The sequence below is a fragment of the Homalodisca vitripennis genome, chromosome 8 (genome assembly GCF_021130785.1).
Source record: "Homalodisca vitripennis isolate AUS2020 chromosome 8, UT_GWSS_2.1, whole genome shotgun sequence".
In the NCBI taxonomy this organism is placed as follows: Eukaryota; Metazoa; Arthropoda; class Insecta; order Hemiptera; family Cicadellidae; genus Homalodisca; species Homalodisca vitripennis.
In genome coordinates, this window is record NC_060214.1 from 11,512,714 (window position 1) to 11,745,986 (window position 233,273).

General features: G+C 33.7%; 9 protein-coding genes across 12 annotated transcripts; 3 read left to right on the forward strand and 6 right to left on the reverse strand.

The window, feature by feature from the left end:
- Positions 1–496: 496 nt before the first annotated feature.
- LOC124367288 (F-box/LRR-repeat protein 21-like) lies at positions 497–29,574 on the forward strand. Its single transcript, XM_046824005.1, has 9 exons — positions 497–586; positions 10,760–10,983; positions 12,743–13,004; positions 14,792–15,006; positions 19,165–19,332; positions 20,838–20,933; positions 22,051–22,215; positions 23,128–23,264; positions 28,860–29,574. Exons 1-9 carry the CDS (start codon positions 541–543, stop codon positions 29,005–29,007), a joined length of 1,461 nt encoding a protein of 486 aa, XP_046679961.1. The 5' UTR covers positions 497–540; the 3' UTR covers positions 29,008–29,574.
- On the reverse strand, positions 14,013–83,098 carry LOC124367287 (tetratricopeptide repeat protein 21B-like). Of its 3 annotated transcripts, none has more exons than XM_046824003.1 (18): positions 82,868–83,098; positions 69,341–69,595; positions 53,615–53,833; positions 51,517–51,699; positions 49,284–49,469; positions 46,620–46,838; positions 45,389–45,586; positions 43,561–43,726; positions 42,187–42,434; positions 41,548–41,688; positions 39,498–39,636; positions 39,222–39,337; positions 37,882–38,112; positions 34,923–35,211; positions 33,579–33,888; positions 32,453–32,727; positions 31,245–31,473; positions 14,013–15,000 (listed from the first exon to the last, which is right to left on the reverse strand). In XM_046824003.1, exons 1-17 carry the CDS (start codon positions 83,096–83,098, stop codon positions 31,265–31,267), a joined length of 3,615 nt encoding a protein of 1,204 aa, XP_046679959.1. In that variant the 3' UTR covers positions 14,013–15,000; positions 31,245–31,264. The 3 variants fall into 3 exon arrangements, with proteins under 3 accessions (XP_046679959.1, XP_046679960.1, XP_046679958.1); XM_046824004.1 differs by having other exon boundaries at positions 14,013–15,013; XM_046824002.1 differs by lacking the exon at positions 14,013–15,000 and having other exon boundaries at positions 31,143–31,473.
- Positions 83,099–83,203: 105 nt separating this feature from the next.
- LOC124367289 lies at positions 83,204–89,262 on the reverse strand. Its single transcript, XM_046824006.1, has 3 exons — positions 88,974–89,262; positions 83,630–83,736; positions 83,204–83,332 (listed from the first exon to the last, which is right to left on the reverse strand). The coding sequence occupies exons 1-3, from the start codon at positions 89,149–89,151 to the stop codon at positions 83,219–83,221; spliced, it is 399 nt and encodes a 132-aa protein (XP_046679962.1). The 5' UTR covers positions 89,152–89,262; the 3' UTR covers positions 83,204–83,218.
- A 2,509-nt stretch (positions 89,263–91,771) lies between these two features.
- On the forward strand, positions 91,772–125,433 carry LOC124367291 (differentially expressed in FDCP 6 homolog). The gene is given in 11 exon segments (XM_046824009.1): positions 91,772–92,179; positions 99,202–99,321; positions 99,788–99,997; positions 102,454–102,687; positions 104,922–105,136; positions 107,671–107,851; positions 110,869–111,005; positions 112,364–112,442; positions 112,444–112,501; positions 115,529–115,656; positions 116,145–125,433. Coding segments are annotated over 11 exon segments (1,533 nt in total). The 5' UTR covers positions 91,772–92,086; the 3' UTR covers positions 116,223–125,433.
- Positions 125,434–126,461: 1,028 nt separating this feature from the next.
- Positions 126,462–141,301, reverse strand: LOC124367290 (U11/U12 small nuclear ribonucleoprotein 48 kDa protein-like). Its single transcript, XM_046824008.1, has 6 exons — positions 141,035–141,301; positions 138,107–138,275; positions 135,966–136,028; positions 134,246–134,390; positions 130,801–130,933; positions 126,462–127,485 (listed from the first exon to the last, which is right to left on the reverse strand). Exons 1-6 carry the CDS (start codon positions 141,164–141,166, stop codon positions 126,487–126,489), a joined length of 1,641 nt encoding a protein of 546 aa, XP_046679964.1. The 5' UTR covers positions 141,167–141,301; the 3' UTR covers positions 126,462–126,486.
- A 4,465-nt stretch (positions 141,302–145,766) lies between these two features.
- LOC124367292 (probable NADH dehydrogenase [ubiquinone] 1 alpha subcomplex subunit 12) lies at positions 145,767–151,807 on the reverse strand. Its single transcript, XM_046824010.1, has 4 exons — positions 151,583–151,807; positions 148,830–148,912; positions 147,263–147,378; positions 145,767–145,975 (listed from the first exon to the last, which is right to left on the reverse strand). Exons 1-4 carry the CDS (start codon positions 151,681–151,683, stop codon positions 145,838–145,840), a joined length of 438 nt encoding a protein of 145 aa, XP_046679966.1. The 5' UTR covers positions 151,684–151,807; the 3' UTR covers positions 145,767–145,837.
- Positions 151,808–155,517: 3,710 nt separating this feature from the next.
- On the reverse strand, positions 155,518–175,065 carry LOC124367293 (elongation factor Tu). The gene is made up of 11 exons (XM_046824011.1): positions 174,913–175,065; positions 172,669–172,724; positions 169,189–169,363; positions 166,822–166,988; positions 165,647–165,787; positions 164,854–164,998; positions 163,737–163,850; positions 161,908–162,012; positions 160,756–160,907; positions 160,339–160,484; positions 155,518–155,887 (listed from the first exon to the last, which is right to left on the reverse strand). Exons 1-11 carry the CDS (start codon positions 174,950–174,952, stop codon positions 155,692–155,694), a joined length of 1,437 nt encoding a protein of 478 aa, XP_046679967.1. The 5' UTR covers positions 174,953–175,065; the 3' UTR covers positions 155,518–155,691.
- A 697-nt stretch (positions 175,066–175,762) lies between these two features.
- Positions 175,763–200,695, forward strand: LOC124367294. Its single transcript, XM_046824012.1, has 11 exons — positions 175,763–175,872; positions 177,796–177,864; positions 181,615–181,779; positions 184,204–184,476; positions 186,695–186,844; positions 187,577–187,735; positions 192,603–192,806; positions 195,723–195,918; positions 197,077–197,225; positions 198,639–198,789; positions 199,762–200,695. The coding sequence occupies exons 2-11, from the start codon at positions 177,799–177,801 to the stop codon at positions 199,911–199,913; spliced, it is 1,665 nt and encodes a 554-aa protein (XP_046679968.1). The 5' UTR covers positions 175,763–175,872; positions 177,796–177,798; the 3' UTR covers positions 199,914–200,695.
- LOC124367295 (GATOR complex protein NPRL2) lies at positions 189,537–231,484 on the reverse strand. 2 transcript variants are annotated; one of them, XM_046824013.1, is made up of 11 exons: positions 231,259–231,483; positions 224,036–224,127; positions 221,098–221,254; positions 218,781–218,910; positions 218,374–218,510; positions 211,075–211,172; positions 208,966–209,096; positions 207,094–207,263; positions 202,754–202,923; positions 194,449–194,563; positions 189,537–190,944 (listed from the first exon to the last, which is right to left on the reverse strand). In XM_046824013.1, exons 1-9 carry the CDS (start codon positions 231,364–231,366, stop codon positions 202,765–202,767), a joined length of 1,182 nt encoding a protein of 393 aa, XP_046679969.1. In that variant the 5' UTR covers positions 231,367–231,483; the 3' UTR covers positions 189,537–190,944; positions 194,449–194,563; positions 202,754–202,764. The 2 variants fall into 2 exon arrangements, with proteins under 2 accessions (XP_046679969.1, XP_046679970.1); XM_046824014.1 differs by lacking the exon at positions 202,754–202,923 and having other exon boundaries at positions 231,259–231,484.
- Between the last annotated feature and the right edge of the window lie 1,789 nt (positions 231,485–233,273).

The following is a 233,273-nucleotide window of genomic DNA, read 5'->3' on the forward strand; positions in this document are numbered from 1 at the left end:
ATTTTAGTGCAACATGACTTTTACAATAAATACTTTTTATTTTTTATATTGTTTTTAATTTGATATTACGGTATTTTATTTTGATTAAAAATTAGTAACATTTATTATAATTAAGTGGTATAATCATTCAATTGTTCAAACGTGAATGTTTATTTTGTGCTGTGAATTCCAAAAATTTCCATTAGAAATTTGAGGAATTATTACTAGTTGTATAAAATTTAAAATTGTTTCAATTCCTCCAAGATTCTCCTTCTTAAAATAAATTTAAAATAGTTCTTAGTTTTTACAGGAATTAAATTAAGTAGTTATGTTTTCGTTCTGTTGAAACAAAGAAGCACCAAAAATAACTATCCAAATGAAAATGCAAAACAATCAGACAAAAGCAATTATGTGAGTATCTTACATAAGAGAGATGGGTTAGGTTAGAACAATTACAAAACCCGGGCCAACTGAGGGTATTTAAGGCTTGACGCGGTGCCAGTAGTTCCGGAGAGTTGGTAGAACTGATGCCAGTCGGTCCGTGTCCAGTGTAGTGCTACGATGACCACCTCTGCTTCAGTGTCCGCCCCCGCAGTGCGCAAAACCAGTAATGCTTTGATCAGTTCCGATACAGTAACAGCTTGCTATTTCAGTTCCAACCGGGTTAAATTTAGTCTGTTTTGACTGTTCTTAATAGTACACAGTTTGAGTCAATCAGTGGTTTTCAACTCTGTTTAAAGAAGTTTAAAATAATGACTATTGTTTATATAATTAATGATATTATAAAAGCCTATTAATATCTTAATGCTAGTTTGAAACAACTTGAAAAACAAAAGTTTTTGTTAATAAAATATTAAAAATTAGATTTTTAATTTCTACAAGCGTTTTGCTTTACACTTTACAAGAAAAAACAAATTTAATCCATTTTTTAAACATGAAAAATTTTTTTTTTTTAATCTCTGCTACAATTTGTTTATTTTATTAGCAAAATAAGTATTATTAATAAATGTACATTATACAAATGTGAAAATTATAATCTATTGCTATAGTTCATTTTTTGTTATCATTTATAATATAAGATAGAAAACTTTCTTTCCCATAGTAAAATTCTTAATTAGTAAAAACATTTTATTTGTTTTGACATCATTCATACTTACGCCAAATGATAGAATCCATTAACTTTATTTTAAAGCAAGGCAGGATAGAAATGTTCACTAAAGTTCAGCCAAATACCAAGGAGCAACATCATCAAATTTAGTGTTTACATAGAAATGAAGCCTCATGCAAAAATTTCAAGTCCATAGGTTGATATATTCTCGTGATATTGTGTGGACGGGCAGACAGACAGAAATACAATTTCTCCAGTCCTTCGAGTGATAGGCTTCGCTAATGTTCTGCCAATAAAGAAAACACAACAGCATAGATATAATGAAAGCGTATAATCACGTGCCATTACTACAATGAACTGTCCCAAAATAAAACATTCAGTTTCTGTAATATGCTTGGTAATAAAATAAATTATATTCTTTGCTTCAAAAGTTATATATTCTGACTTATTAATTGAGATTAAATGTTAGAATATTGTTCTTCTGCTTCCAAATTATGAACCCATAAACCCATGCACCCCAAGTCACAACTGAATGATAAAAGGAAATTATCATTTGAAATTCTATTCAAGCTGTGCATTTATACAGAAAAGACTAAAATCTCCATGGTTTATAATCCACGTAAAATGTAAATCTCTTTGTTACCTTGAGCTATTATCTTATCATGTTTCCAAAGATACAGTAAATCGTAACTGTTGTCAATGCTGCATTTCACTTAGCCGTAACTCATCACACTTCCTACACTAACAATTAAATTCATCTTACATGATTTATGTGGTTTTTAAGTTGCAAATTTTTTTGTTATTATAATTACTACAAATGACCTCTAATGTCATTAACTTTGTAAGTAAAACCATATTTTATCAATGTTATTTTCAAAAACATTGAGAAGGAATGGACCAAAAATGTTTGATATAATGGGAGAATGTTAAAGATCAGGACAAAATTTTGAATCAAAATGCCATAAGATACTTATTGAAGTGTTTGTTTTTAAATTTATAAATAATTCCAATAAGAAAAGAGCTTCTAGAATGTATGCCATAAGAGTGTCTCTACTTATTAAAATGTTAAAATAATTATTTTTTTTGTAATCTGAAGCTAAAACTATTAAAGTAGCCTTTACCAAAACTTGTAGAGTATACCTTAATCACACTGGTCACAGTACTAAGATTGTGTTCAGGGGTGCATATAACAGGGGTCCTCTACTCCCCCCTCCTCAATATTTGGAAGACAATAATTGTTACAAATTGGACTCAGTAGTTTGTTTTAAGCTAGAACACATTTACGAGGCCTCAAAGCCTAGAGCCCTTGTTTTTGAGGATATTTTATACCTTCTAAACCACCCTTAAAGCCTAGAGCCCTTGTTTTTGAGGATATTTTATACCTTCTAAACCACCCTTAAAGCTTAGAGCCCTTGTTTTGGAAGATTTTTATAACTCCTAAACCACCCTTAAAGCTTAGAGCCCTTGTTTTTTTTTCAGGATATTTTATACCTTCTAAACCACCCTTAAAGCTTAGAGCCCTTGTTTTCTAGGATATTTTATATCTCCTAAACCACCCTTAAAGCTTAGAGCCCTTGTTTTTGAGGATATTTTATACCTTCTAAACCACCCTTAAAGCTTAGAGCCCTTGTTTTGGAGGATATTTTATACCTTCTAAACCACCCTTAAAGCTTAGTGCCCTTGTTTTGGGGGATATTTTATACCTTCTAAACCACCCTTAAAGCTTAGAGCCCTTGTTTTGGAAGATTTTTATAACTCCTAAAGCACCCAGTGTGTTAGCCTCTCCCAAATATTCTGTTTACATTTTAAACAATAAGGGCTTAATAAACCATACACAGACACATACTTACAACACAAGAAACAGAAATAACATTTTAATTGACTATTTTCAACTGAGTAAATCTTTGAATAGTAATTTGCTTAAAAGTGCATAATAAATTGAAACATCTGAATGAAAAATACTCTCTTAAAATATATAAAAATAAACTATTATTGATTGTTTCAAGATAAACTCATGATGTGATCAGTGTTATTCTAAACTGGACAATTAATTTCATATTATTATATACGTAATATTTTTGTATTATACTTATTCAATACTATTTAGAGACAATGCTATTTAGTCTGTAGCTGAATTAGATTTTGTCAATGTATGTAACATATTTTACTATAAATAAACAAATTTATTATTATTATTACATATAAAATAATTTTGTATATACACGTCTGCTGTGTTAGAAGAAAAAGAAAAAATAAAGTTTAATAATAATTAAACTTTAGTATTTCATACCACAAATACACAAACATTAAAAATAATAAAACTCAAGATTAGAAGATTAGATTAGATAATATTAATGAGGGAGTATAAAGGACTCTTAGTCTCCAACGCTAATTTTGCAACTCATAAAATGTACTCTTGTTTTATTTATAAAACTTGAAACAGTATAAATGATCCTTTTTAGTGTCCAATTCAAATATAGAAGCCTCCAGTTTGAGACAGGAAGCTAAGTGAATTAACTGTGAAGAGATATTAGAGACATATCAATAATGGTTTTGGCACAAGTTTGCACTTGAATATCCAATGCAGATGTTGCACATTATAAAGGTTTACTAGATAGGTACCCCTGTTTGGTTTATGGGCCCAACGATAGCTTTCTGTGCTTATTTGTTCCTCAAGAATCCGCTTTTTAGAAATGTTGACTTCTTCAAAATGTAATGTTTAACATGGAAGTAACCTTTATCTGCTATCGTATATAATTATAGTGGAGCCGTCGCCACAAAATTTCATGTTTTTAGTTTTATATCTAATTATACAAAGGTGTAAATTGTCCTGATACGCCTGGATGTATCCAAACAGGTTGCGATATTGATGTAAAAACCATACCTATTAAAATCTTGAAGGATAAAAATATTTCTCCCATTTTTCAAAGGGGAGTAAATCGGGTGTAATTGGAATGTTCAAATTGCAACCCCTATCTTACGACATATCATTTGAAACGTAAATTCAAAAGAAACACAATGACATAAACAAATCATCTCTACGATGATCCTAGCAATAGTTATGGGCAAACAACCTCATACATCTAAGGGTGTAAATTAAGTCCTGGTACGCCTGAATGTATACCAAACGGATTGAGATATCAATGAACAAACTTCACCAGACTTATTAAATTACTTTTTTGGATTTTTTTGAGGGTAACAAAAATGTCACTCCTCTTTTCAAAGCAACAATATAGTACATGTGTGATATGTTTTTGTAAGACTTTGAGGGGCCCAGCTTATTTCTTTATGTACTATCTCACATTTCTGGTGTGCATAGTTTTGGTAAGAGGTCTCTTTTTTCTAGATGGCATTACAATGGCTTAATCTTTGAAAAAGAGGGACAATATTTTTATTCCTTAAAAAGTTCATAAAAGTATTTTAATAGTTGTGGTGAAGATTTTACATTGATATCGCAATCCCTGTGGAATAGTATATCTAGGCGTGTTAGGACTTAATTTACACTTTGCATTTCAAATTTAAATTAATAGTTTTGGTGGCATAGGAAGAGCGTAGGCTACCTTTATGACATTGGAAGGTATTCCTCTCTTTCTTGACATAGAGCAATTAACTGATCACAGGTACACAAATGGGAAGTTTTGTGCCCACTGTTCCAACCACAAAAAGAGATTTATGTTCCATTTTTCATTTCATCATTTTTATTTTTATTTTTATTTGATAGACACATAGAATGGAGATGGAGGCAGGACACCAGTTATTTAGCTCCACAAAGTTCTCTATTTAAGTGGTTTCAAAGTGATTTTTAAAATAAATTTTTATATAAAATTGGGTAGTTTTTTAAGTGCTATAGATAAATGGTAGTAAGTTTATCACTATATTTATTATAAGTGTGAAAATTTCCAAAACATTTTAATAACTTTGTTGGATCTGGCATAATTAAATTATACATAGATAAGGAAGGTCTACCCTTCTTATCAAGGATAGCTGACCTTTGGACAGTGACTGACTTATCTCTGACAACCTAATCTACCTTCATCTACAATAAACTATCATTGTCTAGTTTGACTTATATTTTCATATCTGTTGGATGGCTCAATGGGTTGTGTGACAGACTTTGAATCTGAAGGTTCCAGGTTCAAAACTATAACTTTATACTTTTTATGTCACAAATTAGTTAAATTATCCTCTCTTAATTGAAATATTAATATATTTTTCATACTCTTTTACAAATTCTTCCATATTTTACTATTTATTTCATTCTTAGGCCTATTTTATAATTAAAAAAAAAAATCAAAAAATGAAAAGAAAGCAGAAGTCTTATAATTGTGGAAACTGTTCAAAAAAAACTATTAAAATCAAAACCATCTATACAATGTTCTGGTCAGTGTCTACAGTGGTATCACTTGCAATGTACAGACATAAATTACTCTCAATTTTAAAATTATTGCAGAATCCAAATCAAACTGGAGCTGTTATATGTGCACCAATAATAAAAAATAACAATCTATCTGATATCTGTGGTATATCCAAAGTATTGGAAACTAAATCTGATGAAGGTAATGATGACGAAGATAGTGAATTTATAAATAAAACTACTAGAGAAACACTTGAAACTCTTAACTTAGTTGTAGACACCTTAAATAAAGACTTAATAGCAGCCAATGAAGAAATAAAACAACTCAAGATTCATAACAATAACCTAGAAATGTTAGTCCTTCAAAAAGAAAGAAGAAATAATGAAATTATTAAATAAAAATACCAGCAGTTTCTCCTACTCACAATCTCCAACATGTTTGCCTGAAAAAATGAAAAAGAAAACTTTGATAAAGACAAAAAAACTTAAAACATTTACACTGCCATTGAGAAACTCTTTTCAAGTGCTTGAGGGTCGCATTGATGATCCAGAGGAAGTTTGTAGTGTGATCGGAACTTTACCTTTAAACTCAAGTAGATCTAAAAACAAAACAAAGATCACACCGACTAGAAAAACACAGCAGAGTAATCCAGCCAAAGAAAAAATAACAAAGAGGAAAATTTTGCTTGCTGCGGACAGTCATGGCCGGGACCTTGCACCGATTCTCGAAGCCAAACTAGGCAGCGGTTACGAGGTAACGGTAGTCAGCAGTTCGGGAGCCCCTTTTAACTACGTATCCAACAACCTGCAGGACTTGACTGGGAGTTTTACCTTTAATGATCATGCTATCTTACTCGCTGGGACAAACGACATCACAGACTCCACTAGTGCTAGTGTAGTTAATTTTAATTTTAATACATTTCCTAATATAACTCTCAACACTAACATGTCAATAATCGGTATCCCTCATATATTAGATCAGCCTGCTCTCAATGAGAGTATAAGAAAAGTAAATGTAAAGATTGAGGAGGCTGCTAGTAATGTAAAATTATGTATAATTTTATTGACACGAGTTCACTACATCTTACACATTATACTAAATTTGGACTACACTTAAACAAATCAGGTAAACATTTTTTAGCCGAACTAATTCATCAGTCTTCAAAGGTGAAAAAACCCACAATTGTACAAAAAGACATCCATACACCAGGAAGCAAAGCTCCTTCACCGGAAAACAACTCCACTTTTTTAATCAATAAACCCCTCACACTTCATGTGGCAACTAACGATCCATCAGCTGACATTATTCTACATAACATCCATGCATCAACACCTAATGAGAACTCTGCAAAATGCATAAATAAACCAAAAAACATCCAGCGCAAGAAAATATTAACAGTAACCTAGCCTGTATATCACATTCACAAAACAATACTTCTTTAACCTGTAAGAACCATATAGATTCACAAAAAACAAATATTAATAATATAAAAACCTTAACCTTATTACACCAAAATGCTCAAAGTATCCTAAATAAAGTTATACAGCTGGAGTATCTGAGTCATGATGTAAATGTAGATATAATTGCTATAAGTGAACATTGGTTGTCAGCAAAAAACTTAAAATATTTTCAGATAAAAAATTACGTTGTAGCCTCAATTTATTGTAGAATTAGTTTGACACGGGGAGGTTCTTGTCTTCTTGTAAAAAATCATATACAATTTATTGAACGTAATGATATTTGTAAATTTAGTGAAGACTTTGTTTTTGAATGTTCCTCTATAGAGTTAATTTCAACTAATTCTAATAAATTAAATATTTTAACTGTTAGTTGTTACAGAACACCAGACTCCGATATTCATATATTCATTTCCAAGTTGCAATTGTTATTTGAGTTAGCTTTGAAAGAGAAAAAGTACTTAGTTGTCTTAGGTGATTTTAACATTAATCTATTAAACCATAACTCAGAGTCTTTAGCTTTTAAGAATATTTTAAAATGTTATAATTTTAGATATTTTATAAATGAACCTACTAGAGTTACCAAAAATGTTGAATCTTGTTTAGATAATATTGTTAGTAACATACCTCAGAATCTGCTATCAAGTCTTAACCTTCACTCTGGCTTTTCAGATCATAATTTTTCTCAAATTTTGAAAATAAATGTCAATAATTTATTACTAAAAAATGAAAATAGTAAAATAATTACACATAGGATATATTCTGAGCAGGGTCATAGAATGTTTCATGACTTTCTGCAAAAGGAGGACTGGTTTGATGTGATTTCTGGTGAATCGGTTGATGCAAATTTCTCAAAATTTGTTGATAAGCTGATATTATATTATGAATTAGCATTCCCATTAAAAACAATAACAAAACTTAAGTCAAGTCCATATTCCTGGGTAACTGATGTGGTTAGGGCAAGTGCTGTCCTGTCAAGGGAGCTGTTTGCCAGAGCCAAGTCAATAAACACAGAAAATAGCTGGAAAGAATATAAAACTTACCTTAAACATCATAAGAAAATAGTCCTTTATGCAAAAAGAGAACCCCTAGTAAATAAAATACAATCCTCTAAAAATATTCCAAGAACAACCTGGAATATCATTAATTCAGAGACTAAATCATTCGCTTCTGTAAAAAACATTAATCTAATTGTTAATGGACAAGATATTACTGAGCCAATGGATGTTGCAATAGCATTTAACAGGCACTTCACAAGTGTACCTCATATTATCTCAAACCAACTTAACTTGCTGAATTCAAGGCATTACGATCCACAAAATTTTTTGCCAAATCCATTTGTTAATGGTTCATTTTTATCTCTATCCTGTTTGTGAAAAAGAGATAATTGAAGTTATAAGTAAATTTAAATCAAGTAAGTCACCAGGCCTGGATGGAATACCTCCAAGGATATTGAAGGAACACATCCACATCCTGTCAAAACCTCTTTGCTCTTTGGTGAATAGCTCCCTGACTCACGGAGTCTTCCCTGAATGTCTCAAGGTAGCCAGAGTAACCTCAATATTTAAAAACAATAATTCAAATCTTGCAGAAAATTACAGACCTATTTCAGTTCTTTCAGTTTTTTCAAAATTATTAGAAACTATTGTAAAATTACGGCTTGAAAATTTTTTTAAATCATTCTCAATAATAAATAAAAATCAATTTGGTTTTCAATCTAATTTGTCAACTTCAGATGCTATCATAAGTTTAACTGATTATGTGCTAACTGCCTTGGACCAGGGACAGTCGACCTGTGGCCTGTTCTGTGACCTCCAGAAGGCTTTTGATTGTGTAGACCATGAAATTTTGTGAGTATTATGGGCATTAGAGGGGTTGCTCTCAATTGGTTTAGTAGCTTCCTGAGGGATCGCAGCCAGGTAGTAGAGATAGTTCAAAAACAGTGCTGGTTCTGTCCATAAATATCTATCTCCTGCCCGCTATTTGGAGGCAGGCGTACCCCAAGGGTCAGTTTTAGGTCCAATATTATTTTTAATTTTTATAAACGACTTACCCAAGCAGTTCAATTTATGTGACAAATTAATTCTCTTTGCTGATGACACCACTAGTTTGATTAAATCTGACAATAAAACTGAAACTATCTCAAAAATTATATGATAACATTAGTTTGATTTTTAACTGGCTTAAAGCTAACAAAACTATCCTTAAATATTTCCAAAACATCCATACTTAATTTTCACTTTATTAGAAACTTTAGAGAACAACTTGAAATAACTTTTTACCAAAGTAAACTTACTTCTACAAAAAATTGTAAATTTCTTGGGGTTACTTTGGATGACAATCTTAGATGGGAAAATCACATCAGTCAGTTAAATGGGAAACTAAATTCAGCATGTTATGCTATTCGTAAAATTAGAGACTTGACGGACTTAAGAACAGCAAAAACTACTTATTTTGGCTATTTCGAATCTGTGTTGAGATATGGAATTGTTTCCTGGGGAAGTTCACCATTTATTGAACAGGTTTTCAAAACTCAAAAGAGAGCAATCCGAATTCTAGGAAATTTGAAATTTAATCAATCATGTAGAGGACATTTTTTTAATCTTCAAATTTTAACAGTAAGAAGTATTTACATAATGGAAGTTTTAACTCAAACATATAAAAGAATACAGTCCAATCCCTTTATCTCCCATCATAACTACACAACACGTAATAGTTATTTTCTACCTGTTCCTATACACAGAACAACCCATTTTAAAAACATCTTTCTCTTACAATAGTCAGCATTTTTTAAACAAATTACCTTTAGCATGGAGAGAGATTCCTACATTAAAGGCTTTCAAAAAAACTATTAAAGAATACATGCTTCAAACTGAAATTTATACTTTTGACGATTTTCGTCCGAATTCACCAGAAAATAATTAAGATGTGAAATATCATACCACCTAGTATTAGCTATATGTTACTTGTGTTGTAGTTAGTATTTTTTAAATTGTTATTTAGTATTTAGTGTTATTATTTCTTGACGAGCCTTATAACATTGTAATGTTCTATTGGGCTAATAAATCATTTCATTTCATAAATCATTTCATTTCATTTCATAAATCATTTCAAATCATTTCATTTCATTTGCCACAAAAATGTACATCATTGACAAAGTCATAAATACAGCTCATTACTACTACAGCCACGTCAAAATCTTAAAAGTAACAATAATTAAGCTTATGCAACACAACAGTGATTGTAACAGAATACAAACACGTATTAATCATTAAAAATCCATATTTTTAATTTCTAAAAATTTATTTAAGCTATAAAATGGATTCTCTAACAGCCAAGAAAAGAAATTATTTTTAAGCCTGTCAAAGGGATATGAGCTAATTGGTCTTTCAACAAAATTATAAACCTTCAAAGATACCACAACATGGCTGTTAAGGGTTTTACTTAACCAATATTGTTCAATTTCACCATTTTTTTTATTATGCATGTTATGGCTATGAATTTTATGTATAAATTTAAGTAAACTTGGATTTTTATGTATATAGATAACTAAAAAAACTATAACAATTTATTATTATCAGACTGTCATTTTGTAGCAGTATTGTTATTTAATATTTTGACAACTTGCTAAGTTTCAATATAACACCTGTAAAGCGCTGAGTAATATTTAGCCAATATCCATTGTAGACAAAAGTTTAGTGTCCATCTCGATTTATTGTCATAGAATTATAGATGTTTCATTTTAAAGATATGATTAATGCACATTAAAACTAGCTGACGAAGTTACCTAGCACAGTTAATTGTTTACTAGACTGTCGAGCATTTCAACACTTGGGATGAAATGACATCTTCTGTTGCAGAAAAGCCCAAGTTACCCCCTATCGAGGAGGACCGATGGTGTGAACTGCCTGATCTCGTGTTGGAGAACATCTTCTCGTACCTCAACGCCGAGCAGAAGTACTATGCCTCCCTGGTCTGCAGCGCCTGGTACCAAGGCTTCCACCTGCCCTACGCCTGGTCCACGTTTGTCTTCCAAGACACCACACTCACGCGGCGCAAGTTCAACTATTACAGTGGCTGGCAGGTAGTTGTCATTTCTTCATTTTTCTCCCGATTTAAAGTCGAATTTTATCAGGAGGGTTCTTTTCTGGCTGGTTTTACCTTCCAGTTGAACCTACACTGGGTACAACAAAAACCGATGTGTCACTTGAATCTAGATGGATGCATAGGAGCAGCACATCACTAACCGCAAATGTACAAAAAAATTCTGGGGTGCAAGGGTAGATCGATAGGCCTAGTCCACTATGGGAGAAGACTGTTGGAGTTGGTGAGGCTCCCCAAGTCTTAAGGGCTGTTGCTAGCCTAGACTTACGGGCACAAGGGTGTGCCACCCCCTGCTTACTTTGACTGGAGAGACTGCTTCAAAGCTGGCTTTCCCTTCTTCTGAGGAGACATGGCTGAAATTAATGCCCTAAATCCTTAAATAGATCTTGACAGGGGGCAGCCGTACCCCAAATCTTACTTATACAGAATATCCTGACACTCCAGAAGCAGTGTAAAAGTCTTTTTAGGACTAAGTGCGATTTCTTAGCTTCTTGTTCTAAGTAAAAAAAGTCTTGAATTCACAGTGCCATTGGAAAAGTTGGTTCCTGAGAGTAAAAGTTCTCATGTTCTGACTGTTGTCCAGCCTTGCTCTGAGGAATTCTAGAAGTGTTCACCTCATAATGTACCACCTTGAGCCTTTAAAAATCAATTACGTTTTTTATCTCCATCAAATCCAAAAAGTAACTGTTGAGGTGCTTGTCATGTACATGTTTCAAAGACGATACTCCATCATCAGCCTAATGTGTAAAAATATATCTGCTGAATGGCTACAATCAAACAATGCAACACAAGACAGTTGCACAGTTCACAATGGCGCTTAAAAACTTTGTATGTCATTTACAATTTTTGGACAAATAATAATGTAAATGTAGGCTTTACAAGTTTTAATGTGTCTTTGTAACTGTTTAGCAGCACGTTTCACAATGTTAACTGCAAACACCAAGCCAATTGGTTTATTTGTGTTTGTACTGTAACCTGATGATGGAGCGTCGCCTCTGAATCGTAAGACTCATATACACCATATTGTTTTTTGGATTTTACAAGATACAAAATGAGCACATTTTTAATTGCCCCTTAACAGTGTGTGTGTGTGTGTGTGCGCGCGCGTGCGCACGCGCTAATTAAACTGAGCATTTTAATTTTTTTAATCCGTTGGAAGCTCGGATTAATTTTTGCCTCTATATATATATATAGTTATATGCACATATTAAGTGTTTTTTATACCGTAAGTTTACAACGCATACTGTTTGAAACATTGTTTAGCATTGTTTCAGTGTGACTGTAGCTTCTGTAGTGTATCCTATCAGTTTAAACTACTAGTGCATTTGGTGGATCCAAACTTCAAAATATAGAATAAGTTTATAATTCTGTTGATATTGGAAAACTACTTGAGGCTAACTGTTATTTTATTTTGCAAATGAAAATTCTTTTAAATTATGTAAACCTATAACTTAAAGTACGTTCTTCTTGGTAATATGTAGTATTATGAGTGATAAAAAACCAATAAAAAAGTTGTAACTTAAAGCTAATAAACTTTGTAAAATGTTCAAGGATTCCATTTAAATTCCTATCAGTTAAAGGGATTTTGCCATTTAAGTATAAGTTGAAGTTATGTTCACAGGTACATGAGTACCGAGTAGTAACGCCGAGCTCTGTCAGAATTTTTAAAGAATGACAGTTTGATTGATCACCTAAAGTATGTTTTAAGTTATCTAAAGCTCAGCTATTACATTTTCCAGTACATCCTGGACCACATCCGCACACAGCAATGCCTCAGCGCCATCGGAATGCACATCCGAGTCCTGATCTTCACTCCGATGACGAACTTCTACAATCTGTACGAGTTCATGAACATGGTCTCCTACTACGCGGAGCACCAGGGCCGTGACCACATGACGGTGAAGGGGGTGGGGTCACTGATACACACCCTCAAGTACACCTTCCCTTGCAACATGAGCGCAAGGGAGGAGCAGCGCAACCGTCGTCTCTACGGCACTGGAGGTAAACTGTCTTACACATTATTTTTGCAGCAAATCAAGTCTGGAAAGATAGTTTGGCTTTTTCTTTGGAAGTTTAGAGAGGGCTTCTTATCCCTAACTTTCACTTGATAAAGACATTCTTTACTTAACTTTTTTTATTCTTTTTGTCAATGTATAAACAATGAAATTCTCTTCGTACATTTCATTAGAGGATTGTTTCTTGGTGTCTATATCAACATAGAACACACTATAATCAAGTAAAGAACTCAGTTTTTACATCTGCCTGTCTGTAGGGAGAAAATAAAGGATGATGACTTTCAAGAGGGAATCAAATTGTTATAGAACCAATCCATTGTTATTAGTAAGCATTGAACAAAAAAATTATTTACATTGGTATTTATGAAATTTACAATAGTTTTCAAACAGCATTTTGATAATGTGGAAATATTTTTGAAACCTGTACCAAAGATTAGATTTTTTTAGCCAAATATTGGAATGAATTTGCAATATAACTTAACTACCATCTAAATTTTCCGGTTCAAACCCGTAAAAACATTGTTAACATAATTATACACTTGAAATACTTTGGCCTCATTGGAGGAGCCAAGTTCAGCCAACTGATGTTTCAACCAAAATTGCAAATGATACAAATCCACTTATAAATTAGAGTTCAAGGGGGAGTTGTATTGTGATTTGTTGAAGCATAACCAACCAACCAGAGATGAGCTTAATATCAGACTGCCAGCTTTTTGATAATTCAATGTTATCTTCTTCATAGAAATTATTATTTTTTTATATCTAATGTTTCTCTTACTAGCCTGAAATAATAGTTTGGAAATTTTGCAAGTACTTTTGTTTTTTCAAATTCTATTACACATTTGGTATTGACGTTTCAAGCAGCTAACTTGTTCACTGACTCTGTAGATATTCCAACCTACCAACCTACACTTTCTGTTTCACTTTACCCTGCATGTATTTATTACATTGTCGTTAAATTTGATCTGTAATGCATTAAATAAAAACAACGTTCAACAGTCTTTGTGATGTGTTTAATAAAGTAACAATATAAATGTGCAAAATATTAAACATTATATAGTCTAGCGCAAAGCTAACACAATATTAAATGCCTGTGCTAATACAATCCACTATGTAACAAAAACATTAATATAGCTAGCTACAACAAATGATTCACAATTCCAATATCCTTTTCAAAAAACAATGAACTCAGTCTTGTGCAGTCAGTGACTGAAAAATTTATAAAGACATACTTTTCTACAATTTGGTGACAAATCCTACATCGCTTAAACGAATCAAATAATCAGTCTAACTTCTAACTTATACAACCAGGAAACACTATGAGGCACATAAAACTCTGACTTACAATTCTCCTGTAACTCATAAATAATAGGCATATTTGAAAAATCAACCTATGTAGAAAATGTACAAAACTAATAAAGTAGTGCTCAAATTTTTTATACTCTTAATTAGGAAAGGTAACATAAATTTCATATAACTAATTTACTACAAAAAGGCACACTTTTTAGAATGTATCACCTGATAATAAGAAACATATTTCTCTCATAAGTATTTATATTTACTGTTTCCAAGTATGTATGCAACTTAAGACACATTTTTTACAAACTTTAATTTTTAACTTAGGGGCTTTGGTTTATGATATTCGGGGCGTCAGTTTGAACAAGTAATTTTTTAAAGTCTTTGTTGTAAATTTACACAAAGATTTTAAATTTAGTCACAAACCGTTTTTAAAGACATTCTTCCACAGAATTTTTACAAAATATCGACTCGCAGGGAAGTTGTTGGAGGCACTGAAGAGGCTGATGGGTAATCTGGAGTCCCTGCGCCATCTGGAGTTGATAGACCTCATGTTGGACCATCGTGAGGCCTTGTCTCTGCTGGATCAGGTCTGTTACGATCACACGCTGACCTTGCGCAGACTCTCGCTGGTCAATTGCACCAAGATCACGTGTCCGTTGCTGCACGCAGGGGTGTTCCTCAACCTACAGGTCAGACCTGGAGATAGAGCCAGTACAAGATAAACATAGGAGTGTTCATTTCATATAGTTTTGCATGTTGCCACTAATACAAATAATACCAGAAACATAATTTTTCAGTATTATATTTTTCCCAAGATGTTAACCCATTGCGGATCACTGATAAGCTCAGGTCACAAAAGCGGTCTGCTTTTAAGTTTCCCTCCAAATAGTTCTATTAATGTCTGATAGACACCCGATAGGGTGATCGTCTTCACTTGTCAACTAAGAGTGTTTAACAACGGTCTACGTTTAGAGTTTTCAAAAGTTTTATAAATATCCTACAGATCGCATTGTATGTTGAAGTTGAAAAAGCAATCATATGAGTTTACTCTCTGCTTTTTAGTGCTTCTGATTGGGTGTTTTCCTCAGTTGTTATTATAATACTTTGAGGTTAGTAACACAGAACTAAACGACGCAGACGTACATGTTGGCGGGTTTAGTCTAGACAATGGCCTGGATGTTGTAATCGCTTCGCCCGGGCCGCTTTATTTAGACTATGATTCAGACATCATCCCTGCCACCCCGGAACCTACCTACATCACGGATACCCCAACAGGCCCATGTTCCATCTGAACTATTACCTTCACAGCTGAATTTTCTAGTATACAATAGCGAGCGATACGATGTGGCGCACCATTGCTGTTCGTGCGGTTGCTGACCGTAAATTAATTCGTGCCCGCTGGTGCCCATGCACCAAAACAATACGATCCACAATGGGTTAATATTCAAAACCTAACTCAAAGAGAAAAGAAAGATTATAGTAGTAATTATATACAATATTCTGATAAACTTGGAAATTAATTGTTCAATTTGAATGGTTTTTAATTATAAGTAAATCAAGTCCATTTAAAAATAGCTTACAGATATTTAAAAACATTTTAAGTACAAAATTAAGGTTTTGCTATGTAATTTTAATAATATTTTCTAATTATTATTTTTTATAGTACAGAATTTAATCCTAAACAATGAAGAAAGAACAATAAGAAAGAAAAAAAGGTGCAGCTCTAGTTCAAATACCTTTTCCAAGTTCCTGTAAAAACTCATTATTTAGTGTTTTGTGGTTTTGGAACGGACTGTTGAAAAACTATTTAATTTGTAGTAAAAAGTGTTAAAAATATGATGCATATTGGTAATTTAATATAGTGTAAATATCAGTTGCTTCTCACTGAGAGAATTGTTTGTACCTAATAATACGAAGCTTGCTTGGAAAGTAAGTACCATTTCATTCTACTGCCGCAATAACACTGCAATCGGTGTTCCGCGCATGCGCACTAGTCGTCCTTTTTCACTGGCTATCGACTCACGCCATTTTAGTTGTTCTATATTATGTTTTCAGTTTTCTCTGAATGTTTAACCCTTTCCATCCCAGACACTTTTTTTTAATTTGTTCCAAAAATCCTAAGTATTTTTACTAATGACATACCCAAAAATCCCAGGCTCTTTTAGTTCATTTTGTCGTATTTTACTAGAAAACCCATAAAAAATTTATTTATGAAGCAATTTTAGTAGTTTAAGTGTTATTAGCTTCCTAAATATGTTATATATACTATAAAATAAAATATAAAACGACATGCAAATATTTACAATAACTTTTTTTTAATAATATGTACTTACTAAAAAATATTTTGAGGATTTTTTTACTTTGTTGCGTTGTGGATGGGCATAAAAAAATTATTTAACCAAGATTGATAACACTTTACAAAACCACATTTACAGTCTTCAAAAAAATCCATACTTCACACTGATATGTTGAGAAATAAAAAAGTTCTGGATTTTTTTTTTAAATCACTGTAGTTCGGAGTTTTCCCCAGTTATAACAACAATATGGCATATCATGTTCCACTTCTACATAACATATAGTTCTAACCAAATATATTGAATGTCAATAGGCAAACAATGAATTATTTCATATTTTTTAACTAAAAAAAAACTCCTAATCCTAACAAAATAAAAACTAAAAATTACCATCCGAGTCAATAAAATTTTGTTTTTGTTTACAAACATCTATGGAAAGGATAACATTTAGTGTGCAGGCCCTTTTTGCAGTTAACACAAATAAAAGTAAACTTGTTTCTTTTCCTTCCAGTTCTTGTACTTTTTGCACTGCACACACAGCAGTTTTTTTCTTTATTTTCTGGTATTTTTTCAAAAAATGATTTTGTACCACCGTTGTTTGCATTACTGGCTTCATTTTGATGAGTACCTAGGCCTACTCCTCTCCCATGTGCCTATTTAACTGTCAATTCACCAACCAAGTTTGATATGTATTGAAGCCTACTTACAGGATTGTCTGTGTTGTTTTTGTACAATGTATATAAATTTAAGAGCATTCTAGAAATTATTAAATGTAAGTTTCTTCCAAAATTTGATGGTTTTTCTTTCATTGAAATAATGATATAGCATCTGATCATTTCCATCAATCCCTCCCATAAAGTCATTGTACTCCCTTATCATTTTTGGTTTACTTGTAATACTTATGTTATTACCCCTCTCAACAACAAGCTGGAATGAAACCCAACAAATACAGCTGATAAAATTCAACACAGTTGATGACACAACACTAAGAGAAAGAAGTAAATAAGTTGTCAATAATAAAACATTATAGCGTAATAAATCGATGTTTTTATAACGGTATATGTTATTGCGAACATTTATATATAATTTATATAAATATTCCGAGTTAATAAACATTAAAAAAAATTTTTTTTTCTTAACGTCCGGAAAACCGGACGCCGGGATTTTTGCGATGTTTTTCGAACGTCCGGAAAACCGGACGCGGGGATTTTTGCGATGTTTTTCGAACGTCCGGAAAACCGGACGCTGGGATGGAAAGGGTTAAGACAATTGATATTTATATTGATTGATGTTTAACATTATTGATTCCCCGATTGTGAGATTTGTTCTGTAATAAGATTTTTGAATGCAAGAAATGTGAAACTGGCTCAAATTTATCATCAATTTCGAGATGTTTATGGGGAAGACGCGATGAGTGAACGAATTGTGAGAAAGTGGATTAGAATGTTCAATGGCGGTCGAACAAATGTGCATGATGAGCATCAGAGCGGTCAGCCTTCTCTCGTCACCGATGATCTGGTTAGGGCAGTTGACAAAAATTCTAAGAGAACAGATGTTTTACTATGACAACGCTTTCCAACAAATTTTACGTACTCTTTTGTACAAAATCGTTATGGACCGCTTAGTTTATCGCAACCCGATGGGTTCCAAAAATGCTTGAGCACAAAACCAAGAAAACTCAGAAGTGTTTTGACTTTTCCCACACGGTACAGTGATGATGGTGAGGATTTTTTAAACAAAATTGTGGACAGGTAGTGAAACTTGGGTCCGTCATGTCACACCAGAATACAAACAGCAGTCAATGGAGTGGTGACACACGCAATCCCTGAAGAAACAAAAATTCAAGACGACAATGTCCTGCACAAAAAAATCATGTGCACTGTCTTTTGGAATCGGAAAGGTGTTTTGCTGATTAATTTTCTTCCAAGAGGTGAAACCATTAATGCAGCAAGGTATCGTGAAACCTTAAGAAAACTAAGGCGGGCAATTCAAAACAAACGGAGAGGAATGCTCAATAACGGAATTGTGTTGCTCCATGACAATGCTCGGCCTCATACCACTGGTGCATTGGTTCGACAATTTCATTGGGAGCAGTTCGATCACTTGCCCTACAGCCCGAACTTGGCACCATCTGAATACTACTAGTTCCTGCACATGAAGCGCGAGCTAAGCAGCCAAAAAACTGTTTTACTTGTTCTATTTTTTTTAAACAGTACTTACGCCTCATATATAAAAAATTACAAAAAATAGCTAAAAATATTTGAAAAATGTATATATTCTTTGTTGAATTAAAAAAGCTTATGATATACAAATCTCATTTTATTAACTTATACTTGTTTTAATTCAAAAGAAAATAGTTGAAATGTAACATACAAATTAAAAATTAATTTAATTAATTAATTCAATGTCCAAAAAAGTGTCTGACAAATAAAAATCTTATTTGTACTTAAAAACTGTATGCATGTAGAATTGTTATGGTGCAGTTTACTTTTTATTTGAAGAAATATAATATACCAAAAAGGCTACTAGTGAATAACAAAATACTGTGGCCAGGTGTTGGAGATAAGCCCCCAAAACCTGGGAGAGGATGTGGTCTATCTGCTGGGAGAGATCAGGCTACAACACCTCCACATCATACAGAACCGTTACACACCCTTGGATATCACAGCAGTCAGCAGCAAGAGCTGGAAGCAATGTGCCAAGAACAACCCTTCTCTCAAGGTAAGTAGTAACACGTAGAGCCAGAGAGAATAAACTTCTCACTTAGTATCCAATCAAGATATGATACTAACATGTAGAGCCAGAGAGAATACCCTTCCCACTTACAATCCTTTCAACACGTAGAGCCAGAGAGATTACCTTCCCATTTAAGATCCTCTCAACACGTAGAGCCAGAGAGATTATCTTCCCACTTAGTATCCTCTCAACACATAGAACCAGAGAGATTAACTTCCCACTTAAGATCCTCTCCACACAGAGCCAGAGAGATTATCTTCCCACTTAAGATCCTCTCAACACGTAGAGCCAGAGAGAATACCTTCCCACAGTATCTTCTCAAGGTATGTACTAACACATAGAGCCAGAGAGAGAGATTACCTTCCCACTTAGTATCCTCTCTCAACACGTAGAGCCAGAGAGATTACCTTCCCACTTAGTATCCTCTCAACACATAGAACCAGAGAGATTACCTTCCCACTTAGTATCCTCTCTCAACACGTAGAACCAGAGAGATTACCTTCCCACTTAGTATCCTCTCTCAACACGTAGAGCCAGAGAGATTACCTTCCCACTTAGTATCCTCTCTCAACACGTAGAACTAGAGAGATTACCTTCCCACTTAGTATCCTCTCTCAACACGTAGAGCCAGAGAGATTACCTTCCCACTTAGTATTATCTCAACACGTAGAACCAGAGAGATTACCTTCCCACTTAGTATCCTCTCTCAACACGTAGAACCAGAGAGATTACCTTCCCACTTAGTATCATCTCAACACGTAGAACCAGAGAGATTACCTTCCCACTTAGTATCCTCTCTCAACACGTAGAACCAGAGAGATTACCTTCCCACTTAGTATCATCTCAACACGTAGAACCAGAGAGATTACCTTCCCACTTAGTATCCTCTCAACACATAGAACCAGAGAGATTACCTTCCCACTTAGTATCCTCTCTCAACACGTAGAACCAGAGAGATTACCTTCCCACTTATTATCCTCTCAACACGTAGAGCCAGAGTGAATGCCTTCCCTCTTAGTATCTTCTCTAACCATTTTATATAGTCACAACAAACATAAAAATATTCAGTTGCTTACAATTTGTATATTGAAATATTTGTTCAACTAATAGTACACATGTATATTTTGGATTGTAGAAGTTTGTTCTTCCTTCCCGCAAAACCTTACTTAACTGACTTATTTAAACATGTTATGGTAACTAATTCAAATATTGGAATAACATAGACCTATATAATAGGTTCTGAAATTGTTATACGACTCTACCCCATTGCTATTTACATTCTTTGTTTAATGTTTGATTTTCATGATGGAAGGTTTGTGAAGGAAACAGGATTTTCTCCTCAACTTAGTCAATCATTATTGTTGTGGAAAGAGATGTACATAGTTCTTTTATCGGTTTGTCTGAAGCACGTCTTAAAAGATTCAGCAAGTTTATCCTTGAATTTGATTATTTTTAATTGGGTCATTCACATTTATGAGAACATGATACAGGTGCACCTTAGAGTGGAGTGCATCCGAGAACGTCATCTTCTGTGGCAGGAATCAGCACCGGTGCACACAGTGCTCTACGTCAGTCCTCAGTGTAAGGTGAGTACGGTGTAAGGACATGTTTAATAAATAAGTATTCATATTTGTTCATCTACAACCACGCAATCGTCTACAGACAGTATAATTATTGTTCCTTGCGTGAATAAAAACAATGAAAACTACATTCAACCCAGGTTTCAATAATAAGCTTGGTGTCTGTATTACAAAAAAGGAGCAATTTTCTCTCAAAACTTTAAATAGTGACAGCCGTGCTTAGCTAATGCTAAACATGTGTTAGATTGCATTTTTTCTCGAGACAAAAATGATGTTTTCTACTCACACAAATTATCAATGCCAGGCTGAATCTGATGCAGCTTTAGCACATGTAACCTGTGCTGTCTGCGGAGGGCAAACCTGTCTGGTCATGCTCAAGCAGTTCTTGCTTAAAGAGCGACTGACAAATATTTGTCAATTGTTTTTTAAACAAAAATACAAAAACAAAACTTTGATAATAGGATTTTGGACATTTCCCATTGTTATATATTACAAATGTATAAACCACTCATCATCAATAACGAAGAATTGGACAATTTCCTTATTCTATTATTGTCACTAAAGACTCGCTACTAGTAGTCATAATTTGTAACAAAATTTCAACATTACAGATTAAAAACTACATAAGAAATTTTTATTTTATTTAAAAAAATATTTAGATGTATAGTGTAATTAAATAACACACAAATAATTCAACACTTATTAACACTTTAATAACACTTTTTTATGATAGTAAATAAAGTAAGTGATAATACAATATTTTCTTTACTTACTTACATAATATATACAACTTTAAGATTTTTTTCTATTTTTGTTTTAAATATATTGTTAAAACCCCAAGAGCACTTTTTTATCTTTTAAGAATTCAGGATTGTAAATCAGTTTGAAAGGATTTCATTTCTGAGTGTGCTTAGGAATTCAACACACCTTTACAGTTGTTCTTTTGCATCTATGCTCTGAATTTTTATTATCAATACAATACAAATGGCTGTAATGGGTTGACACATAATGACAGGTAATCTATATATAACAAATCCAATTATTTTTCTAAAGCCAAAACAGCAACTTCACTTTCACGGCAGCCTGTATCATATTTTCAAACCAATCTGAATCTTGTCCACAGCTGCTAACTGACATTCTCACCAGAGCCATGGACCTGTACAAGGACCAGCTCTGCGTGTTCGGACATATCAAGCTGCCCAGGTTCCATCAACCCAAGAGCTTCAATGACCGAATGGATCCGTTCTTGCTCATGATGTGTCGTGTTTGCCCTAATCTCCACACACTTGTAAGCAGTTTAATGATGTTTGCTCAATCTTCACACACTTGTAAGTTGTTTATGATGTTTGCTCAATCTTCATACACTTTTAAGCAGTTTAATGATGTTTGCTCAATCTTCACACACTTGTAAGCAGTTTAATGATGTTTGCTCAATCTTCACACACTTGTAAGTTGTTTATGATGTTTGCTCAATCTTCACACACTTGTAAGCAGTTTAATGATGTTTGCTCAATCTTCACACACTTGTAAGTTGTTTATGATGTTTGCTCAATCTTCATACACTTTTAAGCAGTTAAATGATGTTTGCTCAATCTTCACTCACCTGTAAGCAGTTTAATGATGTCTGCTCAATCTTCACACACTTGTAAGCAGTTTAATGATGTTTGCTCAATCTTCACACACTTCCATAGTAGTTGTTCAACGTACACACACTTTTAAATAAATGACTAATAATTATTCTGTATTTCTGTATATTGGTATAACTAAGTGGACATTTTATTATATTTTCTAATTTATATTTAAAATATTTTGTGAATTTTTATAGAAGAGATTTTGAAATCATCATATACAGATGTCCGTATCAGAAATGATAAGAAAAATCTAAACATTCACTTATAAGTTTAAAATCAGAGTTATTTTTCAAATAAACTTTAAGAACCGTTTCTGTATTATCTAATTGGACTAAGTGTAAAAATGTTCTTCCTTTCTTCATGTTACTTAAATAACAATAGAATATCATGAAGGTTTGGTAGTTAATCGTATTTCTGAACATACAATCTTTATGAGTAGATATTTTAAACTAAAACTAAGTACACTGCTGAAATATTATAAGTATTCTAGCTATTTGACAGCTACGAGAGATTTTTAACCTTATTTGTAAAAGTTGCTGTTCAATATTAGAAAGCGTATACTTCAACAGGTAGTGCGTGAGCGTGTCTCAACAAGCACAGTCCTCCTGCTGGCCAACGAGGGCAAGAAGCTGCGCTATCTGTACATTCGTCGTAATGCTGTCATACTGCGATGTGACTGGCCTCACAATCCTGAGTGGTCTCCTGGGTGAGTAACCGCACTGTTTGTGTTTGTTTCCATAGCTCACTGTTTTTTTCTTATTTGTAATATGTTATAATCATTGTGGAAAACCGTGATTTTTACCATCTGCAGCCTCAGTTTATAGAGACTGATATAAATTGTACTCCCATTTTATGAAAAATCAATATGGATATATTAACCAAGACAAGACAACATCCCTGTCTCAGGCCATACATTTTACTCGTCTCATGTGTGTCTCTCTTTAACCCATTGCGGATCACTGACGAGCTGTGCTCGTCACGCAGCGGCCGGGCCTAACATGCAAGATGATGAGCTCAGATTGCAAAAGTAGTCTGCTTTTAAGTTTCCCTCCAAATAGTTCTATTAATTAGTGTCTGATAGATTGGGCGATCGTCTTCACTTGTCAACTAAGAGTGTTTAACAACAGTCTACGTTCAGTGTTTTCAAAAGTTTTATAAATATCCTACAGATCGCAGTTGTATGTCGAAGTTGAAAAATCATTTATATGAGTTTACTCTCTGCTTTTTAGCGCTTCTGATTGGTTGTTTTTCTCAGCTGTTATTATAACAGTAACTAGTATTGCATTTTATGGTATAATTCATGTGTCATAATATGAGCTGATTGAAATGGAAAACCTACGATCGTCTGAACGTGATCGATATTTATTACAATAATAGTTCATAAACAATATAATGTATTTAATTATTTAGTTTTTAAGAATATAGATGGAGATATTTTTATAAACCGGAATCCAGTTCAACGTAGATAAAGTATACAATAGAGAGCGATACGATGTGGCGCACAATTGCTGTTCGTTCGGCCGCTGACCGTAAATTAATTTGTGCCCGCTGGTGCCCACGTGCCAAAACAATACGATCCGCAATGGGTTAAAGGGAATCAGGTTAAAGTTTGCAGAAGCAGTGAGATAAAAATCTTTGAAGATCATCAACAAGTTCGTTGTAAATTAATTTTAACACTGTTCCAAAAAATGAAAAATTCGTAATGATTGGAAAGGAAAAGTATATTGAACAGGGAAGTCTAAACAATGTACATAAAAAATGTGTAAAATGTTTTAAAGCTTAAATTCACTCTTTTTAGCCATTTCTTGATTAACACAAACATATATCATTGCTATTGAGTCTTTTGGATGTACATTTTCTGTGGAACCTATCGCAAACTGCAAACATACGGCCAGACAAGTGCATTTCAATTGTCACCTTACTGAATTATGTGACTCAGTGAACTGTTCTAAGAATTTGCACCTTGCAATTCCAGTGCTACATTAGCAACACATTACAGTAAAAATTGTAGTTTAATATTTTATTAATCCTGTGATGCTACTGCAAAGTGTATGATTAAATAGGATTAAAAACATTTGACAGTTGTCAGCTTTCTGTATACTTTGTTTAGATGAGTTTTGGAAATTCCTTCCACCATTCTGATGGGGTGATATGGTGTTTAATGTGACATTGAGGTTAGTGGAAGGTTTTAGATTATTTCCCTGGAAACATAAACATTCCCATAATTGTTATTCTGGTTTCTTTAGGTTATGTCAGTTTTACTATCCTTAGTCCAGATACCCCAGTTTGATGATTGTGCATGATATTGATCATGTATGTAAGTACTCATTGTTTTACTTGTTTGTAACAAACTTTAGAAAACCAACAATATCTAAATTAATTATGGTAGAACAAACAACCGATATTACAGTATGTATTCCCTGTAAGTTTCTGTTATACTAATTATGATTAATACGTCCACGACGACGTGTAGGCTAGCCCATCCACTTGGATTTCATAAGCACGTCGTGCGTCCGATAGGGTACACGTAGCTATGTATTTCCTTACCTTATTGTGTTTTTATTGTTTTCCTGTCTTTGTGGTTTGTTAAATTTCATCCTGCACTTAAATAAATGTAAATTAATTTTTAGATACCCCTGGGACACATAGAGAAAAATTGAAAAAACTTATTGAAATAATTAATTTTAAAATAATACTATTCTCATTATACTTGGACGTTTAACGGAATGAAAAGGTTTTTGGCCATTGTTATTATTGAAAAAAGAAGTCCGGAATAAGCCGTCGTCATGAACATGTTAATGTAATTTTTTAATGTGTTGTATTTGACTCCAACCATATTTCTTGTACACAGACACTGATTTTGACCAAACTACATGGTGGCGCATATGTCTGTTTCCCCATAAATTAAGATATTTTGTTTTCGATAGGTTGGTAAACAATGTTGTTGGCAGCAACACGGAGTAAGTTCATTGTTGTCCGTTCCAGTGGCTAGTGTAAAGTGACGCTCTTTGCGTCTGTTATTTTTTGTTTGTGTGTTTTTAAATTGTTTACAATCCAACGAGTTTACATCCTTCAGTTGTGGCGGAAGCATAATAAAAATACTGCTATAATTGAAGAATTTAGTCGTAAATAACCAGGTGTCATGATACCCACTCAACAGTATATGCGGAAGTTAAATAAGAAATTTGAAAACACAGGAAGCGTTTAAAAAAATGCTCGTTTTCTATTCAGAGGCTCTTCCATTGAGCTGAAGTCTGAGGTCAAGTACCTGGGCGTGATCCTAGATAGGGACCTAAACTGGGGACCTCATCTAGAAAGGGTCATCACCAGGGGGAAATGGTCTCTAATGTAATGAAGACTTGTGATAGGTGGGCCCTGGGGACTGAAGCCGAGGAGGCTCTTGTACTGGCTTTATGTTTCCGTAGTCAGACATGCACTAATGTGTGGAGCTGTCGTCTGGTGGCCAAAAACGGAGGTCAAGATGGTGGTAGCTCGTTTGGCGGGTATCCAAAGGATGGCCTGCCTTTCTATCACTGGGGCTTTTCCTAGTGGGCCAGGTGCAGCTTTGTCCTTTGACAAACCCTTTAGGATTGTTGTACCCTCTAGGGATGATTGGTCAGAGGGAAGGAAACCTCTTTCCACCAGCGGAGCTTGAATGGTTCACAGACGGCTCTAAAACAAAAAGCGGCACAGGCGCTGGAATTCTGGGAGTGAGACCATGTAGGGAGCTGGTGGTCCCTATGGGTACGTATCCGACAGTTTTTCAGGTGGAGGTCACAGCTATTATGGAATGTGCTCGTGAGAATCTTCATCTGTGATATAGGAGCAAGACGATTAATATTTTCACGGACAGTCAGGCAGCGCTGATGGCACTGGACTCTTGTGTATTTAAATCCAAACTAGTTTGGGATTGCTATCAAGCCGTTTCCTCCATTGCCAGAATCAACAATGTGACTGTTTGTTGAGTTCCTGGTCATGAGGGGATCCCTGGGAACGAAAGAGCTGATGCCCTGGCAAACCAGGGCTCAGCAACAATTATGACAGGCCCTTAACCGTCCTGCGGTGTTCCAAGGTGTGAATCCTCTAGGGCTGTCTCGAAATGGGTTCGCGTGGAGCATGAGAGAATGTGGAGGTTGCATCCGGGCTTGAGAATGAGCAGAATGGTATTACAGTCACCTTCCTCCAGGGTGGCGTCGGACCTTCTCTCATTAAATAGATCAATGTCTTCTCGGGTTATTGGCCTTATCACGGGGCATGGTCACCTGAGGAAGCATCTCCACAGAGTCTGCATCCTTCCGGAGAATCCGCTCTGTAGAATGTGTAATGAGTAGGATGAAACTGCTGAGCACCTGCTCTTTGATTGCCCTTCAATAGCAAGGGAGCGGTATGCAATCTTTGGTAGTTTGGACAGGGCTGGTGAATTTCCCCAGGAGGACCTGATAGGTTGTTTTCGGCGGTTTGTGGAACTGCTGAAATCATAGACTGGTAGGTTTCATGGTGTGTTTCCGGGGTGCACAAAAAGTCCTTGAGGCTTAAGTGCATGGCAGTAGACCGCCCCAAGGAAAAAAAGAAATTCTCGGAAGTGTGGTCATCCACGATCAATTTGCAACGAAGAAAACTTGCAGACAGTTGTTCAAGCTTTTGTAGCCAGTCCTGGTAAATCGACTTGTAAGGCATCTTCTGAACTAAAAAATATCAAGAAGAAGCATGCAAACAATGTTAAAGTAATTCAAATTTAAGCCCTACCGTCCATCTTTACTCCAAGCACATCACGAGGATGATTACGATAGGCGAATGAAATTCTGTGAGACAAAAATTATCCGCTCAGAGACTGGTCCAAATTTATGGGATCAATTTTTTGGTGTCATGAGGCATGTTTCAAAATTAATGGACAAGTTAATCGGCATAACTGCGTGTGCGGGTCGGATGTAAATCCTCATACCATAATCCAAGCAGAACTCAATGTACCTGGTGTTATGGTATAGAGAGGTATTTCGAGTAATGCATTGATTGGTCCTTATTTGCTTCAAGGAAATGTTAACTCAGAAAGTTATTTACGGTTGCTGCAAAAAGTAGTAGTTCCCGAGCTCAGAAACAATCCGGTTTTCAATATTCATTCGCTCATCTGGCAATAAGATGGTACCCCAGCACATTTTGGCATCCAAGTTCGAGATTTTTAAATAACATATTGGTCGTCATGGTACAATCAATTGGCCTGCGCGCTCGCCAGACCTAACCCCATGTGATTTTTCACTACGGGGTATTATAAAGGAGACTGTGTATGCTTCAAAACTGCAAAATCTTGACCAACTCAGAAACCTAATTAGAAATGCATTTGATCTTGTTAATAACAATAAACCTTTATCGCTAAAAATTTGTGATTCCGTTCTCAGTTGTATGAAGTCTATACAAAATCAAGGTGGACATTTTGAACAGTTGCTTTAACATTGTATGGTGATATGTAAGTAATTTCATATAATGCATTTGTTTTCTTGTCTAAAAGTGATTTATTCAATCAACCTATAACGCCATTAAATTACTCTTCTGGGGAACTGACATATGCACCACCCTGTACAACAGTCAAGGTGAACAATTCTTCTCTCTCTTCAAGTAGAATTCTGATTCTTTTAGATTGTCAGAGGTCAGAATCTGGTCACGGTATGAAAACATACTTCCTCCTCCACAATGAGTGTATTACTTGTAGTTAAAGCACTGTAACGTACGGTTTTTTCACACTTGTTTCACTATTTGTCCTAATTCAGTAGTGGACAGCAACAAAAGTTTGCTAGGATCTGTACCTTCTTAATGTTCAATAGCCCACAAAACGCCTTTTCAATCATTTCTGCCGACACTTTTGAGATGGCTGGGTGTTCCGCTGATCCTTCTTTATTACAAACTTATTGGCCTGTGTCTCATTACTATCTTCTAAGATGCTTTTGGAGAGACCTGCCACTCCATACGGCAGGATCACGGCTGTTGCAGTTCATCCAGAGAACATCTACAGTGTACTGCTTGTAGTTGTTTATGAGCCGAAGGTGTCCCAAGTGTGCTACTCTAAACCACAGTTCTGGACCCATCCACAGGGACTTCATTTTTCCATTTATGGCTTCATGGGCTGGTAATCATACTTATCAAAAAGTAAATACCTAAATGTGTTATTTACATCTGTGACGTGTCTGACAAAGATAGCCTTGCTATTGAACATTTTACTATCCTATATCTATATTAACTATCAAGTATTTTACGTAATTGGTAGTTTGGTAAAGCATGAATTATTAAAAAATGATATACGTGTTGGCAGATTCTACGAGTGGTTACGCATGGCCTCACGCTCGTACGAGGACACAGAGCGGGAGGTCTCACAGAAGTTCGGCCGTGCATGGCACATGCTCTCAGACAAGGAGTTCAATCGTCTGTCCGCAGCACAACTGACAGCCAGTGTACACTGACATCTGACATCGTCTACTCATACTGGGCTCCACTACGTACCAATCACTCTTTGCTTAGCTACTAAATGATGTAAGTGTTGATAAATTTTGTTAAAGGAAAAGGGTAATGAAACACACTTTCCCCTACGTGTCTTTCTAATTACACAAACCAAATTATTGCAAATTAAAAGTAAATATGATTGATTACCAATAGAATACATACGAGTCTCTGTCCTGACTTACTGCAGGTACCAGTAGCTTAGTTCCCGAGCTGGGATATACAGATCAAGGAAAGTAAGGAACACACAACGTAAAGGTGTGTGGAAAGTTTTAGAATTGCGGAATTCTGACTCATCACAGGCAGTCACCTCTAGAGCGACCACCTGTTCAATTCAATCCATACATATTTAATTTATTCCTTAACTACAAATATTGAAATCAAAATAATGGCAATGCTCTTCGAAAGATTCCCACAAAAATCTGTTCTCCTGAACACCTTTTAGTGCATATCACAAAGATAATAAAAGCAAACAGTGTTTTATAGTAAACTTTGCTTTACTTCCAAATAACATTGAATTTTAGAACAATGCCAAATCTAAAACACATACCAACCATCCGACTTTTAAGTTCAAATATTGATAAAACATTTGTTAATATTAATTTAATGAATATACAAAAATTTATTAAAATACAACAAAATAACACACTTCAGGATTGCTTTTTTTCTACTAAACACCCAGCAAAATTCAATGTTATACTTTTTGTAATTTAAGAGAACATTTCTTCATGAAACATTCTTTCTATGTAGAGTTGACTATGAGACAAATGCATTTCGATTACCTTCCAACTTCATTTGATACGTAAAAACATTGAAAGTGGTTGGTACAACTAATGTATACTAACTGTGTTATTAAATATTTATTTCTACGATTGTGATAGATTTTAATATTGTACATTTTGTAATACATATGTATTTTAAAATAAAACAATTGTAGGTAGAGTTTTTTAAATATGTTATAACTGTACATATCATATTTATTAAAGTTATTTTTAAAAACAATAGTCTAATAATTATTGTCTGAGTTTTATTTTTCTAGCAGCGTGGGGAGATGGTCTTTACAGTAAGAATTAGACATATTAAGAAATTTGCTCCAGTTAAAAATATTAAGTGATCGACCACTCATAATACTTTCAAGGGTAATACTATGCATCTCTTATGCAAAAGGATGGTTAGATCTCCTTTAACAAAGTAAAGAGGATGTACGATTACTAGAATGTTCTCTACTGGTTGAGACAGATTGCAGTGCAATAAAAAATTTCTAATTATGTGTACCTTTATGTGTTCTTTCAATCGGTAGACCCTAGAAGATAATTTTCAAGGTAAGTTAGCTGATCGTATCAATTAGTAACAATCCTTGGCTTTCAGCCCTATTAATTATAACCTAATTTTGGAGGTAATTTTTTGTGGTGACATTTCTTTATCTATGTTTATATAACATTTTTTGTTTGAAACGACGAGTTTCTGAACACCCTTTATAGCTTTGTTATAGCTCTCAGAGTATCCATTTTTATTTGTATACGTTAACATTTGTTTTCATTAGTAGCCAGTGGGTTGTGAACATAATTATATTTAAATGTGTACTCTACTCCCTAATGTAAATTTAAGCAATGAATAATCATTTAGGTGCTCCACTCATGTTCGGACAACCATGCCATAATGTGAAAGAAACTAAAATATTTCACAGATACTACTCCATTATTAGGGCTCAAAATAAAATTGATGGTAAAAACTGTTGTTCACTAAAAACCAAATATAAAAAAAAATTGTATATGATTACAATTCATGATTAGCCTGTAGCAAGTATAACATTTAGTTATTTCGCAATGTTTGGGTTACTTAAAATAACGACCCTGTACTAATTATGACAAGATTCAAATGATTCATCAGTGTAAAAACATAAAAATGGGTAAATTCCATTAATAAAATCACACTGTTAAAAAAGTACAACTTAAAAAATGTTGTGTGCTCCATACTTAACATTGATGAAAAGTGAGTAACATCGATGTAAACATGGACTACATTACTCTAAAAAATCACATCTGAAAAAGATGTAAATGAATATGAAGGGGGAGGGAAAAATAAAGAAAAGTCAAAGAAGAATAAAACACCAGTGCCAAGTTTTAATGGTTATATACACATGAACGTTAACTGAAGAATACAATGTGAGTGCTGATGGATATGTGACTGGACTGAGTACCTTCGAGTTGCGGCGAGTGACTAAGTGCGCAAGTGGCTCACAGCCTTGTCTAGGATCTCCTTGCGGATCCGAGGGTAGTCTGGGTTCAGCTTCAGCACCGCCTGGCACGTGCCGATGGCGTCAGCGTACCGTTTGGCCTTCACCTGGTTGAAGGCCAGTTTGAACCCCAACGCTGGGTCATTTTCCCCGCTCAGCTTCCACGCATGGCGGTACTGCACGCTGGCCTCCACTGCAACAACCCAGGTATACACGTTTTATATACACTCTCTTGTTTTCTATTATTTAATAAAAGAAAAAGTCACAATTATCCAATCATTTTATTTTTTAACACGAGGCCTTTTGACATCAAAGATGCCATTGTCGTGTGAATCAACAATTTGAAATAATATAAATATTTTACAATTTAAAACTATCAGTTGAATAAAACTTAATTCAAGATTTTTTTAGTTAAAAATAAAATAAATATTTATATTTGTATAAAAGTTTGGGTCAAAAAGAATTGTTATATTTTAAGGAAGGGTGAATTTTGAATTGGTAAAAAATCATTATTTCATATTTCTAATGCATGTTTGGCAATAGCTGATTTTTCAGTTTGTCCATATTTATAATATCTTTTGAGTTCTTTAAATCTTTTTAATGGTTCTTTTTGTCTGGCCAATGTAAATCTTATCACAATCTTCACAGTTAATTTTGTAAATTCCACTTTTATTTTCACCTAAAATTGTATCTTTTGGATTTCCAATTTAAATTATTTATCTTACTTGTTGTGTAACTGTTATCTTTTCTTTTATCAAATAATAGAAAATAGTGTTTTCCAATAAGAGCTCCTCCTTCAATGACTTTCTTGTTTTTTTTTTTTTAAGTAAATGACATTTTTATAAAAATGAACAGTATTTATATGAAATAAAAATTGAATGTAATACTCTGTGCAATGTTGTTAATTCCATGTCCTAAATGAAATGGTTTTATCCCAAAAAGACCATAAATTTGAAGTATTACTCAATGCGTTATCTCGTGTAAAATTTGGGATTTGCCCTCATCCATCTTGTTGGGGTATAAGGCACGTGGTATTCTATAAAAGAAACTCCATAATATTCTTTGTAGTTTTCTCATTTTGTCCAGATATAAATGTTTTTAATGTTATTTCATTATTGAAATTGAAAGTAAACATTTCCTTTCATTGTGACGATGATGTGTAAAATACTTACAATATTTCTGATCTTTCTCCGCGATGAGGCCCAGCAACTGATACGCACGGTGGCAGCTCTGGTTGTGCTGTAATGCGCGACGCAGCAGCTCAGTGGCCGCGTCGTGTCGCCCGGCCTGAATGTGCAGGTCTGCCAACAGAAGCCAGCAGCGCTCCAGGTGCTCTGCCTCCTCCACCAGCCACGCCGCGCTGGCCACACGCTTCAGCAGGTTGCGCGCCCGCGCCGTCTGCTTCTGTTGGACATATCCGTTGGCGAGCCCCAGCGTCGCTCCCACCCTAAACAGCAAACACATTTTAATTACCTTTAATAACTTTACTATCATATCAAGCACAACCAAAATTTACTGACCATCTGAAATATAAATACATTACAATTTTTAAACCAATACAATAAATAAAACATTTATTAATTTATTTAACTTATAAGTCCACAGTTATGTTTTAAGTAATAATTTGAAAGAATGTTTTATTATATTTTTTTAACAAAAATCTAATCACTTCACAAGTGGAAAAATTTTAAATTGCAGCACACATGTTAACTAGTCACAGTGAGTAAAGTAGGTGATACAGACTGCCCTCATAAACTAATGTTATTGTACATTACGATTTAGTGACATGAATGGAACAATTGTCTAATAACATCTGTGCAACTTACTATAGTGATGGTACAATAATTTTTTTTAAAGTAAGTAATGCCTTTGTCACTTTTAATTTCCAAAATGAATTACAACATGAAATTTTCAAAAATAAAAATATTCTTTGTAATTTATTCAGAAAAGGGCAATGTAAAAAGATTTATTCCATAATTTAGCAGCATATATCACCAGAAGACTTTTTTACTTCAGGCTGATTTTTTTTGAAATAACAAGGTATAACAAGATATCTTGACTGATAGATCAGATTCACCACAGAGAAATATGGTTGAGTTTGTAGGAGTCTCTTTTCATGCCCAAGGCTCTTTGCAAGCCTAAACCTGAATGGTACATATCTCTTTACCCACTTCAACTAGTGCAGGCTGGAGTAGAGCTAGTCTTCTGTTATTCCAAGATGGTTGACCCACCCAAGTGGAGGATGGTCCACGTGACCTCAAGAGGAGACAGATCCAACCTTCCCCAAGTAAGTCTCACCTGAGGTTCTCCTGGCTGGCCAGAGTGGTCAAGTCCGAGATGGCCAAGTCTACATCCTGCTTGTCTTTGGAGGCCAGCAGCACAAAGTTCTGGAGTAGCCGGACATTGCTCTCTTCATCCGCTGTGTGAGGAGACATCTGGGACAGCAGCCTGGTCCCCGTGGACACAGAGGCCCCGTCCCCGGAGTCCCCTGCCAGACACAGTTCCACCATGTTGTGCAAGGCTTGCTGTCCCCACTCCGAGTCCCCACGGGCACTGTTGAAGTGATGGAGAGCGGCGTTTACATTCCCCGCATACCACTCGTAAAGCCCTGCACAGCAATTAACATGCTTTACGAATAACAAAAATCGTATAAATCCCATAACAAAGGAATTTTGTCTAGTTAACTCAGAAATATTAAAATTATACAACAGAGACAAAATTATAATTTTTACAATATTATTAAAGTATGAAAACCACTATATGATGATTTTCAATTCAAAATAAATATCTCAGAAAATGTCAATGTTGTACAATATTAGAGCAATTTATGTGTATAAGGTGTCCAGTATTTTTCCAAAACCAATTTAATTCTTTTTGTAATTGAAAAAAAAAAAAATAGTTTTACAAGTAAAAAAAGATACAATTACAAACTATATTAAACATAAAAAAAACATACAATTCTTTATTATTTACATTTGGAGCCTATAAATCATAATATAAAAGAAAAAGAGGGTTAAATAAAAATCAATTTGTGAAGTACCGTACCATATTACTGTACTTTATATCAGTTCATCAGAGCATGCCTAACTGCAGACAACTGAACGGCAGTAAGTACCAACTGCTAAAACACAGTTGTCTGTCTGCGACGTCTATGTATGGAAGTTACCTGCCTAATGGTTGGTAACAAAATTGAAATCGCTAAATATTAGTTCACCTGAGAATTGCCACCACCATTTTTATAAAAATATCTCTATGTTTATATCTTAATATTTTTAAATGTAGATAGAGTGGTTTGTACATTTCGTACACTTAAGCTTAACAAATATATTGTAAGTGGTACAAATATATGGTAATATTTTTTCATATAAATGGTATGCACTCTGAAAGCCTATTTTTCACATTCAATCAAATGAAAGTTGAAGATAGAGAATATGACTTAGTTCTGAAGATATGTCCACTTCTCTAAACCTCTACAAATCCTTTAAAGTATTATTCTTGAACAACTTACAAGTTAAGGAATGGCAGACATTCAACTTATTCCTAAAAATACTATTAGGATTCGAGGTCTGAGAATGCAAAATTGATTAAGATTTGCAATCGGATTTGAGATTAAAAGTTCTGGATTGAATCGTCACTAGTTACCGGTGCAGTAGGAGAGTCCAGGATGTCCGGGAGCGAGCGCGGCCGCAGCCTGCAGGAACGGTTGTGCCTGCGATAACTGTGCAGTCCGCCGGTAGACCTCCACCAGGCGAGCCAGGGCCACCCAGTAGGTGGGGTGGCGGGCCAGCAGGGTGGAAAAGTGGGTTGCAGCAGCGGGCAGGTCCACCCGGCGGTACGCCAGGTCTGCCAACATGAGCAGGGCAGGCTCGTTGTCGGGGTCACGCGACAGCAGCGTGGAGCAAACATTTTGGCAGGAGCTCCAATCGTTCACCTGCGATGTCATATTCTGTCATAATGAGTGGAAACAATTGCAATATACATATTTCTTAAGCATTAGTAAGCCAATAAATAAACAAGCTGTATAGTGTATACTCTATTCCCTCCCACAGACTTACTCTACCTTTGATGTTTATGTCATAGAGACATACAAGTAACATCTTCACTCTGGTCTGGTCGATGTCAGATCTACACACTGCAATGTTGTAAAGTAAATGTGAAGTGATACACATAAAGTTACTCTAAATTTAAAGCTACAAGTATTTTTTTGATGCAATATCTTATTGCAACTCAAAATCTTAATGAATTACAATTAAAAACTTGTCTTCCTATAGTATGTTACTTGCACGTACATGTGACACAGTATGTTACTGTATCATGTATGACTATCATCAAGGTTTTTCAGTTTTTTCTCCCTCTTTTAAGCCTCAGCTAACTATGTTCATTATATCTATTTTTGGGTTCACTGTGTCTGTATTTCATACTTTACCTTTTAGTGCTCTCCAGAGAATTTAGATTAGAATTAAGAGAATTTTAGTGCTCTGAGAGAATTTAGAGCTATCTCTCAGTTAGAAAGCTGTGACTTTTATCCAATAGTCTATGGAGGAGGGTTGTTATTTTTTTTTCAAACCGATCAGTCTGACCACTCACTGATCAATCTGACCAACCAGAGATGGCTTCTTTATCACAGGCTAATAAGATATTGATGACGTAATGCTATCTTTTTGTTATTTTTCCTCGAATCGTGTTCTTCACTGGTCTGAAACAGTTCAATTTTCGAGGGAGTTTGAGTAAAATTTTTGTGACACGTAATATTCACTCCTTTTTTTCTGTCATTACGGATGTCAGGAAGAAAGGCCACTTAGGGCGTTCTTCATTTGACTCGGATCTAAATGTGGTATATTCTAATACTTAATTTTTGTAATTTGTTTTTCAGCACAGTTTGAACGGGAACATCTTAATAGAATAGATAATAGGAGAACTAAGATTATACCATGTTACTTTTATACAAATTTTTTATTTATTTACTTCCAATATAATTACCAACTATTATGCTGAACTGAACTTTACTAAAGCAATGGTTTGGGCAACATCTGCGAGTTTACACATCCATTTTATAATAAAACTAGCTGTTTCCCGCGGCTTCGCACGCTTTTTGTAAGCTTTGCTCGTGTATGAGCACTTCTGGTTCAAGTGAATTATATTGTCAACGCCGATGTAGAGTTTACCTTGTTGACACTATCAAGAAAATCTGCCAAAAGTGTATGTTTATAGCCATTGTACACGTACATGTACTTAATAATAAAGTGGTCTAACATTCAAGCTATTATGCCAAACAGAAATCCATTTGAAAGACAAATATCCATAAAAACTTAGCGCCTTCACATAGTGTGTGGTTATTATACACAACTATCTCATAATTGTAGTTTACAATGTGGAGGCGCTTTGATAACTTATATATTTTGCAGCGCCTCCTGGTGGTGAGTTACATCAATGGGCATAGCATATAAACCTTCTACGTGGAAAAATACATATACATACAAATTTTCATAATGATCGGTCAAATAGTTTCTGAGTCTATAAAGGACAAACACACAAACATTCATTTATATATATATACTAGCGGGCCCGGCGCGCTTTGCTGCGCATTTCAATAATTTTTTGCAAAAGTTGCCCGCGGCTTCGCACGCAATTTCCCGTTGAAAACAGTACACTATATTCACTTATTCTTTTTCTATCACATTCTAAACATTGCTGAGATAATTGATAGTCGTTCCATCGTGAGCCTCTTGGGCGTATTATGAAGGTATGTACCATATTCCTGCCTCTATCTAGCTGTTACCCACGGCTTCACACGCAAATCTTAAGAACCGAAGTCCTTATATTACTTAGTAAATTTTTTTTTTTACTATAATAAATTTTAGATTAAATTAGTTATATCTCCGATGCCACGATTGAGCTTGCTTTGTTGTCTCGATCGAGAGAATATGTACACACGGAGTTTTGAGAACCATACTTCTGTCAAAAAAAACAACTAAGGTTGATTTTATAACATTCTTTATATTTGTAGCCAACGTAAGATAGTAATTATGATATCTGCATTACTCTTCTGATCAAGCATGAGCATGGTTTATATTAAATAAATATTGCAGTTAAAGGTGAATTTTTACGTCAAATTTGAATTGTATTATCTGGATAGTAAAGTCTATGTTTAACAGTGATTGCAAAAACAGTTTAAACAAAATTTGTCGTTTCTCTTAAGCTTACTCTATGCTTTAAAACTATAAGTGTAATATATGTTTACAAAGAACAGCTGATTAAAAATTTGAAAAGACGTTAACATATGTTTGCTGCAATGCATTTCTTATGGGTATTTCTGTAACCAGTGGGGCGGAATCCTGAATCGGGAAAGGGATGGGCATAGCTTATAAACCTTCTCCGTGGAAAAATACATATACGTACAAATTTTCATCATGATCGGTCCAATAGTTCACGATTCCATAAAGGACAAACATACAAACATTCATTTTTATATATATAGATAACATTTGTATCTTGATAAAATCAAACAAAATAAAATAAAAATTATTATTATCTTTATTACATTCTTTTATATGATCAAAACTCTAGTTCCATTACACTTGACAACAATCCTGATAAGTACCTGCATGTACAGCTTGGCCAGAGCTATCTCCATGTGTGCGTCTCCGGGTTGGTACTGCAGTGCTCGCTTGTAGAAGCCAATGGCCGAATCGTGTTCACGCAGTGTGCTGGCGTATTCTGCCAACTGTGCACACATCCTGGCATTCAGCCCCACCTCTGCAGGACCCAGACCTTCCCTGGCCTCCCTCAGGACCATCATCGCTCCCTGGATGTCACCAGACTTCTCTCTCACCTGTACACAATTGTCTGTGCTGAACATCCCAGAAAAATTTAGATCGACTCTTTCACAGTATTGCTCGATATGTGTGAATGATTCTTCCTTTTGAGGTTATTTTGTTTCTAGTCTTATTATATAACTGATTCAAAGCAAATTTCTGGTCCCATATTTAACCACCAACCGCAATTTACTATTTTTTCGAATATACAAGAGATCCTGCACAATTAAGAAATGAGCAAACACATAGCTTAATGCAGAAATTGTTAGCAAATGTCAGAGTTAATATTATATTGTTTTGGAAAGAATGTGTGTGACAGTGTTGCATGGCGGAGGGGGGAAAGTGACAGAGTCGCCTGCACTACCAAGAGTAAGAGTAGGGATACATGAAAACTGTGTGCAACAAAAATGGCCGTGTACTGTGTGAAATGCACCTATTTCACCATGAAAGAAAGGTTTTGGGCTGCTACAACACTCATAAAGTTGTGTCAAGTCATTTAACAAAAGTGACTAAAAATGCTAACCGTACAAAAACGCCAACCTTACACAGGTAGGCTGAACTGTAATGAACAGCTGATATCTAATGATTACATTTAGGTTTATTAATGCTAGTTATTGAAAGTTATATGTGATTTGACACTATTTGAAAAAATTATGTCTTCACACTGAATAGTCCAATTTTCTGAAAATCATTTACAACTCTTACACTTAGACTGGTAAGAAGTTTTTGGTCAAGCTTTTTTGCATTGGATGGAAAGTCGTTTACTGATAACAACGAAGTCGAACAGTTTGTTATCATGTCTAAGTTGTATTATCTTTTCTATGACATGTTGAGAGATTCTTTGGTTTACAAAGTGTGTGCAACTTACTAATGATAATAGGTAAGTAGGCATTATGTAAAATAATATCATAATGTACTTTTTTTTACATAAATGAAATTAAGGCTTGAATGCGCTTTTGTAATATGTCTCAATCTAGCTGATACAAAAATGACAGGATACGTGGAGGGAATCGTGAAGTTCATAGGTGGAAAAGGGATGTTTTCTTGACATAACAAAGGGGAGAAGGAAATATGTGTTGGCCTTCTGTCTGCAGGATTATTTTGTCTTGCTAAACGTCTACTTTACCTTGGCCAGTATAAAAGCCTTGTCAGACAATGGAACCTCAGTGAGGGCATTCTCCGCAGCTTCCAACTGTCCCAACCTCACCAACAGCTGAGCCAGTTCCAGGCTTCCTTCTGCACCTACAACAGCAAAACATGTTCCCAGTATTTCATAAATACTTAAAAACATCTTTAGAAGCAGAGAAAACAAAGTTAACTTTAAAAAAAAAACAGTCCAAATAGAAAAGAGTTCCATAGAGAATAAACAATTTGAAATAAAACTGAGAAGTGAAGATCTCACCAGCATCCCTGAGGCACTTGATGGCCTTGCCGTACTGATGGCATTTCACCAGGACCCGCCCGAGCCTGGCCGACAGTTTGGGATCTGAGGATGAACTCTTCATGGCTCTCTCGTAAGTCTCCACGGCTAACTCTGGCTCCTACAATGACATCAGTGAATGACAATGAATATCCCTCTCAGCACAGTCAGAAGATAGAATTTCCTTCACAGTGCCAATTTCAAATTGTGAATTGAAGATCTTGGAATAGTTTTAGATTTAAAGGCATACAAGGTGTAGTAACAGGAGATGAAATGCACAGATTGGTACAATAAGTACTAAATCTATTTAGTGACCAAACAAGCATAACAATAAATAAAAGACGAGTCTGATATCACTTGTAGTGCTTGTGATGTAAATCTACGATTGTACACTTCTTTCACCAGTACATTTATTCTTTACCGACGATATACTTTCTTATAATTTATTCTCCTTTCATCATTTATAATAATTAAAACAGTTCATGAGCCCTCTGACTAAGAGAATCTTTGTTATTTGAATCCGAATGCAAGAAACGTTAAACCAGCTGCAATTCATCATTAGATACTACATTTACAGTTGGAACTTTTATGTCTAGAATAGGGGGATACATGTCTGTAAAAAATAAACAAAAAGGAGAGTACTTGTCACTTAAGGGTTGTGTTGTCTCATCACAATACTCAATCAAAGAATTGAATTGTACCATTTATTTCTAAGTCAAGGAATTCTGTTGTCCCATCTCAATGCTCAGTCAAAGAATTGAATTGTACCATTTATTTCTTAGTCAAGGAATTCTGTTGTCCCATCTCAATGCTCAACCAAAGAATTGAATTGTACCATTTATTTCTTAGTCAAGGAATTCTGTTGTCCCATCTCAATACTCAATCAAAGAATTGAATTGTACCATTTATTTCTTAGTCAAGGAATTCTTTTGTTCCATCTCAATGCTCAATCAAAGAACTGAATTGTACCATTTATTTCTTAGTCAAGGATTATGTTGTCCTATTTCAAGTTCTGTCAAGGAACTGTGTTGTTCCATTTAAATGATCAGTCAAGAAGTTGTGTAATACCATTACAATTCTGTCAAGGTATTGTACGTTTAATAATGTCAGTTCAGAAAGGATGGGTTTCATCACCTTCCGTAAATCTAGCCTCATTGGTTTACCCCTTATTTCTCCACATAACGCATGAGCATGATAATAAAGTAAAGGTGAATAAAAGGTTTGGAACCATGACTCTTATCACTGGAAATGTTCCTTAATGAGGAATGCACTAATAAATTGCTCTCACCATTAGAGGGTACATGAAAACTAGAGTACAAAGTACAGTGAAAAAATCGTTAAAACTTTACACTTTTACTTACAAAAAATTATTAAATTTTGTACCACAATTCCTCAGTGACACGCTTTGTACCATAACTGTAGCAGCAAGTACTGTGATTTAACAAAGTTGATTGTGTTCTATGCGACCTATAACTACTATCTCAGCTGTCTTAATTTCATGTCAATTAGAGGTCAATGTAAAGAACTAGTTTAGAAAGTTCGTATTTGTGTGCAAAATATTGCAAATTAACAGACCTCAAGTGACAGGGATAGGCTAGTTACCCAACGTACTTGTACAAGTGATCTGGTGTACTCACAACACTCAAGTGACTACGCTTTGTTGGTCATAGTGATGGATAAATCCAGTTATTTCAAATCTTAAATGCAATTCAACATGTTAAACATTGATTCCTAATTTTTGGATTTCTAATTCTAATACCTTGTTTTTAGACTAAGTACTATCTAAACAAAATCATCTCCAATCCAATTTCTGCCATTCTTAAATCTTTGGGGGCCGTGTGATAATATAAAAAGTAATCTTAGAACACCAATCTATGTTAAATGCAGAGAGGAAGAGGTTCCGTGAAATAGCTACATTATAAGAATTGTCATATCCCCGTCGATCAACTTTTGAATCTAGTCAATTTTTGAACTCCGTTGATTGATTCTGGAATCTGAATCTTTGTAGAAGATCAGTAGATTACCATCTCACCTGGATGGCCATGTAAGCATCTCCCAGCAGCAGCAGGTTCTCCGTGGAAGGCTTGCTGGTCACCAGTTGCTTGTAGCACTCGGCAAACGCCCGCTCATCCTTCAACTTGTGCAGATGAATCTCAGCCATCTTTTTGCGAGCCTGACCACAAAAATGATATAACAAATGTTTCCCATGCACAGAAATAATGAGTTAGTTATTGGTGCTGATTTTGTCAACAAATCTCTCTCTATTAGTGAAATGTTTTAACATTAATTGCACTACTTTAAAAATGGTGTGTACTGCTAAAAAACTGATTTAACGAGACAATTTTAACTAACTACATAAAAATAAATTTCAGCCTAACCATTACTGGCTATTCCTTTTCTACTATCTCTTTATGCTTTACTCAGTTTAAACATAAACCATAATTTTAAAATTTTATTTTATTTCTCTGTTACGGACCAAATCAATTTGCTTACAGGTTTCTTCTACTCAAAGTAACAATAATAACAACTTAACAAGTAAGTGTAGTCCCTAATCACTGCTGCTGACTCTCCTGCTCTGTGTCCACCAGTAGCTAACCACCCACTGGAGAGTGGGAAGAGAAGCTGGACTTGTACCACTAAGTATAATATATACACAGTACAGTCAACTCACCTGCAGGAAGTAAGGTTCCCCTGGCTGCACGGTGGCCAGCAGAGTCAACGCAGCCGTGTAGTCCCCACTCACTGCTGCCAACTCTCCCCTCGCCACTGTCAGCCGACTCTCCTGCTCTGTGCCCTCCAATGCCGTGGTCCCCTCGGCAAGTGCTTGAGCCGCTTCCTTCGTGTTCCCACCTGCGGTCAAGCTCGCCACCAGTTCCAGATACAGGGTTCCCAGTTCACTTACGGTCAAGGGCTGTTCACCTACAAACATCCAACACGAATACTATATCCTTGTCTTCTATAGTTGTTTCAATGCACATTATGCAATGTTCAGAAAATGAAATGATGCAACGGAGTATCGAAGGATCAGAATATAATGATAGTTACCTTACAGGCGGACTTTCATTTCAACTGCATAAGGTTTTTCATAATGTCCAAACAGAATATTACAGCATGCAAAGCTTTACATGTCATTTTATTTATTGGAATAAGAAAGTTCAATTTGAAATGTTAAAGTTTATCCGTGCATAATGTACTTTATAGAATACAAAAAAAATATTTCATAACCACTAGGCTTGTTAAGGGGCTCATTCATACATTGTCTGACTCTTTAAAAAATCATTAGTAAAGTGAAGTGCTGGTCTTTTTCCTTTACTGTCACTGCCACAAGTGATTCAATATGAAGATTTTCACTGGTTTAACTTCAAACTGTCCTATATTAACAACCAATTTGCAAATCTACATACTGATGTATCCGTTCCTAAAAATTGGTTCTTATAGAAATACTAGGCTGAAAAATGTTGATTCCTCAATCTGGTTTGGAATTTTTTAAATTATAATTACATATTAGAATAAAAAGACATTCATATAAAGATAATAATAGTAACGGTTTTAAAAATTCCGTAAGATAAAAAACTCGGCAGTTCCGAGTTTTGCCATTCTTAAAACTCTAGAGCCACATAAAGGTTCACAATCATGATGTTCATACTTACTATAGAGTTAATATAGAAGCCTGGAGCTAAAAGTGTTATTGCATAAGAACGAGACTCTCAAATAACAGCATAAAAGACCATAGAGTCATACACATAATGTAGCTATGGTGGGAAGGGTTAATCCACACCAACACATACAATAACATTCGCATATTGACATAATCGAATCTAGCCCTTTTATACTAACATAATTCAGTCCCCTCATGTCTGGCAATGCAGTTATCTTGAAAAAACATCACTTAGTTCATAATATCAGCGTTAAAACTTCATACAAGTAGATCTTGACTGAGCATCAACAAGAGAAGAGGTATGTGCTGCAAGAAGTTTCACAATGGTGGTCACTGGACAGAAAATAAACTGGATTCTTTACTTTATAAAATGAGTTGTGGACTGACCTTTGTTGAGTGAGAGAGCGGTCCGCATGGACTGGGCGCAGGCTTGGGTGTCACCATGGTGCCGCTGGATGGCCCCCAGCAACACGTGATACAGAGGACGTTCCCGAACCTGCAAGTTGTAGCTGAGACCCAACTCTAGGCTGGCGTTGGCCTCCTCGTACTTGTCCTGCAACACCCTCCACAACATTGACTCAGAGCTGGACACTTGAACGCAAGTCAATCTTAGGTCACAAGAACTGTGCAGTTTTAGGATTACTACGCCTAAAAGTCACAAGTTTACACTATTCATTAGTCCATACTTACATTGTTCACATCTAACATTAATTTTTAATCAGCTATTTTATTTGCTGCAAAGAAACGCAGTTCAGCGTAGCCACATTAAGTTATACACTGGTCAGTAGAGATCATATACAGACATTTACGTGTTTTAGTTATGAAACTATAATAAACAAATGACTAATAGTTGAAACGGAATTTAATATACATAACAGAAACAAGACCTAATATTCATTGCCAGTAGCTAGGTAAATGAGCTAAGAACAATGAAGAAAAACCAACGACTGCCAATAAAATTTGTAATTACTCAAATAACAATAAGGCAACAATACAATTAATAACAATTTACATAAGCAAATAAAAATATAAACTTAACCCTTTGCGCGCTGTTGACAAATATAACCGCCTATATTTACTTTGCTAAAAACGCTGTTGACAAATATATTTGCTTTTAAACATTGAGGTTATTATTGGGAGTAAGTAGTTCCGAGTTTTTGCTGGTGGAGTGCAGCAACTGATAGAGCATAAATCCCTTAATAGAAAAACACAGTAATAGTTGTCCCCGCCTCCCGGTTTTTCTACAAGCTGTAAAATGGCGGCGCACTACCCATGCCACTGCCTGTTTTGCCAGACCCTAGCGCTACTGACAAACTAACTCGCCGGTTTAGTTCGTTCGCGGACTGCAAGTCGAACTGTTGTGCGTACGTTGTAAAATTGGTTTTTGACATATTGGGAAGATGTATTGTGTGTACACGCAACGGTTTACGCAAGGAGACCATTTACGTGTGCGAGACATGTACCGCCCGGCCGAACCTGCACCCGGATACGCATTTCAAGACATACCACACGTTGACGTTACCTTGAACACCGTGATGGCTAATTTTAGATCTTTTTATATCCATTAATGTTTTATTTTAACTATAATATACATACTATACATAAAATATACTATAATATAATATTATACACGATAGTAAAATTTCGTTCAACATTTCGTTAAATTTGGTGTATTTATATTGTTTTATAATTTAAATAAACGTATTAAAAAAAATTATACTTTTTTCGTTCCCAAAAGTCTTTTTATATGGTAACAAACTCAAAAACAACATTAGCGTTGACTTTGTGGAAACAAAATTTTTGAGGTATATGTAGCGTTTGGGTATGGTGCGTCCCAAATTGCCGTAGCGCGGGAAGGGTTAAAAAATTAATACAAATCTAAACTTATACAGGTATAACTTATAGAACATCAGTTTTATACCACGCTCGATGCAAACGAGAAAAAAGTGTGCATGGTAGAGAATATCTAATTCCAGTTTACGGGGACCGATATAATAGAGTGGGATTAATACAAAATACATTTACCTTAAGTCTATTATTGACAAGAAAATATAAACATTTGTAATAAAAAAAGTTAATATTTATAAAAACATTGTAATGTAACCTTAAACAGTTTTAATATAAACATAATACATTACTTAGTTCTCAACCTGATCTGCACTTAACCACATTATAAGGTTAGTCTATGTGTAGTCTATATGTGTTGGCCTTGTACCTGAGCTAGATGTATCTGAGCCAGAACGAGGTGAGCGTCCGTGTTGGTCGGGTCGACTCTGGCTAGCAGCTGAGTGGCGGCTCCCAAGTCCCCGCTGGCGGTCAGTGCCCGAGCCAGTCCCAACACCGCCCCCGCCAAGCCTCCACACTGGTCCACCACCTGCCGCAGCACCACCACTCGCCGGGCCAATCCCTCCACCTGCAATAATCCTGCGGGTAAATAGACAGACAGACAATCGTACAAAAAAGAAATGTTTACATTCCCCAGCAGACACAAAGTATAGAGTGATAGTCTTTAACAGCGCTCAGCCAAATTCCATAGTTGGACACGCACCACCTTGTATATGTAGAAATTAAGTGAACAAAAATACAAAATTTAAAGTTTACAAATGAAATCTTTCCACATGATACATTCTCATTTTTTCCATTAGTGATCAAAGTTCCTGTGAAGTAGGAGACTCCTACAACGAAAGAGTGTGCTGAAATCAAACCATCAGGGACTGTCAACCGAAGTTTGAACAAAGCAGACCCCAACCATATTCTGGTTACACACACAGAAAGAAGAACACAAAAATTAAATGAAATGTTCTTCTTGTCATTGGTTCTGAACCATTTGTAATTAAATATTTATGTTTCTTAAATACCTTAAACCACATAAAAGCATGTGCCAAATACACATCATCTCTAAAAGTCTATAGAAGTTTTATAACATTTTCATGGTACTGAACTCAATCCTAAAACAAAATCTAATAACACACCATTGCTACAACAAAATACTGCATTCTTGTCAAAATATTATTGTTACATACTGTATTTATGGAATTTTGATTGCTGGCAGGTGGCCTTAAATATCAGCTTGATCAAAGTGCTTCTGGCAATTTGACACTTTTATGAGACTTTTGCACTCACACACTGATGTGGTATGCTTTGCTTTTATTAAAAAATGGGTAACACATTTGTTGTGGCAATACTGGACATCCTGAGCTGCTTGTCGGTCCCGTCAAGCGAAACACCACATCTAGGGAAAGCATCTCCATCCCTCATCCAACAATGTTAAGTTCACTCTGTGACATCATAATTCCATGGTATAGGAATAGGAACTCAAATTTGAAATTCAATAAAGTATGATAACTTTTACATCCATATCTAATTAAAGAATTTTTTTATTTTTTCCGGAGGGTTTAGTTTTGAATCCAGTTTCACGGTTTAGTAGTGAATGTCACACTACTCACAGTGTCAGGGTAGAGGTCAGCTATCTCCATGAGCAGGTCAGGATTGAGACAGGCCAGATACTTGCTACCGTAGGCGAGGTGTGAGGCAGCAGCGGTCAGCAGTGTCACTGCCCTGTCCAGCAGTCCCCAGTCTCGCTCACACTGACAGCGTAACATCAACAACTCGGGGCTAGGCTGCGTGCCCATCACCTCCACCAGGAACTCCACCTGCTGTGTCACCTGTAGACATATTCAATGTTTTTCAAATAATGCTTTTATATCATTAAGACCTTAAAACATTAACCCTCAAAGTGCTACTATCGCACGTGCGATATGTTCGTTTTTTTCATATCACACACGTGGTTTATAAGGCTACATGTAGGAATAAATTCCCTATCTAGTAACGTAATTAGAACTCAGAAGGTTGCGAGGAAGAGTAAGAAGAATAGTCAGCTGATTTCGATGCGTGTTTGTCGGTTACGGTCGTCTCGCGGCCGACGCCCTGTGACGTTGTGTTTTGCTTCGTTCTTTTGATTTGTAAGTGACTTATATTATTGTTTATTGAGTAATTATTTGTGCTATGAGTGAACTTTGTAATTCAAGTGCCATTAGGCGCTGTTTTGATGACGATTTGAGTGGAAATGATAGTGAAGAAAGTCAAAATACAGCACCCCCACCAGAGAGTGACTAGTCTAATTTTTTTAGTCTAATGTAAATATGTATATAAGCCATTTTTCTGTATTTTTAATACTTTATCTGTCATTTTTCTTACTTTTACTCATACCAGTAACTAAATATGTGTTTATTTTGAGGCAATAGTCACTATTCAACTACTTACTGACACTTGTTGATGTGGTAAACATTTTAGTAAAATTTGGGTGAAAAAACATTGTTTTGTTTTTTATCAATTAGTATTGTGATATGTTGTGCAATAGGTTATGAAGTGATATTTTTCTTATTCAGCATTAAATTTGGAAATTTTTGCATATTTTTTAGAAGTAGTACTACTACATTTTGTAAAAACTATATGTCAAGGATTTTGAAAAATAAAAATATAAAAAACTACACAACCAGTTAACAGGACCAGATTTTTTATGATAAAATGTAAGCATTTTTATTTTTACTTGATCTTATAGAACATATTTTTGTGGAAAAAACCATATGTAATACATTCAATTTGAACATTATTTGTATATAAAAAGTTGATTTAAAAAAAGACATGTCATATGCTCGAAAATGGCCTAGCACTTTGAAGTGGTTTAGTCATCACTTGGAGGGTTAAACACAACTTGAATATATGTTTTTCCACAAGGTGTGGAACATTGTGTTCCAAGATTTCTAATCTGGGTTATTTAGAGATGCCTCACTGGGTAAAAATCTTATTTCTGAACAGCCATCATTAACCGGACAGGGTGTAACCTGGTGACATCTCCCCATATCCATCCGTGCATCCTACTCATCTCTAAGGTTTATCTCTTCTGCTTTTGAACTTATCTCGATTCTGCTTTATCCGGTTTCAACAATATATTTTTCCCAATGCTTCTCACTTACATGCCACTAAGTTGTCTGGAACCATTTCCACTTCTATTCTTTCATTTAGATGGTCTCTTCTCCTTGGGATGCATTACATATGACAGTGAGTGCAGTTTACGTGGTAGAGAGGACAACACGGCGTACACACTCTTCACATGCAAACGTAACTTGAATAATTACACTTCACTGACTGATAAAAAAAAAGTTTTACATCTCCAAAATCTATACAATTTTTAAAATATGTGATCCCTAAATTTATAAGCTTTAACTAACATTTTTGTAACATTCTACTAAAACATTTCTAGCTTTACTAAATAATAACATTGGGATATGAAAAATTAGTCTTATTCTTTAGATCTTAAACATTTCTGATTAAAAAATATATTAAATGGCATAACAATTACATATAAATAAGGTTCTAGTTATTATTGTTATATTCATACCGTAAAAAGTTCTTCCTTATTTTGTTGCTAATAATAACATATCAATATTTTTTTTATTTTGATTGGCAATAATTTATTATGAAAGTAAATAAATATTATTTTCAACTAATCCAGATAATTTGAAGTATATATATGATAAAACAAATGCTCTATTAGTAAAATAATAAATATCTATGAATGAGAGACAATTTGTTGAAAATCTGGAAATTGGCACTGAATGTTCTACATGAACGTCGTTATTTTATTATAGTTGTTATTTTTACGCAGATATATTTCTCTATTAATTGACATTAATTTAGAGTTATTTGGTAAAAATAATAATGTTTTAAAAATTTATTACACAACAACAATATATTGCTGCATTTAAATTTTAGGTCGAAATATCTGTAACGATACATTGTTGTGCACCACTTTTCAGTAAATACACTCATAACGATATACCATTGCATATCATTCAACGTTTTAACATTTTCCGCTGGTGTCGTCTGCTGAAAGGTGATCAATCACCAACGGCAAAACATATAAGATTTTATGTTATGCCACATTCACAATTTAATTAAGATCCTACAAAATAAAAACTGTCCAGTTGGTCAAGGACATTGTACTTTGTATGGTAAATATTGACCAACTGGACTCATTGTATTATAGGAATCGTATATATCAGAACTTTATTAGTACCAAAAGACTCTATCTATATTGTAGAATATACCTGCTGAGTGAGGCCAGTCTGTGCCAGCTGTACCAAGGTGAGACCACACAGTGCCGCGGTACAGGTGCCGTCCAGCCTTGTGACCGTCCGGTACGCCTTGTTTGCCTCAGCCAGTCGACCGGCCAGTCTGTGTTGTGTGGCTAACTCGAGCAGACTCCTTGTGTCGTGAGGCTTCAACTGTGTCGCCTATCAACACACAGACACACAGTTTCTCAACTTGGGAGTGGTGCAATTTTACAAATTAATGTCTTATAACTTTAGTTATCCTTAAGTCGTTGACAATTCCTAACACTTTTTGTGCAATCAAATCACACTCGTCAAAGTGATTTTTCAAATGCTTTTAAATGTAATGTCTTTTAAGGTTAGTAAAATTGATATTCCCCTCTTTACAAATCAAGCTAAAACAACGCTCTGTATGAAACGCCTAGCTCTAATAATATCTGTAGTACATGTAAACTAATAAAAATTTGTTCAAATAAATTGTCCACTTTAGAATTTTGATGTGTAGATAAAATATAAATCTAAATCTGGCAAAAAATTGTATTGTAGATTAGTGTGTAAATTTATCTGACAGACTTCTGACAAGCGGGTATGAAAAAACACAAAATAGTGCTTTGGGGTGGGGGGAGAAAAGAAACAAGTAATTCTTCAGCTAAGTGTATATAGGAAAGCTCATTTGTAGGTTAGTAGGCTACTACCTTTTTTTGTCAATTATGTTCTTAGCTTCTTGTTTTTACACAAACAACTAAATGGCTTACCGCAATACTTAGGCACGTACTGTGCTCCCATGATGCATGTCGATGACACAACACTTCTAGTGTCCGAATGCTCACCAAATAACTTAGCCATTAACTCCTACACTGCATTAAACACTGCCAATCAATACCGTTACGAAAACGATTTAGTTGTCAACACTGAAAAAAACCAAGCAATTAGCTTTTGGAAAGAGACAAGAAGAAGTTCCCGGACTGCCTGATGTATCAATGGAAAGTCAGACAAAATTCCTTGGAATGATTATTGATAGCAATTGATCATGGAACAATCACATTGACATACTCTCCAAAAAGCTGAATTCGTACCTATATGTTTTAAAAAGAGTAAAGCATGCCAGTGATGACGAAACTACAAAAACTGCCTTTTGTGCGTTATTTGAGTCACACTTAAGACACGGCCTTGCAGTTTGGGGGGGGGCACAACTGCAGGAAACTTAAGTAGAATACTGCTACTTAAGAAAAGAGCAGTCAAAATGATGCCTGGCCGTGGCCCAAGAGAAAGCTGCAGAGATGCCTTCCCTCACCAGGGAATCATAACGATTATCAGCCTATACATCAGAGAAGTCATAGTCCATGTTGACAAAGAGCAATTGGAACGAAGCCATGATCCATACCTACAACACCCGCCATGCTTCAAATTTTCACCTGCCACACTGAACAATTCAAATCATCACACTGAACTATTTGAAAGGAAACCATCCTACATAGGCAGAAAAATCTTCAAGCATCTTCCTGAAGATATAAAAATGCTACAAGGACAGAGGCTGAAGACAGCACTGACCAAATGGCTACTAGCCGACCATTCTACACCATGGATGAGTTACTGAACTGGAAAAGAGAAGAGCAATACTCTCAATAAAAACTAACCATGTAACATTTGACGCCATTGCATTTCTTGATGATTTGTAAATAAAGAGTTTGTCTATTGTCTATTTTTCTTTTTGCTAGTGCTGCTTTTGGTCTCTCTTTGGCTTTTCATGATGACCCATTTAAGTAAATGTAGTTGTGAAATCTTTCTTCTTTTTCAATAACAATGTTAATCAAACTATTGATAAGAAAACCTGTTCTGGACAACTGCACCATCAAACTGCCTAAACAGACAAAAATTACTTATAGCTCACTTCAGCAAATTTGTGCCTTGGGTTCTGACCCACAATCACAAATAACGATTGTTTATTGGCACGGCACGGCACGGTACCAATACCTCAACCAACACCTATAGCAACAGATTAATATATGTGTAAAGCCTCTGTATATTTTTATGTATATCTTTAAGTGCGTACTGTGTCAGTAAAATTTGCTTTAAAAAAAGTTGCAAATTTTGTATAAGATGGTTTTTGTGAAAAATCTGTGGCTGTACAAACAGTTCAAATAGCACAGAAACATTAGGTATATTTCGTTTATGTATTGTACAGTGCTTGTTCCCCATATTTATAAGAAATATATCTAGCAATACCAACCTGTGTGGCAAGTCTGATTGTCTCGGTGAGTATCGTCGTGTTACGGCCACACAGTCGAGAGTAAAGCTGTGCCGGCCACAACAAGTCTGCTCCCTGGGCCTCGGCCGCAGCCGTGTGTCTCCTCACTGCCACTGCAGCTTCTGCGTAGTCTCCGGCCACTGCCAGCTGGTGTACAGCCCTCACCTACACAGGCACAGTATCTCATGTCAGGGAGATCTAACAGGCAGGGATGTTGCACAAACTGACAGGATAATAAGTAGTAAAATTCACACAAAATCACGAAGCAGAAGTCATATTCTCAATTACAGTTCTTACATAATTGTATAGTAACACATTAGATGATCCTGACATGATTAATAATAAGTAGTAAAATTCACACAAAATCACGAAGCAGAAGTCATATTCTCAATTACAGTTCTTACATAATTGTATAGTAACACATTAGATGATCCTGACTCGATTAATAATAATAAGTAGTAAAATTCACACAAAATCACAAAGCAGAAGTCATATTCTCAATTACAGTTCTTACATAATTGTATAGTAACACATCAGATGATCCTGACATGATTAATAATAAGTAGTAAAACTCACACAAAATCACGAAGCAGAAGTCATATTCTAGATTACAGTTCTTACATAACTGTATAGTAGTAACATATCAGATGATACTAACTCGATTAATAGTAATAAGTAGTAAAATTCGCACAAAATCACGAAGCAGAAGTTATATTCTCAATTACAGTTCTTACATAATTGTATAGTAACACATCAGATGATCCTGACCTGATTAATAATAATAAGCAGTAAAATTCACACAAAATCACGAAGCAGAAGTAATATTCATAATTACACCTCCTACGTAATTCTATAGTAACACAAATAAATTGTAATATATATTTATGTGTATTTTCTACTGAATTGAAGCAGACAAGATGAAGCAGTAAGTCACCAACATATTTTACAGCTATTTGTGAAAAAGGTTAACTAAGCGAAGTGTAGGTTCAGTAACCCAAGAGAGATAAAACATGTATTGCCTTATTACAGTATAATAAAAATATGCATAACACTAAAATTATCATTTGGCATAACATGTTAAAGTTAAGACAATTATCTGCAAGTGATTTAATCACAAATAATTAGGACGAGGATAAGAATCTTTAAATTTGTCTGTAGAGTAAGCAAGTATATTGATACTATTCTGTTAACTTTATTATAGAATACAATATTTTCTTATTTTTATTTTTACCTTCTTGTAAAATACAAAATTGTATAGCCAGAGTACAATTCACGTGACGGAGTAAATACATGAAAGGAAGGTGTGAAGAGAAGATGAATGGGTCTAAGACTGTTGGGAATAAATCAACTGGTTAGATTGAAGTATGGTAAGTTGAATTGAATTTTTTGTGAAACACACTAATGATGATGATGAAGAGATGGTGAAAGAATGTTGCATTTATTTGTATTGTATTATAAGCCTGATACTTAAATGAAAAACTGGTTTGCAAAATTGTTAGTTTAACAAGTGACTTAGTTAATTGCCAAGTCTCATGACTGTTAATCATACAGTGGCAGCGTGATTACCACTGTACTATTTGGCAGTAGTTCCAATTAATCACACGATATTGTGTGCCAATACAGCTGCTGCAGACCCTGCTGTACATTCATTAGTTCTATGTTTTTTCTACAATAATTGTGTAATAGTGATACAATACAATGTGTCCCATTCAGAATGAGTAAAAAAACCACACTTACTGAATCACATTAAAAGTCTGTATATATTTTAAATCTATTGAAAGAAAAGTGTCTAATAGTTTATTTTTATTTAAAACAGAAACAGTTTTTGTTTGAATACAATTTATCAATACAAATTATTTAACTATAATACAGTTATATAGTAAACGTAAATATTTATTAAAATATGTAAAAAAATTAATTTTAAAAGTTAATTGCAGCATAGTTTTTTTAACATAACAATAAGACCCCCATGACAACTCCTAGTTCATTTGTTTTAACATTGGCAGGAAACCACACATTTTCATTAAAACCAACTCATTGTCTGGTATAGAGTACAGAGTACAGAGTAGAGTTGACCCACCTCTAGCGCTGCCAAGTTGTCCGGCTCCAGAGTGAGCAGCCTGGAGGCAGTGTCCAGAGCCTGTGTCCAGTCCTTCATGGCCAACAGGAGCCTCATCTTCTCAGCCAGCGGCGGAGTACTGCGCGGATAGCGGACTATCAGCTGGTTGGCTAGTTGCAGACCATCAGCTGGGCTCAGGGATGCCAACTCACCCAGTATAGCGTCTACATTGCTCTTGTCCTGCACATCCACAAAATATACAATTGACTTTCACAGAGTCCATAAATTATATCCAGCTTTCAACACAGAATATTGTAATTAACATGACAAAAGGATTACAATCCGGACATTTGTTTTCATCTGTTGGTTCAGTGAAACAAAAAATCAGTAACACTATGTTTTGAGATCTGCAATCTGATCTCTTCTTCAGGCAAATAACTAACCTAACACATAATTTACTAAGTGCATATTTTAGAGTTAGTGAAGTTGACACACAACATGGTGGTTGTAATTCCCGACTTAGGCGTGTCACAACGCTCTGGTATGATTTGTTTATCTTAACCTAATTTGTAATTAAGTGTGAGGTTATTTTTTTTTTACCTGAAGAAGAGATCAGACCAATACAAATAAATGGTTATTTTACACATTATTCTACCATTTGTTATAATAAAATCATCACCAATGCATATTTTACTGATAAGTAATATTTTTAACCGTACCTTTAAAACTAAACATTTTAAAAATAAATTTGCTTATAAAAACTTAATAACACATGTTAATAAATTATTCTTTGGAAAAGTTTATTGGCAATAAATATAAGGGTATCTTGTAGCTGAGAAGATAAGCTTTTGATTGATATACAGCACTTGTACACTTTCATTTTACTATGCAAAAGCCAATTTCCTCCAAATATATTAGAATGTATCTCTGGTGATAGGGCAGGAAGAAATTATACAAACAGTATAATAACAGAGCATTTCATTGAAGATATTGCAAAAGCCAAATAAGTTATATTTATTTACATTAATCTGCTTCACAAAGTATAGTTTAAGTATGAAACATTTACGGTAATTTCTTAACAGTTCAATTTTCAAACATGAACTGTGCATATCAACTACGAACTTACATTTCTGTTAACAGCAACACCTAAGATTAACGTCCATGAAAAGTGAAAAATCTAAATGTAAGAATAGGACAAGTGATATCTTTTTGGAGACACAAAACCAATAATACGAGAAAATAAATTTGTGCAGAACCTGAAGCCAGGGAATAAACAAGTTTTTACTGAATTAGTGTGAAAGAGTTCAAATCATTATGTTTAATAGATCTAAAAAATGTCATCATGTTAGGTCATGTTTTAACTTTAAAACCCACTGCTGCAATTATGACTCTGGATTGATGCCTTCTATTTCATTTGCCTTACTGATTCAGCTTACACTGTAGAAACACTAATGAAACACACTTAGAATTGTCTGTCCTTACTTCCAGGCACCAATTCACCTTTAGAAAGTTGTTAGAAGTACAGTCATAAATACTAAGGGTGACATGTTGTGAGCTGTAAAGTGGAAGGGTCTCAAATTTTAGTTCAGAGCCATAAACACAGACTGCCAAGCTTTATATTTATGACAGGGTTCCCTGGAGATAGTAAGGGCTGTAATTCACACCCTGTGAAGGGCAAACTTTCACAAAGTTTTACTCACTATTGTTGTGCTCTCTACATTTCATAACAGTCTTTAGACAAAGCGCGTCATGTCTCTGTACGTCTAATTGTGTTAGTACAATAATTAATCCAACTTAACCATCCATCTGTTAGACGAATAGTCACTAGTCGATTTTGCAGTCATATTTTTAATCAAACTTTTGGTATCGAAAATACAATTAATTTAAGTAGGATAACTATATAACATTAATCAGGATGTTTCACGGATTAATTTGATATATAGTTTATTGAATAATAATGCGTAGTAACTAACTATGCAACGAATTTATAAAGTTGCAAAACTTTATAAAGTTGTATTCCCTTATAAAGTTGTATTGGTTGGTTTACCATGCCTGCTCGCGGACTTCAACAGAACGCTAAAAAACGGGATTTTCCTCTAAAACATTTATGTATATGTACATATGATTTATTATAATAAATTGTACTTCATTAGAAGTTCAATATATTGTGTCTTTTTATAAACTTTTATTTTTTTTTAAAGTCTTCTTACGATATGCAACAAACCTTCATGCGTATTCAGTCTTTAACAAAATATTAATATAAATACTATAAATTTATATTGGTTGCATCCATCCAACCAGATATCTTGAACAAAGATACTTATTATATTTGCAACCAGTTCAGTTCAGCCCATGTCTTGTGCTACTTGGAAGCTTTATTAGAGTAACAAAAATCATACTTGTATATTTAGTCATAATCCCCTTCTTGTTATTGTAATTATGTTAATATGAATATATTAGAAAACCGTAGAAATAAAATATGATGAAAATTTGTCCTGTGTTATGCATTGCTTATCAATATATCTTGCAGTGTTTATATATATAATATATATAAATTCAGCGTGTGCGGAAATAAATGCACACAAAATATTTTATTTAATATTGAGGTCAAGTTGACCAGACTAAATGTTCATACTTGCATCACTTAAGTGTATTTAATGGTAAACATAGTGATAAAGCACATCTACATAAAAATTATCTTTCAAAATAAAATATTAGTTTTAATTTTTATTAAATACATAACTGAAACTAGGTGGAACCAAAATAAATTTTAACGTAGATTTTCTATAGGTATTCATATTATGGAGACTACGACATATAGTCTAATATGTGAAGAAAACCGGTTTTAACGTATTTTGGCATTACTTCTTTAGTCTTGTCATCGATGATAATACATGTTCAGTATGTATAAATTAATCTTAAATGTTCATCAGTCCCAATTGTAGCCACCTTCTAATGTTGAAGCCAATGAATAATTTGGCCTATTGTTATTGGCACGCCTACTGACAGAGTCACTGTGTCATGTGCGTGCCTTGTGTCTGATGCATGCATGCTGATGGCATGTTGGCTATTTCTGCCATGTGCCTACTGCCTGCCATTCATGCCCTTGCCAGCAATAACGTGACATAACGTGACGTCACAGACTCTTCTAGTCCTCCCGTTCATCCTCTCCCCGAGTTGTACGATATTAATAAACAACTTCCAGCACGTGATAGGTTGGTGAAATTAAAGTACAACATCGTTTAGTTTTAATCTATAACAGCTTTCATATCTGATAATATTCTTCTAAATTTGTTTATCTGGAAATACTGTATTTCCAAATTTACAACAATGCACTGCCAAAATATTGATACCATTCCTTACAGGTTACAGGAATTTGTTAGGAAAATAAAATTAATTAACAATAAAGGGGCTAACATGAGATGAGGCAGTACAGTTTTATTGCAATTAAAGCAAATTACATGGATTTCAAACTTTCTTCTATAAATCAGGGGAGAGATATTAAAACGAAGGATACGGGGAATAACTGATGAGACTGGCTATGTTCATAAAGGATAGAGAATGTAAATGGGTCGAATGAATATAAAAAAAATAGTTAAAACGTTTAAGAAGTTAATTAATTACTTTTATTCCTTTTTCTACCTTTTCTTTTTTTAAATGTTTTTTATGAAATCCAGCAAAACAACCTGTTTTCCACATCCGCTAAATATAGATGTGGTTGTAGTATTCTCTGACCATTACCACTGGGGAACCGGTTTGTTGGCAATTTCCTGCAGCACACAATTATACCAATTGTCTGGCTGTGCAGGGAAAATCATGTGGTGAAACTGACGTTCAACATCAAGGTCAATATTAGAAAACTTATCGCTAAAGAAGAACTGTTGATAAATCAATCATAACATTATTTAACTGGTATTTCGTATCTTTGTAATTCACATTGAAATACTTTTCATAACAATTGCTCAAATAAAAAATCACAAACAGGGCAGATCGCTTAAATCGGAAGGTACATAAGTTTCTAAATGACCACAATGAGGTAACAGAATTTGTTGTAAAACATCATAGTATTATTGGTTCCATAGTGTTTTGAGACATCAATGTTTTCTAATTAATTCTTAGAGGTAATTGTAATGGATAACTAAAGTAGGCACTGAAATGGTTTTTTAGAGAGCACTTGTATATAAATTCCTATGCAAATGAGTGGCAACATTCATTTGTACTTAGTGATTACTAATATTGATATACTATATAATATGAACACACATTTCTTACTTAACACTGATGCAATATTAAGCACATAATGTGTAACAACTATTTTCAATACATTACTGGTCAAGCTTGAGAACTCATTTTTCACAACGCTTTAAAATACTAATCCTGTTACAATTTTTATTTTAGGCTACATAAATATTTAAATTCCCTATAACTATTGCTAACTATTAATTATGAAAGTATTATTATCATTAAAAAAACTGTTACTGCAAATAAATGTGTTAACAAAACTTAACATGTTGAAGATTTTTTTCACTTTTCATTCTACTTTTTAAGGATAATTGAAGTGCAATTTAGAAGTTGGGACAAAACTTTAATAGGTCTAATGGTATTTTAGTGTTTTGATTAATCAATTTACAATTCTCAAAAATATCAGTTACTTGGTAGAAATCCAAATTTCCAATTGCATAAGAATAATAATTTATTCACACAATAGAACACAAAGGTTTTCTGTGCAAGTCAAAACATCAGTATCAAAAGTAATTATTAAAAAGCAACAGAACAACTGTTTAAAATGAAGCATACAATCTAAAGGTAAAACCCAATACATTCTTGTAACAATTTTAAGTTATTCCTACTACAAAAACAATCTGTCTAATCAAGACATGGCTATCACAAGAGTCTCATGGAGACCGTAGAAAGCCTTCCTGATCAAGTATGCTTTTAAATAATGTTTGAAACTGTTTACATTTGTTTGAATTTTGATTACATTTGGAAGTAAATTGTATAGTTTAGGGCCAAAATAAAAAATTGAGTTTTTGGAAAGAATGAGTCTGAAACGGGTTTGAAATTAGGTAATTTCTGTGCTGCGTATTTATGATCATGATTTAAATGTGGAAAAAGATTTTTACTTTAAAAACAAACATTGTCGAATGAAAAATGAGAAGGGAGGCCAAGGTTAGGATCCCACTAGATTGGAAACGCTCTCTACAGCTCTCATCTGGTCTCATTCCCCAGACGACCCTCAACGCTCTCTTTTGAAGAGTGAATGCTCTATTAAAGTTAATGACACTAGAAAATCCCCAAAATATTATTCTTTACCTCACCTTTGACTCAAATGCCTAAGTAACCTAGTTTAAGAACTTGTTCTGAGGTAAATGTAGAAAGGCACCTCAGGGCGAATGTAGCTGAATTTAGCTGCTTCGATAATGTGTTTATATGGGTATTCCATTTTATGTCAAAATCATTCATATATTCATAAACTGGACAATCTGGTTTGTACATAAGATTATAATGTATAAATATTCAGCATACAGGTACAGCAGGTCTAAAATTTAACCGATGCTCAGTTTTGAAACAGGAAAATAGGTTCAAAATAGCTGATAATGCTTGACTAATGCATTTTTTTAATTTTAAAACTAAACTGAAAACAACATGAAAAGACCGAACTAATGCATATAGTTTTGTAGAGACTGTTCAATCAAACATTAAAAAGTGTAAAAATACAGTGATTTCATTAATATATTTGTCCAAAAAATGCACCTTCACACTTTTAAAACAGGATTATATACAGTCTTTAAAATCACAGCATATGCAAATAAAAATATTAATATCTTTCTAGACCAAATAAAATTAGTAGACCATTTAAATTCAAAGTAACAACCACCATTACTTTTTTCCTACTAAAAAAAAGAAGTAAAACATGTATGTTTTCGAGAGCTTATGCAAACTGGCTACTCTGCACAATAGACGTTAATGTGCTGCTTGGAAGCCGAAATATATAGAGAAAAAAGATTTTCTTGTGTAGTTTGCAAGTTAAATAACACAATACTTCCAGTTTATATTAATTAATGTACTGAACAAAACGGTTCAGATTTTAAAAGTTTTAAGAATTTACTGTCAATGTTTATTTTAAAGTATGATTTAGTATTAGATTTGAATAAGATATATGAATGCAGTGTGTAATGTGTAGAAGGTCCTCTCTGGTGAAAGTGAGAGTGTGGGCCAAGGTCAACATGTCGGGAAGGTCAGACATTGACCTCAATGTCCTCTGTTTGTTATTGTTGGTGTAAACCCACTTGCCCACCACTACACATAAGACACTGATCTAAAATATTTAAATAGCAATTAACATACCTTTTTTTAATTTGCAATTATGACTCTTCCGTCCCTGTATATTTATTGTATTTTACTTAGTATCAAAGAAAAATTAGCCAGGTTTATTAGTAGACAGGAAATACACTCCTACTGTACTAGAAAAAATATATGCTTGAACAGATGAATGTTCGATTGGAGAAAAACCAAAGGCACTTTTATCTATATGAGGATTACACTTTTTTATTAACTTCCTGAAAAGGCATGGCATGTGTCTATAAGTAAATTTAAAATGTTGTAAGTAATTGGCTTGTTGATAACACATTTTTTTCTTTAAATGACTACTAAACCTGTGATATTAGGAATTTACTTGTTTAATAATTAAGCTTTTGTTAATAGTTATAACTCCTGTTATTTATTTAATATTGTTAAATTTATTTTATTGTTACTTTTTATTTGTTGTATTATTTTTTATTTATTTTATTGTTATCTATTTAATGTTATTTATTTACTATTTAATTTATACTGTATGTGTTTTTAGATATGTTATGTATGTGTGTGTATGTGTATGTATATACAAGGTGTTTGAAAAGTCTGGGTACGGCTTAATATTTTACAAACCATAGCAGATAACATCTATAAACTTTGCACAGTGTCATATGGTTTTCCTTGTTATTACCATGACATGCCAACCATGGGGGGACGGCCCACAAAGGAAAACATGGAAATCTTAAATGAAAGCATGGGTCGAGTGATACCTCATTTGAAAGAGCTCACTTAGTAGAGTTGAATTCCGCAAACCGCATCTCAAAAGGTTTAATCCAATCAGAAATGGTGGGTTGTTTTAGGTACACATTGTGAAGTACATTATGCGCTGCCATTTCTGACTGGATCATCGTATTCTGATGCGGTAGGCGGCGTTTCACTCTACTAACCGATGTGTTTTCACTGACTTTTTTTAATTAGCAAATTATGTCATAAATTTATAACACAAAAAATAAAACTATTTATTGTGTCTAACACCAAAAATTGGATAAATATGCGGTTTGCGGCATTACTCTACTAAGTGAGTCAAATGAGGTATCAAATGCTTTAATTTAGATTTCCAGCTCCCGGCGGAGCAAGTTTACATAGCCATATTTTGTGATTCATGGTTTGTAAAATATTAAGCTGTACCCAGACTTTTCAAACACCTTGTGAAATATATATATATATATATTTAACAAGATGCTGCTAACACCATATTTATTTTTATTTTCTTTTTAATGAGCAAATTGTGGTGTTATTCACATTTACCATGTATATATAACACTTACTTTTACCTAATTTTATAAATGTCTAATCAATACACTTATTTTATGGAATTTTAAAGGTATGATAGGAGTAGGCCATTTAGTTATAAGAAAAAGTGACGTTGTCCATTGCATGTCATAAGTGCTTAAAGACGAAAAAGATTTCTTCTTTTATTCCTTAGCTCTTAGTTCCATATGTCCACCGGACCATGAAAAATCCCACAATCTGGTACTTTAACTTTGAAACAGTTCTGAACTTGTGTTTAACTTTACAGTAACAGCAGATGCTGGCCACATGTGATGCTATTTTAGTTACCAGGATGTGTTAATTGTTATTAAACATTGTTTATGTTTGTCAGTTACTGTGAGTTTCCAGAATATTAATTCTATTTTTATGCCTAAGCTACTCCAAAACTAAGTAAAATTATTCACGAGATATCACTAGTAAGTAAACACTAGTCTTGGTATATTTTGAATACAGTACTATACTTATGAAGAGAAAGTGTTAATTAAAACTGTCAAGAAAAGCCAACAAATTTCCAAAAATATGTACATTAATCATGTACAGTCTCAAAGTCCTTGCACTGAAAAATCGTTCACTTCATTTTTTTCATAGTTGTAAGTCTACAATATCCTTTTTTCTGAAGCATATTATTTTTATACAGCACTTGTTTGTTAGTTTTTTTTTTTATTGTTAACAAGTTAAACAAAAAATGACTATACTTATTTAACTTAGTTTATCGCTATAGTATATCCGTATTAATGAAAAGTTTAATTAAAAATATATGTAACCACGGCTTTTTTTTAAACTGTCGCAAATCATTTCAGGTATTTCTTCATATTATAAAGACATATTATAGTTTTATGATACTTTATAATTACAGTTTTTTTTTAATATTTAATGTAACAATCACCTTTTTCCTGTGTGCACACAAAGAATGTTTCAAGCAGAATGCAACTAACACAGTATTAAAACATAGTAACTACAGAAGTTTTCAGATTTTCATATCTAATTAGTTTAAATTCAAACAGTTTTTTTTATTTTTCACATAAAAATTTAAAACATTATTATTAACTGTTACATAACACTTAACTCAAGGCCTACAATATAATTACATTTTATTCTATGATCTGAAATGGTTTTTTTTTTCCATTTACGTCCTTTGAAGTTCTCATCTATTACAAAACCAGCAGAGAGTGTTAAAGCACTCCCACACAAGCTTGGATGAAATGCTGTTGGAGTCAAGAGCTTTAAGAGCTGCCTGACTGTCTGACATTATACAGATGTTCATTTCCTGGTACGGAAATGAACATCTGTATAATGTCAGACAGTCAGGCAGCTCTTAAAGCTCTTGACTCCAACAGCATTTCATCCAAGCTTGTGTGGGAGTGCTTTAACACTCTCTGCAAGCTTGGATCACGCAACTGTGTGCGTCTTGGTTGGGTACCGGGCCACACAGGCATATGTGGCAACGAATGCGCCGACAGGCTTGCCAAAAGCGGAGCAAGCATGCCATACACCGGTCCAGAACCGAGTTGTGGTATAAGCAAGTCAGCCGCTTATCAAAGTATAAACAAATGGTCCAGGAAGACACACCGCTTGCGGTGGCAGAGTCACCAAGGACAAGCACTCGGCAAAAGACTGCTTGCCGATTCTAGCTCCGGATTCACCAGATGGCTGATGGGGCTGGGGAGGGATCGGGTTAAGCAAGTGATTGCCTTGATCACTGGACACGGCCACTTCAGGAAACACCTAAACACTCTAGGTTTACGAAATGAGGACTCGGAGTGTAGACTCTGCAATAAGTCTGAAGAGACTGCAAAACACATAATACTGGACTGTGAGAGACTGGGAGCAAGGAGAAGGGCTCTTTTCGGTGATAAACAACCAGGCGACGAACCAGATGCTAGTATCGGGGAAAAGCTTCTTAGCCTAATTAAGGGCACGAAGATAGGCTTACCCCTCTAACATCAAAGGGGCACACAATAAGCTCAGGTTGACGTGTGAGGATCTAGGAATCCACCCCAATATCCCAAAGGAAAAAAAAAAAAAAAAAAAAAAAAAAACCAAAAGGTTAAAAAATCTGAACTAAAAGTTATACAAGTAAGTTTAACAAATTATTGACAAAATAAAACGTTCTCACATCTGGATTTTGGAGTTCTTTGAAAATTAAATTTACATTAGATATTGATTATGAATTTTCTTCACAATATACTTTCTCTTTTCCACTGCAACAGAAAGCAAGGCCTAGGTTGATACTTTATTAAGATTCCAATAGTTTCAACTATAGTTTCAAATCTTGTTTAAAAGAAAATTTGTATACAAATGTGATATGTTCCATTTTAATCCATTTGTGTATTATTCATTTGTAACCGTTTAGTTGCCTTATTTTTTTATTAAAAAAATAAATAGATGAAATAATACTTTATTCTGTTGAAAGTTTATTCAAAATTACTTTTAATATAAAAGAAACTGTTATTGTTCCACAATTTTATTTTATTATAAAAGCGCTTTCGCCGGTTATTGTTTAAGCCAAAAACAATAAATAGTTGTTCTGGGTATTCTTTTTAAACTACATCCACATACAGATTTCAGTAAAAATCTGTCCATTCTATTAGTCAATGCTGATGTTTACATACACATACACGGACATTATGTTAAGATAGACATGTTATGAACATCACTATGGAAAAATAAAGGGATGGTCCAAAAAAGGTACTTCCCTTGAAAACTCATATTTGGTACCACAGCCTACTTTATAACTTTAATATGTTGTATTTTTATGTTTGCGAACAGAAGAGTTCAATATCTAGGCTAGAAATGTACCACTTTGTGTGCTTGCGAAACACTCTTCCATTACATAACCTCCATTGTCATGTCACTCACATTCTGGACCATCGCCAACTGCATACTTAAGTTGTTTAACACCTAATGACACAACGAGCACAAGACAATCTTCTACAATCTCATAACGAGCACAACCAATAAAGATAGATTTTAAGGTCAGGGTACATGTGCTCAGTTTTTTTATTAGACTAAAACTTTGCTGTAATTTAGGTAAAATTTTGTTTTGATCCAAGTTTTATTTCATTGCAGTATCTGATTTTCTTTAGCCCTTACAATTCTAAACGGTTTGATACGCTCTTAAATATTTCTTTAGTTCTAATTCTTAGGACAAACAAGCAAATATTTTAGAACCTTTTGAAACATTTTACAAGTGTAAGGATTACAGAAAATCAGCAATTGTAATGAATTAAAACTTGGATTTAATTAGACTGTTCACTGAAGGCAACACTGTAATTGGCAAACGGGCTTCCAACTGTTTACACTCACCAAACACAACATTAGCGAGAGAAACCTTCTAAACTGGGAAGCCATTCTTTCTAGACAACTTGTATTACAAAGCAACAAAGAACAAAACTGACGGTTTTGGCATTTTTGAAATATTGCTGGAGTTTGGGAATTAGTTAGCAAAAACACATGCAGATAAAAATCTTTTACTCAGAAAATGTCAAGACCCAAAATCAAAGAGTGAGTCCTAATTGGGTAAGCACAAAGACCCATTGTTCCTACAGCACAAAGCACATTGTTCCAACAGAACAAAGGCTCCTCTTTGTCCCCCTTGTCTTCAAGGTCTCACCACTGCAGGTGCAATTTCTAACCATTCACTCCCAAATTGACTATAGCAAGCATTTCTTGTTGACTCACAATATAAATTTACCTTTCCTGTACTTCAAACAATTTATATTCATGTTAGTCACAAATCAGTTTATGATTTTGACTACACTGTAAGGTAATTTTAAATAACCCATTAAGAACAATGCCCATATACGACTAAGATTTTCAAGTTTCCCACTATATTGTCTACAATACATATTATCAGAGAATAATTTCAATTCAATTTTTTAAATCCATATTATTAAACACCTCCAAAATAACATGATTTTTCCATTTACTCTTTCTATCACGTATATTAGTTTAAAGGACCCTAATAATGGCAAATTTTTAATAAAATACAATATATAATGCAAAATATGTAATAGACTACATGGCAATGTGTAAGTACAAATTGTCTGGTTTATTTCAGAACTTACAATCCTGGGACCTTAAAGTTCTTGGACTACAACTTGTGGGACTTGGACTCTTAAATTAATTTTCTTACATCAGGTGTATCCCTGCCGTTATGATATGTACAGAATTGTTTACGATTGATTTATTTTGTACCATTGTATGAGCTGTGAACCTAAACTATTTAACGTTGGTGCTTCAGAATCTCAAGAGTTACAAAAACAAGCTGTTCAACAAACAAATTAACCTGAGAGCTAAACACAACATGTTGTCTGTGAAGAGATCCAGGATTTGTGCTATAACGGTAAGAGACGAACTGTAATTCCAGCGGAGACTATCTACTGGCAGGAATAGACAAGAACAAACAACTGCCACAGAAATAGTTCTGTCCCAGCCGACGCCGGCCACAATTTATACACAGACAGAGACAACAAACCCGAGCGGTTTACTTTAGAACAGAGCAAACGTGTTAAGGTCTACTCGCAGCTAGCTGTTAAGAACGACACCAGAAAGGTGCTAATTAAGGTCCTCCAATACGATGGGATCTGTACAGTTTAAGTACAGTAAACTCCCAATTACTCGGGTGATTAAGTGTACCACAGATAACCATAATTATTCAAGACTACATCTGAACCGAGGTTTATGTAAAAGCATACAAATATGATAGATGTTATGTTATTAACTCCACATTACAGGGTTATCTTTATATTAGTATAATGAATGGTCAACTAAAACCCTTTTATAAAATGATTTTATTTCTAGACACATGTTTCTGTATTAAACCATCATCAGTGTTAATGTACACATTGATGGTTTAATACCGAAACATGTGCCTGGAAGTATCCATGATAGATGTTATTGGTGCTAAAACTAAAAATATATGTGTATCAATGTTATCAATGTGTATATCAGTTTGTTTACATGAATTGTCAAAATCAATTAGGAGTAAACGTAACAATTTAATAATATGATTATTAAAAAATTACTAGATAATTTCCTTTTGAAAATTAAAACCAAGAATGGACTACTGCATAGCCTAGTACTAGAAGTGTTGTAGTTGTACAGTAATAATGTGTCATGTTGTATGCTTAATTACCATGCATGGCCTTGAACACATCATGTCAATCAGCCATCATCTGTTCACCAGATGCATGGATTCTGACTGAGCTTGTGTATGTTTAATACTTTTCCACAATTTTAATACTTTTCTCAGACACAATACCTCCATGTTTCAAAATAACTAAAAAAAAACAAACCAATTACATATGATGCCAATCCCACTGACCCAACACATAATGAAATAGATATAGCAAACAATTATACAAGAGAAGTCACAGTAAGAATGAACAATGTAAGCATCACCGACTTGGAGAACTTTAAGAGTCATCATTTCACATATCATGGTCTGCATTTAAATTACCGAGGCAAAAAGAAACTGTCATTATGATACTGAATTCCCTGAACAAAATCTATGTATGTAAAAAAGAAACCCCTTTGCAACACAACATTACAACTGAAATAGTCGAGTCAACTAGAAAATGAGAAGGGTCATCCCCAGGTTATTGCTATAATGTGCTTGTACACTGTTGGTATAACTTATTTGCTTCCAGTTAATTAATTTCATGTTTCATTACCTTGTTTCAGTGCACAAAAAATGTGTTTTATATACTACTTTTTGTAATAAAAAACTATTTTAAGGATTTTTAGCTTTAAAATTATTATTATGCAGGTTTATATTTATAAAACATTTTTCCTCCCACCAAACATCTTCCAAGGGGTGTTCTATATGCACGCAACACAAGAATTATTTCTTGAAGCAAATAAAGGAGATTAACAATTATTTAAATTCATTTTACATGGTAACAATATTTTTTTTTAATGCAATATCACATTTCAGCAGAGAAAAGGTCATTTATTTGGCCAAGAGATTCGTAAATCAAGTCTCAAGTCGGAACTCAGAATCTGAATAGCTGTGAAAGAGTTCTTGGATTCAAGCCAAGATATTTAATAGCGACGCAGACAGCAACAGTTTATTCCTGTTGGCCAAAACTTGATCTTTACTAACAAGATTTCACTTTTATAAATTATTCTTAAAGCTTAAGATTAATGTTAAAGTTGTGCAATCGATTTTTTGGTTGCATTATGTTTATAAATCTCATCTCCGGAGCATCAAACGTACTTATCTTGAAGTCAGGACAGGAAAGAATACTTTAATCAATCACTTTAATTGTTATTTTGGGCAATTTTAAAAAAAAAGTACGATATAAATCAGGTGAAGATGAGGATATCAATATTTTACAGTAGAACCCAGATATCCCACTTGTCATTTTTTTGTGCCATTAATTTTAAGATGGTCCTACTTCTTGATACAAGAGATTCAGATGATGACCTGTCAAAGGAGGGTCAAACCCAACCCTAAATTACTAAATGCCAATCCCTCTTTGTGACATCACTAGAAAAACAGCCAAGAACTTTGGTACAAACAAGAAATATTTTTATTTTTATAGTAGTCTAGAAATTCAAGGTTAATAATCAAATCGGATAAACCTTATAAAATGTTTGAATTTCAAAAAAAGAAAAGCACTGAGCGAATAACAACCAAAATCACAAGCACTTTGAAGACAAACATAAAGGACAAACTGCTATTAATTGTCCAACCCCCAACAAAGAAAATCTCCAATTGTATAATTTTAATATTTTAATCTAAAAAGTGTCTACAATGGCTGGCTCACCATTATTCAGTCAAAATCTACATCATTCTGAATCTTTGAACAGGACTTACAGATTTTTAAAGTGTGCACAACTTAACAACTGACCTTGAATTTCCACAAACTAGGAAAGATAAAAATGAAGGTTAAAATCCAAAATCTAGGTATTTTTTATGCCTTTCCAATCTTGCATCACAATAGGGAGGAGCGTTGCTATTTGATACAACAAATATATTCCATATTTTCAATATATTCCAAATTCCCATGCACACCAAGGACATCCCTTCAAAATCTTAAAAGTAGAACCCACTGATCTACAAACTATCCTCTCCGTACCCACCATTTCTACAGTTCAAACTGTAATCATCTTTATGGAACCATCTCTTGACAATCTGTGAAGAGGTTTTATTTCCATCCCATCCAAACTGTTGGCAATAATATTTAATTACTTCAAAAAAGTTTGGTAAAGTAAAATCATCACTTTTTGTAATATCTAAACGGGATGATTTTCTTTTAATAACTTTCAACACGAGCTAGACTTTAAGACTTGAATTTAAGTAACATAATTCTATAAGGGGCCAATCCAGTACTGATTGTCAGGAGAGACCTTGGTTACAGTTTACCATTATCTTTATTGTAACAGGAGATTTTGTATTTCAATACAATAAAATATAAAATATTTAAAAATAAATGTTCTTATACGCAAATTTTATTTCATTTTAAGTGCAGTTAATTTTACTTACATATGCTTACAATACGATTGTGATTATTTTTGTCATTAATCCATTTTATCAAAATCTTAGAGGAAGCCTTGGCCCCCATGGATCTCCCCTGGATCCATCAATAAATTCCATAGAAATTTAAAACATTTATTGAATTGATTTGTTTACTTAATATTACGTTTTATCAAACATTATATCTTTGATTATTACGTCTATAAAAATGATTCAATTATAAAAATAATAATCATAAAATTATAAATAAAATAATTATAAAATAGCTTACAGAGAAAATGGTTATATTTTAAGCAAATTACTGAGAAAGATAAAACTATACCTACTGAAACGTATTTTATGACAAACAATTTGAAATATTTATATTCGCTGACTGAATTTTAATTGTTTTACTTTGTAAACATGATTAACATTTGCTAAATTATCAAGAACTTTTTTTAGTATACCATTTTTTTTCACACCATTTGTTTATGATGAGTCAACTGTTTTTTTTTTTCATACTTGTAAAAAATGGATTTAAGGTCTTCCATAGAAAATGTATTTTCAACACTGCACTAAAAAAAAATGAATTCTTTACAAAAAGTGAGTTGCACGATTTGGACTGAAGGACAAAGAAAAGAGATGATGGCGAGCCTGACCTGGCCGAGGGCAGTCTTGAAGAGTCTAGCAGCGGCTCTGGTGTTCCCGTCGGCCATCTCAAGCCACCCACTGACCACCATCGCTGCGCCCGAGCTGGGGCTGAGCCGCAACAGCCGCTCCACGTACTTGCGCGCCTCACCGTGTCGTCCTGAGTGTAGCAGGGCGGACGATGCTAGCTGTAGCCCCCGCTCCCCGACACTGTCCACATCCTCCACCTTCCACTCCAACTGTGCGATGGCATCTCGGTCCACTGTCTAACCAACAGACAATGCACACAAATATTTTACTTTAAGTATTTAACTTTTTAAAAGTTACATTTATATTTTACATTTTGTTGTCCAGATAAAATGGACTTCAGATACTATATTCATAACTACAATACAAGGAATCTAAATAATTTTTAAATTTAATTTAACCGTCTTAGTAAAACCATGAACAGTCACAAAGTAATTTCATTAAAAGTTTTCAATAAATTAATACCATTGGTTGATAAATATCCTGACTCTATTTTCAGAAAGAAGCTTTATAGGTTAATCCTTTTTACAGCCTTGTTAAAGTGGAGTTTTTTGGAGTTAGTCAAATTGTTTTTTGAGAATTGTTTACTCTTTTATGTTGTTTGTCTCAACTCTTTACAGTTTATTTTTTTCTTGTTATTTATTTGTTATTGTTAGTTTATTTATAAATATTTTATTAATTGTTGAATTTTAGTTTTGTTGATTGATTTCATTGTTTTAAATCTTTTAAATTGTCATTTAATTGAAGTAATTTATTTTAACTAATTCATGGCGTTATTTTAACAACTCTTTTCACATCTCAACATACAAAAATTATCAAATTAAAAAAAATATGAATTTGAAATGAAATAGTTTATCTGTAATTTATAGTATAACTATAAAATTATAAGTATATCTAGACTTGGCATTGTGTTGCAAAACTGATGTTGTTAGTACTTGTAAAAAGTCTTAAAACAATAAATTGATTGATTGATTGATTTAACAAACAGGAGTCCTGAAGTAACAAAAATTGCATACTATGCACTTTTAGAAAGCCATTCAATGTTATATTTGGAATAACTGTCTGGGGTGGTTCTTCAGATGGAAATCCTCTTCGTGTCCTAATTATGTAAAAGAAAGCACTAAGGATAATGTCAGGATTAGGACCCAGACAGAGCTGCAGAAACATATTTACAGACTGGAAATTATTGACCGTGACTTCCATCTACATCCTGGAAACCATTATACACTGCAGAACCAAGGATCCTCCTGAACAGAGGCATCTGCACAATCACTTCACCAGACAAGCAGGAGACTATATACATGCCCTATTCACCGAACTGCCTTTATTTGAAAGCCATCCTATGCTGGAATGAAGCTGTTCAACAAGCTGCCTGACTACTTGAAAGAAGACAATCCAAGGAACCATGAAGAAAATACTTCACCATTAGCTACAGAACCAGGCCTTCTACACACTTTGGGAATTTTACTCATGGAATGACAATCTTTTGTGTGATTACACATCCATCTATTCTGACAAACTGTTGACTCTGTAACATATCTCAATAATATTGTTTAATAAAGAATATTTTCTATTGTCTTAGATGAAAACACATTATGCCTGTGTTCATTCCAACACATCATATTGAATAAAATTTGGGAGATATAGCCAAAATAGAACAAAAGTCCAATGATGAAGATGGAAAAATAACATATTTTATTTTTATTTTAAGTTTTTAATCATCTCCTGTCATTTTAATGATAAACAGATATTAGGATGGAGTTAATATTTTTCACTCAAACAGCCATGCCTTCAAAACATTGAACGAAAATGAATTGCAAGTATATTTAAGAACATTTAAAAAAGACACTTATTTAATATGTTTGAGAGAACTATGGATTGAGTCAGATGAGGAATGTTATCGGATGGAAAGGTGGAACATGATACTAGCAGAGTTGGATGCCAATGCAGGTAGAGTACTTATAACGTTCTGGATTTTATCATCAGAGACAGCTTATCTGCCTACCTAATGCTGAAATAGTCAATGATTTCACTTCAGTTGAATGTAATAATTAATCTCACTTCAAAATATCTAATATATGGAACTTACCAGTCTTGAAATATAAATTATTTATGACCAAGTTTGATTTTGAAGACATTTTTAAATGAAATAATTGTATGATCAAAATAAGAGATAATATCAGTGTTAACATGTGTAATTTTAAGGAATTTTAATATGGTTCACATTATAATTTAATATTTTTTCATATTGATTTATACATTTAAATTGCTGAGCCAATAGAAGTTCTAACAACTCACTTTAATCTTAGTGTTTGGCCTTATGCAGCCGATGTCAGAACTAACATATAATTTCCAGTCGACTCAGGAGGGTTCACTTCTGGCTGGTTTATACCTTCCAGTTGAACCCACACTAGGCACAACAAAAACCGATATGTCACTTCAATTTGGACAACCTTATGGATGTCCAGGAGCGGCACATCACTAACCGCAAATGTCGAGATTCTGGGGTGCAAAGGTAATTCGATAGGTTCTAGTCTAAGAATCAGTAATCAGAATCAGTTTTATTGTTACGTCAACGTTGTATACATAGCATTGCTTATAGAAACAGGTATCATTGTCTTAAATTAATGGTAATAATGATACATAACCACATTTACATTCATACCATATGCACATCACAACTCACATATACATATAAACTTATAAAAATAATATAAGAGGTCAAGGACAGCGTAAACAAATTTAATGTAATATATGTTAAAACACAATTTTAAAAAATTCAGGATCCATCAATATACTCATCAACACTATAATAGTTTTTTTCCAACAAAAAATCTGTTAGTTTGTTTTAAAAATTTTTGAATTGATTAAATGTTTATATTTTTGAGGTAACTTATTGTATGTTTTTTTTTCGCCGTGTATATTGGAGTTTTTTCTACCAGACGCGAGTCGATGTATGGGATATTGAAAATTAGCTTTAAATCTTTGTATTGTCATATTATGATCAAAGTTATTCACTTGATAAGCTTTCAAAATTTGATTGTACTGTTAGTATGGGTTTTCAGATGTATAAATTTGGGAAGTGATAAGATCTTTACGTCTTTTAAACGGCGTTTGCAAGAAGTTCTAATGATGAAAAGGTCATTAATCTCAGTAAAATTGTTTTTTGGATCTTAAAAAACTTATCAAGTAGAAGATGATCCCCAAAATTCTATACCATTATTGTTTATGAGAAAAAAGACAAGAGTAGTAAATTATTATTCTAGTTTCCAAATTAATTGAATTTCGTAACACTAGCATTTTGATAACATGCCGAGTTTAATCTTCTAATATATTTTCAATACATTTTTTCCCAAGAAAAGTTTATATCCAGATCTATACCTAAAAATTTTGCACTATCACATAATTTTCTTTGTTGGCCGTGGAAAATCACATCCTTATATAGCCCTCCTTTAAATTGTGCTGTTCGAAAATTTACTAGTTGAGTTTTTCTTGATTTAATTTCAATCCGTTAACCTGTAAACCTGTATGCCAATTCATAAAAAAGCTTGATTTGAATTTATTTTTCAAATGAAAAGTGAGAGTTTGCTTTAAACAACAGCGGTTGCTGTCATCTGCATATTAATATAATTTTTGGTTTCAACATTTTTAGGTAAATCATTAACGTACTGAAGAAAAAGTACAGGACCCCAAAAATAGACCCTTGAGGATACAGCCAACTTTTAATTTCTCCCAACGAGATCTAGATTTTACACTATTTTTTTTAAAATTACAGTTCTTTGAAATCGATGAAACTAAATAAGATTCAATCAACATGGATTGATCTATTTGAAAAACTGTACAGTTTAAGCTTTTTTAAAAGGATATTATGGGTTCACACATCAAAAGCCTTGGACCAAATCACAAAACACCACCCATGGTTCCTCTGTGACCCATCCAAAGCCCAGGACACCTCATTTACATGTTTATACCATGGCCCTAATGTACTGTGGAACCCTCCTAAATCCGAATTTGATCACAAGTCAAAATTGAATTAGATTCTAAAAAATTTGAAATTTTGGTTTAGTGCTTAATTTTTCAAATACTTTAGAAAATGATGGGCAGTATTGAAATTGGACGGTAATTATCTGATTTTGTTATTTGGCCTTTTTTATAGAGTGGTTTTTTTAATTCAGCCCGTTTTTAAATTTTTGGGAAAACTAAATTTTTGAATGGATTGATTAATTTAAAATGATAAGGAACAGCTATCATATAATTACATGTTTCATTACGTTTCCAGATGGTATTTCATCCCCCCAGATGAATTTTTTATTTTTTAATGATTTGATCACTTTAACAACATCATCTGATGAACAAGTACCAAAATTAAATTAAACAATTGACATTCAAGATCCGTTTGTGCTAAACATTAGGGCCTCTTGTTCACAAGGGTTCGAGCCTTAAATTTCTTTGGTCAATTCTGCAAAGTTTTTGTTGAAGAATTGTTGCAATTTCCTTTCCATCTTTAACAACCCTACCACTATCAACACACATCGGAAAATTGTTAACAGATCTTTTGCATCCAAGCTCAGATTTAACTACATCGCCAAGCAGCTTTCATTTTTTATTTTCAGAATCTTTATGAAATTAGAATTATACATTTGCTTTGATTTATTACAGACATTTTTGAAAATTTTTGTTAATAATTTTTTACATAATTTTATGAAATTTGGATTGTTTGACTGTTTGGCTAGTTTACTATAGCTCCCTCTTTTGAATGCTTGAAATTAGAATTCCTTTTGTTATCCATTTTTTATTTTTGGATTGTTTGGTTTTGTTAGCAGAAGAAATATTTTCCTAAGGGAAAAAATAAGATAAAAGAAAAAAAAAAAAAAAAAAAAAATAAAAAAAAAAAAAAAAAAATAAAAAAAAAAGAAAAAAAAAAAAAACAAAAAAAAAAAAAATAAAACAAAAAAAATGAAATAAAAAACAAAAAAACGAAAAAAAAAAAAAAAAAAAAAAACAATAAAAAAAAAATAAAATAAAAAAAAAAAAGAAAAAAAAAGAAAAAAAATAAAACAAAAAAAATAAAAAAAAAAAAAAAATATAAAATAAAAAAAAAGAAAACAAAAATGAAAACAAAAAAAAAAAAAAGCAGAAAAAAATAAAATAAAAAAAAAAAAAAAAACAAAAAATAAAAAAAAAACAAAAAAAAAAAAAAAAAAAAAAAAAAATAAAAAAACAAAAAAAAAAAAATAAGAATAAAATAAAAAAAAAAATGAGACAAAAAAACAAAGAAATGTTCTGTCAATATATTTTGAAAGCAATTAAAGGAAATTTTTTTAAAGGCATCAGTTGTCAACAAAAGTAAAATTGTTGAAAATTCCAACTTAGTGTCTTTTAATCTACTGCTAAATCTGATAAGAGCTTTTTAGAAAAATCCGTATTTTTACTCTAAGTTTAGTATTGTATTAATCAGAAATAAGATTGTAGATATCTAAAAAGACTTGCCTGTGATCCGACAAAGCCATATTCCAAAATTCATTGTTCTGAGGATTCAAAGGATTGACTTTAACTTTAAGTTAAAAATTATTATCAATGCATGAATTTGTATAAAAGAAATCCTAGTTGGTGATGCTAAATTGTGTTTTTTAAAAAAAAACCGTATGATTCAATCAGAGGAAAGAATTCATAATTTCTGCTGTGGTTTATTTGTTGTTTCATTATATTACATTAAAGTCTGATGCAATATAAACCATTGTTTACATGTTTTCCTTTACCTAAAGTTTTTAAACAACAGCATCAAGCTTATTTTAAAATAATTTGACAATTTGAATCTTCTGGCACTCTATAAATAGAAATGCTAATTATAGGCCTTTTAAATTAATTCTTCTTATGCCGAAGTTTCAAAACTGAATCCATATTATAAATGCACAGATCTCTCTAGTTTTAAATTCAAATTATTTTTCAAAGAATACCATGAGCTCCCTGATAATCTCTATCTCTACAATAAAAATGTGCCAGATTATATTTAGAAAAACTATTTAAATGGTAAAACATATCCCTACTCAACCAATGTTCATTTAAACAAATTAATTTGAATATTTGAATTTTTGTAGGAATTATTTATAAATCAATTTTTTTATCAAGTACTCCTCCTTGGGATATTTAAATGTCATAGCCAATTATGATTTCTAATGATCAATTTTGGCTTCCTTTAAAATAGGCAAACATTGCTTAAATTTTAAATTTTGATTTACCTTATTTCATGATTAGCAGGGACATTTGTTAACAAACTAAACAGAAAGGTTATCACAACAAAAACCCGATATTCACATCAATTTGGACAACCTTATGGATGTCCAGGAGCCGGCACCAATCATAACCGCAAATGTCGTAGATTTCTGGGTGCAAAGGTACTTCGATAGGTCTAGTCTACGTGGCAGGAATGGAGTGGGGGGGGGGGGGGGGGGGGGGGGGGGGGGGGGGGGGGGGGGGGGGCGGGGGGGGGGGGGGGGGGGGGGGCGGGGGGGGGGGGGAGTTGGTGGGGTTCGTTCCCTAAGAGTCAAAGATTCTTGGTAGACTAGACATAAGGGTGTGCCACCCTCTGCTTGCTTTGACTGTAGAGCCTAGTTCAGAGCTAGCTTCCCCCTTCATCCGAGGGGACACAACTTGAGATTAGTGCCCTAAATTCTTCCTCATGGATCTCGACAGGAGGCGGACCCTACCCCCAATCTTACCCCAACCAGAATATCCTGCCACTCTGGAGGCAACGCAAAGGTCCTTATAGAACTAGGTGCAATTTCTAAGCTTCTTGTCCTGAGAGAACGAAAAAAGTTTTCCAGTCCTCGCTACATCGAATCACACAACTAAATTCTTTGAAAATTTGGGCTTTGCTGAGGATAATGATCTTGAATTAACATGTTAAAATATATAAATATTGTTACATTAAAGAGAAGTTCAGAGGAAGCTTGATTATGCAGAATTCAATGTTACTGTAGGTTTATAAAGATTATAAAAATCTTTGAGTTAATACAGAATATTAGTAAACATAGCTATAAATTTTATCTTGAGAGACTGATAAAAACAATATAATAATCCTCCCTAATCTACAGAAAGCATTGTGTTTGTGTAAACAAATCTCGGTTTAACCGTGTGTAATTATGTTAACCCCGTGAATTTAAATGGTAATTATAAGAATTAATGTACTAAAAACTTCACTTACTCAGGGTTATCCAAAAGTCCTAGGACATCTCATTTTTTAATAGTTTGGTTTAAAATAAAACTGGTAAAATGTAGTATCAAAGGACCTTCAGACAGAACGTAACAAAATTTATTGCACAGCCAAAAACCAAACTGCCCTTTTACATTTTGACCCAAAAATCAATAGATTTTTCTTGGACCAAGCCAACACACAAACTTTCAAGTCTCTAGGACCTTTGTCAAAAGTTTTTGCATTTACAGACAAGACAGATGGACGGACTGATATTTGACCTTTTAATCCCAAAATCATAGTTTTTCTTTCATCAAGAGAAACCTACACACACAAAGTTTCTCTAGAACTTTTTTATCAAAAGTTATTGCACAGACAGACAGACAGACAGACATAGGAACTGAACTTTGACCTTTTGACCCCAAAATCAACTGTATTCTTCCTTCCACCAAGAGGAACCTATGTATCAAGTTTAAAGTCTCTAGAACTTCCTATCAAAACTAATTGCAGACAGACAAATGGACGGACAACAACACGATTTTAAAACAGGCCCTGTCCGGTAATCAATAATAAATCTAAAGGCTCCTTTTTACAATCAATGATTCTTCACCTTTTTAAAATTTAATCATAAAGTCATTTTACACATAATTTTAAAGGTCTTGAATATTAGAGATGTAGCCTCAAAAAGTGTTTGATAAATATATAAACAATAATAAACCTTTTTAACACTTTTTGATCTTTTTTATTTCCGTACAATGTACATTTCAAATTCTAGGAATTCATCTTCAGGTACTATTACCTAGAATTTGAAATGTACATTGTACGAAAATAAAAAGATCAAAAAGTGCTTAATATATGATCAAACACTCCAATAAATGAAAATTTTTTATTTTGTGAGGCCTTTCGTGCTCAAAGAACACATCGTCAGACCCACATAACTGAAATGAAAGTAAAGTAATAATACAAACAAGGTTTAGACTAATAAATAAAAACATATGTCTTGAAAAATACAAAGAGATAAGATTTTAAAGGCCAGGAAGTATGTCTACTGTATATGTAAAAATTAATATTTAATTAGATTAAAGGCAGTAACGGTGAATTTTGTAGAGGTCCAGGCTCATTATTTACTAAATAATTTTGGTTCTTCTGCATAAAAATAGTTTCGTAAGCATCGAGGAATTTGTTGTTTTTGTATGTCTGAAATATCAACAAGAGGAAAGATCGGCCATGGCGAAACATGCACTTCATACTGGACACTGCTTTTCACAATTCAAATTATTAAAAGAAATCAAAAACAACAAATTGTACTAAAATGATTGAAAATAAGGATAGTAATACATTTTTGGGTTTAGAAAGAGACAAAACTCTTAATTGTAACATTCATGTAGAAAAATTACTTTCCAAAATTTCATCAGGTTTATGGGTATTAATTAGACTGAGAAACCTGTGTGAAAAAGAAACATTAAAGGTTATTTATTTTTCATAAATTCACTCAATAATGTCTTTTGCAATCTCACTTTACGGTGCACTGCTGTAAATAATCTAAATTATATTCTAAAAATGCAGAAAAAGGCTATTAGAATCATTTTTAATCTTAATGATAGAACATCCATTAAGGTAAACTTTAAAGAAGAAAATATTATGACAGTTTATGGGATGTATATTTTTGAAACTATTTTGTCAATTAAAAGCAAACTTCAGGAACTGGAATTGATAGGAGAAAGATAATCACAACCATTTCACAAAATCGTAATAATGAAGTAATAAGCCCCCATACCTTACAACATTTTAAAAAGAAACCAAATGTACATTGGACCAAAATGTTACAACAATCTTCCTATTGAAATTAAGTCAAAGGCTACATTCAATAAATTTAAAATATAATTTTAAAAAATGTTCATCAACAAAATATATCTTTAATGAATTCCTGTGATGATTCTTTAGGTGGAGTTCTCCATAGTTAATAGTTTTATGCAAAAAGCTGTTTTACTTGTAACTGTTTAAATTGTGACTGTTTTATTTTTAATTTTGATTGTTTTAATTTTAATTTTAACTGTTTTAATTTTAATGTTAACTGTTTTAATTGTAACCTTTTAACAATTGTAATAATTGGATTGTTGTAATAATTGTATTTTAAACTTTTTCTATTTCCTGTTGATATATCTCGTATTTTCTGTTATGTATTCTTGTTTTTTTCTAATTTAGTAAGGATACAGGATACACCTGTATGAATTAAATCCTGACACTATTCTTGTGTATATGTGTATATATGACATGTGGATAAAGCTGTTTTGAATTGAATTAACAATGATTCAAGGATTTCAATTTTATCTACAACCTTTGGGCAGGGAAACAAATATTTCTAGCTTAAACATTTATTCCCACACATTGGACCGAACTTTGGTTGGGCGGGCAAAGAAGTTAAAAGAGTTACTAACCCTCTTTTTTAGCATATGACAATCTGGAGTTTTCTTGCTCTGGGAAAATTGGATATTTCTAGTAAAGGTGAGACTAGCTCAAAAGGAATACCAATACCGGAAGCAGTGCCAGATTGTACCCGAGGGACTCTCAACCATTTAGGATTCAGAACACACCAGAACCAGCAACTGGTTTATGACTTGACCCCACCTATCAACAATTTGAAGAGAAAGCTCTAATCAAACAGCGGTTCACTTTCATCATGTATCCGTTTCTTGCTTCTTATTCTTGTGATTTTTGATGATAGCAAGATTTACAATTGATGCATGGTTTGAAGGATTCTCTCATGAATCATTTGATTTTCAAATAAAAAAAGCTGTACATTTACTTTCTTTCTATAGAGACACACTCTTTCTTAACATAAAAAGTGGTGGTGCATTATAGTTTTAAAACAATATGTACGTAACATTATAAATTATAAGATCACAATTGATGTATGACCTTGACAAGAATAGGTTGTGTTATCTATTGAAAGTCAATAGAAGCAATTGAGCAATTTATGAAAGCCGTCAATGTCAACTACAACAGTAACGCCTTTTTAAATGAGAACAATAAAGAAAAGTTCAAACAAAACGAGATTTCTATAACAATGTTCATTATAATAACCTACCTATATATAACTGACATACTGTAATTTTATAACAGTCCATAGAAATTATCTGAGCAGAATAATTGTAACTGAGTGTTTGATTACTAAATTATATTATATTTTTATATAAATCAGTTTAATTTTTTCCTCATCCAAAATAGAATTGAAATTCTTGTAATCTGAGTTCCAGCCAGACCTACTTAGTGATGACTTTGCGTGCACACTTTACATTACAATAACTAGCTCAGAAACTTTCAACCATTTAAATTACATTTTCTCAAATTTCTTCAAATACATTTAGTTTTGAGAGGTAATTTTAAAATACACTGAGTGACTACAAAAGAAATTTGTCACTTTATGTTACAAACATTCTGACGTTACTAAACATCTTGTTAAAAAATTATTTCAATTCCAAATATTTTAAATTTTTACACATTTTTAAACATCTTTTAAGTATTCAAAATATCAACCATTTGAAGCTTCAGAGGTAATAAATTACATCCCAGCTATAAAACGTTGTAGCAAAATTTAAGTGTTTTAAAATTTACGCGTCCTGAACAACTTTTCTTCTTAACTTTTTCAATACCCTCTAATGTTTCAAGATAGCAGTTGTTGTGTAATGTATTGAGCATTTAGTATAGAAGAAGATAAGCTCTGAACTGGTGGAATCATCCCTTGTTGTCAGAGAACTGGTCATCCAGGTCCAGAACTGGAGATGATAGTCATTGTACATTTAACTGATTCCAAACAAACATCGTGAAGTAATATTCTTTTAATATGTACTGTGTATGGCTGAATGTAGTAACATTTAATGGAGCTCTAATTCTTAAATGATCCCAGCCAATCTTGATACTGATAACACTTTTATATATGTTCTATAAATGTCCCTTACAAGATTAGATTACAAAATTATTAGAAAGATATTTATAATTTTGGGTATTGTAATTTGTTTATATGAAAACTTTAGCCTTGGACAACTGTAGTTAATCAGCAAAATTTCTGACTCCCAGACCAAACAACAACACTTTGATAAAAATGTGTAGCAAACATGTGGGTGGGTGGTAGTGTTTCGTTTGCACATTTTCTGAAACGGATAATCAATTTGAATGGATCTAACCAAACCACACAAATTCGTGCCTTTGATAAGTTTGTAAACTAGAATTGTATGTACTTAAAAAATAGCATTTATAAATACACTTAAAAAAGTTTGAATAGGGGATCTACAGTTTAAAACATCAGAGACCGATTGACTTATGTCCAGGCATCAATCAGCACATTTTGTACCGACTCAACCATTTTCTAAGTGGAATCAACACAAACTGTGATGAGAGACACATTCCAGTACAATTAATTTTACCAGTGTTAAGTATTACCAACCACAATACGTTACACCGATCGAAAGTTCATGAGTTTTTCTTTTCTTTTAGTTGTCTTTTGTTTATTGTGGTCTCAAATCAGATGTCAATTTACGTTGTTTCCATCAGCTGTTCGGACTATGCAGTGTCCTTTGTTACATGAAACAAGTGCCTATTTTCCTATTTAGGTAATTCTAAGCAATATATGGGTCAACCTCGATTTTTCTAATATTACAATATAATGTTCCAATAGTCAATTAGAAAAGGAAATGACTAGAATTTCTTGCCGGAAAGCAGTTATAGGGAGCAGGCAACCGCCAGACGGTCATATATTGCTTAGAGTTACCTATTAGTGATCAGGGGCACTGACGTGATCTGGGCTTCAAATTTGGAACTACTCGAGTGAATTTTTTTTCTAAAAGAGCAAGCAGCGCGAAGCGCTGCGCAGCGGGCAGGCATCGTGCGTAATCATTTTTTTTTATTAAAAATTTCTGATAAATTGTTATTACATATTACAATATAATGTAGGTAATGTACGTAAAACAATTTTAAACACATAATTACATGCTGGAAAGCAAAGTAAACCAATATAATCCGCCCAATACAGAATCTCCGTAAAAATCTGGTAAAGGAATATGTGTCATTCCTTTGGCCTGAATCAATTCAGTATGTACGAAGATCACGCACGATGCTTGCCCGCTGCGCAGCGCTTCGCGCTGCTTGCTCTTTTATAAAAAAAAATTAACTCGAGTAGTTCCAAATTTGAAACCCAGATCACGTCAGTGCCCCTGATCACTAATAGGTAATTCTCGCGGTTGCCTGCTCCCTATAACTGCTTTCCAGCAAGAAATTCTAGTCATTTCCTTTTCTAATTGACTATTGGAACATTATATTGTAATATGAGTTGCCTGCTCCCTATAACTGCTTTCCGGCAAGAAATTCTAGTCATTTCCTTTTCTAATTGACTATTGAAACATTATATTGTAATATGAGAGAAATCGAGGTTGACCCATATATTGCTTAGAATTACCCCTATTTATAATTTCTAGACATACACATATTTCATAGTTGCATTTGAAAATAAAGTGATGTTAAGCCAGGCATATTAGTCCCTGCCACTCTATGGATTTAAAAATTATAAATTTTCTAATATAACCTATAACATTTTATACCTATTTAAGTTATGTTTACAAGTTTGTTACAATATGGCTATTTTGAGTGTTGTAGAAAATAATATACAAAACACATCTCGGTACATTTCCTAAAAACTAAATGAAATCATATTGGGCACTCAAGTGATTGTACTGTTGACAACTCGATGATGATAATAATGGTGTCAATAATTTCTGACCTTTTAAAGGTCACATACCTAAAAACATCCTAGGCTAATCCAAACACACTACTAGTTGAATCCAAATTGATCAGAAACAAACGTAAAACAGCATTTTTCAAATGTCATAAATACCAAGCCTTGAATTAGTGAGATTAAACAAAAATATACCATGAGAAGTTTACAACACAAGTGTAAAAATATTGGTACGTTACATTTTTACCTCTTTAGGCAGTCAGAGTTACATTATACATTTATTTGTTTCCAAAAATTCATTCATCATCAGGAAAATATTTAATTTGACTCTTCTTGAGAAGGCTATAAAGTCAGCATTAATGATCACAGGCTGGATAATTAACTGACTCAGATAACAATACATCTAGTTCAAGTGATCATTAGAAGAAGTTTTAGGAACAAGTTGATGTTTCCATAGGAAAGGCCGTCACTTTTGTTCTACAAAACAAGCAACCTTTTTGGAGTATTCATCACCAAAAATTGAAGCCTACTCAAACAGATACAATAACCTAAATCTAACATAACCTACTGCCTAGAATCACTGACACTCACCTGACAGGACTGATGAGCGATGAGGCTGAGATGTGCAGCTGCCAGTCCATACTCTCCGTGAGTCAACAACGGCTCAAGGCAGCTGATCCCTTCCGTTAACTTACCCCCCAACACTAACCCCAAACCTTCATAGTACTTCCACTTCACATCCCCCCCACACTTTCGAGCCACTTCCACCACCCGCGTATACTGTCCTTCGCGACAATAGTACTCAATCCAGTCACCTTCCATCACGGCACTTCCTAAGCAATGTAGTATATAAAGATAAGATTACGTTAGTTTAGCTAAAAAATATAAAACAGTCTGTAATTTCTCAGGTTATATTAGGGTATTTTGTATATAGGTATAATTTTAACGCTTCACCACCAAGTCCTTGTACTGAGGATTCTCTTCATAGAATTTCTGGAGGAACTCGCATGTAAGTAGGACTTTCAGGTTTCTGGCTGAACAGTATTCAAACACTTCCTACAAACAAAACCAGTCAATTAGACTTATTTCAACAGATGTTTTAAGTTAAAAAATATAATCAGAATTGGGATCTTTGTTAGTAGGCTATGATACAAATAAAATTATTAAAAAAGATCTTTCGATGGTTAACAGTTGGAGAATACCTAAGCACATATCATATTTTTATTTAGACACATAAAAAAGGATGACTTCTACCAAAATCTAATGAAATTTTAATATTCATTACAAAGCATATTGTATTGTAAGGGTAAAATTGATCGACTGTACAATCTTATGAATGTTACATGGATTTACCTTGGCCAAATCGTGTCCGACACTTTTTCCTCTAAGGTGTTCCGGAACCTCAGTATGATGCAAGTTCAGTATTCCCTTCTGTTGTTCGTACAGTACCATTCCCATGTCTAGAAACAAACCAGAACATCATTTTACCTAATTCAGAAGTCACACAAAATGGCAAATCATAAATACAGGTAAATTACATAAAAACATAAATGAGTGAATGTGGCGTGGCCTTGTTATATGTGTAGCCTTGTTATATGTGTAGTCTTGTTATATGTGTAGCCTTGTTATATGTGTAGCCTTGTTATATGTGCAGTCTTGTTATATGTGTAGCCTTGTTATATGTGTAGCCTTGTTATATGTGTAGCCTTGTTATATGTGTAGCCTTGTTATATGTGTAGTCTTGTTATAATATGTGTAGTCTTGTTTATGTGTATCCTTGTTATATGTGTAGCCTTGTTATATGTGTAGCCTTGTTATATGTGTAGCCTTGTTATATGTGTAGCCTTGTTATATGTGTAGCCTTGTTTGTTTGGTGAGTGTTTTCATAATATAGCATTCATTACATTACTGTTGATTCAATCTAACCTATTATATACAACAGACTGTAACTTACAAACATTTGTTTAGGTTTAAGTGTCTGCAATGAGGTATATTGCTGAATGAGTGAATTTGGAGTAGTCTCGTTTGTTTGGCGAGGGGTTTTTTTTAATTAACCAATAGTTTCCTTATGTTACTGTTCATTCAAACCAGCCTATTATATAAAACATACTGTAACTTGCAAACTTTTGTTTACATTTAAGTGTCTACAATTAGGTGTATTGCTGAATGTGGTCAATGCATGTCTGAGCCAGCATTTTTTTTTTCTCTCTTCATGTGCAAATAATTTAAATTTCAAATTTTATAAATTTCAGTTTTTGACAATTTAAATTTTTACCACACAGTATTTTCTTTACAGTATCACTTAGTCAAATTTTGAGGTTTGCAGCATAATTTGTCATCATCTTCAATGTATTTTTTACTACATTCTACAATGATTTGCCTAAATAACAATAAAACATGTGTACTAAGCAACTTAAACAATGTTTTACAACCAATATCTATAAACTGAAATAATCCTTTGTTTGTTATTAAAAATGTGTTTTATTTAATAACAAAGTACTATAATATATTGATTGAAAAAGTTTGATAGTCTAATGAACTACAGATTAATGAAATTTACTATTTAGGGACACTATATTGAAATCTACCCCTGAACAAGAATAAATATAACTTCAAGATTCAAGATCTTTAAGATTCAAGATCTTTATTGGTCTTTAAACACATTCAATAGTGCAATAGACTTCGTCAAGTTACTAAAATATTCTAAACTAAAACACTAAACTAAAACTAAAACAAACTACTCAGATTCTACCTACTCAATCCAGCCTACCAGCAAATATATAGATCTATATAATTAATAACAACAATAACCAAACAACCAACAGATCTATATAAATTAACAATAATAAATAACTATTAACACATTTAACATGGATAAAATTTTAAAACTCAACAATATTAAAACTAAATAAATAATAAATTACTGAATAAATAAATACATTGAGAGACAAAATTTAAAAAATTATTGTTGTGGTATCGCAATTTAAGAATTCATCAACACAATAAAATATATTAAATTTTAACCAGCACTTCAAAACTGTTTTAAATTTGACTAAAGATACAGATCTAGCATCTAATGGTAACTTATTGAACAATTTAATTTTCATAAAAAGATGACTGCATTTTGTTTTGGTTAATTTAACTGGTAAGAGTTGTAACAAATGTTTTGTTCTAGTAGGATAATCATGAATATCCTGCCTAGTTGTAAATGTTTCAAGTTGTGCCTTTACACTTATAAGGCAGTAGAATATATACATATTAGGAATAGTCATTACTTTTAATTCCTTAAAAATTGGAACACAAGTCTCTCTTTTTGAAACATTTTTCATAACACGTAATGCATTTTTTTGCCATTTAAATACTCTTACTGCACTACTACTGTTCCCCCATAGAGTTATACCATAACTTAAGTGTGAATGGAAAAATGCATAATAGGAGGCTAGAAGCATATCCATAGTTATACAATGTCTCAATTTACTCAAGAGATAGACTACTCTAGATAATTTTTTACACAATTGATCTATATGATGTTCCCAACTCAATCTGCTGTTAAGGTATACCCTTAATAGTTTTACAGGTTTACTAACTTCATAATTCCTATTTAAAGTGAACAGTATTTTCTCAGTCTTTTGATCATTTACTACTAAGTAGTTTGTCTCAAACCATTCCATAGCCGATTTTACCGCATAGTTTTCTTCCATAATAAGATTCTCATAATTTTCACTGAAATTCAAGAGTGTGGTGTCATCTGCATATAATACTGAGGAGCATGGTACATTAAACGAGAAATCATTAACAGCAACAACAAACTTAATAGTGTAGTATACTTTACCTAAATAATTGGCAATCTACAGATTATTTTAAATTATTATTAAGTGTGTTGTACCATTTAGTGTTAAATAATTTAAATTTCCAAGTGCCTATTATTATAACTTTAAAGTCTAAATATTTACCATTTTGCATTTAAGAAAGTTTGTCTTAGTGTTTCTAAACTATAATTAAAATGTACATGCTTCATACAAAGGTAATTTGGTACTTTGGGATTATTATATGTATCGTTATTTCAAATGTTTCGTTTCTACTGATTACTAGATTAGCAAAGTTGAATATTTCGTCAAGTTAACAAAATATTAACACTCTTATCGCAAACACCTCCCCATCCTCAGACTAAAACTGGTGGTTGCAAAGTCGAGCGCTAAATCACAAATATGCAGGAAACTTATCATCCAATAATATAAATGTAAAACATCGCTTTGTAAAAATGTATAATATGCCCATATTTACTCATATTCTCCAAACATAGTAAATTGACAAACAAAACATTTACCAAACTAAACTTTTATTAAAAAAAACACTGTCAAAATGTTTTTATTCTTGATCACATTCCGCCACAGAAAAAATGCGATTGCCTCGGCCTCAATCCCAAATTTGCACCTTTTTTGTGTGCTGGCGTCTGATGTCATAGAAAAGTAACAATAACATCCCTCGAGATAGTTCAATTTTTTAAATATCAAATTCTATGAGGGGTAATCAGAAATTTAATAATTGAATTGTAATGGAAAGGCAATGATTTTACCGTGCAAATCACTTAGCTTTATTCCGTAATCAGGCTCGAGAAAGATAAGATGAACAGCGACAACAATTCCTTCACAATACCTGGAAATACTTGTAAGTTTGTAATTTTGTAATTGAAGAGTCCCGTTAATCCGACCTAATGTTGTTTCTATAAATTTCTATTTTTGTGTTCTTATGTGATGTGGTCGGATTAATCCCAAATTACCGTACATTTACTATTATATATATTTATTTATGTACTTGAGAAAGTATGCAAATTTTGAATATGAATTATCAACATTGTTTAGCATTCATACAAAAACATCTCCTTTCTGACTAGTGGTTGAGCAATTTTAGCGCAAAATCACAAATATGACAAGAGGTAAACGTGTTTGTCCATTAATAAATATAAAACACTCTATAAAAATCTATAATACCGTATTAGTATTGAGAGTTCTAATGTTAAATTGACAATGAGCAAAGTTTTAATGATAGGTCACTGTCAAATATTGTTTCACTTACAAACAGAAAAAATATTGTTGAAGTCATCCCAAATTTGACTTTTTGTGTCAATGTCTACAGAAGACAAGTAACAATAACATAAATGTTCAATTTTAACAATTAAATTCATTGTTGCTCAATAATAATATCAGTACTGTAATTATTTTAGATCTTTGTTTTTATTCATACAGGCTTAATATAAAAGAAAATTTCCTTCAATATGGTAACTTGGAATCATAGTATTCGCATCTCGCAATTTGAGGCTGTATTTAACTTGCAATTATTTACTTTAACTTACCGGTACACTAATTTGTCTTTAAATAAGTATTGTATGTCAAAAATTTTAGGGTATGATAAAGTTTTCTTTGTTTTATGTACGAAATTGATGCAAACCCCATACTACTTAATCATAACCATGTAATTAGTTCCTATAACTGTTCATTATCGTTTACAATAATTCCGTAAACCGGGGCTACCTTTGCACCTTGTGATTACTTTGCACCAAAGTTCGAAAAAAGATTCGAAACTCAATCTGTGAAATATGAATGAAATTTAGCAATATGGTACTTGGAATCACTGTATTCGCATCTCGCAATTTTGAGGCTGTTGCTATCACTTGCAATAATTACTTTAACTTAACCGGTATAAGTTGCTCAACTTAAGTGATGATGTTTATCGAAAATTTGGGTAGGGTATGATAAGCAGACCCGGTTTTTTTTTATACCAAAATCGGCAAACAATACTACTTAATCATAACCATCGATATAGTAAATTGATACTGATTAATCATTTTGAACAATTAACAATACGGTACTCTATATCAACAGTTGTAAACACTTTCAAATAATATACATAGGGTAATAAATTTCAATGTTACATAAGTAACAGTTGATTATTAAAAATGGCAGTCAATTTTTAAAAAATTACACGGCATTTTGCTTTGAAAAGATGATAAGACATGTTTTTTTTTCGTGGCTTCAACATGTTGGACTCGTACCAAAAAAACCCCATTATGTGAAATTTGTGGGAAAGAAACAACTGTAACTGTGAGAGGAGCAAATATGGTTGTCTTCAGTTTTCCTAATTTTGGATATAATATAATTTGTTTGATCACTGTAAATATTAAATTCATATTTTAATTTAAAACATATGATTGTTATTGAGGACTATAGATACTTTTAAATATCAATTGATAGTCTAGGATTTGTGATGCGAATATTAGGTATCGATGATTACATTCTTCAATATAAAAAACCGGGTCGCTTATCCTACCCTAGCCCGAAAATTTTAATTCTTATTTTTGACAGTTTAATTCATTGGGAACACATATATCGAGGGTAAGGTCACATTTGATGGTGAAATTCATCAGAGTCTAGAAGCAGAGATAACACAACTCACAAAACTTACACAACAAATCTAAAGTCTAATCTAGAGAAATTTATAATGAGTCGCCGGCTAGTAAAAGAGAAAACTAAGGATAGGCCGGTCTCGTGTACTAGGTGTCGATCCACCAGATTGGTAGTAGTCTATCTACAGTTCAAACAAATTATTTTGTATTAAGACAATTTTATTATAGGTGTTTTATGCTGTTGTTTACAAGTTTAGTATTACAATATCACGCAAATATTAACAGTAAACTTACCAGATCCATCTTCTCCTATTGGTAAATAAAAAGCATTTGTGACATGATCGTTAATTAACTTCCCGTATTTGGCTTTGAGAGACATGTAGGTCGAAAATTTGGAGATGTCTTTAGCTTGTGTTACAGAATGTAATACCCGGAATTGAGAAGACAACACTAGCTTCTTCAAAAAACTCATCCTCAGTACGAACTATCACGATGGCAACCTAACAACCAATTGAAAGCCTCAGATGTTCTCACCTCAACCAGTAGGTAACTCCGTTTGGTAAATAAACAAATCGCAAAAGCGAATCACTAAACTGACCGGATGGCCAAACCCAAAATAGAAAAACATATGATCATAAAACTAAGCTACCAACATATGCAAGCAACAGTACCCGCACGAATTTCAAAAGTTAAAAAAGTTATATAGTCTGTAATGTCAAAATAAATATGAAGAATATATTGCATATCAATCAATTGTACAAGAAATTGATATTTATTTATAAAATGTGTAGTGCATATATAAGACGTTTTTTCTATATCCATGAATAGGCGTAATATAAATATATTACAAACTAAATCGAAATTAAGCAGCGTTGAAACATTAGTTTTGAATATGGTACTGATACGTTTATGGACTACGGTACCCATGATTACAGTAGTATATAACCGCAAACTAGAGTTACATTTTTTTCTATATCCATGAATAGGCGTAATATAAATATATTACAAACTAAATAGAAATTAAGCAGCGTTGAAACATTAGTTTTTAATATGGTACTGATACGTTTATGGACTACCCATGATTACAGTAATATATAACCACAAACTCTAAACCCCCTCATTTTATCATTGACATAAATAATGTTAATTCAAGAGATATATAAAATGAGAAGCACCGGGCTCCATCCCAGCCATCCTTGAGTCAACCTGTCCAGTATTACTGGTGTGTGAGAATGATTACAGAGGGTAGTGCAGGAATTTTTATTATAAACATTTTCAGTTTCAAGTACATTTTAATTTACTTTAATTTTATTTATTATTAATATTTGTTATGAATTTTAATTGTTTTTCATTATCGTCTTCTTTGTTTCGATCGGACTTATAGACTATGTTTATTTTATTTAAATTAAAATAATAATAATAATAATAATAATAATGTTCACCATTTAACACATTGGTTGCGGCAGATGCCTTATGCCGCAGATGAAGAATTAAGAGAGCTGGTTTCACTCAGTATAGAGCCGCCGTGAATGTATTAACTACATGTACTATAGCTAGACAGTTATTTACAGTAGTAGGCTCTGGGATATCACACTACATCATACAGCAGTTTTTCATTCGCATAACAAATTTTGTGACTAAAATTTTTAAAACGTAAATAATATTATTTATAGGTACGTTCTGCTATAATTATTCACTAACACAAAGAAGTTATAAAATAGTAGTAAATGTGGTACTTTGGGATTATACCGACCACACCCAGACATGAATCGTTATTTCACATTTCGTTTCTACTGATTACTAGATTAGCGTAGAACAATATTTCGTCAATATATAAAACAGGAATTGTCTTATCGCAAACCCCTCCCCATCCTCAGACAGAGGTCAAAGTCGAGCGTCTAGTAGATAACGTGATTGCAGAGTCTCGCCGCCCGTTCAGCTGGTGCATCGCTTTGTTGTACTTCCGTGTTTTACCTCTACATTTCTCCAAACACAAAAATTCAACAAAAACAAACATTTACCAAACTAAACTCTTTATTAAAAAAACACTAAAAACTTGTTTTTATTCTTGATCACATTCCGCCACCCAAAATGCGAGTGCCTCCGGCCATCAGCGCGGGCTTCGACAGCACCTTCGGTGCTGCCCCGCGCTGATGTCGACGAAAGAAAAACATCCCTCGAGATAGTACCTATCAGTAAAATATCAAATTCTAGAGGGGCTAATCAGAAATATAAATTGAATTGTAATGGAAAGGCAATTATGTACCGTGCAAATCACGTGATGCCGCGCGGTCTGCCGTAATCAGGATTCTCGAGAAAGATAAGATAACAGCGACAACAATAACGATCACAATACCTGGAAATGCTTGTAAGTTTGTAATTTTGTAATTGAAGAGTTGTTTTTTCGTTCTATCATGTTTGTTTCTATAAATTTCTATTTTTGTGTTCTTCATACTAGTGTGGTCGGTATAATCCCAAAGTACCGTAAATGTTATTAAAACAACTCTTCCAATGTAATTTATTTTTTACATTTACTATTATAAAAAATATGACTAAAATGATATTATGATAAAATGTTAAAAAATGTTTTTGTTGAATAAAGTTTTTTGAATTGAATTGAATGGAATTGAATAAAAAAATTCCAGTTGTTCCAAAAGTCTTCAAGAAAGAAGTTATGTAAATTATCAGAGAAAAAAATAAATACATTAGTTTTCATATTATAAAAACCAAAAGTTATATGATGATAAACGGATTTCTGAGATAATAGACGATCAATATGGGGAAATACGTAAACAGCAAATAAGCTATTCTAATTAAATGGATAAGCTATTAATAGATCTTAATACTAATAATAGAATATAAACAATACAGTTGTTTCTTTTTTAATCAATCAGACATCATGCTATAATCTGTTTCTTAGACATACGAGATGAGACAGCACTTACTTATTTTATACTACGATTAGTACTTTTAATACAAACACCACTGACATTAAAATAGCTTAAATAAATCTTAGATGACGTTTGAACAGCTGTTAATGTGTCACCTTCTGTCAAAAACAGCTGATGATTCACAAAATGAATGACTAACTGGTGATTTTAATACAAAGACAAGTTGTCTTTTGTTTGAGACCGATTAGGTCTGGATGAGGTGTTGGGACACAATAGTAACCTAGTTGATGTTAATTTTAATTAATTTGATACGGTAGACATTACTATAGGCACTTTTTTATTTGTTAATTATTTACTGGAAACCCACATTCTTATAAGCAGATTTCCATGTGAAAAAGAGTCAAACAAAATTGTGGACTTATAAGGTAACATGTATTTGGTTTTGTAGTTGGTGGGGAAGAAGGCCATCTGTCAGTGTTTAGTTATGAGGTAACATTTCCTAACAAATAATAGACAATGTCAACCTTGTTAAATAATACTACCAACAGCATTTGGCATGCTTTTAATGCACTTAGCAATAATGGAATTGTAATGAAGTCAAAGCTAAAGGTAAGTGTCTCTACATAGTTCAATCCTTTGCTGAAGATTAAAACTCAGATTTTGCAAAGTCATTGAGTTAGCTTTAACTGGTGACACACAGGTTCTAGTAGTATTCTGCTTATTTACTATGAGTCAGTATTTTTGTAATTTCTACATAGGCTAGGCTATTTTCAAAACCTCACTTTTATATTTAGATTGTTACTTTTTTTTAAGTTGTGTGGTTCCAGAAATGTGTTTTTTTTTATCCTAAATGGACAGAATATGATAAGCGGAGCCAGTTATATATCCATATAAACAAACAATACTTTGGGAATACAACCATTGATATTTTTATCAACCGATTCTTAGTAATTAATTTGAACAGTTAACACCAATCACCTGTATCAGCTTCAAACACATTTTCAGATTGCAAACATAATATTTGATTTAAAGTTTTTTTTTAATAAAAATGACACGACTTTTAGAAAACTAAGCGCTGTTCTGTAGCAGGGCCACTAAAATAATTGAATGGCAGAGTACGATAGCGGACCTGGTTGGTTATTATATTGGCGTAGATATAATCATCGATATTATCATGTATTGAAATAACAGAACTATATCATTTGATAGATCAACATATCAAAAAATTTATTTTATAATACATATAGTCATATGATTTCAAATTACAGCAAATAATTTAATGATACATTGACATTACTGTTACCTCAATAAATTTTATAAAGAAACCATAACCATCAAACTAACAACTAGCATAGGTAATATAACAATACTATTTAAAAACCCTTTGAACCCCAGGCGACGAAATATCCGTCGCCGAGAAGATAATGCGAAGATCCCACGCGGCGACGATGTTATCGTCGCCAATGAAGTTTGCGAGAATCCCCCGGCGACGTAATATCTCGCCATGGTATATGCCGTTTAATACATAATTTATTTGAAATCGTAAAATACTTATTTTATGAGTATTAATACATATTTATATGTATTTTATATTAAAATACTAATTTTTTTTATTTATTTATTTACTAATTTAATTATTTAGGTAATATCAGTGATTTTTTGTGTTGTACGCCCTAGAGGTTTTTACAAGTCCGCATACTTTTATATAAAAATTCAAAAAAAAGTTTATTTTTAGAGATATCAATATAATTTTTTTTTTGTACATACACAAAACTAAATTTAGAAAAATAAAATGTAGGTGCCCATGGGTAAAAATATTTCTTATTTTTTTAATTAAAAAATCTTAAAAATCAATTTTTTTTGCCTAAAAATCTATATACATATATTTTTATTTTAAATTATTTTAATGCTGTTTAAAACATTTTTGTATACTTCAGACAAATCTTTTTCTGTGTATACAATTTCATTCTGGACATTTTGGTGTGTAATACAAGAACAATAAGCATAAAAAAAATAGCAAAAGTATTAATTTTTTACAAACAGTATGCAAAACAGCTGTTTCTGCTCCGGGGATTCTCGGTAGTGTTCTTAGGTCATTTGGTAATGGACGTTTTTTTTTTTGGTACTGGTGGGGGTTGATTTTTTTTTTCCACCATCAATATTTTGGGTCTGGGGTTCAAAGGGTTAATTATGTCTTATAGAGAAACCAATAAAACACACGTTTATCATCTTGCAGTAGTACTATTTCTATCTATTTTATTCAGATGGAGTCACAAAACTCTTTATTTTATTTACATGATCTTTAAGGTCAGTAGTTGCGTCAATTTACATAATAATACATTTCGTATACAAAGACAACAAGAATCAAAAAGTTGTACACTAAGGGTTGTTCTGTGGGTCTCCATTCAAAGAACACTCAGTGACGGAGTAGAATGGGTTGTCTTGCAGCCAGGCTCACAGATCTTTCTAAACCGCTGTCGGTCGTATCCTCTTGAGGGCTTCTGGTAGTAAATTCCAGATCTTCGCTCCGATGTAGCCTTTGGTTTCTTTTCCGTTGAGGCGTGGGGTGTATTGATAAACATATCAAATATTATGTTTACAAAACTTAAGATGCGTTTTTGCGATGGTAAAGATAGTTATTGAAGTTTAGCCTAATTGTTTTCAAATTAGTTGGGTAGGGTAACGATAAGCGGACCCGGTTTTTTTATATCGAAGAATGTAATCATCGATACCTAATATTCGCTATCACAAATCCTAGACTATTATCAATCGATATAAAAGTATCTATAGTTTTAAATTAAAATATGGATTTAATATTTACAGTGATGAAACAAATTATTATAAGCAAAATTAGGAAAACTGAAGACGACCTATTTGCTCTTACTCACAGTTAAAGTTGTTTCTTTCCCACCAAATTTCACATAATGGATTTTTCTGTACGAGTCCAACATGTTGAAGCCCACGTAAAACATGTCTTATCATATTTCAAAGCAATGTCGGTGTAGTTTTCTAAAATTGACTTGCCATTTTTAATGAATCAAATGTTTACTTATATGTAAAATTGAAATTTTTTTTATTACCTTACGTGTATTTATTTGAAAGTGTTTACAGCTGTATTGATATAGATTATTTAAGTTATTTTTTCAAAACAATTTAAATCAGTATCGATTGATTATATCGTGGTTATGATTAAGTAATATCCGTTTGCCAATTTCGATATAAAAAACCGGGTCCGCTTATCGTACCCTACCCAATTAGTTAAACCAGGGTATAGTATGATAAGCGGATTCGTGTTTTATTAAAAATTGATAATATCCAAGCAATACTTACTTATTATAACCCATCGATATAATCAACCAATAGTAATTAATTTTGAACAATAACCTAAATCATCTGCAGCCAACTGTACACGCATTATTTCATATTCTACTCACAATTTGTTCTATAAGTAATCATAGTTAACTCTAGAAACTAAATTACTATACAAAATAAAACTATAAGAATGATTTACTCCTGTGTCTTCTTATCGGTTTGAAGATGTTTTGTTTTGTTGTTACATTATTCTTTATTATTTAAAATGTAATTTTTCTAATCACATGTCTTACTTGTATCGTTTGATTAATGGTTATAGTACCCTATATTACTTATGACGTGTTTACAGAATTGTTTAAAAAAACTATTTCTATTAATAATTTGAAACAATGTGAGTTTAGTTCAGTATTTTATATATGTTGATATCGCATTGATAGTTCTGTTATTTCAATATACAGTATGTATTGATGATTGTAATAAGCGATATAAAAACCGGGTCCGCTTATGCTGTTAAACAGTAAAAAAAAAAAAAAAATTGATTGATTATATTGATGGGTGTAATTAATTGTGCAATATTGTTTGTATAGATATAGATCTGAAAACTGGGTCCACTTATCGTACTCAACGCTGTTAAAACAGTATTGATTGATTATATTGATGTGTGGTGAAATTAGTAATGCAATATTATTTGCATAGATTAGATCTAAAAACCGGGGTCCACTTATTATGGTCTAATCCCAATTGAATATCGAATTGGTCATAAATCTAATTGATATCTTCCATTGAAACAAAAACACAAAATAACATGAATTTTATCATACAAAAATTAAGGAGATTTTAATAAGCCTATTATATTTGTATACGTTCCATTTATAAATCAAATAAAAAGTATTGAAAATGTCTGTATAACACTAGATTATTTACTAATGGTATAAATGTGCATAATGTTTTTTAAAAGTACATCTTAATATTGCGTAAAGAGCAAGATTTTCTTCCAAAAGCTACAAAATGTAAATGGGCTTATGCCTGAGAGGATATAAAAGTAACAGGCAATGATGAAAAAAAAAAACTGAATAATTAGAGAAACGTTGTTTTGGGTGGCCCCGTTACAGAATTGCAGTCACAAACTAAACAAAATAGCATTTAAAGATAATAAATGTATTATACACTGCTACTTAGTAAAGAAAATTTAAATAGATCTGTAAAATTTACTTATTTCCTGTCATAATTTTTTATGGTATATTGTAAAAATTATGAGATTGTGTATTTATTAAATTAATTCTTTTTATTTCAAAATTATTTTATATATTGGAAATTCTGAACAATCACTGGGTCTGCTTCAACTTCTTTCATATTTTAGTAAAAATTAAGTGTCAGAAAACCATTGTTAGCATTGCATAGTGATAAAAATGTTCAGAGTCCACGTAGTATCATTAGTAAACAGCTCTGTGCGTAATAAGAAGTCTAATGGGTACATATTATAATAGATGAATAACAGTGTAAATTTATCCTAGGTAGAGTACAATAAGCAGACCCGGTTTTTATAACAATTAGTATAATATTATTGATACTTAATATTCATATATAGAATACGAGTCTATCAATCATATCAAAATTTACATATTCATAATAACAATCATATTTGAAATGCAAATAATTAATATAATACACATAGTGAAAATCTCATAAATAATAAAGGAGCTATAACAATCAGACAAGCTATCTAGAACTGGAAATAGGAAAAAGTCATAAATAATAATGAAATGATAACAGTAAAACAAAACTGTATAACAGAAAATACAAAATGTGCTAACTATTTGTATGTTTTCTCCTGGGTAGGAATGATTAACCACTTTAAAGAAGTTATTGAAAGCATCCTTTCTAGAAAACTATATTCTCTTTTCTGTACAAATACTCACAGAGATGATCTGCAAGCAGGTCGGATGATATACCACTTTTTAAACTTCGTTTCACAGTTCTCCACGAGCTTTCAACTGTCTGTTATTGTCTATAAAATATAATACGTTTGTTTATTATATGAAGAAGTATTTTACAATTTAATTATCATTCAAAATCAATATCAGTTGTTTATATCGATAGTTATATCGTTTGTCAATATCGATATAAAAACTTGGTCCGCTTATCGTACTCTACCCTTTTTCCTTACTGATACAGATAAAAGGAAACATTTCTCGAGATAGTATATAAAAAATCAAGTTCAGATGACATGAGCACTTCAACTTCCCTTCAGGTTGGATGAGATAAGATGTGGCACAGCAAAGTCAATAATAGTGTTTTGATACTTAATTTTCATTTTACTTACCTTCTAAAACTCTCATAATATTGGTTCAAGAACTTCAGTTTAGAGATTCATAATCTTCGCAAGATTACTCTGTCTAACTTATTAGCTTAATGTATCGAGCAGACTCTGGCTGCACTTCTGTAATAGGCCGGAAAACATTTGATCATAAATATCAGTATTACAAAATAATCTGTTATAAATATAAATACTACAATATTTTTATTTGTGGTAAATATTGGAAGATACTGTTAATTGGTGTTAGCATTTGTACATTTCACATATGATATATTTTAGATGTGATTTCTTATAGTTCATGTAAAAAAGAAAAGGTGAAAATGGTGGATTAATCAAATGTAATTAATAGCTACCATTTCAATTGTGAAAATTTAATTAACTTGCGGCTTCGCATGCAATTTCGTGGGTTTTCGTCTGTATGAGCAGTTATGGTTCGAGAGAATTATATTTCCGATGCCAATCTTTGCCTTCTTGCCACGATCAATAAAATTTGTTAAAAAGTGTATATTATGTAATTAACTCCGGTCTTAGTAATTTTTTTCCATAGCTAATTTTGCCTTGTTACCCTATTAAGAAAATATATATATATATATATATATATATATATATATATATATATCACAAATCAGAGAAGCCTAGTTCTTTCAAAAGACAACTAAAATGGGTTTTATATAACTGTCTTTAATTTATAGTAAATGTTAGAAAGTAACTTTGATTTTTATATCTAATGCTTAATGTTCAGTTAAAAGTACATTGAGAAGGATACTATTTACGCGTTTGTTTCTGTATAGACTGAAATATATTTTTAATATTTTGGAACATTTAGAACTGAAATTGGTGCATTAATTCGAAAGCACAGTCCAGCGAACTTTCATCTAGCATTTCATCTTGCCAACTGCTTCAAAGGGATCATTCAGAGTCAAATTATGACCTTATGTTTTTTAACATTTTAATTTACACACTATATTAGTAAACAAATTGAAAGCAGTGGTTAGATTAATTAAACATATCATTGTGCTATCATGAAACAATGTTTCCGCAGTTTATTACATTTGACAGGCTCTTTTAATTAATATTTCACAACTTTTGAGACCAAGATGGGATTTGCAGCTAACCTAACGACCAGTGGGGCGTAGCCCGAAGGGATTTTTGAAAAAAAGTAAGCTATATTCATCTTAGGAACCGTAAGAATGTCCATGTAAAATTTCAGTACAATCTATTATACAAATAGTTTACATGTGAAAGCAAAACAAACAAAAGCACTTTCTCATTTATAATATTATTAGGATAGCCTACACAAGGAAACACTACTCTAACAGTAATACATTGTTATCATGTGCCAAATTTGGTTTCATTAGTTTAACTTTATTTTGAGATAATAATTTTTTTTTATACAAAATGGCGGCAGCGGCTAAACAAGATGTTTCTCGGCCTATGTTTATGTGACAACATTTGTTTGAAACGATGAATACTATTGCCCACAGAAACTTTGTGACACCCTTTTGTGAACACCCTTTATATGTAAATAAAATAAAATTATTTTCATCACCACTTCAGTAAACAAGTACTTATAAGTTAATTTCTTGTTTCCCTTTCGTGGAAATTGTAATTTTCCATGTTTACACTTAAACAATATACTACTATTAGAGTAGTGTTTCTTTGTGTAGGCTATTAAATATTTTTTGTTACAAATTATAAATATATATATAATACATTTTAAAACTAAATTTGTCCATGAAAAATTGTATTACAATTGGCCAACATAATAAATCTGAAGTCTTCGTTGCCATTTCAGATCATGTTGAATTCTGCGATAGAGGCTTATTTCATACTCAGAATCCATTTGGAACTCCTAACTATGCTAGAGCGTTAGCGATGGCATAGTAGACTGTATATTGTCTAATAGCCCAGTAGCCTAAAAATTCTTCAATTTTGACAGTTTGCTGTGAGTAAGTTCCAGCTTTATTAATAGTTGTCTACAGTATATATTTCTGTATTTTAGGTGCTTACAGCCAACATTGGTACTCTACTGGATCTCTACGGTGTGGAGAAAGGGCTGGAGCATTACCGAAGCACTTCTAGCCTTAACTTTCATCACTACAAGTATTATCTTTTGAAGGAGGTAAGACCTAACGCTAATATGACAATCCAGTTGCAGATAAAGGTTTGTAAATAGATTGTCGTGGTTTCACATGACAGTCTCAGTCCTCAAACTTACCGCTCCTCACAGGTTTACGTGAATGCCACGTTGTTGTGTTGACAGTATTCCTACGTAATCTATCGATGGATGTCGGAATTATTTCAAGCAGTTATTTCTCTCACTAGATGAGGACAGATTATTCTATATATTTGTCATTACCTGCTATGGTTTGTTAGTATTAATCACCATTGTAGAACAAAGTTTTCGCTTTTATTTGAACGGCTTATGTTTACATATTATTTATATCATACAGTGTAAAAATAGACATTTTCTTCTTGTCTATACAAGTTACAGTACGTGTCTACATTATTTTTCTGTATAACAAGTGCATACTTGGCTCTAAATACTCAATAAAAATATAGGTCTCTAATGCCCAATTTCCGTTTAGGTGTTCTCGTCACTGCCAGATTCTCTTTCATTGCAAGCTCTGAGAGAATACGAGTCGAAGATAGATGAAGTCTGCTGGCTCATCTGCAAGAAGACTTATCTGCGACGAGATAACGCTCTTCTCTCGGACTCCTGCGTGTACCAGCTGTTCAGGGTGTTCTGTCTGTTGGGAGACCTCGTACCTGACCCCAAGTGTCAAGACGGATATCAGGTAAGCAGGAAAATTAAAATTCCAATGTTCCTTATTAATTAATCATTAAATCAATAAAGAATGAGTGAGAATTGTGTTTTTTTACAATGTCATTTAAAGTTATGAGTACAGAAAGTGGGTAGGTTCGCAGTATGAAATTCCGAAAAGTGAGTAATTATTCTTAACGAGTTGTCATTTGTCAATTTTACATTGCTATAGACAACATCAAGAAATAAAATGTGTAATACATTACACTATACAAAACTGACATACTATACATTATGTTAATTTAAAAAACATAATAATGTAATTAGCCTAAACACGATCAAGTGTAAGACTTAAGGTAAAGTCCACACTGCCCAAAGGCCTGTACCATCCAGACACATTGAAGTGCTTATATAATTCATGGAAAGAATACTAGTAATAGACTCAGGTCAGCCCAAACAGAAAAAGCCATCCTCAGAGAGTTAGAAACTGCCACATATCCACCTATTCTAAGGTAGATTAATATTAGTTTTAAAAAATGTCTCAAGTGAATAAAAGGCCCTACTTATAAACCAACATGACAATTTACATGCATATGGTTGAAGTCCTAAACTTCTGAACTCTTGTGGTAGTTTGTTAAACACTTAATTTGCAAATGTCTATGACTAGCTATAGTCTTCTGTAGCCTGGAAGAAGGTATAATAATATCCTGTACCCTTTGAGTAGTCATGGCCCTCATTAAAAAAACAAATTCATTTTGGTTTTTCTTAACATCTATTAAATTTTGAAATATAAAAATGAAAGGAACTGTCATTATATTAAAATTAATAAAACATTGCTTACAATCATCCTGATAAGCTAAATTGGCCAAAATTGTCACTGCCTTTCTTTGCAATGTGAAAAACCTGGCTAGCACCCTTACTATTTCCCCAGAGCACTGCAGCATATAGCAAGTGAGAGTAAAACTCACTAAAGTAGGGGATAAGCATCATATCTCTACCAACACAAGATTTATAATTTTCTAAATAGAAAACAGGCCCTAGACATTTTTGAAATTTATGTGTTGGTGTGAGCCTCTCAAGAAAGCTTCTGGTCAAAAACCACTCCAAGCAACTTAACTGGTTTAGAACCATTTTCCTTTATGTTCAACTTTTTCAGTGTAGAGCAAATTGATCCTGCTTTATCAGTATTGACTTCTAGATTGTTACAATTAAACCAAGAATAAGCAACCTCCATTATCTCATCACTAATCACTATTTGTTTTTACCTAATTAAGTAATTCACCAATAATTATAAATGAAGTGTCATCGGCATAAAGAGTGGTCTTACATGGAGCATTGAAAGGCAGGTCGTTAATATATATAATAAACAAAAGTGGACCCAGAACAGATCCCTGTGGAACCCCAGTAAGGACCTCTCGAAATGTGGACTCTGTACCAGCAACTGAGACTCTGTGCATTCTGCCACAAAGATAAGTTTCAAAAGTGCAATGGTTCATCGATAATACCATAAAATTTCACCTTTATGAGAAGAGTGTGATATGAAATACTATCAAAGGCCTTGCTTAGCTCCACAAGTCATATTAGCATACTCACATTTCTCAAAACTACTTAAAATACTAGTTACAACTTCATTCAAAGCTTCTGTTGTGGATCGACCAGGGCGGAATCCAAACTGACTATTACTTAAAGTATTATGTTTATCCAAACATTTTAAAACTTCGTTTTTAACACATGTCTCCTTTATTTTGGAAGACACTGAAACTATACATATTGTTCGATAAATATCTATATTGGATGTATTACCCTTTTTAAAAAGTGGTATGCTGAATTTTTTAAGCATTTTGGGAAAATAGAATAGCGAAAAGAAAGATTAATTAAAAATGTATACTTATTTTTGCGTAATAGTCGGTACTTTAGAAACATTTGATATTGAAGTTTCACAATATGAACAGTTCTTCTGAACCAGTTCATATTGTAGTTCCATTTAAGAGGAAGACATCAGAAGTACTGTTCAGCCTCAGTGGCGAGGAGGTTTAGGTGGTAATTGTGTTCGAGTATGGAGAGTAGATGAGTTCTTTATTATTGTCCATTCCAGTTGACATACGTAGCTATTTACAATAATTGAATAATACATTTTTTGTTAGAAAATCTTTGTCATTAATCCTAATGTACGATTAAATGACGAAGATTTTCTAACAAAAAATTTATTATTTGATAGAATTTTAAACTGTATTAATTGATCACATATAAAATTAAATACACAAATTTAGCCACCAAGTTAGTTAAAAACATATAACAATTTGATTTCACTTATTTATTTACTTCATTTATCTTAACCTACAAGTACCTGATGATGAATTCACTGAATTCAAAATGTACATTGTACAATAAAATATATAAAAAGTGTTAAAAGGTTTATTATTGTATATTACTTATTTATTTTGTTTTTACAGTTGACTGGATTGTTAAAGTAGTACGTTTGTTGTGCAGGTGGTGATGCATACGTGGGAGGCAGGTCTGATCTCGTCACAGCTGGTCACGTCACTGGCGTGTGAGTGGGACGAGGCGGACTATGAGGCTCTGGTACACAACATGTCGGGGCTGCGGCTGTCCACCCTCCTCACCCTCCTGGAGAGCAAGTACCTCACTAACATAGACCGGGCAGTCATAGAGGAGGCAGTCACTGGTCTGTCGCACACTTTTGTCGATGATGTCATCAAAAAGGTAAACATCCATGCACTGCGGTACTGCGCTGTGGATAGATTTGTAATTCTCTTTAAAAATCAGAAGTGTTTGCGATAGTTTTTTTATCTGGGAGCTGATTACTTAGTGCTTGTGTTTTAATTTTAATAAAAGAAAATGCTCATTAGAAATAATAAAGACATAATTGTTCTTAGGCTTTAACCCATTGAGGAAGCAATTAATCTAGCCTCTCTAGGACTGAATGTTTAAATTTATTTTGGCAAAAATGCATGTGTGTACTAAAATATTAATAGAATGAGTTTGGATATAGATAAATTAGTCAGTTTTTCGGGACATTTTAGTCTATTTGGTTGCTCTGCAATAGTGTTTGTTGCTTTCTCCAAATATTTTTTTATTTAACATTTGTTAGTATATATTTACAAAAGCATAATAATAAAACAATCAAATTACAATTACATTTTTTCACTGTTTGATGATTTTATGACAAGCTCCTGAATTAGTTGTCTGGGATCTGAGATAAAACTGTTACATTCAATTGTCATTATTAAAATCATAATTAACATAAACTATTTACATTATATACAATGATCATTCATTTACTTTTAATAATTCACTTTTGTGTTAGTCTTTGAGTATCTATGATATCTCATTATCATTGTCCAAGTATCTGTCTACTTCTAAAGTACGCAAATTGTCTTGTTCCTTGAGGTAGTGTAAAAATTCATTCAAAAACTATAAACAGTTACATAGTAAACGATACGTAGAATGTAAGCAGAACATTGAAGTGACGAAAATTGAGCATATGGCAAAATGTAAACAATAACAAAACAAGCTATTAGTTGTGGTTCCAGTGTGCAAACATGACGAATCGAACAAGGAATGATTGTTCATCACAAAACTGTGATCTAGCCGAAAAACAAACAAATACATGATCGTTAGCATCTAGAAAGAGCACAAGTGCCGCTCGGGCAAGATTATTCAGTCCCGCTCAGAATGCAGTGAGTAACGCTTGGGCAAGTTCCCCAATGGGTTAAGCATTGCAACTCTTTAGAAAACCCATCTTCGACAACATGCAGACACAATTTATTATACAACCTTTAAAAATAACAGTAAATCCACAAATACATAAGACGCATTTTTATTACATTTCATTTGTGAATTTTACCATTAGCAAATTTAGTAGTAATGTTTAATGGTTATAAAAATAAATTTGGTAGACTTGTATTAACACCACCACAGTTGGAAAACTAACACTCAAGGAGTTGATGCTTATTATCGGTGAATGATTGAAAGCATAAAAGGATTGTTACAGACTTTTTGTAATTGTTTAATGCAACAAATCTTTAAAAATACAATTTAAATTACTGACATCTGCTCTTATACAACAATTATACATAAGTTTGCATTACAATGGCATTCTACTGCATGATTTAACTATCTTTAACTCCCATAACTCAATTCTTACTCACACGATACAATTGTTGAGATGCACAGATTATTAACAATCATCCTTGTTCGGTTAAGTTCCATAACTTTTTAGCTTTCGTGTGTTTGGTCTGCTTAAGGTAGTGTTGGAGTAAGAAACATTTGTAAATAATACCATTGTGAAGCAGTTTGTACGCATTATATACACATGCAGCAGCTATATTTCTACTGATGGTACGCATGTAATGACACTGAAGAAAATTTTCAATCCAATACAGAAAACTGCTTTTCTACTGATGAAAAGTATGTCAAAAATTAGATAAATTTAATAAATTGTTGGTAAAACTTTAAAATGTTCTGTTGTATATTTGATGCACCCCTGTATTATTTACAACGAGTTGTATTTGTAAACATTCCCAGTGGAATTTGAGGCATGTGTGACAGGAACAATTTTAACGTTCAAGCAGAATTTCTTGAAATGATTTTGTAACCACTTTAGAATCTTTCTAGTATTTTAAAGTTATTTAAAAAGGTAAGAAACACAATTATGGACATATTTAAAATGATAAATATATAATTTGCACTGCTGCTGTAGTAACCAAACCTCTCAATACATTGTGTTACAAATTGTTACGCAATGTTACAATGTGTTACTGTAAACAAATACTTAGAAATGGTAACGGAGTCAAATAGCAACTGCCTACAGAGCGTAAAACATTAATCAGTTTGTGAGGAGAAATATTCCAGATAAGCTAGTTTGTCCAGGTGATGATTCACCTTATATTCTCTTAAATGTACCATCTGACCACAAGTATGAGGGTATATTTCAGGGTTGCCTGCAGAAGAAGGGCTACCTGCTACCGACAATGAGAGAGTACTGGTTCATCCTGCAGCCGACTCAGCTGGCCTACTACAAGAACCAGGAGGAGCGGGAGCAGTGCGGTGTAGTGTTGTTGGACCCCCACTGCTGGGTCGACTCTACGCACCAACGCATCTTGCTGCACACCCGGGAACGTTGCTTCGAGTTTAGTGCGTATGATCACAGGTTAGCCATGTACACATGCTAAAAGTGTGAAATTTACATATTGTATTCAAGGATTTCTAAACCCTAAAATGAACAATTTAAATCTTGCCTAATCACCGGGAATTTGCACCTGCATTCATTGGATCAAAAGTGAGTTTAAAACGGAGTATGAACGCAAATTAATGTGCCCATTGCTAATTTTTAAATGTACTTCTGCAATTTGCTGATTCAATGTTGGTGATGTTTGGCATAAATATTATTCTGAGTTTTGAGTTCTGTTCACACATAATGTAAATATTTCATTTTTGTTGAAGCCATAGTTTAATTTTAGTGGTCAATTTAAAAGGTTAAGATACAGCTTAATTGTTTTTTTAATAATTCTAGGGGGTGGACAAAATAAAGGAACTAAGTTTTAAAATTTATAAAATGCAATCATATCACCATTTCTATTGACTGTTATAAAAACAAACAATATGTATTCTAATGTAAAGAAATGAACAATTTTCTTCGTTCTAATTAGATGCTACAAACATTGATTTGTTGAACAAAATTTCATAAATAACCTGAATTTAATTTAGCCTAAACAACATAGGTTTTTTTTAATACAGTGGAGTTAGTTTATTCCATTCTCTGAGCTTTTTTTGTGCATACATGTAACATTTCTGTACCTTTAGAAAATCCTTGATGGTGTTATACCTACTTATAGACAATGTCATTTGTACAAAGAGAGGACAGTCTTGCAGAGCCTATTGCCATTGTCAAATTGAAGGTAAATAATCATTCTTTTATTGCATTTTGAGAATACGTAATCAAAAAAATGTATTTTTAATTTTTGAAATAAAAAACATTGCATTGCAAAAGTCAGTCTGATATTATTAATTAAAATCCTTAACTATACACTTTCATACTTACAATACTCATTCAACATAAGACTCGGGGCCCTAACTAATTAATTTTTATGTAAATTTTGATTCTCCTACCAGCCAGCCATGAACTCTTCGACAGAATAAAACACATTTGACACCAGTAAGTGCTTCAGAAGAGCTTTAAACTGGTTTAAACTATCCGACTGTATAAAACCCTCAGGGAGCCGATTGAGAAATTTGATTCCAGCCTGTGACGGCAAGCGTTCAAAAGCAACCGATCTATGCTGTTGAGCACAGTAACTCTCCTTGCCTCTAGTTTCATAGGAGTGAATGTCACTACCCCGAATAAGAACACACTTTGATCGACAATACAGGACAACCTCCAATATATAGAGGCAGGGCAGAGTCAGCAATTCAGGCTCCCTGAAAGCATCCCTACGACTCTCTGATGTTTAATTGGGAAATTATTCTGATAGCTTTTTATGTAGTCTAAATACTCTTACTAGATCGTATTTGGCACAGCTGCCCGCAACGTCTTAAACCATATGTCAAGTATGGATAAATCAGGCCAAAATAAGTCATTCTTAATAACCGGCAAGGTTACGCAGCCTGAATTACGATGCCTGAAATAACACGAGCACAGATATAGTCCACATGATTGTTCCAGGTTGGACGTTTGTCGAGGTACATCCCTAGAAACTAGGTGGAGTCAGTATTCTCTAAGAGCTCATCTTCTACAAAAACTGCCAGTTGGCTTACATCTTCATTTTGTTGGAGACAAAAGTTGATGACATTAGATTTTGTACTGTTTGTTCTTAAATTGATCTCAGAACAATTTTTAATGCAGCAATTGACAGCATTGAAGGGTTCAATTTCAAGATTTTCTTTCAAAATTGATTTTATGCAGAGTCATATCATCGGCATATTGAATTATTTTTCCGTTTTGGATCGATAAATTTATTCGATTCACATATAGAAGAAAGAGAACCAGCCCAAGAAAAGATCACTATGGGACTCCATGAACCAATTTATTTCTCCTCGACATGACACCTGAGATCTGCACATACCGGTATCTGTCTCTGAGATAAGACGAGATCCATTTGTGAGGAAGACCCCAAATGCCACAAAGCTCTAACTGGTGCATCAGTGACTCATGATGCACGCAGTCAAATGTCTTGGAAAGTTCGAGAAATATGCTGAGCACATGTTCTCGCCTCTCCAATCCATTGACAACATTTTCCAGCAGATTCGAAATTGCATCAACTGTGGATTTGTTGAATCATGAATCCAAACTGATTTGAACTCAGAATCTCAAAATGCCCCAGAAATGTATTTTGCCGAATCAAGAAGGCAGCCTTGAAGACCTGAAAGCCTGGCATTCGGTAAACAGCAGAATTGAAATCGGCCGGTAGTTGCTCATTTGACTGGAATCACCTTCCTTAAAGATCGGTGTCACATTAGCAGTCTTTAAAATTGAAGAAAAAGAGCCTTTAGTAAAAGAAAATTTTATTAATTTTAGTGGTGTCAATATATGCTGAAAGCATAACTTGAGCAACAACTCTGAGACACCATTTATGTCGGTTGATTTTTTTATTTCAATCTCTGTATGATGCGGACCACCTCATCCTCGTCAACAGGTCTAACCTTAAATGGTCTACAGTTATTTTAATCTGTTGATCTCTCACACAGGAGCAGGCTGCAGTGGCTGTCCGCTCTACAACTGGCCATATCACAGTCTGGAGGCTCTGTGAGCTATCAGCGACAGCAGGCTTTACGCCGCAAAGCTCAGAGAGAGGTGGAGAGTGAGGAACGCAGACGGAGATCCAGTCTGATCCAGGACATGGGAGCACAGCTGCAGGCCGAGAAGATGGTGTGTGTTGTAACATGTCATTAACCCCATTGCCCTACCTCCCATATCTGTCGGTGCTGGGCCCTGTTTAGGCCTGCAAATATTACACAAAATTGTAGTGTTTTTAGATAAATAACAGTACAAATAGTAAATATTAACATATTTACATAAAACATTTACTAAATTGTTCAGATTTACAACTGACTTTTATATAGACACCTTTACAAATTATTTATAACCCTTTTAAAACCCCCGACGTCCGTACTATACGGACGTCGTAAAAATGGCGTTAAACTCCCGACGTCCGTATAGTGCGGACGTGCACTTTTTATTACTTTACTGGCCACCTATTTTCACCAAATGCTTTGAAATTTCACAGACTTGTGCACAAAGATATATTTTGCATCGTAATATATTAGTTTGTAATGGTTTGACTTCGTTATTTTGTCAGTCTGTGGACTGAGCAATTGCAGTTCGTCTCGACTGACTGCTCACGCTTGTTGCAGACAGCTGTATATCACGTGGTTGTGAATATTCCGTTTTCTTCACAGTTTTAGGTTAAAGCAGTATAAAGTACGGCAGTTAAAGTTTAGTTTATTATTTGTTTTATTTCAAAATGAGTAAAAGACATAGTTCAAAGTCTCCCGTAAGTGAAAATACAATAATTAGTAAACCTAGTTGCAAATGGTGTGGATGTGATTAGTGACGACGGATTTTGAGTGATGGTTATCTTGAAATTTTACATTTTTGTAGTGATGTAAATATTGTTTTTAAAAACTTTTTTTAAATTTAGATTATGAAACAGTTTTTAGTTATTTTGTCAGAAATAACTTTGGTTTTATGTTTATTTTAAGTACTGTGAATTTCAAAGGTCTTGTTACATTGCCTTGCCCAGAAATGGCAAAAAAAAAAAAATTTACACGGCTTTAACAAAAATTTATGTTACTCCCACTTGTAAATAAGGTAGGCCTATAATTTTTGTTTCCTTTTATTAAGGATTAAATATTTCATAAAGTAAATGGGTATTTTTGTGTCAAATATTTTTTTATCTATATGGTTTCCATGATCAAACTTGAAATTTTTTTCATTTTTAATTTATTTTTTATATATGTATATGCATTTAAAAAAAAATACTTTCAAAATAATAATTTTATTTGTATATTTCTGTAAGCTACATGTTTAAAGAAGTAAAACAAAAAAAAGAATTACCTAAATATCTTAAAAAATAACTGAGTTATGAATTTTTTACAAAACCCTTACATTTTGTCTGAAAATGGCTTGGGATTTCTGGCACACATCACTTGATTTAATGGCCGGGGTTTTAAAAGGGTTAAGAAAAAACTTTTTTTTATTTTTAATAAACAATTTTACAATTATATATTATTTTAAAACATAAATTTTGAAGCAAATATTTTTTTCTTTCTACATTGAAAATTATTTATGCCCTTTAAAAGTTAATTTATTTTATAAATTAAAACAATACTTTTATGCAAAAATAGAGAGCACAAATGTTAATTTTGCTACATAACATATTTTTTAATCATAAAATAAAAATGTTTGCGATTTGTAAAAAAATTCTTAAAACATTAAAAAAACCAAAACCTACCTCCATATTGTTATCAAGATCCAAATCAATTATTTGTAAACTATTTTATGAATGAATATCACCATCACAAATATCTTCATCACTAGAATCTGATTCACAATACGCCTTTCAATAACAATAGATTCTTCACTTTCCTCAAATTCACTATCTTCTAATTCACTTCCAAACAAAACATTATTAATCTCAAAATCACTTCTTTTACGTTTTTGGACTCATTTTGAAATCAAAATAAAGTGAACGTAAACAATAACATAACCTTGTTAGCACGAACTGGGAAGTAGAGCTACTGAATTGCGATGTAGACGGTAACACAGCTGTCCGCTGCTCTCAGCTGACCTAGGCTGTTGCATTGTTTATACTTTATTGTTCTCTTCAATGACGTAATTTATTTCGTTTACAAAACCAATTTTTTTATAGATAAAGTAATGTAGATTACCAGACAAACATTAATTTGTATGTTTTTGTTTGTATTAATAATATATATTGGATTTTATTAACGTATTACACAACTACGAGTTATCTCGTAGTTGTATATATGGGTCCTTTTTTCCATACTACGAGATACTCGTAGTTGTAGACCAATGGGTTAATCGTCCATTTAGTTGAAGAATGTGTATTATTCGTTTAACCGGTATAACCAAATTTATAAATGTTGATTAAGCCCATTGCAGATCACTGACAATATATCTCGTCATTCAGTAGCTGGGCTTAACAAGTGACGAGTTTGTGAACGGTACAGTATCACTGCTGAATCAGCAATGTTTGTGATTGGTATAATGGTTCCATGTTGATCTATGATTGTAAATGCATAAACTTTGAGCATACTTTAACCTATGGTTTATCCTCAATAACAAAAATTGGTCTTGAACGCTTGTCACATTTCTTAAACTTTTTGTTATAAAAAATCTTTTGTATCTTGAAGAGTATTCGAGATATTGAGTTCTTATAAATCCCTTGAGAATACTCGTAAATCATTAGTACTTCAGTTGTCACGAAATCTACCTGCTTCCCACAACTGAACTAGAGAAGAGACTATTACAAATTGAATTCATATTTTTAATATATTTAGCACTATAAAGGCTTGTACCAAAAGAAAGTATTGAGTGAATAAAGGCAAAAAATAAATCGATTTTAATGTTTCCAAGTTAGACATATTTGACATTTTATGAAGAACAAATAAAACAGGTGAGAATAATACCATTGGTGCATTTTCTGACCTGTTAAATGTTTATCAGTAATCAAACATAAAAATTTGTACTGCAGGTTTGTTTGTGATCATCTACTTTTATTTTTGGACTAAAATGTTCTGTTTGTAAAATGAAGGTGTCATCGAATAAGAAATGCAAAGCAAACACTAAAAAAACTAATGACAATTTCTCAACATTTTTATTTTATTATAAATGATTATTAACTTGTTTATGAACATTGGCAGGCAAGGGTGGCTGCAGAGCTTCAGTTTCGAGAAGTGAAGATTGAGAAGGAGAAGCAGCTGGAGCAACTGGAGGCACTGCTGGAGGAAGAGACACAGGCCAAGAAAGATGAAGAGATCGTCAGGAATCTTCAAGCTCGGTATTGTTTGCTTCCTTGTACAATAATATCAGCAGGAAACATAATATTCATCGTAAAAATTTTTTATTTCCGTTTGAAAGTACCATGTGCATGATTTTTATCAAAATCACAGTAAATATTTTCTTTTTTCCTAAGGAAGTATTAATATTGTTCCATTTAGTCAATTTAATATTTATCACATTTGAAAATGACTGTGCAACAAACTTAACGAATGTTTACGATATTATATGTGCCAGATGAAAAAGAATTCCAAAATAATCCTTTATGAAGAGTTTGTACTAAAATGAACATTTGAAATAAAATCAAAATGCAGAAATCTAGAATACTATAATTCAAAAATTTAAAAACAAACACGCCAATAATATCACTTTTTATTTCTGTGAGGCCTTTTGTGCTCAAGGAACACATCATCCCTACATAACTGAATAAAAGTAGTTACAATAATAATATAAACGATTTTGTACTAAATAAAAACATGTCTTTAAAAATACAAGGAGATAATACTCTCACAGGACTTTCAAAATTCACTGTTACTTTATTTGATTCTAACTAAATATCAACTTTATATTTTATATACACATACAGGTAGACATACTGTCCTGTGATAGAATATTATCTTCTTGTATTTTTAATGGCATATGTTTTTATTTTGTACAAAATTGTTTATATTATTATTGTAACCACTTTTATTCAATTATGTGGATCTGATGATGTGTTCCTTGAGCACGAAAGGCCTCAAAGAAATAAAAAGTATGTTACTGGAGTGTTTGTTTTAAATTTATAAATAATTCCAATAAGAAAAGAGCTTCTAGAATGTTCTATAATTCAGATAAAAAAATTAATATTCAGTTACAAAATAACTTTAAAATAGTTTTTTTATGGCAAGTCAATTTCAGCATTCTGATAGACTGGTTCTTGTGTAAATATAACAATTTCTGGCCTGACCTCAATCAATTATGCCTTTTGAGTAAATATTCTTAAAAAAGTAACACATTTCAAGGCTGGACATCAAGGTGTGATCAGTCGGAGTGTTCTATATTTTGACAACTACGTACGTAAGTGTAGTAGAATTATTCCAATTATCATGATCATAAGTCATCCAAAGAACCAACATTTTCAATGGTGCGTTAAAACGACACAATTATCCTTTTAAAACAGTTATATACAGCTGTGATGGTAGAATTTTTGAAGTAAAATTATTGTTATTTCCTTTCTTACTAAGAAGTTAGTGACTCTTTCTCTAAGTATTATTGTAGTTACCGTTGGTTTTACAACTGTAGTTTCTATAAAGTATATTATTATTTTGTTATAGTTAGGAATTCAAGTGCAATAATGTAGGAAGATAAATGTTGTTTTAGTGTGCTACGAGAAGAGTGGGAGAAGAGGGAAGAGTTGGAGCGGCTACAGGAGGAGCAGAGGTTGTTGTTGGAACAAGAAGAGAGAGAAGAGGATTGAATTCGAGATGAGGCAGAGAGAGAAGGAGGCTCAACTTCAAGGTAAAAACGAATGACGAGACTATCATTGCAATCTATTCAACCTTTCTAACCTTGGGTTCTAACCTTTCTCACCTTGTAAAGTTTTGGTTAAATAGCTATTTGGAATTAGGGTGATTATTAGAACTGAAGGATGGTTAAGGAGAATTTTCAAAAACCTATTACAAAGTTTAACTACGTTATAGGTTTACAAATTACTTATCTTAACATCACATTGTTTTGCACCAGAAACTAACTAACTGGACTCAATTCTGGCTCCAATTACTTTCTTTACTTTTTCGATGTTTGTAAAACCAAGTGCATAATTATTGAATTGGTAGCAATTTCAGTTTAGTATTGAACTGCATGATTGTGCACTCTTCAGACTCATCAATGTTCGAGATACAGTTACTTGTAAAATAAGGCCTTTTTTATGTAAACAAACTCTGTCAAAGTGCAAAGTTTTCACTTATTCTAACGTCGTTTCAACCCTTTGAGGACCAAGGGCTGACCTGTTGTGCTTAACATTTTTTCTCTTAAGGACTGCCAAGCCGATCTGTCGGACAGTCATAGTGTCAGTAATAATGGCCTACAATTTATACAAACTCTCTTACTCATTTAACACTTTGAGTGCGGTTTCTGTAATTTTATGAAACACTGAAACTCCCAAAAAGTATGGATCACATAATTTTACTGAATCAATGTTTCCATTTTAGTGTACAGTATTAAACAATCACTAATTTTACATTGTAATCGTGTTTGACGTAATTTGACATTTATTGTGTTGTAACAGTATTCTTCACTAGAATGTATCACATCAGCTTTTTTACAAAGCAGCAGTTTGCGACTTTTATTAGGATTTTGATTATTTTTGTACATCAAGATGCCCGCTCAGGCTGACATTGTCAAGGATTCATAACAAATTTACAAAAACAATAAAAAAAATATTAAAAACCAAATAGTTTGATTTTTTGCATAAAATAATTACCTTACCTGTAAATCATTTACTTTCTCTACTTGTCCAGTGCATGAGCAAAATATAGCTATCATCATAGCTACTGTACTTTAGAATCTAAAATAATAAAAATTTTTATTTTTATTTGAAATAAAATTGAAAATAAAGCAAATTGGTTTCCCCATTGTTAAATTATTTATTTGTTTCCGTCCTAAAAATGGATATTTTTCACCTATATTTTTACATTTTTTTCTGGTTTGCATAAATTTTTTTTAAATTATTTATTTAAATTTATTCATACTAGTATTTTTTTCCCATGGGGCATGTTTATTCCCAATATTTAAGTGAATAAAACATTAAATTATGACAATTATTACCGAAGTTATGAGTTTTGTTTTCAAACTGCAAAACAGCTATTGTAGCAGAGGTCTCTTTCACATATATCTTTTTATGAGACAATAAATATTTTTGATACTGTCAAAAATATCTAATAAAATGTTGGTCCTCAGTGTAAACACTTGTATCAATAGACACTTTAAAGATGAGCAATAATATACAATAATTAACAATATATTTTAATTAATTGAATGCTGTGTAGACTGTAATTTTTTTTTCATTTAAAGGTTGACTGGTTCTCAGAAAAGACGTTATTTAATAGTCATCACTTCCGATTAAAGGGTTGTCTATGAATTACATTATCTAATGTTTTAATGGAGGATATGGTCGTGAGAGTGAGATGGATGTTAAGATGGGAGAGGATTAAAACATTTACAACGACTTCAAATTTCCAGACATTTTTATATGTCGTAGAATTTTCAACAATAATGGCAAGAAACCGTAATTGTTTCTTTACAATTCACTCACTTTTGTTTCAATCACTTTTCTCTATTAGTTTTTAACTTGTTTCATCAATAATAATTGAATTGCATCATAAATTAAATGAAACATTTTTATTTTACAATACGGGAAATAATTCTAAAAGTTAGGTGTAACTTCTGATAACAATTCAACCATCACAGATTATTCTGATTTTTAACAAGTTCCTTACCTTCATCTTTTCTCTATTGTTCTATACAGTTTCAATTGTTTTTAAATATTTGTTATACTATAAATTCTTGTATACTGAACTTAGAAGTCTGCCAGCTGTGAGTAAATCCGGTTCTCCATCGTGATCTGTCGTGAGAGACTTGGTTTTAAGGAAATCCCTTAGGCTCTGGATCAAGAAAAAATCAACAGCGCCAAGTCTGTACCTTACTGCATAGAAGCTAAATTCCATGTCTGTTTCCAAAACATGTGCCATAACCTTTTTTGTTAAGGATTGTCGGTTTTACTTTATCAGTTATGTTATTTATGCAGTAAGAGACAAAAATAAATGTGGGGTGGTTTCAAAACCCAAGGAAGAAAATTTAAATTTGTAAGCAATAAAACAAAACAAAAATTTGTTCAATCATTTAAAAATCAAACACTCACAAAAATAAGCTTTAATTATTGGAGTGTTTGATTTTTAAATAAATGAATAATTAAAAATCAATATGCATCTTCAATAAAAAATTAGTTCAATTGGGACCAAATAAAATCCACATGTATAAATCCAAATAAAATCCATAAACTTCTTCTCAATATTATAATCATCTTATTTGTATTTGAACAGGTACGTTGTCAAAAACCCTACATATTTGTCCTGTTATGGTAAAGATGTTTTTGATTTTGAAAGCCTCAGTATCGTAAGTGGAAAATCGTTTTGGACATCCATTGTATAGCACAAACGTAGCATAGATTATTTTCACTTCTTCCCAAAACTTACAAAAGTTTTCGGACAATCATTTGTGAAAGAAGTACCATAGTGTAATCCCAGTTCAGATCTACAGTGGTTGAATTGTGTAACATAATTTAAAAATTGGTTCTATATTGCAGTAACTACCTTAGCAACCAAAATGGCTGAATTTAAATGTACTGTGACTCTGTAAATTTAATTTAATGTAAACATCTTTAGTTTTTATTTTGTTATACCAAAACGTTCTTTATTTTCTGAACAACCTTTATACTCCTGTGTTGATATATACAGTAGCCATTAAACTCTGTATTCTGTTGCGCAGAAGCCGAACGCAGACTCAGAGAGCTAGAGGAGGAGAGACAGAAGCTGGACCAGGAGCTGCACAGAGCCCAGGACAAGATCTCCATCACGGAGAAGTGCATGAGTGAACTGCAGTCCACCATAGTCAAGGTGACCATATTCAGAATCTTTGTTCACAAACAGAATAAGACTTGGTCATACGTGCATTCTTTTTTTATATCTCGTCAGAAGTAATCATGAAATCAGTCTGTTATATAAAATGATTCGCTCAGCAAAATTTCTTATTGATGAGTGGAAAAGAAGCTGGGACAAATTCTGAGGAATTGGGAGAAATATTTTTTCCTTAAACATTCTTTAACATACATGATTGGAAAAATCAAGAAAGAAATGTAATTGTGGATGATTTGATTTTTTTTTTCTTTGAACTGCATAACAATTTCTATATATTTAATGTTAAAAGATAGAACATAGTGTGTGGAAAATGTTTTGTAGGTGAATCCAAACACTTGGCAATAACTGTACAAAACTGATTTATACAAGTGTATTTCCCACCGTGCCAATACCAAGCCAAAATCATTTTCCAGTACATTGTTCAAATACAGTGATATACGTATTAATGTGACTGATTTCTGTTTCAGTCCCCTAATCCACAAGCCAGAGTCAGGAGGACCATGTCATTCATGCCGTCGACCAGAGACAAACCTCCCAGGTCTTAGGACATAGTCAGGCTTTTTTCGAGTCCTTGAACATTCCTGTAGTTTCTCTGGCAGCTGATTTTCAACATTAGTTTTGCTTTATTCTTCTGCATTACATTCTGAAACTGAATGTCTTTGAGATTCAATACAACATTCCAAGTCCTTATATCAACTTTAGCTCTCCAATGAATACAAAGAATCTTTATATTTGTATATTGGATTATTGCCATAGTAGTCGTAATTCTAATATAGTTTGTAGTATTCAGATTTTGTAATTGTGTTTGACCCTTGATTATGAATCCTTCTGAGAAGATAAACTTGTTAATGCTATAAATTGTTTCCGTTTGAAATCCCTCGACGTATGTGCCACCTAGCGGCTAACGCTAGAAACACGCGCTGTTAGCGAGCGGCGCCAAGCGGAGTGTCGTAGAACTAGTGCAGCGCGTGCATTGGCCTGAACCGGGCAACGGCTCGTAGCGAAAGAGCAGGTAGACAAAGCCGAGCAGTTCCGACTACCACCGATAAAGCCAGAACATTTGCGCATAGGGTGAAACGATGGTTGCGACTCTGGTGGCGGGTACGCGAACCGTGTAAAATTGCGTACACCAGCTGCTCTCAATGATTCATAATCAAAAGTGTAACACAGAAGACCTCCCCATTACTTGTAATAGTAAAATCATTAGATTTGCTAGTAATACCTGTGAACATTTTTTAAACATTATTGTTCGAAAGAAAAATAGTGTAAAATCAAAATGAAGTTTCTATTGAACAAGAACTATTTCTGTTGTTGCATTTAACCGTTCTGTGAACTCGAGTTAAGAATATTTTAAACTGTGATTTTCTACCTTATAAGAATTTTACATTATATTTTGATATATTTTTACCAAGTAACCAATTTTATATGAATGTGAATATTTAGTAAGTAATCACCAATTTACTTCATTAACCATTTGATGTGTTAAAACTTACTCATTATAACCTGTGATGTTTTTCTTTGTGGACATAAAGGCTCATTACAGTCAATGGCACTCAATTAATATAAAGTTTTTGTACCTAACGATATCGTTGGCTACACATTCCATATTGTGTTATAAAATATGCTATAAACAATCGAAAATATATACAGTGTTTCCATGATGTTACGTTAAGCTGGCTGATCATTTCGAAATGTTACTTTTCAATTAGAATATCAAAAATGGCTTGTAAAATTTACAACTCTCTCATGTTTGTTGCTGAAGCGGAGTGGTGGTTGAGAGATAAAAGTTTAAAATCAATTGCATGAATAAATGTGTTATTAGGTTCACAAAATAAACTGTTATCAGTACAAATGTAATTTAATATTTCACATAGTCAATTTATTCTAACTGAAATCCACAGCAACACACGTGTAGCAACTACAAACAAATCAATCGTATGATCCTTAAATAAAAGTTCTGATATATCCACAGGACTTACTCTTCGATAACGCCCACTACTCCGCCTCTGCGAACATGAGATGTATATGTTTTAAAGATGTAATAATACAGAATATACAATATAATGTGCAATAAAATGTGCTGCTATTAGGAATATCAAGTCTGCCAGTCCCAACACTAATGTAAGTAGCTATTTGTTTGCAACATGAAAAATAGTATTTTTTACCATTACAGTAAAACCTCGATTATCGGAAATAATAGGCGCTGAACATGTTTCGGACAACCAAAAGGTCATGTTAATATGACGAACTTCCGGGAAATATACGTAGGTGTACTCATAATTTTACTTACAGAATACCTACAACCAACTGAATATAAACTTATTTGTTCTTGAAAAAATCAGAGACGAGTAAGCTACACTAAACTCGCTACTGCAAGACAAGTACGATTATGACAAGGTGCACGGCTAGTGAAAGCTCGGAACATGTTGAGGAGGAGAAACTTTTATTGCTCTTTTTTGCAAACATTGGCCTGGCGGTTGAGAAATTGTTCTCCATTGACAATCCCCACATTAGTATTTGAATGGTGCCAATATAATATTGGAGTTGCCGCTCGCTCAAATTATTTGTTCTATCAGTAGCTTCTTAATTCGAGGCAGCTGGAACTGATTTCACTATTTCTCAGGTCATTTTCCGATAATCTTGAGTTTTACTGTACCATAATTTTTTATTCAGACAACTAAATGTATTTAAAAAGGTTGATTTAATATTAACGTTTAAATAAACCAGTGATTAATATGTGTTGGAAACTTGTTACACTGATATGGTGTTGAGTAGCGTCTTGTGATATAATTGAGGAGATGGAAAAGTAAAGAGAAGCCCAGAATAATATAAAACTGTGGTATATATGTTTACTATTTGAATAGGATCACTGGTGTTTTACAACTGACATGAACATAATATGGTGTAAATATAATTTAACTTATTTGATACGGAAATGCGCTCAATACAGTTACAGTATTTCTGAAGTTTGTTGTTGAAATTGCAAGCCCTTGTTTTTGCGGTGTTTGCTGTTGTGATATTCCTTTATTGAATAGTATGGTGCCATATGAATCCTGTAGACAAAATCAAGTTAGTGTTCCACTGCACAATATCATGTAAATGATTGCACAATGTTGAGTGTATAATCGTACTGTCTACGTTATTGTATGTAAAGGTATAGCAGTCTGTTCGTTTCTGTAACTCACCTGTACAGCCCGTGAGTTCTCCGAGGATCTGGAGCAGAAACATCGTAACAACACAAGTAGGTGCCGCCAAGCTGCTCTGAAACGAATTTTCATTTCAAGCGTTACGTTGAGTCCAGACTAATAACTATCTCTTGGCTGCTTCAGTTTCAAAATAACTTTTATTCCTGAACCAAACATTTTGATAAAAACAAACTATCTTAAAACGATGACATTGGGACTTTTATTTTTACAGCAGTAAAAAATAACTGCAATATAAAATTACTTAAGTAATCCTAAAAATATAATTTCTCTTATAATTAATAATACTGCATGAATATAAATCTAGATGAATATTCTCCAAATTTAAATAATTGATTTGTTTAAGCCGCTTGAATCTCAATACTAGTTGTATTACAACTTAAAATATCCTGCTGGAACAATTTGATTTGTTGTAGCAGAACAAACTATTCAAATCTACAATGTTCATAGAAAACTACTCCCAATTTGTCACCCTAAACATAAAGTGGCACAACTGCTGTAATTTAAAATCACAATTCTTTTCCAGGCCTTCACTTAAAATCATCAGATTAAAGGTTAATCCAACCTTTAAAATAGAAATACTCATGTGAAAATATCAATGACTGTGTTGCTCAAAAATACTACTCAGGTATAATTTTGTTTTTACTCCCCTGAAAAACTGTTTTGGCATTTACATCACTAATTTGGTCCAATAAATGATTTTGCGCTCCTCTACAAGGTGTAGGAAGTATTACAACACACCCTGTAAGCGGTTTTTCCCCACCGTTACAGTAAAGTTGTGTACCTTTAGACCGAAACGCACATGTAACTTGTGGGCTGTACAGTGAAGAACTTCTGGTCAAGCTAATTAATTATGATGTTCTCATTTCTGCCAATCTGTGATATTCTTGCCATATTGTTCTAAGGCACACCCGAAATTGTCATCATTACCAGTTTTTGTTTAAGTGAGTCTGCTTAATGGAAGTCCTTTCCCACTTAAATTTTTTTTCTCTTCCAGCACTCTCAGTCAGACCTCTACACTGCAGCCCCCTAGAATAATAACAGATATAGGTTGGCTCCACCCGCTCATTCTACTCGTCTTCTTTGGCTGCATATGTCCCAACCGAATTCACATATCAAAAACACCTGTACCGATCCTTCTAATTTTAAAATGGCTTCAATCTTGACCCTTTGCACTCGACAAGCCACTGAGTGTGGACCTCTAAGCTCAGCAGGCCACTACTGGTGGCATGCTGGGTTCTGCGTCACCATGACTTCCACTCGTCCTGTTCCACAGAATATCAACTCATTTCCCTATTTTGAGGTTTGACTCCACCAAATGCACCAATATTTTAATAAGTAGATAGGGTACACACTATAGCAGCTACAGTGACACTGACTCGGATAAAAGAACAATGCTAAACAATTTTTACTATGGTATGTACTGCAAGTAGAGAAATATTAATTTAGTTTCTTATTTGGCTGAGAGATTACAGCACTTTCCTGGATAAGGTGTGAATTTAATAACTGCGCAATACAGTGGGCCACACGTAGTGGCCTGATGAGCTAAATGGGAAAACGGTGAGCTAAGAAAAAATGATCTATGTTCAAATCCAAGAAAGGGTCAAACTGCCTCTTCTAATGAATTCAAAATGCTGCTACTGTAAAACCTCAACTTGGCCGCTTACAATTTGTTGTCATCATTTCATTCCTCCACATTCAAGCCTCTGTTCCATACAATCACATACTGTACAAGGGTTATTTCAAAAGTAACCAGGGTTTGTTTATTAAAAATAACACCCAATGAGATAAAAATGCATTTGCTCTAATTTTCTTCAAAATTACCATAAAAATTTAACCACTTATCATATCTTTTCACTAACTTAGAAATGCCTTCTTCAAAATATTTGGTCGCCTGCACCTTTAACCAACCAGTGACAGCTCTTTGAGTTGATCATCGTCATCGAAACACTGAGAGCCAAGCAAACCCTGGAAATTTGTCCGTTCACTCAGAGATTGTGAAAGTTGATCTTCTCTGTTTCATTGATCTTGTCACCGAGTTCACCACTCACCACTGATGATCTGCCATTCCTTTCTTTGTCATGGATGTTTGTCCACTCTCTTCACCCTCAACATTTCGCACAAAGTTCCCCCATAAACGGCACAAAGTTCTCTATGAATAGCTGCTGGTTAGTATTGTTTTGCTGAAAAAGTGTAATTACAGCACGCACTTTGCATTTGGTGGGAAACTCAATCACGGCACTAACTTTGCAAAGCTATAGAAAAGGAATGAGTGCTCACCCGACCTTCTAAGTGCCGACTGACCTGTCATGTGCCCCAGTGTGAGTACTACCCCCACGACTACCAGCAAGTCAGCAATTACTTTTGGAATAGCCCTTGTATATCAAATATTCTATACCCCACTCTTTACCTTCACTATGACCACCCCATTTGTCTTGCTATTTGTAATGGTATTTTTGCCAAAATTAAACATTCCCATCACATGTGATTTTTAATATTGTATGTAGTAGATTTGTATTTTGCTAATTATACTTTTATTGTATACTTTTAAATTATATTTTTATATAAAATCAGGTTCAGTGTATATAAACATTATTACATTTTAACATATATGTTTAATGCAGTTCTGCATGGTTTTGTTGTGAATTTTATACTTTTATATAATTTTAACTGTTTTTGTCCTTCCCAGTGATTTTATTTATATATGTATCTACTCATTGAAGAGTTGTAATATGCTGGATATAACTCCAGCTACTCAATGTTGCTTGTAGTCATGTTCTCAGATTCTTTTATAGCTTTAAGAGTTCTGTGTCAACAAATTCATTAACCCTGGAGCTGCTGGTCCCTACATTAACTACTGACTGACCTTTCTGAAATGCCACAGGTATTATATGTTACAGACTCACATTTTTATTATTTATTCCAACGTAAGTCAGATTTTCACGTGAAATTCAATATAGTAACTCTCAGATACATACTTTACAGCCTACTGGTATTAAAGTTTTTTTCTGCTGTCTATAATCTGAGTTTGCCGTTTACGAGTTCCGTACTTGTCAGGTGACGCCACGTACAGGAGTCAGAGACGTGGTCAATTGTTGATGCTGCAGTGAGGTTTTTAGTGCCAAAATAAGCCAAATATGACGTAAATTATCTTTTTGTTACTGTAAATATGTTTTATATTTTTAGAATCGAAAATTAAATGCATTGTCATAGTTTTTAATTTTGCATTTTTTTTTTAGAACTGTGTCTAAAACTCATTTGTGTTGCTAAGCAATGTTCAATGAACAAATTTGTGTTAAAGAGAAGTAAACTTTTAATCAATTACTAATCCAACAAATTAGATATTTTATTTTCAAATTTTTAATGCACTTGAGATTAAAAACTTAACAACAAATCAAATATTGCATTTTAATTTTGTAGAAAAAATTCTAGAATTATAATCTGTGTCGTGGTTGAACAAAAATATTATATATATTGTATTTGATTTGTATATCTAATGAAATTTTGAAAAAAATGCTTCCACTAGGGTAAAAATCCCTTGGCGTTTTCAAAAAATGACTGGCAGTTCCAGAATTAAAAAATTCTCTATTAATCAAAGCTGACACAACACACAATATGACTTTAAGAGAAAAAATAACATGTTATATTTGATAAATATCTGATTTTATTATATTGTAGCTATTCATTTTTATTATATTGTAGCTATTCATTAACACGTTCATGACGACATGTAGCCTCGGTTACACACAAACTTTTACAAGCCGTCATGTACCTTGTTGGGTACACACCAGGCTTTCGTAAGCACATTGTGCGTCTGATGTTGTACACATTGCTAAGCATTTCCTTATTGCGTTTTTATTGTTTGCCTGTCTTTGTGGTTTGTTAAATGTGATTCTGCGCTTATATATACATATCGTATACCCCGTTGGGCGAACGATTCCTTAATTTTTAAGGTAAATTAATCTTTTAGGTACTCCTTGGGATGCACAGAGAAACATTGAAATAAACTTTTGTGGGTAAAATTGCAAAGCCTACATACATTTCTCGTTAGACATTTAACGTAAACAATTATATTTTTACCATTATTGAAAAATTTGACAGGAAATAAGCCATCGTCGTGAACGTGTTAACAATATTGGAAACTCTTTCTTTAGTTGTAAACAAAAGCCTTAATCATTGCCAATCGTGACAAAGAAAATAAATAATAAGAATTTCTTTGTTGTTTTGAAGTTGTCATCAGTAGAATATTATTGTTTTAATTGTTGACAAGAACCGATAGTTTTATATGATGTTGATATATAATATATTTTATTGTACCCATGAAATGTATAATCTTAATTGATCTTCCTTTGAATGTTGTTGAACATATCTTTAACATATTATTATATAATACAGAAAATATTCTAAATTGTTAACTGTGTAGTGTTCAATCCTCAACATATCTCTTAGATTAGAGCGATTTGTTTCCCAGGAGCTATTTAAAAGTTATGAGCGGTAGTGTTTTCCTTGTACAGTATCTTGTCATTTATTTAAGTAAAAAAAATCTATTGTAATTCTATAGGATAAAAAATTGCAATATGTATATTTTAATTAGGATAAAATGAGATGTTCCTTACTTATTAGATAAATATTTTAAAAATAATTTCAGATTAAACAATCCTATAATCTAAATTTTATTTTTGGGAGACCTTTTGCTCTCAAATAAAGCGAAATAAAAGTTTAAGAATTGTTAAAAACATGAAATTTTTTAAACAATCACTTTGTACTTAGTTATGTCGGTCTGCTAATGGTTTCATGGAGAATGAAAGGCCTTGCAAAATTAAAATTAAAGTTATGGGATTGTATGGTTTTTAATTAGTAAAGAGTATTAAAGTCACGTTTATTTTAAAATAACCCTGTTTTTAGACTTTCGGCAGGCACCAAGCTCAGTTATAACAAATTTGAGTATGTTTGGACAGTTGTCTCAGGAGCTGTTAACGATAAACACTTACAATTTAATTAAGGTCTGTGGTAGTTAATTTTTATACATACTTGCTGTACTAAAATCAATAAAATTTATTATTGAGATTCAACAATTTTTATTGAATAATTTGGAAATATTAAATATCCTGGGGAACTAGACACAATTATTTGTACTGCCAATATTTGTACTTCTTGCACTGAAGTAGTCATAAAGTAAGTTTTAACTGTTCGTACTTCCAACAATTACAACATGTTACTGTTATAATGTAAATGTAGTGTGTGTGTGAAAACCCCATTGATTTCACAATGGCTAGCACAAGTATCATCATTTTTATCATACTCTTTCTAGGCATATATTTATGATTTGTCAATCATACTCCAAGAGTGTTTCTACCTTATGTAATGGTAACAGTTACATTTACATTGACTGTGACTCCCTTACAAGAAGTGTTACCTACCATCATATCTGAAAGCCTTTAATACATTTCCTGCATTGACAATATTGTTACCATTATTGATATAAACTGTTAAAATATAGGAATACCCTACTAAAATGTTATAATGTTAAATAATTACTGTTGTAAAATAATTATTACTAAACGTTGTAATGAATGTTAAATGAGAAAAGTTGGGAAATCTAGTTTGTTACCTTTATTCTTGTTATAGTGTATAGTTTTTATTTTGGTTAATATTGTGTGAAATATTTCTCAATTAAATTTAAAATTAATCAAGATATTTGGATGTGAGGAAAGGTATGTATCATTCCAATCCTAGAGGGAATTTTTGTTATAATCTGAAGCTATTTTCTGTAACAGTTTGCCACTCAAGAGCTTGCAGAATTGGCGGCCATCTTGGTTTTAACCCCATAAGAACAATTTTTTTAACTTCAAACACCTCTTTTTTGGTCCTACAATTATGGAAGATGCCTCATTTTAAACACATAATTATGTATCACTCTGTTAAAAGTTTTCAAATTTAAAGAGAAAAGTAAATAGACTGATCAGATTAAGTGTTCACATTATTTAAAGATTTGAATTTTTAGAATATGTATTGTTGCAATAAATTATGTCACCATTTACAATGTACACAAATTTTTTACTCACTAAATGTGCCATAGTTCTTAATTTTTTACCTGTAAGTGTTATTTTAGAGGGTGTATCTAATCAGCCAATTAAAAATATCTTCAATTAATTATCAGAAAAACCAGGCAATATGAAAGAAACAGACGTCGTACTGGGAAAGGTTTCAAAGAACCTTCGGATGGCCTGTTTTATTTCTCACATTGTTGTTGACCTAGTACAGACTTTAGAACGTAGTTTTCTCTTTCATTGAAAACTTTTAAATATTTTTAACACATTATATTTTAGTTTTTTCAATTACGAGGAAAGAATAGTTGTAAATGAATAATAAAATGTATTTGACTCCCCTAACAGTCGTTAGAGTAATCACTGTAAGGTAACAATTGACGGTTTAAAGTTATCGTAATGTCGATTCTATGTCTTGCCTTCCGTAATTAATACATAGATGTGAGGTCTTGCCTTGTATCTCTATTAAAACATTGTTAACTGGAAAAATATAGTATTTGATATTATCTACTGTTATTATTTAACCCTTTGGAGTCCACAGCATAGTTGGAAAAATAATGCTTGAATATTGTTTAATATTGATTTTTCAATACAAAATATATTGAAATATTAATAGCGAACCATTGTACATAAATATAATAATTATTTTATTCATGTTTGTTTATGTAATACTTAAATATGTGATATATATTTTAGTACTTGCTCTGTGGTTTTGCCATCTGCTGTATTCAATTCAATTCAAAACAGCTTTGCCATCTGCTGTATTCAATTCAATTCAAAACAGCTTTGCCATCTGCTGTATTCAATTCAATTCAAAACAGCTTTATTATTAAGGAAAGCAGAATATTCATCTAAGGACGATATCACAAGTCAGTGATATTGTTCACCAACTTGAACAAATGAAGTTGTAGCTCCTCCACAACTTCTCTTGAATAGTTTATAGTTCTCTTGAATGCATGAAAGCAACACCCAGCTGCGTGGTTTAGATTTATTCTAGAAGTCCATTGAATGTATTTTGTATCATAATCTAATTCAGATACAAAATATTAACCGAAATGAGAGTATTAACCCACCTCCTTAGTTCAAAGTGCCCAGTGAGCACGAGAGATATCCCAATTGTATTCAGTTCAATGTGTCAAAAAGAGGAAGAATGTGGTCAAGTCAAGTCAACTCTTCTTATCCTATCAAAAGATCTCATGAATTTAATATGGATTTACAGCCCTTTTCAAAACTCGTATTGTTATAAACCTAGAATCTCAAATCATTCCAAGTAATTCTAGATCTCATCCAAAAAAGCCTTTTATATAATTTTACTGATCACACACAAAATTGAAATTAGTCAATAATTACTTACCACACAAGGATAATTCATTTTTTTATTCTGGAAAATTATACTTCAAATTGTAAGTAACCATGAAGTACGTTTTTATCGTACTAGACTGAAATCTGAAAGACACGTTATCTGTTACAACTTATGACAAACTAGCACATTAAATAGACGCATACCAGAATAGGTCAAAACATCCTATACAAATAATAAAATAAATTCTTTATTTACATTACTCATCAGAAGAGTCTGTAGTGTTAGAATGGTGACTAGACCTTCGCTCTTTTTTGTTCTTCTTGTGTTTGTGCTTGTGTTTCTTTTTTGACTTCTTCCTTTTTTTGGTTTTCTTGGAACTCGACCTTGAATATTGGTCTTCAGCATTACTATCACTCAATTCCTGCATCCTTTCTTCACACAGTGCTTTATCATCTGACTTGTGCTTTTTCTTGGCACGATGTTCAACGTCAAAACTAACATCATCATAATCGTCAGATAGTCTTTCTGTTTTTATTCCAGCTTGGTAGTCGTCATGGTTTCTATAAACTTTGGAGTAACTGAGCTCCCTGTCTTTTTCATACTTATCTTTCTTACTGCGGCCATCATGTTTTTTATAATCTTTGGAGTAACTGAGCTCCCTGTCTTTTTCATACTTATCTTTCTTACTGTGGCCATCATGCTTTTTATAATCTTTGGAACAACTCAGCTCCCTCTCTTTTTCATAATTATCTCTTTCTTCATGTTCACTGCTACACCTGTTCTTTGACCTATGATTGCTTCTATCTCTTCTATATTTATTGTGCTCTGCACGTTCGTTCAGACTAGAAGTTGAGTATCTACTTCTATCTTTTTTATAACTGTCCCTCCTTTCAGAGCGTAATGTACTCAATTCTCTTTCTGAACGGTGTTTATTTTCTCTCTCATTCTCATATTTATTTCTACTGTGTGTACGACTTCTACTACTCTTTTCTTCCCTTTTGTTTTGGGTTTCATGCCTCTCTGTCTCTTTTCTTTTTGCTCTTCTCTTTTCTCTCTCCAAGAGATACTTCCAACGAGTGTGAGGGTTTGATCTGAAGTCCCAGTCCAGCCACTCCATCTCTTCCTTCTCTCCAACTGTCTCTTCAGCATCTCTCTTCTCCATCTGCTCTACTAAGGATTGGTCCTTCATCCCGTAACAGTCTCTCAGCCAATCTTCGTAAGCTGCCATCTGGTTGCCGATTACTTCTCGCATCACCTGCAGCAAAATTAAAAGTTTTAATCCGTCAAACATGTTTCCTGATGGGAAGAAAAAGAAAATATAGTTTTATTTACACTATTCATTCTAAATCCCATCAGATAAGTATTAAATGTGAAGAAAACTTAATCAATTAAGTCAACTTGTCACGGGTCTCATAGTTCATGAGCCAAGAGCAAATTTGCATTGTACATCACACAACCTAAAATTCAAGTAAAGTAATGTCTTATTTTACCAGGCGAAGTTAGGACTAAGAAACCCTCTCTAACACTTAACCTGGAGACCAATGGTTTAATGGTGGCTTCCGAACCACCACCAATGGCCGGGCAGGCGGGCTGCTTGCAAGGACATCGCTCAGTGGTCACCCATCCAAGCAGTAGCCACGCTCAACATTACTTGATTTGGTTATCTCATGATAACCGGTGTAACCGCTACACCTGCGCCATTGGCAAAAACCTAATATTTCTTGGAAAAATAGAGGAATATCCCATAAGAAAAATCAATTGACACCTGTAATAGTTTTGATGGGGGTTGATATAGTAGCTTATTTAAAGAGTTATAAATATAAACAACAATTATTTTCTCAGATACAATACAGAGAGCTAAAACTTGGGGTACTTGGGAGACCTCTCATGAGGCTCTTGCACTGTACAACCGCAAGGTCCGTACGGTTAAGAAGCTAGCCTGGAAGAAACTCTGCATCGACATCGATAGTGTGCAGGGTTGTGCAAGGCTTCAGAAACTATTAGCAAAAAATCCCATCTATATATTCTCCTTCCCCAGCTGAGCAGACTGTTCAGAGCCTCCGTGGCCCTCAGGTACATCCTGGATCGACCCAAGTCTTTCAGGCCGATATGTCTGTCCTCCTTTCTTTTCAAAACCATGGAGAAGATGGTTGCTAGGTTTGTTTGGGAGGGATCTCTTCTGGAGCGACCTCTACAACCAAATCAGCATGCCTACACTCCAGGAGGGTCATGCGACTCGGCCCTGCATCAAATGGTATGCAGGATTGAGAAGACGCTGGCTGCAAAAGAGGTAGCCATAGGTGTCTTTTTGGACATGAAAGGAGCCTTTGACAATACAGCCACTCAGGCAATTATCAATGCGGTCTCCAGACGTGGTATTGACGGTCAAATGTGACTGGATAAGGGCCTTGCTCACAGACAGGGTGGTTGTTACCACCCTTATGGGAGCAAGTGTCAGTGCAAGGACTATGAGGGGCTGTCCGCAGGGCGGTGTCCTTTCTCCTCTCCTGTGGAACGTCTTTGAACAGTAGCAGTGTCTTTGCACAGGGGTACGCAGATGATATTGTGATTCTTGTGAGTGGCAAGTTCAACACAACAGTTACGGAACTGACCAATGCTGCTCTAAACAAGGTGGGAAATTGGTGTGATGCGGCAGGCCTCACTGTAAACTCCACCAAGGCTGCTGTGGTTGCCTTTACCAGGAGGCGACAGACGGAGGGCATTGGTCCATTTCTACTCAGAGGCTCTTCCATTGAGTTGAAGTCCGAGGTCAAGTACCTGGGCGTGATCCTTGATAGGGTTCTAACTGGGGACTTCATCTAGAAAGGGTCATCGCCAGGGGGAAATGGTCTTTAATCCAATGCAGACGCGTGATAGGTGGGTCTTGAGGACTTAAGCCGAGGCTTTTGTACTGGCTTTATGTTTCCGTAGTCAGACCTGCACTAATGTATGGAGCAGTTGTCTGGTGGCCAAAAACGGAGGCCAAGATGGCGGTAGCTTGTCTGGCAGGCATCCAAAGGATGGCTTACCTTGTTATCACTGGGGCTTTTCCTAGTACGCCGGGTGCAGCTCTAGACTGTTGTCTCAACCTCGCCCCTCTGAACATAGTTATTCGGACTATGGCCAGAAGGAGTGCCTACTGTCTTCAGCAAACGGGACTCTGGTCGGGCTGCAGCAGTGGGCATTGTCGAATTAGCATTCTGATTCAGGAGGATGCTCTGCACATGATCTCTGATCATATGCCACAAAAGTTTTCCTTTGACAAACCCTTTAGGATTGTTGTACCCTCTAGGGATGATTGGTCAGAGGGAAGGAAACCTCTTCCACCAGCGGAGCTTGAATGGTTTACAGACGGCTCTAAAACAAAAAGTGGCACAGGCGCTGAAATTGTGGGGATGAGACCATGCAGGGGACTTGTGGTCCCTATGGGTTTCCTACAGTTTTTCAGGCGGAGGTTGCAGCCATTATGGAATGTGCTTGTGAGAACCTTCGTCTGCGATATAGGAGTAAGACGATCAATATTTTCACGGATGTCAGGCAGCACTGATGGCGCTGGACTTGTGTGTGTTCAAATCCAAACTTGTCTGGGATTGCTATCAAGTCGTCTCTTCCCTTGCCAGAATCAACAATGTGACTGTTTGTTGGGTTCCTGGTCATAAGGGGATCCTTGGGAATGAAAGAGCTGATGCCCTTGCTAACCGGGGCTCAGCGTCAATTATGACAGGCTGTTCTGCGGTATTCAAAGGTATGAATCCTTTGGGGCTGGGTTCAGTGCTTAAACAATACAAATTTGGCCTCAGCTCAGACAATAATAAAACTTCTGAGTATTGAAATATACTTCCTAACCCTTTTAGGACCAATCGTGCGATTTATCGCTGGTAGGAACACTCGAAAAAGACCAGCCGAGCGTTTTATCACCAGTACTTTTATCATTTTTCTTAATATACATTCATAATTTACATGAGTCACAAGGATATTATTTTTCTATACTGTATGTATCCCTTTACTCGTTAATTTTATCTGAAAGGCAGTCTCATATTCATACAGATATGTTTTCAGCTTTGTTTTCTTCCCGTGTATAACACATTTTTATATTAAATGGTTTTTCATGGTCAAACTTAAATTTTCAGGTATAACCTTTATTTTTTCTATGTCTAAGGGTAATTTTCAGTAGAATATATTACAAGTATAAAATAACACCTACAATCTGAACTTTTGAAAAAATCATTATATAGATATGATTATTTTCTCAAAAGCAAACAAAATCACACATTTTCCATCTACACAGTTTTTGGAACATGGTTCAAATATTTAAAAAAAATTGTTTACACATGAAATGTTGGTCTGGTCCTGAAAGGGTTAAACATGGGATGTTATAATAGCAATAAAAATTAGTTTCTGTATTGAAATTGGCCTTTGGATCATAACCGTTTCTGTTATACTACATTTTCAATGCTCTAGATTCTTCTATTTAACTAAACTATATCTTCTATACCTTAAGTTTTACTTCTACAGAGAGTATATGTAAAATATTGGTTTTGTCACTAATTTTTGGTGGCTTGAACCTTACCTCAGAGTAGTTCTTGCTCTTTGTGTGGACCTTGACAGACCGGTAGCGCACTCTACGTCTCTTGGCATCCCTCTCAGCAGCAAACAACTGTTCTCGAGTCATCGGTTCAGTTTTCCCGCCCTCAGAGACAGACCTGTAGCCAAAAATTATTAATTTGTCTTTATTAGTTACTAAAGCAGAATAATAACAAATTAATTTGAACAAATAATCAGAAATTCTGAACCATAAAAAGTGAAACACAAGATTTTTAGTTAGAAACCACAAGTTCAGCTTATATGACTTCAGATAATGTTTACAATATACTTTCCACAATTATGAATATCTGTCAAAAAGTAGTGTCAGAGTTTCTGTTAAGACTATTATAAATGGCTGGGTAGTGTCAATTCAGATGAGATCTTGGCACTCAAGGGGTTATACAAAGATTTTTTTTTTTTTTTTTTTTTTTTTTGTTCTTTTAGGACAAGAAGCTTATAAATTGCACTTAGTCCTGTAAGAACCTTTGCGCTGCTTCCGGAGTGATAGGATATTCAGGATGGGTAAGGTTAGGGAGTAGGGGCCGCCTCCTACCGAGATCCATGAGGAAGAATTAGGACACTACATCTCAAAGTCATCCCGGAAGAAGAGGAGGCCAGCTCTGAACCAGCCTCTCCAGTCAAAGTAGGCAGGGGGTGGCACACCCTTGTTGAGGTTAACAAGAACCTCTGAGGTAAGGGAACAAACCCCACCAACTCCAACAGTCATCTTCCACAGTAGACTAGACCTATCGAATTGCCCATGAACCCCAGAATCTCAACATTTGCGGTTAGTGATGTGCCACTACTGGACATCCATAAGGTTGCCCAGATTGAAGTTGCACATCGGTTTTTGCTGTGCCCAGTGGTGGGTTCAACTGGTAGGTATAAACCAGCCAGAAGTGATCCCTGCTGGGTGTATACAAAGATTAGTTAATTGTTGTTTTAACCCTTAAATAACTCATTGGTCTAGACGTAACTATTACTCGTGTAGTCAGAGCTCAACCAGGCCTTGTACTATTTGGCAGTAGTTCCAATTTATGCCAACAGATTGTGTGCAAATACACGTTCTGCAAATTTCTGGGGTTGTGGTCATATACTATTATACCAACTGTCAGGAAAAAATACCACATTTTAAGTAGGTAGTCTTAAGTGATTGTAAGTGTTCTTTTTTCTCTTACTACTGTTTTATGCCTAAAATTACAGGCTCCTCTACTTAAAATATGAATGTACAAATCTGATGCCAGGTTTTCAAAAACTATTTTATTATATAACTACAAGTACCTAGCATTACCATTTTTCTGGTGTAAAGCTAAATGTAAAATATGAGCAAAAGTGTATGACTTATCTCACAAAGTAATAAATTCATGAGTAACGTTTATTTTGTTTTTATAATAAGGTGAATTTATAGTTCTGTGAGGTTGTTTCTACTAAAATTGTGTATGAATCAACCAAACCTGAGTCTATACGGAATGACTGAACTGCAATTAATGCTACACTTACAATTTTTGTTGTAAGTTTAATAATACAGATACATTTTTAATCTTGCTGGGTGAGAATGCTACCATTACAAGACATAAACCTTAGTTTTATTACAAAATGTTTTATATTTGGCTGTTTCTGTTTCATACATATTTAAATAACTCAATAACATGTGGTTTGCAGACAAAATGCCTGTCACACATCTTCAGATGTAAAACGGCTTAGCATTCCTGCCTGGCAAGTAAAACCCGAGTTCAGGTCTTGGCAGAGTGGATACTGTTTTAATCTTTATTGATTTGAATTAATTAGGCTATTGCCACTTGGTTAAATTGTTTTGCGTTAATAAGAACTCAGCCAATAAAGCTAAGGTATTTTGCTGGAACTAGCAATTTTCAGCCAAATTGGTTCATGCACCACTGGAAAAAAAACAACTGGGTCAGTGGGTTCATGGGTTAGTAGTGCAATACATTGCTGGTTGCAGCTACACAAAGCTCAACTGATTAGGTGGTTTCTTGAACCAGCTGAGTAATATAACGCTGGTTCTGAGCTACACAAAACCAACTGGGTTGGTGTTTTCTTGAACCAGCTGACTAATATAACGCTGGTTCAGAGCTACACAAAACCAACTGGGTTGGTGTTTCTTGAACCAGCTGAGTAATATAACACTGGTTCTGAGCTACACAAAACCAACTGGGTTGGTGTTTCTTGAACCAGCTGAGTAATATAACGCTGGTTCTGAGCTACACAAAAACCAACTGGGTTGGTGTTTCTTGAACCAGCTGAGTAATATAACGCTGGTTCTGAGCTACACAAAACCAACTGGGTTGGTGTTTTCTTGAACCAGCTGAGTAATATAACGCTGGTTCAGAGCTACACAAAACCAACTGAGTAGGTGGTTTCTTGAACCAGCTGAATAATATAACGCTGGTTGCGAGCTACACAAAACCAACTGGGTTGGTGTTTTCTTGAACCAGCTGAGTAATATAACGTTGGTTGCGAGCTACACAAAACCAACTGATCTGTGGGTTCTTAGACCAGCTGAGTAATGTAATGCTGGTTGCGAGCTACACAAAACCAACTGGGTTGGTGATTTTTTTAACCAGCTAAGTAATATAACGCTGGTTGCGAGCTAAAATAAAAACACAAAAGTGACCACCTGTACAATTTATTGCCCATAGACTATATCATTCTTTAATATTTATCTTCTACATCAAATCAAAATTTCAATTTGAAACATCCTACCAAATATTTATCAAAGTATACAAATATTTACATGAAATAAAAATAAATAAAGTAGGAAACATTTAGTAGAATCATGTATGAGTTGTCTACCACTGAATGATAAGTGGAGTTTTGGCAGAATGCACAACCGAATACTTAACCATATAAAACCCTACATCATCTGTGTATCAACAGTACTTAAGCGCCACCGGTATTTTTTATTTTTACATTACATTTCTTCATTTATATACAATTTATGAAAAAGAAACCAAAAATACAAATCTAAATGCTCTAATTTTTTAATTATATTTTTAATAATGTATTTACACATTTCTATTTTCCACAACTGTATTAAAATGGCTGATACACAATATATTTTATTCAATGATAAAATGATCTGTTGCTCTCTCTCTTCCCGCATGAGATTATAATAGTTACCTGTTTACTCATTACGAGAGAGAGAGAGAGAGAGAGAGAGAGAGTGGGTTACGTAGTCTGTTCCTATATGTTTGTATTTGCAGACAGATTCTCAGCAAGCTACGATCGGGTACATCAACCGATTGTAGCATTGTGAAAATTCCAAAGTATGTACCAATATAGGCAAGAATGGAAATAAATCTGATGTTCGTATACTTGTACAAATTTGTAAAACCGAAAATACTATGATTCCAAGTTGTTGATAAAACAGGGAACAGAAACATAGTTCCACTTTCCCAATGAAAGCAACTCACGGCAGACTGAAGTCCTGGGGTTGTGGGACTTTACCAGCAGTCCTCTCCACCACATAGTCGTACAGGACTCTCCTCTCGTCGGAAGTCAAGTCAGAGGTGTAACGGTCCGATGTCTGTGGCACCTCTCGCTTGCACACGTCGACCCCTGGGTGTGGACAACAATCATCTACATAGTGGTCAAGGCAACGATACCAGTGTCTACTGTAACTTCTACTCTTGTTGTGGGTCTACAGCCATTTCCCGGGCCTTGGCAAGGTAAGAACTGAGAATTAGCATCATTTAGTCAATATAATTAAATACTGATGATGCTTCCCTTGTATGAATCAGTTGATTATATACAATGACAAGATTTACAAACTTACTAATCCATAATGTTGGTTTAAGAAAGTTGTGGAGCATGACGAAATCAAACCAGCAATACAAAATAAGGAAAGTATTTTTTATGGAGTTACAACAGGTTCCTTTAAACACCAATTTAATCCTACAGTTTTAAAGAATTGAAAGTAAATTTGTGAACTTTCCATCTCGGGTACTAAAATAAATAAAATAACAAAATATTTGGAGAAATCAATAAAAACTATTGTATAGCAACCAAATAGACTAAAATGTCCTGAAAAATGTACTAATTTTTCTGTATCCAAACTCATTCTAATTCTATTAATATTTTAGTACACAAATGCATTTTTGCCAAAATCAATGCAAACATTCAGTCCTAGACAGGCTAGGGTAATTGCTTCCTCAATAGGTTAATAGTAGTTAAATATTTTACGAGAAGACAGTTGAATCAATCTATAACTAGAACTATACTTAGAGGTACTTTGAGTGCTGACCTAGAAATGCTTAGCTCTTTGTGAAAGCTACCAGTTTTTACTTATTAAAAAAAAACAGTCCTTAAAAACCATGTTCAGTAAAAATAAAGTAATTACATGTTTGAATTCAACACACTGGTAAAAAAGTTTTTTTTCTGAGGATGTAACAAACTTTTTTTAATAACAAAATATTGTATTGAACTTTTGTGTGGCTGAGTAACAAACACAATAAGCAATGAAAACAATTAATTTCTGCTTTATAGAGCAACCAAAATAATAATCCTGCATTCTAGTAGTAAACTGTGTTACTACGATCATTGTAGACTCTAGAGAGTACCAAAACTTGGCACCGACAGAGAATGCTTTGTAGATTTCTTACTTGTTTAAGATTGATTGAGTAAAAAAACGAAACTCGCACTCCAGGTGATATATTTGCCCTGAGCAGGCAGATACACTAACTATACTATGTAGTAAAAAGGATATTTCAAGTATAAAGGATATCATTTTGGATCAAACAATAGCCAGTAGCCGACGGTCAGAGCTGGAATATAAAAGGAACACATAATAAAATTGCACAACATCAAACTGAAACTTGTCAGTGTTAAAACTGGAATAATTACACACAATACAATGTTAATAAAATGTAAGTATATGTAGTTTAAAGTAGAGAAAGTAATATCGTACAACTGTAAATAAACGGATATTACTTATCCTTAATGTGTATCTGTTAAACCTTTGAACAGTTTTACACGTTTATTGCTTTTTTAAACTTTTTGTTCTAGTAAATATAAACTTATAAAATTGTTTATTGTTGACGGTTTTTGGCTAAATACTATAAATGTTAAAATAATAGTTCTTGATTGCAGTAATTTTGAGGTACATAACCAGTAATAAAGAAATTGACTACTCACCTATTTTCAGCGTTTTATCTCTAGCTGCAGCATCCAGAATTATCTTGGCTTGCAGATCTTTATCTGAACAGTAAAAATGTCAGGATGAGGAAATAATGTATAAAAGTGATTGCCTAAAGTTTTCAACATATTAACCTTTTAGGTCCAATTGTTCACCACTAGCTAATTGAAATAACCAGGTCTAATTAATTTCAATTTATTTCAAAATTCCTTACGTACATGTCACTATAAACCAATAAACTATTTTTTTCAGGGAAGAACCTTGTACCATTATTGTAAAAAGTTTAGTAATGTGAAATAACATTTTTATTCATATTTTTCCAAATTTAAAAAATAAAGTAAAATACATTTTTATTCAGGTTTTTTATCTACTTTATGTATTTTTGAGTCAAAACTGTAAGGAAGTATCCAACATAAGTATTAGTAATGTTCTAAATATCTACATAATATTAGGTTTATGGCTTAAGAATCATGTCAATTGAAAAAAATAAAAAATTTCGGGAAAGAAATCCAAATTATAAAATTTGATGGAAAATTCGTAAATAAGTTGTAGGTCTGGACTTGTTTTGTAGTAATAAAAATCCAAAACGATTTTCATGTACAATTGTACAAGTTATAAATCAGGCCTATTACTACTATCCTAAAACTCCCACTCATCGTCTACTTGTACATTAGGCAATATTCTAAGCTCCACCCTAATCACTATCACTAACGTTGTTATATAGATCACGGTTACTTACTACACTTTTGTCCTCAGAAATAGTAAAATCAAGATCAATATCATCATTATCACTATCAAAATCAAACAGTGTATCCTCAATGCTTTTTTGTTGTGCAAATCATTTGTATCATGTACTCGGCTCATTGATACCACTTCAGTTAAAAATAAAAACTCACTTTACATGCTTATTTGTTGACAAGTAAATAATCATAATAAACCTGTGTCTCTTCATAAACAAACGACTTTGAAACAAATGTTTAACCAAACAGCAGCAGTCGCTATAAGTCGTTGGTCAGCTGAAAATAAACATTATGCAGGTTGGCAACTATGCATCGTAATAATGCTGAAAGTGAAACCATAGGAGAAGGTAACTTGTGACTGGTAATTCCCTCACAAGAGATGTTACATCGAACAAATATAGACTATGACTTTTGTCCGAATGACTTTTTTTCAACATTCACTGAATCTGACTTTGGACCGGAACGGCCAAGGGGTAGGGTATGATAAGCGGACCCGGTTTTTATATCGAAATTGGCAAACGATGTTACTCAATCATAACCATCGATATAATCAATCGATACTACTGTAATTAATTACTTTGCACAATTAACTTAAATAATCTATATCTACTACAGCTGTAAACACTTTCAAGTTGAAATTTACGTAAGGTAATATTTCAATTTTACATAAATAACATTTGATTATTAAGAATGGCAGTCAATTTTAGAAAACTACACAACATTGCTATGAAAGGTGATAAGACAGGTTTTTCGTGGCTTCAACATGTAGGACTCGTACCGAAAAACCCATTATGTGAAATTTGCGGGAAAGAAACAAATGTAACTGTGAGAGGAGTAAATATGGTCGTCTTCAGTTTTCCTAATTTTGGTTATAATAATTTGTTTGACCACTGTTAATATTAAATTCACATTTTAATTTAAAACATATGTTTGTTGTTGCGGACTACAGACACTTTTATATCGATTGATAGTCTAGGATTTGAGATGCGAATATTAGGTATCGATGATTACATTCTTCGATATAAAAAACCGGGTCCGCTTATCGTACCCTACCCCGGCCAAGATTAGTGATATCAGACTGAGTTGACCTATGGACCCCAAAACATTAAGATATTTAGTGTTATACACGGTATGACTAGGAAAGTACGAACCTTTCTTGTCCTCACACATCTAGACTGGTTTGACACTAAATTACGATACTACAAAATAGTTGCATGATAGGAAAACACATACTAGGCACATTTAAATTCTACCCATTTTCAATTAGAATTACATCTTATTTTTTTACTTTTGGATAAATATATCAAATTATTTATGTCCGAAAATTACAGACTGAATATCTACGCAATAGACAATATTTCCATTTACAGCCCAAAATACACATAACTCAAAATGCCTACCTATCACAACTGTTCCCAACGAAGAACCACAAGGTGGGGGAAGAAACACAGAATCATCTCCATATCCTTGTTGTCGCAGACGACAGGCGTCAGCATGTTTGTGCAGGTTGCTGCTAGGAACTCTATGTGTCGAGTTCACCGGACAAGTGATCAAATCCTTCTCACTATCCTGGAAAACCCATACAGATTAAAACACACAAACTTTGGATATATATAATCACTATGTGATCTACTTAATTACTATCTCAGATTTGAGCAAAAATTCAGTGTTTTTTTTTATTCATAATGAGATTTTTTGTGAAGCCTACTTGGTTAAGTATGGCGATCATTCATCCTTTTGCAACATACAATAATATGGTTACTTGAGTTCTTAATTGTTTTAGCTCACTCAAGCATAATTCGTGATCAGCCGTTCAGGAATTTGTATATTTTACTGAACGATACTGTCGGAAAGACGCCATCTGTGTGGACAGAACCTTCAGCAATACCCTGCACTGGGAGGCATTACAGTCTGCCTGTTCAACTACTAGTTCCTCTTATGAGGTTTTTTAATTTTGCATGGTTTCAAAAACTTGTTTTCTGCTGTTTCTGTATTTAATTTTTAAGCATTTTCCTTTAGAAAAAGACATAACATAATGTTTAATGTGCTAAATATTTAGCAAACTCCTCTACAAAGAGGGATTTTACCTCTTATTTGTACAATTTTGATAAGGTCTTTCCTCCTCTGATTTAACTCGTTTTTAACTTTTATTTTAAAGTACTGGTAACTCTTCTCTAAATGTTATTTGGCTCTGGGTTCTTTTACACTCTCCACCTCACCCACAAATAATTTTGGAAGATTAGAGATTTTTGGTGGGTTTTACTGGAAACCAAACACTGCTTCAGGACAAATTTGTTCAAAATCGGAAAATGTTTATAAATGGGAGTATCCCCTTCAGGGAGGACTTTTGCATGTAGCCAACACATTATTTTATTGTTTCTGATCCACCTTCCTCCCAAATAAGTTAGGGGGATCAAAATGTTAATTTCATTTTCCAGAAGACAGATATGAAAATAAGTTTTAGAAAAATGTTCTCAAAATTGGACAACTTTTATGAAAGATACTTAGAAACTTAAAGTTGCACAGAAAATTGGGGTAGGGTACGATAAGCAGACCCGGTTTTTTATATGGAAATTGGCAAACGATATTACTTAATCACAACCATTGATATAATCAATCGATACTGATTAATTATTTTGAACAGTTAACTTAAAAAATCTATATCAACAGCTGTAAACACTTTCAAATAATAAACGTTCGGTAATTTCAATTTTACATAAGTAACATTTATTATTACAAATGGCAGTCAATTTTAGAAAACTACACACGACATTGCTTTGAAAGATTATAAGACATGTTTTTAGTGGCTTCAACATGTTGGACTCGTACCGAATAACCCATTATATGAAATTTGTGGGAAAGAAACAACTGTAACTGTGAGAGGAGCAAATATGGTCGTCTTCAGTTTTCATAATTTTGATTATAATAATTTGTTTGATCACTGTAAATATTAAATTCATATTTAAATTTAAAACTTATAATTGTTATTGAGGACTATAGATACTTTTATATCAATTATTGATAGTCTAGGATTTGAGATGCGAATATTAGGTATCGATTATTAAATTCTTCGATATAAAAAAACCGGGTCCGCTTATCGTACCCTATCCGAAAATTGGCCCAACAATACTGGGCTCGTGCAGGGCAATCTACCCTTGAGGAGAGTCAGGGTGGGATGTTTTGATCCGTAAAATATAAAACTCCAGCAACTCGATTGCTAATGCTTGTTGGCTGAAAACACTACAAACTCACCAAACCATATCATTCTATCTAGCAGGGCATGGCTGACAATAGCCGCTACTACTGTAGAAGTGTATGTACAAAGATGCACTACACAAACTTTTACATTGAATATGCAGTAAAGCATCACCCAATAGCACCACAGATAAGATAAAGAATAATGACTACGCAACCAAATCTAACCAATCAGAAAAAGTAATGTTGACATGCCCAAGTAGATGCACAATAGTAAACAAGACCAAAATAATAAAGGAAAAACTATGAATAATCTTCACAATTGGGGGTAAAAATTATGAATAAACCTCACCATGGAAGTTTAAGTTAAATGGTGACCGAAATAACGAAAACAGAAAAAAATACTAAAAAAGTCTGAAACTACCTTTAAATACATTGTGTCAATGTCGACAATCCTGATAAGGTTATCCCCTCTTCTTATATTTTTGTTTTTTGTCCTCCCCTACCCAGAAACCCTGATTCATCCCAGTCCCCTAGATCGATGAACTAATTAAGATGTAAATTAAGATGAAAATATAAAAACAAAACAAATATGTTGAAACCGAGAAAGACATAGTAAATCATTTTTTGGTGTTATTTTGTATAGTTTTTTAAAGTTAACTATCTTTTTTGTTAAAAAGAAGTTACTTATAGAACAAATTGTTTAGAATATGAAAATGCATGTACAGTTGGCGGAGATGATTTAGTTATTGTTCACATTAATTACTATTGGTTGATTCTATTGATGGGTATAATAATTAAATATTGTTTGATAAGGTTTTTTTAACAGGGTCCTTATCATACTCTACCCAAACGTGGCTAGGCTACTGTAAACATTATCTGTGCTCATCAGAGCATGGGGGTCACTCACTTTTCCATTACTTTTATGGAATAAAATAACCCAATAGGGAATTATAACCCTGATTCCTATAGCCAATGTGAAACTAAAAGAATACTAGGTTAGGATTAGATCTGAATAGGGGGTTTGGTACTATTATTTCAATAAATAGAGTATATAGGTAATTTCACAGTACACACTACTATTCCTATAAGCCTATTAATTTTAATGTTGCTAGTTTTATAAAGTTACTAACCTTCGATAATGTTAATTCTTCTATCCAGTTCAATTCTTGCATGAAACACTCAAGTTCCTTTTTAGAGCATAGGATTAACTGTTGAAGTGATTTAACATAACTATTCCGTTCATTGACGTTTCTTTCCATCATCAAACAGTTATTGTTTTGAATATTTATAATCAACACTCAAAAACAATCTGAACTCATAAAACAATAATATAAAAGCAACACAGTCACGTTATCATTACATTTACATTCGACCAGAGACCAAAGGCGACTAACTAAGTTAGTAGTAGTTATGGGACGTTTATTTTGATATACTTACGGTACATGTTTTTCTATATACACAAATGAAGGCTGTAGATTTTCTCCATGTAGCTACGCTTTTCTCTTATTACGGGACTGTTTTGTATATTTTAAAAACTTTACTGTGACTGGATAAATAAAATAATATATCAAGTACCATTATTTCTCCAATAAAGTTTAATGTTTTTGTTTGTACCTTTCATCCACAGCAGTTTAAAAAAAAATAAAAAAATATTGAGGCAGTCTACGTAAAAAAAGTATATGCGCAAAAATCACGCTGTGACAAAATATAAAAAAGTGTTCATTGTTGTGTCCTGTTGTCGTAGTAATTATAACTCACTTTCTTCTAGTATAAACATTGAACTTTATGGAAAGGAATACCAAAATAAATTTGATAAAAATACAATATGAAATGAGTAATATAAATTTTAAATACAACTAAGTTTACTTGCCCTTTTTTAGACAGAATAGGGATTTTAATTATGTATCAAGTCAAAGAAAGGGGTTAGACAATAGATGGCAGTTATGTCAAAAGTTAAGAAAGAGATAAAATTCTTTATTAGTGACATCTATATTACTATATGTATAGCGAATTCGGTAATTATCTATCTGCACATAAGCATCGAGGATGTTTGCGAGGTCTACTAAGCAGGAATTGACCTTAAAGTCACGAGTTCTGTTTCCGTGCTTAATATTATGGATTTTGCGGCCTTGGCACACCCGTCACTCGTCTGAAGTAAAGCTAACGGGATGATCCACATTAAATTAACAGTGGTTGGTTTTGGTAGCAGCTGATGGGATCAGTGTACATGAATCTTGTACATTAATAACACGAGTTACGAGCTACAAGTGTTGCTGGACCTCATGTTTGCTTTTGATTATTGTTATGAAATCAAAGCTGCCGAAAGCTTCAATCGGAACCTGCTTATCAGGCGCTAACCACATTTCATATATCCAAGTGTTTGCCTAAGAAACTAGTTGAAGCCTAGAAACTCTAAAAGATCTAAGAGCCATTTTCTTATAAAATGAGTTTTTGCTGCCATTGTGATCCAAGTGACAATGCCAATGCACACCTATCAGATGTATGTGCCATCTCTTCTCCAAGTAGTTGTAAAATAATCCAACAGAATGCGCTTTGTGTAACTCCACCACATCTGGAAATTCTAAGAGATCCAAGTGCCAGCTGACACAAACTGTTGTTTTACTTGTTTGCTATTCCTTCTTTTGACTTCTAACCTCAAACTCATTGGTTATAGGCGTTGTGTTTATTGCTTTTTAATTATAAAAAATATGAATGAAGACACTTCTGTAGCTTTTACAACCGATGAAAATCAACCTGTGAAATTGAACATAAATTCCTCATTTCTGGTCACAGCTTTTCCAGTGCTGATAGGGATTTTGCCCTCATAGAGAAAACAGCTCAACATTCAAAGATGGAATCTGTTGAGGATGTAAAGAAAGTCATAGAAAGGGTCAGACCTTCATAGCCTTTTAAGTCTTTTGGACATGACTGACAAGTTTTTTTTATTTTGATCAGGCATCTGCAGCCTACATAAACACAAAGGCACTAGGAATATCCAAGATAGCCTGGATGAAAATTAATCGAAACAATCCTGGTTATGTTTTTTTTTTAAATAACTTCTGTGAACTGGGGGCTTTCCAAAAAACATATAATCTTCAAACGTAATGTTGGAATACAAAATATCGTGAATATCTAGAGAAATTACCCGATGCAGTCCCACTCTCAGAAAACAAGAAGGACCTGAGAAAATTTTTTGGAGTACATATCACCAGAAAATTCGGTTTTTTGAAGAGATGTGCCAGTGAAAATGTCTACATAACCGAACGTTGGACCTTAGATCTGTTTCCGTGCCAAAGAATTTTGCCTTAGACTGTCTGCTATTATGTCACAATATAATATATTTTCTTTAAATTACAGTTGGCTTATGTAAAACTTTGCATAACTAGTATAATTTTAACTGATAATTTAACAATAAGAAGAAAATATGTTCTCAATAAAATATTGTTATTCATGAAAACTGTGCAGTTTTTTCCTCTTTTCCAACAATTTTAGTTTAGGCACCTAGATCTTTTAGAATTTCTAGGCTTCAGTTGACTCTAAATATGCTTTTCGTAGATGTGAATTTTTGCTGGTAGACCGGAGTTTGACAGATTTTGATTTGTTGGATAAAATGGAGGATGACGCTTAAAAGTATTTTGACAGCCTATGTGCCTTACTGGCTGACCTGTTCATAGTAACAATCCGCTTTAAACAGGTACTGGCAATTAATGTTCTCCATGATTTACATGTTACCTTGTTATTGAGAAAAAAATGCTCATGCCGAACTAGACATTCTTTGGGCTTATGTCGCCTGGAGGAATCTATAAAGTATGAATAATGAAGAAGTAGGTTTATGTTTATCTTCGTACCTATTTAGATAAGGGTAGAGTGGCTCTTGGGATGTTTATAGTCTTTAAATTGGCTACATTAAGTAATTTTTCCTGTATTTGGATGACTACGGAAGCGTTCCTACTGACCATTAAAGGAATAATTATTTTTCTATAGTTCTGAGTTTCTTCTCAGAAATTCTGAAAATAAAGTCACAAAGCGGGAAAACTTCTTTAATTTCTGAGTTTTTTTACTACTAGGACGTTTTTTCTACTGAAAAAATATATAATACAAGTAGTTAGAATTAGTACAGTTACTGTATTATTCGAAGATTGCTGTTGTGACCGATTTATCACAACTTCAATAAATTACTAAATCAAACTGTAATTCAATTACAGTATCCAGTCTTCGTTCGAATTTTTTCACTGTTTTTAAAAAACATGCTAGTGCTATAAATTGTTACAACGTTTTTGATGCTTTTTGCATGCTTAAAAACTGAAGGTTGAGAGATTCCATATGGTCCTCGGCCCGACAATGCGCAGTAGCCTGCTGGTCATGGAGTGGAAAGGGAAGTTGCGAGATCATCTGTGAGTTGGTTCCCCTCCACCTGCGATATCCTTCCTTGCCAGCCGCGGTTTCCCTCTCGCGCATCCAGGAAACCACATGGATGGGCACAGCCTGTAATTCTGTAATTTTATTAATTTTAGACCATAGAGTATAAAAGAAGAAGGAAACAGCGGGAAATCTGTCGCAAGATTTGATTTCACTGCACTCTTGCAATTTAGTACCCTCCCTAGCTCACTGGAAACAGAGCGTTCTAGTCTCTGGTTTCTATCTTTGGCGATTTAAAATTCATTATATGACATTGATCCCATCAACAACTAATTAACTACTTTACTTACTGCGGTGTGCACATGTTTTGCTCCAATATTATATATTATGATTGTTTTAAAACTTACAACTGTACATGTTATGGTTAAACAACTAAATGAATCCCACATTTTTATGTTGGTCTGTTAAACTGAAGAAATTCATTTCATTTTTCTAAGCTGATGTAAAATACCTAAAATCTTGATTTTATTTATTAAACTCTTATACCGTAAACATAGTACTTTTGTCAGTATCATCAACCTTGTACTGTATCGACTCTCCCCCTAATTCTGTTTGATAAGATCCTGCCACATGCCAGTGGCCATGGGACGGCAGATTAAGACGTAAAAGAGGATCAACCTCTTCTTTTCGTATAAAACAATCTTTGTCATTTTTAAAAGGAGTCATCAGACAATGTATGAGGGTGCAAAATCAAGATTTTGGGTGAATAGTCCATTAAACCTAGTTCAATTTGTTCAATTCCACTAATTCAATTCCAATTTGTTGATGTCTTTCAAAAATGTGACACTAGCACAGCCACGAAGCATTAAACCAACTCAATAGTAGATCCTGCAGTTTCGTGCATTTCAATTGTTTGATAAATTTACTTTAATAAAATTATTTACTACATATCCAATTTTATTGTTATTGGTTGCACACTACTGGTTTTCCAGTTGGCAGGAATATTTTATAACTTCGGATTTCATTTTTGAGACTACTTTTTATGTATTCATTAACTGAATTTAGTGATTTAAAAAAAAATGGTTATTGTCTAAATTGTTATATTCTTTCGTGTATTTTATGAAATACATTTAAGTATAGCACTTTTTAAAGTTAATAATAACTTCGCTGTTGCTGTGTTTTCATTTATAACTAATAAACATCAAGAAATGTATTTATGTATACATTTGTTTCATTGAAGTCTTGTATAAAATTAGATAATTAATGAAAAATACCCTTATTAATAATTTAGATTACATTTTATATGTTTATTATATTTAGTTCGTAAAGATATTGTATGACTTCAATCAATGCTTTATTTTTAAGTAGTTAGCACTGACTATTTATATTTGTTGAATACTTCATTAACTAAACAATCATGTTCGCACCAGTGAGAACATAACAAAACAGAGAAGCTACTAGGAACGCAAAATGATAAAGACTGCAGAGAATAAAACAAAAACAAAACTACTGAAACAACTTTATTCCTTAAGTTATATACAGAAAGAGATGTACTACTAGCTAGAGATGTTAGTTCACTTGGCTTTGGGCTTTGGTGGAACCCAGGCTTCTATCTTGGTCGGAGTAGTCGAGTATGGAACATACTGTTCAGGGGTTCCAGACTTATTCTCTTCATGATCTATCATCCAGGAGTATTTGGGTCTGTGAGGGTCCTATTTTAAGGGAAAATCAATTTTTAATAACTTAAAATTGAAAAGTGTAAAATTTAATAATTTAAATTTTTAATAACGTAACCTCAAAATGTGTTTGCTATAAGTATAAAATAATAAACATTTTAACATTTTTGTATATATTTTATTTGTACAATGTACATTTCAAATTCAAAGAATCCATCATCAATAGTGAAGTATACAAATTAAATTGCAATGATTGTCAAAACCATTACATTGGACAAACTGGCCAATCCTATATTTTAAGGGGAAATCAATTTTTAATAACTTAATTAACTGATAAATTCTTTTAATGAAGTTTAGAGGTGTTTTAAATCAATAACTTAATACACACTATATTGTAATCTAGTTACTCAAAGGAATATGGAAAGTTGAAATTATGAAGCATGATCGCTGTGTTCTGTTGATTTGAATTAAAGTAAAACCTGCCATATCTCCTCCTGCGACATCCGCTGTTTTTTAATCTGCAAGAATGGAATGCCAAGGTTCATCAATTTCTCCCACAAGTCGGCCGGTGGGGGAGGTGTAAGAGGGGGATGTTGTTTTATTTCTCCAAGACAATCTCACTCACGCTATTAAAACAAATTATAACCTTCGTGAGACTGTGATATCAGTGCTGTTTCTTCAGATGTCATAAATGTTCAACGGGACATGGTGGTGGGATAGTTACTTTTATAGCTTTTCAGTAAGTTAAGATCTGCATTTGAAATGTTGTGAATTACTAATTATTTTGTTTTTTCTCTAATAAATTTTATATTTATCCTAATGAATTTTATTTTTTGTATATAGGTAACCACAAACAATACTAATCTTAAATTTATAAAAATTCAAATGGACCAGTTCCAGCACAGTATTCAACATGCTCATAATTACATAATCAGTGGTGCATTCACTACCTATAATTAACTTATGTTCTTCATATCATAATTCAACATCCACCTTTAACTATATCCCAGCCTAAACTGTGGCCACATTCGCCCAGATATGACACTAAGAGTCTGCAATGCCGACACCGGCTGGTTTGGGCCCATGGTTGTGTGAGTGCGGTCAGCCTTCCATGTATGTATACTGTACATTATTTATCATATCTGCCTTATTTATTGAATATGTGAGTTTTATTGAATGTTACTTCAAGTGTTTTCATCTTAAATTGACTTTTGCGTTTTCGTACACCTGACGATGGGACTTTTGTCCCGAGCATAAAATATTGATTCTACATAAAACAAATATACTTTTGACAGGTACCATATATTTGTCAATACAAATTACCTTGAAAGGTGGAAGGTCGGTTTTGTAATGCAGCCAGCCGAACCACTCAGCTGGGACCTGACTTCCGTCGTAGTCTAGCCACACTTCGTCCGCGTATTCAACCCAGCGATTGCGGCCTGCAATACATGTACAGTGAACAGTATGAGAGTTTGAAAAATTATGGTTGTTTCTATTATATACTGTGTCCTACAGGCAAAACAAATTTTGTTCCGAAAATAGCTCAACTAAAGATCTCTAAAGTAATACTTGTGTATCATAATGGAATCTAAAATCTCACTTACTCATTAGAAAACCTTTAAACTAAGCATCTAGTAGGTAAATGTTTAAGCACATTTTATTAAAGCTTATTGTTAGACAAAAACAGGACAGAGAGAATAATAATTATTCTATTACATTAGTTAAACGGAGACAATTTACATGTCTATATTATAAAAATACGTTAATTTGCACCATAGGTTCTCATAATCTGATTCAAATACAGATTAAGTTAGAGTTAATTTTATTACAGATACAGTTAAATAACATAATAACGGGAATATTTAAAAAAAGGTTTTTATCTCTCTCTTTTTCTCAATAAACAAAACAAAATTTTAGTTGGTTTTTAATTCTGTGATGGTTTAATATTCATGTTTTGTACTTTCATTTATGCCTTTTGTTCCTCAAAATTTCACCAAAGCAGCAGGATACCAGAACCAGTTTTGTACTCAGTTACATAGTGTTTACAACGGTACCCTTTAGGGTACATGGATGTAACCGTATGGGATGTAAGATGTAATGTGGTATGTGATGTTACTGTCAATTTTATAGCTTCTCACACTAATCAAAGTATATATTTTTCTTATGGAGTAGCTATAATTTTGTATCTACGGATTTAAACAAAATTCAATGCACTCTCTTAACTCTCTGGTGAAAAAATGATGTATTATTATTCTCATACGTAGAGATACCTCGCTATGTTGAAACAGTTCTCTAATTAATAATATTTATTTTAATACCGGTACCACATATATTACTAGTTTTCTTCCTTTATGTGGACAAGAAGAGGTGTCTGATTTGGTCTAGTCAAGACACCTACAGTAATTTTATACATAAATAGGCCAAAACAGTTAAAATTTTGAAATACAAATGAATTAATAAAATGTTAAAATAAACTGCCATAATAATAATAATAATGATTGTTTTGGTGTGATTTTCAATATTAAGTTGATTTTTATAGTAGCCTACTCACATGAGTAAAACTAAACTAAAAATAAAATATTTCTTTTAATTAACGTAAAAACGAATTAGGTATATTAAATTACAAGACAAATAAAAGATAATATTACTCGCTCAATCCCTTCCATTTCTTTTTTAAACTTACGTATTTCGTAGATCTTAGAATGGGGTGCTGAGCGTTGTAACCATAAGGTCCAAAATATAAAAAAAACTCTACAAACTTCAGTTTATACCTATCATTAGCAGTTTACTCGATCAAAACCAATTAGTACCAATTTATATTGACTGACTGTAATAATTAGACAATGCAAATTTATAAATTTATGTTCTAAATAAGCTGTAAAATTCTTACCATAGAAGTAGTAGTTGTTTTCAAAATACTTATTGCCATATTTGTCCACGCCAACCAAAGTCCCTGTTTTCAATTCCTCCATCCTGAAAAAATGTTCAAAACCTTCATTATTTCAAATTTATAGCTGAAAATTATGCAAACCTAGTATAGGAGATATACATCAAAATAATAAAACATGGTGATATATGTAATTTCCTTAACATCTGAATTGCAACATCTGAAATCCTAGGGTATCAAATACAAAACCAATTAATTTCAAACATAATTTTCAAGTCAAACGTTTTTTTAGTGAAAATCAAGCAAATTTCAACAAAACATCTCTTTTAAAAATTATACGTCCCAAATGTAAATAGATTCAATATCCTACTGTAAGTTGAGTTTAGTCTTCTTCTGTAGGCTAGTGGATAGAGTCACAGCTCTCTAACTGAGAGATCAAGGGCTCAAATCCCGAGAAAGTCCAATCATGATATGTAATAATAGCCAAAGTGACCCAAACAAGCCAGCATAGCCAGGAACTGAGACTTAAAAGAGATTTTAAAAAGTTGAGTTTATTTTAATAATTTACAAGCACAAGCTTTCTTTGTAGTAAAAGAGTTTTTGATCATTTTGTTTGTTTGGTATGTCCTTTATACTTGTTTTAGGCTACATGTAAATATACAAAACTAACATTGTGGTCAATGGACTGTACATTTGACCATAATGTATAATTTTCTACTTTGTATTCTTGATGGAAGTGCGCAGGTTTTAACACAAAAGACATTTTTTGTTCTTCCACATTTAATTCCACATAAAATTAAGCTTTTAAAGATTACGTTTTAAGGACTGAAATCCACTAAAATAGTAATGAAAATGGATTGTTTACAATCCAAATATATTGTTTAGTTGGCAAAAATTTGTGTCTAAAGTTACTGGAATACTCCTTTGACAGGGAATTGTCCACTACAAATCAAACCTTGGTTAAATGTTATCTATTTCTTTAATGTAAAGGCTTGGTGATTATGCCTCACATGACTTTTTCACTAAAGCATTTGTTACTTAAACAATGTGTTGTTAAAAAGGCAGGAAAGCAAAAGGATTTATAATGTGATCATTCAGGAATAAGTTATAATAAGACCTTGGTAGGATTCAAGATATTATTACCACAAATCACCAATAGTTTAGATCTGTAGTCATTCACTAACTACATGAGCAGGTCTCAAACAATGTGACCAACAAGTTTATTGATATTGATTAGCGAAGTTATTGTTATCTAAAACTGTTAAAAGTTTCAATATTCTTTTGTTCAATTGTTTCCGGATTAAATATATATCTCTTAAAATGACTCAATTGCTTGCTAAATTCTATTCAGAAACTAGTGCTAGTCACAAGAGGCAATCCTCATCCTGCCTCATTGAATTGTGTGGGTAGATTTTAATAATTGGCCAGCCTACACTTGTTATTTGGTTGTTTTTATCCGAAGGAATAATTCTATATTACAATTTATTCAACTTAGCACATGATTTCAACTTATTAGTTATAGTAATTTTAATGCAAACGATAAACAGCTAGAAGTAACTAATATTTTGAGACTTTGAAAATGGCGACGAATATGAGGAAAATATGTGAAGATATTTCTCACAAGTGACTGTTTAAGTGGCTTCAACATGTGGATTTGATTCCTGGTAACCCATGGGAAAAGTTCTCTCCTCCATTTCACAAAAGCGGTTACAAAAGTTGGGCAAGTTATAAACATTGTAAGGTTTCTTTGATGTCTAAGTCTAGGCCATAGTTGATTTTGTTGTTTTGTAAAATATGATAAATTTATATTTTTAAAATTGTAATGTACAAGATTCTTTTTGCTACAGTAATTTATTATAACTCGTTTTGTGTATGATTTTTACCCATTGAAGTTGGATAATATATTGAATTGTTTGAGAATAGTAATCGAATAACGAGTGTACGCAGCTTATTAGTCTCCACAATTGTGTATATACTAATTGTTATAGGTAGTCCGGGGAGACTTTAATAAGCAGCCTTCACTTTGTTCAACTGTTTGTATCAAATGTTTCGATTGTTATCTGATGAAATGAAGGACTTTATATTAAAATGTATTTCACTTAACATATGACTTCAACTAATTAATGATAAATATAACAATCTTTATAATTTTTTTTGTACTGCAGAGAAGTGCATCTGTCTGAGGAGAATCCTTTTCTCCATTTCACAAAACCAGTTACTCACTGCTATTCAGGCATTCTATAAATACTGTAACGTATCTCTGAAATGTAGGTCTAGACAAAAGTTGGTTTTGTTACTTGTTAATGTCATTGTCATATTTATTTTATCAAGACAAGTAATGTATTATTTTTGTTGTTAGTGTAATATAGTAACTCTTGTTGCGTAAGATTATTGTATAATATCGAAGTTAGATAACATATCAAATTGTTCGATAATCATTGACTAACGAGTGTAGGCCGCTTATCACAGTCTCCCTGGTAGTCCTTTGGGTATTTATTCAATATATATAACTAATAATTTACAAAGATATGTATCTTGACATCAGCCAACCTAAGCACTGTAACAAGGATAAAAATAGGTTCAGGCACAATTTGAGGTATAAAATAAAGTCTAGAATATTTTAATTAAATGCCTTGTAAGATTTTAAATATGCTTTTTAATTTCTGTTTATCCATTACTTTTTGGTTCACTAACAAAGAAAACTCACTCACTATAACTATTTATATTAATATATAGGCTAATGGCTAAATACATACCTGAAGAGTTTAACAGCAGATCCAACTACACCACCATTTTGTTTTATGATACTAAAAAAGGTACCTAATTTATCTAATGCTAAAAGTTTCTTAAGTGACATTTTTACAAATATAATATAATTTATCACAACTTAATTTTATTCCAATCAAGGGTGATACACTTTTTAACCTTTGAGGTTACCCTTTAAACAACAAGACAGACGACTCCTAATTCACTAGATTGAGAAACAGCTGTTCGTGTTACTTTTTTTATTTATTCATTATGCTTTGATCTTTCAATTTTGAGTTTATTTTGTAGCCAGGAATGTATGTAAAATACTGACAGTTTTATGAATCAGAGTAAAATATCCTAAGTTTAAAAACAAACGGGAATTTTGATTAAACATTTTCTCTTTGGGAAATCTACACAATTTCAAATTCAGAGTTTTTACAACACTAGAAAGAGTTATCAAAATTACAGGCATTAATAGAATTAGGACTTAGCGCTCAAGTTAAAAGGCTGGAAAATACAGAATAAATGTAGAATAGTAAATAAATGATAGCATAAATGTAGAGGCGTCCCAAGTAATTAGGTAAATCGTTAGTGAGAAGCAGGAATAAGACTGGTCCCAGTACCGATTCTTGTGGCACTCTCAGTTGTACATTAATAACTTGTGATTGGGCTTTTTGTAATAAGTTGTTCTTGGTGTAGTGAATTTCTACTAACTGTTTCCTGTCATTTAGGTAACTCCAGAACCAGTCTGCTGCCTTTCCTTTTATACCCAAGTTCTTTAGTTTTTTAATGAGTACTTTGTGGTTTATATAGCCAGATGCTTTTGTAAACTCAAGGAATAGACTGATAGCAGTGCAGCCTTCTTCTAATTGGTCTATGCCATGTTCTACAAGTTCTATTAGGGCCGTGGCTGTGGATCGACCTTTTGCCTTTTATAAATCCATGTTGATTATTAGTTAAGAGGTTATTGTGTTCAAGGTGTTCCATTAGTCTTTTCAAAACAACTTTTTCAATGATTTTTGAAAATGTAGATATTAGTGAAATGGGCCTGTAGCTGCTCATGTCAGTGGTGGGCCTTTTTTATATTTTGGGTATACTTTGGCAGGAAAAATTCCCTGTCGTAGTGATCTGTTTACAATGTGAGTAAGGGGACCAGATAGTTCTTTTTACAGGTTTTAACTAGTTTTGATGAGATTTCGTCTGTGCCATAAGAGGTTTTTGGTTTTAAAGAATCTAGTGCCTTCTCTATTTCATTTATTGCTGTCTGTTAAAATTTTTTTTTTTTTTTTTTTTTTTTTTTTTTTTTGACTTTAATTAATTTACAATCTGTTTATATACAACAAACAATAAGTAAATTTGATGATAAATCTTAAGTCAAATAAATAAATGTTAAAAAAATTGAAAAGAATTGTTTATGAGTGGTGGTGGATCCTGTTGTGTGGGGTTCGTAATATTTAAGTGATTGTTTTGGAGGGTTGTACGAGTATGTGCTATGGAGGAAAAATAGTTGTTAAGGCAATTTGCTATTTCTATAGGGTCATGTATTATTTTACCCTATTTGTGGAGATAAATTAAATTTGGTTGTTTGAATTATGTCTGGCTGTCTTTTCATTATTTATTATCTGCCAGAGGGCCTTAGGTTTGTTTTCTGCAATGCTTATATGTGCTGCTGTGGATTCTTTTCTGAGGGTTTTAAGCTTCATGTCATAATCCTTTTTCCTGTCTCTCTTTTGCCCACAGTGAGTCCGGCGCATTGTTCTTTTTCTAAGGCTTGAATGTACCCATCTTTAAGTCTTGTACACTCGTTGTCCCAGATCTGGTTTTTGTAGCGTTTATTCTGAAATGTTTTCAAAGGGCAGGAGCTGTTTGGCTGATATTATGAAATATATTAAAGGCTGTATTTGTGCTTTCTGTTTGATAGACAGTGTCCCATTTTTGTCTAGCTAGGGTTGATTTGAAACTTTCCATTGAGTTGCTGTTGAAAATTCTCTTCTTTAAAAAGCTATTTTTTAGTTTATTAATAGCGGCTAATTGTCCTGTGTGATCTGAAAGGCCGTTCAAGATAACTGAAGTTTTTATTATATTTGGGCTTATGTTTATGCAGATCCAGTCTATTGATTTTGATGTTTCATGTGTAATTCTTGTAGGTGGGAGTTGTAACCTTGTAATGTTAAATGAAGTGAGAAGTTCCTCTAGTTGAGTATTGTCATTGCTTGCTTGTAAATTGTCAACATTTATGTCTCGCATGATTACTATTTGTCTGTGTGTGTTAAGGGCTTTGTCTAATTCTTCTGTTAGCATGTCAATAGCTTGTTCTAGTTTTGCACTCGGTGGTCTATAAACTCCTAGCAAATTTATTGTTTCCTTCTTTTTGAGTTTGATTTCAAAAAGGGCTGTCTCACAGATAAGTTCTGTATCTTCTTTACTAGTTTCAATCATCTTTATACAGTTCTTAAGGCCTTGTTTAGCATAACCTACTATGCCTCCTTTAATGTGTTTTTTCTTGAAAAGCCTCCAACAAGAGAATAGCCTTCTATGCTTGTCTTCTCTAAGTTTTCTTGTGAAAGTCAATGTTCTGTTAATATTAAAATATTTGGTTTACTGTCGCTCAGGAAATGATTTAACCTGTAAATTTTGTTCATAGCCAGTTAATGTTTTGATGAAGGAGTGTAGATTTGTTGAGCTTAATATTTAGATTTTTTTATGTGGCTGTTGTTATGGTCGCTCTTTTCCCTTCAAGAGAACTTCTAAAATGAGTTATTGTTCTGTGTTTCTACAGTTTTCAGAATATGAAATCGTTGTGATTGTTTCAGGGCAAGTGCTATTTGAACAATGTAGAACCTCTTGTCTTGTAGTTTTCTCAGTGTTTGTTATAAGTCTGCTATAGTTTCACCAGGGCTAAGTGTAGTGGCTGTGATGGGAGGTGACATTGTCACTTTGAGTTTTTCCTTAAGGAGTTCAGACTGTTGTAAAACATTTCCAACTTTTATTTCTTTGAGTGTCTTGATTTCTTCTGTTTCTTGGTGGGGTAGGTTTATTGGCGTATGTCTTATTAGGTTAAAAGGAGGGTTAATGGTACAAATGGCTCGATACTTTGTTTGAAGAGAGACACTAAAAACATCTGTTTTCAAGCTTTGTTTGTGTTTTTCAGAGCCATCTCTTACTTGGATTCATGTTGTAATCTGGTTATTTGTCAAAAGGTGGTGGTTCAGTTTTTTCCTTATTCCAGGGGTTAGGTTGTCTCAGAAGTTGTCGAAGGGTGGTGGTTCAGTTTTTATCTTCTCGTTTGTCTGGCTCCAGGGGTTAGGTTGTTGTCGGTTGTCGAAGGGTGGTGGTTGTTTTTGACTGCTGGTTTGTCTGGTTCCAGGAGTTATGTTGTTATCGGCTGTCTAAGGAGTTGTCAAAGGGTGTTGCCATTATTTATGGATCTGTTAAAACTATGAACTCAATACAATTATTTTGAGTTAGAAGATGAAATTTACCGTCAAGATGATGAAATGCCAATGGGTTCTCCACTGTCTCCTGTTCTCGCCAATATCTTTATGGAGGAATCTGAGCAAAAAGCCTTGGCTTTAGCTCAGATTAAACCGAAGATTTGGTAGAGGTATGTGAATGATACCTTTGTTGTGTTTCCTCATGGAGACACTCAATTGAATGAGTTTATTAATCACATTAATAGTATTTTAATTATAAGTGTTTTGTTTTTTATTACGTGCACGTTTAAGAGTTAGTAAAGTTGACACACAACATGGTGGTTGTGATTCCTGACTTGTGCGTTTCACAATGCTCTGGTATGATTTGTTTAATTTAACCGATGAAATGTTTTGTCTATTTTTCTGTTCAGACATTCAACTAGTTAGGACAAATTAAAAAATACTATTAACACCAATTGATGCAAACGACCAAGATCAACAAGAATGGCAGGAAAATAACAAACATCACAAAAATAACATTATTGTTATATTTTACAAAAAAGTTACAGTACAGTACAGTTTTACTATAATGGTAGATGGACAAATGATAAATGCCCAGACTCACTCAGGTCCTCGACAGCGGGTACAGCCCATGGCTGCGCCCAGAATTTCTCAAGAGTCTCTTGCACAACTAAACCTAACTCTTAAGCCTTGCCAGCACCAGCAGCAAGCCTCTTCTCCCGGTTCTTCTTGCTCTCCAACAGTTCAGACTTCTCTTGCTCCGTTAGCATAGGCAGGACCTTAGTGATGACTCCGGTGCCGATGGTGCAGTGGCCGTCTCTCAGTGTGAACCTCTGTCCCTGCTCCATCACGACCTGGCGCTGCAGCCTCAGCTCGAGTCTGTCAACACAAGGAACTTGTCAACTCCCACAAGAACTGAGATAGCTGTGTCCCGATCACCAACTTCATGAACCTGTTTCTGTTCTCTGGATAATCCAAAGTATTTTTTTGTTTCACATTCTTTCAGAAAACTATAAATAATGAATAATTCATACATACTCTTAAAAAGATTTAACAACTTTTTGAAATAAGAAAATTGTTTGGTTTTCATTTACATATTACTTGTTAGGAAAGAACTGAGGAATTGCATTTTTGTACATATAGAGCAAATAATGTTTATAATATACTTAGAGTTTTAGAATGTTAAACAGTTTTTTAATACTTAGAATTCTACTAAATAGTGACATTTCCTAAACATACCTGATCATATAAAAAAGCAGTTCAAGCATTTTCCTTACTTATTTTAAAATTATTCATTGTTATGCCTTCACCGAAGGAGGCAATAAACTACCTGAAGGTAAGGACCATTTATGAAATGAGACAACCTCTCTTAGAAAGAAAAATATATAGCATAGGGTAAACTATACAGTCATTGGCACTTTAAGATGCTATTCCTTACGTCTGTTCAATATTTTTGTTCTCAGACACATGAAAACATATATTTTGTTAATATTGATTGGTTTTTGGCTTTATACTTTCTTTTTACATTCACAATAAATTTAAAAAGTAAATATTTATGTTATGTGGAAGTGAAATATTTATTTTGTTATTATGTTACATAATTATAGTGATTGGCACCTAATTCACAGTTATTGGCATTCTGTTTGACAGTCATTGGCACACTTTCATATTTTTGCTAAAATAAGAGTGAGGCAATGAAATCATGCACACAACTTACTCTAAAAATGTATAATGTGTATATACAACTATTGAATACAATAATTTATGATTGCATAAGTAGAAAGTTTAAAAAAAATATTACTTCTATAGCCTATATTGTGACGTTAAAATTCAAATAAACTAGACAATAATAGTTTGCCCTTCTACAACATCTTAATAAAACCATTAAATGTTTAATTTCGTTGGCAATTTCATTTCCAAAGTCCAAACAGATGTTGCATACAAACACAGATCATGTTGATCAAGGTCCTCTCTGTTTTGTATACATTTTATATGATACAGTCTATCACACATGTCACATTCAACAGGTTGGGAGACTTCTTCGTCTTTGAAGTTAGTCCCACAACTGTAGCACAATCCATTTTTTTTGTTACAGGAAACAACTTTTTCCCCACAGACTTAGGCTTATGTGATACAGACGGTCCGTTATCAACATCAATTGACTTTTCAACTTTGACTTTTCCCACATAATTGATCTTCATAATTTTTCTTCTTAACAGAAATCTTACTATGTTGTTTAGTAGAGTTTCCTTTCTGGGCTTGACTTAAACTTCTTTTCTTCTCGTAGTCTTTTCCTTTCTGCCTTGGCTCTTTCTTCTTTTGCCTTTTTTTTCTTCCTTTTCTTCATAAATTATTTTTCCATTTCTTCGAAGAAACAACGTAAGGTACTCTTTCTGTTTTTCTTTTGCCTTTTCTGGTTGGAGTTTCGGGCCACACGAGAACATCAGCCAAAGCTGGACCACTGCTTCCAGATGCTTGGGCAATGCCTTGTGAAGCATGTAGCGCAACACGTGAACCTTCACTTAACTTTTTCTCGGGTGTTGTATAGTTATGGTCAAGTTTTACATTTACATTGTTGTACATTGTTTCACATTTTGATTGTTGAAGATATGTGGGTGTCATTTTTTAATGCATTGGCACTGACAATCTGGTGGCAGGTAAATTAATTTCAGGATCATAGTTTTGTTGTTTTTTGTAACATCAGTTGTGTGGCATCTTTGACAATAGGCCTATCTGGCACACATACATCAGTGACAGTTTTTGGAGAGTGTGGATTTAGTTTTCCATGACAGCATGTGGCGAACCAAATTTTTGAGGTTGCTTATTTCTGGAAAACTCCTCCCACACTCGATATAGTGTGAAAAACAGTGGAGGTTCATTATTTTCCGACACAACTTTCTCTATATTGCGGGAATTTTTTCTATCATTTCGTCTCCTACAATCCCTTCGAATTGATCCAAGGTAACTACATCTTTACCGCTTAATGGTAACAATTTTCATTTGGGTTTTACCAAGACACTTTTGTATAGTCAATTGAGTTGCAGTTCCAAGGAAACAAGCCACAGGCTCTAAATCCGTTAGTAAGTGTTTGAGGCTTGACCTCGTCCACTACATGTTTCAGGATTGGTGCAACATTCTCCTTAGTTAAAGCGTCTGTCGGGTGGTTACTACGCCAATTAAACACTGCCTTTTTCCAGCCTGACTTGATTGGTCTAAATGCAGCAACATCTGCTGGCTGCATTATTCTGGTAGCGTTTGGGTATAGGGCTATCAGTATTATTTGCAACTCAGAACACAGTTGGCTTAGCTGATAGGAAAGATGGCTCTTAATGCGCCCATCTACAAAAAGGATAACTGGCCGTGTGATATTGTTTTTTTCAAGGTGTGCATTAAAAACATTACCGATGTACTCATAAAAGACTTCGGATTTCATCCATCCAGTGTTCGAATGACCAATACCCACCAAGAGTCTGGTACAGAATTTACAATTGTTGATGGTAATCTATGGTACGGATAGATTAACATCGGTGGAACAATTCGCCCACAAGCAGAAAAAGAAAACATCACAGTAATGGCGGCTTTTGAATTTCCCTTGTCAATTTCATAAACATTTTTTGATCCTGTGGGAGCTAAAACTTTAGAACCCTTTGGACACAGTAGGAAATTTGTCTCATCGCCATTAAAAACACGAGTCGGGTCTTTCAAACGTCCACCGCATTTTCTTCTTTTCAAAATGTCTTCTATAGTTTTAAACCAATTTTTTAATATCGTTTTCGCTGACGCATGAGCTTGCAGAAGTTACTCCTTCGGGGAGTCCTTAAGGATAGGTTAGGGGTGCCTTTTTAAAAATGCTTGATACCAACCGAGGCCTGGAAGATTGTTTTTAAAAGGATTAGGTCTTTCATTTTGTATTAAGAATTCTTGAACGCTCAGTTGCAAATCTTCTTTCCGTCGTGGGAAACCTTTCCGACAGCAGTCATTGATCCATTTTTCAAGTGTATCCTCTTCTTCCTTCGTCAGTACAGGTGGAGGACCAAGTTGTGTTTTTTGAAAACTTGTCACTAAGCCGAAACTGAATAGTTGAACCGAGGAACACCATGCTTTTTTGCTGCAGCCTTTTTGGTCATTCCATTTCTAACATCTTGTAAAGCTGCCTCAAGAGAATCGGCTTTGTAAGAGAATTTAGGCATAATTTGAACTCCGTTGGTGATCTGAAAAGAAAAAAGTTATTTATTGGCATGCCAATATCTATACATTGACATAGTGCCAATCACTGCTAGGTTACAGTGATTGGCATGCCAACGAGAAATATACGAGTATATGTGTGCCAATGACTGTTTCAAATTGAGTTGTTAAACAATAACAATATTCATAAAAAGCCCATTGTTTTTATACTTCGAAAGATGTTTATTTTGGCTTAAAATAAACAATCTCTTTAAATACATAGTCATTGGCACTCCCTGCCGATGACTATATTTCATAATTTTTAAACATACAGTCATTGGCACCCCTTTGCAGGTTTGATTTTGAGGTTTATTTAACTTAAAACCTATCAAAAATGGTTTCAACTCCTTCTACATTACAGCTATCATTGTCTTAGTTGCAAAGATTTATCTTATCAAAGGGAAAATAACATAGTACAGAGAAGCAACTCTAAAGGAATTCACAAGAAGATCAACAGAAAAAGCTTACCTATACTAAAAATAATTTTCCAGACAACACGTGCAGTCTATCTGCAAACATCACAATACCAATTGGGGAGAACTGTTAAGAGTATCTAATGAACTATGTTGGCATTCAATGCTGCCAACCTAAATCTTGGTAATGAACAAAATAGTTACAAAGTGCCAATGACTGGTACTAGTGCCAATGACTGTATGGTTTACCCTATAGCCTAAATTATACTTAAATCCTAAAATTAATTGTATCAAAAACTAATTTCTGGCTTGCGATTTTGTAGCGGATAAAGTTGTTAACAAAATTATGGATGTGTCAATACCTAAATAATTATTTATTGTGAATTACATACCAAATATGTGTTATTTATAACCAAGAATACTTACATGCTAAATACTTTTTGTTACCATTAAAGCAAAACTGGCTAGTAGGAAGGGCCAACCAAACATGTCAAAACACTGTAGCAATGATAAAAAATGTTAAGATATCAACACACATATTCTTATAGAAGACATGACAGCTACCTGGGATTGGAATTATGTGATAAAAGCCATTGTACTGAAAATCGTTGATACCACTATATATCGAGGTATACAGTTATTACGTATCGAATCAACTTATTACTATACACAAAATACATTTCTACTTCTTACTTGGCATCCTCTCCTGGCATGACCATCTCCTTGTCGAATAGGTGGACCTTCACTGAAGAGTCCCACGTCTTGGAGTACATGTGAACTATTGACAGTGGAGTGATAGGCCTGGGTCTGCCTCCCTCCTCCTTGGTCAGCATGTACACCTGTGGCATCATCATTGAACTCAGTGCTCCTCACATAGAAATCAAGCTTCATGCAAAATTTCATATGTATATGTCAGTTTGTTTTCGAGATATCGTGCGGACAAATAGACAGAATGAAATGAAATTTTTCTAGCAACACGAGTGACAAGCTTTGTCAATAAATTGTTTATCTGTTTATAATTTTTCATTACATTTTCTAGACTAACAAATTTTAATTGACAGATCTAAGTAAGTGTGAGCATGTGCGTGCAAGCATGAGTTTGTGACGCACCTGTGTCTCACAGTGGTCCTGTGCCTTGAGTGTCCCAGGCTTGGCCATCATCATACCACGCTTGATATCTTCACGCTTGAGGCCACGCACCAGTGCTCCGAGCTGGTCGCCTGCTTGTGCCTCCTCCAAGATCTGGTGGAACATTTCAATACCTGCCACAGATCGTTGGAACATTAGATCGTCTTATACGACTGAACTACAAAATCAATAAGTTCATATAAGTAGTTGAACAATCAATGAGCCGAATGATTAGTTGTCAAAATTAACCAGGGAAGATTTTAAAACACAAAGGAAAGCATCTGTAAAGCGACACTGCTTATGCTACAAATAGAAACTTTGGAATGGATAAAAAATGGAACATTTAGAAATCAAAGTTAATTTTTATCCATATTTACCAGACCAATTTAAATGTTACAAACCAAAATTACATTTTAAAAGATTGCAGCTATCCAAACAGTGGCACCTTGAAGATTGTTTGTGCGGTAGTATGACCACACTTTGATTGCTTTTTTTGGAGACAAGGGATTAGGAATTAACCCAAGTTCCATCGAAATCGTGATTCAGTTAAGCAGACCTCCTTTGATGTTGCATTCATTCACTGTGATTCGTGACTAATTTAAAATAACAAGAAAAAAGCAACTGTAGAGAGTTGAGACAAACAACATCAAAGAATAAAAAATTCTTAAAAAGCAATTTAACTAACTCCAAAAATCTCCTGAAGGCTGTAGAGTTTGTTCTTCAGCTTCAAATTAAAATTAATAAACTACAAAAAATGGTATTCAAAAGAATTGATTGATTTATTGTATCACTGAACAATGGCAAATGTCCAGAAAAATCCTGTTTTCTTCACAATCCTTCCATCGGGTCAAAAGCAAACTTTACAAGAATTAAACCTACGAAAGCTGTACCTCCGATTTTGACAATGGCATGTGCTACAGCACCAGGTAGACTGTGTCTAGTATTTCTCAATAAAAGAATTCGAAAGAGTATACATTAGTCCTGATTCGAAACACATACTATTGCATACAAATTGTTATTTCTGCATGATTTTAACGTTACTTTAAGATCATTACCGTAAAGAATCAGATGTCCTGTAAAAATGTTGTTATAAATTGTAATTATATCAAAAAAATAAAACGAGAACAACTTTACCTGTGACTGTAGATTTCAGTGCTTTTCCAAATCCGACAAACTCAACATCCTGACCCTTCTTGATGACCCCTCGCTCCAGTCGGCCGGTGACCACAGTGCCTCTCCCTGCGGACAGAACCACACACCTTGACTGCCACGTCTGTGCGCACACATGTACAACCTGCAGCTCCACTGTTTTCTCTTCTGAATGATTTTATACATATTTCTTGAGAGCTTTTCTTGTAGTTCAAACTTAACAGGCCAACACAAATATTTAATTTAATCCTACAAAAATATGTGCCTGCAGTTTGATCATTTTTCCTGTGCCACCCAAGTTTTTGGAAATCACAAAAAAATAGATCACTGCTTATTTCCATACATTAAAATTAATTTGTAAGGTTAACAAAATATTCAATGAATGAATTCGATTAGATGAGAAAAAAGTTAAAGTAGGCGATTCCTTAACGTTCAACACAGTTCAAACGAGAAAATATATTTAACACGTTCACGACGACGTGTACCCTATCGGGTACACACAATCTTTCACAATTGCTGTTGTATACCCGATTGGATACACACCGGGCTTTTGTAAAGCATGTGTCGTGTGTCTTGATAGGGTATATATTGCTATGCATTTCCTTATTGTGTTTTTATTGTTTGCCTGTCTTGATGGTTTGTTAAATTTGATCCCGCGCTTAAATAAATATCTCAGACTATCGTGTACCCCGTTGGGCACATGATGCTTAATTTTTAGTTTTGTGCCAAGTTGTGAAACCTAAATACATTTCTCGTTATACTGTAAACGTAAAAAATAATGGTTTTTTGCCATTATTATTGAAAAATTTGATGGCAAATAAAAAAGTCTATAAATAAACTGTCAACGTGAACGTGTTAAGCTGATGTAAAACAATAGTCCAGGAATACAATCAGTTGGAGGAAAACAGGTGAGAAGTTTGATAATTTTTCCCCTGTAACCTTACTATGAGGCTGTTAAGTGATTGTACCTATAGATGTGAACATATACAATGAGCTGATTGTAGTGAGATATTCTAATTTTTTATTTTTTGGATTGATTATTATTTCCCTGTACCCTTAACCTGTACATTTTTAGACTAAAGAAGCTTTTTGATTGCTACTGCTCGGTGAGTATTCTTACTCGGTACAATGTAAATTTTGTGAGTTTCTATCCGTCTCGTTTGTTTAGTGACTTGATTGGTACAGTTGGTCTATGGAAATAAAGATGAAGACATCTTCTGATGCTGTATCACGCACTTTTTCATAGCCATTTCATGAATGGAATTGTGGTTTGGATCCACTCACAATTCGTGAACAACTCCAGAGAAGATCTGTGAGAATCATAACTGGTTCTGGTCATTCAGAGCGTTGTAGGCCTATTTTCAGAGAGTTGTGGGTCCTTACTATAAGTTTACAGCTTAGCGAGGAGAGGTGACAACCACAAATAAATTATGCTACTCGATGAGAGGAAGATATAGATAATAAGATATAGATCTAGCTCGCTAGCTCGACACAAAGAGCCTACCCCAAGTCTGCCATCAAGATTTGCAACTCTCTGCCACAAGAGATCCAGAACATGGATAGAAAGGCGTTGGTTTTTTTATCCCTGAATGATGGCAAATGTCGGAAAAAACTAACATTAAACAAAGAAGGGGTTCAAGGTACACTTACCTTTAACAGCAACGATTTTATGTAAATATAAAACTAACCACACCGGAGGGATGCTGAAACTATGTCAAAAACCTGGTACACAAGGGGTTTCATTTGTCAAACATGGAAATGATCAGACCCGGTAGGTATCTGTTCAGGACTGTTCTGTCACGATGATTACTCACCCTGGATAGAGTACACGGTTTCGACAGGCAGCAGGAAAGGTTTGTCCAAGTCTCGGACTGGTGTGGGAATGTGCTTGTCCACCTCCTCTAGCAGCTTCAGTATAGCCTGAGCTCCTGTAACCATAGATCAATATTAAACCTGTGTGACGACTCCAATCCTACACAATAGAGATACAACTACCCAGAGAGCAGTATCAGAAGCAAATTACAAAAAAAAAAAATGTTTGCAATTCAGTCGTTATTAGTATAAATTAATTTTTAAACATAAAATCACTCAACTAAATAAATATATTAGTACAGCTTGAGTGTTGTAACAGTGAACAAGTCACAAGGAACTTCTAGAAGCCATACTGTTGTCAACCACAGCGATATGTCTGTGTACACGCTTGAATATTGTTAATAACAAATATAAGTGTGTTATTTTATTAACTTCTAAATTGAACTTAGTGCTGTATATACTATTACGCTATTGGCTACTTTCCATGAGGAATTGATTACTTTCGTACAATGTAGTAAACTGCGACCCTCGCTGTAGGCATGTACGTGTGTTGTGTTTCTGCTGCTCAGATTTTAGATATCTGTAGCATTTATCACTCAATTTATTATTTCAGTCTGAAATTTGCAGTTGCTTTTGTGAATTATGGAAATACAACTTTTAAATTGGATATAAAAGTTTTATCACTGTATAATCATTTTATGTTAATAATCTGTGTGTCATTTTAATTGGATCAAATATTTTCAAAAACAAAATTCGATGGAAATGAGATATTATCTCATAAATTACATTTTATTTTAGGTCCACTGAGTCTACGGTGGCGTTATGCAAACAATATATGCAAGTCTATGAGTGCATATATGTCTATGCCGTTGAACTGTCTACTACTCAATACTATATCTTATTTATTTCTAAAATAGATATTTACGCAAAGAGACTTTGATTTTTAAAAGTAACCATCAGAATATTGTAATTTTTAATACTATTTCTGACTATTACGAAGCAGCTGACTTGTTTGTATTCCTGCCAGTTTTCGGCCACTGTCTGGGAGATTGACCGACAGCAGAGCTATTGTGTCCTAGGTATAAAAGTTAATTTACCATAATATTGTTGATGACTGACCTATCTCGGGGTTCTTGCCCTCCAACGCGCACAGAGCAGATCCCTTGATCACTGGCACACTATCTCCATCGTAGCCCATCTCCGACATCAACTCTCTAATCTCCATCTCCACCAACTCCACCATTTCCGCATCGGCAGCATCCACCTGTGACATGAAACTGGTTACCAAGAAATAGTAACAAGCGCTTCCTTATAGATTAAATTTAATTTCTTGGGTAGAAAAAAGTTTGAAAAATCCTTCATAAAGTTTAACGGTTTGATTCAATAATTGATGATAGTAATATTAAGATTGCCAAGGTCGTTAATGTGACTAAGGGTGTGACTAAGTTGATGATTGAAAATATCTTGAAAAATAATACGAATACTAAAGATCTTATTAAAAAATCACCAGATGCTACAGAAATTTTAATAAATCAATGAAGATTATAAGAAAAAGTTGGAAATACTCTAAATTTATAAATTAATAAAAATGTAATGTCAACTTTTGTGTCCTACATCTTTTTTGTTCCATTTTCCATTTCTGGACAACTAATTTCTGATTTGTTACTACTTACAACATTCTAACCATGATACAGAAGCTTTTTGTGTTAACATGAATATCATCACAAATAAATTGGTCAGTCCAGACAATTTTAATTATTTATATACAGAATTCCTTATTTTATTATTATTACTATTGAGATTATTATTAATTTGTACTAATCAAGATTGGAACTGGACAGTAAGAACAGATGTTGCTCTATGTGCTGTCAATTTTCATATACTTCATGGAGTGGAGAGGACAGATGATTACCTTGTTGATGAAGACGACGATGTGATTGATGCCGATCTGTTTGGCGAGAAGCAGATGTTCCCGAGTCTGTGGCATGGCTCCGTCTGTTGCCGCGACCACGAGTATGGCACCATCCATCTGAGCCGTGCCCGTGATCATGTTCTGCAATCAATGTTCAAATATTTTACTTCCTCTACAATAAGTAGACGAGAACCAAAAAGCTAATTTGATACATAATTAGGTTATTTGGTTACATAAAAAATATGAATAATATTTATGCTTCTTATATATCATACTTGTTACAGTCTTTGTGGCTAATTAATTTAATGTCATTACTTGCAGTAAAAAAAAATGTTTTTGGCAGTCTTTTTTTGCAAATTTTCAAGCTATATTTAAGAAAATAATAAATTATATAGAGTGCTCAAACTTAGTACATCATGTTACATAATATTACTATTTTGTGAATAAATTCATCCTCAATAATCAAAACTAGCATTTATTTTTCTCTGAACATTTTAAATGGACTTATCACTGGTAAAAATAAAAATTTAAATTGATAAACTAAATAAAAATTCAAGCACATACGTATATAAAAATAGATGAAATTTCTTTATATAAAATATTTTATATTAATGTCAGGCTTATGTGATAATAACATTATTATAAAAAATACAATGTTAAAAAAAAAAAAACACACACACACTCATGTTTTAACAGCCAACACCAATAAAAATTTTAATTATTTAAGATGTGTTCCAATGAAGAAGAGAATTAAATCTCTAATAAAAATTTAGTTTATGCCTACATCAATAATATTTTTTCTTGTAAATTTGAAACTACGTCATCAAAATTATTAACAATGAGGAATATAAAATAAGTTTTACAAGCCAATCTTTATACCCAAAGGTTAAATATTATAGCAAAAATAATACTTAAACAATAAGTAATTAAAAAACTATGTTTTGTTTTATTTGAAATCAACGTTTATATTATATTCTTATTCTGGATAATTACTGGGTTTACCAATTTAAGTTATTTTTACTTTGACAATAAACAATTGATGTTGTAAATTTTAGTAGGTAAGATATTTTTACTAAATAAAATACCGGTGTGTGAAACAGCAGTTGATGAAAAATCTTAATATTCCCGAAACCTAACCTAAGCTGGAAATTTACATTTATAGGTATGTTTCCCACCTTGATGTAGTCAGCGTGACCCGGACAGTCCGTGTGGCCGTAGTGCCGGTTATCTGTCTGGTACTCTATGTGCGCCACATTGATAGTGATGCCTCTCTTCTGCTCCTCGGGCGCGTTGTCGATCTGAGCGTAAGACCTGGCTTTTGCCAATTTTTTGTCTGCCAATACTGACAACAGGACAGAACAGGGTTAATGAAATCTTGACATGTTGAGATTAAGAAATGCAAATAAATTTACAATACCTAAGCCAACAATATCTTTTTACACTAGAACATATAATTTTATCGCACCAAAGATTTTTAACCAAATACCTGATTATATTAAATATTCATACAACAAAAATATTTTTTTGAATAGACTAAAATCATGGCTCTTTCATTTGGAAGATATTGAGTTTTTGTTTAATATTACACAATAGCTTACTTATTCAGATGATCAGTGTGTTTATCAGTAATATATGGTTAATATTTGTATGTAAATATTTATTTATTGTTAATACAGTTGTGAAGTCAATATTATTGTTTTTATTATGTATCTGTAGTCTATGTTCTGCTTCCTCGTGGATGGTGGTACGGGAAGTCAGGTGTTGTTATTTTCTCTTGTTGCAAGTTGCATTTGTTTATTTTGTTAACTGTGGATAAATTTTTTGCTAAGGCACAACATGTTTGTTTTTTTGAGACTATCTTTGTCAATTTTCTTTAAAAAATAATTTTTTCTGAGTGCTATTGTTTTTTTTTGTAAGTACTGTAAAGGAACCTCTGAACAGGCTTGCCTTAGAGGCCCTAGATTTTCTTAAATTTCCTTCTTGTGTCAATATTTACCTACTGTAATATGTACATACTGTATATTGTAATAGTTAAGGCTGTTTTCAAGCAAAACTACTAAGTTAAGTTAAGTAATAAAATAATGGTCAGCCTGACAAGAGAATTATTAAATGTTGAAATAAAAGTGTACATTTTGTTAAATGTTGAAATTTAACCCTTCAACGCGTTTTGCCGTACTAGGTACGTCATGACACTTTCACTTGAGATCGCGTTTTGCCGTACTGAGTACGTCATGGAGTAGTCGGTTATTTTTGTAGCTGTAACAGACAACTATCGAATGTTTTCAATGAAAAATGTATACCAATCGAAAGGAGAAGATTCAAACTTTCGATTAATTGAGTCGATATCTCGAAAAATCGATCTTTAGAAAAAATATCTGAGAAATCAGCTGCATTCAACACGACGTCATTGCCGTGCAGCCGATCGTTTGTCAGCTTACGTTTGTTGTTGTTTACAGTCATTGTCAGTGTGATGGTTATGTTCTACTGACATATTTTTGTGTGTTTTATGTTCCTTTGTTTAGTTATTATTATTAGTTATGCTTATTATTAGTTTTACAAGCTAACTATATTGTTTTGAAGAATGAAATCCCGTTTTGACAGGAACAATTTGTGGTGTTTAGGTTAGCTAGCTTTTAGGGAAATATTTTAGCATATTTTAGGGAATTTATTTTAATTTTGTTTAATTTGGCTAATTTTAAACACTAACAACATAGAAGTATAATAAAATAATTATAAACTTAGGTAATTTGCTTATATTATTTATAAAACACAAAATCTCTAAAAAACCGCCAGAAAAATCAACGCAGGAGGGGGTATGACCATGAAAAAAAAATAACGCGTTGAAGGGTTAAGAAAATAAAATTCTTTATGTTCTATTTACTACACTAATGAGATGTTTTCATAGAGTATATTTGATAGTTCAGCCAATCACAGATTGGTAGGCATTATTAGATACTACCATTAGATTAGTAGTACTTTGATTAGTAAGTTTAAGACCAAAGATTAATGTGAAATTGGAAAGCAATATCTAGGCTTAGGTGTTTGTCATTTGTGTTATTGCCTTTAAGCACAAAAGAAATTTTAATTAACTAAAAAAAAAAACATTAGAGGGATTAAGCAAATCATTTTGCAAAAGCCTCGGACTTTGAGGACACAAAATTAAAGTAAGGGAAGCGCAAAGGTCCTTTTAGGACTAAGCGCGGGGAAAAAACAGTCCTTTACTGTTAGGTTTGACCATGGTTTATTCTACTTTTGAAATGTAAGATACATCTTAAGTACTGTATTTTATTCTTTGGAAAATTGGGTCTTCGTGGAGTGTGATCTAACAGTGTATTTGAGCAGAGTGTTTGGTTGGCTGGTTTAAACGGTACACTTTAACCTGGTGATAGGTAGGAGATATTTTCAAACCAAGGTTTAAAGCCTAATTTAACAAAATATGAAAATAAACTTAGTAACAATTGTGACTGTAATAAATGTACTAACATTTTTTAACCATCAAATTAGAACGAAAAGGCAAATTTATTCTTGTAAATCGTCTATACCTTTAGTGATAGCTGCAGTGAGGGTGGTCTTGCCATGGTCCACATGGCCGATGGTGCCAACGTTGCAATGTGGCTTTGTCCTCTCGTAGACCTTCTTCTCCGCGTAGCGGCGCACCGGAGATACTGTCACTGCAGGAGGCTGACACAAGTACCTGCTTAGTCTGACATTGTAGTTCTGTCAAAGAAAGAAAAATTACTATTAAGTTTATAGGCTTAATACCTGGGCAAAATCATTCTGTAAAAATAATAAGCCTAGTCTAATTATGTTTTACATGTTTGTTTTCCATGATTTTGTCCATATTTTACATTTTCGTAAAAACAGAACATTGTGAAGCAGTAAACCTGAAATATGATTTTTTTTTCTGCCTCTCCTTACATGGTAGCCTACTCGGTTCAGGTATGTTCATATTAAAAATTTTGTTGTTGTCCACTTTGACCTTGGTGCATTCATTACTAGTGTTTGAATTGTTTACTTAATTGCATGCTTAACCTTTGAGGTTCTCTGACACCTTAAGAAGACTGTATACACTGTCTTACAAAAGGTTGTGTTCCTTCTATTGTAACACTTACGAATGGCAGAATATCTTAATTAGTACTGCTAATTTTTGTGTTGATAATCGTGTTAATTTTCTAAATAACATCGGTGTCAAATTTGGTTTATTTTCACACTCGGTTTGCTTGAAGCAAATTGTTTACAACAATTAAAATAAGTTTTCAGACAGCAAATTTAATAAGTACTATTGTTATCAAAATAAATACCCACAACAATTTTACAAATTAGTTTTCATGAATCCAAACAATTTTAGTGATTTATCATTTCACCAAAGGTGTTCGTGTTAATTTGATTTTGAACTTTTAGAATTCTGTAGGTATTCTCTTTTGGAAAACGTAATTTATTTATATATATATATATATATATACCGGTATATATATTTGAACTCGTTGGTACCCTGATAAAAAATTGCTCAGTGCATAAAATCAGATGTATTATGTCAATTTTAAATCTAAGAACGCAATCTCATTGGTACCTCAATAAAACATTTCCCAGCTCATAAAAACACATGTATTTTTTATGTCATTTTGTAGTGTATATTACACACTTTCACGTGATAATTGTATCTTGCTGGAGCAATTTCATATGTTTGAGGAAAAAGTAAAGTTCGGACAGTCTAGTACATGCTAATCTGTAAATGTTTGTTATGATTTTCAATTCTGCCGTAGAAAATAACCAGCTAAGATGTTGTGACAGGTTATTAGCAACAGACAGATGGTTTTACTAGCAAACAGATTTCATTTGTAGGTTTATAGGTTAGGGGAATTCCTTGGTGGAATTCATTGGCAGTTTCACACAGGTATATTTAAAAGATATTTAGTACGTACAATTGAATTAACAATATCAATTTTTTATCATGTATCAAATCTGGTAACACAGTCTAGGTACAGTGTCTGGATAGTCTGCAGATGTACCAACATTGACTCGGCCTCCTTTTTTTTTGTACTTAGCATGTAAACTACTACTAGTTTAAAAGGTCCACATGTGTATATCTAATTGTTTATTATTTATTTATTTAGAGGTTAATGTACACTGATGATGGTTAAAAACCGAAACACGTGTATGTAATAACAAGATTTTTAAAAGGGTTTTAGTTACTTTCATTACATTAATAACATTTACTCCATATAGAAAATGTCCAGAATTGTATAAAAACCGATTTTAGGCTACATCTAACTGTCAACATCTCCCTTGATTTAACACAAAGTAAAAATTAAAACTAATTAAATCTAGTGTCCTATATTGAAGCATGTACATGATGACTCGTTATTGGAACAGCTACCCAATCATATGCTAAAATATCAACATCTCATGTTTTGGTCATTTTATAACATTATACGAGGGGTATTAGAAAAATAAGGTTCCCATAATTTTTTTAAATAGACAGCTTTATATTTCTACTTAGTGTTAATACATCAATTTAAAACTTAAAAATTAAGCTATTTTTCCACATAATCACCTTACTTCTGGGTACAGACCACACCAGTATGAAGAACACTATAAATTTATAGAAACAAACATGATAGAACAAAAACAAACTCTTTAATTACAAAATTACAAGCATTTCCAGGTATTGTTGTCGTTGTTATCTTATCTTTCTCGAGAATCCCGATTACGGCAGGCCGCGCGGCATCACATGATTTGCATGGTACATAATTGCCTTTCCATTACAAATCAATTTATATTTCTGATCAGTCCCTCTAGAATTTGATATTTTACTGATAGGTATACCAAAGGTGCTGCCGAAGCCAGCGCTGATGGCCGGTTAGGCACTCGCATTTTGGGTGGCGGAGTGTGATCAAGAATAAAAACAAGTTTTGAGTGTCAACAAAGAGTTTAGTTTTAGTTTGGTAATGTTTGTTTTTGTTGAATTTTTGTGTTTGGGAGAAATTAATGTAGAGGTAAAACACGGAAGTACAAGACAACCTACTAGCTGAACGGGCGGCGAGACTATGCAATCACGTTATCTACTAGACCGCTCGACTTTGACCTCTGTCTGAGGATGGGGAGGGGTTTGCGATAAGACAATTCCTGTTTTATATTGACGAAATATTGTTCTACGATCTAGTAATCAGTAGAAGCAAAATGTCAAATAACGATTCATGTCTGGGTGTGGTCGGTTTAATCCCAAAGTACCATCACCGTTTCTGTCCAAACACTTTTGTAAACGATGCTCCACTTTTAGCTCCATGTTGTAAAATTCTGCCGCCAATACTTTGAGGATATCGAGTAACCTCTTCCTTGACTTCATCATCGGTACTGAAGCGTTGGCCACCCAAGTGTTCCTTTAATTTTGGGAATAAGCGATATCGCTTGGGGTTAGGTCTGGGCTGTAGGGGGATGGGGCACAATAGTCCAGCCAAAATTTGTCAGCAGTTCTTAGTTTGACATGAGACATGAGGTCGAGCGTTGTCATGGAGAAGCCTCACACCACTGGACAATCTTTTCTGCCGGTTCTGTGATCGCGCGTCTCAGTTCGAAATCTCAGAAATAAGCAAAGCAAGTTCGTGAATGGTGATTATCCAATCTTCAAGCAATATTGTCTCAACTTTTTCAACAACTCCATTTGAAACTGTAGGCCGTCCACTTCGGTTTTCATTGTGAATTTCCATGCGGCCTTCACTGAATTCTCTACACCATTTCCGAACGTGTTGAACGGATATGCAGTTTTCCCCATAAACTTCGATTAACTGACAATGAATTTCAATAGGTGAAATCTGTTTTGCATTTAAAAAACGTATTTTTGCACCTGACGGCAGCTAGGCCGGCACTGTTTTACGTAGCGAGGCGCGAGTGGTATGGACAGAGAGAGGGACAGCTGATGAGTAAGACAGTGTTGCCAGATTTCTCCCAGCATATCGCATTCTGTCTCTGCGGCATAGGGAACCTTATTTTTCTAATACCCTCTTACTTGATATAACACTTACGTATAATGAATGAACTTCACTGCTGAACAGAATTTGCTTTAGAGCTCGCTGAGCAACTGAAACACAATTTTATTGTTTAATATTTTACTAAAATATACATTTTAATGGATACATAAGATATATATGATACATTGTACCAGCTTCTTCTTATTGGAATAGATTACTTAATTTAAAAACAAACACGACAATAATCATTGAATTTTATTTCTATGAGGCCTTTTGTTTACAAAGTAAACATCTTCAGTCCCACATAAGTGAAATAAAAGTGGTTCTGACCAGACCTATCATTGTTAAAAATAACTTATTGGAATCAGAGTAGTTCCATTTCATAAAGCTCGTTAAACAATAGAAAAATAGGAAAAAGTCTGGATCGAAGTGGAGGGAATAAACATGAGGTTTTGTTTAGTTTGTAAATAGATGTTTTATTGAAAGAAGAAATTTGGGTTGAGATCTATTCTAAGAATAAAGTAATTTTACAGTTTAAATATCGATGTTTACTTTCATAATATCATTATTAGGTTTGACTTTAATAAGCAGCCTACACTCGTTATTTAATTAGTTGTTTTTATCAAATGGTTTAATTTTTTTATCCAAATGAATAACTTAATTTGATATCACAATTTATTTAACTTAACATATAATTTAAACTTATTCGTTACAGTAATTTTGTAACATTAACAACAAACAGCAAGAAATAATTTTTGAGAATTTGAAAATGGCAATGAATAAGAGGAGATTATGAAAGATATTTCTAGGTTAGCCTACATGTGGGTTTGGCTCGCAGTATAGTAAGAGGCCACCACTGCAATCGTATCAGGGTACCAAATTATCAAATTAGAAATACTCAAACTATCAAATACAAAAACATTTCAATTACAGTATTTACAATTAATGTTTACCAGCTCTTTTTAATATATATTCAATGAGAATATTGTTCCAAATTAATTCAAAAAAGTATAATCACTTATATGGTATATTTGTGTAATGGCCACTAGTATATGTGTTGTGTCACTAGCTGTCGCACACATTTATCCTTACAAACAGTAAAAAGTAACTAAATGTTAAACTGTTTTGTTTGTTACATTTTATAGATACGCACATGTAGATAGTTTTTTTATTAATCAGTAAATTATTAATATTTTAGATTTAAAACAGCTGAATTATACTATAATTTAAAATATCTTAAACGTAATTCATGTCTACATTTTTGTTTCTATAGTTCAGGTAATCATAAATATGATTCTATTGTGGTGGTATGATTCTCTTATTATACTGCAGCCATTGAAAATAATACAACTTAGATTGTACTAACTTTAAGCATTGTAGTAGGGCCTAGGCCTACCTACAATTACTTAACAAGGTAAACATGTCTAACAGCATTTAAATTATTCCAATTGTTGATTCATTATTATAGGCTTAGATCACTCGAGTGTTTTGACGCTTATTACACCACAGCATCCCTACTGATTTTTAAATGTTGATGTGTACATCTAGTAAATAAGTTACTGCTATTACAGGTTTCAAATTGGCAGTTTTGCCAGCCTTTTAGGGAAATTAGCCTTCTTTTTAAAACAGAAATATGATACAGTTTCTAAGGCTAAGCAATTATTGTAGAATGTATTGGCGTTATCATCTGTCCTGATAGACGTGAAGAACCCCTCAGGGAATCTCGCTAAGACGATCTTCTCCAGGATTTTGGAGAGCACAGGCAGGAGGGAGATCGGCCTGTGGTTCTTCGAAGTGTTCGATTCAACCACACAATAGTCTCGGCCTGTGGTTCTTCGAAGTGTTCGATTCAACCACACCATAGTCTCGGAGATGTAATAACACATCTATAGATGTTAAGGGGCAACTTTCTTTGAATACTACCATTTGAAGCACTAGTCTAGTCTAGGTTTACTAAACTGATAAGGCAATATTAACTCTAGACAAATTAAATTTACATTCGGCCTAGTGTAAAACCTACATCTGATAACAATAGGAATATAAGATCGTACCAATACGAGACAAATCAAACATTTTATTTTTTATCTTTATTTAGGGTACTAGGCTATTATACAATAAAATTGATTAGTCTGGTAAAAATGATGAAAGCAAGAACACCGGCCTTTGTAATCAGAATACCTGTGTAAATTTAATTATTCAATCACATAAGATAACCTTTTCTCGTTTATTTATAGATTGTAATGCAATGCATAAATCTTAGAGTGTTTTCGATATTACATAATTACCCTTGAAGATTACCTGGATAGAAAATAACCCTCGCCGAGATCCAAGACGCCATATTTAACACTTACTTAGGAAGATACACCTCCGGCCGAGTATCCAATCCAGTATAGGAATGGAATTAATGCCGTACTATTTCAGCTGTTCAGCTGTTTTCCCTTAGTTTGTGCAGACTATATTGCATATAAAGTTCACGGAAATATAAATAACCAGTTCTAATTTTTTGCACTTCGGTATGTAACTTAAAGTTTAAGCGTTGTTAATTGGGTTTGATTATCCTTGTGTACTTACTACTTTTTAATATATCCTTCAGAGTTAATACACGATGATGATGTAAGGAAAGCAATGGAGATGGAGAATAGAGAGAACAAGTTAAGATATTTATAGATATATTTCGATTTCTAAACAGTTTTAAACACGAAGTAGATTATTTTGTGCCATAAGACTGTGACTTTAAATTAAGAATCCCCGTATGGACTTAACACATCCTTATGAGGATTGTGTGGTAGAACATTTGTTCGGTAAAATCAACGCTGTTCGGTGACGCATAGGTGTAGGGCCTCCCATAATAAATCTGGTTTGGAATTATAATCCATTGTAATCCTCTAAAAATAATCTCATTTACTCAAATTAATTTTAAAATGTTTTATTGTTTTTATAATTGAAAGAGTACTCATTAAAACACGTTTGTATTTTTGTGTAATATAAATATACATTTACCACTGTTTCTTTGGTTTGCAGATGGATAGCGCACAACACTTCAAGTGGCAATTATTGTGACAACAGATATTAACATTGGATTCAATATCTTCCCATTATAATTTCGTAGAATAAAGAATAAAAATGATACCGTTTCATAAATCAAAGCCAACAAATTAAAAAAATCTGTTACTAAGGTAACCGAATGATGTTTGTCCTGTAGATACGGTCGTAACGGTCGGTTCAATTTTCTGTAGAATTAGTCTCTTGACAAACGAGGTTTGTACTTAAAAGCTTTAATTATAATAATTTATATATTAAAATAGTATAATTAACTGATAGTATTGTTATATTGTCGTTAGATTTGAATTATATTATATTTAATTATTATACTGCTTGACTAAATTATTCAGTTGCTTATCCTACAATATAAAATCTGCTCATCAATTATTTTAAGTACCTAGGTACTTAACTGCATCATTAATCACTGCCTTGCCTAAAGAAATACATGCTTTGCCTTATAAAAAATGTAAAGCTAAAATGAAAAAAATTGTTTAGTAACGTGTTTTTTTTACACTGTTAAGGAAATTATAGCATTGTATTTGTTTTTTCAATTTATTGACAAAAAATAATATTGTCCACGCAATCACACGTTTTAGACAATAAATTCCTGATTCTTGAATCATTGATTGTCTGACGTTTGTTTTACCCACAAACGCGTCATAGAAGATTTTAATTTAACAGATATGCGCTGGCCGTAATATGTCACCCTTTACCGTAATATGTCACCTGAACTGAAATAAAGCTAATTTCTTCCTTGACTTTGTTGAACTGCTCAGGAAAAGGCACCTCTTGAGATCTTCATCATACTGTCAGATGAATAGTTTACTTAAAGTTTATCAACATTTTCAAACGATGACATTGTTCGCATATTAGTCAATGGCGTTCAATCTCACATTATGAATCTAATGAGAGTCATACTGATAGTATTCTGTATTAATTATCAATGTATATCCATGCTCCTGTGCTTATGTCATTGTGGAGATAGTATTCTGTATTAATTATCAAATGTATATCGATGCTCCTGTGCTTATGTCATTGTGGAATTTATGAATTAATGATTTTCCTTTCATTTGGATGTTCAATGATGGAACCCAGTCCAGAATTAGTTGTAGAAGCCCCTGTCAGTTGGGGCACACAACTTCATTACGATTCAAAGGAAAATTAAGATGTGGTAGTAGAAAAACAATTAGTTTTCCAATTTCCTGACAGATTATTTCAACACGATTAAAATTTATCTTAAGGGCCATAGATATTATTCGGTCAGATTTTTGCATCAGCCTACACTTATTCCATTCATTAAGCTATAAAATTCCATGATAAGGTTCTACAAAACTCTTAGCTCTAACGAACTAAGGGATACAAATGGGTACATATTATTTAGATAGGACAGGCCAATGACTGGGCCGAGGGTACAAAAACTGGGATCATGCTGGCTCACGAAAACCGAATCTAAGCAACTGTCTGTATGTCACGTACCACAGCTCTCACATCTCTATTTCCAATGATTCTTTTAAAATGAATCGCCTCTTGTACCATTCTAGATTTGTAAATTATATATATATATATATATATATATATATATATATATATATATATATATATATATATATATATCACTAAAATATAGAACAATCACAAAACCTTCGTGAAATCTATACATAACGTAGCTATGATGGGAAGGGTTGATTCAAGGTGAACGTTGGGTGTAGCTCCAGTTGACTGATGAGAGAATGAGAATACCTCTTTACCTAGATTACACTATATTTTGTAGTACAGGTGTCTCTGATGTTAAAACGATGTAAAGAGTTCATTTCAGCTTCTACATCACTGACTTTTTATATCTCTTCAGACGGATTTTATTCTAGATTCCAGAAGTCAAGTCTGTGACAGCGTCAGATTCCAGACACTGCACTAAGAGGAAGGTGAACTTGAGCTACAATCAGAATTCACAATTTGAAATACGTTTATTATCAAGTTGGTTTACATAGCATTGCAGCAGTATTACAGTAAACATTTGATTTGTCATTGGGTAACTCATAAATAATTTCAGCACAGACCAAATTCAAGTAATAAAATCTGTATATTTAAACATTATTTTCTTTCTTTACTTTGAATTCTTACATGAACACTTTTCTGCAGGCAATGGTGCTGACTAGCAAAACAGGCTTGCTGTCCAGCGTTCAGAAAACAGTGCCAAGGAAATTGCAGGTATTCTCAATTCTCAATTCTCAATTCTTTATTCAGTTTGTACATACATACAAGAATAGTGTCATATATGTAGAATAGTACATAAATTATGTATTTAACCTAAACTACAATTTAGTTAGCCTATTTTAAATCAAATAAATAAAAAATGACATTTCTGAGTTAAGATTATACTAAGTCCTATTATTTTACCAAAAAGCATCTCAAATATAAATATTTTATGGGATTTAGGAAAAAAACTCTTCCAATGAGTTAGCAGGGGCGTTGCAGCAAATATTTCTTTAATAAAAACACCGGAAGCCCTTTTCATAGATTTTGCTCTTTATATTTGTCGGCAGGTGATTTAAAAATTTAATGCCCATATAAGTGGCTTTCTTTTTGTAGAAACTAAGTTTGTGTTGGGGTAAATCTAGGTTGTTTCGGTGTCTAGTGTGATAAGAATGAATATTACTACGCGTATCTAGTTTGTCAAGATTACTTCCTACACACATAATGCACTCTAAAATGTATTGATCATATATTGTTGGGATTTCTAAAGTGGAAAATTTTTCTTTTACCGAGATTCTCTCTTCTAAATTTAGAATTGTTCTTTAGTGCTTTTTTTTTGAAGTATCAAAATTGTGTCTAGATTTTTTTTTAGATGTTCCACCACCATAAATGGCCAACCCGTAAGCTAAATGAGAATGCACGTGTGCATAGTAGATTGACTTTAATGGTCTCAGTGCTACACAGTAAAGACATGCGCCTCAAGATGTAGAGCCCTGATGAAATTTTGCTCGCTAAATATTTTATGTGACCATCCCAGCTAAGATTATTGTCCACATTAAGTCCTAAGAATTTGATACTATTAATTTTTTCAATTTTAGTTTGTTTAACTGAAATTGGTATTTCTAAAATATCTTTACTTTGTACAGTGGAAAATATCATTTGATTAGTCTTGCAGCCATTTAAAAATAGACTATTTCTTTGAAAATAAGTTTGAATGGTTTTTAATTGTTCTTTACAGGCTATTTCCAGATTTTCATAAGTTTTAGCAGTCACAATTAAGTTAGAATCATCAGCATATAAGATCAAATTACTTTTTGTACCATTAATGTTGTTTAAGATTGAGGGCATTCCTTGGATGTAGCATAAAAACAGCAATGGTCCCAAAATAGAACCCTGAGGTACTCAACTTCCATGCTTGATTTTTAGTGTGCTAGATTTATGTTTTACTACTAGAGTATTTTGTTTTGACGTAATCTCAACATACTGGGATCTGTCCGAGAGGTATGAATCTAAACCAGTTTAGAGAAAGGTTTGATAAACCCATGACTTTAAGTTTGTCAAGAAGGACTTGGTGAGAAATACTGTCAAATGCTTTTGACAGGTCCATGAAACCCCTATGGACTTGTCCCCCTTGTCTATAGAATCTATTATAGTTTCCGTAAATTCTAGCAGAGCTGAAGTAATGGATTTACCTTTACGGAATCCATGCTGCTGCCTATCAAATAAATCATTGTTTTTTAGATGATCTACTAATCGACTGTACATAACTCGCTCATAAATTTTTGACAAAGAAGGTAAAACCGATACCGGACGATAATTATTCATTTTAAATTTTTCTCCCTTCTTAAAAATTGGTATTACTCTAGACACTTTTAAAACTTCAGGGAAATTTCCAGTTATAAGCGAACGAGTTAATTAAATGAAACTAAAGGCTTCAACAAGGACTTACCAACATACTTAATTAGTTTTCAGCGGAACTTCGTCATGGCCCGACGATGATTTATTTTTTAATGATGAAATAATTCTATCTAATTCCTTTTCATCTACCGGATTACACCGAAAAGGGTTTTGTATAAGATTTTGATCTAGAACATTTGCACCTGAAATGACTTGCGGACTGTGGTTCCTTAGCTGTATTTTGGATTAAATCTCCTATTACATCTATGAAAATAGTTATTGAAACAATTTGAGATGCTTAAAGGGTCTGATATTATTACATCATTATCATTTTTTATACAATTTATAGAACCCTTTAGGACATTAGAACTTTTTCCAATCTCTTTATTTATAATTTGCCATGTTTTTCTTACTGATATTATCTGAGTTTCTAATTTGTCTGTCATAAAAGGTTTTTTTTTGCATTAACTAGCTTAGTTTTGTAATCTTTGGTTTTCAATTTACAATATTTCATGAAATCTTCACTACCACTACGTTTAGCTTGTTTTGTAAAGCTCAACAATATCCTTCTGTTCCATAATCAATTTGTCACTAATCCAGCTGCATTTACTTTTACCAAGATATTTTTTTACTTTTTTTTTAGGAAAAATTAAGTTAAAGTTGTATTGAAAAATACTGTTAAATACCTCAAACTTTTTATCTACATCAGCTAAATACATTGTCAACCAATTTTCATTGGACAAGACATTCTTAAAAAACACTCATATTATTTTTCGAAAAGTCCCTAAACTCTACATATTCAAATTTTTTTTCAAGACCATTCACAACTGGTAGAATTGAGTTCAAAAATTTGTCCATCATGATCTGACAGTGCAGTTACAATACCAGTCACCTGTGTTAGAGACTTATCAAAATTTGTAACAATATTATCTATAGCAGTAGATGAATTTGAAGTAACTCTTGTTGGAAAATCTACTAAGTAATAAAAATTATGCCTTTTAAGAATATTCTTAAATTTTTGAAATTTCAGATGAAGTGTTTAGAACATTGAGATTAAAAAATCTCCGGCTATTACACTGTTTTTTACATCCTTAAGACCAGCTAAGGTTTCAAATAATTTGTCTAACCTATTTAAAAATTCGAGAGTTTGTAACTGTGGGCTTCCTGTAAATTCCCACTAGAACAAAAGATATTTTATTTATTTTATATTTAGCCACACAACATTCAAAAAGTTTATCTTCTGTCAACTCTTCAATCTTTTCAAGTCTAAGAGCCTTTGAATTTAAAACTCCTCTCCGACAGGATGACCACCCCGCCTCCAGTGGTGGTGGTACGACTGTACTCAGATGTAATAGAAAAGTCTTTCCAGGTACATTATGGTATGGAAAAATATTAAACTCAGGTTGTTCTTATTAATAAATCATGCAATAAAACAACACTTATAAAACTAATTATTTGGAAAATTTCAGGTTGTTGAAAAACAAATATAATTTCTTAAATGACAAATATGTTGTAGGGAAAAAAAGAGAAATAAATTCTGAAGTTTGTATTTTATACTTCAAGCAGTGTACGGTTTCAGGCCTAATGTCATAATGTATTGTAATTGCTTCAATGCTAGTTCCGTTCCTAACAGCTGAGAGGTTAGCACTCCAGGGATCCAGAACCCAGTTTGATGGGGATACAACTTAATATTAAATTAAAATACCGTTTGATAATTAATATTTCATTTTAATTCTATTTTTTGTATTAAAGTCTACTCGTACCCACAACTACTATACTAGTCTCTTCCACAACCCATTCCACGAGCGTGTTAAGAGGTACTGGTTTGTATTGAGGCTTAAAATTGGTTAGTGAATTATTTATATACAGTATGCATTATGGCATTAAACACAGCATCTGAATAAAAAAGAAGTAAATAAAAATTAATAAACAGATTTTATAATTTATTGCTATTTAAAAGTTTTGAGTATGTATTGAGTTGTATTGTATTGTATATTTTTATTCATTAGTCACTTATACACACACTATATAAACACATCATAATACCAGTAAAAAATTAAAGCTTCATAAAAAACTGACTGCTTTTAGGAATCCAGTATTGTTGAATTCAAAAATATTGCGGTTCCGGCTCCGTTTGTGTTACGGCCATTTGCTGGAATCTACAACCCGTTTCCATACGGTTGCTCGATCCTGTGCAACCATCCAGCTGACTGCGAGGCCAAGGACGTCGTCAAGAGAGCAAAAGAATCTTGGGTAAGTTAACTTAGGTCACTGGCATTATAATGAAATTTGGAGTTTATTAACTTTGAAAAATATACCTAAAATCTCTATTAAAAACGTACTTTTAAGTAAGATTATTGATTTCAATTTAGAAAACAACTCAAATTTGTAGCAAAATATTATACTCGTCTCCGAAAAAGAACGTCGGGATTTTGAACGGCTGTTACAGAAAAACTGTTTACTACCAAACGATTTAAACGTCAAATTAAAGTTGAAATAACTAAGTTTTGTTTTCCGTGTAGCATGGGAGGAAACGTTGACCTTGGTATGCGCAGAACAGCTACGCGGTAGTAGTCCACTATTGTTACTGACACGCTTGGCGCCAGTCGCAAGTACGATATTTACGGCAAAACAGAAGCACAGTGTGTTTTGTGGTACGCAGAATTGAAATTGATTGTTAGTATGCAACACCGGTTTCGAGTTACCAGGTCAAGGTAAAAATTCACCAGATGATAAAGCAATTTGTGTTGCTGGTTTAACTAGTTTCGTGACACAGGAAGTATATAAAAAGACATTCAACTGGCCGGCCAAAAACAAGTGATGACAAAATCTACGTTTCACACATATGGCGTTGTTAATCGTCACAATTGGGTTCATAATGTAGAGTTTATGAATAGCTTTCAGAATAATTTAAATGTGTTGAATAATTGAGGACATAAGATCAAAATTGGGGATTTAAAGCCCATTGGGGCTGAGCCCAAAATCAGATAGCAAAAAAATCCAGGCCAAAGCTCCCAATAGTTAAAAAATTTCATAAAAAAGGATTTTCAGTTTTGTATGATATCGGCATTTGGATTGTGAAATCTTCAAAAATATTTGTCAGTGAAAAAGTATTTTCCAAAGGTTTCCAATGCAAAATTTAGTTTTCTGTAATATGACATTTCATGATTGACTTTCGGATTTAATATTCTACAATATAGGGTTGCAACAAAGCTTTTTAATTTAAAAGATTTATCATTGCGATTGGTTCCAGAAACAAATAAAATTAAACAATTTAACCTGGTTTAATAACATTTATAGTACATATTACACATCTGAGTACGAATATATTTGTACAGTAACCATTTAAAAAAGAAATCTTTTGCAAACATTTTCATAGTTATAAATAAAATATAGTGGGGCGCAACTCATCTCTTCCTGTACATTCCAAATCCTGAAATATCTGTAGACTTAAGTTTTTAGTCTATCCCTAAATAGTAATTAACAGTTTCAAATTAAGACGTGTAACTGTCCAAGAATGGCCAATTGGGAATTTATAAAACTGTAAAATGGACGAACTCATTTCAAATTTTTATAAATTTCCAATTAGCCATTCTTGAACAGTTAGTGCGCAATGTAGCACACTCCATCTCACAAAAGAATAATTGTATTTAAATTATCGCGAACTGAAACTTCTGATCTCAAAATGTTTGTAGAATATTTACATAACTGCACTGTTCATGCTTAATAAAGAATGATGAGCCAAGACATCATTTATTCAAGAGAGGCAGTCCCACAAACCTATGCACGTCAGCCAAACCTAAGGCTTTTTGCGTTCTTCGTTAAGTAATGAGTGAAGTTTAGTATACTCCAGCCACACAAGAAACTTAACGAACTGCTGTAATTTACCAATGAACTCCATGTGAGGTATCACCTGTCCTTTGACCAGTGTTCCATGCGCCGAGACATTGATTAGCCATACAGCCATACCAAACTGTAAACTCAGGACTTGTTTGCACTCCTTCAATACAACAGTTTTCTGCTAACCAATAATAACTTATTGTCTACTCTCAAACACGTACAACTTTGTCTGACCATGTAATGTTACTGAGGTTTGGGCATTCTCTTTTCGTAGCCAAAATTACTTAATAAATTGTCTATGAATGTCTGCAGTTGTAATCAAGTATGACCTTCCATGGTCAAAATTGAGTTTTAAAAATGTTATTCACTGTACACCTAGTAAATCTGATTTCCCATGCTCTGTCTTAGTGAGTTCTTAAAAACAAAGTCCAGACTTTATACTTATTTTCTGTGCCATGCACGTAGAACACCTTTCATATATCTATTCTGTTCTTATCACATATGCTACTAGTTCCATACATTGTTTATGAAGTTTCTTATAGTTTTTGGATTAAAAGATACATTTTCGGTTTTGTTCTTCACTATCTCTGAACTGTGTGACACATTACACATCTTGAGGCAATTTCTGGCCTTTCTCCAACACATAAAACACCAACCGCCATAACCTTAAACTAATTTAATGATAATCACACAGTTCTTCAATTCATGCCGCATCGAAAATTGACCAACACAATTAAAATCTTTGAGACATTTCAGATTCACTGTGGGTCAATAGATGTTAAACCATAAAGCAGAGAGGAACAGATACTTTTAATAACAAAAAATCTGTCTGTACAGCAAGCTAACGAGGGGAAGCCACTGCCAGCGGACGGCAGCCGAGGGACGGACGATGCGGACGACATGGTGCCAGAGGAACTGTTCCGGCGCTACACGGAGACAGACTCCCGCCCTATCACTCCCACGCCGACTCTGGCAAGTGTTATGACACGGATCCCTCGGGGTCGCCGTTGTGTCACGCCGGATCCTGTTGCCCTCCCTGCACAAGAGCGCACACTGCTCGTGCTGGACTTGCGACGTTCCCACAGCCAGGAGACATTGTCTTGTCATGCGGTGAGTTTATCTTCGTTTCAATATCTCTTTTCTATTTTTATATAATATAAGAGCTGAAGTACATGAAAGGTAGTTGTTATCTTCTGTTTTTTACGAGGAAGGTAGTAAAGATGGTGCTATTCAATAACACATATTGGCCCTTCACAATTAAACGACTAGAGCCCTCCATAAGTAACTGACAGCTGAATCACAAAGCATGCCATTTGGCTCTGGTCAGAAAAGTATCAAGAGGTAAAAGGCAACATATCTGTATTCATAGCTTGACATGAGGTGGTGTAGCCTTAGCAGTTTCATCGCCGACCTCTGTCACCTCAGTGAAGACAAAGGACTACAGAAGAAAATCGCCCACCTTTGTCCAAAGCTAATGAAAATCATTTGTTTCCTGGTGGATTATAGTAGTAAGAAGAAGGGCTAGGGCTGCTGTTAACCAACTTCTACACCAAATGATGAAGACACTCATGTTTCCAACTATATTGGATGTATGGGCATTTCCTCAAGCGTGTCATGGTGCCTTGGGTTATCCAAAGAATAGCTCAAGACACTACCACGCACTATCGAAATTTACTGTCCTCAGTTGCCAAGGGGGTTGTTGCTCCATTGACCTTCTGATCTCTCATGGCAGGGTCACTTCCTTGATAGCACATCCTGGCCCGGAGGGGAACTCCTAGTAAATATATGGTTACCATTTTCAACATCAATGCAGAGGTGGAATTTCCCACCAAATTTGATGTCAACACTCTGGGTCAACTCATCATCAGTTGGGAAGAGGGACTTCTCTAAAAACCTATAAAAATCATTTTTATGGAAACAGTACTTGTAAAAATTTGTTGAATCTCTCTTTCACCATTTAATGGTGACTTTAATGCTCAATGTTATGGTAATGTGGATAGGTCTCAAAGTAACCTCAAAATCTGACACTCCTGGAATATAAGATTGGTTCATCCCACCAATTAGTATTTAACCTAACTATTTTAAAATGGAGTGTTTGGAATTAACAACTCAACCTCAGAACATGTCAGGCCCATAAAACTTGTCTTGACCCTCTGAATACTGGAAAGTAATATAAACATTTGAAAATACAAGAAACCGTGTCTACTACTTACCACTGACTTTTGGTAACTTTCAAGTGGCATTTGAAGCAATAAATGTGTGAACGTTTTTAACAACCATTACAAAGTATATTACAAAAGGCAACATCTTTACAAAGCAATATTTTAAGACATATTTCACTAATTAAACTGGGAAATATATGCATAGACTGAATAAACCCCTTTTACAACAAACATTTTACCTTACTTTATGTGTGTGTGTAGTGTTCGGCAGTCCAAGTAATTTTTATACATAGCATTTTAATATGTAAAAAATAAAAGAAATGTTGGCTGGCAAAATTAAGAAAAATAAGAACTTAAAGTAAAAGACTGACAACAAAAATTATGATTTGTTAGTCTATGTACATTTTTTCCATACAAAATACATGTTTTAGCAATCGCTACATTGTCGATTAGCTGTAGTATGCAAATACACACAGCAGATTTACGCCAATTCATGTACATAATTATAGATATGTAGCAAAGTATGGTTTACAGAACTAGCATAATTTGTTTATTAGATTATATATCAAATACACAAAGTACATCAAAATCATGTTTTTGTGATCGGTAATTTGCATACTGCCCATCAGCTGTCGTCTGCAATATATGAAGCACCTACAGTGATCTACCAAAAAAAGAAAAGATTAATAAGATTATCTATTTACAATTTTTCAAACACAAATAAGACAAAAACGTTTTGGTGATAAATAATTTGTATACTGCCGATCAGCGATAAGTAATTAATGATGTAACGTCTCCGCAGATTCTGTTGTCGAATCCGCAGATCGATTTTTGAACATGAATCTTTGTTAAACATTTTTTAGATTTGAGATAGCTAATACACATCAATAGTTATAAATCATAATGCCATAAAATCGAAACAGAAAATTTCAGTGAGTCATAATACATGATTTTTTCCATAACCCACATTAAAATCCGTGACTTTACTGGTACTTCCGTGACCGGTAGACATCCTGCAAGAATATCCAGACAATTTTCCTGGTTTGTCTTTAAATTCCCAACTTTTCCACGACTTTTAAAATTATCTGACTATTCCCGGTTCCAAGCGCTAGACTTCCTGAAAAATATATCAATAGTCAGTAATACCGTACATAATGTTGGCACAGGCAGGGCTCCCAACTACCATTCTACAGCCACCAACCCGTTCTCCCACTCCGAGCTCTGGAACCGGGGTAGCAACGACCCGGCGACCTGTCAAGCCTCGGAACAGACTGTCTCCTGACACCCTGACAAGACCTGAGGATTCTGCAACTAAGGTAGGTTTGTACAATAACATTGAAACCACACTAAATCCTTCTGAAAGTTGGAAAGAAAGTTTTTATTTATTTAGCCAGCAATATAAAACCTGCTGGTACCAGCACATATTCAAACTTCAGCAATGAGGTTAACAACTTTACTTAGAAGATTTAAAAGGTCCCTTGAATGAAGAATAGAGGGAGGTCCTTAACTGGGGTTAAGCTACTTTTAGGAGATCACAACTTTCCGCTGTCCCCAATGGTTAGATATTCTCCCTCACAAACAAAAAGAGGCTCCTCTGAAGAAGCCGTAGAGATGCGTCTCACAAACTCGTTCATATTCTTCCTTCTCAAATCCAACTCCTTCAGGGAAAAAATGTATGGACTTTGCTGAAGAGCTCCTCGCTACCACTTCCACAGCATGCAAGTGGAACTTGAAACCATTTGGATGAACACTTGAGATTTACATACAGCTTCAACAGGTGTTTTTGGGGATATTAGTCCATTCATGGGACACTTAGCTTATAAATAAATCATGTACTGTAATTCTAACAATTTAAATATTTAATGCTTGCATATAAACAAATTTTTAAAAGTGTTTCGAGGCATGATCTGCACACTAATTAATTTCTGGTCAGCATGTGCATGAGGATGAACTAAATCTGTTACTTGAACATTATGGTACATGAATGTATTTAAAAATATGTGGAAAATACTTGAAGAAAAAAAACTAAATTATTGTTATGTCTGTAGCCTGTCATGATGAGTTTACCCCCTCCAACTGCTGGGGAGGATGAGAATCTGCCGAGGAGACGAGGTAGGATGCGCCGGAAAGGGAAGAAGTCCGGACGTGATCTTTCCGCTGGGGTTGAGAAAGAGGTCAAAGGCTTCCCTGAGCCAGGGGAAACTCAGGTTGTTACTGAAATTACATTATTTTTGTTTTCACAGAAATTAAATGTTTCATTAGACCAACTCAAGATTTAATGAAGGTTTTTTCAGCTAAGTCTTTCCTATTCTTAGGATTTAAATTTAAAATTGGGCCGAAGATCGCCACCAGAGCCAAAAATCACATGTTGTATAGATCTGATATTTTCTCCTGCGTGAAACTTAAATGAATTTGAATTTCTTTTACTCTTTTCTCTCGTTTATCCTGTTCCCTTGAACCATACTACTATGGTTTGCAATACCGATATCATACATTATATATACAGGGTGTCTATAAAAGAATTCTGTGGTTTAAAAAAAATTAATATTTTTAAAACTATAAAAGATAGCAACATTTGATCAATTCCTTTGAAACAAGCAGCTCAAAGAGTTTTACTCATACCAATTGGGAATGTTTCTCTCAACAGTTGGCAGCACTGCGGAGCGTTGACCTTGAAATGACGTAGCGGCTGCGGCAGGCAGTCAGTGTCGTCTGGACTGCCGCGCTATGGCGACCCCTAAACAAAAGGCTCAGTGTGTTATTTGGCTCATAGAAACTAATTCTGTAGTTACTGTACAAAGAAACTTTCGACGTAGCTATGGTGTTGACCCGCCTACAGACAAAACAATTCGTCAGTGGTTAAGTGCGTTCAAGGAAACAGGAAGTGTTTTGAAGCAAAAGTCGCGGGGTAGGCCGCGTGTGTCTCAAGAGAATGTAGACAGAATCCGAGCTTCATGCACTCGAAGCCCTAAGAAATCGGTAACAAGACGCAGTCTGGAATTGGGGTTACCAAGATCAACAGTCCATAAGGTAATTCATAAAAGACTTCGTTTAACTGCCTATAAGATTCAACTTTTACACCATATCAAACCGGCAGACAAGGTTAAGATATTCGACTTTTCTGTTTCCATGCTGGCTAAAATTGATGAAGATAATGATTTTTTTTTTAAAAGTGTGGTTTTTAGTGATGAAGCTACTTTTTATGTGAACGGAACTGTAAACAGGCATAATTGCAGGAATTTGGGGTTCACAGCCGCCCCATGAGTTTATTGAGTACGAACGTGACACGCCCAAAGTGAATGTTTGGTGTGCTCTTATGCATGACAGAGTCATAGGTCCCTTCATTTTTGCCGAAAGGAATATCAATGGTGATGTCTATTGTGACATGTTAGAGGTGTATGTTTATCCTCAGTTGGATTACATTGAGGCGGAGAAAGGTTTAGTTTACTTCCAACAAGATTGGGCGCCGCCACACTTCAGTTTGCGTGTGCGTGAGTCACTGGATGCTCGTTTCGGTAACAGGTGGATTGGAAGGGAAGGACCTATTCCATGGCCACCAAGGAGCCCTGATATGACTCCGTTGGACTTTTTCTTCTGGGGGCATATCAAGAATCTTGTTTATGCAGAGAAAATTCGAAATGTTCGCCATCTCAGGGAACGAATAGTGAATTGCGTGGCGTCCGTTCCCCCAGACATGCTCGCCAGGACATGGGAAGAGGTAGAATACAGTTTCGACGTGTGCCGTGCCACTAACGGAGCTCACATTGAACTTTACTAAGTTGTTAAAAAATCTTGAAAATGTAAGCTTTCTAATCATGTATAAAACATGTATGTACGTATTTTACTTTATTAAAATATTTTGTCTTTAAAACCCCGGAGTTCTTTTATAGACACCCCCGTATATATGTAAAACGGATATCATAAAGCCTTATCTGACCGAAACTCAACACTTCACACTTGCAATGGAACTGGATAAGGTAGGCCTTAAACTGTAAAATAAAACATTAATAAAATATAAATAAAATTTTTAATTTAATAAAATAGTTTTTTACAATATTACAAATTACATGATTCCAACAACACTAATGTATAAAAAATTACATTAACACATAAAAATTGAGTTGAATATTACACAATAAACAAACGTACACCCAGAGACACTCCGAAACATTTTGAGTTTGTAGGGTACTCTTAAATGCTTCCAAGGCATTTACTGCTCTTGTTCATTCTTGTTGTCATGTTAAAAATTCACTTATAACTAAACATAAATCTAAAGTTACAAACATTGATAGCATCGCATATTTTAATTGTAAAAAATCGATACATTTTGTGTAAACTGAGACAATTGTAAACTAATTAACTTTTAATAACTGCCACATGTTTTCCTAGCATTATATTGATTAATAAAACTCTGAATCATTGATACTTAAGATTAATTGCCTTTAACCAGTGAGTGCAAGGTATTATTTTAATTTTTATCCCACATTTTGCTTAAGAACATCACAACCCTTCTCATTGTGGTTTGAGCCACTGCTTAAGTGTATAAAACAACAGAAATCACACAGGAGAGGAGTCGTTAGCACCTAATATGTTGACAGAGAGCAATAAAAGTGAACTACTACGACATCATCATTAAACCACAATGAATCAATGACAAATTCCAGAAATTCTTAAGGTCAGCTAATTATAATATACAAACAAAAGGTTTAAAAATTGTCTACTTTAGGAACAAAGTTGATAAATTATTATGAACACAAATATAATAATAACTAACACTAACAACACTAAATCTTAAAAAATACCCGATTTACGTACGTTAGTATTACAAAAATGATTTTACCTGGAGAAAATTACTCAAAACGGAACTGTTAACACCAACTTGAAGATACACTTTTTAATGCTACTGAACATAAACAATTAATTAATTAAAAATCATATCAATATAATGAGTTAGCTGCCATTGCACCAATTTTACACATTGCTTCATTTTTTTGGGACATTGCATAATTTTTTGTGTGTGTTTAATGTATTTGTGCCTACTTGAATGTAAGTGAATGATTGAATTGTTTATTCTCTACTCCGATTACAAGTGAGTTAGCCCACTTTCACAGAGCTTATATCGGATGAATAGGTTTACATTTCAGTTGTCACTTTTAAAATCTAAATAGAGAAAATAGAACATTCCACTTTTTATCGCATAAATATATAAGAAGCATCTACACTTCTAGATCTGGTCTAAACCCATCTGCCATATTATATTTCCATGGCACAAAAAATGGAAACACAGAATATAATATTTTTGGACGGAACTAATTTAAATTTACTAAAATAAATCCAAGCATTATGAGAGTACTTATCTAAAACTGGATGAAGCAAAGAATTTCACAGCAGCTTACAGAATAACATCTAGTAGAACCTGTAAAATAAAACAGTAAGAACATCATTACTTGTTAAGGGAAACTTCGTAATATAACTAACTATATCAATAGTTTACGTGTTACTAAAAAGTAATAAACAAATGCATAAGACTTCATGTAACCAAGATGTGATTTCATTCTCAAAAAATATTAATACAGATAAAGTGAAGACACTTAAGGCGCAAAAGGCTAAATTTAACTTACAATATATTTTTAAATTTGAACAAAAAAAATTCATTGTGTTAATGAACTAAAATTTGCAGGCATAAAATAAATTTGTTCTTAAATTATAATTATTACACACACAAACTGATTCCTCATGTATATTAATTTAATAAATGAATCACCACATATTTTGTTAGTTAACTCATATTCCCAGACATACTTCATCCAAAACCCAAACTTTCACCGAGTTCCACGAGGAAGAATTTAGGGCACTAATCTCAAGTCATGTCCCCTCGGAAGAAGGGGAAGCCAGCTTGGAACCAGCCTCTCCAGTCAAATCAGGCAGGGAGTGGCACGCCCTTATGTCTTAGGCTAGCAAGAACCTTTGACACTTTGAACGAACCCCATCAACTCCAACAGCCATCTCCCGCAGTAGACTAGACTTATCAAACTACCCTTGCACCCCAGAATCTTGACATTTGCGGTTTGTGATGTGCCGCTCCTGGACATCCATAAGCTTGCTCAGATTTAAGCGACATCGGTTTTTGTTGTGCCCAGCGAGTTGTTTCAAATAGTTTCAATTATTTTATTTCTGACTCAAGGTAATCGGATGTGCTATAAAAATAAATAAATAAAACCTAGCATGTTCACACTAGTCTAGCATGCTCTGCTATATCAGACAGTGGTCTAGAGAGGATTATAATGGATAGTATTTGAAACATCTTTTTCTAATTAATAATTAATTAACACCTCCACTGCGGCTTTATACCGAGGGAGACCAACAACTCGCACTGAGAGTGTGCACTGTAAGGTGTCTCCTGCAGTCAACATGCTAAATAATCAACAAAGCAAAATTCCATCTGAACTGATTTTTCAACACTGGATTTGAATTTTAAAATACAAAATGACTTACATAAACAATTAAAAAAGAAAATAAAGGATGGTAACCCTCTATCGTCGGCTGTCTTGAACTGCATCGACAGGATCCTGATGAGAAAGGCTGCGATTTTATTTGAATTTATTTCAAAATATATTAGAATTTAAGTCCCATTAAAAAATCTTATTGGGTATACTTACACAAGGTACTTCATAAAATAATACTTAATTAAATTTATTGCAAAGTAAAAACAACACAACAAAATATATGCCAAATAAGGTAGAACTGTATCTGGTGACTAGATTGACTAATAAAGGAACTGAGTTAGTGTAGGAATAGCAGGATAAAACCGTGACCTTGGTGTGACCAAACCAGTAGACAGGACGTGGTCCTCTACCGTATAACCACGGCAACCACTTCCTACCTGCTTTATGTCATGTACTGTTTTACATTTATATAATTTTGCACATTTGAATTGGTATTATGAAATATTATACATTGCGTATGTTCAACGTATAAATTACGTTTTAATCAATCATTGTTATGTGAAGGTAGGACTATATCTGCACAATTATAATGTGAGCAACATTGTCTGTATTAGACTGATTTGCGCAGGTGTCAGCGTTTGGAATAGACTCGCGCATCGCAAGCGCGCGAGCCTCCCTGACACTGCAAGGTGGGGAGGGGGGAAGTGCCACACCTGGCGACGGCCACAGCACGGCCTGGACCCCCGAGCCTTCCTACTTGGACTCGGACATCCTCAAACAGCTGAGAAGAGAACTAGACCAGGAAGTCATTGATAGCGAGTTTGATCACAAGGTTAGAAACAATAACAAATTGTACATTTTTTTATTTGGTTTTGACAACATGTATTTATTGTGCTGTTCCAGATGGAGTCATAAAATAATAGTTCCCTATCTATACAACTAGTTAACCTATTTAGTGGGAAATCTGCATGAACATCACAAAAAACAGGATTATAAATACAATCCAAGGACATTGGCAGTGAAGTGGTAAAATGGAATCAACAACACCAACAAAAATCTAAAGCAACAAAAAATGTTCACTTTTCTACTGATTTCAAAGAAGGTACAAATGAATTGTAAATCTGATTATTTCTACGCAGTAAAATATTATAAAGATGATAAATTATGGAGGTTAGTCAAATACAACGGTTGTCGTATTTTACACTAAAAAATTAACAAAGTGAAAGCAAAAATTTGTATTATTCACATATAATATTGAAGCTACAATTTTAGACTATTTTTCAACACAATCTCTATTCAAATAGAGGCACTTTTCATAGTGTCACAACTTTTTCGATTCCAACTTAGGTGTGAAATTCAGTGTCACAATCAAAGAGCTGTGTTGCGACCCAGGTCTTTATTACTGGAAAGAGATGATAAGTCACTTGGTGCTAGATCTAGGCTGTGTGAAGGTTGATCAATTACCTCTCATCCAAAAGCTGTCGGCTCGATAGGCTTTATGAGGAAAAGTATTGTTGTGAAGAAACAAATGTTTCAGCTCAGTTTTCCCTGACATTTATTTTTTTCCATCTGTCATAGTTTCTGCAGTGCTTCACAATAGCTTTCTGTAGTGTACTAGCTTCATTTAAGAAAGTGATTGTAAAACAACAATTTTCACAGATTTTTTCATTGATTTTCATCAATTTCAGTAACAAACCAATGAGATAGTTGTCTTGAATATTGGTGTAGTAATTTTTTAAATCAATACTCCACTGCCTTTACCTATTATTCCAATCCTATAAATGTCACAAAGTTGGTAATGGATTTGAATCAGTTTGTGCTTCTCTGCCATCAAAAACCTAATGACGAAACGCACTTCACAAGTGGTGAGATTTTCATTTGCAGCACACATTTTAACTACTCACAGTGAAAAAAGTACGAGAGATACAGACTGCCCGCTACCACAGCTCGATGTGTAATGATTGTAGAGATCTTTTTACCTCAAGATGGTGGTGGCTCTAGTCCCACCCATTGCAGATCTAATCCCAAATTCTTTTTTTGTGTTGTTTGTGCTCTTTGCTCCTGTGGGGTGACTCGCATCGCTTGGATTCATTTCACGGTTTTAGTGTACCAGTCAGAAATCACTTAAGCTTTGAGTGGGGCAGTCCACTGCTGCATATTGGGGATTTTTAATATTTTAGGGTCTTTTTTACACCTGAAGAAGTGGGTAGATCTCAATCCTCAAAACATAGTCTTATAATTTTTGTCACATATAACAATGGCAAATGTCTGAACATTAACCTTTAAACCCGAATGTGTGACATTTTCTTGACAACTCTCGTATAACCCGATATTTGTTACAATATGCAGAAATTTAAATTCAAGTTTACCTGCACACGACTGAAAAACCTTGATCATGAACATTACTTTTATCATTATACTAGTTATTTTATTACAAACTGTACTGCGATGTAGGTATCCTTAGCGAAACTTACCATTTCTTTGGTACCACAGAATTTGTCAGTTTCACACAGAGAATAATGGTGGAAGTTGTTGCACCTGGGGTCTAACTATAACTGCAAGGGGTTCCACGGATTAATCAGCTTGCTCCTAAAACAAAACAATACATATAAGCCTCTCTCACTCTCTCTCTCTCTATAAATATAGTTATCCTTGTAATTTCTTTCCTACGATACCACGTCTTGATGCGTAATACCCCAGTTATCTGAGAAAGTACAAGCTACAAAGTACAAGTACACAGCCTTCCAAGACTGTAACAGACCTATTGTTGATTGCTGACTTGTCCTCAAATTTATTTTGTTTGCTAGTTTTTTCTATTAAAGTACAGTAGCTTCTAATAGATCACAACAAATTTAAATGATGTTTTATTATAAATGCCAATAGGAATAAATTATTGAAAGGAACAATCAATACACACAGTGTTTCAGGACTAATAAAACATCTTAATGCATATTCTGGAGGTAAAAACAGTTTCTCCTACAATCCATGGTAGCGTAGATGGTTGGTTAGCCCACAAAAATCATTGTATCACTGGGTCTAACAACTTTCAGCCAAGAATCAGGGTTTTAACTTCTCAAATTCAATAACACTTTAAAAAATTCTAAATTAGTTTATTTTTTAGTTTTTTTTTTCAGAGACATAGTATAGGAGAAAGTATGTTGTAGATTTTGGGATTTTGGTAAAAATACGAGGGGGTAACCAAAAGAAACCGGAATAGTATTGCCGTGGGCGGAGCTTGTGTAATACACATTTCTGCCACTAGGCGTGTATAACACAACTCATGGCCAGTTCAGTGCTGCCTGTATTGTCAATCTGGCTTGTTCCTTTCATCGGCACTGATTGTTTTTGCTAGTGCTGTTTTGCTCTTGTTTCGTTTTTTATGATAGCAAGTGTAAGTGAACAACGTGCAGCTGTGAAATTTGTTTTCTACTCTGTAAAAATGCTGCTGAAACCGTTTTATTGGAAGGAGGATCATTTATGTATATAAGAATAGGAAAGGGCCAAGTACGGAGCCTTGGGGTACTCCTGGAACTGACTCTCATCCAACCCCCTGAAATTGTCCTTTATTTCTTAGAGAAGCTGTCTTATTCCTTTCCGAGAATTATGAGGAAAGAACTGCTCCATTTAAACCATATATTTCCAGTTTGCCCAAAAGTACAGGATGGTTGGGAATAAACATTTTCCTCTTTATAATATTCTCTCTTGAGATCTCTCTCTATTATAATAACAATGATATCTCTGGTGACAGCGTAGAGCAGCGTTACAGGAGGCTCTGCGCACGTGTCCTCCTGACCAGCGAGGCCAGCACAACGAGGAGCTCGCGCGGTTACAGCGAGAGCTGCGACTACCACCGGACAACACGCAGTTGTGGCTCTCACTGCCGCGTATCTTCTCTCGGCAGTCAGCGCGCTTCGAGCTGCCATTGGACCGCCGAGAACTGAACAGTCAGTAGTTTACTGCTCAACAATATTCTTGACATTTTCCTTTGAGTATTTAACAATAATTAATGTTTTTGTTTTATTTCTTTGTTTGAAAAAATGTAACTATTATGCTTGAATCGGATTTATTTAGTTACATACTTCTAGCTTCTTAAAGTTCAATATTGTTTAATAAAAAGAGTTTTTCAGTTTCCCACTCAAAATTAATTATATTTGTTACATGAGTATACAAATGTTTTTATTCACTTATTTACCAACTGCTAGTTGACAGTTTTTAAAAGACAATTCATTATTGTACTGGGATTTTTACTTAACAATTCAATTTCCACAACATTAGTAGTGATCACACCTCTACTAGGTCTAAGAGACATGTATTCGTTAATAAGGTGTTAAGAGTTTTCAAAAATGTTTGATTGTTAAAGATGTGAAACATACACTATATCAGGATGAGTAAGGCATTATTAATTGTAGAAACATTAGTTATTATAACACATAATTTTAACGGGTACCATTTAGAATGATTAGACCATTTATTTATACTGCAATACATCTTGTAAATAACACCTAAAAATCTACTGTAATCGGTAATTGGTTACTTGAGTTACAGCTATTTGTAAAAGGAATTTTACTGTCCATTACAGCCAATAAATGTATACTGATCCGCTTTGATCATAAAATATTCTGTAATGACACAATATTCATTACCACGACTTAAGTAGCAAATCCGTATACATTTATTGACCACTTCAGTTAGTAAAAAATACCAAATCTTTTTACTAACACCCACAATTCAAGTACCCAATCACTGATTGCAGGAATTTTTATAATTAATTTCTCAGGCAATTCTTCAATGAGTAAAACATGTTTTTAAGAGATAGCTTTATTTATAATTGTTATATTCACAATGGCTGAATTACGTTCTCAGGTATGTGTGATTAACAAAGTGGCCTGATTGTAAATAAATGAGATTTTTTAGTTGGTTAGTTACAGAACTAATAAAAACAACTCTTATTAACTTCTAAATATTGTATCGCATAGTAAATCTATGTCCAGGTACACTTATTACATTTCATATAAATCAATTAAAAAGGAAATAAACTCTGAAGGATGTACATTTTTTAATGCAAAGCACGCATTTAGCATTATTCTGAATTTTTGTTAAAGCAATGTCTCCACTGGATTATGTCCGGAAGCATGTCAGCATATCCAGCAACCGCCGGTTGTTGTACAACCGAGTCTTCAACCGCAACCGGAAGGAAGCCGACTCCGAAGATATGGCACAAGACAACACAGAACGAGCAATCTCAGGACAGGTAATTTGTACTAGAAATATTCAACGGTTCCTCTGACTTCATCCCACTTCCTAGTGTAAAGGATATAATATCTAACCCATGATAAACAATTCCAGGATGTACAAACTAACTTTTCATTATTTACATTTTGTAGTGAAACTTTCTTCACAGTAAGACAAGCAAAGAAATATTTTTTATCAAGCATTTGGTCAGACGGAACATTAGATTTAGTGTAATTTAGTGCAGAATCAAGTTTTATACCACATGAGAAGTTTAAAGAGGTTTCAAGGAGATAATTTAATGTTATAGGAATCAACTGATAATATGCTGTTGGCGATTTTGTTGTTTAAATAGATCAACTGACAATACATCATCAGTTATTAAGTATAATACGAGAATCACATTTATAATAAGCTCTATATTGATTGAATATATAATTTTGTTTAATGAATGGAGTGGATTTTTCTGTTTTAGGCCATCGTATTGCTTTGTAAGCTTCTAATGACTAATTTCAAACTCTATGCAAGTTTGGAAATACTTAACTTTTCGCAACAATTTGGCAACAAGTAATAAATATGCTACATGTGCTTTAAGCTAAACAAATTCAAACAACATTTTGCTAATGTTTTTGTGCTAGCATACAAATTTAAAATAAAAACACTGCCAGCATAACAATATCTTTACTTAATTAGTTCTATTAATGCTCTCATTCCTTTTAAATCAATATACTTTGCAAAATTGGCAATATATTTTTATTAGTTTCTGGCTGTTTTGCTAACAAAAGCTTTATCACAGAACAAATCTTACAAGTGACAGGATTTTCTCCTGCAACGCACATTTTAACATGTCACAGAGAACATTTTCAATTTATTTTGATGTAGACAACAGATTTAAGAACAAAGCATATTTGAAATGTAGCAGCTAACAAAGCATTGCAGAATAGCAGCTATGAAATTATTTTCATTCTGACATTGATTGTTAACGTTTTCCCAACACCAACTGAGACCAAACCACACAACATGGCTGGGAACTATTGGAACATAATTCTTATAGCCTTAACCTGGCTCTTCCTTATTAGCATCTGTTCTTTAATGTGAAACAATCCTTGGAGGCAACAAGTGCTGCAAGAATGAAATGTTGAATAGTACATCATTCTTGGCATTAAAATTATCTATGCCTGATTCCCACTAGATCCCAATCTATGGTTCTGATTATCACAAAAAAGATTTTGTTATAAAGGTGACAGTTCTGCTGTAGAAATAGATGATTCTCTTAAAGAAGATGATGATTTTTTACAAAAGATAAAGATAATACGTCTGTTATAGAAGGTAACTGTACTGTCCCAAAAGGTGACAATTGCGCTACAGAATTTGAAACTTTATGATTCTGCTTTTAAATCGACATTTTTTTTTTTAAATTTCCGTTCTGCCGTAGAAGATGACGGTAGCTCTGGGCGAAATGATGGGTCGACCACTGACAGAGGATGAAGCCAACTGGTTCTCCCAACTGGTAGGGTGGAATGACAACGACTGGCTGGACTTCCGCACATGGTGCGGGGTATGTGCATTGTGCGAGAGGATCATGGGTAAGCTTCAACGAGGAATATGAAAGAGTGAAGTAGAATTGTTGAACTTAACTCCATTTCACCTTCCGCTTAGTGCAATGTCTGAAATGTAACAAATGGAGCTTAACTCAACATTCACACTGAATCGATCCTTCCCTCCATAGTTTCGTTAAATTGTTCATGTTTTACCTAATAAATTTAGAACGTTATTACAGCATTCAGTATAACTGGTTGGATTTTAAATACAATAACTCTATTCAAGAATAGAGTTCTTCTACGTTCACAAGTATCTAGCAGGTTCTAAAATTTAATACTAAAACTGTGCTCTCTTACTGTTTCCATGTACTTTTTTTTTTAAGAGAAGCTGATCTCCATTTAAGCCTTGTTCTGCCTGTCCTCATGGGCACTGGCCTTTGGGAGGATATTATCAAACAGAATAGAGGGGGAAGTCGTTACAGTATAAGCACATTACTAATAAAAAGTGCTACAGTCATAGGTCATAGACAGCATTTGAACCTGTGCTAACTCTAGATCCAGAGTTCGACGTATCAAACCATTATGGGCACTTGCTAAATGCTCTCTCTTTACATTAGATGTCTTTGTTGTGTTGGTGTTCTAAGTTTCTCCATATGGTTCTAAGTTTCTCAAACCTTAATATATACACTTAATATGAAGAAATGTTTGGGTAACATTAATTAAGTCCATATTATAGTTAGATATCGTAAAGTCAGCCAAAATTGCAGCACACTTTAAAATTAAAGTTCAAGGATTTCCCTTTCCAAAACACAACATAGAATATTTGTCGCATTTTAAAACAATTAAAATATGAAAAATTGGTGCAAGATTTCCTACAATATTGCCAACACACGTATCGACTGCCAAAATGATTTGAAGCAATTAAATCAATAACTTATTGTTTTCCTAAATAGTAGCAATATAATTGTGTCTAATTCTCATCTCATTGTGTGTGAAACATCAATGAATGGTGTACAGGTCCCAAGTTTTGTGCCCAGCTACCCACGAGGGAGGCGGACCCACCCAACGGTGTGGAGCAGGCCGACTTCGACTCCTTGGGCCGCAGACTCGACACGCTCAACCCTGACCCTCGACTGAGTACAATTCTCAATTTGATTAAAACATTATAATCTGTCCACAAGTATAGAACTAATTTTATAAAAAAAAAATTGTAAAGAGCAATAATTGTAACTGAAATATAAAAATATATGTTTTCTTATATTCTAAGAATAAACACACTTTGCCATTCTGTCCATTACAAATACAATATTTTGACAGTGAGTGAACCAAATATTTAGAAAAACTTGTTTAAATCTGATGTTACAACAATTGTGCTAATTGAGTTACATTGATAAATATAAAAAAACTAGGTATATATAAATTATAATGGTTGTTATATTGGCTAAAATTTGTAAAAAACACATAATGCTATGAATAAATTACACTGAATCTAATGTGATAACAAAAGGAATAAAATTTGTTACATAAAAAATCTTTTTCACATCCTATTCAAGTATTTGATCAAACAATCCTTTTCCAACTGAATTTCTCTTTTCCTGTGAGTTGAAAATTTGTCTTTCTCCAACTGAAGATACCACACATGGCTGATATCATTCCAAAAAGGCCAAAGTGAGTAAGAGTGTAAAAAAAGTAAGGAATATTTGAACCTGTTCAAAGTACCTAAATATTGTCTCTGAATAAATATACTTGTCCTAGGATGTGGTTGGTGATTTTTTACACTAACCTCACAAATCTTTATTAATTTATCACCTGACTCATCTCAAACGATGAATTTATATCCAACACTAATAAAATACATAAGTAAACTCATACAATACCACAGTTTATTGTTAACATTAACATTCATGAGTATAGTTAGGATTTGTTAGATTATGAATAAATGAATACAAGGTGTGATTTTTAGCAAAAACTGTTTTGATACTATGGAAACAATTTAATTTTTTAAATAAAAGCTCATTGTTTTTCGATAGTTTATACATTCAATAATAACGTCATAAGAGAATATTTTGTAAAATTTAAAGAAAGTTCACTGATAATGAAGGTTTATGAAATGTTTGTAAGTTTATTTTCACTTTTTCATGCACATTCTGCAGCAAATCATCAGTGATCATTGAGGGCTTCCCACTTTGGTTTTCATCATGAACATTCTTTCGGCCATATTTTCATTTGCATATACCGTTCTATCACTCATCGTGTTCTGTCCTTACACATTACAGATCTGACAGTGACTTTCTATTGCTATCATGCCTTTAGTGCAAATAGCGACTATTTCAGAGCTGGTGAGATTCTCAATCGATGCAGGTATGAACAGATGTAATTACAATTGGTTTCTGCTGAAATAACGTCTGTGCTTGCCACCAGATACAGGTATACTATGTGCAAGTGCAAGGATCAACTGCAGTACTGGAATTTCATAATGGTACTTACTTATAACACGCCTTGTATAATTGTTCCTAGTTGATAGGAAAATCAAAAGGTTTACCTTGAAAACTATATTCTAGGGTCTATTGATTAAAAGAACATAAAAGTACACATAATTAGACATTTTTGATTGCACTGCAATCTGTCTCAACCAGCAGAGAACATTCTAGTTGTCTCAGAATGCTCTCTAAGTGAAAATTATTGGGAGCTTTGCGTTGATATAAAGGAAGTATTCAGGGATATAAACCTGTGTTTAAAGGCTGTGTCATTTTTAAGGTCAGTTAGTGCAGACAAAATGTCAGTATATAACAAAGAGTGTTACAATAAATAATAATTGTCAGCTCTGAACGTTAAGATTTATTTATTAGTGTAATATGGTATAAGCTAGAAGTGAATACCCATATGTTATGAATTAGAACTGATATAGCTTAGGCCGATATTTCAGCGGATTATAACGAAAAAAGGCAACCAATCATTTAAAAATATTTTTGACAGGATTATCTCCTAATTCTATAGAAGAATTTGAGAGTGCTTGTGTTTAACATAAACATTTCAGTTTTCAATTGCAGACTTAGTTGTAATAGTAAAATTTGACACTGTTCTATTGTACAAGTTATGCTATATAATATTGATCAGAGAATTCTAATAGTCGACACAGTTGATCATGGATTCACGTTGCAACCCCGACCTATTACCTAGTTTTTTACATGATGTAGTCTTGGTCCGTGCTTTAAAACGATGATTTCGTAAATTTGTTAAATCAATGAAGTTATTAATAGTTAAACAGGAAATGGTTTTCAAAACTTTGATAAAACCGTCAACTATGACGGCAAAGACAACTAATAGTCCGAGAAACAAGAACACATGACAGAACACATCTTGTGTCCCTCTTTCTCATGACATCGATTAAGGAATTTCTTCTAAGATAAGATTTGATCATCACTCGCACTAGTTCTGATGATGATCAAGGTGGGATGACAGCCACAACATTAAAAATACTGAATGATTTTCATTTTCATTCATTTTCATTGAATGATACATCTTTTCATAGATGATTTTGTTTTGGATCTACTCACTTGATACCAACCAATCTCAATTCTCTCTCATCTCTGATGGTTGGTCTCAAGACAGTAACATCAAAACAACAAGACCTGAGTGAGAATTTATCGTTTGGCATTTTTAACACTTCTGTTACCCTTCCTACTGAAACTAGTGTGGTTGACTATAAATCCCTTCTTCTTAATAAAATCTTTTTATCAATTACACACAAAAAAAGGCTAAAGATCACGTTTTTACATAATAAAAATTGGCTTTCCTCTTCTAAACTATAAGTAGAAAAGTAGTTTAATTCATTGTACTACACAATGAAAATAAAAAAAATTGTAGAACCCTGTTTATTTTTTTAGATAAAAACTGCGCTCATTTTACAAACATGTGTCAGTTGGGTTAGTCAACTTCAGATTGAAAAGATAGAAGAAAACACAAGCAACCAACATTGAACCCAAACAGCGTGTCGGACACAAAGTACCTTGGCGAAATTCACTTCCATATAAAGACAGCGGCAGGGTCCCTGTCCACCTGGTCTAGGAGGTTCTGAGCCTTGAGTCCCAGCACACAACACAATTCGTCCACAGAATGGAGTCCCGTGAAGTGCGGGTGTAGGGGTCCCTGGCAGCTCTCCGTCACCAGCACCGGAAACTGGACACGGGAAACTGTGTCACCGTCACCCATACTTACAACTCCATAACTCCTTAGCCCTACTGGGTCACTCGTTCCATTTCACCATTCCTCTATGTTAATTATTCAAAATATTTTGAAGTTATTTTAATTCAATATGGTATCATCCCTTTATTCATTATTTCATACGTGTTATTTACTTAAGGGGAGCAGACCACTTTTATTACCCCTACCTCTGCCATGTTAACTTTTGTACCCATTACTCAAAAACTATTAAAGATACAGGATTGAAACTTTGCATGTGTTGGACATTGACCCTTTATACATCTTTACACCAGAGGATTTTGTAAAATATACTTTAATTTTGTATTTATGATTTTTTTTATAATGTTAAAAAAGTCTAAAAATAAAATCACACACTTTTTTCTTTTTTTTTGTAAGTGATATTTTTATATGATATAAAGTTGTGTTATGTTAGTCTAGAGATGCATACCAAATTTCATGTCTGTACTACTAACAGTTACTGAGATAAAGATACACATACGCTAAAAATTACAGTTGCGGAAAACAAAGAAAATGTGGAAGAGTAACACTTCAAAAGTTGTAATGAACGAGTAAGTAAACTATACTGCCTGAAGTTTCTCTATTGCATAGTTATTCCTTAGTATTATCTTTTACTGTTTTGCTGATAAACCTCTTGTAAAGCTCCTCTAAGGCTTTTTCCGTTCTTCGTATTCTGCAAGATTAAAAAAAAGTAAAATACACAGATAAAGATGTTAGGCTTATGTTTTTTCCAATGCATCTGATATACAAATGTATTGAAATGGTCTGAATATGTAGGTTATTTTAATTTCAAATATGTAATATTATGGTTGCTAATATACAGCTTAGGCTATGTAAATAAAAAATTAATGTATCCAAAAAACTGTAAACACGAAAAGAAATACAGCTGTCAAAATTTAGCACTCAGGAGTCGTGGTGTTCAATGCCTCTAAAATACTTTTGATCATGTAGCAGTACCAATAAAGTATGCGTGCAAGCCGTCAGAAAATATTGTTTACCATAAGAAAACATATACATGTTATATATCATTGTATAGAGGACATTTCACCCTATTTAAAAACTGCAAAAACGAAAAAAATTTAGATTTAAGTGGTTTGCTCCCCTTGAACATTAATATAACTGTACATTTCATCTAATTTCAATCGTAGCTCAATCTTAATTTTTTATTAATAACATCGACTTTATTTGCAACAATGGAAGCGCAAGAAATGCCTGCACAGGATCTTCTATGCTGCGAATCCCATATCATTATCTATAAGATCTATAATATCTTATAGATCCTTCGCTGTTACCTCATGCAGAACTTGGAATTCCCTTCCAGATAGCATTACAGAACTGGAAAGCCAGACACAGTTCAATTCAGCGTAGTAAAAACTCTTCTTGGATCGGATGACTACGGCTACCGAGCTCGATGTGGGTCGCATCAGTGTAAGCGGGCGGAATGAATGACTAAATGAATGGGTTAAAATATATTTTGTTTGTAATATGACATATGTTATTATGCAAAGTAATATTAGTTTTAGTTTCAACTTTAATTTTTAAACCACTTAAAAACATTATGAACAGATTTAAGTTAATTTATTTTTTTACTGGAGCTATGTGTTTGCTTAGTATTGGAAACAAATTTGTAAGGCTAAATGTAAGAAAAAGCCATGTGGCCCTAATATCGCCTCTGTACTTTTGTACTAATAAAGAAATTATGACTATTATTATTTCGACTTATTTTATCACCACATTTTTTAACACTTAAAAATAACTAAGCCGTCAAAGAAATGTTATATCGGTAAAACCATTCTCTTCATCAATTTTGAACTTTGATGTAAAGCTCCAACACTTTTACATATTTTGATTTAAACAATTGTAGATTCCACACTATTTTTATAATTGACCTATTAAAATTAAAAAAAAAACTAAGATTCAATTTAAATACTTACTTAATATATTTAAAAGTGAACTGTCAATATACTTTAACTATTTCAATTGTAGAAATATTATCTGGAACAATAATTGTCATATATTTTCTTTATATCAAAATTAGTACTCTAAATCACAATAAATGGAACTTTATTTAATGTTATAAAAAATTGTCATCAACTCTGGAGAAAACAATGGCCTATCACCAGTATGATAGTCCCTCCCTGAGAAGAGAACTCTTCCCTGAGTACAGAGACTTTTAATTTAAGAAAATATCTTTTAATCTCTAAATTATTTAGTTCCCAATTGAACTAAACTATTTTTCATTCATTACGTCACGTTTTCTCAATTCTTCATTAAAAATTGTTTAACTGCTCAAAAGAAAATCAATTGATTTTACAGAGATAATTAATTTTACAAGGTACTTCTTGGCTAACAGTTCTACCAATTGCTGACACTGTTAGAACAACATCTAATGGACAGACTCTTCTCAGGAGGTGCAGCCCGGAACTATTGTGTGAAATCCAACAGTTTACAGTTTCAACAGTTCTACCAACCACTAATATCAACTGACCAGATCTTCCTGTAGAAACTCATCATCCTTGCCCAAGTGTCAGAGATGGTCCTTACTTAGCAAAGGACTATCATCAAGCAAGTGTTTTGTAATCTCGTCCAGTTTATGTCGGTTGTCAACAGAATGTATTATCCCCAGAGATAACCAATCTGTGAATATAATATATTCTCTGATACATTCATCATTAGGCCCTCAATCCAAGAATGAACGTCTGCTCTCAGAGAGAAGATCAGATGCTACCCTACAAGAATGTGAATGTAGAACAAGTTCGCTTACTCATCCGTAAGCCTGGCAATATGAGAGGGTAAATTTGAAATTTGTAGGGCTCATCAGTTAAACTGTATTTATTAAAAAATAACACTTACTGTTACAAGATTTTCAAAAATATGTAACAGTGACTTACAACTGCTTATATGTCAGATATAAGCAAGAGACATCTCGGTCTTCTTAAGGTTGTAGCTGAAATCAGAGACTGCACTGTTTCTTACAGAATCCTAATGTCTGAATGGGAAAGTTTTAAAACATTACCATACAGTTTTCCAAATTTCTGCTCAAAGTATGAAAATGACAAATTTCAGCCATCAACATTAGTGTGACTACTTTTACCTTATATAAACGTAGGTATGTTCTTCTGTAATAATGATGTAAGAAAGAGTAACTTCCCGAAATAATCAATCTTTTACAACCATATTTTTTGCCATGATGGTTTATATCTATACAATAAAAAATATATTAAAATAGTTCATTGTAATTTAACCCTTTCCATGCTGTAGACGGACATATCGGAATGGTAGACTTTGACCAAAATGCCAAATACAGTTATATCCGATAATATAGATGTTTTTTGGAGAGTTTTTTTAGTTCACAAAAGGCTTTGAAATGCCGGTGCACGCTCCGTGCTTATCGCGGTTACCAAGGAAGTATTTATAAAGGACCTTCACTCAGCAGCAGGGGGACAGAAGTGCCCTTTATCTAACTCAGACCGCCAGCTCGTTAGTTCTGCACCTCCTACAGAGCCATAACCAAACATATCCGTGGCGTGTATTACTGCTTTCTCCGTTGTCACGAGTGGCGCGTCTAAATATCATGTTATTATTCTTCATCTTGTGGTAGTATTGTAATTAGTTTGAAATATTTATCTTGTTTTATAGTAAAATGTAATTGAAATTTATTTGAAATAAACAGTTTTATAAATAGTTCTTTTTTATTTTATCAATAAATACGCTACTTTTAAGTAAAATTCCCTGTTTTATACTTTTTTGCTTTTGCCTTTTATAATTTAGGTATAGTAAAAATTAGCTTCGAACTTAGGAAACAAAATTTTTGTTTACTTGTCTTGGCGTTATAGGAAAGTTAATCGATTTATTAGTGGCGTGCGAAGGATTAATATGGAGTAGTCTTATATTTCATGGAGTGTAAACAAATCAGATTCAACCCATAAATATGCCTTTTATAAGATCAAAATTTTATATTGAGGTTATATCACATGTGATATACGTATTAAGCAAACTGACACCATTTTTTGTTGATTTCATTGCAAATTTCATCCATTAACAGATTAAGTAACAATAAATAGTTTACAATACAAATTATAATCTTTTCAATTCTCATCAAGTCTAAGTGACTAAAGAAGGACTCACCCTCTCCACCCGCCGGATCAAGCCCTCCAAAACACCAAACTGCACCAGTTTCCGTTCGTCCACATGCAGCTGTGCGAGGTTGTAGCGTGCACACAGGTCACTCATTGTGACTCCGTGGGTCATACTCGCGTACAGCCGGAACACATCACGCAGATAGGGCAACTGGCGACCTACCACATTTAAGTTCACTATCAGATATACAGTACTTCTGTTCATTATCTGTGTACATATTGACAAATCATTCTAATTGAATATTAACAGTATAGAGTATAGATGATTTTTACAATGGAAGAGCCACAAATTCATGGAAGTAGTCATGGCTTTTCTGAGAGACTTCGTGGGTCATTTGAGTCGTCTCTGCAAACATTTTCCCAAATTTGAAACAAAACGATGCAAACGTTTTCCCAAGTTTGAAAGAAAACAATGCAAACATTTTCCCCAGGTTTGAAACAAAACAATGCAAACGTTTTCCCAAGTTTGAAACAAAACGATGCAAACATTTTCCCCAGGTTTGAAACAAAACGATGCAAACGTTTTCCCAAGTTTGAAACAAAACGATGCAAACATTTTCCCAAGTTTAAAAGAAAACGATGCAAATTCGTTGATCCTCGCAAATGCTTGAGAAACTCGGGCACCCTTCCACTTATTTAAGATAACGATCAGAACTGTTATCGGTGCAAGCTGAAGGATATAGAGATAGTATGGTGTGTGTCTGATAACAGTGGCAACCGTAAATAAGAAGTAATCATCAAATATCAGATACTTTCTAGACAGCTCTAGTTTATATGTTAATACTAAACACTGATTCTGTCCTAAGGAAATGATTACCTCACACACAGATAAATACAGGCAGGGTGAATATCTTCAATTATTTTACATGAATCTTAACGAGAATCTTTTATACAATTTTGAATATTTTCTCAAAAGTATAGAATTACTACAAAAATACATCAGATATATGTTAATAAAGAAGTAATAAACTGTCATAATGACCGGTTGTTTTCGCAAAATTCAAGATTCTTCTACTTCAGAAACTTTACACATGCTATCCCCAAAAAGCGTGCTATTTATAATGGCTGAAATGTTTTTGAACCCTAGAATTTTTATAGAATTTGATTTTGCACAAAAATGAATTAATACATACTTCTAGACATTATGGGTAAAACAGACATTTTCTTACAATTATGATAAAATGTGGATCTGTTACTGAAAATAAAGGAGTTGATGCAAAATACTGACTAATGTACAGATCGAAGAGGTACTTCAGAAAACTGTTACTGCAAACACCAGGTCCTTTACCACTTTAACATATGAAGAAAGCTAATATTTATATGAATAAACGTCTCAAAGACTTGATTTTTCAATTTTAAATATTATTATCTGACCAATTACGAAGCCAACAAGTTTTTGGACCTTTTCATGTGGAGAAAAACTTTTGAAAACGTCAATTTCTCATGATGTTAGGCTACTCACTTCAAGGTGCTTGGTACATCTCATAGGAGAATGATTCAATAGCATGAAAAACTATTTCAACAGGCCGAATTAGGGTTACAGGTTCCTACAATTTTATCAGAAATTAAATTAAAATAAACAATAAATAAACTTTTTTTTGTTCTTAGACCAATTTTTGTAAATTGTGACACAAATTTCAAAATAGCTACCGTTTTCAAACTAGGAAAAATTATTTTTAACACTAAAATTAGGTGTAGATAAGAGACATAGTAATACCACATAATAACACACAAACATAACAACACTGTGTCTTACATAGTTTACTAGTATGAATTACTAAGGAAAGGACACAGATTTCAAATACGAAGAAAAACTAGATGGATATAAACTAAGGGACGAACGAGGCAATGAAGTAAATACCTGACTTTGCTACTGAGCGAAGACATTCTTCGTGCAACCGTTTGTCCAGAGCCAACCGGCGCAGCTTGGGTGTGGCAGTGTACATGTTCGAGTACTGGAATATCGGAACCATACTGACTAGACCGTAGTACCTGCAACACCAACACTGTTCAACTCTCTCTTGTCATACTCAGTTTAACTGTCCAAAGTTATGGGCCTTATTACTATAGTAAAGAGGAAAATTATCTTTTACACTGTACATCCTTGCAGCTCAAAATCCCTTCTTTTTTTTTCTTTTTTTTTTTCTTCCCTTGGGGCGGCCTACTGCCATGCACTTAAGCCTCAAGGGCTTTTTGCGCACCCCGGAAACACACCTTGAGGCCCACCAGTCTACAACTTCAGCAGTTCAACAAACCGCCGAAAACAACCTATCAAGTCCTCCTGGGAAAATTCACCACCCCTGTCCAAAATACCAAAGATGGCATACCGCTCTCTTGCTATTGCAGGGCAATCAAAGAGCAGGTGCTCAGCAGTCTCCTCCTTTATATCCAAAACCAAATAAGTTGATGAAAACAAATCACAAAATTAAGTAAGGTAAAATGTTACATTTGTTAAGTAAAGAGCTTATTTCCTTCTAAATATTCGGCTTAGATCTCAACAAATGAATAATGATTGGACTGACTTTCGGGTGACCTGCAACAACAGAATTGACAAATTAAACCCACATTTGGAATACATGCCTCTAATTACAAGATCAATCCATATAAAGTGATCCAATTGTTGTTGCTTATTTTTGCTCAGAGCAAAGTTATGAATTTGCAAAAGTTAAGAAAAAACAGATTTTTGCCTATGTTAATATGTAATTTGATTGTTCTCGACTTGTTTACAAATTTATTTATCCTGCCATTTTCTCGTTAACATCATGGTTACTCCTAAGACCAATGTAAAAATATTTGTTAACGCTCAGCCAAATTCCATAGAGTGAAATGCACCATCATCAAAACTCAATGTTCCCTATGTAAAAATGAAGCTTAATGCAAAATTTCAAATCTTTAAGTTGGCTCGTTCTGGAGATATCGTGTGGATAGACAGATAGAAATTAAATTTTCTAGCCCCTAGAGTGGTAGACGTTACTAACTCATCTGAGATAGAAAGATGGAATCTGAACAGAAAATGATATTAATTGGTGATATTTAACTGATGAATCACATCATCTTTAATGTTTCTCTTGTCCCATCTTCCACCCATTCACTTGACAAAGATTTTCTGTAAGCTGGAAAATACAATTAGAGCTTCAAGGGTGACAAGATTCAGAATAATGCACAAAACATTTTTGACCTGAAGGTGAAAACATCATTGAACAGGATTTTGCATAATGTTAACCCTTTAAGGAGTATGGACGTCATATGACGTCTTCTTTTGATAGGCTAAAATGAGTAATGAATGAAATCCAAAAAATTACCAAAATGAGTAAAAAATTAAAATCTTTAAAATCTCTTAAAATAATGTTTATTTACATTTGAAAGCTTAATAAAAAAGGACTACGTGTTCTACAAGTCAATATTTCAGTACTTTTTCAAAATCAAATGTCTTATTTCCTCACTACGGCAGAGTCAATCAATATTGTCTGCCGTTTAGACAACAGTAACAAACTAGATGGTTGCTCAACAAATATGTCACTCTAAATATGGCCACAGTATACAAGTAATGGCTAGTATAATGTGGTGGCATTTTCTGACAGCAAAGCGATGCGTGCGCGACGCGACCTTAAGTCAGTGGCTTTTACTGGGTGGCTACTGCGATCTGGTGGTAAAATCAGATTACAAGTGATTGCAAGCACAAACATGGAAGTTAAGTATGGTGCCGACAGATGGAACCACTTTACAGCCAAATCTATTTAAAGGCAATCAGTAATAACATCGCATTTACGATAATACAAAAATACAGAGGCTAAACATCATATGACGTCCTTACTCATTATGTATAGTTTACACACACTCCTTAAAGGGTTAAATACTTGTACATATATGTAATCAAGGATTTTGTTTATATTCACAGTAAACCTCTTAAAATGTATACTTATACAGAATATACTCGTAAGTGGATTGAATATTTCCTTGTAATACTCACACCAAATTTTGAAGACACGATTTGACTAAATTGTTCTCTACATCTGCTTCTGAGGCTATTTTTGCCACATGATTCGTGCCATCTATGTAAGGTAACACCTGTTGGACAGACAATAAAAAGTTTATTTAATAATTCATGAGAAAAATTTAGGAAATTCATTGCCAAAAAATATGTGAAACATGCATAACCATTTCACTTCATTAAGGAGAGTTTAAATCAGTTTTCTATTTGAAATGTTTTTTTAATTGTTAAACAATGTTTAGTTTAGTTAAAGCCCTCTCTATTGGAAAAATAGAAACAATTTACTTTGATTATTCTATGAGACGTGGTAGGCATTTAAAGCAGAGTTGAGGAGCATCTTAAGCCTAAAGAAAAATGGTTGAAAATATGGATATGAATTTGTATACAAAAGATTGACAGGAGAAAATGATATGATTTTTATTTATACAATATTTTATGAACCACTTATAAAAGGTACAGTGAGAATGTCCGTGTTCTGTACACCAAGTGAAGTGTCTGCTATGTCTTCAGGTACCAATAGTCACATCGGAACAGAGCGTTGGTCTCAAGGAACACTGAAAAATGGTAGTCGAGTGTAATGTATGCGGGTCGACACTGTACTCTCTATGGGTCCGGGAAGAATAATTAAACTACACATTTAGAGTAACATTGCTCTAGGACCGCTCGTAAAGGAACGGACGGACGCGGAGGTTACATGACGGTGTCTGGTGGTGGACTCGAGGTGGACTGCTGGCTGGCCAGCTTGGACCGTTGGTTGTGGGGTTAGTGGCGTGATGTGACGTCACAGGAGAGCAAGCCTATGAGCATTCTTTATTCTTTTAGACCACATCGTATGTTTACATCGCCTGACAATACATACTGCCAACATCACTGGTGCAGACATTAAATATCACTATGGATACCTACCACTTAGTACTTCTCACACTAATACACTACAATCCTCCCCTTAAATACATAAGTCCCCTACAATTTTAGAAATTTATCAATTACAATTTGTTTTACAATTCTCCAATTTTAAATCAATTACAATGAATAAGAAAATTGACATTATACTCTTTTATTTTTGTAAGTATAGATTATAGAGAACAAAATACAAACTCAATATAATCATTTAACACAAATCACAAAACACTTCAATCAAAACCAATAAATCAGAATATAGCAATTAATAACACATTGAATGAACACAATTAACAAATCGATAATAATAATGCTTAAAACAATATTAATTATATACAAGTCACAATTGGGTTGTATTTACAAGTCCATTTTGACTAAAAAAGGTTTACGATCCCTTAGTGGGTATCGTCTAACAGGTGTCATTTGTTTGGGTGAAACGCTGGAACTGTTATTGTTTACATTTGTACCTGGGCTGGGGCTTTTGCCCCTGAGCGTTTCTGTTATTGTTATGGTTTTGCGGAGAGGGGGGCAAGGTCGTTGCTAAAAGTACTGGCGACCTTGCGCTCGCTCTGTCCCGCGACTGTATATCGATCGTTTCCTGCGTGTGCTCTGTTGCCACGCTTGCGTCTGGGAGTCTAGGCATTGTTGTCAACTCAGACATTTCCGGACTACACTGTAAACCTACCAACTTGTTCGATATGTCGATATGTCTTTTTTTTTTTTTTTTTTTTTTTTTTTTCCACCTCATGCCCGTATTCAGTTCAACTAAATACGTGACTGGTCCTAATCATGAAACTACCACACCTGGTATCCACTTATTTCTACCTCTGTAAATCTCTGGCTATGATTGGTTGTCCAATAGCTAACTGTCCTAGTTTTACTACCCTATAGTACAATCGTTGTTTTTCTTGAATTATCTGACATTATTGCTTTTAACATTTGGGCGAATTAAATCTAACCTAGACTTTAGCGATCTGCCCAACATTAATTGAGCTGGCGATAGATTGGTAGTAGAATGCACTGTATTTCTATAAGTGAACAGGGAAGTTACTCAAAGCTAATTCTAAATCCTTGGAATTATGAAGAGCTGTTTTCAATTTATTTTTAATAGTTCTGACTGACCGTTCTGCCAAACCATTGGTTTCTGGGTGGTATGGTGGTGAAAACGTGTGTTTGATACCATTTGACATCAAAAATTCTTTAAACTCTTGACTGGTAAAAGGTGGTCCGTTGTCGGACACTATGTGGTCTACAATACCATACCTACTAAATAATTCCCTTAATTTCACAATCGTGTGAACAGCTGCCGTTGAAGCAACGGGCAACACCTCTGGCCCACCTTAGAGTACGCATCTTTTTACCACCAAAAATAACTTGGACTGAAAAGGTCCAAAAAAATCAATATGAAATTTCGAGACCAAACTCGTTCCGGAACATTCCAATGATGCAGGAAAGCCTTGGGCGGTTTTGCTCGTTCCTCCAAACAGGCTGCACAGCTGTTAGCTAGTTGTTCTATGTCCCGGTCGATATTAGGCCACCATACATATGCACGGGCTAATGCCTTCATGCGAACAATAACCTATGTGTGAAGTATGCAATTCGTTCAGAATGTTTATTCTGAACCTTTTAGGTACTTACCACCCTGTACCCCCACATTAGGATTCCTTGCTCCAAGGTTAATTCCGACTGTCTAATTTCAAATGGCTTTAGATCTGGTTCAGTTACAATAGGCCAACCTAATTCTACATAGGATATTACCTTTTTGATTTCACTATCTACCATTGATTCTCTTTTTATTGTCTACATAGCTTAATGGTATGTCATTTTCAGCTAAACACTGCAAAATAGGTACCTATGACATTAATATTAAGGTCATCATCCGAGATTTCATCTTTAATCTCACTATTTAACAGGTAATCTAGATAAACCATCGGCATTGGCCATGGTTTTGGGACTTAACATACACAATCTCATATTGGAAACCACTTAAAAACAAAGCGTATCGTTGTAACCTACTGGCTGCGAAAGCAGGTAACCCTTTCTTTGGTCCAAAAATAGCCACTAAAGGCTTATGATTCAGTCTTTAACAAAAACTGTGTACCATATAAATATTGACCTAAATTTCTTAACACCAAATAACAATGCTTAATGCTTCCTTATCTATTTGTGAATAGTTTTTCTCAGCGCTATTTAACACTCTACTTGCGAATGATATAGGTCTTTCTGTACCGTCGAGTATTGAATCTGACTCAAAACTGATGCAATGCCATATGGACTAGCATCACTGGCTACCACTAGTGGTAATGCAGGATCATAATGCGCTAAAAACTTCAGCAGAGATTAACTTTTGCTTAATCTCTTGTAGTGCCTTCTTACATGCTAAATTAAATACAAAATCGGTATCCTTTCTTAACAACTGATACATTGGGGTTAAAATAGTGGATATCCTAGGAATGAAACGTGAATAGTAATTAACAAAGACCAAGGAAGGCTTTAAGCTGTGTCACATTTTGAGTTCAGGTGCCTTGACAATTGCTTCAACCTTACTAGGTGCGGTATGCAACCCTTGTTTACTGATAACAAAACCTAAATATTCTAAACTGTCACAGAAAAATTTACATTTGTTCTTGCTCCACTGTGAACCATTGTCTTTCAAGTCTTTGACACACTAGTCTAAGTCTATGCATGTGTTCCTCATTGTTTTTACCTGTTACTAGAATGTCATCTAAAAATACAGTTTATCCCAGGGATATACCTTGTAATGTTCGTTCTATTATTCTCTGGAATATTCCCGGTGCTGAACTGATACCAAAACATAGGCGATTGTAAGCATACACAATCCTTTTGTGTGTGCTAATTGTACAATACGTTTGACTACTACATCTAGTTTAAGCTGCTGATAAGCTGAAGATAAATCTATTTTTAGAGAATTTTTTTCTCCGTTTTGTAGGCTGGCAAATATTTCTTCAATATTTCGGTAACGGGTGTCGGTCTACCTCCAAGAAAGGATTTACAGTTTATTTTAATAATCCCCCACAAATTCTTATTTTCCCATTAGCCTTAATAATTGGTACAATGGGAGGTCCCCCATTCACTGGTATCTACTGGTGGAAATAACGTTCTCTTGTTCTAGTCTAGTCAGCTCGGCTTCTACTTTTTCTTTAAAGTGTAAAAGGTAACGTCCTAGGTTTAAAGTATTTTGGTACTACACATTTTCTTTTAACTTAATTTAACTGGTGCACCCTTGAAACATCCCAACTTATCCGTAAATACATTTGGAAACTCATTGTACAGTAATTCTACTTGTTTGTTGTTGTTGACAACAGACGGATTGACAGATGTTTGTTTGTTTACCTCTACAGGTGTGTTGTGGCTTCCACTGACAGGCGTGCATGCGTCTGCCGCGCTGCCGCCTGCAGTTGGCACTAAACCCCCCCACCATGCTCGTGCGATCAGCTGACTGTACATTGTTTACATTACTAGGGCCACTCTAACTGTTAAATCTAATGCTTGCATCCAATCACGCCCTAACAAGGGATTAGCCCCATTAGCTACGAAGTATAAAGCTAATTGTTTCTCTTTACCTTTATGTTGTACATTGACCATAACCTTACCTAAAGGCCTGATCTTTTCATGTGTATATGAACTTAATACTAAGCTAGTTGGATACATTGTTTATATTTCCTAACTTAGTCTTACAATCTTTTTTTCTGACATAACTGAAACACAAAGCTCCACTATCGACTTCAAATACAATTTCCTTACTTTCCACTAATAAACTGTACCGTTATTGGCTCAATTTTATTAATCTTAGTTTCTATTTCTTTAACCGTAAATAGATTGGAAATGTCATACACATCGTCATTGTTATGTCTTTATGTTTCCAGTGATTATCTGAACCGGACTCTGCTGATTCTTTACTTTCCTCTACATAGTGCTGCCTACCTTTATAAACATATTGCTTTTTATTGCTGTAAAAAACTGTTTCCCTTTAGCTGAAAGCTCCTTAGACCTATTTGGTAAAAACATTTGGTTTGTTCTCCATTAGGTTTGTTAACATAATTTTTCGATCTACAAAAACTCTTTCAGGTGTCCCCTTCTTTTTACAATGAATACACGTGTACTCACAAAACCGACAATTGCGATGCTGTGTGTGATCCTCGCTTGCCGCAACAATAGCAGGTGATGTCTCCCAGCGCCTTCCCGCCGTCCGATGACCGTCTCGCTGCGATGCTCGTCCGCCTGTGTCCTTTTCGGTATCGACCCCCGCTGCTCTGCATCCGGTGAATACGTCCTCCTGCAGTTGTCATCTGGGCGCCCCCTTCTCAGCAAATTCCATTGCAGTAGCTAGTTGCACACGGCTTTTTTCATAAGTGAGGTTCTCCTCCCCCGAGAAGTCTTTTCTGTATCTGTTGGTCTCGCAGACCCGCGACTAATCTGTCCCTTAAGTAGTCTGGCAATTTATCACCAAATTCACAATACTTAGATAACTGTTTTAAATGCACAATATAATCGCTAACCGTTTCATGATCCAATTGATTCCGCCTACTAAATTTAAATCTTTCCGTGATAAAAGAAGGCTTGGATGCAGATGAATTCGCTATAGTGTCCACAATTTCCTTGTACGACTTGTCAGACGGTTTGGTCTGGTGTAATTAAGTCTTTCAGTAACGTATAGGTCCTTACACCCATAACTGTCAACAAAGTGCTTAGTTTCTTTGAATTATCGATATCATTACAATCAATATAAAAAACTCAAATCTCTCTATATAAGACTGCCACGATTCTTCCGCACTATCAAAATAAACCCATAGACCCGATAGTTGCCATTTTGTTTTCTTGTACACTCCGTAATAACTGTTTAAAAAAGTCCCCGGTAAAAATAATCGTCTAACGGCATTAATTGCAACGATTAAAATCAGCTTGTGCGCTGCTTACACCAAGAATAGTTTATATCGATCGGCGTACCTTACTACTCCCGACCGTATGGAATGTCCGAATGTCCTTGCACATTCGCGGTTATTTGCACGTGTTCATTACGATAGTTTTCCCTTCCGCACTATATCACTGTAATTCACTGTTTCAATGTCCCCGAATGTCCCCTGCACATTCGTTGTTATTTGCACGTGTTCATTACGCTTGTTGCCCTTCCGCACTAAATCACTGTAATTCACTGTTGCAGTTGTTTTCCTCGTCGCCACCGTGTAATGTATGCGGGTCGACACTGTACTCTCTATGGGTCGGAAGAATAATTAAACTACACATTTAGAGTAACATTGCTCTAGGACCGCTCGTAAAGGAACGGACGGGACGCGGAGGTTACATGACGGTGTCTGGTGGTGGACTCGAGGTGGACTGCGTGGCTGGCCAGCTTGGACCGTTGGTTGTGGGGTAGTGGCGTGATGTGACGTCACAGGAGAGCAGCCTATGAGCATTCTTTATTCTTTTAGACCACATCGTATGTTACAATCGCCTGACAATACATAACTGCCAACATCACTGGTGCAGACATTAAATATCACTATGGATACCTACCAACTTAGTACTTCTCACACTAAATACACTACAATCCTCCCCCTTAAATTGTAGTGTATTTAGTGTGAGAAGTACTAAGTTGGTAGGTATCCATAGTGATATTTAATGTCTGCACCAGTGATGTTGGCAGTATGTATTGTCAGGCGATGTAACATACGATGTGGTCTAAAAGAATAAAGAATGCTCATAGGCTGCTCTCCTGTGACGTCACATCACGCCACTACCCTACAACCAACGGTCCAAGCTGGCCAGCCAGCAGTCCCACCCGGAGTCCCACCACCAGACACCGTCATGTAACCTCCGCGTCCCGTCCGTTCCTTTACGAGCGTCCTAGAGCAATGTTACTCTAAATTTGTAGTTTAATTATTCTTCCCGACCCATAGAGAGTACAGTGTACGACCCGCATAACATTACATCGAGGACCTGAGGAGGGTCTGAGCAGACTCACCACCTTTAGGTTCATCATCATTGTACCCCCTATCACATACAGGCACTATTACACCAGCTATGTTGTCAGGCCCCACTGGTCAGATCGGAACAGAGCGTTGGTCTCAAGGAACACTGGAACATGGTGGTTGAGGACCTGAGTAGGGTCTGAGCAGACTCACCACCTTCAGGTGCATCGTCATTGTCCTTGCCTACCACATACATGCACTATTATACCATCGTACCTGCTGTGTTGTCAGGTCCCACTGGTCAGATCGGAACAGAGCAATAGTCTCAAGGAACACTGGAACATGGTGGTCGAGGACCTGAGTAGGGTCTGAGCAGACTCACCACCTTCAGGTTCATCATCATTGTCCTGCCTACCACATACAGGCACTATTACACCATGTATCGTACCTGCTGTGTTGTCAGGTCCCACTGGTCAGATCGGAACAGAGCGTTGGTCTCAAGGAACACTGGAACATGGTGGTCGAGGACCTGAATAGGGTCTGAGCAGACTCGTACAACCTTCAGGTGAGTCGTCATTGTTCCACCTAGCACATACATGCATTATTACACACTTGTAACAGTTTTAGAAAGCATATTTCAATATTATTTCATTTTAAATTAACAGTGAATAAATTAGTCAAAACACTGCTTTTTTCCTTTGTTTAAGAACCCACCAGTTAAAAACAGAAAGGTAGGCTTCCTTATTATTTGAAAACTTTTACCTTGAGAAAACATTTTATGAAGGAAACTTATCTGCTTATCTCAATAGTCATTATCCACCCACTCACTTACGACTAAGGTTTGGTTCATGTCACCTGAAAGTGTACACATCTTGTAGCTGTTGAGATCATGTAGGACCTGGTAAAGCAGTGTCACGAGACATTCACGATTCTTGCTGTTCTGCTCCTGCTGGGACAGGAAGTTACTCTCCATCTCCATTGCCGTCTGGAACAGTTACACCACAGTTACATACGTGTGGGCACTTTGGAACAGTTACATACGGTTACTTCCACTAGGGGCACTTTGGAACAGTTACATAACGGTTACTTCCACTATGGACACTTGAACAGTTACATACAGTTGCTTCCAATAATTTTCCCTGACTTTTTTGGAACAGTTACAATCGGGTTACTTTTCACTAGTGGACACTTTGGAACAGTTACATACAGTTGCTTCCACTAGTGGGCACTTTGGAACAGTTACATAAGGTTACTTCCACTAGTGGGCACTTTGGAACAGTTACATACGGTTACTTCCACTAGTGGGCACTTTGGAACAGTTACATATGGTTGCTTCCACTTGTGGGCACTTTGGAACAGTTACATATGGTTGCTTCCACTAGTGGGTACTTTGGAACAGTTAAATATGGTTGCTTCCACTAGTGGGCACTTTGGAACAGTTACATACGGTTACTTCCACTAGTGGGCACTTTGGAACAGTTACATACGGTTACTTCCACTAGTGGGCACTTTGGAACAGTTACATACGGTTACTTCCACTCATGGGTACTTTGGAACAGTTACATACGGTTACTTCCACTAGTGGGCACTTTGGAACAGTTACATACGGTTGCTAAGGTTGAAATATTTCTACCTGGCTGTGGAGACTGAAATATGTTAAATCGAAAAAGAAATACGACATATCATCAGTAATGATCTTTGTGAGGAATCAATTTCAAACTTTTCTGTCAAAGCACAGTATGGTTCAACTTTTTGTTCTTTTGAAATATAGCCAAAACTTGACAAATTTAGCAGCAATTCTTTTTATCCTAAAATATTTAACTAATATTAGCTGAACAGAACTTCAACTTATTTTGAAAAGTGTTTAGTGGTCTGCTGACAATTGCGAGCGTAAGTTCTCCAAGTGTATTAATATTTGTTTTGTTAACGGTCATGAGCTTAAGTTCCCCAAGCTTATCAAATTCATCTGCTGACAATCATAAGCTTAAGTTCTTTAAATTTATCAACATTCGACTGCTGACAGTCCTAAGCACAAGTTCTTCAAATTTATCAACATTCGACTGCTCCAATTTTATCAACATTCGTCTGTTCTGACAGTTGATCGTTGTCCAGATAAAGATTGTTATTAATTGAGATTTTACAGTTTCAACATTAGTGCTTTCACAAAGCATGAAGCTACATTTCATAAATGCATTTTATTCACTTAAACTTCCAATCATAAATAACAAAGAGAGAACTTGAAACGATACGTTTGATTTTCTTATGGAGAGATTGTTCATAAAGAAGGAATTTGTGCCTTGCTCTCTCCACCTCTTGAGACTTCTGTTATCTATTGTAACAGAGTCGCTGCAATCTGTGACTGCTGTTACTAATTGGAAATTCATACTTCGATTTTATAAATTGTGAGGTTATGCACAGTTTCAACAGGACAGAAAGACGGAGTTTGTAAAAGCTTAACGGACACTCGGTCTAACAGCGATTGAATTGATTCTGGCAGTTCAGATTCAACACTTTCCTAAATGGATTTGAGTCTTTTGCCGTCCAAACCGGATTTGGGTGATTATTTTCCTGTTTTATCAACTCTACTATATTTAGTTTTAAAGTTTTCAATGTTGGTAGACCTAAACTCTTTATATATTGAAATTTCAATATTGAAATTTCACTATGTTGCGACTTACAACCTAAGCCTTACTAATGAAAAGATACAACTAAACCAAAGAATTAGCAACTACGTGTTATTAACTTCAAAATTAAGTAATGTCTAGTCCGTCCAGAGAAATATAAGCTACAATTACAGGATGGGGGTAGTTATTACTACCCTCTTATTCACATCAAACCTACTTATAACTTAAAGGTTGTTAAAAGCATTAGCAACAACTATTTTTATTCACTTCAGAGTCATAAATCAGGGTATCATATGATGCCAAAGTGTTAAAAAACCAAAAGATATAATTAGTTATTAATTATTATCAGAAATTTACTACACCTTACTTAAGAGTGTAGCTACTTATCTGTGTTGCACAAAGTATGGCAACGAGACCAAATATTGAATAATCCTAACATTACAAAATGTTGCTTTAAACTTATCTTACAACTAATTTATAAAAATTGCATGTAAAACACGAAATAAGCATTATGGTTAAAGTCCCAAAGCTCAAACTGTGTTACAGACCAGATAATCGGAGAGTTTCTTCACGAGCGGTTCGTACTGCACAGTTCGGGCCCATACGTCAAACACAAAGCACAGGTTGAAATAAAACGCATTTCTTGCATATTTCTTGTTGTCAATTCGAACTGGAAAACCGAGAATTTTCAAGTCACGTACAGTGCTGAAACAAGGTGTCATATTTATCATTTATATGGTTAAATATAAATCACATTTTAATTTTTATTACAGATTTTGTAAATCAGTATAGTAGTCTAACATAACTTGGTTCTTTTACATTGATAGCAAAAGAAATGGAAACGATATTAATGCTGAAAATGAGAGAAATTAATTGTAGGAAAATCGCTGGTACCTATAGCATGGACTATCATAGGTTTTACATTCAGTTCTAAGCAAAATTGTACCGGAACTTATAAATGGAAACTGTTGTCGAGAAATGAGCCTTTTGTAAAGTTCAGCAAAGTCAAGAGAGAGCACAATATCTTTTGAGTTTGTTTTTAGTAGCTTCTATTACAGGAACTGCTATTTCAATACTATAAGAACCAGAAAACGTTACCGAAAACGATTCTGCCCAGTCAAATTTGACATTACTGTACAAGTAGATTTTGTCAGCGTGTCAAACTATACAACCGTTTTTTAAATGGATATAACGCTAATTTATTTTTGTTTTAAGTCAGTATCGAAATAGATGAGGAAGAAATCGTTTGTCGGTGCATTGCATTTGTTGAGTTGTCTCTATTCATCATGTAGTAAAGTTTTGATCTGCACTTGCTTTATATTTGTATTGCTATATTCCTTAAAGCTACCATTATACAAAATTGGATGTTGCTCCACTTCCATAATAAACAAACATGTATCAAACATAACTATGTTACGAGACAAAACAACATCTTTCGGTATGTTATGTTGGCTCGTGGTTCAATCCAATACCACCTGGGGTTCCAATGCGTGCGGACGTTCTGCTAAAACTCTTCTCTTAAAGTCGGATACAAGGAATTTCAGCTCATCGAATTTATTCCTCATATGGCGTAAATTCCCCTCTCTCCCCTTGTTAATGTGCCTGAGAGCGAATGTTTCTGTTTGTATAGTATGCACCGTAAGTTAACGTAGAATCTGATAGCCAAACGGTTCTTCACTGACATTCAGTCACAATTTTTTGGTCCGTATAATATTGCTCTAAACATTTTCAACTACAATGGATTATTATATTCAGTGTTTAGCAATCATTCCAATCATGCAGGTTCAATTTAATTTCCACAAAAAATTCAATCTTTCCCAAAAATCCAGGTGTTTTAATAACAAATGCTTTAGAGCAACCCAGAGAATTTAATGATTTGTGGATAAAATATGGATTCACTAAACTACAGATCTATAAACAGTCTAAATTGTAAAATTTGCACGAAAAATTTAACTTTTATAGAGACTTTTATTGGGCATGCAAAAGAACTAATCTTCTATTTATGTATTATATTCGACGGAAAGAGACGGTTGCCTCCTCGCATAGTCCTAAAAGGACTTTTGCGCCACCTTACTTGTTTACACCCTCAGAATCTAAGACTTTTACAGAAGCTAATCAAATTTGAGTGCTCCTATTCTCTGATATCCTTGGGGTTGAGAGTTAAACCCCTAGGAATATTTTCCTGCTTTTAGATATGGCAGGGCAGTTTAGCCATATGTTTTACACTGATTCTTCTGCTTCTCCATAGGAGTCTCATTCATCAGTCTGATTAAGATCCACCTTCATCAGATGTTTCCTAAGGGGGCCATGTCCTGTCAACATTCCTTATATCAATCTTATGTCCTCCTTACTTCGTTCTAGGAGAGCTACCCACCCTTTAGCATAATAAGAGATAAACATTTTAGATTTTCTTAGTCCTGACGTCCTAATCCAGTTTAAGGATCTAATCCTCTTTTCCCAATCTTTTAAGAGAGCTTTGCTGTAGGAGAAACCTACACCACAGCCTGGCTAAGGCCCTACCATAAGGGATTCTGTACCTATTTTGGCAAGGGTATCTGCTTTTTCATTTCCATGAATGCCCTCGTGGCCCGGCACCCAACCGAGTGTAATTCTGTTCTTCTTTGGCAGTTCTACTAGAACATTCTTACATTCCCAAACTGCTTTTGAGTAAAAAGAGTAGGTGTCAAGTGCCTTTAGTGCAGCCTGAATATCAGAAAGGATTAAGTATTCTAATCCTATTTGGAAAAGGGCAAACAAATTTTAGGTGTATACAGATACTGCTATTGAGGTGAATAAAAAAGCCCTGCATGAGCCCAAAAAAGTCCACAACTCATATCAGCCTGTGGGTATAAAATGAAAAATTAAGGGTTCAAACATAATCAATATACCTGCAGTTTGACTATCCGGATTACCACATGTTCCCCAAATATGAAAAATGATCGACCTAGAAGAGATATTGTTTTAATGGAGATAAAATTGCAAAAATAAATGCTTACTGTACAATGGCTTTGACAAATTCCATTATTTTGCATGGGTTGAAACAATAGAGTAAAACTGAACAAACATATAATTTTAAGGTAAGAACATTTTGAAAAATACAATAGTTTATTACGAAAATGTAAATACTTTCCTATTTTACACAGGTTTTTTTCTTCAATCACCCTTATATTTGGTGACAAACTAGTTTAGGGTACCGTATGTAAAAACATTAATACATATAAGAACTTTGAAACAATTAGTGTATTGTAGTGACAGGTAAAAGTCTTGTGGATACTCAGATGTAAGAAAATTACTTAACAATGAAGAGATACAGCAAAAATATGTTTTCATATTTGTTGGTAGCCACTTACTTAGTCAGATGATTGGAACCATACCATACTAATTTTTAACTCCTGCGATTACTTCTTAGTTACAAGTACTATAAGTTACTCCCTATAGCTGTTTACTAAATAATGACCAATTGCTCTATGATAACTTTTAACTCACATTGTTAATGTACTTCTTTGAAGCTGAGCCTTAGGAATGATATATACACTAACGGCCTCAAATTTATCCTTGGCAATGACATCTTCAGGAACCTACAACATAGAAACAGGGTAAAACAGAGCGATTAAAACCTCTTGAAGCTTTTTTCTTTCAAACAGGTTGTTTCTATGCCAATGTTATGTTTGATACTTTGGTATTATCCGAAAGCCACTACTTTTTAACGATTATTTCAACCGGGACTTAAAAAACTACATTATTAGAGAGAACAGATGGCTTATTGTGAAATTACATATCATTAAGACGTGTTATGAATAGAAATATTTGACATTGACATTTATGAGCCCTCGCATGATATGAGCCTGAATTTAGATCTCAAGGAATGTTTTTTTTTTTTTTTTTTGCCTGAAGTGCAGGGTGGCACCATAGGTGACCAGGGGTATTTCTGATCGGTACTTTCCCGATCTCAGATCACGTTCAACCTAATCATAATGATTATAATCTACATCCTCTTATTATAGCATAATAACAAAAAGTAGATAGGGACTGAGTGGCCTCCTACTCGATGACATTGCTTTCTTTGGAGAGGCAGAAAACAAGAATGGATCGTCATAGTGACATGTAATTTTCACAATTCAATAAGTAAAAAAAGGCTGTTCTTTTTAATAATGTTTTTTTAGGTCCTACGTAATAAAAAGTGTTCCAAAAATAGTGGCCCCCGGAAAATACCAAATACCTTTTATTTCATTAGACTAAACATTGTAAGGAGAATTGAAAATTTGTGAATTTTTATTGATCTCTACAAGAATAAAAAGCTGTTGGGTATTTATCTTGACACTAAACTGAGCTGGGATGCACATGTTAACTATCTTTGCAAAAAAACTATCTAGAGTAACTTGTCTCTTAAGAAAGTTAAGATCATGTGTCAGCTTGGAAACTTTGTTAATGGTCTACTTTGGTCTGTTTCATTCGCAACTGAACTATGGTGTAAGACTCTGGGGCAACTCAAGTGCAGCCAAAAAAGCTTTTGTTTGGCAAAAAAAGGCAATAAGATCTATCACTGGTTTATCAGCTTCTGACTCTTGTAGAGCAACTTTTCCTGATCTCAACATCATGACATTGAGTTGCATGTATATATACAGTAATCTGCTACATGTTAAAGAACATTTTGGTACGTTTAATAACCACAGTTTTTATCATAATTATGAGACCAGACAATGCCTTAATTTAGTGACCCCAAATGTTAGGTTGGACAAGACTCATAAAAGTTTTAAATTTCAACAGTACATATTTTTTAACAAGTTACCATTAGCAGTAAGGCAATTACCTTGTAATAAATACAAAAGTGTGATATGTAGTTGGTTAAGAAGAAAATGCTTTTATACCACTGAAGAATATTTTAACTGTGATTTTAATGATCTAAGAATTTGAATGTTGTTGTAATTTTTAGTATACAATTTATTGTTGTAATATTATGACTTAGCTGTATTAACTTGATGAAGCTTATTGTAATTTGTGTTACTTAATAGCCAATAGCCAATAAATCCAGTTTGTAATAAAATGTGAACAAAGTAGACTGCACATTATAGGACTAAAAATTCAAATGAATTAAAGAATAAAACAGGCTACCTGTAATAATTTTATTACAATAAGACGCGACAAAATGTAAAAAATTTTAAGAAAGAGGTCTGAAATATGTGTTTTTTATTCATTTTATAGGCTACCTTTTGGTAAGCTAAATTTGGAAATTTTGAGACTTAATATATCTAGTGGGGCAAAAAGTAAAAATGTATGTATAAGTCTGATTTATTCAAACAAGATGCATCTATAGTAAACTAAAGTAAAATTTTTAATCTTGAAGTTTAGCCCTGAACCAAGTTATTTTTTTACTATTAACCCCTTGCCATCAGCATTAAACTTGTATGATTACCCTCTCAGATTGCCAGTTACTACAGATGGCTATAGCAGTTCTCTGCGTCAGGTCATTGATTTATGACCACGTCCTGTCCCTCAGCTTGGCGGGCCACAACTAGTGGCCCTCGCTGTTCTGCCATTCAGCTCGTCAGGCCACTAAAAGTGTCCCACTGTATAAGGACCCCCCAATTGATGGCCTTTTGAAAGTAACCAACACAAATTCTGTATATTTTTTCATTTTAATGGGACTAGTACAAGTATTTTTTGTTTTTGCTGTATAATAATTCTAAGTTCTAAGTTTTTTGTTGTTATTATATTATAATTCTTTTTCATACAATTATTATACTATTATGATACAATAAGTACCGAAGTTACATAATATATTGAATCGTTTGGAAACAACAATTGAATGAGTGTAGGCCACTTATTAAACTCTTCCCAAGAATTGGGACAAATCTGTAAAATTTCAAAAATATGGATTACGGTAGACCTAAGAAAAATAGATGAGCACTCAGGCCCTCATCAATGTCTCTTATTGCCTATATAAACTATTACAATTTTTGGAAATCAGAGTGGTAACCTTTTAAACCTTTAACTCTTGGCTGTTTCACGATTTATCGTTATTCACGTTTTTACGAAAACTGTTTCACAATGAAATATTGTCATTTGTATTGTTGCTGAAAAGGGTTTCACAATGATATATTACTGTTGCGCAATACATTTCCGATAACCCCATTGCCCATTGATATCAATTAATTAGCTTATTTTTATACCAATTTGTAGGAATTAAATTCTCCAGATACAAAAAAATATTTTCATGCGCATAACGTTTTATACTTGCATATGTATGTATGACTTTATTTATAAGTGATTGATGAAAAATTGCCTAAAATTAACGCGTTACTATTTATTGTCTTTGGTATAACTTATAAGGGCATATTTTATCCAAATTACTTAAAGTTTCCAGAATATGTTCATAATCATAACTACTTTTAAGATATTCCAGCATGAATATATAAATAAATAAAATATATTATATTGCTATAAAATCAAAAATAAATAAAATTTATTTATTTTTAACATTTTTATTTATTATGTCGTTAGTACTTTAAGGTACAAGTACTTTGGTATCAGTGAAGTTAACAGCCGGAATAACCAATCACACTTTCAATGATATTAACATATTCTGCTCATCGACCATGAATAAAAGTATATATGGTTTTAGGAGGTGGAAGTCACGAATAACTGTTTTTTAATAATTTAAATGTAAATGTCAAGTTGTGGTTATATTTGTGTACGGGCTTCTTGTTAAGAACGATTTTCAGCGTTATCTGCTCACTCCCAATAGCTTGTCTGAGTGTTTTATAGTCAGAACTGCTTTGTTAAGCATCATAAACTGTCTTGTGCAGTACCCTTCACTGCCTCTTCGGATTACATGAGCAGTTAAAATATTAGGCCATTAATTTACTCGTTTAATTGGTGATCGTATTTTTTTCAAAGTGAAAGCGAGAAAAGCTATTTTTATGTGATTGGAAGGTACCAAATGGTATGTAAGTACATAGTAGTTAGCTAAATAATATGAAGTTATAGTTACGTTAGTATTGCTTACGTATTTATTAAATTAATGTATGTTTTTTACACTTTTGATTAGTTTGTTGAAAGTTTGTTTCAATTTTTAGACATTAACTTAAGACTATTTACAAATTTATTTTGATCTACCGGAAATAAGATTTGTGTTTATTAACCTACTGCTATTGTACTACTGAACAAAACAATATATGGTTTTAGGGTATGGGAATGTTAAATAATGAATTCTAGAACATTAAAAGTGGAATTACTTTTCAAACCAGATAGTAAGAAGTTATGGTTAGGTAAATTTACAATATTTGTTTGTTTTTTCAAGTTGTTTTTCCTGTAAAGCAGGAGAGGCTGGAGGCATTCGTGATTAGACCATTTAGAATTTGATTTGTTACTGATAGGTAGGCTTGCCATAATTTTTCACCGGTCAACCGGGACGCCTCTGTTCGAAATGCGTGGGGGGGGGGATAAATATGAAGTCAAAAACCAAAAAACTTTGTGTATAATTGTATGAATTTAATTTAATTTCTAAATAGTATAAAAGTGATTATATCTTATAACAATAAAAATACAGTTTGGGTTATATTTTTACACGGCTTTCATTAAATAAATTTAAACCATTAAACAATACAAGCTTACTTCAGGCTATACCTTAAAAACATTAACAGCTATAAAATGTAAAAGCAAAGCTTATTTTTTATACCATTCGTATTTTTCACTAGAGCAAATCTTTCTAAATAAGTCTTTTTTGTTTTTTATTTTTTCATAAAATCCAGTGCAGCTAACTGCAAAGTTAACTTTGCATAACATTAAATTTCGAACTGTGGATTCGTGCATTAATCCTCGATCATCACTCCAGGCAATGTTCATCATGGAGAAAACTCTCTCAACTTTACTGAAAACTCTCTTATTTCGGGACCACGCTGAACCGATCAAGTGTCGTGTAGTCGTGAACCTCTAGACTAAACTACAACTAGGCCTAGCTCAATTGTTTTAAACATTCGGCTCCTCTGACGTGACCGGGACAAGCAGGAAAACCGGGCGGGACACCGGGACAAGCTTGCAAAACCTGGACTGTCCCGGCCAAACCGGGACGTATGGCAAGTCTACTGATAGGTACCATCTTGAGGGTTGTTTTTCGTATGTTGCCATCAGTGGGTCAAATTCCTCTGATTTCAGCATTACTGTTATTCTATATATCCAAAGATGGCTGACGTCAGCAGCAACCAATACGAGGTTGACACGATCATAACAAGATCACGTGATGCCCGTAGAAGAATGAAAAATTACTCTTCACGAGAAAAGTAGTTTCACTCCTAATGTTCTATAACTTCGTTATTTGTCATTTTCACACATTGAAACCTTAAATTGTTTTGTTCAGGAGGGCAATAGCAATAGGTTAATAAGGTGACTCATATTTCGCCACTCCGACCGTTACATTCACAAATACCCACGTTTCTTCTTAAATACAAATTTATGTGCTAAAAACAAAACTAATTTCATGCAAATATCATATATTTACAAATTTTTAAGCAAAACCCTGCAAAATTGTCATTCTGAGCTGAAGAGTTTTGATTATCACCCATCTAAGTAAAAGTAGATCAGTTTGAGGTTAAGGTTTGGGTAGGGTACGATAAGCGGACCCGGTTTTTTATATCGAAGATGTAATCATCGGTACCTAATATTCGCATCTCAAATCCTAGACTATCAATCGATATAAAAGTATCTATAGTTCTCAATAACAATCATATGTTTTAAATTAAAATATGAAGTTAATATTTACAGTGATGAAACAAATTATTATAACCAAAATTAGGAAAAACTGAAGACGACCATATTTGCTCCTCTCACAGTTACAGTTGTTTCTTTCCTACAAATATCACATAATGGATTTTTTCGGTACGAGTCCAACATGTTGAAGCCACGTAAAACATGTCTTATCATCTTTCAAAGCAATGTCGGTGTAGTTTTCTATAGTTGACTGCTATGTTTAATAATAAAATGTTAACCCTAGAACTGTTAATCGACATAATTATGTCGGTTAATGCCGCTTTTGTGGTGTTAACCGTCAAAATTTTGTCGATCAAACATTCCCTCGTATAAATACTTTTTATAATTATACTCCAGTAACGTATCGATATAATTCATGCACCATTGGATTCAGGAAGAAAAATGCTAAGGAACAGATGAGTTTTATTCCTCTTTGTATTATGGCTTATGACGTAGCAAGCTTGTTATTTTGAACGTAAAAGAAAACGCGACGCCGTTTGTTGTGACCGCCATATTTGCCGCTGCACGTTCTGTATCACTTTCGTGCCGAGCTGTGGATATTTGTAAGTTTTAATAGTTTTACGCGTGTTTTAGTGTCGTATTTAATGTGTAGTGTGTTGTTTGATGTCGTAGTAGTGTAAACATATATATTTTAGAATAAATCAATTTCTATTTACTGAAATATGTTTGAGAAATTACCGGCTTTGTGTAGGCTATGGCAAAATGACTTGGCTAAAATTTATTTCACATAGTTTGTTTTATTGTTTTCACTTACTAAAAGTTATTTATAGCACTCTTTTAGCTCTGAAGTAACTATTTATTTTTGGTAAATAGATAGTTTTCACAATAAAATAGATATTTCCTGTAATTTCTTTGGTTATATATAATAACTGTTTGGGTTATTCTATATTTTTTCAATATCTTTAGTTATATTTATAGTTTTCTAACTACATAATATTTCCTATTACTTATAAACCATAAATTTATACATTTTGATATAGTACAAGCTTTAGAAACTATTTTAGATTTTGCTGAAATGAAAATTTTTCGCAAAATTTTTAAATAATGGCAAAATTTAACTTTTTTTATTTTTCAAAAAAATAATTTTATGGTAATTATTTCATTACTACTGTATATTCTATTTTATTCTAAGTAATAAAATATGCAAAATAACATGTATTCATAGATAAATGTATTAGCAAAACTTGTTTTACCAAAGTCTTGCGTTGTACACCCGATTTTCAGAATTTATACGCATCGCTGCTTTTTGTTCTATAGCTTTTATGATGCTTTCATAAATGTGTATAATGTTTATGTTTTTCTGAAACTAGATAAAATTTTGACACAGAATGGCTATCTCACTTATAAATATTTCTCACTATAACTTCATTTGCTAGGTATGGTCCCCCCAAATTTAAGAAATATTTTTCGTTAAATTTTATATTTGATTAAAAAAAGTGTTTATTAGAAATTTTTGATGGTTAATTTTACAATATAGTGCAATTCTACGTTTAATTCTGAACACAAAAAATATTATTACTCTTATTTATATTGCTTTTATTTTATATTTTTAAATAATTTTTTTAAAAAAAACCTTGCGCGAAGCTCCAAAACAGCCCGACACTACAGGATGAAATGACCGCCAGTTCTAGGGTTAATGATGTAAAATTGAAATATTACCTTACGTGTGTTATTTGAAAGTGTTTACAGCTGTTTGATATAGATTATTTTAAGTTAATTGTTCAATATAATTAATCAGTATCGATTGATTATATTGATGGTTATGATTAAGTAATATCGTTTGCCAATTTTCGATATAAAAAACCAGATCCGCTTATCATACCCTACCCTAAGGTTTTAAAAATTGTCAAAAAGCCAAAGGATTAATTTATCCAAAGTTCAAAAATTAGCAGATATACTATAATCACTAGGTAAGATCTTATGTATTAAATTACAAAGTTTACCTGACAGGTAATTTTTGGGCCTGCAGTGTGATGAAATTCTGTTAGAAATATGCAGTTAATAGGCCCCTCCCTACCACAACCTTCAAAATATCTAGAGTTTTTCTCCATTCTCAAAACATAAATGTTTAAATAGGCCTAAGCATTTTTAATAAACTATTCTCATCTCACACAAAAATCAAACAATTTTCTTGTTTACATAATAACAATAATTTTTAAATTTATAACATTATTCAGTCTGTAATATTAATTCAAATTTTTAAAGTTTACAAACACGTTTTAATTTAATTTCAAACTAACTAATGAGTATAAGTATACATTATAACAAAAAATTTAATATTTACATTGACAACTTGACTTTAATATTTTTTGTCTTTTCTCTTTCTGGGCTTGGTATTTATACCATGAAGCCTTGCATATTTTGTCTTCAAAATTTATTTTTTCTGTTTGGGCAAAAAGTCAAAAGAACTCTTCAAATTTATACACCATCTCTAGAACTTCAAGGTACACTAAAGTTAACTTTTGAGATTAATACATTTTCATGGTATTGTTATAGTGCCGTATCTTGTCTTGTGGCTATGTTTGTGGTTGCATTTAAAAAACAAATATAAACTGTATCATTATCTACACATTCACAATATTGTATTATACAACATAAACCCCTTGTGGACTCGCATGTACGTGGGGTTTGTAGAGTTGTACATTTCTATTAGCACCTTAGGGGATGGAAATAACAGAGATTGTCCAGCAGGTCAGATGGTCACGTGAACTAACCCCATCACCACATCTATGCAGGTCGGACGCTCCGTTTGGAGGCAAGTACTCACTACGTAACTCAGTAGTTCATATTATTTCCGATTTATTTAGTTTATTTCTGAAGCCTTGTACTTCTACTGCAAGTAACATACCAGTTCTGTTTATTATTTTAGAAATGTTACATTAATATTTAATATGTTATCATGGTAGGTTGTCGTGACCTGAGCTCTAACGGAATGGAACAAATCATTGCTATACTAGAATTTAATGTTAGTGCTTGTGATTTTGATCGTTTAAATAGAAGTGACGGCGATCACAATTATTAACTGTATTCAACTAAATTAGTTGATTACATTTGTAAATTATATTGCCTTACTTCTTTTTTTAATATTGTTTATTCAATCTAGGCTGCACGGCGTAGTTCTAAACGGTTAAAACTAAATACAATACGACCTGAATATCTAACTAAAATTAGTATTATATTGATAATCAAATCAAACTGCATTTTACATATTTATAATTTGAAAATCAAGTAAATGTGTGGACTTGGCGAAGACCTTGGAGTCTATTTGTCGACTGCATTGTCACCTGATTTGCATATTAATATTGTAAGTGTGAAAGCCAGCCAGATACTAGGATTTATCTTTCCCTCGCCAGAAGGAACTTTTGGCGAGAAAATTTTGTTATTGCTGTATAAAGCTGTAGTGCGTTATCACATCAAACAAGTACCTACTCTAGTTTGGCCCCCCACTGTGCTTCTCATATACACGTTTTACAAAGTGTAAAAAATTAATTTTCAAGACTCTTGGGATCCCGAAAAGGTACTCATTATCTTGAAGTTTCTGTACCGGCACTCCAGCAGGAATTTTTCTACCTTCACTGGCATCTTATGTGAATTTATTTTGTGATAATGTAAACCAGCTGAAGAGTAAATTGCGCCGTCGATGCATGTTTAGTTTCAGTTTATATAATAATCCATATTTCTTAATTGTTCATTAATACATTAATTACCGTAGTTGTTATTAATTGTTAATTATTTAATTCTGTTGAGCTGCACATTTTTGCATTACTTCGGGTTATTCTAGTGTTATGCTTATTAATATTTGTTGTTGGTGTTCAATGAACACTCAGTATATTGATTACCATTGCTGTTACATTTGTATACTGGTGGATGCATTGTTATAAAATAAAATAAATTCGAATTTCATTATGAAGCAATTATTTCCTACTAATTTATCACCCATAATCATGCTTACAATTAC

Excerpts from the sequence above, each read along its gene's own strand:
- LOC124367288 (XM_046824005.1), top strand. The coding sequence starts at position 541 with ATGACCACCTCTGCTTCAGTGTCCGCCCCCGCAGTGCGCAAAACCA. Across the intron at positions 10,984-12,742 it reads ACTATTACAGTGGCTGGCAG|TACATCCTGGACCACATCCG; the intron begins GTAGTTGTCATT and ends TACATTTTCCAG. Across the intron at positions 20,934-22,050 it reads ACGTCAGTCCTCAGTGTAAG|CTGCTAACTGACATTCTCAC; the intron begins GTGAGTACGGTG and ends TCTTGTCCACAG.
- LOC124367287 (XM_046824003.1), bottom strand. The coding sequence starts at position 83,098 with ATGGAAGGTGACTGGATTGAGTACTATTGTCGCGAAGGACAGTATACG. Across the intron at positions 46,839-49,283 it reads AGACTGGCCTCACTCAGCAG|GTGACACAGCAGGTGGAGTT; the intron begins GTATATTCTACA and ends ATATGTCTACAG. Across the intron at positions 43,727-45,388 it reads CTCAGATACATCTAGCTCAG|GACAAGTACGAGGAGGCCAA; the intron begins GTACAAGGCCAA and ends AGGGTGTTGCAG.
- LOC124367289 (XM_046824006.1), bottom strand. The coding sequence starts at position 89,151 with ATGAGTTTTTTGAAGAAGCTAGTGTTGTCTTCTCAATTCCGGGTATTA. Across the intron at positions 83,737-88,973 it reads AATAGGAGAAGATGGATCTG|ACATGGGAATGGTACTGTAC; the intron begins GTAAGTTTACTG and ends GTTTGTTTCTAG. Across the intron at positions 83,333-83,629 it reads TCGGACACGATTTGGCCAAG|GAAGTGTTTGAATACTGTTC; the intron begins GTAAATCCATGT and ends TTTTGTTTGTAG.
- LOC124367290 (XM_046824008.1), bottom strand. The coding sequence starts at position 141,166 with ATGATGGAAAGAAACGTCAATGAACGGAATAGTTATGTTAAATCACTT. Across the intron at positions 138,276-141,034 it reads AAGAATTAACATTATCGAAG|GATAGTGAGAAGGATTTGAT; the intron begins GTTAGTAACTTT and ends TGGGTTTTCCAG. Across the intron at positions 136,029-138,106 it reads GTTGGGAACAGTTGTGATAG|ATAAAGATCTGCAAGCCAAG; the intron begins GTAGGCATTTTG and ends TTTACTGTTCAG.
- LOC124367292 (XM_046824010.1), bottom strand. The coding sequence starts at position 151,683 with ATGTCACTTAAGAAACTTTTAGCATTAGATAAATTAGGTACCTTTTTT. Across the intron at positions 148,913-151,582 it reads TCTGCTGTTAAACTCTTCAG|GATGGAGGAATTGAAAACAG; the intron begins GTATGTATTTAG and ends ACATTTTTTCAG. Across the intron at positions 145,976-147,262 it reads CCGACCTTCCACCTTTCAAG|GACCCTCACAGACCCAAATA; the intron begins GTAATTTGTATT and ends CCCTTAAAATAG.
- LOC124367293 (XM_046824011.1), bottom strand. The coding sequence starts at position 174,952 with ATGGCGTCTTGGATCTCGGCGAGGGTTATTTTCTATCCAG. Across the intron at positions 169,364-172,668 it reads GTGAAGTTCATTCATTATAC|AACTACAATGTCAGACTAAG; the intron begins GTAAGTGTTATA and ends TTTCTTTGACAG. Across the intron at positions 162,013-163,736 it reads AACCGTGTACTCTATCCAGG|GGAGAGGCACTGTGGTCACC; the intron begins GTGAGTAATCAT and ends TTCTGTCCGCAG.
- LOC124367294 (XM_046824012.1), top strand. The coding sequence starts at position 177,799 with ATGGTGCTGACTAGCAAAACAGGCTTGCTGTCCAGCGTTCAGAAAACA. Across the intron at positions 192,807-195,722 it reads ATAGCGAGTTTGATCACAAG|CGTAGAGCAGCGTTACAGGA; the intron begins GTTAGAAACAAT and ends CTCTGGTGACAG. Across the intron at positions 197,226-198,638 it reads AACGAGCAATCTCAGGACAG|AAGATGACGGTAGCTCTGGG; the intron begins GTAATTTGTACT and ends GTTCTGCCGTAG.
- LOC124367295 (XM_046824013.1), bottom strand. The coding sequence starts at position 231,366 with ATGGAGAAAAACTCTAGATATTTTGAAGGTTGTGGTAGGGAGGGGCCT. Across the intron at positions 209,097-211,074 it reads TCGTGTCTTCAAAATTTGGT|GTACTACGGTCTAGTCAGTA; the intron begins GTGAGTATTACA and ends TTGGTGTTGCAG. Across the intron at positions 207,264-208,965 it reads TCGCTCAGTAGCAAAGTCAG|GTCGCCAGTTGCCCTATCTG; the intron begins GTATTTACTTCA and ends TAAATGTGGTAG.